Source organism: Pristiophorus japonicus, chromosome 3 (genome assembly GCF_044704955.1).
Source record: "Pristiophorus japonicus isolate sPriJap1 chromosome 3, sPriJap1.hap1, whole genome shotgun sequence".
NCBI classification, from domain to species: domain Eukaryota; kingdom Metazoa; phylum Chordata; class Chondrichthyes; family Pristiophoridae; genus Pristiophorus; species Pristiophorus japonicus.
This window is the reverse complement of record NC_091979.1, coordinates 189787708-190076065: the sequence shown is the minus strand read 5'-3', so window position 1 is coordinate 190076065 and position 288358 is coordinate 189787708. Positions and strand designations below refer to the sequence as shown.

The 288358-nt window shown below is 46.1% G+C and overlaps 1 protein-coding gene across 1 annotated transcript; it reads left to right on the top strand.

Moving 5' to 3' along the window:
• The first annotated feature begins 96947 nt into the window (after window positions 1-96947).
• Window positions 96948-286306, top strand: slx9 (SLX9 ribosome biogenesis factor). The gene is made up of 6 exons (XM_070874896.1): window positions 96948-97672; window positions 97891-98002; window positions 270046-270108; window positions 270596-270755; window positions 274558-274623; window positions 285825-286306. Exons 1-6 carry the CDS (start codon window positions 97511-97513, stop codon window positions 285946-285948), a joined length of 687 nt encoding a protein of 228 aa, XP_070730997.1. The 5' UTR covers window positions 96948-97510; the 3' UTR covers window positions 285949-286306.
• The last annotated feature ends 2052 nt before the right edge of the window (window positions 286307-288358 follow it).

Below are 288358 nucleotides of genomic sequence, written 5' to 3'. Positions count from 1 at the left end.
CATGCCAAAAAAGGATGAGTTCACAGGTGTTTCAATGAAGGATCTAATATTCCAGGTCCTGAACTACATCCTGAAGGGTGGAAGATGCCTGTGCATGGATTTTTTTAACATGGGATGGCCGTTGCAGAGCTAGGTCTTGGTCCGGTGGCAAGAGTTATCCAAGACGACTGGAGACCAGCTCTGCTGCATGAAACTAGTGCGCACAGATATCGCAGTGTGGGCTGGCCCATTTTGCCCCTGGGCTCTCGCCTCTTCTGGCCCCGAAATCACACCTCTCCTGGGCCCCAATCACGTCACTATACAATGTCTCGCTGCTCCTTCGCCCCGATCTCGCCGCTCCTGCTGTATTTGCCCACGCTCCAATCATCGACCTGGACTTTGATGATATCCCTCTTCGCTGCCGTCACTCTCCTGCACCAGCTCGCGCTGTACCTTGCAGAGGTGTGCCGCTACGCTGCCCATATGATAGCAGATAAGCAATAACAAACACTTAAATTATTAATTCATAATTCGCAACATATATACATTGCTCCAAGGAATAAAAACCCGATGGGAATAGTAGTTCAACCACGGCTAACAATAGAAGTTAAAGTAGAAGAGGCTTATTATATTGCCAAAAAGAATAGTAAGCCTGAGGATATCGAGGATTTTAGAATTAAGCCATACCCCATCAATATAACTTTCTATTCCTTTCCCCCTCGTGCTTATCTAGCTTCCCCTTAAACGCACCAAAGCTATTCACCTCAACTACTCCATGTGGTAGCAAGTTCCACATTCTCTCCACTCTCTGGGTAAAAAAGTTTCTCCTGAATTCTCTATTGGATTTATTGGTAACTTTCTTATACTTATGGCCCCTAATTTTGGTCACGTCCGCAAGTAGAAATGTGTTCTCTAAGTCTACATTCTCAAACCCCTTCATAATCTTAAAGACAACTGGCAGGTCACCCCTCAGTCTTCTCTTTTCTTGAGAAAAGAGCCTCAGCCTGTTTAATCATTCCTGATGAGCATTATGTTTTATATAGAGAAGTCTAGAGAGTTCCTGCAGATGGTTTTGTTTCCTCTATTGGTATTATGGCACATCCTGGCCAGTGCACTTTTTGTTGTTTTATAATAACTGTTGAAATGGTCATGCAATTGACAGATGCAATTTTACACAAGTGTGAAGAGATTCATTTTGGTAGGAAGAAAAAGCAGAGGCAATATAAACAAAATAGAACAATTTTAAAGGCAGCACAGGAACAGAGAGACCTGCGAGTGTACATACACACATCCTGAAGATGGCAGGACAAGTTGAGAAGGCTGTTGCAAAAGTTTAAGGTATCCTTGGCTCTATGAACAGAGGTATAGAGTACAAAAGGAAGGAAGTTACGGTAACCTTTATAAATCACTGGTTTGGCCCCAGTTGGAATATTGTCTCCAATTCTGGGCACCACACTTTATAAGGATATCGAAGTCTCAGAGAAGAGGCAGAGGAACTTTACTAGAATTGTACCAGGGTTGTGGGACTTCAGTTAATTGGAGAGATGAGAGAAGAGAGGGTTGTTCTCCTGAGTGCAGAGACAGTTAAGAGGAGATTTATTAGAGGTGTTCAAAATCATGAAGAATTTTAATAAAGTAAATAAGGAGAAACTGTTTCCATTGGCAGGAAGGTCAGTAAGCAAAGGACACAGATTTAAGATCATTGGCAAAAGGCGAGATGGGACTATTTTTTACACAGCGAGTTGTTACGCTCTGAAATGCACTACCTGAAAGGGTGGTGGAAGCAGATTCAATTATAACTTTCAAAAGGGAATTGGATAAATACTTGAAGGGGAAAAATTTGCAGGGCTCTGGGAAAAGGGCAGGGAAATTGGACTAATTGGATAGCTCTTTCAAAGAGCCGGACCAGGCACGATGGGCCAAATGGCCTCCTTTTATGATGTATCATTGTATGATTCTATCATCATCATCATCATAGGCAGTCCCTCGGAATCAAGGAAGACTTGCTTCCACTCTTTGCATGAGTTCTTAGGTGGCTGTACAGTCCAATACGAGAACCACAGTCTCTGTCACAGGTGGAAAAGTCAGTTGTTGAGGCAAAGGATGGGTGGGACAGGTTTGCCGCACGCTCCTTCCACTGCCTGCAATTGATTCCTGCATGCTCTCGGCGACGAGATTTGAGGAGCTCAGTGCCCTCCCAGATGCACTTCCTCCACTTAGGGTGGTCTTTGGCCAGGGACTCCCAGGTGTCAGTGGGGATGTCGCACTTTATCAGGGAGGCTTTGAGGGTGTCCTTGTAACGTTTCCGCTGCCCACCTTTGGCTCGTTTGCCGTGGACGAGTTCCGAGTAGAGCTCTTGCTTTGGGAGGCTCATGTCTGGCCAGAATTATGTGGCCTGCCCAGTGGAGCTGATCAAGTGTGATCAAGTGTGGACAGTGCTTCAATGCTGGTGATGTTGGCCTGGACGAGGACGCTAACGTTGGTGCATCTGTCCTCACAGGGGATTTGTAGGATCTTGCGGAGACATCATTGGTGATATTTCTCCAGCGACTTGAGGTGTCTACTGTACATGGTCCATGTCTCTGAACCATATAGGAGGGCGGGTATTACTACAGCCCTGTAGACCATGAGCTTGCTGACAGTTTTGAGGACCTAGTCTTCAAACACTCTTTTCCTTAGGCAGCCGAAGGCTGCACTGGCGCACTGGAGCTGGTGTTCGATCTCGTCGTCAATGCCTGCTTTTGTTGATAGGAGGCTCCCGAGATAAGGGAAGTGGTCCACGCTGTCCATGGAGCTTGATGACTGGGGGGGCAGTGCTGTGCGGCGAGGACAGGTTGGTGGAGGACCTTTGTCTTACTGATGTTTAGCGTAAGGCCCGAGGCATACGAGCTGAGGCGTACGAAAGCATGATTCTATAAGCAAAGGATGACCAAGAAATTGATAAAGAAAGAGAATAAGAGAATATGAGAATAAACTAGCAAGAGACATAAATACAGATTGTAAAAACTTCTACACATATGTAAAAATGAAGAGATTAGCTAAATTAAATGCAGGCCTCAAAGACAGAGATATGAGAAATTATAATTGGGAATAAGGAAATAGCAGTGACAATTTAAACAAATACTTTGTATCTGTCTTCACAGTGGAAAACAAAACTAACATTCCAGAAATAATGGGGAACCAAGGGTTTAGCGAGAATAAGGAACTTAAAGAAAGTAGTACAGGTTGAACCTCCCTTATCCGGAACCCTCGGGACCTGGCCTGTTCTGGATAAGGGATTTTACCAGATAACCGGTGGTCACGTTAAATTGGATGGTACAGTTACTGAGCAAAGGGATATTGGCTGGATTGGGGCTGGAGGTGGAGCAGAGAGATCATGGGGAGTGTTGTGTTCCTAAACCAGATAAGACTGCACACAGGGAGGGTAAAGTAACAGAGACCTCAGTCTTTATTAAGACACCCCAGAGTGAGTAACAGGCCTTAGAGGCCGGCTTATATACAGTGCTCCCAAGGGATGCTGTGATCACTTGGGACTTCAGGGGATGCGCTCCCTGTTGGCGGAACATGGGAGTTCATGCGTTACAGATACACAACATCACTCCCCGCCTCCAAAGTCAAAGTGAAAACTATTTACAAGGTGAGGCGGTCGGCAGCCTTTCTTTCCCTGGTGGACCGCCTCGGTACAAATGCCTGTTCTGGTGTGTTGGCTGTGCCCTGACTGGGCTGGCGTGTTGTTGGCCTTGCAGGGCTGCTGGGTGAGCCTGGCCTTGCTGGGCTGTTGGGCGTCATGGGTTCGATTTCCTGGCCTGGGGTGGTGTCGTTGATCCTTTGGGTGTGTGTTGTGGGCTAGAAAAAGGTGGTGTCTGCTGTGGGTTGTTCAGGTCAGTCTGTGAGCCGCAGCCTCGTTTGGTCCAGGTGCTTTCTGCAAATTTGTCCATTGTCTAGTTTGACTACAAACACCCTACTCCCTTCTTTAGCTATCACCGTGCCCGCGATTCACTTGGGACCATGTCCATAGTTTAGCACATACACAGGGTCATTCAGATCAATTTCCCGTAAATTAGTGGCGCGACCATCGTTTACATTTTGTTGCTGCCGCCTGCTCGCTACCTGATCATGCAGGTTGGGGTGAACCAGCAAGAGTCTGGTTTTAAGTGTCCTTTTCATGAGTAGCTCAGCCGAGGGCACCCCTGTGAGCGAGTGGGGTCTTGTGCAGTAGCTGAGCAGCAGTCGGGACAGGTGGGTTTGGAGTGAGCCTTCTGTGACTCATTTAAGGCTCTGTTTGATTGTTTGTCCTGCCCGCTCTGCCTGCCCATTGGAGGCTGGTTTAAACGGGGCCGAGGTGACATGTTTGATCCCATTGTGGGTCATGAATTCTTTAAATTCGGCACTGGTGAAACATGGCCCGTTGTCACTGACCAGTATGTCAGGCAGGCCGTGGGTGGCAAACATGGCCCTCAGGCTTTCAATGGTGGCGGTGGCGGTGCTTCCCGACATTTTTTCACATTCAATCCATTTTGAAAAAGCATCCACCACCACCAGGAACATTTTACCGAGAAGCGGGCCTGCATAGTCGACATGGATCCTCGACCATGGTCTGGAGGGCCAGGACCACAAACTTAGTGGTGCCCCTCTGGGCACGTTGCTCAACTGAGCACACACGCTACATTGCCGTACACAGGACTCCAAGTCAGAGTCGATACCGGGCCACCACATGTGGGATCTGGCTATCGCTTTCATCATTACTATACCCGGGTGTGGGCTGTGGAGAGCCGAGATGAACATCTCCCTGCCCTTTTTGGGTAGCACTATGCGGTTACCCCACAACAGGCAGTCTGTCTGAATGGACAGCTTGTCCTTTCGCCGCTGGATCGGCTTGATTAGCTCTTGCATTTCAACGGGGATGCTGGCCCAGCTCCCTGCAGTACATAGTTTTTTACTAGGGACAGCAGAGGATCTTGGCTGGTCCAAGTCCTAATCTGGTGGGCCGTGACAGGTGATTTATCATTTTCAAACACTTCCATGACCATCAACAAGTCTGCGGGCTGCGCCATCAACAACAAGTTTGCAGGGTGCGCCATTTCCACCCCCGTGGTGGGCAATGGTAGCCGACTGAGAGCATCCGCACAGTTCTCAGTGCCTGGCCTGTGGCGGATGGTATAGTTATATGCCGATAGCGAGAGTGCCCATCTTTGTATGCGGGCTGAGGCATGAGTATTTATCCCCTTGTTTTCAGCGAACAGGGATGTGAGGGGCTTGTGATCGGTTTCCAACTCAAATTTGAGGCCAAACAGGTACTGATGCATTTTCTTTACCCCGAACACACATGCTAATGCCTCTTTCTCAATCATGCTGTAGCCTTAGACAAGCTCCTGGAAACATAGGCGACAGGTTGCAACTTCCCCGCAACGTTAGCTTGTTGTAATACACACCCGACTCCGTACGATGATGCATCACATGCTAGCACGAGTCTTTTACACGGGTTATACAATACAAGCAGCTTGTTGGAACATAAAATGTTTCTGGCTTTTTCAAAAGCAATTACTTGTTTTTTTTCCCTGTACCCAGTTCTCACCTTTACTCAATAACACATGTAGGGGCTCTAAGAGGGTGCTTAACCCCGGTAGGAAGTTACCAAAATAGTTCCTGGAGTCCCAGGTACGACCACAGCTCCGTGACGTTCTGTGGCCTGGGTGCATTCCTGATAGCCTCTGTCTTGGTGTCTGTGAGACGAATGCCATCCGCCGCGATCTTTCTCCCCAAAAACTCCACTTCTGTTGCCATGAAGACGCATTTCGACCTCTTCAGCCGCAGCCCTATGCAATCCCGTCACTGGAGGATGTCCTCCAGGTTTTGTAAGTGCTCGACGGTGTCCCGACCCGTGACCAATATGTCGTCCTGAAAAACCACCGTGCGTGGTATCGACTTGAGTAGGCTCTCCATGTTTCTCTGGAAAATCGCAGCAGCCAAATTCCAAACGGGCATCTGTTGTAGATCAACATGTAGATGTGCGTGTTGATGCAGGTGAGGTCCTTCGAAGACTCCTCCAGCTTCTGCGTCACGTAGGCTGAAGTCAGGTCGAGCTTGCTGAATGTCTTGCCTCCTGCCAGTGTCGCAAATAGGTTGTCTGCATTAGGTAGCGGGTATTGGTCCTGTCGCGAGAAACGATTAATAGTTACTTTATAATCGCCGCAAATCCTGACCGTGCCATCACTTTTGAGTACTGGAACAATCGGGCTGGCCCACTCGCTGAATTCCACTGGAGCGATGATGCCCTCGCATTGCAGCCTGTCCAGCTCGATTTCCACTCTCTCCCTCATCATGTGAGATACCGCTCACGCCTTGTGATGAATGGGTCGTGCCTCTGGGACCAAGTGGATCTGCACCTTCGCCCCTTCCAATGCCTGGCTCAAAAAGAGAAGGAAATTTGTGAAGAACCTGGGTACATGAGGCCTCATCGACATGTGATAGCGCTTGGATGTCATCCCAGTCCCAGCGGATTTTGCCCAGCCAGCTCCTTCCAAGCAGTGTGGGGCCATCGCACGGGACAATCCAGAGTGTCAGTTCATGCACCGTGCCCTCGTAGGTGACCTTGACCATGGCGCTGCCCAGAACAGTGATAAGCTTTTTGGTGTATGTGCTCAGTTTCATGTGGATGGTGCTCAGGGCTGGTCTGAGTGCCTTGTTGCACCACAGTCTCTCAAACATCTTTTTATTCATGATGGATTGGCTAGCGCCAGTGTCCAATTCCATGGCTACGGGTAAGCCATTCAATTTTACATTTAGCATTATAGGTGGACATTTCGTCGAAAATGTTTGCACCCAATGTACTTCAGCATCTACTTCCTCTCTCTGAGACTCAAAATTGCTTTGATCCACCAAGGACCGATCTTCCTCTGCCACGTGGTGGTTAGCAGGATTTGCAGAGCTTGCAGCTCGACTCAAGCTCGTTGGAGGTGCTCCATTGTTCCACAGCTCTTGCAAACATACCCTTTGAAGTGGCATGAATAGGCTGAATGGAAGCCTCCACAACGCCAACAAGGTGTGAATTGTTTTGCATTCATCCTTTGTTGCGGACTCTGAGTCATCTGTGTTAACTGAGGCCTGCTGGCAGTTGCAGACTCGTGGTTTCTGCCCTGTACATTTCTGCTCGCAAACACAGTTCCAGTTAATTTATGAACATTGCTAGCGCTTGTGTGCTGAGAGATTTGTTTGGTGTTATCACTGATGGATAAACGCCTGCGTTATCGCAATGGCCTTACTGAGGGTCAGTGTCTCTACAGTCAAAAGTTTTCGTATGATGGTCTTGTGTCCAATGCCCAGTACAAAAAACTCTCTGAGCAGTTGCTCCAGGTAGCCATCTGTTATGTAATGATGTGTGTATCGTCCCAGTATCTTAAATGTATTGTAAGTACTATGCCACATCACAGAGGGCGCTGCGGTGGGAAACCCTGGTAGTACCGCAACAAGGGCTATATAAGGCTGACCACCACATCTGGGAGGCACTCTGGAGCTGAACAATAAAGGACGAAGGTCACAGCAGTTAGACTTATACCAGACCGTGTGGAGTCAGTGATTTGTGTGCTACATACACCACATTGGCGACAAGGAAGCGGACGAACTCCACGCAACCATGGCTACTCTGGGCTTGCTAAAGGATTTTACCATGGGCAATGATTGGGAGGCCTTTACGGAAAGGCTCGAATACTACTTCACAGCAAATGACCTGACGGAGGACACATACGCAATGAGAGAGAAGCGTAAGGCGATATTGCTCTCCAGTTGTGGAGATGAGGTTTACTGTCTCGTCAGGGATTTGCTGGCACCCGGGAGCGCCAGGGACAAGTCATACGAGGAGCTGACTGAACTCATTCGTGACCAGTTGAAACCGAAGGAGAGCATCCTCATGGCCAGATACAAATTTTACCATCACTGCAGCCCCGAGGGCCAGGATGTCACCAAATATGCTGCGGACCTCAGGAGACTCGCGGCGCCGTGTGATTTTGGGGCACACCTTGACGAGGCTTTGCGGAACGTTTTCGTTATGGGGATTGGCCACGAGGGCCTCCTTCACAAGCTGCTAGCCACGGAACCCACAGTCACTCTGACAAAGGCCATCACCATCAGCCGGGCACATATGACCTCGACTTGCAGCACCAAGTAAATGATCCACACAGTCTCAAACCCGGCAGGCACTGTCCACAGGATAGCACCCACCACGGACAAAACTGCAGAACGTGGCTCTGCCCGGGGCAGAGAGCATGGACCTCGGGATCCTGGAGCTCAGAGTCCGCCGAGGGGGGCCAATCCAGCAGCACTATGCTGGCGTTGTGGAGGAAGCCATGGGGCTCACCGGTGCAGGTTTGCGGAGTACACGTGCAATACCTGTCACGTTAAAGGCCACCTTCAGCGTATGTGTAAAAGAAATCAGACTCACCATGTGGCTGAGGAGATGGGGGATGATCCACTGTTCAGCGAGGAGCAGGTAGAAGAAGATGAGTTGTTGGGATTGTACACGTGCACCGACGATTCACCCCCAGTGATAAGGGAAGTAAAAATCAACGGAATCCCTGTGAGTTTGGAAGTGGACATGGGCTCGGGTCCATCGTTGATGAGTCGGAGAACTTTTGATAAACTGTGGATTAACCCAGCTGCATGACCCAAGCTGGTCCCGGTCACGGTGAAGCTGCGTACCTACACCAGGGAACTGATACCTGTTCTTGGCAGAGCGATGGTGCAGGTATCCCACGGGGACGAGACGCACGCTTTACCTCTGTGGGTCGTTGCAGGCGATGGGCCGACACTCCTCGGCCGGAGGTGGATGGGGAAGGTCCGCGGGAAGACTTCATTCCTCCACAGGCTGCTGCTCCCCGGAGTGCTGCCGTGCCCCGGGTCCCCAGAGAGCAGCGCCGACCGAGCTGGAGCTGCAGCCTCAATCCACCCACAGGCAAGTGCCAGGCCCGGATCTCACACAGAGACCCTGCAGCCTCAGCCCCCACAGTCAAGTCCCAGGCCCGGATCTCACACAGAGACCCTGCAGCCTCAGCCCCCACAGGCAAGTCCCAGGCCCGGATCTCACACAGAGACCCTGCAGCCTCAATCCACCCACAGGCAAGTGCCAGGCCCGGATCTCACACAGAGACCCTGCAGCCTCAGCCCCCACAGGCAAGTCCCAGGCCCGGATCTCACACAGAGACCCTGCAGCCCCAGCCCCCACAGGCAAGCAGCCCTGCACAGAGGGGCCTAGTGGGGGGTGGGGGTTGAGCCGGCGGGGCGCTGCGGGCGGGGTGCTGAGAGATCCAGGGGCCGGCGGTTCGGAAGGGCCCCGCAGAGGAAGAGGCCGTTGGGCGGGCCCCGCCGAGGAGCTGGTAGCATCGGGCAGCGGCAGCAAACTGGAGTTCGGCGGCCATGGCAGCCGCAGGGGAGGCCGCTATGGAGGCCGCGGGGGACGCGGCAAGTGCGGCCGTTGGAGAGGCCACGACGGCCGCAGGAGAGGCGGCAAGTCAGGTGGCAGCGGAGGGGAGCAGAGGCTGCGGCGGCGGAGGGCACCCGGAGCGGCGGAGAAGAAGATGGCGGCGGCATCATGTCAGAGCTGCAGAGCATCAAAGATGGCGGCGCCCAAGGAGCAGCCTCGTGGAATCCTCCTGCATCAAAGATGGTGCCTTAAAGAGGAAATGCACACGGGAGTCTTAAAAAGGGCCTTACAAAGAGGTGGTCCCCACAAAGGACTTCTGTTTGGCAGAGCGAGTCTAAAGTGAGCTATGTTAATGTGAGATAGTGAATTTATAATAAGAATTACTTTTTTTATGCTGAATGGCCACTGTATTTGTGTAAAATAATGGATGAAGTACAATTAATGATAACGGCTAACAAGGAAATCAAGGTTCCGCTACCAGTCAATAACCAGTTAATGTACCAGATAATATGTACCATACTAACCCACTGTCTGTGCCCACCTGCCTTCCATTGGACAAGTGTGATGTTATGTAATGATGTGTGTATCGTTGTCCTGCGTCCAGGTGGGGGGGGGGGTGGGGGAGGTGATGTTATGTAATGATGTGTGTATCGTCCCAGTACCTTAAATGTATTGTAAGTACTATGCCACACCACAGAGCGCGCTGCGGTGGGAAACCCTGGTAGTACCGTAACAAGGGCTATATAAGGCTGACCACCACACCTGGGAGGTACTCTGGAGCTGAACAATAAAGGACGAAGGTCACAGCAGTTGGACTTACACCAGACCGTGTGGAGTCAGTGATTTGTGTGCTACATACACCACACCATCAAACTCGCATTGTCCTGCAAGTCGCCTTAGCTCGGCGACGTAGCTCGCCACTTCCTGACCTTCAGATCGCTGGTACGAATAGAACCAATACCTTGTCATCAGCACGCTCTCCCTTGGGTTAAGATGCTCCTGAACCAATGTACACAGCTACTCATAGGACTTATCTGTGGGTTTCACCGGGGCCAGAAGATTCTTCATGAGGCTGTAGGTCGGTGCCCCGCAGACTGTGAGGAGGACCGCTCATCTTTTTGCAGCGCTTCCTTCTCCATCCAGCTCGTTGGCTACAAAGTTCAATATAGGCTTCCCAGTCCTCACCCTCCGAGAACTTCTCCAGGATGCCCACAGTTTGCTGCATCTTTGCGTTGGATTTGTCTACATGTCGCCAGTTGTGTTCCTAACACAGATGAGACTGCACAGAGGGAGGTTAAAGTAACAGTGACCTCAGTCTTTATTTAGACACTCCAGAGTGAGTAACAGGCCTTAGGGGCTGGCTTATATAGAGTGCTCCCAAGGGATGCTGGGATCCCTTGGGACTTCAGGGATGCGCTCCCTGGTGGCGGAACATGGGAGTGCATGTTTTATAGATACACAACATGGTGGGCGGTGGATAGAAATATAGAAACATAGCAAATTGGTGCAGGAGTAGGCCATTCAGCCCTTCGAGCCTGCACCACCATTCAAGAAGATCATGGCTGATCATTCACCTCAGTACCCCTTTCCTGCTTTCTCTCCATACCCTTTCATCCCTTTAGCCGTAAGGGCCATATCTAACTCCTTCTTCAATATATATCCAATAAACTGGCATCAATAACTCTCTCTGAGTGAAGAAGTTTCTCCTCATCTCAGTTCTAAATGGCTTACCCCTTAGCCTTAGACTGTGTCCCCTGGTTCTAGACTTCTCCAACATCGGGAACATTCTTCCTGCATCTAACCTGTCCAGTCCCGTCAGAATTTTATATGTTTCTATGCGATCCCCTCTTATCCTTTTAAACTCCAGTGAATACAGGTCCAGTCGATCCAGTCTCCTCATATGTCAGTCCTGCCATCCCGGGAATCAGTCTGGTGAACCTTCGCTGCACTCCCTCAATAGCAAGAACGTCCTTCCTCAGATTAGGAGAACAAAACTGAACACAATATTCCAGGTGCGGCCTCACCAAGGCCCTGTACAACTGCAGTAAGACCTGCCTGCTCCTATACTCAAATCCCCTAGCTATGAAGGCCAACATGCCTTCTTCATTGCCTGCTGTACCTGCATGCCAACTTTCAATGACTGATGTACCATGACATCCAGGTCTCGTTGCAGCTCCCCTTTTCCTAATCTGCCGCCATTCAGATAATATTCTGCCTTCGTGTTTTTGCCACCAAAGTGGATAACTTCACATTTATCCACATTATACTGCATCTGCCATGCATTTGCCCACTCACCTAACCTGTCCAAGCCACCCTGCAGCCTCTTAGCGTCCTCCTCACAGCTCACACCGCCACCCAGCTTAGTGTCATCTGCAAACTTGGAGATATTACAATCAATTCCTTCATCTAAATCATTAATGTATATTGTAAATATCTGGGGTCCCAGCACTGAGCCCTGTGGCACCCCAATAGTGGTGTTACATTAGCTACCCTCCAGTCCAGAGGAACTGATCCAGAGTCGATAGACTGTTGGAAAAGTGATCACCAATGCATCCACTATTTCTAGGGCCACTTCTTTAAGTATTCTGGGATGCAGACTGTCAGGCCCTGGGGATTTATCGGCCTTCAATCCCATTAATTTCCCTTACACAATTTTCCGCCTAATAAGGATTTCCTTCAGTTCTTCTTTCTCAATATAACCTCGGTCCCCTAGTATTTCCGGAAGGTTATTTGTGTCTTCTTTCGTGAAGACAGAACCAAAGTATTTGTTCAACTGGTCTGCCATTTCTTTGTTCCCCATTACAAATTCACCTAAATCTGTCTGCAAGGGACCTATGTTTGCCTTCACTAATCTTTTTCTCTTCACATATCTACAGAAGCTTTTGCATTCAGTTTTTATGTTCCCAGCAAGCTTCCTCTCACACTCTATTTTCCTCCTCCTAATTAAAACCTTTGTCCTCCTATGCTGAATTCTAAATTTCTCCCAGTCCCCAGGTTTGCTGCTTTTTCTGGCCAATTTATATGCCTCTTCCTTGGACTTAACACTATCCTTAATTTCCCTTGTTAGCCAGGGTTGAGCCACCTTCTCTGTTTTATTTTTACTCCAGATAGTGATGTACAACTGTTGAAGTTCATCCATGTGATCTTTAAATGTTTGCCATTGCCTATCCACCGTCAACCCTTTAAGTATCATTCGCCAGTCTAATCTAGTCAATTCACGTCTCATACCATCGAAGTTACCTTTCCTTAATTTCAGGACCCTAGTCTCTGAATTAACTGTGTCATTCTCCATCTTAATGAAGAATTCTACCATATTATGCTCACTCTTCCCCAAGGGATCTCGCACAACAAGATTGCTAATTAGTCCTTTCTCATTAAACATCACCCAGTCTAGGATGGCCAGCCCTCTAGTTGGTTCCACGACATATTGGTCTAGAAAACGATCCCTAATGCACTCCAGGACATCTTCCTCCACCGTATTGCTACCAGTTTGGTTAGCCCAATCAATATGTAGATTAAAGTCACCCATGATAACTGCTGGACCTTTATTGCACGCATCCCTAATTTCTTGTTTGATGCTGTCCCCAACCTCACTACTACTATTTGGTGGTTTGTACACAACTCCCATTAGCATTTTCTGCCCTGTGGTATTCCGCAGCTCCACCCATACAGATTCCACATCATCCAAGCTAATGTCCTTCCTTACTATTGGTTAATTTCCTCTTTAACCAGCAATGCTACCCCACCTCCTTTTCCTTTCTGTCTATCCTTCCTGAATATTGAATACCCCTGGGTGTTGAGTTCCCAGCCTTGGTCACCCTGGAGCCAGGTCTCCGTGATGCCAATTATATCATATTCGTTAATTGCTGCCTGCGCAGTTAATTCGTCCACCTTATTACGAATACACCTCACATTGAGGCACAGAGCCTTTAGGCTTGTCTTTTTAACACACTTTGCCCCTTTAGAATTTTGCTGTAATGTGGCCCTTTTTGATTTTTGCCTTGGATTTCTCTACACGCCACTTTTACTTTTCTTCTTTCTATCTTTTGCTTCTGCCCCCATTCTACTTCCCTCTGTCTCCCTGCATAGGTTCCCATCCCACTGCCATATTAGTTTAACCCCTCCACAATAGCACTAACAAACGCTCCCCATCGAACATTGGTTCCGGTCCTGCCCAGGTGCAGACCGTCTGGTTTGTACTGGTCCCATCTCCCCCAGAACCGGTTCCAATGTCCCAGGAATTTGAATCCTTCCCTCCTGCACCAGCCCTTAAGCCACGTATTCATCTGAGCTATCCTGCAATTCCTACTCTGGCTAACACGTGGCACTGCTAACAATCTGAGATTACTACCTTTGAGATCCTACATTTTAATTTAACTCCTAGCTCCCTAAATTCAGCTTGCAGGACCTCATCCCATTTTTTACCTATATCGTTGGTACCCATATGCACCGCGACAACTGGCTGTTCACCCTCCCCCTCCAAAATGTCATGCAGCCGCTCCGAGACATCCTTGACCCTTGCACCAGGGAGGCAATATACAATCCTGGAGTCTTGATTGCGGTCTCTGAAACGTCTTATCTATTCCCCTTACAGTAGAATCCCTTACCACTATAGTTCTCCCACTCTTTTTCCTGCCCTCCTGTGCAGCAGAGCCACCCACGGTGCCATGAACCTGGCTGCTGCTGCCCTCCCCTAATGAGTCATCCCCCCAACAGTACCCAAAATGATGTATCTGTTTTGGAGGGGGATGACCGCAGGGGACCCCTGCACTACCTTCCTTCCACTGCTCTTCCTGCTGGTCATTCCCTATCTGTCTGTGTAACCTTTACCTGCGGTATGACCAACTCACTGAACGTGCTATTCACGGCATCCTCAGCCTCGCGGATGCTCCAGAGTGAATTCATCTGCAGCTCCAGTACCATAATGCGGTCTGTCAGTAGCTGCAGCAGGATACACTTCCCGCACATGTAGCTCTCCTGCCATGACTTAACCGCTAGATTAACTTAATTTAGCAACAACAATGATAAAGGTTACCCACTGATAAAAAAAAATAAAAACTATTCACCAATCACCAGCCAATCACTTACCCCTTTGGCTGTGACGTCACCCTTCCATTTCTTTCTACTTCTTTTTGGCCTTCTCTCCCTGCTGCAGCTGCACTAGCTGGCCTCCTCGACATCCCGCTGGCTGCTCCCCACCTGTTGGGCCTTTTATAGGCCTCCCGACTCCCTGCGCCGCCTCCTCGACATCCCGCTGGCTGCTCCCCACCTGTTGGGCCTTTTATAGGCCTCCCGACTCCCTGCGCCGCCTCCTCGACATCCCGCTGGCTGCTCCCCACCTGTTGGGCCTTTTATAGGCCTCCCGACTCCCTGCGCCGCCTCCTCGACATCCCGCTGGCTGCTCCCCACCTGTTGGGCCTTTTATAGGCCTCCCGACTCCCTGCGCCGCCTCCTCGACATCCCGCTGGCTGCTCCCCACCTGTTGGGCCTTTTATAGGCCTCCCGACTCCCTGCGCCGCCTCCTCGACATCCCGCTGGCTGCTCCCCACCTGTTGGGCCTTTTATAGGCCTCCCGACTCCCTGCGCCGCCTCCTCGATGTCCCGCTGGCTACTCCCCACCTGTTGGGCCTTTTATAGGCCTCCCGACTCCCTGCGCCGCCTCCTCGATGTCCCGCTGGCTGCTTCCCACCTGTTGGGCCTTTTATAGGCCTCCCGACTCCCTGCGCCGCCTCCTCGATGTTCCGCTGGCTGCTCCCCGCCTGTTGGGCCTTTTATAAGCCTCCCGACTCCCTGCGCCGCCTCCTCGATGTCCCGCTGGCTGCTCCCCGCCTGTTGGGCCTTTTATAGGCCTCCTGATTTACCACGCTGCCTCCTCGATGTCTCACTGGGGTCATACCTGCGAATGCGAGAGTCGGCAGCGAGGAAGGATTTAATTTGTTCAATTTGTTCATGTCGGAGTTATGCGCATGTACCACCCGGTGGTCGGCAATGGTTCTGGACGAGGGGTGGTTCTGGATAAGGGAGTTTTGGATAAGGTAGGTTCAACCTGTATTCGTAAATAAATTGTACTGAAGAAATTAATGAGGCTAAAAGTTGACAACTCCCCTGCACGTGATGGCCTATATCTTCGGGTTTTAAATGAGGTGGCTACAGGGAAAGTAGATGCATTGATTCTGATCTTCCAGAATTTCTTAGATTCTAGAATGGTCTTCTTTGATTGGAGGGTAGCAAATGTAACTCCATTATTCAAGAAAGGAATGAGAGAGAAAACAGGGAAATATAGACCAGTTAGCCTGACATGAGCAGTAGGGAAAATGCTAGAATCTGTTATGAGGGATAATAGGGCACTTCGAAAATCATAATATGATTGTGCAGATTCAACACAGATTCATGTTTGACAAATCTGATAGAGCTTTTTGAGGTTGAAACTAACAGGGTAGATAAGAGGGAACCAGTGGATGTAATGTATTTGGATTTTCAAAAGGCATTCGATAAGGTGCCACACAAGACGTTATTACACAAAATTCGGGCTCATGCGATTGGGGTGATATATTAGCATTGATTGAGGATTGATTAACGGACAGAAAGCAGGGAGTAGGAATAAATGGGTGATTTTTGGGTTGACAGGCTGTAACCAGTGGAGTACCGCAAGGATCGGTGCTGAGAATCTATATCAATGACTTAGATGAAGGGACCGAGTATAATGAATCCAAGTTTACTGACGAGACAAAGTTAGGTGGGAAAGTAAGCTCTGACGAGGACACAAAGAGGCTGCAAATGGATATAGATCTGTTAAGTTGTTATTGTTTCATATGAGGAGAAAAGCTTATAATTAGATGACCAATAGAGAAATGAGGTGCCTCCCGCAACAGATCCCAGTGGGCAGGTTGATGCGATGTGTTCCATGGTCTGAGACTCATGGGGCTAGATTTTACATTTTTGTGCAGAACGCCCAAAAATGACTGGAGACCAGCTCTGCTGCACAGACCGAGTGCGCACACATATCGCAGTGTGGGCTGGCCCCTGCTGCCCCTGGGCCCTCGCCTCTTCTGGGCCCCGAACTCACGCCACTTCTGGGCCCCGATCATGTTGCTCTACAATCTCTCGCTGCTCCTTCACCCTGACCTCGCAGCTCCTCTGCTGCTTGCCGCCTCTCCTGCTGTACCTGCCCACGCTCCAATCAGTGACCTGGATTATGGTGACATCCAATCCAGTCGTCCTGCTCCAAGTTGTCGCCCTCCTGAAGTGGCTCGCACTGTACCTTGCAGTGGCATGCCTCCATGCTGCTCCTGGGCTGCCGGATCTCAGCTCCTATTATGGCCCCGATCTGCGTCTGTTGGCTTCTCGAAGGTCGGGGCCTCCACGCTGCTCCCGGGCCACCGCACCTCCGCTTCTTTTATGGCCCTGACCTGCAGCTGGTGGTTCCCTCCCAGTCACCACCAAGGTTAAAAAGGCCAAGTTTCTCCAGACTTTGATCAATCCTCTAACATTAGGGACCAGCCTTGCAGTTCCCTGTACCATCTCCATGGCTTGAATATCTTAATGAACATGGGGCTAGACTTTCCACTTTTGTGCAGATCGGCCAAAAATGGGTGGTATTTCCAGCGTGGGCGGTAAAAATGGGTTTTGAGATCGCCAGATATTGCCCATTTTGAAAACCCTAACTTTCCATTTTTGAAAATGAGCATTACCGCGAGCGATCTGAAATGGGTGTAGTGATAAATTTTTTTCACCTTCTACCATAAAGTGTCGCCGACCATAGCAACAGCATGGCAACGCTCGTTTCCTGCATTTCAGCAGGTCAGGGGGCATCATTACATGTGCATAAGAGGAGACAGAGAGAGAGAGAGGGACTGAACACGTGTGTGGTTGTGGTGTGTGCTTCTTTGGCTGTTGTGGGAGGTACAAGGGAGATTCACCAGCAGCAAAAAGTCTACTAAGCACAAAGAAGATAATTAGCAATGAGTTTTTGTGGAAAAAATAATATTGAAGATGGAAGGGATGGAGGAGGCAACCCAGCACGCTGTAGAGACTGAGGATGCTGGCAAAAGCAGTGAGCTGGGAGAGGAACAATTGGGAGTACGCAAAAGAGCAAGGAGGTTCTCGGACGAGGCAAAAGCCTCCCTCATGCAGAAGGTCAAGTCACGCTGGGGTCAATTGACCCAGGGAGGGCGTGGGAAGCCCACCCCAAAGGCCTACCAGATTATATGGTCAGAGATAGCAGAGGTGGTCTCGTCGGAGACCAACGAGGTGCGAGAGAGCAACCAATGCCGCAAGCAATGGAACGACCTTGTCAGATCCACAAGAGTAAGTATTTCATTTATTTACATGTACTTATATATTAATATAATTTGATTTGTAAGAGTCATGAATGACTATCATCAGATGTGAGGCGTTTCACTTTTACCGGGAATGTTGTATTCAAAGCCTGCAGTCACGGTTCACGTCTTTAGGTAATCATCATAATAATCATGATTACATCTGTCGGTTATGTGTTGTCTCAGTCTCTGTGACAGTACCTAGAAATGATATCATGCAATGATCTCATGCCATGTCGTCCTGTTACCTTTTACAGAAGAAGCTATCGACGATTAGGTCCGAGCAGCAGCTGGGAGGGCCACCAGTCACTAGCAACATCACTGACATGGAGGAGCAGTGCTCACACTTGTGGGGAGGCATACCCAGATAGCCACACAAGCAGCTGCAGACCCTGAAGTGATGCCACGTGAATAAAGTACACACCATTGCGTGATCTAAAGTCAATTGATGCCACACCCACTCATAACCGAACAATAATATATGATAGATGGTTTCTAAAATTGTCCTATAAATAATGCTGGTCTAATGAAAATCATTGCAATGCAAATGTTTCGATGCTCATGAAATGTGATGTCTGTGATGATTTTGATAGCGGTGGTGCTTTTGTCATGCATATGCTGTGTGTAGCGGTGGACTCACCTTGTGAACCGAGCACCCCCTTCTCCTCTGATAATCTCATTTGTGTTTTGCAGCTCAGCCAACAGCGTGTCACAAGAAAAGACCACAGAGGCCAGAAGGTGGGTACGCAGGGCCGGATTCAGTGGACAATCCTACATCTGTCACTGAGGAGCTCCGATTCTCGCCCGTCAATCCACTGGGTCTGTTCTCTACGGATGAGAGTGCCGACTTTGAGGAACCTCAAAAGGCATTCCATCCTAAGGCCATCTAGGGATCCTCCGGCCATTCCTGCCTCCACTCTGGAGATACCGGGCCCAAGCACCTCACCACAGGCACCCCGTTTGTCCCCACAGAGGTTTTGTGGATGCGGCAGGTCTGGTCCACGAGCACCAGATGAGAGCGGAGAGATGGTTAAGTTGTCCAGGAGAACTGTAGACATTGGTGACCAGATCCTCAATGCATTGGGGGGCATATCCCGACAGCTGGCCACTGTTGTGTATCTGTAAAGCATGCACTCCCATGTTCTGCCACCAGGGATTGCATCCCCTGAAATCCCAAGGGATCCCAGCATCCCTTGGGAGCACTGTATATGAGCCGGCCCCTAAGGCCTGTTCCTCACTCTGGAGTGTCTTAATAAAGACTGAGGTCACTGTTACTTTAACCTCCCTGTGTGCAGTCTCATCTGTGTTAGGAACACAATAACTGGCGACGAGTATGCGAATCTAATGCAAAGTTGCAGCAAACTGTGGGCATCCTGGAGAAGTTCTTGGAGGGTGAGGACTAGGAAGCCTATGTCGAATGGCTAGACGAGTACTTTGTAGCCAATGAGTTGGACGGAGAAGGAAGCGCTGCAAAAAGGAAAGCGGTCCTCCTCACGGTCTGCAGGGCACCGACCTACAGCCTCATGAAGAATCTTCTGGCTCCGGTGAAACCTACTGATATGAGGAGCTGTGTACACTGGTTCAGGAGCATCTTAACCCGAGGGAGAGCATGCTGATGGCGAGGTATCGGTTCTACACGTGCCAGCGATCTGAAGGTCAGGAAGTGGCGAGCTACGTCGCCGAGCTAAGGCAACTTGCAGGGCAATGTGAGTTTGATGGCTACCTGGTGCAAATGCTCAGAGACTTTTTTGTACTGGGCATTGGCCACGAGACCATCCTACAAAAACTTTGACTGTAGAGACACCGACCCTCAGTAAGGCCATTGCGATAGCACAGGTGTTTACGTCCACCAGCGATAACATCAAACAAATCTCTCAGCACACAAGTGCTAGCAATGTTCATAAATTAACTGGAACTGTGTTTGCGAGCAGAAATGTACAGGGCAGAAATCATGAGTCTGCAACTGCCAGCAGGCCTCAGGTGACCAAGATGACTCGGAGTCCACAACAAAGGATGAATGCAAGGGTATGTTTGCAAGAGCTGTGGAACAATGGGGCACCTCCAACGAGCTTGCAGATGAGATGCAATCTCTGCAAAACCTGCTAACCACCACGTGGCAGAGGAAGATCGGTTCATGGTGGATCAAAGCAATTTCGAACCTCAGAGAGAGGAGGCAGATGCTGAAGTACACGGGGAGTGCACATTTTCAATGAAATGTCCGCCTATAATTCTAAATGTAAAATTGAATAGCTTACCCAAAACCATGGAACTGGACACTGGCGCTAGCCAATCCATCATGAGTAAAAAGATATTTGAGAGAATGTGGTGCAACAAGGCACTCAGACCAGCCCTGAGCCCAATCCACACAAAACTGAGAACATACACCAAAGAGCTTATCACTGTCCTGGGCAGCACCATGGTCAAGGTCACCTACGAGGGCACGGTGCACGAACTGCCACTCTGGATTGTCCCGGGTGATGGCCCCACACTGCTTGGAAGGAGCTGGCTGGGCAAAATCCGCTGGAACTGGGATGACATCTGAACGCTATCACATGTCGATGAGGCCTCATGTACCCAGGTTCTGAACAAATTTCCTTCCCTCTTTGAGCCAGGCATTGGAAACTTTTCCGGGTTGGAGGTGCGGATCCACTTGGTCCCAGGGGCACGACCCATTCACCACAAGGCGCGAGCGGTACTTCACATGATGAGGGAGAGAGTGTAAATCGAGCTGGACAGGCTGTAATGCGAGGGCATCATCTCTCCAGTGGAATTCAGCGAGTGGGCCAGCCCGATTGTTCCAGTACTCAAAAGTGATGGCACAGTCAGGATTTGCGGTGATTATAAGGTAACTATTAATCGTTTCTCGCTACAGGACCAATACCCGCTACTTAAGGCAGACGACCTATTTGCGACGCTGGCAGGAGGCAAGACGTTCACCAAGCTCGACCTGACTTCGACCTACATGACGCAGGAGCTGGAGGAGTCTTCGAAGGACCTCACCTGCATCAACATGCACAAGGGACTGTTCATCTACAACAGATGCCCGTTTGGAATTTGGTCGGCTGCAGCGATCTTCCAGAGAAACATGGAGACCCTACTCAAGTCGGTACCACGCACAGTGATTTTTCAGGACGACATATTGGTCACGGGTCGGGACACCGTCGAGTATCTCCAAAACCTGGAGGAGGTCCTTCAGCGACTGGATTGCGTAGGGCTGCGGCTGCAGAGGTCGAAATGCATCTTCATGGCATCAGAAGTGGAGTTTTTGGGGAGAAAGATCGGGCGGATGTCATTCGGCCCACAGACGCCAAGACAGAGGCTATCAGGAATGCGCCCAGGCCACAGAACGTCACGGAGCTGCGGTCGTTCCTGGGACTCCTCAACTATTTTGGTAACTTCCTACCGGGGTTAAGCACCCTCTTAGAGCCCCTACATGTGTTATTGCGTAAAGGTGAGAACTGGGTATGGGGAAAAAAACCAAGTAATTGCTTTTGAGGAAGCTAGAAACACTTTACGCTCCAACAAGCTGCTTGTAATGTATAACCCGTGTAAAAGACTCGTGCTAGCATGTGATGTGTCATCGTACGGAGTCGGGTGTGTATTACAACAAGCTAACGTTGCGGGAAAGTTGCAACCTGTCGCCTGCCTCCAGGAGCTTGTCTAAGGCCGAGAGGGCCTACAGCATGATTGAGAAAGAGGCATTAGCGTGTGTGTTCGGGGTAAAGAAAATGCATCAGTACCTGTTTGGCTTCAAATTTGAGAGGGAAACCGATCACAAGCCCCTCATATCCTTGTTCGCTGAAAACAAGGGGATAAATACTAATGCCTCAGCCCGCATACAAAGGTGGGCACTCGCGCTTTCAGCGTCTAACTATACCATCTGCCACAGGCCAGGCACCGAGAACTGTGCGGATGCTCTCAGTTGGCTACCATTGGAAATGGCACAGCCTGCAAACTTGTTGTTGATGGCGCAGCCCGCAGACTTGTTGATGGTCATGGAAGCGTTTGAAACTGATAAATCACCTGTCACGACCCGCCAGATTAGGACTTGGACCAGCCAAGACCCTCTGCTGTCCCTAGTAAAAAACTGTATACTGCATGGGAGCTGGGGCAGCATCCCCGTTGAAATGCAAGAGCTAATCAAGCTGTTCCAGCGGCGAAAGGACAAGCTGTCCACTCAGGCAGACTACCTGTTGTGGGGTAACCGCATAGTGCTACCCAAAAAGGGCAGGGAGACGTTCATCTCGGATCACAACAGCACACACCCGGGTATAGTAATGATGAAAGCGATAGCCAGATCCCACGTGTGGTGGCCCGGTATCGACTCTGACTTAGAGTCCTGTGTACAGCAATGCAGCGTGTGTACTCAGTTGAGCAATGTGCCCAGAGGGGCACCACTAAGTTTGTGGTCCTGGCCCTCCAGACCATGGTCGAGGATCCATGTCGACTATGCAGGCCCGTTTCTCGGTAAAATGTTCCTGGTGGTGGTGGATGCTTTTTCAAAATGGATTGAATGTGAAATAATGTCGGGAAGCACCGCTACTACCACCATTGAAAGCCTGAGGGCCATGTTTGCCACCCACGGCCTGCCTGACATACTGGTCAGTGACAACGGGCCATGATTCACCAGTGCCGAATTTAAAGAATTCATGACCCGCAATGGGATCAAACATGTCACCTCGGCCCCGTTTAAACCAGCCTCCAATGGGCAGGCAGAGCGGGCAGTACAAACAATCAAACAGAGCCTTAAACGAGTCACAGAAGGCTGACTCAAACCCGCCGGTCCAGATTACTGCTCAGCGACCGCACGAGACCCCACTCGCTCATAGGGGTGCCCCCGGCTGAGCTACTCATGAAAAGGACACTTAAAACCAGACTCTCGCTGGTTCACCCCAACCTGCATGATCAGGTAGAGATCAGGCGGCAGCAACAAAATGTAAATGATGGTCGCACCACTGTGTCACGGGAAATTGATCTGAATGACCCTGTGTATGTGCTAAACTATGGACATGGTCCCAAGTGGATCGTGGGCACGGTGATAGCTAAAGAAGGGAGTAGGGTGTTTGTAGTCAAACTAGACAATGGACAAATTTGCAGAAAGCACCTGGACCAAACGAGGCTGTGGTTCCAAGACTGCCCTGAACAACCCACAGCAGACACCACCTTTTTCTAGCCCGCAACACACACCCAAAGGATCAACAACACCACCCCGAACAAGAAAATCAAACCCATCACGCCCAACAGCCCAGCAAGGCCAGGTTCACCCAGCAGCCCTGCAACACACCAGTGCACAGCCAACACACAACAGACATTTGCACCGAGGCGGTCCACCAGGGAAAGAAAGGCTCCCGACTGCCTCACCTTGTAAATAGTTTTCACTTTGACTTTTCGGGGGAGTGATGTTGTGTATCTGTAAAGCATGCACTCCCATGTTCCGCCACCAGGGAGTGCATCCCCTGAAGTCCCAAGGGATCCCAGCATCCCTTGGGAGCACTGTATATAAGCCGTCCCCTAAGGCCTGTTCCTCACTCTGGAATATCTTCATAAAGACTGAGGTCACTGTTACTTTAACCTCCCTGTGTGCAGTCTCATCTGTGTTCGGAACACAATAGCCACCATCTCTGGCACCATGACTGAGTACATTCCACGGATGGCGGAGGCCCTGGAGGTGATAGCCAGGAACACTGCTGGCACAGGCCTCCCAGTGGTCCCGGAGTGTGGCACTCCGCCCCTAGGTTCCGCAGCACCAGTGCCAACAACACATGAGAGGCAGGACCAAGATCCTGTTTCTGGATCCAAGAATGTTCCTACTTCGGCACCCCCCGCTCCCATACCCGTGCAACTGCCACCTCTGCCTTCATCCCCCCCAATGAGGCATCGCCTGAGGAGCTCTTCGGCCAGGCGGCATGGAGCAAGGAAGCGAAGGTGTAGAGGTGGGGAGAAGAAGGGGAGAGGAGAAGGAAAGTGAGGTGCATGGCCACAGGTGATGGCTGTGTTATATCGCCATCTTGGTGTACACAATTTGTTGTAATATATTGGGGGAAAGGGGCCACCCTCCAGCTTTGCATTTGTGTTCTGTGCTGCTGGACATGTTGACCATTTGATTGATGTCAATGGTCGAAAAAGTGGGGTGGTGCTGGAGTGTTTTTGCACGTCATACTTATGATTTCAGACCAATGGTCGTCTAAAATGTTTTTTATTCAACATAACCTTGTTGCGCATTGTCTCAGATAGCTGGGCCGTTACACATCGATGATTCCTTAACATGAAAGGGTTAAATAAAACTTAACTTGAATCAACTTAAACTTTAACTGGCACCAGGGCGATGCCCACCAATGATGTCTGAGCTGCACACACAGCAGTGTGTCAGCTTTGTCAATTATGCATCATTCGTTCAGCCAAATTACTCATTTATGAGCTCCTGACACAAGAGTCTTGCAGCTAAGTCGCCACCAGGGCCCTTTCCTGCGGTCTGGAGGGGGGCGTGGGCATGTTTGCATAGCCAGCCTGATTGTCTGGCCCGAGGTCAGCGTCCAGCTCCTTGTCCTCCTCTTCCTCTCTCTCCTGAGGTGGACCATCAGTCCCTTCAGCAATTCTTGTCCCCTCCTGATAGCCAGGTTGTGCAGCATGGAGCACACCACCACGAATTGAGCTACTTGCTCAGGGTTGTATTGTAGCTCCCCTCCTGAGTGCTCCAGGCATCTAAAGCACTGCGTAAGCACACTAATTGTTTTCTGGACCACATTGCGTGTGGCTCTGTGGCTCTTGTTGTATCGCTTCTCGGCCTCGGTGTGGGTGTCACGCAGGGGGTTCATCAGCCAGGTGGCTAGACCATATCGGTTGTCATCAAGCATCCAGCATTGTTCTTATGGCTGACTGTTAAACATGTCAGAGAGCGCTCTCACGCAGGATATGAGCCTCATCGAAGCTGCCCGGACATTTGGCATTCACTGCCATTATTATCTGGTTGTGGTCGACAATCCTTTTCTGTTGCGACAAAGCTCTGGGCCCTGAGGAGGTGACGTATGGCGATGTGAGTACACTGTATTGCTCTCTGCACCTTGGGGAACTTAGCAATGCGGTACAATGCTCCAACTTTGTCAGTCTGAGCCTCCGTGGTCATGGGGAAGCTGATAAAGTCCATCCTGTGCACGTACAGGGCCTCCGTGACCTGTCTAATACAGCGATGTGTAGCATGGTGAGACAGAGGAGAAATGTCGAGCGCGGAGGCCCGAAAGGAACCGGACGCGTAGTACGACAATGCCAGGGTGACCTTGACCTCGACAAATAGTGATGTCCTGAAGGTGATGGCAGGCTGCAGATCTGCCCTGATGAGCTGGCATATTTCAGTGATCACCACTTTGTGGATGCGCAGTCTCTGAAGGCAGGTGTTCTCGGACGCATCGAGGTAAGATCTCTTCTCCCTGTAAGTGCATGGTGTTTATGGCCTGGACAACCTATTCATTCTGGCACATCTTAGATTTGACACATAATGGTGTGCATTAGATGTTGTGCCATTTGCACTCATCAGCATCTGCGTATTAATCGATGCAGGCTGAGAAATGGCTGGCCCCATTCCAATGAAAGTACAATACCGATTGATAAGCAATAATTTCAACACTAAAAGACACCTACAGTAAAACCCAACCGTCCAGAGTCTGGAAAGATGTCTGTTGAGATGGTCACTTCACTTGAGAAGAACCCAGAGTCAATCCAAACTCCCTCGAAGTTGAAGCAGCCTTTTCAATGAAGCGACCTGCGATTTGAAAAATGGCGCCCACACCGCTGTGGTTAGTTCAGAATAGTTCCACTTTTTTTGAGCGATGTTTTGGGAGAGTGATATTGTGGGCGAGATGTGTGCGAGGTGGTGAAAGTGACGCTGGGCGATATACTGGGCGTTAGTTTCGGCAAATTTGATCCTTACAACAAAATAAAGTGGGCGATCGATATTATTGAATCTCGGTGTTAATTGCGTGCCTAAGTAACACTGGGCAATATTACGGGCGTTGGTTTCGCCCATTGTGATGATTCCACCCAAAAAAAGTGGGTGGTCAGTATTATTTTTGCCCGCCGTTACGTACATAGAAACATAGAAAAATAGGTGCAGGAGTAGGCCATTCGGCCCTTCTAGCCTGCACCGCCATTCAATGAGTTCATGGCTGAACATGCAACTTCAGTACCCCATTCCTGCTTTCTCGCCATACCCCTTGATCCCCCTAGTAGTAAGGACTTTATCTATAGAAAATGCCGAAAGTAACGCTCGGCGATAAGTATCCGAAAAATGGGCGTCAGTTTCCATTTTGTGGCTAAATGGGCAATATCTGGGCGTTAGACCTCATTTCAGCGGTAAAATGGATGTCAAAGTGGGCGTTATGCATGCAAAAATAATGGAAAATCTAGCCCGTGGCCATAGTCGCACTTCAGGTCGTGCCTCATCTTCCACTTGTGGAGCTGGTGGCCGCATCGTCCAAGCCCTGTGCCGATTCGGTTGAGCGCTGTCCACTGTCTTCAAGGGAGGTCAAAGCCAGGGACTTCTGCTGTTGGGTCAGTGATGAGATGTTGGTTCTTTGAGCGAGAAATTCATTAGCGCCCAGTTTGGGGCACTAATTTTTTTAAGTTTGAAAAGTTAGTGACAGGCTCTAATGATTTCAAACTTTAAAAAAATTTGCCATTTGCACTCCAAGAAGGAAGTGGAGCGCTAAATCAAGCTTCCTTCTTGGAGCATAATCGGCAGCAGGCAGGACGGAGACTTCAGTAATGCTGCACACTGGGCCGTGTTTAGCTGCACGCCCATGATCAGAATCATGAGGCAAAGCAGTATTCTGCAGCAGAGTAGACTAGGGCCACTGTTGTGGTGCGAAGTGTTCTGGCTCTGCTTCCCTCATGACGTTCCAGCGAGTATCTGGACCAGGTTCACACTGGTTTTTAATTTTTGGCCGGTATTGGCGAGATGAGGCCAATAGGTGAGAGTCCAGTCCAGGGTGACGCCCAGGTATTTTGCGTGTGGTTCATGGGTAAGTTGCTTTCCGCAGAATGAAACATTAGTTCTTTCCTGGTGGCATTGTTGTTCAGATGGAATAGATGTTGAAAAAGACCGGCGGGCACCGACCCCTGTGGCAGCCCATTGTTGAGCGTCCATGTTCAGCTGGTCTTGTCGCCAAGATAATCGCGAATCTTACGGTTGCTCGTTAGAGTGTTGATAAGCCTGAGAGTATTCTGGCATTGGTTGATTATTGAAATGTTCAGTAGCAGAATTTTGTGCCAGACAGTGTCATATGCCGATGACAAATCTATGAAGGCAGTTCCAGTCATCAGCTGCTTTTAGAGCTCTGCCTTAATGTTGGTAGTGAGTAAAAGGACCTGGTCAGAGCAGCTTCTTTCCTCTCTGAAGCCCGCCCGCTCGTTTGGGAGGGCAGCTTCTAAAGCCATTTTTACCCGGTTAAGGATGAGCTGTTCGACCACCTTGTAGACCATATACAGAAAGGCAATGCGGCGGTAACGTTTGGGATCATTGGCTGGTTTTCCTGGCTTTAGCATGGCAATGGCTTTGGAATGGCGCCAAACTTCGGGGACTAACCCAGAATCAAAGATGCTGGAGGCAAGCTGGCAAGCCACATCTGTCCCTTTGGGCAATGGTTCTTAAGAAATTCTGGGTTGATGCCATCGATCCCAGCGGCCTTCCCAGACTTGATGGCTGTCAGCACTGTGTCCACCTCTTCGGTGGTGAAGGCCTCCGAAAAGGTGGTGTGTGGAGCGTCCTTTTGCAGAGAGGGCTTAAGCAACTTTTCACTTTGCGTTTGTTTTCAGTGAGAGTCGTTGCTTTTGAGTTGGTTAGGAGGCAGGCTACAATGCGTATAAGGTGGCCAAGGTTAGTGGGAAAATAGAAGATTGGGAAAATTTTAAACGACAGCAAAGAATGACAAAGAAAGCAATAAAGAAAGGAAAGATAGATTACGAAGGTAAATTTGCGCAAAACATAAAAACGGATAGTAAAAGCTTTTACAGATATATAAAACGGAAAAGAGTGACTAAAGTAAATGTTGGTCCCTTAGAAGATGAGAAGGGGGATTTAATAATGGGAAATGTGGAACTGGCAGAGACCTTAAACAATTATTTTGCTTCGGTCTTCACAGTGAAAGACACAAAAACCATGCCAAAAATTGCTGGTCACAGGAATGTGGGAAGGGGGGACCTTGAGACAATCACTATCACTAGGGCGGTAATGCTGGACAGGCTAATGGGACTCAAGGTAGACAAGTCCCCTGGTCCTGATGAAATGCATCCCAGGGTATTAAAAGAGATGGCGGAAGTTATAGCAGATGCATTCGTTATAATCTACCAAAATTCTCTGGACTCTGGGGAGGTACCAGCGGATTGGAAAGCAGCTAATGTAATGCCTCTGTTTAAAAAAGGGGGCAGACAAAAGGCAGGTAACTATAGGCCAGTTAGTTTAACATCTGTAGTGGGGAAAATGCTTGAAACTATCATTAAGGAAGAAATAGATGGACATCTAGATAGGAATAGTGCAATCAAGCAGACGCAGCATGGATTCATGAAGGGGAAATCATGTTTAACTAATCTACTGGAATTCTTTGAGGATATCACGAGCATAGTGGATACCGATGGATGTGGTATATTTAGATTTTCAAAAGGCATTCGATAAAGTGCCACACAAAAGGTTACTGCAGAAGATAAAGGTACGTGGAGTCAGAGGAAATCTATCAGCATGGATAGAGAATTGGCTGGCGAACAGAAAGCAGAGAGTCGGGATAAATGGGTCCTTTTCGGGTTGGAAATCGGTAGTTAGTGGTGTGCCACAGGGATCGGTGCTGGGACCACAACTGTTTACAATATACATAGATGACCTGGAAGAGGGGACAGAGTGTAGTGTAACAAAATTTGCAGATGACACAAAGATTAGTGGGAAAGCGGGTTGTGTAGAGGACACAGAGAGGCTGCAAAGAGATTTAGATAGGTTAAGCGAATGGGCTAAGGTTTGGCAGATGGAATACAATGTCGGAAAGTGTGAGGTCATCCACCTTGGGAAAAAAAACAGTAAAAGGGAATATTATTTGAATGGGGAGAAATTACAACGTGCTGAGTTGCAGAGATACCTAGGGGTCCTTGTGCATGAATCCCAAAAAGTTAGTTTGCAGGTGCAGCAGGTAATCAGGAAGACGAATGGAATGTTGGCCTTCATTGCGAGAGAGATGGAGTACAAAAGCAGGGAGGTCCTGCTGCAACTGTACAGGGTATTGGTGAGGCCGCACCTGGAGTACTGCATGCAGTTTTGGTCACCTTACTTAAGGAAGGATATACTAGCTTTGGAGGGGGTACAGAGACGATTCACTGGGCTGATTCCGGAGATGAGGGGGTTACCGTTTGATGATAGATTGAGTAGACTGGGTCTTTACTCGTTGGAGTTCAGAAGGATGAGGGGTGATCTTATAGAAACATTTAAAATAATGAAAGAGATAGACAAGATAGAGGCAGAGAGGTTGTTTCCACTGGTCGGGGAGACTAGAACTAGGGGGCACAACCTCAAAATACGGGGAGCCAATTTAAAACCGAGTTGAGAAGGAATTTCTTCTCCCAGAGGGTTGTGAATCTGTGGAATTCTCTGCCCAGGGAAGCAGTTGAGGCTAGTTCATTGAATGTATTCAAGTCACAGATAGATAGATTTTTAACCAATAAGGGAATTAAGGGTTATGGGGAGCGGGCGGGTAAGTGGAGCTGAGTCCACGGCCAGATCAGCCATGATCTTGTTGAATGGCGGGGAGCAGGCTCGAGGGGCTAGATGGCCTACTCCTGTTCCTAATTCTTATATAATGGCATCTGCACTGACCTTTGGCGCCTTACATGAGGGCAGTGAGGAGGCGCCAAGCTGGTGGAGCAGATTCCAGGGTTTCCTGCTGGGGTGTGAAAAATCCAGGTTTTCGGTGGTTTCTCACCATCACGCTAGTCTGCCTTCGCCAAGAGAATCCATGAGTGCTGTTGCTGTATCCGGGTCTTGAGTGGCGTTGAACTGTGCCAGCAATCTCTCGCTCTCCTGGGACCAGCATGGCACATATTCTTCCTGTAGCCGCGCAGGATGCTTCTGGTGGCCCCACTTTCAACAGTTGAGCTACACAGTCATCGTTGCTAGGGGACGCTGGTATTCTCTGGATTGTGTCCTCGACCATGCTTGTGAAGATGGGCCATGAAGCTCTAAGCGAGGTTAAGTGAGTGGACAAGACTACAGCAGATAGAATATAATGTGGAGAAATGTGAAGTTATTCGCCTAAAGGGATCAGGGGGTATGGAGAGAAAACAGGAGTGGGGTACTGAAATTGCATGATCAGCCATGATCATATTGAATGGTGATACAGGCTCGAAGGGCCGAATGGCCTGCTCCTGCACCTATTTTCTATGTTTCTATGTTTCTGTTCACTTTGGTATGAAAAATAGAAAAGCAGAATATTTTTTTAAATTGTGACTCAGAAATGTTGGTAAGTAGAGGGACCCAGATGTCCTTGTACAGGAATCATAGGAAGTTAACATGCAGGTACAACAAGCAGTTAAAGTAAATGGTAGGATTGGAGTATAAGAGCAAAGAAGTCTTACTACAATTATACAGGGCCTTGGTGAGTCCACACCTGGAGTACTGTGTACAATTTTCATCTCCTTACCTAAGGAAGGATATACTTGCCTTAGAAGGAGTGCAATGAAGGTTTACCAGACTGATTCCTGGAATAGGTGGATTGTCCAATCAGGAGAGATTGAGTAGACTCGGTCGATATTTCCTAGAGTTTAGAAGAATTAAAGTGATCTCATTGAAATATATAGGCCTAGAAGTGTTAGCGCTAGCCATTAAGGCACGTTTTGGAGATTAAATGACGGCTGCCTCACTTCCGCCCGCTGCCGTTGCCTGCGTTCGCCGAAAGTACTGTAATTAGTAGGAGTGTGATGTCAATCCAAATTGAAGCTCGCTCATGCATTATGGAGATCGATGCTCCTCTTGCCGCCCTCTTCAAAGCACGTCCGTGCATGCAGCCGCTAACAGAGCTGCACCACCTTATACAGCAATTCTCTGAGGATGCTTCCACTGACAAATGTAAGCCAGCAGAAAGTAAAGATAGAATGATCTCCACGTAGCTAATGGAGTGTTTAAATTAATCGCAAGTCTAGGATCTGCTAGCTAACCCTTGGGATTTGCAGGAATTTTTTTTTCGGTGCTTTGCTTATTTGAAACAGTCCTGGCTGAGATTGTAGTACAAAATGTGTAACAAATGGGAAGATGCAGAATACTGCAAGAGATTACTTCTGAGCGAATAGAAGTAGGTTTGAGGTTTGGATTAGGAATCACCTATGGATATTCAGTGTTTCAATCTCTGAAATCTGAAGAGTGTATTCAAATTCTTTAAGTTATCAGCTATGAGTACTCTCTTCACCATGGAACAGTAAAAAACCCTGAGGTGTCAAACACTCCTAAGCCACTGACTAAAGTGACCTTAGCATAGCAATGAAATTCTGACTACAGTGTAATGGTTTCAAAAACTACAAAACTCTGGATTTGATCATTCCTATGCTGTATCTTTTTCTTCCTGCTTCATGAAAATTTAAACAAGCATTTAAAATAAATAGTTTTGCTTGGTCTCTTTTCCTGTTGAACGAGATGTGTGCATAAAGTGATAGGGAAGAGTCCTTGAAGTATTAACTGGGTCAGCTTGGCTCAATATAAAAAAAAATGAAGAGCGCCGCCGCTGATGCCAGCAAGTTACCGGCCATAAAATTCTTAAAAGGCTTGCGAGGGTAAATGCTGGGAAGATACTTCCCTGGCTGGGGAGTCTAGAATTAGGGAATTGGCCATTTAGGACTGAGATGAGGAGAAATTTCTTCACTCAAAAAGTTGTGAATCTTTGGAATTCTCTACCCGAGAGAGCTCAGTCGTTGAGTGTATTTAAGACACAGATAGATAGATTTTTGGATACTAAGAGAAATGGGGATAGTGCGGGAAGGTGGGAAATCAGCCATGATCATATTAAATGGTGAAGTAGGCTTGAAGGGCTGAATGACCTCTGATATTTCTTATGTTCTTATACAGGCAAGCATTTCAGTAGCCTTTTTGATTATTCTCTATATTTGTCCGTGACTTTTTAATGATCAATGTACATAGACACCAAGGCTGAGAAATCTGACATTGTAGCGCCTGCTGTTTCAGGCTGCTTTTTGAAAAAAATGGCGGCTGCCTTGCTTCCACCCACCTCCGGCGTGGGACACTGCGGTCACCATTTTGGAGAGGCCATTGCGCGCCCGCCTCTCCCATGTAAAGATGCAGATTGTAACGTCAATTGGCGTGCAACGCCTGATTTTACACACAACTGCAATATTGGACATTGCCGCTCGCCGTAATGCCCTCTCCTAACCACGCATGGCAGAAAGTACATGCAGCAGTTGTAGAGAGATGCTGCCAGTGCTTCTTAAAGGGACACACACATCTTTTAGGTAAGTTTTGATTTCAGCTTTTGGAGTGTTTTATTTATATTTTATTGGGGTTGTGGCTTTGTGCATGTAATAACACAAGAGCTCTGTTATTATAAAATGCCTTGCGTGTATACCCGATCTCTTTTATTCCCACTTCGGATAAGAACAAGATCTGACTTTTTGTAAAGCCTGCATGACATCCGACAGTGGTGCCCTCTGGTGTCAGATGATCCCAAGCATAAATATATTACAGAGCAATATATTTTAAAAATTGTTAAAGTGTGCAGTGAGTGCTGCTAGACACTAACAGGGCTTTGGATGTTAAAGGAAGGCCTCTGAGAAGCCCACTTGCTCACAGTCCTGGGGGCTCTAGTTGCAGTCTCCCTTGGGCTGCAACGTCACATGGAGATGAAGCAGAGGCAGCAATGGGGACAAGCTGCTCACAGAGGGAAGAGAAAGAAGCAGAAGAGGAGACGCGGAAGGAAGGATGCAATCTAGTCAGCTTCTTTCTGGTCGAGATATCTGGGATCAAATTATCTACCTGCATGCCAGTGACCACAACCACAATTCTCCTTCATGTCTCACACCATACCTTCCCTCTGTTACTGTCTTCATGGCCACAATGCTGAAATAAAAGCCTCCACAAAGCAAACTTTTCAATCCAACTTTATCCATATATGCATCCATTATAACATCAAAAAATCAACTCATCACGATTGCACATTCTCTTAGTGACTGTCCTGCGTGTGCCTTTGCCTATCCTACTGATGTCACACAGTGCGATCCCAGTGGCTGCAGCATGACTGGTGAAAGGCTGCTGACTTTCAGTCGGGACACTGCAGATGGCCTTGCAGGATGACTTCGAGGAGCTGCTGGCTGGGAGTGTGAAATCAAATGATGGTGTTTCTTCTTTTTCACTCTCCTCTCCCTCTTCTTGGTGACCCACTGGCTGGGCAGGCGAGATTTCTTGGGTGTCTGAAATCAGTAAGGCACTAGGATAGGGTTATGGTGAGGGGAGGGAGGGTAAACAAGAGGTGAATGCTTACACCATGCACAGCTTGCACATCAGAAGATATTGTGGGATGAGGAGGAAGTGGGATGTGAGAAGAAGGATAAGGTATGAGGATCCCGGCATCTTGTATTCTTTCAACCGCACCGCTGGCCAAGGACTCAGCCATAAGAACGTAAGAATATAAGAAATAGGAGCAAGAAGTAGGCCATACGGCCCCTCGAGCCTGTTCCACCATTTTTCCGATCTTGGCTGATCCGATCATAGATTCAGGTCCACTTCCCTGCCCGCTCCCTATAACCCTTTAATCCCTTATCGGTCAAGAAACTGTCTATATCTGTCTTAAATCTATTCAATGTCCCAGCTTCCACAGCTCTCTGAGGCAGCGAATTCCAGATTTACAACTCTCTAAGAAAAGAAAATTCTCCTCATCTCAGTTTTAAATGGGCGGCCCCTTATTCTAAGATTATGACCCCTAGTTCTAGTCTCCCCCATCAGTGGAAACATTCTCTCTGCATCCACCTTGTCAAGCCCCCTCATAATCTTATACGTTTCGCGAAGATCACCTTTCAATCTTCTGAATTCCAATCAGTAGAGGCCCGACCTACTCAACCTTTCCTCATAGGTCAACCCCCTCATCTCCGGAATCAACCTAGTGGACCTTCTGTGAACTGCCTCCAAAAGCAAGTATATCCTTTCATAAATATCCTTTCATAAACCAAAACTGCACGCACTATTCCAGGTGTGGCCTCACCAATGCCCTGTATCCCTGCTTTTATACTCCATCCCCTTTGCAATAAAGGCCAAGATTCCATTGGCCTTCCTGATCACTTGCTGTACCTGCATACTAACCTTTTGTATTTCATGCACAAATACCTCCAGGTCCCTCTGTATTGCAGCACTTTGCAATCTTTCTCCATTTAAATAATAACTTGCTCTTTGATTTTTTTCTGCATGACCTCACACTTTCCAACATTATACTCCAACTGCCAAATTTTTGCCCACTTACTTAGCCTGTCTATGTCCTTTTGCAGATTTTTTGTGTCCTCCTCACACATTGCTTTTCCTCCCATCTTTGTATCGTCAGCAAACTTGGCTACGTTACACTCGGTCCCTTCTTCCAAGTCGTTAACATAGATTGTAAATAGTTGGGGTCCTAGCACTGATCCCTGCGGCACCCCACTAGTTACTGATTGCTAACCCGAGAATAAACCATTTATCCCGACCTTCTGTTTTCTGTTAGTTAGCCAATCCTCTATCCATGCTAATATATTACTCCAACCCCGTGAACTTTTATCTTGTGCAGTAACCTTTTATGTGGCACCTTGTCAATGCCTTCTGGAAGTCCAAATACACCACATCCACTGGTTCCCCTTTATCCACCCTGTTCATTACATCCTCAAAGATTCCAGCAAATTTGTCAAACATGAATTCCCCTTCATAATTCCATGCTGACTCTGCCTGACCGAATTATGCTTTTCCAAATGTCCTGCTACTACTTCTTTAATAATGGACCACAACATTTTCCCAACCACAGATGTTAGACTAACTGGTCTATAGTTTCCTGCTTTTTGTCTGCCTCCTTTTTTTAAATAGAGGCATTGCATTTGCAGTTTACCAATCTGCTGGGACCTTCCCAGAATGCAGGGAATTTTGGTAAATTACAACCAGTGCATCCACTATCCCTGTCGCTACTTCTCTTCAGAGCCGAGGATGCAAGCCATCAGATCCAGTGGGTTTATCTGCCTTTAGTCTCATTATCTTACTGAGTACCACCTCCTTAGTGATTGTGATTGTGTTAAGTTCCTTTCCCCCGCACCCCCTACCCCCCGCCCACCACCGCAGAGCCTATAGCCCCTTGACTAGCCACTGTTGGGTTATTGTTGGTGTCCTCTACTGTAAAGACTGATACAAAATATTTCTTCAGAGCTTCTGCCATCTCCATGTTCCCCATTACTAATTCCCTGGTCTTGTCCTCTAAGGGACCAACAGTTACTTTCGCCACTCTTTTCCTTTTTATATACCTATAGAAACTCTTGCTACCTCTTTTTATATTTTGTGCTAGTTTACTTTCATAGTCCATCTTCCCTTTCTTAATCATTTTTTTAGTCATTCTTTGCTGGCTTTTAAAAGCTTCCCAATCTTCTATCCTCCCAGTAGTTTTGGCCACTTTGAATGCCCTTGTTGTTAATTGGATACCATCCTTTATTTCTTTAGTTAGCCACGGATGGCTATCTTTTCTCTTACACCCTTTCCTCCTCACTGGAATATATTTTTCTTGAGAGTTGTGAAATATCTCCTTAAATGTACACCACTGTTCATCAACCATCCAACACTTTAATCTATTTTCCCAGTCCACTTTAGCCAACTCTGCCCTCATACTGTTATGTATGTATGCTTGGTTTTACTAGCCACTAGTTGTCGCCACTGTCAGAAGTCAATGGGCTGTGCGCACGTGTGTACAGTCCATAGAAACATAGAAAATAGGTGCAGGAGTAGGCCATTCGGCCCTTCGATTCAATAAGATCATGGCTGATCATCACCTCAGTACCCCTTTCCTGCTTTCTCTCCATACCCCTTGATCCCTTTAGCCGTAAGGGCCATATCTAACTCCCTCTTTAACATATCCAACGAACTGGCATCAACAACTCTCTGCGGTAGAGAATTCCACAGGTTAACAACTCTTTGAGTGAAGAAGTTTCTCCTCATCTCAGTCCTAAATAGCTTATCCCTTATCCTTAGACTGTGTCCCCTGGTTCTGGACTTCCCCAATATCGGGAACATTCTTCCTGCATCTAACCTGTCCAGGCCCGTCAGAATTTTATATGTTTCTATGAGATCCCCTCTCATTCTTCTAAACTCCAGTGAATACAGGCCCAGTCAATCCAGTCTCTCCTCATATGTCAGTCCTGCCATCCCGGGAATCAGTCTGGTGAACCTCCGCTGCACTCCCTCAATAGCAAGATTAGGAGACCAAAACTGAACACAATATTCCAGGTGAGGTCTCACCAAGGCCCTGTACAACTGCACTAAGACCTCCCTGCTCCTATACTCAAATCCCCTAGCTATGAAGGCCAACATGCCATTTGCCTTTTACACCGCCTGCTGTACCTACATGCCAACTTTCAATGACTGATGTACCATGACACCCAGGTCTCATTGCATCTCCCCTTTTCCTAATCTGCCACCATTTAGATAATATCCTGCCTTCCTGTTTTTGCCACCAAAGTGGATAACCTCACATTTATCCACATTATACTGCATCTGCCATGCATTTGCCCATTCACCTAACCTGTCCAAGTCACCCTGCAGTCTCTTAGCATCCTCCTCACAGCTTACACCGCCACCTAGTTTAGTGTCATCTGCAAACTTGGAGATAGTACACTCAATTCCTTCATACAAATCATTGATGTATTTGTAAATAGCTGGGGTCCCAGCACTGAGTCGTGTGGCACCTCACTAGTCACTGCCTGCCATTCTGAAAAGGACCTATTTATCCCAACTCTCTGCTTCCTGTCTGCCAACCAGTTCTCTATCCACGTCAATACATTATCCCCAATACCATGTGCTTTAATTTTGCACACTAATCTCTTGTGTGGGACCTTGTCAAAAGCCTTTTGAAAGTCGAAATACAACACATCCACTGATTCTCCCCTGTCCACTCTACCATTTACATACTCAAAAAATTCTTGTGGATTTGTCAAGCATGATCTCCCTTTCATAAATCCATGCTGACTTGGGCCGATCCTGTCACTGCTTTCCAAATGCGCTGCTATTTCTTCTTTAATAATTGATTCCAACATTTTCCCCACCACCGATGTCAGGCTAACTGGTCTATAATTCCCCATTTTCTCTTTCCCTCCTTTCTTAAAAAGTGGTGTTACATTAGCTACCCTCCAGTCCATAGGAACTGATCCAGTGTCGATAGACTGCTGGAAAATCATCACCAATGCATCCACTATTTCTCGGGCCACTTCCTTAAGTACTCTGGGATGCAGACTATCAGGCCCTAGGGATTTATCGGCCTTCAATCCCATCAATTTCCTTAACACAGTTTCCTGACTAATAAGGATTTCCTTCAGTTTCTCCTTATCACTAGACCCTCTGTCCCCTAGTATTTCCGGAAGGTTATTTGTGTCTTGCTTTGTGAAGACAGAACCAAAGTATTAGTTCAATTGGTCTGCCATTTCTTTGTTCCCCATTATAAATTCACCTGATTCTGACTGCAAGGACCTACATTTGTCTTCACTAATCTTTTTCTTCACATATCTATAGAAGCTTTTGCAGTCAGTTTTTATGTTCCCAGCATGCTTCCTTTCATACTCTATTTCCCACTCCTAATTAAACCCTTTGTCCTCCTCTGCTGAATTCTAAATTTCTCCCAGTCCTAAGATTTGCTGCTTTTTCTGGCCAATTTATATGCCTCTTCCTTGGATTTAACACTATCCTTAATTTCCCTTGTTAGCCACGGTTGAGCCACCTTCCCCATTTTATTTTTACTCCAGATAGTGATGTACAATTGTTGAAGTTCATCCATGTGATCTGTAAATGTTTGCCATTGCCTATCCACCGTCAACTCTTTAAGTATCATTCGCCAGTCTATTCTAGCCAATTCACGTCTCATACCATCGAAGTTACCTTTCCTTAATTTCAGGACCCTAGTCTCTGAATTAACTGTGTCATTCTCCATCTTAATAAAGAATTCAACTATATTATGGTCACTCTTTCCCAAGGGGCCTCGCACAAAAAGATTGCTAATTGGTCCTTTCTCATTACGCATCACCCAGTCTAGGATGGCCAGCCCTCTAGTTGGTTCCTCGACATATTGGTCCAGAAAGCCATCTCTAATACACTCCAGGAAATCCTCCTCCACCATATTGCTACCAGTTTGATTAGCCTAATCTATATGTAGATTAAAGTCGCCCATGATAACTGCTGTATCCTTATTACACGCATCCCTAATTTCTTGTTTGATGCTGTCCCCAACCTCACTACTACTGTTTTGTGGTCTGTACACAACTCCCACTAGCGTTTTCTGCCCTTTGGTATTCCGCACCTCTACCCATACAGATTCCACATCATCCAAGCTAATGTCCTTCCTTACTATTGCATTAATTTCCTCTTTAACCAGCAACGCTACCCCACCTCCTTTTCCTTTCTGTCTATCCTTCCTGAATGTTGAACACCCCTAGATGTTGAGTTCCCAGCCTTGGTCACCCTGGAGCCATGTCTCCATAATCCCAATTATATCATATTTGTTAATAGCTACCTGTGCAGTTAATTCATCCACCTTATTACGAATTCTCCTCTCATTGAGGCACAGCGCCTTCAGGCTTGTCTTTTTAACACACTTTGCCCCTTTAGAATTTTGTTGTAATGTGGCCCTTTTTGATTTTTGTCTTGTGTTTCTCTGTCCTCCACTTTTACTTTTCTTCTTTCTATCTTTCGCTTCTGCCCCCATTCTACTTCCCTCTGTCTCCCTGCATAGGTTCCCATCCCCCTGCCATATTAGTTTAACCCCTCCCCAATAGCACTAACAAACACTCCCCCAAGTACATTGGTTCCGGTCCTGCCCAGGTGCAGACCGTCCGGTTTGTATTGGTCCCACCTCTCCCAGAACCGGTTCCAATGTCCCAGGAATTTGAATCCCTCCCTCTTGCAGCATTCTTCAAGCCATGTATTCATCTTAGCTATCTTGCAATTTCTACTCTGGCACTGGTAGCAATCCTGAGATTACTACCTTTGCGGTTCTGCTTTTTAATTTAATTCCTAGCTTCTAAATTCAGCTTGTAGGACCTCATCCCGTTTTTTACCTATATCGTTGGTTCCTTTTTGCACCACGACAACTGGCTGTTCACCCTCCCCTTCCAAAATGTCCTGCAGCTGCTCTGAGACATCCTTGACCCTTGCACCAGGGAGGCAACATACCATCCTGGAGTCACGATATAAAGGCCAGCCTGGCGAGGTATAAAAGGCCAGCCATCTTGTAATGTAATCACTTTGGGCCCTAATAAAGTAGAGCCAGGTTTGTACCTGTCCAGAATTTACAGTACTCAGTCTACTGAGTTATTGCATACACAACATTTGGCAACGAGCTAACAAGAACCTTCGCATGCAAAAATGAGCACAATTGGAATTCTGGAGCGATTCGTGGAGGGAGAAGATTGGGCAGACTTTGTAGCCCGCTTGAACCAGTACTTCATGCCCAACAAAATGGAGAAAGAGGCAGACGCAGTTCGACACCGGGCGGTCCTCCTCACGGTTTGCATTCCGAAAATCTATGGACTCAAAGAATTTCCTCTCGCCCTTAAGTCCAACGGACAAGGACTATGAAACAGTGTGTGCTGTGGTACGTGACCATCTCAAACCAGATGAAGGCTTCATCATCTCAAGATATCGATTCTATACGCACGTTCGTTCTGAGGGCCAGGATGTATCGGAATTCGTTGCCGACCTAAGACGTCTAGCTGGACCGTGTAAGTTCGAAACTGCGTTGGCAGACATGCTGTGGAACTTCTTTGTAATCGGCATCAACCACGGGGTGATCTTGCGTAAGCTACTGGCAGCGGAGACGCTGGATTTGAGCAAGGCCATCACGATTGCTCAATCATGCATGATGACGGACAAAAGCCTAAAGCAGATATCATTGAAAAATCGGAACTCAGCAAGTACTGTAAACAAAATAGTATCGTCGTTTGGCAGAGCTGCATATGGCAAGGCCTACCCGACTGCGTACGCGAAACCTGTGGCTGCTCAAAGTCCGCCAATGGGAATGAATCCGATATCACCGTGTTGGCGTTGTGGGGGAAATCATCAGTGTCAGTTTAAACAGTAAATTTGTAAAGGCTGTTCGAGAGTGGGGCAGCTCCAGCACATGTGTCCGCAACTGAGCAAACGTGCTATGACACACCACATGGAGGATGATGACCAGTCTAGCGCGGATCCGGATATGCAATCTGAGATACCAGAGGAGGAAGTGTATGGATTGCATTTGTTCCTAACAAAGAGCCAACCGATAATGATTAATGTAAAACTTAATGGTGCGCCGTTATCGATGGAATTGGACACGGGTGCGAGTCAATCAATAATGAGCCAGAAGGCATTCGACAGGCTGTGGGATACAAAGGCTGTGAGGCCTAAGCTGAGTCCAATCAATGCCAAGTTGCATACGTACACTAAGGAACTCATAACGGTATGTTGTATGATGGTGCGGTTCACGATTTACCGTTATGGATTGTTCCAGGCAATGGTCCAACGCTGTTCGGCAGGAATTGATTGGAAAAAATCAAATGGGACTGGAATGAGATCAAAGCATTGTTGTCAGAGGAGAATACTGCATGTGTCCAAGTGCTGAGCAAGTTCCCCTCACTGTTTGAACCAGGCATCGGCAATTTCACAGGAGCCAAGGTGAAGATCCACGTGGACTCAGATGCAAGACATGTCCATCATAAAGCTCGGGCAATTCCATACATGATGAGGGAGAAGGTCGAAATCAAACTGGACAGACTCCAGCATGAAGGGTTCATATCACCGGTCGAATTTAATGAATGGGCCAGCCCCATTGTTCCTGTGTTGAAAAGTGATGGCACTGTCAGGATTTGTGGAGACTACAAGGTTACGATCAACCGAGTTTCGAAACGGGATTAATACCCGATACCGAAGGCTGATGACCTGTTTGCAACACTAGCCGGGGGGAAGTCGTTCACAAAACTGGATCTGACGTCGGCCTACATGACACAGGAGCTGGTCAACAGGTCAAAGAAAATTACGTGCATCAACACTCATAAACTGACTGTTTATCTACAACAGGTGCCCTTTTGGAACTTGCTCAGCTGCAGCCATATTTCAGAGGAACATGGAGAGTCTACTGAATTCTGTCCCCAGAACCGACGTGTTCCACGATGACATACTGGTCACAGGTCGTGACTCCGCCGAACATCTAAACAACCTAGAAGAGGCTCCACATCATCTGGACAAAGTGGGACTCAGACTGAAATGCTCGAAGTGCTTCTTCATGGCATCGGAAGTCAAATTCCTGGGGAGGAAAATTGCTGCTGACAGTATCAGGCCTATGGACTCGAAAACCAAGGCTATCAAAAATGCACCCAAGCCTCAGAATGTGACGGAGTTGCGTTCGTTCCTTGGTCTACTCAACAAGAGAGAGCTTTTGAGAAAGCTACTAATCTGCTTTGCTCTAACAAGCTGCTGGTACATTATGATCCGTGTAAGCGTCTAGTATTGGCCTGTGATGCTTCGTCATATGGAGCTGGTTGCGTGCTCCAACAAACTAATGAGTCGGGCAAATTACAACCTGTTGCATATGCTTCAAAAAGTTTGTAAAAGGCAGAAAGAGCCTACAGCATGGTAGAGAAAGAAGCACTAGCCTGTGTGTGTGGGGTTAAAAAGATGCATCAGTACCTGTTTGGTCTTCGGTTTGAACTGGAAACAGATCACAAGCCACTCATTTCATTGTTTTCGGAAAACAAAGGTATCAATACCAATGCATTGTCCCGCATCCACAGGTGGGCGCTGACATTATCTGATTGTGTCATTCGCCATAGACCTGGTACTGAGAATTGTGCCAATGCAATGTGCCACCTGCCATTGCCCACACCGGAGGTGGAAACGCCACAGCCAGCAGACCTACTGTTCGGCATGGATGCTTTTGAAAGTGAAGGAACTCCTGTCATGGCCCAACAAGTTAAGATCTGGATCAGCCAGGACCCGATATTATTGGCTGTGAAATGTTGTATCCTTTGTGATGATTGGTCTGCCATACCCAAGCAAATGTATGATGAGACCAAACCTTACAACTATCGCAAAGCCAAACTATCCATTCAATCAGATTGCATACTGTGGGGTAATTGTGTTGTTATGCCCACGAAAGGCAGAGAGAAATTTATACGTGATCTATATAGTACGCATCCCGATATTTTCATAATGAAAGCCATTGCCAGGTCTTATGTATGGTGGCCTGGAATTGACTCTGATCTGGAATGCTGTGTGCATCAGTGCAACACTTGCACGCAGCTTAGTAAAGCACTAGTGGAATCGCCACTGAGTCTGTGATCGTAGCCATCTAAACCATGGTCCAGGATCCACATCGACTTTGCTGATCCCTTCCTCGGAAAGATGTTGTTAGTTGTGGTGGATGCTTATTCCAAGTGGATAGAGTGTACAATCATGTCATCCAGCACATCCACAGCTACCATTGTGAGCCTTCGTGTCATCTTTGCTTACGCATGGTCTGCCTGACATCGTTGTAAGTGACAACGGATCTTGCTTCACCAGTATGGAGTTTCAAGAGTTCATGAAACTCAATGTATCAAACATTCAAACCCGCATCCAATGGACAAGCAGAGCGTGTGGTCCAAACCATCAAGCAGAGTATGAAACATGTAACTCAAGGTTCACTGCAAACTCGCTTGTCACGCATATTGCTTCGTCACAGGACAAGACCCCATATGCTTACCGGGGTCTCCCCTGCTGAACTATTGATGAAGAGAGGTCTCAAGACCAGGCTCTCTCTTGTCCACCCTGAATAATCATGTCGAATACAGACGCCAAAGTCAGCAAGGGTATCATGATCGCGCAACTATGTCACGTGACATTTCTATCAATGATGCTGTGTATGTACTGAATTATGGTCAAAGTCCCAAATAGATAGCCGGTGCTGTTACGGCCAAAGAGGGTAACAGCGTGTCTATCGTTAAGCTCAAGAATGGGCAAACATGCAGGAAACATGTCGATCAGATAAAGCTGCGGCACACGGATGAACCGAAACAGTCTGAGGAAGACACAATCAGTGACCAACCAACCTACCCTCAGTCATCAGAGGACTCCGCTGTCATCAGTGAATCTGGACTTTCAATCACTGACATCGTCAATGAATCTGGACTTTCAATCCCTGACGTGGTCATTGCCACTCCCATCAGATCGGCTACCCAGCCCCCAGTCATAACAGACTCAGAACGCTTGCCCAAGGCTGGAGTTGAACTAAGATGTTCAACTCTGGAGCAGAAAGTCCCGGACCATCTCAATTTATAAAAAGACTATTACTAATATCTTAAAGGAGGACATTGTCATGTATGTACGTTTGGCTTTACAAGCCACTAGGTGGCGCCACTGTCGGAGGTCATTGGGCTATGCGCATGTGTGCGCGGCCCAGCTATAAAAGGTCAGCCATCTTGTAATGTAATCACTTTGGGCCCTAATAAAGTAGAGCCAGGTTTGTACCTGTCCAGCGTTTACAGTATTCAGTCTATTGAGCTATTGCATACACAACACGTACCTTCATAGTCTCCTTTATTTAAGGTTCTGGGATGTGGGACCAAATAACCGAGATGGTCACTGCCCCATCTCCAGGACTTGGCTCCTGTGCTCAAAGAAGTTTCATGACCTCAGACAAGTGGTTAAGGTCAGTAAATGCATCTTCAAACGCTGGTTAGAGATCCAACTTTCTCACCCTCCATCTGAATTTGAAATTCAATCATGCTATAATCACTCATTCCAAGGGGATCTTTTACTAGGACATTGTTTATTAATTCTGTCTCATTACACAGGACCAGATCCAAGATAGCCTGCCCCCTGGTTGGTTCCGTTACATACTGCTCAAGGAACTCTTATGCACTCTATGAACTCTTCCACAAGACTACCCTGACCAATTTGATTTGTCCAATCAATATGATTATTGCTGTTCCCTTTTTACAAGCCATGTCCCTTCCAAGAATGGCCGGCAGCAGCTAGCAATATGTGCCTTGTGTTTGGTTGAGATTGTTATTAGGTGAGTGATGGCAGGGTGAAGGTTTGTGCATTGAGTAGTGTGTGAGGCTAGTGGTGCAGTTGGTAGGAGACGGCTTTTGAAGATGCATTTACTGACCTTGACCACTCGTCTGAGGTCATGAAACTTCTTTGGGCACTGGAGCCAGGTCCTGGGGAGGGGGAACGGGGGTGGGGGGCAGTGACCACCTCGTTGATTTGGTCCCACATCCCAGACCCTGGTTGCCCTTTCCCTGGCCTGTTGAGCCATTTGAGTTAGTGCTGATGCACTTTGACTATTTTTTACATGCAGAAGGCAGTTCAGCTTTAAGAGCTGAAGACTACCTAGTTTGGAATGATATTTAATATTTTTTCGCAGATGGCAGTTGAGCTTTAAGGGCTCAAGATTTGCTTTAAGAGAATTCAGCGTCACTACAGGGACGCGATATTGGGCCTCCTGCCGAGTGCACAGCCTGAAGCAACAGATTAGTCGCTGGGCTTTGCGCTAAAATCATTCAAATCAGCAAGCAGGAGCAAATGAATATGCTGCCTGCTCTTTTTAAATTATTTAGAAGTCTATACATATTATAGGAAATATATTCAAAAGGAGTTAGATGTAGTCCTTACTACTAGGGGGATCAAGCAAGAAAGCAGGAATGGGGTACTGAAGTTACATGTTCAGCCATGAACTCATTGAATGGCGGTGCAGACTCGAAGGGTCGAATGACCTACTCCTGCGTCTATTTTCTATGTTTCTATGTTTCTATTCCACATTTTATTTTACACAGTCATAATAATGTACATTTCACAGTACAATTTATATATCACATTAATCACAGCACTTCATAGACTTGGGAAAGAGGAATTCTTGGTGATTATACTTTTTTTTTAAATCCATTAAAAAATGTTTTTACTTAATTCTTTTGCAGAATGCAGGAGCCTGCAGTTGAGTTGCTGGTTTTGAGTTTGATGAGGTGGTGTTTGGCCCTGGCATTTCTCCAGATCTAGAAATAGCATTGCTCTAGCGTACCGAGGTTTATAAATTTCAGTGCTTCTGCAATCTAGTTTTTAAAATAAAAATGCTGTCACTTTCAGAGTCTAACCTGAAATGATCTGTAAATCCCTTAAAGGAATAAATTACCCATAAGAACATAAGAAATAGGAGCAGGAGTAGGCCATATGGCCCCTCGAGCCTGCTTCGCCATTTAATATGATCATGGCTGATCCAATCATGAACTCAGGTCCACTTCCCTGCCCGCTCCCCATAACCCCTTTACTCCCTAAACGGTCAAAAAACTGTCTATCTCGTTCTTAAATTTATTCAATGTCCCAGCTTCCACAGCACTCTGACGCAGTGAATTCCACAGATTTACAACCCTCTGAGAGAAGAAATTCCTTCTCATCTCAGTTTTAAATAGGCGGCACCATTCTAAGATTATGCCCCCTAGTTCTGGTCTCCCCTATCAATGGAAACATCCTCTCTGCATCCACCTTGTCAAGCCCCCTCATAACCTTATACGTTTCTGTTGTGTCTACAATAACTGTTAGACTGAGTACTGTTTAACTCCAAAAGGTATGACCTTGGCTCTGCTTTATTGAGGCCCAAAGTGACATATACAAAATGGCTGGCCTTTCATTCTTGGGCTGCAAACACGTGCGTGCAGCCCAATAGCCTCCAACGTGATGCCATCTCATGGTTAGTGATCCCAAAAGTACATACATGATGATACCCCCGTCTGAGATATTAACAGTCTTTTACAAATTGAGACGGTCCGGTGTTTTACACTCCCGGGTTGACCGTCTCAGTTCAACTTCAGCCTTAGGTGAGTGTTCAGAGTCTGTTGTGACTGGTGGCTGGGTGGCTGACCTGGTGGGAGTGGCAATGGCCATGTCAGGGATTGAAAGTCCATTTTCATTGAACATGTCAGTGATTGGAAGTCCCGATCACTGATGACCACTGAGTCCTCTGATGGCTGGGGGTAGCGTGGTTGGTCGTCGATTGTCTCTTCCTCCAGTTCGTCTGTGTGCCGCAGCTTTGTCTGATCCATATGTTTCCTGCATGTTTGCCTATTTTTGAGCTTGACAATAAATATTATGTTGCCCTCCTTGGCCATGACAGTACCAGCGATCCACTTGGGACCTTGACCATAATTCAGAACTTATACAGGATCATTTACAGAAATATCGCGTGACACAGCTGCGCGATCGTGATACCCTTGCTCACTTTGTCTTCTATATTCAACATGATTATTCAAGTCAGGGTGTACAAGAGATAGCTTGGTCTTAAGACCTCTCTTCATCATTAGTTCAGCAGGCGAGACCCCAGTTAGCATGTGTGGTCTTGTCCTGTAACTCAGCAGTATGCAGGACAGGCGGGTCTGCAGTGACCCTTGGGTTACTTGCTTCATACTCTGCTTTATGATTTGGACAGCACGTTCTGCTTGTCCATTGGATACAGGTTTGAACGGTGCTGACCTTACATGTTTGATACCATTGAGTTTCATGAACTCTTGAAATTCCTGACTGGTGAAGCACGATCCGTTGTCACTAACAACGATGTCTGGCAGACCACGTGTCACGAACAGGAGTGGGAGTTCGGGCAGTCGAGCGGCCTATAAAGGCCCGAGAGTCAGAGGAGGTGGCCACAGGAGCGGGAGTTCGGGCAGTCGAGCGGCCTATAAAGGCCCGAGAGTTGGAGGAGGCAGCCACAGGAGCAAGAGTTCGGGCAGTCGAGCGGCCTATAAAGGCCCAAGAGTCGGAGGAGGTTAGCTGGTGCAGGGGCAGGGGCAGAAGGTAAACAAAGAAGTAAGAAGAAATTGAAGTCGGACGACACAGCCAAGCGGCTAAGTGATTGGCTGGTTGGTGAATATTTGATCTTCTATTTTTCTTAACAGTAAGAAACCTTTGGCATTGTTACAAATTAAGTTAATCAAAGGGTTAACAGAGAAACATAGAAAATAGGTGCAGGAGCAGGCCATTCGGCCCTTCGAGCCTGCAACGCCATTCAATATGATAATGACTGATCATTCAACCTCAGTACCCCACCCCAGCCTTCGCTCCATACCCGCTGATTCCTTTATCCGTAAGGGCCACATCTGACTCCCTTTTGAATATATCCAACGAACTGGACTCAACAACTTTCTGTGGCAGAGAATTCCACAGGTTCACAACTCTCTGGATGAAAAAGTTCCCCATCATCTCGGTCCTATATGGCTTACCCCTTATCCTTGGACTGTGTCCCCTGGTTCTGGACTTCCCCAACATCGGGAACATTTTTCCTGCATCTAACCTGTCCAGTTTCGTCAGAATTTTATACGTTTGTATGAGATCCCCTCTCATTCTCCTAAATTCCAGTGAATATAAGCCGAGTCGATCCAGTCTTTTGTCACATGTCAGTCCTGCCATCCCAGGAATCAGTCTGGTGAACCTTCGCTGCACTCCCTCAATAGCAAGCATATCCTTCCTCAGATTAGGAGACCAAAACTGCACACAATACTCAAGCTGTGGTCTCACCAAGGCCCTGTACAACTGCAGCAAGACTTCCCTGCTCCGAAACTCAAATCCCCTCGCTATGAAGGCCAGCATGCCATTTGCTCTCTTTACTGCCTGCTGTAGCTGCATGCCTACCTTCAATGACGGATGTACCATGACACCCAGATCTCGTTGCACCTCCCCTTTTACTAATCTGTCACCATTCAAATAATAAACTGCCTTCCTGTTTTTGCCATCAAAGTGGATAACCTCACATTTATCCACATTATACTGCATCTGCCATGCATTTGCCCATTCACCTAACCTGTCCAAGTCCCCCTGCAGCCTCTTCGCATTCTCCTCGCAGCTCGCACTGCCACCCAGCTTAGTGTCATCTGCAAACTTGGAGATATTACATTCAATTCCTTCGTCTAAATCATGAATGTATATTGTAAATAGCTGGGATTCCAGCACTGAACCTTGCGGCACCCCACTAGTCACTGCCTGCCATTCTGAAAAGGACCCGTTTATTCCCACTCTTTGCCTCCTATCTGCCAACCATTTCTCTATCCATATCAATACATTATCCGCAATACCATGTGCCTTAATTTTGCACACTAATCTCTTGTGTGGGACCTTGTCAAAAGCCTTTTGAAAGTCCAAATACACCACATCTACTGGTTCTCCCTTATCCACTCTACTAGTTACATCCTCAAAAAACTCGAGAAGATTTGTCAAGCATGATTTCCCTTTCATAAATCCATGCTGACTTGGACCGATCCTGTCACTGCTTTCCAATTGCGCTGCTATTACATCTTTAATAATTGACTCCAGCATTTTCCCCACCACCGATGTCAGGCTAACCGGTCTATAATTACCTGTTTTCTCTTCCTCCTTTTTTAAAAAGTGGGGTTACATTAGCTACCCTCCAATCCATCGGAATTGATCCATGGAATGTTAGAAAATGACCGCCAATGCATCCACTATTTCAAGGGCCACTTCCTTAAGTACTCTGGGATGCAGACTATCAGTCCCTGGGGATTTATCGGCTTTCAATCCTTTCAATTTCCCCAACACCATTTCCTAACTAATAAGAATTTCCCTCAGTTCCCCCTTCTCGCTAGACCCTTGGTCCCCGAGTATTTTCGGGAGGTTATTCGTGTCTTCCTTAGTGAAAACAGAACCAAAGTATTTGTTCAATTGGTCTGTCATTTCCTTGTTATCCATTATGAATTCGCCTGATTCTGACTGCAAGGGACCTATATTAGTCTTCACTAATCTTTTTTCCTTCACATATCTATAGAAGCTTTTGTAGTCAGTTTTTATGTTCCCTGCAAGTTTACTCTCATACTCTATTTTCCCCCTCCTAATTAAACCCTTAGTCCTCCTCTGCTGAATTCTAAATTTCTCTTAGTCCTCAGGTTTGCTGCTTTTTCTGGCCAATTTATATGCCTTTTCCTTGGGTTTAATACTTTCCCTAATTTCCCTTGTTAGCCACGATTGAGCCACCTTCCCTTTTTTATTTGTATGCCACACAGAGATGTACAATTGTTGCAGTTCATCCATGTGATCTTTAAATGTCTGTCACTGCCTATCCACTGTCAACCCTTTAAGTATCATTTGCCAATCTAACCTAGCCAATTCACGTCTCATACCGTCGAAGTTTCCTTTCTTTAAGTTCAGAACCCTAGTCTCTGAATTAACTGTGTTACTCTCCATCTTAATGAAGAATTCTACCATATTATGGTCACTCTTCCCCAAGGGGCCTCGCACGACCAGACTGCTAATTAATCCTCTCTCATTACACAAAACCCAGTCTAGGATGGCCTGCTCTCTAGTTGGTTCCTCCACATATTGGTCTAGAAAACCATCCCTTATACACTCCAGGAACTCCTCCTCCACAGTATTGCTACCAGTTTGGTTAACCCAATCAATATGTAGATTAAAGTCACCCATGATAACTGCTTATTGCACGTGTCCCTAATATCCTGTTTGATGCCATCCCCAACCTCCCTACTATTGTTTGGTGGTCTGTACACAATGCCCACTAACGTTTTCTGCCCTTTGGTGTTTCGCAGCTCTATTCATATAGATTCAACATCATCCACGCTAATGTCCTTCCTTACTATTGCGTTAATCTCCTCTTTAACCACTAATGTTACCCCACCTCCTTTTCCTTCCTGAATATTGAATACCCCTGGATATTGAGTTCCCAGCCTTGATTACTCTGGAGCCATGTCTCCATAATCCCAATTATATTATATCCGTTAACAGCTATCTGCGCAGTTAATTCGTCCACCTTATTAAGAATGCTTCTCGCATTGAGACTCAGAGCATTCAGGCTTCTTTTTTTAGCACTCTTTGTCCTTTTAGAATTATGTCATAATGTGGCTTTTTTTGATTTTTGCCCTTGATTTCTCTGCTCTCCACTCTGGTTTTTCTCCTTCCTACCTTTTGCTTCCTTTTTACTTCCCTCTGCCTCCCTGCATTGATTCCCATCCCCCTGCCATATATTAGTTTAAACCCTCCCCAACAGCATTAGCAAACACTCTGCCTAGGACATCAGTTCCAGTCCTGTCCAGGTGCAGACCGTCCGGTTTGTACTGGTCCCATCTCCGCCAGAACTGTTTCCAATGTCCCAGGAATTTGAATTCCTCCCCCTTGCACCATTCCTCAAGCCACTTATTTATCTGAGCTATGCTGCGATTCCTGCTCTGACTAGCACGTGGCACTGGTAGCAATCCTGAGATTACTACCTTTGAGGTCCTACTTTTTAAATTTAACTCCTAGCTCCCTAAATTCAGCTTGTAGGACCTCATCCTGTTTTTTTACCTATTTCGTTGGTACCTATATGCACTACGATGGCTGGCTGTTCATCCTCCCCCTCCAGAATGCGCTGCAGCCACTCCGAGACATCCTTGACCCTTGCACCAGGGAGGCAACATACCATCCTGGAGTCTCATTTGCGGCCGCAGAAACGCCTATCTATTCCTCTTACAATAGAATCCCCTATCACTATAGCTCTCCCACTCTTTTTCCTGCCCTTCTGTGCAGCAAAGCCACCCCTGGTGCCATGGACTTGGCTGCTGCTGCCTTCCCCTGATGAGCCACCTCCCTCAAGAGTACCGAAAACAGTGCATCTGTTTTGGAGGGAGGTGACTACAGGGGACCCGTGCACTACCTGCCTTCCCTTGCTCTTCCTGATGGTCACCCATTCCCTATCTGGCTATGCAACCTTTACCTGTGGTGTGACCAACTCACTAAACGTGCCATTCACGACATCCTCAGCATCGCGGATGCTCCAGAGTGAATCCATTTGCAGCTCCAGTGCCGCAATGCGGTCTGTCAGGATCTGCAGCTGGATACACTTACCGCACACGTCGTAGTCAGGGACACTGGGAGTGTCCCTGATTTCCCACATAGCACAGGAGGAGCATAACATGGGTCTGGGCTCTCCTGCCTTAACTTAACCCTTAGATTAACTTAATTTGTAACAATGCCAATGGTTTGTTACTGCTAAGAAAAATAAAAGATCAAATACTCACCAACCAGCCAATCACTTACCCGCTTGGCTGTGATGTTTCACTTGGATTTCTTCTTACTTCTTTGTTTACCTTCTGCCCTGCCCCTGCACCAGCTACTCTCGGGCATTTGTAGGCCACTCGACTGCCCGAACTCCACTCCTGTGGCCGCCTCTTCCGACTCTCGGGCCTTTATAGGCCGCTCGACTGCCCGAACTCCCGCTCCTGTGGCCGCCTCCTCCGACTCTCGGGCCTTTATAGGCCGCTCGACTGCCCAAACTCCTGCTCCTGTGGCTACCTCCTCCGACTCTCGGGCCTTTATAGGCTGCTCGACTGCCCAAACTCATGCTAGTTTACTTTCATAGTCTATCTTCTTTTTCTTAATCATTTTTTTAGTCATTCTTTGCTGAAATTTCACAAAGATGGAGTTACACTTCTATTAGATGTAACATGACTTTTTAAAGTAACAGTAAATATGTTACACTACGTGACTACGATCATGCCTTTTTTTGAAGGATCGTAGTTCGTCTCATTCTCGCTTCCAGGACAGATAATGAGCGAAGCGATAATTGACATCGCCAACTAAAGGGGTATCACGGTGTCCCAGACAGGAAAAGCAGCTGAGTAAGTTGTTAGGAATGAGCAGAGATTTTATTCAAGAGTCAATTTTATGTTAAGACTCCATTTTGTAACAAAAAGACTGTCTGCAGAAATCTGCTGAAACAAGCAGTATCTGGAATAAGTTTGCTGTTTTGTTCTATGTGCAGGTATGACCTGGTAGATAAATTGGCCTATTTGACAACGTAATATGTGCACTTGTGAGGATGCTCATAACGCCCATTCCGCTCGGCTTCAGGGAGGCCAGCCTCCATCACTTCTTCTCCTTCCGGCGCCAGCTTTTCGTTAAGCTGGCGCAGGAGGAGGACACATAGAGAGCCTTTAATGTTGTCCACGAGGGGACAGCCAACTGCGTCTTCTGGACATTGGGCAGTGTGGATGGTGTGCGGTGCCAAGCCTGTAAAGAGGTGGGGCAAGGCCGTCAAAATGACTAAAGCGGCCAAGGCTGGTGCCGCTGCCACTCTCCCCCCCTGCCCCCCCATTACCGCCCACGTGTCGGAAGCAGTAGATGCATGGGCGACGTTGGGGGCCAATACTATCATGTCCGCTGGCGGAGTAGCGGAGGGGAGAGGGGGTGGAGGGAGAGCGTCTGAGCGGGAGGAAGGCACGGAGCAAAACAAAACATCTTCACGTGTGTCCCCTCGAACATTCAAATGACCCCATCACTGCGCGCGGCCCTAACATCTTACCCGCGAGTGCAAGGCATCCCGTGCCTGAACCCATGACCGCGCCCGCTCCTGCGGCAAACATACAACCCTCGGTCGGGCTCAGGCATGGTAGAGACAAGCAGAAGGAGGGAGTGGAGGAGGAGGTCTCGGCAGACATGGAGGTCCCGGCTGCCTCTGCGTCTGTTGGACAAAAAAGGAGGCGCCACTCCAAGGAAGCGGAGGAGGACCGAGAGGAGGGAGGTCCCTCCGTTCTAGAGGAGCTGGTGCATGGTGCGGGTCCCGCGTCCCCCCCCCCCACCGGTCCTAACGCGTGCCGTAGGCGGGAGACAGCCACGGTTGTCCAGCCTGTGCCTCCCGGGGCTGGGGAAGAGACCCTGCCTGTTGCAGGGGCCACGGAGCCAATCGCCTTATCAAAAGAATCGATCGGCACCAGGTCAGGCGTCCTGGGGATTGAGGTGGGCAAGGCCGAAGATGTTGATCCCGAACCCACCAAGTCAAACCTTAACATCTCCCAGCAATTGCTTGACCTGGTTGAAGAAATTTATAAAGACACCCTGCCCGCTGGGTCAGGGGGTAGTGGGAGATGGAAGGCGCCCTATCTCCGTTTCCAACGTTGGTGCCGGGTTTGTTGGAGGACTTGGAGATAGGTTTCTCCCCAGTTTCTCCATACACCCCAGCGCCCAAGGTGGAGGGAGACCCTGATTCGCTGCTGCCTCCTGGCCTGGCACCCCCGGAGGAGCCCAGGGAGGATTCCTCATCCATCGATCCTGCGAGTGGAATCGTGACAGAGTAGGACCCGCTGGTGCAGCCAAACCGTTCACTGCACCCTGTGTGGTCGACGGGCTGGCCGCTAGTGATGACCTCCCGGTGGAGGATGGTGACTCAGTGGTGGGCACGGGAGAAGATTTAGAGTCCACCGCCAGTGAGATGGTGGGTGCCCTCGTGCCCACCACTGAGTCTCCCCTCCTCCCCATATAGAACTCTGGGAATTTTTGACAGGATGCCAGGGTCGTCGCGATCAGATCCAGCTGGCCTTGGACAAATGGTCGGAGCCAACGCTGCACATCAGGTCCGTTCGCGGCACCACCAAAACCATGGGCGCAGACAAGAGCGCGAGCCAAAAAGATGGTCGCAAGCAGCGCCAGCTCAAGGCATTCCTCACTGGGCTACTGAGGGAGTGAAGGACAACACATGAATCTGCTCCCTCCACATAATAGATAGGTAGAGGTTGCACTATGCTCTTGTCATGAAGATAACCATCGCCAGCCTCAACATCGACGGCAGCAGAGAGGCGTGCCGTAGATTTAATAACTTCTCAATTCTAAAGGAGGGAAAATATGCAGTGTGCTTCCTGCAAGAAACCCACACCATTCCGGGTGTCATATTTGTATACTCTGTGTATATACTATGCTGGTACCACTAGAGGGTGCAACTGTGGAAGGCCCAGGCAGGAGCTGTATAAAAGGCTGGTCACTGCGTGGTGAAGGCACTCTGCAGACAATAAAGAGACTAAGGTCACAGCAGTTCAAGCACAGCACTAGGCCTTGTGGAGTTATTCTACAAATAAGTAGAGACATATTAACTGGCGACGAGTAGAGATCACGGACTTGCACGCAGAGATGGCTGCCGTTGGTAGTTTAGAAAAGTTTACAGAGGATGAAGCCTTTACTCGGGTTTCGCTGGCCAGGTATCACTTCTGCACACACCGCCGCACCAAGGGCCAGGATATGTCGTAGAACCATGCGAATTTGGTGAATTCCTCAACAATTATTGTTGCGGGGTGTTTTCGCAACGGGACGGGATGTGAAGCGGACCATCACCTTAAGCCAGGCGTTCACGACCTCAACGTTGAGATTCTCCCAGAAACAAAATTCACTGGCAAGTACTGTGCAGAAAATAATTGTTGATCAAAGAATTAGTCTGACTCAGAGTCTGCCAAGAGATGTAAATGTGAATCATTTAACATGCTGGCATTGCGGGGGTAAACATCGGGTCCATCTGTGTCGATTCCGACACTATGAGTGCAAAGGCTGCAGCCAAAAGGGCCACCCACAGCGAATGTGCAGAAGAACTGCAACTCAAAACGTGGCAGAGGAGTCGGCAGGAGGTTTCCGATCCAGCAAGGATCATAAAGTACAAGCTAGAGAGGCGACTCAGCCCGAGGAAGCAGTGCACAGGGTGCACACCTTCACTACCAAAAGTGCCCCCATGATGATGAAAGTCAAGATAAATGGCATTCCTGTTTCCATGGAGTTGGACACGGGGGCGAGTCAGTCACTTATGAGCCAGAAGGCATTTGAGAGGTTGTGGGGCAATAAAGAACAAAGACTCAAGCTGAGACCGATTCGGACAAAGCTGCGCACTTACACCAAGGAACTGATCCCAGTTATCGGCAGTGCAAATGTAAAAATATCCTATGATGGAGAGGTACATGAATTGCCACTGTGGGTTGTACCAGGCGATGGGCCAACGCTGCTTGGCAGAAGCTGGATGGGGAAGATTCAATGGAACTGGGAATACATCAAAGCACTATCTTCAGTGGACGATGCTTCCTGTGCTCAAATGCTGAGCAAGTTCCCATCCCTATTTGAACCAGGCAGCAGCAACTTCACGAGTGCCAAAGTGCAGATCCACTTGGTCCCCGAGGCACGGCCTGTTCATCACAAGGCTCGATCGGTCCCTTACATGATGAGGGAGAAAGTGAAGATCGAATTGGACATACTTCAACGCGAGGGAATCATATCACCAGTCGAATTCAACGAGTGGGCCAGCCCGATTGTTCCGGTACTAAAGAGCGATGGCATGGTCAGAATCTGCGGCAACTACAAGGTAACGATAAACCGAGTTTCATTACAGGCCCAGTACCCACTACCCAAAGCCGATGATCTCTTTGCAATATTAGCAGGGGGAAAGGCATTCACAAAGCTGGATCTAACCTCCGCTTACATGACCCAGGAGCTGGCTGAGTCGTCGAAAAAATGAACATGCATTAACACACACAAGGGACTGTTTTTGTATCACAGGTGCCTGTTCGGGATCCAATGTGGAAATTTACTTTTAAAGTCACATTTTCTGTTAAATGTACCCTTTTGTAATAAAACAAAATGGAGTCTCAGTTCTCGCAGAAGCCCCTGCAGCAGACAGCCTGTTTCTGCATAAACATGTTAATCTTGATTGATAGCTGTCATGTATCTTACATTATTATATATAACTGTATCCTAACATGCTATACATGACTGTAATAAGATATGACCTGTAACCACCAGCATACCTTACCACCGGGGGTGCACTTGCAAGAGACAGGTATATAAGCACAGGTCTCAGGCAAGTGCAGCATTCCAGAGCTGTGAAATAAAAGGTGCAGGTCCAGAGTGACCTTGACTTCACTACATGCCTCGTGTGAATCTGTATTGAGGGAACAGGACTTTACAGTGGCGACGGGTTACGGGATTACAGAATGGCGAACAACGGATCAGATGAAAAGTACAATGCGGGAGACAATTGGGAGGACTTTATAGAAAGGCTCCAGCAAAGCTTTGTAACCAAAGACTGGTTAGGCGACGATACGGCAGACAAGAGAAGAGCCCATCTCTTGACCAACTGTGGCTCGAAAACATACGCTCTGATGAAGGATCTGTTGGCACCTGAGAAACCAGCAAGCAAGTCGTTTGAAGAATTGAGCACAATGGTAAGAGACCACTTGGAGCCAGCGAGCAGCCGACACATGGCCAGACACAGATTCTACAACTACAGACGCTGTGTGGGCCAGAGCACACCCGACTTCGTGACAGAACTTCGGAGGTTGGCTAGTTTATGTGAGTTCTCCGATGAACTGAGGAGAGAAATGCTGAGAGACTTTTTCATTGAAGGAATAGGCCACGCAGGCATATTTCAAAAACTCAGAGACCAAGAACCTGACCTTAGAGGCAGCAGCACTGGTTGCACAGACATTCTTGGTAGGGGAAGAAGAAACGAGGTTGATTTACAATGCAGGTATGACAACGAACGAAATAATGGAACAAGGAGTTCACAGCATTAGAAAAGCTGCTACCCCCACACACAGACAAAACCAGCAGAACAGGCTTTCGACAGCAAGCAGTGGCAACAGAAGCCATCAAGGGCCACAGGAACGGCCGTTCACACCTCATCAACCCACAATGCGAGCAATCAACTACAAACTGAGAGAAGCACAAGAGAGATCAGCCAGACGCAGCTCATTCTTTGCAAGCAGTCTGTGCTGGAGGTGTGGGGGTGGGTACTCATCAAGGGAATGTCGATTTCAGCAGGCTGTTTGCAGGAACTGTGAATATACAGGGCATTTGGCCCGCATGTGCAAAAAAACGGCAGCTCGGCTGGTATACGAATTGGATGGGTCGGAAAGCGGACCAGAAGATGTTGGGGACAGTACCGGGAACACCGATGTACAGCGGGTCAACACGATCAATGGCCGCTGCTCCTACAACAGGATGCCTCCTATAATGATAAGAGTCCTACTCAACGGGATATCTGTCAACATGCAGCTGGATACGGGAGCGAATCAATCTCTCATGGGCGCTCAACAATTTGAACAACTGTGGCCGCATAAAAGAGACAGACCAAAACTCACAAGGGTCGAGGACCGAAACCAAAGAAATCGTACCAGTCCTCGGCAGCGCCATGATCTTTGTCACACACAAAAGGACAGTGAACCGACTTCCCCTGTGGATTGTCCCCGGAGACACCCCCAGCACTGCTGGGGAGAAGCTGGCTGGCAAAACTAACTGGAAATGTGATGATGTCCATGCCATGTCATTAGAGGAACGGACCTCCTGCTCAACAGTTATAAAGCGATTTGAACATCTCTTTCAGCCAGGTGTGGGCACTTTCAAAGGGGCCAAAGTCAAAATCTATATCACACAGGATGCTAGACCAGTCCATCACAAGGCCAGAGCTGTACCCTATGTGATGAGGGAAAAGATTGAACACGAACTAAGCAGGCTTCTGCGGGAAGGCATTATATCACTTGTGGAATTTAGCGACTGGGCAAGTCCCATCGTCCCAGTCATGAAGCCTGATGGATCCGTACGAATCTGTGGGGACTACAAATCTACCATAAACAGAGTCTCCCTACAGGACCAGTACCCGCTGCCCAGAGCGGAGGACTTATTTGCCACATTGGCTGGAGGTAAACTTTTCTCAAAATTAGACCACACATCTGCGTATATGACGCAAGAATTGACCGAGGAATCCAAGCTTCTCACCATCATCAACACACATCGAGGCCTTTTCATGTACAATCGATGCCCATTCGGCATCTGCCATATTCCAGCATGGAGAGTCTGCTCAAGTCCATCCCGGGGACGATTGTATTTCAAGACGGCATACTTATGGGCAGGGACACTGACTCCCATCTCCGTAATTTGGAGGAAGTACTAAAGCGGTTGGATCGGGTAGGCCGACGAGTCAAGAAATCCAAGTGCCTCTTTCTCGCACCCGAGGTTGAATTTTTGGGCAGAAGGATTGCCGCTGATGGAATCGGCCCAACAGAGTCCAAAACAGAAGCAATTCGCCTGGCACCCAGGCCCCGGAATGTCTCCGAACTGCGCGCCTTTCTCGGGCTACTCAATTACTTTGGGAACTTTATGCAGAACTTAAGCGCGGTGCTGGAGCCTCTCCACGTGCTACTCAGGAAGGGGTGCGATTGGTTTGGAGGGGACGCCCAGGAACGCGCCTTCAATAAGGCACGCAACCTTCTGTGTTCCAACAGTGTTTTGACTTTCTTTGACCCAGGTAAAAAGCTTGTTCTCACATGCGATGCGTCAGCGTATGGGGTCGGGTGCGTTTTGCAACATATCAATAGTGCGGGCAAATTACAACCCATAGCTTATGCCTCAGCGCGGGTATGGAATGGTAGAGAAGGAGGTGCTCGCGTGCGTGTACGGTGTCAAAAAGATGCACCAATTCCTTTTCGGGGCCAAGTTTGCGTTAGAAACCGACCACAAGCCCCTCACGTCCCTCCTATCCGAGAGCAAGGCAATAAACGCCAACGCCTCGGCGCGAATTCAATGGTGGGCACTTATGCTGGCGTCCTACGACTATACCATAAGGCACAGACCAGGCACAGACAACTGTGCCAACACGCTCAGCAGGCTACCCCTGGCGACTACGGAAGGGTCTGACGAACAGGACTGTGAGATAGTCATGGCAATCAATGCCTTTGAGTCCACAGGTTCGCCCATGACGGCTCGCCAAATCAGAGCCTGGACGGCCAGCGACCCCACGTTATCCTTAGTAAAAAGATGTGTCCTAACCGGTGACTGGGCAGAGGCTCGCGATGCCTGCCCTGAGGAATTAAAACCCTTTCACAGGCGCATGCATGAGCTATCACTACAAGCAGACTGCCTGATGTGGGGCAGCCGAGTAGTCATGCCTCTGCGAGGCAGAGATACATTTGTCCAGGAGCTCCACTGCGAGCACCCGGGGATTGTTCTCATGAAGGCCATAGCCAGATCTCACGTCTGGTGGCCTGGTATTGACGCGGACTTGGAGCTCTGCGTCCGAAGGTGCACCATTTGTGCCCAACTCAGCAATGCCCCCAGGGAGGCTCCACTGAGCCCCTGGCCCTGGCCTACCAAACCGTGGTCGCGGGTGCACGTAGACTATGCGGGCCCATTCATGGCCAAAATGTTCCTCGTAGTTGTAGATGCATTTTCAAAGTGGATCGAATGCACCATTTTAAACTCGAGCACAACCTCCACCACTGTGAAGAGCCTCGCAACCATGTTTGCAATGCACGGAATCCCTGACATATTAGTCAGTGACAATGGTCACCAGCGCAGAATTCCAAGACTTTATAATTGACCACGGCACCGTTCAAGCCGGCCTCCAACAGCCAGGCGGAGAGAGCTGTGAAAATCATTGAACAAGTCATGCTTAAAATCCAAGGTCCTACGCTGCAGGTTCACCTGTCGCGACTGCTGTTGGCATACAGATCTCGTCCGCACTCACTGACTGGGATCCCCCCGCGCAACTGTTGATGAAAAGGACTTTAAAAACAAGGCTCTCATTAATCCTCCCAGACATGCTCGAAATCATTGAGGCAAAGTGCCATAAGCTGACTGAGTACCATGACAGAAATTCGAGGGGGAGATGGAATGAGATAGGGAACAAAGTGTTTGTACTAAACTATGGCAGGGGTCCCAAATGGCTTGCAGGGACAGTAACGGGCAAGGAAGGAAACAGGCTACTGGTAGTACAAATGGACAATGGCAAAACCTGCCGGAGGCATTTAGACCACGTCAAAAGCAGATTTACCAACAGCACTGCGGAACCAGAGGCAGACTACAATGTGGAACTCGCACCACACCTGGTGGACAGACAGAGGGAACAACCTGAGGAAAGGGCAATCCCAACAGACAGCCCAGGCAAGTCAACAACAATCACACCAATCGAAACAGACAGCCCAGGCGAGATACCAGCAACCACACACAAAGAAAAACAGATACCAAGGCAAACAACTGAACCACAACTCAGACGCTCCATGCGAGAGCGTAGACCACCTGAGAGACTGAACTTATGAAGACAATAAGACCTTGGGGGAGGGTGATGTCATGTTTCTTACATTATTATATATAACTGTATCCCAACATGCTATACATGACTGTAATAAGATATGACCTGTAACCACCAGCATACCTTACCACCGGGGGTGCACTTGCAAGAGACAGGTATATAAGCACTGGTCTCAGACAAGTGCAGCATTCCGGAGCTGTGAAATAAAAGGTGCAGGTCAAGAGTGATCTTGACTTCACTACATGCCTCGTGTGAATCTGTACTGAGGGGACAGGACTTTATAATAGCCAATTAATTTAGAAGCTTGGGAGCCATCTGTGTGAGCAAGGGGACCTTGAACATACCCTCCCTAACAGAAAGAGCACCCCTTTTGTTTTTAGTCTTATACTCCCAAGTAGTAACTGTCACAATGATGAATCTTAGAAGTTCCAGAAAAAGGCTGTATAGATAAGTAGGAAATTGAAACAAGGAACCATGTTAATTAAGTGATTGAAGAACTCCTTACCTGTATTTGCTGACCACAAGGGCAGAACTGATACACGTGATGGAACCATAACTTCTTTGTCTGTTTTCTGTATAAAGCTAGTGTGTTTTTGTATTACTGTTAGAAACCTTCGCGGGAGCTTTTGTCTCAGCAAGGTTTTTCCTTATAGCAAGTAAAATCTATCAAAGGAATATCTACCCTCTATTCTGTGAGTAAACGGATGTGGACATAGTGCCTCTTCAGTGAAGGACTTAACTGGCCAGAATAAGGTGAGCCTTTGCTCGCAAAGGGTCTCTTTACTGTTGAACCGCATATGTAATCTGTTGTCCACAGTGGAGGTACTGCAATCTACGAGACTCGACATTTAAGAGCTAAAGTTATTTTTTAATCATTTCCTTCTCGGCTTGAAGGCAGAAGGGATTTGATCCTGAAAATATCCGATCTGGAAACAGCCCGGGGAGATCGCAATTAGTTTAAGGTAAAAGAGTGCTATCGATCGATGATCTTTGTGCGATAGGATCAGAGTCCTTGTGTGATAGGACTAAAAAGGAATTATCCTTGTGCGATAGGATCCGGGTCCTTGTGCGATAGGACCATTTTAGATAAGTTAAGGACTCAGTCTGTAGTGGCGTAAACCGCAGATTGAGAATTGACTATATGTTTAGATAGAGTTTAAGGCTATGATTTGTATACCCGCGTGGATGTTGTTTGTCTTAATTGTCCTTGTTATACTGTTGTGTTCAGTACTTTTGTGCGATATTGTAATTAACGAAACGGGAAGAGTCACTCGGGAAAATTGTGATTCAGAAAAACAAAAATTGATTGAGAAAAGAAACAGTGACTGTTTCAACTACGGTTGGTTCGTGTCAAAATATCTCACACACCCAGGCTGAGCCTGAATTAAGAGCCTTTTCAGGCCATGTGACGGCCAGGAGAAGTGGGCGTCGAGAACTCATTGATCGAAAGGATTGTGAGATCAGAAACTGTGGAAAATCTTAATCATCCAGAATGGGTGCCGGAGCAAATAAACCACCACCAAAAGGTACACCAGCCTATTTCATGCTCCAGAATTGTGACCAGTCTTCAATTGACCACCGAAAAAATTGGGTAAGGTGGACTAAGGGTGAAAACAGGCCATTTCCACCCAATGGTTCATTTAATTTAGAGAGAACAACATGTAGAGGAGTGTCTTATAAACAAAGACCCAGGGGAAAAAGAAAGTAATAAAAACGGGTCTGTGTTCCGATTCTTCGAGCCCACGTAAAAATTAACAGAGAAAGTAAATCAATCATGTATATGGTTCTAAAAGTAGAGCTGGCCAGACATAAGCTTTGTTGAATGAAGAGAGACTTTTGTGAATGTCTGTTTTTGAATGAGAGTACTTGTGTGATTGTGACTGCGGAATGAATGAAAGCCTGTTTTAGCTCCACCCACTTTTTCCAAACAGAGTGAAAGTTTTTTTAACCCTTCGTAGTGTTGTCCTGTATGTGGGAAGTTTAAGAAAGTGTGAACCTTATTGTATTACATTTTAAGTTAGAAACGCAGGTGTAGATTTATTCGGATGATAAGTTACGGAGCTAGGTAATGAACAAAGGATATAGCTTTGTTGAGCAAAAAATTAAAAAAATGCATGTCCCGGCGGTTTAAAAAAAGAGAATTTATTTGACCCGCTCACATACTTGTCGAAAGAAAAACACGCAATCTTTGATTACATTGGGTTGCAAGGCATAAATTTAGTTGAGGAATGAGATAAAGAACAGAGAAGGGAAGTTGTGATGCATTTTTTTTTTAAAGCCTGCGTGGTCTCTCGAGGCTGCAGGCTGGGGGAATACACTCCCATTGCCCTTTGTGTAAAACCTTGACGTGAAAGCTTCTAGCTCAGTAAAGAGATTTTTAAATAAAAAATTGGCAGTAAAATATTTAAATTGGAATTTGAGATATTTCAAGTGATTCTCCTTGATAAACATTTTGGGTGTATTGGAAAAAAAATCTTGGGTTTGGAAGCCTTTTAATAAAATTGCACAATTGCTGTGCCAGAAGCTATAGCTTAAAAGATGTAATTTATGAGACACAGTATCATAAATTGAAGTTACAGAGCAAAAGATTGGAGTTTTTAATGTTCAGCTTCTAAACCAGAAGTTGGGCACTCAATTATAAAACAAGTACTCTGCATTCTGTGATCTGTGAATCACTATAAGCATAAATGAGAAGTCCGATTTAAAAAAAATTATTACTGATACGTCCTTACTATACAGTATAAATGCACACGAGGCCCATGCTTGAGAGGTCAGTCTGTGACCTGTCCTTTATTCCTTAGCACTCAAGTGATGAAGGTGGGTGGAGCTTCCCCTTTTATACCTGAAGGTCCAGGTTAGGAGTGTCTCCCACCTCGTGGTCATTGTTCTCACAGTGTACAACTTAGGTCAGATTATACATGGGTTACAATGCTGGTTGAATACATGACATCACCTCCCCTCCCAAAGTCTTATTGGGATCACAGGTTGAGTCTCTCTGGTGGAATTCTCTGCCCAAGGAAGCAGTTGAGGCTAGCTCATTGAATGTATTCAAGTCACAGATAGATAGATTTTTAACCAATAAGGGAATTAAGGGTTACGGGGAGAGGGCGGGTAAGTGGAGCCGAGTTCACGGCCAGATCGGCCATGATCTTATTGAATGGCGGAGCAGGCTCGAGGGGCTAGATGGCCTACTCCTGTTCCTAATTCTTATGTTCTTATGTTCTTATGGTTTACGCTCTCTTGTAGAGTGCCTGAGTTGGGGCTCCGGTTGTTGGGCGCTGGCCTGAGTGTCTGCTGTTTGCAGTGCCTCAGGCCTATCCAGACTGCCTACAGTGATTGGGCTCTCCTCCCTTTGGTTCCGGTGTTCGGTCACCTGTGGTGGAGTGAACCCTACATCGTGTTCTTCCTCTGCTTCTTCTATGGGGTTGCTGAACCTCCTTTTTGTTTGATCCAGATTTGCGGCAGATTTGTCCATTGGTAAGTTTAACTACCAGAATCCTATTTCCCTCTTTGGCAATCACAGTGCCTGCGTGCCATTTGGGCCCTGCAGCGTAGTTGAGGACAAAAACAGGATCATTTACATCAATACATCGCGCCCTCGCATTCCTGTTATGGTAGTGATATTGTGACTGGCGCCTGCTCTTGACAATTTCTTTCATGGTGAGGTGTATAAGGAATAGCCTGGTTTTGAGCGTCCTTTTCATTAGCAGCTCTGCGGGTGGAACCCGTGAGCGAGTGTGGTCGGGATCTATAGGCCAACAGGAGACGTGATAAGCGGGTTTGTAGGGAACCCCCTTGGATTCTGAGCATCCCCTGTTTGATTATCTGCACTGCTCGTTCTGCCTGGCCGTTTGAGGCCGGCTTGAACGGTGCCGTTCTGACATGGTTAATTCCATTGCCTGCCATGAAGTCCTGGAATTCAGTGCTTGTGAAGCACGGGCCATTGTCGCTGACCAAGACGTCCTGTAGACCGTGGGCGGCGAACATTGCCCGTAGACTTTCTACCATGGCAGAGGCTGTGCTTGAATTTAAAATGACACACTCGATCCATTTGGAGTAGGCGTCTACGACAACCCAAAAATTTTTTCTCATGAAAGGACCTGCGTAGTCCACGTGGATGCGTGACCAAGGCTTGGCGGGCCATGGCCAGCGGCTAAGGGGGGCTTCCCTGGACGCATTGCCCAGCTGGGCACATGTGTTACACTTGCGAACACAAAGTTCCAGATCTGCGTCTATCCCTGGCCACCAAACGTGTGACCTGGCAATTGCCTTCATCATGACAATGCCCGGGTGCTCATTGTGGAGTTCTCTGATGAGCACCTCTCTGCCCATCTGGAGCATGACTACGCGGTTTCCCCACAGTAGGCAATCGGCCTGAATCGAGAGTTCATCCCTGCGCCTGTGAAATGGTTTAAATTCCTCAGGGCATGCCTTGTACGTGGCTGCCCAGTCCCCATTCAGGACACATTTCTTGACTAGAGACAATAGAGGGTCTCTATTTGTACAGACTTTAATCTGACGGGCTGTCACGGGTGAGCCTTCGCTTCCGAAAGCTTCAACAGCCATGACCATCTCAGCAGCATGCTCGGTAGCCCCCTCAGTGGTGGCTAGTGGGTGCCTGCTGAGTGCATCGGCGCAGTTTTCGGTCCCCCGTCTGTGCCGAATTGTATAGTCATAGGCGGCTAACGTGAGTGCCCACCTCTGTATGCGGGCCGATGAGTTTGCATTTATGGTCTTGTTGTCAGCCAAAAGGGACGTTAGGAGTTTGTGATCGTCTCCAGCTCAAATTTCCTGCCAAACAGGTACTGGTGCATTTTCTTTACAGCATATACACATGCGAGCACCTCCTTTTCTACCATCCCGTAACCCCTTTCTGCCTGGGACAGACTCCTGGAAGCATAAGCTACCGGCTGTAACTGATCCTTGACATTGACATGCTGCAACACACACCCGACACCATAGGACGACGCATCGCACGTTAACACAAGTTTCTTACATGGGTCGTATAGTGTTAACAGAGTGTTGGAACATAACAAATTGCGTGCTCTATTAAAAGCCCTTTCCTGGCTGTTCCCCCAGACCCATTCGCGACCTTTGCGTAGGAGCACGTGTAGCGGCTCTAGCAGCGTGCTCAATTTGGGAAGAAAGTTACCAAAATAGTTCAGGAGCCCCAGGAACAAATGCAGCTCCGTCGTGTTACGGGATCTGGGTGCTCTCTGGATCGCTTCCGTCTTGGATGCAGTAGGGCTGATCCCGTCTGCTGCTAACCTCATCCACAGGAATTCTACCTCTGGAGCTAGGAAGACGCACTTCGCCTTTTTCAGTCGCAGCCCTACCCGGTCCAGTCTGCGTAGCACCTCCTCCAGATTGTGGAGGTGTTCTTCAGTATCGTAACCCGTGATGAGGATGCCGTCCTGAAAAACCACCGTCCCTGGAATCGACTTGAGGAGGCTTTCCATATTTCGTTGGAAGATCGCGGCAGCCGAGCGAATCCCAAACGGACATCTGTTGTACTCAAACAACCCCTTGTGTGTCGTGATGGTGGTCAGCTTCTTCGACTCACTCGCCAGCTCCTGGGTCATGTAAGCTGAGGCCAGGTCCAATTTTGAAAAAAGTTTGCCACCAGATAGCGTCGCAAAGAGGTCCTCCGCTCTCGGTGGCGGGTACTGGTCTTGGAGTGACACCCGATTGATGGTGGCCTTTTAATCACCACATATCCTGACCGACCCATCCGCCTTGAGCACCGGCACAATCGGGCTCGCCCAGTCACTGAATTCGACTGGCAAGATGATGCCTTCTCAGCAGGCGGTCCAATTCGCCTTCTATCTTTTCCCGCATCACGTACAGCACCGCTCTGGCCTTGTGGTGTACTGGCCTGGCATCCGGGTTTATGTGAATCACTACCTTGGCCCCCATGAAAGTGACGATGCCGGGTTGAAATAATGCGTCAAATTTGTCCAGGATCTGTGAGCATGATACTCGCTCCACAGAGGAAATTGCATTGACATCGACCCATTTCCAGTTCATGACAGCAAGCCAACTCCTCCACAGTAGTGCGGGACAGTCCCCTGGGACAATCCAGAGTGGCCACCTATTCTCCGGATCTTTGTGGGTCACGACTACCGTGGCGCTGCCTAGCACCGGAATGATCTTTGTGTAAGTTCGTAGCTGTGCGTCAATCGGCGATAATTTTGGCCTCCTGGCCTTAGACACCCACAACTTTTCGAACTGTTTGATACCCATCAGGGACTGGCTGGCCCCCTTGTCTAGCTCCATTGATACTGGGATGCCATTGAGGAGCACTTTCATCATTATCGGTGGCGTCCTGGTGTATGAACTGTGTACGTGCTCCACATGAACTCGCTGAACTTCAGCTTCCAGCAATTTCCCCCAGCATTCACTTCTGCAATTTCTGCAGGTATTTTGCTCATCTCTGCAAACTCCGGCTGAGTGTGTGCCTCCACGCCTCCAACATGAGCTGTTGTTTGAAACAAAAGGTCCCGTGCCAGTAGAACGTCCCTGACTGCACTTGTGACAGTCCTGGAATGCGCCATTAACAGGTGTTGATGGCCACATTATCCCTTGCAATGGCGCGAATCGCCGTTCAGCTTGCCATTTTCTCTGTCGACCTCCCCCTCTGGGTTTGACTACATGTTGGGGCATGCCAGATTGCCCTTGTCTGCCTGGAGAACTGTGTGCTGCTTTAACAATGTTGAATCTCTGTCCCAACCATTCCTTAACACAGTACCTCTCGTCTGTTCTGCTAGTGGCCATGCTCGCGTGGTTTAAATCCCAGTTTCTCATCGCCATTGATACATCCTTACTATACAGTATAAATGCACATGAGGCCCATGTTTGAGAGGTCAGTCTGTGACCTGTCCTTTATTCCTTAGCACTCAAGTGATGAAGGTGGGTGGAGCTTCCCCTTTTATACCTGAAGGTCCAGGTTAGGAGTGTCTCCCACCTAGTGGTCATTGTTCTCACGGTGTACAACTTTGGTCAGATTATACATGGGTTACAATGCTGGTTGAATACATGACAATTACTATATTTGACATTTTGTAATCCAACAATAAATACAAATACTAAAAAAGTGGGGTGGCAGATTATATTTTGGCAACTTGGTATGCACCAGGTATTTCGGCAATTGCAAAGCAAATCTGTGGAAATTGTGTTACCTGTCAGTCAATGAATCCGGGTTGTACGGAAAAAGTAGAATCTGCCTCCCACCCAAATCCAACAGGGCCTTTTGTACATTTACAAATGGATTTTATTGAATTCCCTATGTGTATGGGATTTAAGTATGTATTAGTTATTGTAGATGTGTTCTCTAGATGGATTGAAGCCTTTCCATGTAAAAAGGCCGATGCCGCTACTGTTGCTAAATTTTTGTTAAAGGAAATTGTACCGCGCTTCGGAATTCCCGCAAAGCTTTCTAGTGACAATGGGTCACATTTTCGGGAACTGTCATAAAAGAAATGTGTAAAGCCTTACAGATCGACCAACGTTTTCATTGCAGTTATCATCCACAATCAGCCGGACTTGTTGAAAGATATAATGGAATGCTTAAAAATAAGCTGGCGAAACTGTGTAATGACACTGACGAAAATGGGTAGAACTGCTGCCCTGAGCCTTGATGATAATGCGATCTGCAACTAACAGAACAACAGGCTTGTCACCACATGAAATAGTTATGGGACGTCCCCAACGACTACCTTTTACTGCACCGTTTACTGCAAAACAAATGGACATTCTTAAAATGGAAGAAGATATGTTGAATTATTGTATTGCACTAACCAAATGTATTTCCAGCTTTCATTCACAGGTAAAAGAAGCCCAAGTCGAAACAGAAGTGAAGTGTCATAATCTGGAGCTGGGACATTTCGTTTACATCAAAATTTTTCAAACAAAAAGCAACCTACAACCAAAATTTGAAGGACCATACCAGGTTTTGCTGACAACTAATACTGCAATCAAAATAAAAGACCAACATGGACCCATGTGTCCCATTGCAAAAGGGCACCCGACGAGGAATGAATAAAGACTGTATGGATTATGGGGACTGATAGTGCTGTGCTCAACAGGGTTGTGCCTTGTGTCATCAATAGTACCAGGGGTATGGAAACATGAACAAAGGGAACTACAGGGAAATGTATTTATGGCACTGAGTCATAAGTATGCTCAAGAAAGGAACTTATCTGACTGTTGGATATGTTCCCATGGACCTGTCCACTCCGAAGGGGGTATTCCCCCAAGATCCATCCCCTTTAATGAATCAGAAATGGCAGAATGGTTAATAGTGCAAAATAGGACAAACTTAACTAAGGTGTCAGAAACAAAGGATCTAACAGAATGGAGGTCAGCAGGATATAATCTTACAACCTTCCAGGGATGGCATCAGCCAAATCATAGTAATAGCCGTCAGCCACCCTTCCTAAGTATTATTCCCAGAAAAGGAAATCCTGAAGGTATAATATGCTTAGTAAGTGATGAAACTAAAGGACCAGAAGTGGGATGCAGCAAGTGTCCCCAAAAGACTAAATGGCAAGCCATGACAAATCACACTGACAGGAGAAAGGTAGCAACCTTTAACTGGACTATGGTCCTTAATAAAACCTCAGGTAAAAGGTGGGACGGGGAGACCACTCGAGTATGGATGGCACGGAAGGACCAAAGACTGATGTCCTATAATTACACTTACTTTATTTGCGGCCATAAAGCCTACCCATGGTTACCAGCCAACTGGACGGGGTCCTGTTATTTAGGATATGTGATACCCTTTATTAGAACAACAAAGACTCTAAGGGATGCCTATGGAAGTCATAGACCTAAACGGGATTTGACATGGTTAAATTAAATAATCGAGGTAATGATACCATCCTATGGAATAGCATCGAACGAATGGCAATTACGGTAACTGGCTAATTTAGTAGAATCAGTAGCCAACACAACATCCCAGGCCTTCGAAAGAGTAAATGACAAAATGGTAGCCATTCGAACGGTGGCTCTCCAAAATCGTATGGCCCTAGATTATCTCCTAGCCAAGGAGGGAGGGACATGCGCGTTAATTGGTGAAGAATGCTGTACGTACATCCCGGATAATTCAGAAGAGATCAGCAATCTAGCTGAATATATTAGGAAGAGGGTGATAGAGTACAAACAAACTATTGGCCAGGGAAGTACCACCTTGTGGAATTGGGTATCTGGATGGCTGGGATCTCTGGAAAAATCCTTGGTACATGGTTTGATCATGTTCTTGCTGATAAGTGCTGCTGCACCAGGTTGGGAGAAACAATATTACCAACCGAAACCACTGCTAAGATTATGATAGCAACAACTACTGAAGGTTCTTGTGTGGAAATGGAAATAGAAAGACTGTGCAAGATTAGAATGGATTAAGTTGTCCTGATAAAAGGACAAAAGGAGGGAATGTGGAAATTTACTTTTAAAGTCACATTTTCTGTTAAATGTACCCTTTTGTAATAAAACAAAATGGAGTCTCAGTTTTCCCAGAAGCATGCTAACCTTGATTGATAGCCAATTAATTTAGAAGCTTGGGAGCCATCTGTGTGAGCAAGGGAACCTTGAACATACCCTCAACAGAAAAAGCGCCCCTTTTGTTTTTAGTCTTATACTCCCAAGTAGTAACTGTCGCAATGATGAATCTTAGAAGTTCCAGATAAAGGCTGTATAGATAAGTAGGAAATTGAAACAAGGAACCATGTTAATTAAGTGATTGTGTTAATACGGATTCTTTTTCCCTCAATCTGTTTCAGCAAATACACTGACACGCGAACACCGTAGCAGCTTATAACAAAGCAGAATTTATTAATTGTTTCACCGGCCGGGACTTATCAGAACAAAGGAACGCTCTCCCTCAGAGTGCGCTCACTTCTCTCAGACAAGCCCCGTTACAATGTAGGGGCGCAACGGTTATACACTTTCGGTACGTAATACAATTGAGGGACATTCAGTTCACCCTATCCTTTTGTGATCCCTCCTTCCCTTTGTCCACTCATGAGCGGACACCTGGCCTTCCTTGCCCAATTAGATACGGGCAAGTGGTTATGTGTAATAGCAACTGTTTTGCACAAAGAGCTTTTCACCCATTGCTTGTTATTGCTACAATTTTACTGGCGTGACTAGTAACCAAGACCTTGAGCAAGTATGCTATTTGTGCCAATGTTGTAATATTTGCAGTCTGACATTCTTTGTTATCCTTCCATGATTCCTTTGTTCACTTCACTGTCTCCATTGCTTTACATTTTCGCACATTCTCATTCCCCCCTTTTATCATTCCATGATAATCTTTAGGATTATTCTAGGGTGATCACGTTTAGTCGCTTACACTCCTTCTCCGTACTCTCCTCTTCCTTAGGACCTTTTGTCTGCTGAAGCATCATCCGTGATCCCATAGCTCCTAAAGGGTCCATAGCCTTGGTAATTATAAGTTTACAGCAAAAATTGAAGCAACCAATAATTAAGCAACAAGTGATTATTAAGAAAGACTGGATCAACTGGGCTTGTATTCACTGGAGTTCAGAACAATGAGAGGGGACCTCATAGAAACATTTAAAATTCTGACGGGGTTAGACAGGTTAGATGCAGGAAGAATGTTCCCAATGTTGGGGAAGTCCAGAACCAGAGGTCACAGTCTAAGGATAAGGGGTAAGCCATTTAGGACCGAGATGCGGAGGAACTTCTTCACCCAGAGAGTGGTGAACCTGTGGAATTCTCTACCACAGAAAGTTGTTGAGGCCAATTCACTAAATATATTCAAAAAGGAGTTAGATGAGGTCCTTACTACTAGGGGGATCAAGGGGTATGGCGAGAAAGCAGGAATGGGGTACTGAAGTTGAATGTTCAGCCATGAACTCATTGAATGGCGATGCAGGCTAGAAGGGCCGAATGGCCTACTCCTGCACCTATTTTCTATGTTTCTATGTTTCTATGACGATGACAATAATTGCTCCATGCATTTGATACGATCCCCAGGATCCACCTAACAGCCAATCAAACCAGCCTACTCCTCCTGCAGGGGTGGATAACTTCTTTACCTGCCTTCTTATGTGATCAGCGAGATTGGTTATGTTTTCTGAACTATCAGGGCACACATTCCCCCTCTCTCAGCTAATAGATAATCGAGGGCCATTCGGTTTTGTAATGCCACAGTCCGTATCGCTACCATTTCGGCCGTGATGTCCTCCAGAGCTTCAGCAGTATAGTTAGCTATCTGTTCCAATACCTTCTCTAGGTTCTGTACTTCATTCATGGTGCATCCTATCCCGAATGGGAACATCATGACCCCAAAGAACCTTTCGGCGGGGGTGAGGGCTCGCCTGAGTCGGCTGGAGGAATGTTCTTCCGCCAGGGTACGTGTTTGCCGCACAAATGGCACCACATATCCCAAATAGCAGGACCATGTCCATCGCCTAGGTAACCAGGGATATGCCCTGTGCCCGCACACAAAATACGTGCCGTTATACGCTGCCTTTTTATATATTGTGTTGGGGTCCCAAGACTGGGCCCACAGACCCCCACCTGTTTTATTCGGAAGGAGAGAGAGGATAATGACTCGTGCACCTGTTGTGATGTTGAGGTTGTGTGGGCAATCGCTGTACCCTATGATATGTCCCTTTCTGCTGGTGTCATTTCGGGTTAAACATATTGTCCCGGTTGGCCTCCCGATCCCCGAGGTATTGGTCAGGACTAAGAATGGGAGTTCCTTTTTATGATCATAGGGTGGTTGGTACCATCCCTGGAACGTTTGACAAATGGGGTACCCAGCACTCTCCCACTCGGTGACGTCCCCGTGGTTGTCCACACGGTAACGGCATGATGCTCCTCCTGCCCTCCGTGATCCCTCTCTTAACCCGCCTTTCATCTCTCGTATTTGCATTGGCCCCCTCCTCTCATGCTAGTCTGGCATTCTTGTCCCTTTTCTCTCGTCCCCTTTTCCAAATCAATTCCTTTGCCCTTTTTGCTACCTCCACGCTTCTAGTGCCTCCTAGGGGCCATTGGTCATCTCCTAATAATTTGTTCACGGCTCCAGATAACAGTCTAAATTGTTCAGCTCTTTCAGGGAACTCTTCACATAACTTCTGTAGCGGACTACCCGCATTTGTAGTTTTATCTAGCTGATTACCCATACTCACGTCGCCCTGCGTATGATCAATGTTCTAATTAGTCCCGATTGTCCCCGTGTCGCCCCGCGTTGGTTTAGGTTACCTTATCCAGAGCCTAGGCGGACCAAGTGATATACAAGATCGACGCCATACCTGGCATAAGTACAATTTTAAATTTACACAATCCCGTGTCGCCCTGCGATTTATTTCCCTTTCCCTCCCGCGTCGCCGCACGGTTTTCCTATTCTCGTCGCCGCGCGATTATCTATTTCCTAAGTTTAAAAGGTATTCGCCAGATTGACCTGGATCTCGTTCAGACACTACCTGAGAACCAGCGAGTGGCCAAACTTTCCTCAGACTTTTGGAACTGAAGGAAACTGAAGTGGTATTTTAAAGGGTACTCACTCCAGTGGCCACTTTCCTCCCGTCTCGTCCAAGGCTAGTCTGGCTCTTAATTCGCAAGTTTTCGGCAGTCGTCTGTTGAGATCCCACTTCTGACACCAAATGTTAATACGGATTCTTTTTCTCTCAATCTGTTTCAGCGAATACACTGACACGCGAACACCGTAGCAGCTTATAACAAAGCAGAATTTATTAATTGTTTCACCGGCCTGGACTTATCAGAACAAAGGAACGCTCTCCCTCAGAGTACGCTCACTTCCCTCAGACAAGCCCCGTTACAATGTAGGGGCGCAACGGTTATACACTTTCGGTACGTAATACAATTGAGGGACATTCAGTTCACCTTATCCTTTTGTGATCCCTCCTTCCCTTTGTCCACTCATGAGCCGACAACTGGCCTTCCTTGCCCAATTAGATTCGGGCAAGTGGTTATGTGTAATAGCAACTGTTTTGCACAAAGAGCTTTTCACCCATTGCTTGTTATTGCTACAATTTTACTGGCATGACTAGTAACCAAGACCTTGAGCAATGTGCCAATGTTGTAACATTTGCATTCTGACATTCTTTTAGTTATCCTTCCATGATTTCTTTGTTCACTTCACTGTCTCCATTGCTATACATTTTTGCACACTCAATTGAAGAACTCCTTATCTGTATTTGCTGACCGCAAGGGCAGAACTGATATACGTGATGGAACCATAACTTCTTTGTCTGTTTTCTGTATAAAGCTAGTGTGTTTTTGTATTACTGTTAGAAACCTTCGCGGAGCCTTTGTCTCAGCAAGGTTTTTCCTTGTAGCAAGTAAAATTTATGAAAAGGAACATCTACCTGGCCTGTTTATGTCAGAGTTTCATTTTTTATAGTTAAATTGAGATTTGAGATTTCGACACCGTTTGGCTGCTGCCATCTTCCAAAGGAACATGGAGAGTGCAGTGTATGAATAAAGAGTCTGACCAGATACTGTGAGCTCAAAGTAAATGTGATCGTAGTCTTTTATTGCAGGTCTCCAGTATGCCTCTCCAGCCTGTGAGGCCTCCTTAAGTACAGGTGGTCCCAAGGGATTGTAGGATCCCTTGGGACTCCAGGCGATGGGCCCTCTGGTGGTTAAACAAGGTATTTACAGGTTTACATATATAAGAGAGAGTCTGTTGAAATCGGTTCCATGCACGGTTGTATTTTAGGATGACATCCTAATCACTGGTCGTGACACCACCGAACACCTGCAAAACCTGCAAGAGGTTTTAAGTTGATTAAACAGAGTCGGACCCCGCTGAAATGATGCAAGTGTGTCTTTCTAGCGCCAGAAGTCAAATTCCTGGGGAGGAAGATTGCGGCAAATGGCATCAGGCCCACGGATTCGAAGACAGAGGCCATCAAGAATGCACCCAGACCACGAAATGTAACGGAGCTGTGCTTGTTCCTGGGACTCCTCAACTATTTCGGTAACTTTCTTCCAGGATTGAGCACCTTGCGCAAACCTTTGGATAAGTTGCTGTGCAAGGGAGACGACTGGGTTTGGGGTCAAAATCAAGAGGCCGCCTTCAAAAAAGGCCAAAAACTTGCTATGTTCGAACAAGTTGCTTGTATTGTATGACCTACGTAAACGTCTAGTTTTAGCATGTGACGCGTCGTCGTACAGTGTCGGGTGTGTTTTGCAGCAAGCAAATGTAGCGGGCAAACTCCAACCGGTTGCATATGCGTCTAGAAGTCTATCCAAGGCTGAAAGAGCCTACAGTATGGTCGAGAAGGAGGCTTTGGCCAATGTCTATGGGGTAAAAAAAAATGCACCAGTATTTGTTCAGACTCAGGTTCGAGTTAGAAACCGATCACAAGCCTCTGATCTCAATGTTTTCGGAAAGCAAAGGCATGAACACCAATGCTTCACCGCGAATCCAAAGATGGGCACTAACACTGTCGGCCTACGATTATACAATCCTCCCTAGGCCAGGCACGGAGAACTGCCGGCTACCGTTGCCCACCACTGGGGTGGAAATAACGCAGCCCGCATAACCTGTGCCTGGTCATGGACATCTTCAAAAGCGAAGGGTCACCCTTAATGGCCCGCTAGATCAGCACCAACCAGGACTCTTATCTCTTGTAAAAAGAAGGGGTTGATCAAGAGGCGGGTGCCCGGGTTGGACTCCTGGAGAAGGAGGTGCTCGACCTAGAGTCCCATCTCGGTCAAGTCGTCGAAGACCCGGCCCTGCGGAAGCTGGAAGAAGAGAAGGGCACGCTGAAGGACCTGCTGCTTGTCTGGTTCCGAGGCGCAGTCGTGAGGTTGCATATCCAGTTCTTCCGGGACCTGGACCGCAGCTCCCCCTTCTTCTACTTGCTGGAAAAAAGATGGGGGTCCGTAAGCAGCTCTTGATGTTGCTGGTCGACAATGGATCTCTGGTCTCAGATTCAGAGGACATCAGTGTTGGGGCACAGGCCTATTACGGGGCTCTGTTCTCTCCAGCGAGGATGCGTACAGAATTTTGCGCAAGGACCTGTCAAAGGTCTGCCCAGAGGGCGCTGAAAAGCTCGATGCTCCGTTAAGTCTGGCGAAGCTGATTTCGACCTTGACCAGCTCTCGAGGGGCAAGTCCCTGGGACTGGACGGGCTGACCGTGGATTTCCACAGGGCATTCTGAACATCTTGGGGGCGGATCCTGGGGGAAAGTCTGGCGACCGGGGAGCTGCCTCTCTCTTGGCACAGAGCAGTCAGAGTCCTGCTGCCTAAGAAGGGCAATTTCCACCTACTTAAGAACTGACGCCTGGTTTCCCTCCTCAGCACGGATTACAACATTTTTGCCAGGGCCATGTCTGCTCGCCTTGGCACAGTGCTGGGCCATATGATCCACCCCGACCAGTCCTACACGATCCTGGGCCGGACAATCCATGACAACATCCATCAGGTCCGGGATCTGGTCCACCATTCCCAGAGGGCTGATCGGTCGGTCGCCTTTCTAAACCTGGATCAGGAAAAGACATTCAACAGGGTGGATCACGAGTATCTGTTCAGAACTCTGCGCACTTTTGAGTTCAGGATGCATTTCATCGCCCGGATCCGACTTTTGTATGCCGCCCTGGAGTGTCTGATTAAGGTTAACGGTCTTTAACGGTGCGCCTTCACTTCAGGAGAGGGGTGCGCCAGGGATGCCCCATGTCCGGCCAGTTATATGCCATATGCGTGGAGCTTTACCTGCACCTCTTGCGGAAGAGGTTGATGGGACTGGCTCTGCAAGGGCCGGGCGTGGAGGTCGTCCTCTTGGCTTATGCCAATGACCGTACTCCTCATGGTCACGGATCCTGTTGACTTGCAGAGGATGCGCAAGTGCCAGGAGATTTACTCATCCGCGTCTTCTGCCAGGATCAACTGGGAGAAATGTTCCAGGTTTCTGGTGGGACTCCCTGCCGGAGGAACTCAGGCCTTTTTCCTGGAGCATGACCCATCTCCTCTATCTGGGAGTCTACCTTAGCCTTGTTGAGGAAGCCTGGCCAGTGAAATGGCAGAAGCTGGAGGCCAAAGTCACTGCTCACCTAGGGCACCGGACAGGACTGCTCAGAGTGCTGTGCTACATGGGTCAAGCGATAGTCATAGATCAATTGGTGGCCGCTATGATGTGGTCTTGATCCCTTCCCCTGCGTTTGTCACTGTTATGTAATGATGTGTGTATCGTCCCAGTACCGTAAATGTAATGTAAGCACTATGCCACACCACAGAGGGTGCTGTGGTGGGAAACCTGGTAGTACCTGCAACAAGGGCTATATAAGGCTGACCACCACACCTGGGAGGCACTCTGGAGCTGAACAATAAAGGACGAAGGTCACAGCAGTTAGACTTACACCAGACCGTGTGGAGTCAGTGATTTGTGTGCTACATACACCACATTGGCGACAAGGAAGCGGACGAACTCCACGCAACCATGGCTACTCTGGGCTCGCTAAAGGATTTTACCGTGGGCAATGATTGGGAGGCCTTTACGGAAAGGCTCGAGTACTACTTCACAGCAAACGACCTGACGGAGGACACATACGCAATGAGAGAGAAGCGTAAGACGATATTGCTCTCCAGTTGTGGCGATGAGGTTTACTGTCTCGTCAGGGATTTGCTGGCACCTGGGAGCGCCAGGGACAAGTCATACGAGGAGCTGACTGAACTCATTCGTGACCAGTTGAAACCGAAGGAAAGCATTCTCACGGCCAGATACAAATTTTACCATCACTGCAGACCTGAGGGCCAGGATGTCACCGAATATGCTGCAGACCTCAGGAGACTCGCGGCGCCGTGTGATTTTGGCGCACACCTTGACGAGGCTTTGCGGGAAGTTTTCGTCATGGGGATTGGCCACGAGGGCCTCCTTCACAAGCTGCTGGCCACGGAACCCACAGTCACTCTGACAAAGGCCATCACCATCAGTCGGGCATATATGACCTCGACTTGCAGCACCAAGCAAATAATCCGCACAGTCTCGAACCCGGCAGGCACTGTCCACAGGATAGCGCCCACCACGGACAAAACTGCAGAACGTGGCTCTGCCCGGGGCAGAGAGCACAGACCTCGGGATCCTGGAACTCAGAGTCTGCTGAGGGGGGCCAATCAAGCAGCACCATGCTGACATTGTGGAGGAAGCCATGGGGCTCACCGGTGCAGGTTTGCGGAATACACGCAATACCTGCCACCTGAAAGGCCACCTTCAGCGTATGTGTAAAAGAAATCAGACTCGCCATGTGGCTGAGGAGATGGGGGATGATCTACTGTTCAGCAAGGAGCAGGTAGAAGATGATGAGGTGTTGGGATTGTACACGTGTACCGACGATTCGCCCCCAGTGATAAGGGAAGTAAAAATCAACGGAGTCCCTGTGAGTATGGAAGTGGACACGGGCTCGGGTCCGTTGTTGATGAGTTGGAGAACTTTTGATAAACTGTGGATTAACCCAGCTGCATGACCCAAGCTGGTCCCGGTCACGGCGAAGCTGCGTACCTACACCAGGGAACTGATACCTGTTCTTGGCAGAGCGATGGTGCAGGTGTCCCACGGGGACGAGACGCACGGTTTACTTCTGTGGGTCGTTGCAGGCGATGGGCCGACACTCCTCGGCCAGAGGTGGATGGGGACAGTCCGTGGGAGCTGGGAAGACTTCATCACTCCACAGGCTGCTGCTCCCCGGGGTGCTGCCGTGCCCCAGGTCCCCAGAGAGCAGCGCCGACCGAGCTGAAGCTGCAGCCTCAATTCACCCACAGGCAAGTCCCAGGCCTGGACCTCACACCGAAATCCTGCAGCCCCAGCCCCCACAAGCAAGCCCCAGACCTCACACAGAGATGCTGCAGCCTCAGCCCCCACAGGCAAGCAGCCCTGCACAGAGGGGCCTAGTGGGAGGGGAAGTGAGCCGGCGGGGTGCGAGGGATCCAGGATGGCCGGCGGTTCGGAAGAGCCCCGCCGAGGAGCTGTTAGCGTCGGGCGGCGGCAGCAGCTGGAGGTCGGCGGCTACGGAGGCCGTGGCAAGTGCAGCCGCTGGAGAGGCCACGACGGCCGCAGGAGAGGCGGCAAGTCAGGTGGCAGCGGAGGGGAGCGGAGGCTGTGATGGCGGAGGGCATCCAGAGCGGCGGAGAAGAAGATGGCGGCGGCGTGTCGGAGCAGCAGAGCATCAAAGATGGCGGTGCCCAAGGAGCAGTCTCGTGGAATCCTCCTGCATCAAAGATGATACCTTAAAAAGGAAATGCACCCGGGAGTCTTAAAAGGGCCTTCAAATGGTGCGGCAGAGCACACAATACAAATTGTAAAACGTGCCCTCATCAAACAAACGTTGGATCCAAATCATAAGAAATGGCAGTTGCTGTTGGACCACAAATTGGCAAATTTTCTAATGACTTATTGTAATACTCCTCATACTACTACTGGTAGAACACTAGAGTTGTTTCTCAAATGATAGCCATGAACCAGGATCTCATTGTTAAAGCCAAAACTGACAGTCAGTAGAAGAGAAACAATTAAGACAGAAAGAGAATCAGGTAGAGTAAGAGAGAGAAATGTGAAATTGAATCAGAAGGTTAGAGTGAAAAACCATCACCATAAATGGTTAAAGTGGTTACCAGAAAGAATAATGAAGATCTGTGGCCCTCACACATATTTGGTCAAGATGTTTGATCATAGACAGGTTAGGTTTGTTCACATTGATCATATTTTACCTACAGATGTGGAAGGAATTGAAAGTTGGAATGATTCAATTATTTCTGATGAGTCAGATAGTCTTGTTACCAGTAGCAAATCCTACATCAGATGTACTAGAAATAAGTCCAAGAGAATGTCAGAATTTAAGTCTGAGTCCGAGTCAGGCAGACAAACAGTCTGAAGTTGTAGAGAGTTCAAATGTAAATCAAGGGCTACCCTTGGAGAAAAATTCTCCTCAGGCTGAGCCTAGAATGAGTCTAAGTTTGACACCAAGTTTAAAAGTACTGTTCATGAAAGCATCCTTTTTGAAACAGAAAAAAAGTGGTTAAGTTTGATCTGTAAATGGCAAAATAGGTCCATATCTTTTGTTATGTATAACCATGAAAGTTATGCATGATAATTGTTGTGTTATAATTACTTCATCATTGAGGAGGCAGAAGTGTAATATAGCTCCACCTAGTGGACTACTGTTCCACCTAGTGGACTACTGTGGTAATGCAACTGCTGCTGTAAATACAATAAAAGCATCAGGTGACATGGTCACCTGAAAAGTTCCAGTGTAATGGAACCAGCTTGTAGTCGGGGCCCGAAATTGGTGAAAGCTAAGTTCTGCCCAATTACTGTCCAAAGGCCCGCTAAGATCCTGACGGTACTTTGGGTGGAAGTTTCATGAAAAAATCTGGGAAAGACTGCCCAGCGGCAAAAATGGGCCCTGCACGCCGATTCTGGGTAGCAGCGGGCAGTAACTCCCATTCTCGGCGGCAAATGTGATCCTCGGCAAAGTACCACGGAGGATTGAGTCGGGCCCAGGGAGGGGGGAACTGATCAAATAAAAAATGTTCAAAACATTAAAAAAACCTCACTAGAAATCCTTCAGGGGACCCCATCCACCTAAATCCCTGCAAAAAAAATAAAGAAGAAGTGGACTAACCTTTTTTTGCAATTCTTCATACTTACCATTGAGGTTAGACCTGCCTCCATGTGGCGGTCCTTTCCCTTGCTAGAGCGGAGGACCGCCCGGACCAAACTGGCAACTCAGTGGGTGGGAGGACTCTTCTGGGCATTGCACGTCGGAGCATGCCAGCGGACGGTACCCAGCGGTCTTCTCTCCCCACCGACAGAAAGACTCCACCAAATTCGCTCGGAGAGGAGACTGCCCAGAAACCAGGGAGACCGCCGTCCACCAATTTCAGCCCATGTGTTTATGATGTTGTAAAGATGATATTACAGGCGCCTCACAACTTGAGCCGCTTCCAGGAAATCCCTTACGTGCCTTTCAGCCCTGCGTGGAGGAGATTCCTGTACGGGCTGTTCTTGCACACCTTCCATTTTGCCATCCTCACCTGCTGTGCGGACACACCTTAGTGCACCATCTTGCCGTCCGAAGGAGTCGGGGGTTCCCAATGGAGGGCTCTCTATGCGGGAGTCCTCCCTTTATCTATTGGGGACTTGGCCTGGAGGGTGTCCCGTGCAATGTTTTTAAAGTCGGTTCACGGACTCCCAGGCCGCTTGCATTTTCTGCAGGAGTTCGTGTTCCATGTGTATGTACAGTATGTGTATGTGAGGTGGCAGCCCCTCTTCCATTATTTGAAGGGACTGCTCCTCGATTTTTGGCTGCACTTTAGTCCCAAGCTCCTGATCTTTGGGCACCACCGGTGCAGAGGGGAGCAGTCAGGTTGGAGGGCCACCTTACGAGACTACTCCTGGACATGGCCAAGGTGGCCATTAACAGGTCCAGACAGCGGGCAGGTGAGGGGGTCATTCAGCCCAACTGCCTGCTTCTCTTCCGTGGCTACATTCGTGCCAGGGTGTCCCTGGAGATGGAGCACGCTCGCGGCCTTCCGCGAGAGATGAGCACCAGAGGGACTGGAGTGCATCATTACAGCAGGGGACAGAATTTTAATTTGATTTGGCAGGGTTTCCTTTAATGTTTATTGGATCATTTGTGGGTTTTGGTGCCCTTGCAAAAGGGGGCATTTGGTTTAATGGTATAATTAAAATAGTTGTAGATCTGTTGCATTGTGAGTGGCATATCCAGTCACGTGATGTTCACAAGACTCAATAAAACCCCAGTCAGTTGGGTTTAGGTCATCCACAATGAGGTATGCAGTTATGAGTCTAGTGAATGAACTGGTAATGTGTAGTTTGATTTTTAAATCTTTGTTAATAAACCAACTAGCTCTTAAGAATTCATAGCAGCATATTGCTATTAAGCAAAGAACACATGAAGCAAATACATCACACAACTATCGGTTTATCTTTTCTATACATGCAAGGAGACAGACAGCTTATGTTGTGTCTTGAAGTCCACTATGGAACTCTCACCCCTCTCGTCCCACACAAAGGGAAAGTCTGTGGAATGATGAGCCAATGGTCAGTAATATAAACTAAGGGTAGACGTCATGGAAGAGATGTGATGTAATGTTCTACAGCTAAGTGATTAGATTAAGACCAATGTAATGCGAAGTTATGAAGACCAGAGCTGATCACCCGACGACTGAGCTCAGCCATTGTAAAACCAGGTCTCCAGCAGCCTTCACCTCACTGCGTGTGTTGTCTCTCAGTATCAATTCCTCCAGCAGATTTGTAAGCATAAACTCCAGCGTATTGGTCTCTCATTCCTGGCACATAGACAAAGAAGGTAGACTTTGTTTCCTTCACAGAGTGATAGTCCGGCAGTCATTCACAGTACCAGTTTTCTACAACTTGAGGCTTTCCTTCAAAATAGGGCTTTGTATGTTGGGCCTGCATTATTAAGACATCTCCTGAGCATAACTGGGCTGGGCCTGGCGATTGGGCAAAACCTCACCCAACATGTGCCCAATAGTATTTCTGTATTTTACCATGGTGATAAATAGAAAATAGTCTGTAATATAGCATGCAGTTCGAGTAATTGCCACACTTACTTCCCCTCACACTTTGTTGATGATGCTCTTGTTATAAAACAGCAAGACCTAGAAATTCAGTTGCATAGTGCCTGTTTGGGTGTCAAATTAGATCCGAAATGGTGTCCAAGCAGCGTGTGCACGCGTCTGGTGCGGGTCGTGCAAGACACCATCTTGATAAGGGCGGTAGGGTGGCCGTTAGAGGAGCGGCGCTAGAGGTATCGGCCCCAAGTTTCCACATGATTTGCTCCTGATTTTTAGGAGCAACTGTTGGAGAACGGAGTATCTTAGAAATCGGAATTCTCCACATTTAAGTTTTCTGCAGTTCTAGTCAGGTAGAACAGTTTCACTTTTGAACAGAATTTTTTTTTCAAAAGGGGGTGTGTCTGGCCACTCCCCACTGACGCCTGATTTCAAAGTTTCCACAGTGAAAACTTACACCAAACTAACTTAGAATGGAGCAAGTGAAGATTTTTGTAGGCTTGAAAAAACCTTGTCTACACATTAAAAAAAATCAGGCGCAGGTTACAAATTAGGCGTAGGAAACGAGGTGGGGTGGGGGGGGGTGAAGGAAAGTCATTAAATTCTACAATAAATCCTTAGTTATACTTATACAAATATTATACAAATAAATCCAACCTGAATAAAAATTTATAAGCAAAGAAAAGATTAAATAAACCATGTTCCTACCTGTGTGAAAGTGCTTCAGGCAGGCCTTTCAGGCAGCGGTTTGCCGTCGGGACCGACCGACGGCAGGGGGAGAAAGCTGGAAGAAGCCCCAGTGCTTGAGGCAGCCGTTTGCCATCGGGCCCGACCGACGGCAGGGGGAGAAAGCTGGAAGAAGCCCCAGTGCTTGAGGCAGCCGTTTGCCATCGGGCCCGACCGACGGCAGGGGGAGAAAGCTGCAAGAAGCCTCAGTGCTGATCATGGAAGGGCAATGTGGTTTTATTATAAAATGTTAAAAATTGAACAGCTACAAAGAATTTGAATAGTCTCAAACAAGTGCATGTGTCCCGTTTATCACAGTCTATCTTTAATTACAGAATGCACTCCCTCACCCTCACACACAGAAATATCAAGAAAATTAAAATGCAAGCCTTTGCAAGAGTTCAATAAACAAATTTTCACTTTTTCTGCAGCACTTTTTAAAATGGCCGAGTGCCAATGTTTACTTCAGACTGCGCGTGCACGAACGCTCCAACGCGCACGCGCAGGGTTGCCGGCACCAAAAAAACTCATTTAAATTGTACCCGCCCCCTCCTACTTACAAAATCGGCGCGAGTGGTAGGCTCCGCCCCCTGTGCGCCGCGCCAAGCAGATATCGAGCTGCAAGGCGCTCGAGAATACCGCGTTTTTTTTCAGGCGCCGTTTTCGGCGCAAAAAACGGGCGCCCAGCTCGGAGGGGCGCCTGTTTTGCCGCGTGTGGAAACTTGGGGCCATAGTAAGTAGGCAGATAGTGATGTCAATCAATGTGCACTGCTGATTTAACGCCAGCGCTGCCACTTTTGTCATCATCCTTGGAACCAACACCCTGCCTTAACCTCGCACAGTTGAACATGCATTCAGCAGCAGGAAGGACTCTCCATCAGCGCTATTTAAATGGATCATCAACAACTTTCAGGTAACTTGCTTTTTGATTTCTACTGGATCTGTGTTAGTTTGCGGAACTGTTTGAAGCTTTCTAGAGTTATTTAAAGTAGGTGAGGTGACAGCGAGCGGGGCTGGAAGTGAAGAAGGTCTTGCTTGGGACTTCAAGGGTTCTGGGCAGACCACTTGCGCCCAGTCATGAATGATCTAGTTGTCATCCCCAGTGTTCCCTCTTAACTGTGCAGCCACGCAGCTGCCTGCCGGTCCTGGCTTTTCAAATGTAGAATTTTATGCGCAAAACATTGAATGGGCCAGGCAGCCAGTTAAAGGGACCGCGCACCCAAAACAAATTAGGGGAAACATTGCTCCTCTGGCCTGATGGAGCAGAGGCAGCAAAGAGAACAAGCTGCTCAGAGAGGGGGTACCAGGAGGGGGAGAAGAACTTTTAGCAGGAAACCTTATCCACCTCTGCTTTTCTGAGAACAATTCTCTTCCTCAACCTGAGCCAGGAGCAGTGTGCGAGGAGTATGCAATTTACAAAATAGTGCTCACAGGACTCTGCCATCTCTTGCAACCAGACGTGCAGCCTCACACCAGGGCAAGAACAGCACTGCCAGTGGCCGTTAAGGTGACCGTGATCCTGAATTTCTTCGCAACAGGATCCTTCCAGGCTGTTCGCCGTCAAATGCTGCATAAAAGAGATGACAGACGCTCTTTATGCCAGGAGGAGAGGGGACTTCATTGACTTCTCTGTGACCAGAGAGAAGCAGGCGGAGTGTGCACGTAGCTTTGCCAGGGTAGTGGGTTTCCCCATGATGCAGGGCGTCATCGAGTGCACGCTCGCGGCTTTGCGGGCACCATATATAAATGCTGAGATGTACTACAACCACAAAGGTTACCACGAGCTGAATGTGCAGTTGGTGTGTGACCATGCTCAATGTAGCATGCTGGTGAATGCCCAGTATCCTGGCAGCAGTCATGATGCTTTTATTCTGCACCAGTCCGCTATTCAGTCTTTGAGCCACCAAGACAAACCTCCCCACTCCTTTCAGCATCCAAAGGTACGGCACCCTCTGTGACACCCTGGTCCACACCTCAATCACCCCCAGCAACCCCTTCCTACGACTCCTTCCCGTGCCCTTTTACCTCCTTCCTTCCCACTGTTCAGTTCCCCAAACAGTCCTTCCAGGGGAAAGTGTGATTTACTTATACTACTTTCTGTTATGTATCGAATAACTCCACGAGGCTAAGTACGGTGAGCTAGTTCAGGCATGACCTTACTCCAGTTTATTTATTCCAAAGTGAGGATTCAACAAGGCTGCCAACATTATATACGCATGTCTGCCAGTGACCATTAGGACTCCGACAGTCGCACCACCCCCCCGCCGGTGACAGGTAAAACCCAGTTAACATACATAACATAATTCCCCCCAAAGTCCTTGGTACAGGTTGTATTTACAAGTTGAGACGGTCCAGGGCCTTCCACTCCCTGGTTGATCTTCTCAGTTCGAACCCAAGCTTGGGTGACGTAGTAGGACCATTGACGCATTGCGGAGTAGTCGGTCTGACAGGACTGTCGGGGATGGTAGGTTCATCTTCGTGAATGACACAAGGTTCAACTGATGGTTGGTCGATGATGCCATCTTCAAATTTGTTCTGGGTTGTCTGTGAATCGCAGTTTGGTTTGGTCTGGTCGATGTGCCTCTTGCACGGTTAGCCATTTAACAGTTTGACTACAAACATCCTATTCCCCTCCTTGGCCAAAACTGTGCCAGCAACCCACTTTGGACCATGACCATAATTCAGGACAAACACAGGGTCATGAACAGCAATGTCACGTAATACAGCCGCGCGATCGTGGTAACATTGTTGCCATTGCCTTCTGGTTTCGACGTGATCATTGAGATCCGGGTGTACAAGAGAGAGCCTGGTTTTGAGGCCTCTCTTCATTAACAGCTCGGCAGGAGGGATCCCGGTGAGTGAGTGGGGTCTCGTCCAGTAACTGAGCAGAATGCGGGACAAGCGGGTCTGTAGGGAGCAGTGAGTCACACGTTTTAGGCTCTGCTTGACCGTTAGACACGGGTTTGAAAGGGGCAGACCTGACATGTTTGATTCCATTACGGGTCATAAACGCGTGGAACTCCGACCTGGTGAAACACGATCTGTTGTCGCTGACAAGGATGTCGGGCAAGCCATGGGTGGCGAACATGGCCCGGAGGCTTTCAATATGGCTGTGGACATGATTACGTATTCAATTCATTTGGAGTAAGTATCCACTACCACTAAAAACATTTTGCCGAGAAAGGGGCTGGCAAAGTCTATGTGGATCCTTGGCCACGGTTTGGATGGCCATGACCACAGACTCAGCGGAGCCTCCACAAGTGTGTTTATCAGTTGCATGTAAGTGTTGCACTGATGCACACATGACTCCGAGTCTGAGTCAATGCCAGGTCACCAAACGTGAAACCTGGCAATGGCCTTCATCATGACAATGCCTGGATGGGTACTGTGTAAATCTCGCACAAATGTTTCCCTGCCTTTTTTTGGCATAACAACATGATTACCCCATAACAGACACAGACTGAATAGATAATTCATTTTTGCGACAGCTATAAGGCTTAATTTCATCCTGCATTTCCCTGGGAATGGCAGACCAATTTCCATTTAGGGCACACCTTTTTACGCTTGGCAGTACAGCATCCTGGCTGGTCCAGATCCTAATTTGGCGAGCCGTGACGGTGACCCCTTGCTCTCGAAAGCATCTATGATCAGCAGCATGTCTGCGGGCTGCAGCATTTACACCCTGGTTGTGGGCAATGGTAGTCGGCTAAGCGCATGAGCACAATTTTCAGTGCCTGGTCTGTGGCGGATGACATAAATCATAAGCGGATAATGTCAGTGCCCATCTTTGGATTGGGGACGAGGCATTGGTGTTTATATCTTTGCTCTTAGAAAACAATGAAATGGGCAGCTTCTGGTCTGTTTCAAGCTTAAACTGAAGCCCAAACCGGTATTGGTGCATTTTCCTAACCCCATATATGCATGCTAAAGCTTCATTCTCTACCATACTATAGGTTCCTTCAGCCTTAGATAGACTTCTAGACGCGTATGCAACTGGTTGGAGTTTGCCGGATACATTGGCTTGCTGGAGCATATGATGAGGCGTCGCAGGTCAGCACTAACTGCTTAAATGGGTCATAGTGTACCAGTAATTTATTGGAACATAGCAGGTTCCTGGCCGCCTCAAAGATTCTGTCCTGAGATTTGCCCCAAAACCCAGTCGTTACCCTTTCTCTCAGCAACCTGTGCAAGGGCTCTAGCAATGTGCTCAAACTAGGTAGAAAGTTACCAAAATAGTTGAGAAGACCCAGGAACAAATGCAGCTCCATCACACTCTGGGGTCTGGGTGCATTCTTGATGGCCTCTGCCTTTGAATCCGTAGGCCTGATGTTGTCTGCTGCAATCTTTCTCCCAGGAATTCGACTTCTGGTGCCATGAAAGCGCACTTGGAGCGTTTTACCCTGAGTTCTGTCCAGACGACATAGAACCTCTTCCAGGTTGTGCAGATGTTTGGTGGCGTCGTGACCGGTGATCTTGGAACACGACGGTTTTCGGGATGGACTTCAGCAAACTCTCCATGTTTCTCTGAAATATGGCTGCTGCCAAGCGAATTCCGAAAAGGCACCTGTGGTACATAACCAGTCCTTTGTGCGTGTTGATGTACGTCAGTTTTTTCGATGATTCGACCAGCTCCTGTGTCATGTAAGCGGAGGTCAGGTCTAAGTTGGTGAATGATTTCCCCCCCGCAAGCGTTGCAAACAGGTCGTCAGCCTTGGGTAACAGGTATTGATCCTGTATCGAGACTCGGTTGATCGTTACCTTGTAGTCGCCGCAGATCCTGTCCGTGCCATCGCTGTTCAACACCGGGACAATTGGCCCATTCACTGAACTCGACTGGTGATATGATTCCTTCCCGTTGAAGTCTGTCCAGTTCGATCTCGACCTTCTCCCTCTTCATGTACGGGACCGCCCGAGCCTGATGGACGAGTCTTGCATCGGGCCTAAGTGGATCTGCACACGAAGCGTCATCACTGATAAGGCTTTAATATCGTTCCAGTTCCATTTAATTTTCTCAAGCCAACTATTGCCGAACAGCGTTGGGCCATTGCCTGGAACGATTCACAACGATAAATCATGCACAGCTCCAATGTACGATACCTTTACTGCCGCGCTGCCAATGACTGGTTTGAGCTCTTTGGTGTAGGTACCCAGCTTCGCATTGATTGGGCTCAGTATGGGTCTTTTTGCCTTATTGTCCCACAGCTTTTCGAAAGCCCTCTGACTCATTATTGACTGACTCGCATCCATGTCTAATTCCATGGATACTGGAACCCCATTTAATTTAGCTTCCAGCATTATCAAAGGACTTCTGGTAAAATAATGTACACCGTACACTTCTTCGTCCTGTACCTCGAGTTGAGTTGCCTGTGCCGCTTGATCCACGCTGGATCGATCATCCTCAGCCACGCGGTATGTCGCAGTATGCTTGCTCAGTTGTGGACACATTTGCTGAAGGTGCCCCATTGTTGCACAGCCTTTGCACACGTATTGCTTGAATCGGCATTGATGATGATAGCCCCCGCAATGCCAACAAGGCGAGATTTGATTCACCCCCGATGGCAGACTTTGAGCAGTTACAGATTGTACGAACGCGGACGAGTAGGCCCTGCCAGCCGACGATATTATTTTATGCATAGTACTTGCCGGTGAGTTTCAATGCTGGGAAGATATCTGTTTTGAGTTTTTGTCCATGGATATGCATGCCTGGGCGATCGTGATGGCCCTGCTCAGTTCTAGAGGTTCAGCAGCTAGCAGCTTTCAAAGAATGACCTCGTGGCCAATGCCAAGCACGAAAAAGTCCCGCAGCATTTCCTCCAACGCAGCTCCGAAGTTGCACGGCCCAGCAAGATGCCTCAGGTCGGCGACAAATTCCGCCATGTCCTGGCCCTTGAAGCGATTGTGCGTATAGAAATGATACCTCGCCATGATGATGCATTCCTTCAGTTTAAAGTGGTTCCGAAACAGCGTACACAATTCATCGTAAGTCTTATCCGTTGGTCGAGTTGGAGAGAGTGGATTCTTGATAAGGCCATAAATTTTTGACCCACAAACGGTGAGGAGAACCGCCCTGCACTTAATTGCGTGATCGGTTCCTTCCAATCCATTGGCTACGAAGTACTGATCAATGAGATCGTCCCAGTCTTCCCCTTCCACGATTCTCTCCAAAATTCCAACAGACATGGCTGTGTGAAAGTTCGTATTTTTAACTCGCCGCCAATTGTTAAGTATAGAATAACTCCATGAGGCTAAGTACGGTGAGCTAGTTCAGACATGACCTTACTCCAGTTTATTTATTCTCAAAGTGAGGATTCAACATGGCTGCCAACAGTATATACACGGCTTGCACGTGTCTGCCAGTGACCATTAAAACTCCGAAAGTCATGCCCTCCAGTGGCAGATAAAACCCAGTTAACATACATAACACTTTCAATTTAGTATACTGTATTCGCTGCTCACAATGCTCTACAGTGGGGAGACCAAACGCAGATTGGGTGACCACTTTGCAGAACACCTCCAGTCAGTCCTTAAGCTTGACCCTGAGCTTCCGGTCACCTGTCACTTTAATTCTCTGCTCCACTCCCACTCTCATCTCTCTGTCCTCAGCCTGTTATACTGTTCCTATGAAGCTCAACTTGTTTAGGCACTTTACCCAACATCTTGACTCAACATCGAGTTCAACAATTTCAGACCATAACTTCTGCCCCTACTTTTTTTTCTTTTCCTGTTTTTTTCTCTTTCCCATGGCAACTGTTGATGATTCTGCCATTATCAACATATCTATAACTCATCTTTTGTTTCTTAATTTGTCCCATTACCATCTCCTTTTGCCTTGCCTTTCGTCCCTGCAGAGCTCACAGCAGCCCTCCCCTTTAAAAGAGGAGGGGCGTTTGTGACGCGAAAGCATGACGCCGCACACCTGTGTTGCACTGATATCAGCAAGGCGCTGATGTGCTGAGCGTCACATCCCGTTACCGCCCCCAACAATGTTTTTTTTTTTAAAAACAATCCAATTACGGGAGATTTAGCCACCCATCTTGCTGGGCGCTACATTTCCAGATTATTCGAACTGTGCACCCCAATACCGGGCGCAGGGCAATGTCAGCCCAATAGAGTACAAAAGTGTGGAAATATTGTTGAGCCTGTATAAAACATTGGTTCAGCCCCAACTGGAGTACCAATTCTGGGTGCCACACTTTCGGAAGGATTGAAGGCCTTCGAGAAGGTGCAGAAAAGATTTACAAGAATTATTCCCGGAATGAGGGAGTTCAGTTACATTGATAGACGTGAGAAGCTATGGTTGTTCTCCTTGAAGCAGCGAAGATTGAGGGGAGATTTGATAGAGTTGTTCAAAATCATGAGGGGTCGAGACAGAGTAGATGAGAGAAATTCTTCCTATTAGCGGAAGGATCAAGACCCAGAGGACACAGATTTAATGGCATTAACATCGCCGAATCCCTCACCATCAACATCCTGGGAGGTCACCATTGACCAGAAACTTAACTGGACCAGCCACATAAATACTGTAACTACAAGAGCAAGTCAGAAGCTGGGCAGCAAGTGTCTCACCTTCTGACTCCCCAAAGCCTTTCCACCATCTACAAAGCACAAGGCAGGTGTGTGATGGAATATGCTCCGCTTGTCTGGATGAATGCAGCTCCAACAACGCTCAATTGTTGCTGGATACCATCCAGGACAAAGTAGCCCACTTGATTGGCATCTCATCCACCAATTTAACCATTCACTCCCTCCACCACACCGGCATACCATATCTATATTGTGTACAATCTACAAGATGCACTGCAGCAACTCGCCAAGTCTTCTTCGGCAGCACCTCCCCTACCCGCGACTTCTCCCACCTAGAAGGACAAGGGCAGCAGGCGCATGGGAACACCGCCACCTCCAAGTTCCCTTTCAAGTCACACAATATCCTGACTTGGAAGTATATCGCCATTCCTTCATTGTCGCTAGGTCAAAATCCTGGAACTCCTTTGCTAACAGCACTGTGGGAGTACCTTCACCACACCGACTGCAGCGGTTCAAGAAGTCAACTCACCAGCACCTTCTCAAGGACAATTAGGGATGGGCAATAAATACTGGCCTTGCCGGCGACGTCTACATCCCACGAGCAAATTTTTTTTTTTTTTTTAAATTGCCACACAAAACATCATTGAGCAGATCATTGTGGTGCTGAAACAATGGTTGGATGCCTGGTCCCCTTTGGAGTCAATGTTGGAATCAATTATTAAGGATGAAATAGCAGCGCTTTTGGAAAGCAGTGACATGATCGGTCCAAGATTTATGAAAGGGAAATCATGCTTGACAAATCTTCTGGAATTTTGTGAGGATGTAACTAGTAGAGTGGACAAGGGAGAACCAGTGGATGTGGTGTATTTGGACTTTCAAAAGGCTATTGATAAGGTCCCACACAAGAGATTGGTGTGCAAAGTTAAAGCACATGGTATTTGGGGTAATGTACTGATGTGGATAGAGAACTGGTTGGCAGACAGGAAGCAGAGAGTCGGGATAAACGGGTCCCTTTCAGAATGGCAGACAGTGACTTGTGGAGTGCCGCAGGGCTCAGTGCTGGGACCCCAGCTCTTTACAATATACATTAATGATTTTGATGAAGGAATGGAGTGTAATATCTCCAAGTTTGCAGATAACACTAAACTGGGTGGCAGTGTGAGCTGTGAGGACGCCAAGAGGCTGCAAGGTGACTTGGACAGGTTAGGCGAGTGGGCAAATGCATGGCAGATGCAGTATATTGTGGATAAATGTGAGGTTATCCACTTTGGGGGCAAAAACATGAAGGCAGAATATTATCTGAATGGCGGCAGATTAGGAAAAGGGGAGGTGCAACGAGACCTGGGTGTCATGGTTCATCAGTCATTGAAAGTTGGCATGCAGGTACAGCAGGCGGTGAAGGCAGCAAATGGTATGTTGGCCTTCATAGCTGGGGATTTGAATATCGGAGCAAGGAGGTCTTACTGCAGTTGTACAGGGCCTTGTTGAGGCCTCACCTGGAATAGAGTGTTCAGTTTTGGTCTCCTAATCTGAGGAAGGACATTCTTACTATTGAGGGAGTGCAGTGAAGGTTCATCAGACTGATTCCCAGGATGGCTGGACCGACATATGAGGAGAGACTGGATCAACTGGGCCTTTATACACTGGAGTTTAGAAGGATGAGCGGGGATCTCATAGAAACAAAGAAGATTCTGACGGGACTGGACAGGTTAGATGTGGGAAGAATGTTCCCAATGTTGGGGAAGTCCAGAACCAGGAGACACAGTCTTAGGATAAGGGGTAGGCCATTTAGGACTGAGATGAAGAGAAACTTCTTCACTCAGAGTTGTTAACCTGTGGAATTCCCTGCCGCATAGAGTTGTTGATGCCAGTTCATTGGATATATTCAAGAGGGAGTTAGATATGGCCCTTACGGCTAAGGGGATCAAGCAGGAAAGGGGTACTAAGGGAATGATCAGCCATGATCTTATTGAATGGTGGTGCCGGCTCAAAGGGCCGAATGGCCTACTCCTGCACCTATTTTTCTATGTTTCTATGAGTCCTACGGTACTCACCGGAGCTTGGGTTTCAATTCGTTGCAGTCTGCTGTGTGCTCCCCAACCTGGTCGTCATGAGTGCACATCCCTTGCCACCAGTGATATGGCCACCAGCTCAACAGTAGGAAGAGGAAGAATTATAGAAGGATTACAGCACAGAAGGAGACCATTCAGCCCATCGAGCCCATTCCGGCTCTCTGCAAGAGTACTTCAGCAAGTCCCACTCCTCCATCCTTTCCCCAAAGCACTGAAATGTTTTCCTTCAGGTACTTATGCAATTCCCTTTTGAAAGCCACAATTGAGTTTGCCTTTCAGGCAGCGAATTCCAGGTCCTAACCACTTGCTGAGTAAAAAAGGTTTTCCCTCATGTCGCCTTTGGTTCTTTTGCCAATCACTTTGAATCTGTGTCCTCTGGTTCTCGACCCTTCTGCCAATGGGAACAGTTACTCTCTCTATCTAGAACCCTCATGATTTTGAATACCTCTATCAAATCTCCTCTCAACCTTCTCTGCTCTAAAAGGAGAACAATATCAGCTTCTCACTTTTCTGCATTAAATTTTTGAGAGGGGCAATTTCGGCCCCATTACCTCCATTTATGAAACCCAGGATACCGCAAGCCTTTTTAACTGCTTTCTCAACCTGCCCTTCTACCTTCAATGATTTATGCATATACTCCTAGGTCCCTCTCTTCGTGCATCCCCTTTAGGATTGTATCATTTAGTTTACATGTCTTCTCCTCATTCTTTCTACAAAAATGCATCACTTCACATTTTTCTGTGTTAAATTCCATCTGCCACGTGTCCGCCCATTTCACCAGCTTATGTATATCATAGAAGTTTACACACGGAAGGAGGCCACTTTGGCCCATCATGTCCACGCCGGTCGACCAAGAACTATCCAGCTTAATCCTACTTTCCAGCACTTGGTCCATAGCCCTATAGTTTATGGCACTTTAAGTGTACATTCAAGTATCTTTTAAATGTGGTGAAGGTTCCTGCCTCGACCACTCTTTTAGGCAGTGAGTTCCAGACCCCCACCACCCTCTGGGTGAAGAAATTTCCCCTCATATCTCCTCTAAACCTCCCCCAAATGACTTTAAATCTATGCCCCCTGGTTGTTGACCCCTTTGCCAAGGGAAACAGGTCCTTCCTATCCACTCTATCCAGGCCCTTCGTAATTTTATAGCCCTCAATCAGGTCTCCCCTAAGCCGCCTTGGTTCCAAAGAAAACAGACCCAGCATCTCCAATCTTTCCTCATAGCTAAAGTTCTCCAGTCCAGGCATTGTTCTTGTGAATCTCCTCTGCACCCTTTCCAGTGCAATCACATCTTTCCTGTAATGTGGTGACCAGATCTACATACAGTACTCCAGCTGCAACCTAGCCAGTGTTTTATACAGATCAAGCATAACATCCTCGCTCTTGTATTCCATGCTTCGACTAATAAAGGCAAGTATTCCATATGCCTTCTTAACCACCTTATCTACCTGGCCTGCTACCTTCAGGGTTCTGTGGACCTGCACTCCAAGGTCCCTTTGTTCCTCTACACTTTTCAGTGTTATACAATTTAATGTATATTCCCTTGCCTTAGACCTCCCCAAATGCATTACCTCACACTTATCTGGATTGAATGCCATTTGCCACTGTTCTGCCCCCCTGACCAGTTGATTCATATCTTCCTGCAGTCCACAGCTTTCTTCTTCTTTATCAATCACACAGTCGCTTTTAGTGTCATCTGCAAACTTTTTAATCATATCCCCAATATTTAAATCCAAGTCATTAATATATACCACAAAATGCAAGGGACCCAGCACTGAGCCCTGTGGATACAGCCTTCCAGTCACAAAAACAACCATCAACCATTACCCTTTGCTTCCTGCCTCTGAGCCAATTTTGGATCCAACGTGCCACTTTGCCCTGGATCCCATGGGCTATTACTTTCGTGACCAGTCTGCCATGTGGGACCTTATCAAAAGCTTTGCTAAAATCCATATACATTACATCACAAGCACTGCCCTCATCGACCCTCATGGATACCTCCTCGAAAAATTCAATCAAGTTAGTCAGATATGACCTTCCCTTGACAAATCCATGCTGACTGTCCTTGATTAATCCGTGTCTTTCTAAATGAAGATTTATCCTGTCCCTCAGGATTTTTTCCAATAATTTTTCCACTACTGAGGTTAGGCTGACTGGCCTGTAATTACTCGGTCTATCCCTTTCTCCCTTTTTAAACAAAGGTACCACATTAACAGTCCTCCAGTCCTCTGGCACCACACCTGTAGCCAGAGAGGACTGGAAAACGATGGTCAGAGCCTCTGCTATTTTCTCTTTTGCTTCTCTTAATAGCCTGGGATACATCCTCTTCTGCTTCCTCATCTTCTGTCTCCTCCTTGTCCTCCTCCTCCTCCTCCTCGGGATAGTGGCAGCCTGGATACAAAATACCTAAGTGACAGGAAACAGAGAGAAGTGGTGAACAGTTGCTTTTTGGACTGGAGGAAGGTATACAGTGGTGTTCCCCAGGGATCTGTTCCTGAAGTCTATCACTCTCCTCCTTACTGTTCACTATACCTCCAAGTTTTGTGTCATCTGCAAATGTTGATATTGTGTCCAAGTCATTAATATATATTAAGAAAATCAGTGGTCCAAGAACCGACCCCTGGGGAACACCACTATGCACCTTCCTCCAGTCCAAAAAACAACTGTGCACCACTACTCTTTGTTTCCTGTCACTTAACAATTTTGTATCCAGACTGCCACTGTCCCAAAGAGGAGGAGGACGAGGAGATGGAAGATGAGGAAGCAGCAGAAGAGGATGAAGTGAAAGAGGAGGAAGCAGAAGAGGATGAAGTGAAAGAGGAGGTAACGGAAGGAAGGAGGCAACCCAGACGACCCTTTTCTGGCCGGGATAACTGCGATTGAATCATCCACCTGCAGTACGAGTGAACACAAGCTCAGTTTCCCATTCAACATCAGTCCCATACCTTCCCTTCCCTGTTAATATCCTCTTGGCCACAATGCTGAAATAAAAGCCACCACCATGCAAACATTCCAATCCAACTTTATATACCTATGCATCTAATATTACATCAAAAAATCAACTAATCCCCCTTGTGCATTCCCTTAGTGACTGTCGTCCATGTACCTTTGCCTCTCCAAGCACTCCTACATAGTTCTACCCCAGTAACTGCAGCATGGCTTGTGGAAGGCTGCTGATTTTTACTGGGAGAGACTGCAGATGGCCTTGCAGGACGACCTCGATGAGCTCTAGGCCTAGTAGGCTCGGCTTCGGATTGCAGCACCTCGACATGGGTGGCAGCAGTCTGGGCTGGCTGGCTGACAGGCAATAGCAAGGGCACTGGAGGAGTAGCAGTGTTGGGAGGACAAATGGTGTCATCCTGAGAGAGGACAGTAGGGCCAATCTCCACAGATTCATTGCCATCCTCTGGGGCAGCACCTCAGCAATCCTCGTAATCTGATGGAGTACAGATTGCTGGACTGCTGTGACAGTCTTCGAGTCCCTTTCAACACTGGTAAACACAGCTATGAAGGCTTCAGTCTGAGCTTCCATTGCAGTAATGACATTGGGTGCCTTCTGCTTGTACTGCAATGGAAGCAAAGACATTCGCCATCAGTGATGGTTGGGTCCACAAATGCATTAATGGATCTGCCCAGTCCTTCCACATGGAAAGGATAGGGCTCCAAGCTCTGCTGAAAGCCCTATGCAAGGTTGGTGCTAGACTTTTCCATGCTCTTTGATTTTGCATGGCAATAAGCTGTGTTTGTATGATTTAAATCTGAGCTTCCATGGCAGGACTCAGACAATGGGTGGCTTCTGTTTGTGCTGCAATGAATGCTGAAACTTCGGCCATCAGATGCTGCCCAATCATTGGGTCCACAAGTGCATTAACAGATCTGCCTAATTCTTTCACACTGGAATTGCTCCAAGCTCTGAGCAAAGCCCCGTACAAGGCTAGAGCTGGACACCTCCATGCACCTTGACATTGCATTCAGGCTTTCTTGCAGTCCTGTCAATGTACCAAGCATTGCATTGTGCATACCAACAGCGTTCTTCTGTAGGCCGCCCCATCGAAGTCTTCATTTGAGTCCTGTGCAGCAGAAATCGTGTGTGACCTCGACCTAGGGAAGCTGGCATCTGAGCTACTCTTTTCCCCCCACCCTGGCTGCAGGCCACTCGTAACCGTGGACACACCATATGCAGATACCACATCTAACCTATCCTCTAAACTATGCAGAGTATCAGTATCTGAGCTGGTGGCGGAGAGTGTGAAATCAAGTGACAGTGTTTCTTCTTCTTTTTCACTCTCCTCTCCATGGCTTTCACTAACCCACTGGCTCGGCAGGCTGGATTTCTTGGGTGTTTGAAAGGAGAAAGGCACAAGGGTGGAGTTGTGGTGCGGTGAGGCAGAGGGAAGCAAGAGCTGCATGCTTACACCATAGGCAGATTGTAAATCAGAAGAGATTGTGGGATGACGGGAAAATGGGATGTAAGGAGGATAACTTATGAGGATACTGGCATCTTCTATTCTTTCAGTCCCACCACTGGCCAGGGGCTCAGCAATGTCCATACCAAGAGTGGCCAGCACCTTTTCCTCCAAGGGGGTGACATCATGCAGGCAAACCTGTCTCCTGCCAGATAGCTCCTGCTGTCTCCAGTTATGCACCACCTTTTCCTGCAAGAGACAGCAAAGTGTGTCAATGTGTGGTGTGATGTGTTTGGGTGATGTAGTTGAATAGCTGGCAGTGTGTGCAAGCTGTCAGATGTGGGTGTAAGGCTTGCAGCAGTGGTAAGTGTGTGGGGGTGAGGTGAAGCTATGAATGTGAGGTGTGATGTGTTTGGTAGAGATTGTTGAGCAGTGTGTGAGGTCAGTGGTGCAGATATTGGGATATGGCATGTGAAGATTAATTCACTGACCTTAAACACTCGTCTGTGATCATTAAACGTCTTCCTACAATGAGTCCAGGTACTCGGAGCGAAACTGCTGGCATTTAACAGCGGTTATCTGCTCCCATTGCAGTCTGGTCTGTTGCCTGGAGGACCTCCTGGCCCCCAGTGGAAAGATAACTTCTTTCCTGGAGCTGCCCCCCTGGACCAAGGCTTCGAATGCTGCATCCGAGAACACTGGAGCCCTTTCTCTGACCTATTCAGTCTTCTTTCTGAGCTTTGCCTCCACAACCAGTTCCAGCTGCTGCTGCTGCAGGCAGAATGCATCTCCCCTTTAAGAGACTACCTGTAAGAAGTGGAGGCTAGCTTTAATTGGAGCGAGCCTCACATGACCTTGGGCCCAGCGGGTTCAGCACTGGGCTTATTAACGCCACAATCAAATAAATTAGCAATCAGCACAAAATTATTTATACTTATTTCTCTTTCTGTTCACGATTTAACATTGAATTCACCCGGTGTATTTCACCTTCTTCTCAGTCCTTCCACGGCTTATCTCCTAATCCGTAAATGTCATTGGTTGGGGAGATAGCCTGTTGGTTGCCCTGGTTCCCCGCTATCAGCTCGCATTTTCAGCAATTTTCTGGGCAAAAGTTGTTTTGAGCTGCGATGTGCAGGGGCAAATCTAACTAAACTCCAGCAAATTCTGGCCCAGTCAGTTGACACTTTTGTGTTTTCCCAAATGATAATTTCTTCCAATGTATCTTTCCTTTGCATTTGGGAGGTATGTTGCTACTCGATGATGAAATCTCACGGCGATGCGATTTCTTTAATTATGTATTTGGTCGTGTGCATCTTTAAAGTTTAAATGGTGTGGTGGGATGGTCAAATGATCCGGAACTGTTGTGCGGGCTGGCAGAGAGCGGCCGGTTAAGCGGAAGGACGAGTTCCGCACGTGTGTTGCGCATAGCAACAGGCCGGGAGCAGGAGGCGGCGGTGTGAACCATGGTGGGCAAAGTGACGCGCCCCCGCCACAAGCTGCACTCGGCTGCAGTGAAGCTGAGTGTTGAGGTCCAGGCGGAGAGCGGGCCGCCCAAAGACCCACCGCTGTCCTGGCCGCCTATCCGACAGCCGCCGCCTGTGGGGAAGCAAAGGCTCCTGAAGGAGGTGAGTGAAGCTAGCAGGGGAAGCCTCCAGTCAGATTGTTCCACACGTCTACAGGAGATGCAGGGGCGCAGGCTACATTCCGATATTGGGAGAGTTTATTGCGAGGGTTTGCTTTTAACCACCTTTGTACTGATGGTAAGATTGATGCCCCACCACACAACATAACCTGGAAAGGTGAGACATCTGCTGTGAAAGTCTTGTCTTGTTGCACTCTTCAGGATGCAGATCAGTTATCCACATCACTATTCGCTGGAACCAACATCGACCCAAAGACACTTATTCAGAAGCTGGCCATTGATGATTGCAAGACTGTAGTGTCCAGCAAGAAAGGTAAGATTTAAATTCTCTGGTCGTGAATTTGGTATACTTGAGTTACATCAAGGTTCTCAAACTACTGTAAGAACACCCTGCTAACTTGCATTATGGTGAAAAGCCATCTTGCCTTGACCTGGTTACTGGAATTTTTTTCAATACTTTTTTTGAAAAATTATGCTGGAAAAATTTTTCATTGCTTTGCCAAACTCTCTCCTGTGCAGGGTCAGCCTGGACCAATACTCCTGATCAGTCCAATCCATGCCCTGCCTGTTATGGAGCAACTGAGCAGTTTGGCAACATCATCCCTTTCTATTTAATTGTTAAGCTTATGGCCATTTTCAGGGTTAATTGGCAGTCAGATTCATGCTGTAGCTTTGTCAGTGCACGGAACCCTTGCGCACACACCCACGCTTGCCATTATATTTACTGTAAACTCCCATTGACTGCAGAAAATGAAGCTTAAATCAGAATTATATGCAGTTGTCCATTCCCTGAAATTACCCTGTGCTTCACCAGGGAGGTGTACATCATAGGCCTGGAATTTCTTTGAAACACTAAAGTTGTGCCTAGACTAAGAGTTAAATTGAGTTACTTTTTTTTCATAGATTCATAGAAACTTACAGCGCAGAAGGCGGCTGTTCGGCCCGTCGTGCTGTGCTTGCTCTTTGAATGAGTGTTGTGCTTAGTCTCACCCATGCTTTTTGTCTGTAATCCTGTAAGTTCCTTATCCTCAAGTATCCACTCTGCTTTAAAATTATTTATAGAATCAGCTTCCACCACCTCTTCAGGTAGAGCGTTCCAGATCCCGACGACTGAGTGGAAAACAATTCTCCATCTCCCTTCGAGATATTTTCCCACTGATTTTAAATCTAGTTATTAACCCACTCGCCACAGGGAATATTTTTTCCCTATTCTAACAACCGGGGGCATAAATTTAAACTAATTGGTAGATGGTTTAGAGGGGATTTGAGGGGAAATTTCTTCATCCAGAGGGTTGTGGGGGTCTGGCACTCACTGCCTGAAAGGGTGCTGGAGGCAGAAACCCTCCACATTTTAAAAAGTACTTGAATGTGAACATGAAGTGCTGTAACCTGTAGGGCTATGGACCTAGAGCTGGAAAGTGGGATTAGACCGGATAACCTCTTGGCCGGCACGGACACGAGCCAAAATGTCCGCCTCCCGTGCTGAAAATTTCTATGGTTCTAAACTGTATCAAAACCTCCATCATTAAAAGCCTCTGTTAGGTCACCTCTTGACTTCTTTTCCAAGTAGAACAGTCCTAACTTTTCCAATCTCTCCTCTGAAGTCCCTCATCCCAGGTAAACCTCCTTTACCCCTTCTAAGGCCCTCCTGAAATGTCCACAATGTTCCAGCTGAGGCCTAACCAGTGATTTATAAAGTTCGTGCATGATCTCTCTGGCTTTATAGTCTATCCTTCTATTTATAAAATCAAGTAACCCATATACTTTTTTGACCACCTTATCAATGTGCCCTACCACCTTTTAAGGATTTGTGTATATGGACAGCAAGGTCGGTCTATTCATCTACACTTTTCAAAATCATGTCATTTATATTATGCTGTCTTTCCCTATTAGTCCTCCCAAAGTGCATCAATTCACTTTTTTTATTTTCCATTTTGAACTTCTTCTGCCATGCTCCTGCCCATTTCACCATCCTGTTTTATATAACCATGGAGCTTATAACTATCCTCATCATGATCTCCTTTGCCAAGTTTCGTATCATCTGGTAACTTCATAATTGTGCTCCCTACACATTAGTCTAGGCTGTTTTATAAAAATTGCAAATAATCATGGATCCAAAATTGACCCTTGGGGAACAGCACTGAAAAACATCCATCTACTAACACCTTTTGCTTCTTGCCACTAAGCCAATTTTGTATCCATACTGCCAATTTCCCCTTAATTCCATGGATTTCCATCTTCTTAAGCCTTGTGGAAATTTGTGTATAACTGATTTACATCTGTTTCATGCACACATTTCTTTGATTGTTTGTGCCACTCATGGGGTTTCATTTCTGCCAAGTGCGATCCATGAAATTCCAGGCCAGTCGAGTGTGGCTACTGCACTGAGGGTCACGGTTGAAGCTAAACTACTAGATTAAATGAAGACATGGGGCTTCCCAGTGGCTCAGTGAATAGCCAAGGCATACAGATCAAGGTTCAGCCCTGAGTTTGTGCTGAATTAGTTGAAACATAGAAACTAGGTGCAGGAGCAGGCCATTCGGCCCTTTGAGCCTGCACCACCATTCAATATGATCATGGCTGAAGATTCAACCTCAGTACCCCTTTCCTGCTTTCTCTCCATACCCCTTGATCTCTTTTGGCCGTAAGGGCAATATCTAACTCCCTTTTGAATATATCAAACGAACTGGCCTGAACAACTTTCTGCGGTAGAGAATTCCACAGGTTGAGTGAAGAAGCTTCTCCTCATCTCGATCCTAAATGGCTTACCCCCTTATTCTTAGATTGTGATCCCCTGATTCTGGAACTCCCCAGCAACGGGAACATTGTTCCTGCCTCTAACCTGTCCAATCCCGTCAGAATTTTATGTGTCATGTTTGTAACTACAATGTAATACCACTATTGTTGTATACACTCAACTTAGATGCACATCTTGACCACAGGGGGTGAACTTGTGGGAGACGCTCCTTACCTGGTCACATAGGTATATGAAAGGAGGTCCAACGCAGCGTCATCACTTCTGGAGTCCTGTAATAAAGAGTTGAGGTCACAGAGTGGCCTTGTCCCTGGACTGTGCCTCGTGTGGTTTCATGCTGTAGAGTAAGGACTTTACATTGGCGACGAGCAACGGGAATTCACGACCCACGAGAATGGCCACCGGTAGCACAGAGGAACGGTACTGTGTTGGGGAAGACTGGGACGATTTTGTTGAGAGGCTTCAGCAAAGCTTCGTTACGAAAGACTGGCTGGGGGATGCAGCAGCCGACAAGCGACGGGTTCATCTCCTGACCAGCTGCGGCCCAAAGACTTGTGCGCTCATGAAGGACTTACTGGCACCCAAAACCATCGGACAAAACCTTTTGAAGAGCTTAGCAAATTGATCGGGGAGCACCTTAAACCGGCGAGCAGCATACACATGGCCCGACACAGATTCTACATCCACCGACGTTGTGAAGGACAGAGCATACCGGACTTTATAGCGGACCTCCGGCGTTTGGCAAGCCTCTACGTTCACAGACGCCTGCAGGGGGGAGATGCTAAGGGACGACTTTATCGAGGGTATCGGTCATGCGGGAATTTTTCGCAAGTTAATTGAGACTAAGGACTTTACCTTGGCAGCGGCAGCGTTGTTTGCTCAAACTTTCATGGCGGGGGAGGAAGAGACGAAAATGATTTACGTGCGCAATTCTGCCTCTAACGTGGCGATGGATCAGGGAGTCAACATCATCAACGCTACTCAGAGCCCCGCAGGCAGGCAGGGGCAGTCCGACATTTACCAGGCAGCAATAGACCCCAGAACAGGACCTCAACAGAGACAATGGCAGCCTGAACAGACGTTCACGCCATCACAGTGGACAATGCGGTCCAGGATGGGGCTATTGACACCCACTAATAGGGTACTTAAGAGCAGTCAAAGGGACAGTCAGCGTCGAATTCCTGGTCATAGTCCCTTTGTCCCCAACAATGGAAACTTTAACTCATGCTGGAGGTGTGGAGGAAAACACTCAGCTAGATCTTGCAGATTTCAACAGTTTGTCTGCAGGAACTGCAATCTCAGTGGCCATTTAGCTCAAATGTGCAGAAAACCTGCAACCAGACTAATATGAGGCAGATGGACCAGAAGAGGGTTCTGTGAGGCAGGATGACTTTTGGGGCAAATCGATGGACGCTGAGGTTCAGCGGGTCCATGCGCCGAATATTCACAGCTCATACACCAAAATGCCACCAATGATGCTGAGGGTTTTGTTGAACGGTATCCCAGTACGCATGGAGCTGGACACTGGGGCCAGCCAGTCACTCATGGGCTTTCAGCAATTTGAGAAGCTATGGCCACTCAATGCCAGTAGACCCAAATTAGAACGTAGTGAGACACAATTACGGACTTGCACCAAAGAAATCATTTCGGTGTTAGACAGTGCAATGATGGCTGTCACGCACAATGGGTTAGTGAACCGGCTGCCACTCTGGATTGTCCCGGGCAATGGTCCCGCACTGTTGGGAAGGAGCTGGTTAGCCGAGATGAACTGGAAATGGGGGGGAGGGGGGTGGGGGATGTTCATGCAATGTCCTCGGTGGAGCGAAGTTCGTGCTCCAGTCCGGCAACAATTCGAGTCACTATTCCAATCGGGCATCGGGACTTTCAAAGGCACTAAAGTAGTGATGCACATCACCCCGGACGCCTGGCCAGTGCACCATAAAGCTAGAGCGGTGGCGTATGTGATGCGGGAAAAAAATCGAGAGCGAATTGGACCGGCTGTTGCGAGAGGGCATCATCTCACCTGTTGAATTGAGCGACTGGGCGAGCCTCATCGTTCCCGTTCTAAAAGCGGATGGCTCTGTCAGGATCTGTGGCGACTACAAGGCCACCATCAATCGGGTGTCCCAACAAGACCAATACCCGCTCCCAAGAGCGGAGGACCTCTTCGCCACGCTGGCAGATGGCAAGCTGCTCACCAAGTTGGACCTCCCTTCAGCCTTTATGACCCAGGAACTGGCCGACGGATCCAAACTACTGACGACCACCACCACGTACAAGGGACTGTTTGCGTATAACAGGTGCCCGTTTGGCATTCGATCAGCGGCCACGATTTTTCAATGTAACATGGAAAGCCTGCTTAAATCCATTCCTGGAACGATCGTATTCCAGGATGACATCCTCATCACTGGTCGAGACACCGAGGAACACCTCCACAACCTGGAGGAGGTGCTACGCCAACTGGACCGGGTAGGGCTGCGACTCAAGAAGGCTAAATGTATGTTCTTTGTTCCTGAGGTTGATTTCTGGGCAGGAGGGTTGCTGCAGATGGGATTCGGCCCACTGAATCCAAAACCGAGGCGATTCGATGAGCACCCAGGCCCTGCAACACATCGGAATTGCCTTCATTCCTGGGACTGTTGAACTATTTCGAGAACTTTCTGCCGAACTTGAGCATGTTGTTGGAGTCGCTACACGTGCTCTTGCGTAATGGTTGCGATTGGTTTTGGGGGTACTGTCAGGAACAGGCTTTTGATCAGGCGCAAAACCTACTTTGTTCAAACAAGTTGTTGACCCTGTACGACCCCTGTAAACGTTTAATTCTGACGTGATGCATCGTCCTATGGGGTTTGGTGCGTGTTGCAGCAGGGTAATGCTGAGGGTCAGCTACAACCTGTGGCTTATGCCTCCAGGTCGCGCGCTCAAGCAGAACGGGGATATGGGATGGTCGAGAAGAAAGTGCTTGCATGTGTCTATGGTGTTTTTAAAAAAAAAAAAAATGCATCAGTACCTCTTCGGTAGAAAGTTTGAATTAGAGACGGACCACAAGCCACTCTCATCCCTGTTGTCAAGAAATGTGTCTTGACTGGGGATTGGGCGCCCGCACACTGAGCATGCCCTGAGGAGGTCAGACCGTTCCACAGGTGGATGGATGAGCTCTTCATCCAAGCTGCCTGCCTGTGGGGTAGCCGGGTAGTTATGCCCCAGAAGGGCAGGGAGGCATTCATCAACAAACTCCCCAGCGAGCACCCAGGCATTGTGATGAAGGCCATTGCCCGGTCACGCGTTTGGTGGCCTGGAATTGATTCAGTCCTGGAACACTGTTCGCAGGTGCACAACCTGTGCCCAGCTGGGTAATGCCCCCAGGGAGGCCCCACTCAGCCCGTGGCCCTGGCCTACTAAGCCATGGTCGCGCATTCATGTTGACTACGCGGGCCCGTTCATGGAAGATGTTCCTCATTGCAGTAGATGCGTACTCTAAATGGATCGAGTGCATCACCTTGAATTCATGTACGTCATCCACCACCGTGGCAAGCCTACGTGCGATCTTTGCAACCCATGACTTGCTGGACATCCTGGTTAGTGATAATGGCCCATGTTTCACGAGCTATGAATTCCGGGAGTTTGTCGGGCAATGGCATCAACCACGTCAGGACTGCACCATTCAAGCCAACCTCCAATGACCAGGCTGAACGTGCAGTCCAAATCATTTAAGCAAAGTATGCTCAGGATTCAAGGACCCTCTCTACAATGCTGCCTATCGCACCTCCTGCTGGCCTATAGATCCCGCCCGCACTCGCTCGGGGAGTCCAGCCCGCAGAGCTACTAATGAAACGGACACTCAAAACTTGGTTGGCCCTCATCCACCCAGTCCTGACTGACATAGTTGAGGGGAAGCGCAAGTCACAAAACTAGTACCATGACCATAATTCAAGGGGGAGATGTATAGAAATAAATGATCCTGTATTCGTCCTCCATCACGCCATGGGGCCCAAATGGCTTGAGGGTACTGTAATTGACAGAGGGGAATAGGGTCATCATGGTAAAACTCAACAATGGCCAGATATGCCGTAAGCATCTGGACCAAGCTTTAAAAAAAAAGGTTCAGCATCGACACGGAGGAACCTGAAGAAGACCATGAGATGGAGCTCACACACTACCGCCAGCGAACGTGCAACAAGAGCAATCAGAAGAATGCACAGTCCCTGAGGTCAGCCCGGGCAGGCCGGAATCACCACAGGTGACAGACACTCACGTCAGTGTCCAACAACCAGAGCCCCAACTGCGGTGCTCCACGAGGGAGCGTAGATCACCTGAAAGACTAAACCTATGATCCCAGTAAGACTTTTGGGGGGGGGGGGAGAAGGTGATGTCCTGTTTGTAACTACAATGTAACACCACTATTACTGTATACACTCCACTTAGATGCACACCTTGACCACAGGGGGTGAACTTGTGGGAGACACTCCTTACCTGATCACACAGGTATATAAAGGGAGGTCCCACGCAGGGTCATCACTTCTGAAGTCCTGTAATAGTTAGTCACAGAGTGGCCTTGTCCCTGGAATGTGCCTCATGTGGTTTCATGCTGTAGAGTAAGGACTTTACAATATGTTTCTATGAGATCCCTCAAGTCTGAGGGCAGAGATCAGGATGCTACAATTGGCTTCAGTGTCCTTTTAGTTTAGGAGAGGGTAAACGTGGCTAAAGATGTCAGTCACTGCTTGCATTGACCAGCTGCACACTCTGTCTGGGCCTGGCCAGCAGCAACTTCTTTGAAGGCTATAAAGGAATTAGAGAGGAGAGTACAATTGTGGCTGAAGCTATGTGCACATAACAATAATGGTTCAGAGCAGCAAAAATGGGTTAAAATATCGGTATTGATTGCCAGGTTGTGGATTACCTTCCTAGACAAGAAATTATCAAGTGCCTCTTCCCCTCCCCTGGCTCCACCAAAAAACCATTACAGACCCGGTGGGAACCAAAGTTAAATATTAAAAGGTGAAATTACCCATTACTTTTTATTCTTTTCCTATCTTTGGTTTTCAAACTGGATGTTAGTCTCCTTTTTATATACTTCAAGATAGGATAGGCTTGCATTATATAGTACCTATGTCTCCCGAGTGCTTTATAGGTCATTATTTTTGAAGTGCAGTCATAGTTGTGGCAAAAATGGCAATTGCAGAAAATCAGGTCCCATTGATTTTTTTTTTTTGGTGGGGCAAATGGTCAGGACACTCAAGGGCAACCATCTCTCTCTTGAATAGTGTCATGGGATCTTTTATTCTCACTGCACAAGCAAACAGGGCTTCAGTTTACCCATGTTCGATTTTTAATGTGTTTTACAAAAGATGGCAGCTACAGCAATGCAGCGCTCCCTCATTACGGCACTTGGCATGTAACCCTGGATGATGTATTGAAGTCCTCGTGTTATCAAGTGAGCCAAGTTGACAGTTGTACAGTTGCAGCGTCCAAAATCCGGAGTTCTGGAATCCGGACTCTGGACCGATTGGTGACACGGTTGTCCGGAATCTGTAAAATGTGCCGGAATCCGTACCCTGCCGACCTCGAGGTCCCGCCACTGCCCGACCTCGAGGCCTCGCCTCACCGCCCCTCACCACATCGCTGCCCGATTTCGGGCTGCCGCTGCCTTTACCTCGAGGGCCTTGTCGCCGGCCTGCCCTCCCAGCTCCTCCTTCGGTGGGGCCCTGCCCGACCAATTCCTCCTTTGGGGCCCCCCCCACCCCCCCCCCCCCCACTTCTGACGTTCCGAAATCTGGAAATACCCAAACCTGAGCTCGGATGTTTCCAGATTCGTGACGTCAGAAAGACGTTCCAAAGTCCGGAAAAATGCAGAATCCGGAATGACCTCGGTCCCGAGGGTTACAGATTCGGGAAGCTGCACCTGGATCGATTAGGCCTGTATTCACTGGAGTTTAGAAGGATGAGGGGATCTCATAGAAACATATAAGATTCTGACGGGACTGGACAGGTTAGATGCAGGAAGAATGTTCCCGATGTTGGAAGTCCAGAACCAGGGGACACAGTCTAAGGATAAGGGGTAGGCCATTTAAGACTGAGCTGAGAAACTACTTCACTCAGATGTTAACCTGTGGAATTCCCTACCGCAGAGAGTTGTTGATACCAGTTCGTTGGATCTATTCAAGAGGGAGTTAGATATGACCCTTACGACTAAAGGGATCAAGGGGTATGGAGAGAAAGCAGGACAGGGGTACTGAGGTGAATGATCAGCTATGATATTGAATGGTGGTGCAAGCTTGAAGGGCCGAAGGCCTATACCTGCACCTAGTTTCTATGGGCCCAAGTTTCGAGCCGCGCCTAGAACGGCGCAGTCCCGACCTGGACGCCCGTTTTTCGCGCCACAAAGTGCGCCTAAAAAAAAAACTCCAGATTCTCCACCTCCCTGCAGGTCCTCTGGCCCTCGGCGCAGCCAGCAGGAGCTGTAGGGGGCAGAGCCAGGTCCCTGCGCTGAAAACAGTGCCGGGACCTCTGCACATGCGCGTTACAGTGGGCGCGCATGTGCAGTAGCTCCAGGCGCCCGAAACTGTGTGGGAGGGGCTGAAGCACACAGCCCCTAGCCCTGGCCGAACGGCCTCACTGGGGCTGCGTGGATAAGGCTCTTCCCACGGCCAGCTCCTGCTTCCTCCCGACTCGACTCCCGCTTCCCGCCTCCGGACCGGACCCGACACCCACTCCCCCCCCCCCCGGACCGGACCCGACACCCGCTTCCCCTCCCCCCACCCTCCCCCCTGTCCCTGGACTGGATCCGACCTGACCTCCCTCTCCCTCTCCCTCTTTCCCCCCCCCCCCCCCAACCCGAACCGACCTCCCTCCCACCACCCCCCCGACCCGACCCGACCCAACGCCACCTACCTGTAAATCTGGTGCTGGGGACGGGATCTCCTTTTCCTCTCCCCTCGCTGTCAGAAATACAGACACTGACAGTCAGAGAATGAGAGACAGAGAGATAGAGACACACTGAGGGGGGGCATCCCAGCATGCTGTTGGAGGGCTCCCGGTGCTGCAGTCGGTAAGTAGAAAATGTTTTTTTTTTTAATTTTTTTGATTGATTTATTGATGTATTTATCATTTATTATTGATGATGGCTCTTTATTTGTAAAACTGAAGTGTTTTAATGTTTGTAAACTTCCCTTTAAACATCCCCCCCCACCATTCCCTACGCCTGATTTGTAATCTACGCCTGATTTTCTAAAGTGTAGACAAGGTTTTTTCGAGCGTACAAAAATCTTCACTTACTCCATTCTAAGTTAGTTTGGAGTAAGTTTTCACTGACACAACTTTGAAAACAGGCGTAGGTGGCCGGACACGCCCCCTTTTTGAAGAAAAATTTTTGTCCAAAGTGAAACTGTTCTAACTGACTAGAACTGGAGCAAACTAAATGACGAGAATTCCGATTTCTAAGATACTCCGTTCTACACCAGTTGCTCCTAAAAAATCAGGAGCAAATCATGTGGAAACTTGGGGCCTATGTGTCTATGTACTTGCAAATATTATTGAAGCAATCAACTTGTGATTTATGCCCTCAGTTGATGCACCTACCCTTTGTGAAATGATGCCCAGTTTTAATTTTAATTTCATTTGGAGGGGGGGGAAAGTTATACCATGAATATCCCTTGTAAAATCAGAGTTAAGAAGGAGAAGTACAATACCAAGGAGGTGAGGTTGCCAAACTGCTGCACTGGGAAAATGTGCTCAAGGTGAATTAACAGTTTATATATATATGTCCTAAGTTGGCAAATTGATTAAAATGTAATTCAATTCCTGGGTGACCGTGATGACCAGGAAGAACCCTAGTAAGCAAAGTCACCTATGAGTTGAATTACATTTTAGTCGGTGTCAGCTGAGAATATGTCTGTTATATTAAAACTCTCGGTACAAAGGAAACATTTTACGACAGCATCTTAAATAAGAATAGATTTCTTCAATTGTAGTAGTATTTTAAATGTAGATTTTCTTAAGTGCAAATTGCCTGAAGCAGCAATTCTGCAGTTTTAGCATGAGAGTTTGCTTAAAAGTCACCAGGTAGCATGTGATAATGCAGTTTGGGTTTTGTCAACTTTGAACAGTGCAGGGTTGACTCAGTGACTTTTTACTTTGTGCCCTGCATGAAATGATCATTCTGGTAGTCTTCGGAGCAGTTCCGATTTGGTGATAGGTTTTAATTCAAGCTGGAGGGGTGTAGCATTGTTTTTTTTTCAGTGTAAAAATTTCCTTCTATCCTTTCCTATGATTTGTTTGAAATATCCTACTTAGTAGAAATCGTTGAGGAGATATAACATTTCAGCCAGGTCGAAGCCCAATTCATACTTCTCTCTTTTCGGTGAATGCTTCTGTTGAAAGAATTGGGGCTACATAATTCTGTTTTTGGACACTAATACAAACCAGTCAGTTGTTAAAACAAACCTAACTGCTGAGTTATTTAATGACAACCCTTCCTGAATCCTTCCACTGAAATATTGGAGTACTGTGCACTCATACTCAAGTCTACCTGTAAATAAGTTCCTTCCTTTTTAAAATCTTTAGAATGTGAATGTGATCTCCTGTAGCTTTTTTATTTAAAATAACAGACCATTATTTCCATGCCGAGTTTACAGATTACAAAGGTATACAACTCACTTGCAGTAACTGCCCTGATCTGCGCGCTCTCCCCAGCTGGTGAATTTCCTTTGCAGACTTATGGGGAGCGAAGGGAATTATTTCTAATTCACCACCTCCTCCCAGTTCCAATGCCACCCACGCATCACCTGTAACTTCTTTCTTGACATCACCCTGCGCTTGTTGACCAACATTGGCTCCCTGTCTGGCAACACCTTGTATTTTAAAATTCTCATCCTTATTTTCAAATCCCTCCATGGCCTTGCCCCTCACTATCTCTGAAACCCCCTCCAACCCACAATCCTATGCGATCACTGCGCTCCTCTAATTCTGGCCTCCTTCATTGGCTGTAAAGTGCTTTTGAGATGTCCGGTGGTTGTGAAAAGCGCTATATAAATGCAAGTCTTTTTTTTGGCCTCTTGCGCATCCTCGATTTTCATCACTCCACCATTGGCGGCCATGAATTCAACTGCCGAGGCACCAAGCTCTGGAATTCCCTCCCTAAACCTCTCCGCCTCTCTACCTCTCCTTTTATGTGGCCCCTTAAACTCTACCTCTGTGACCAAACTCTAGGTCATCTGTCCTAATATCTCCTTATGTGGCTTGGTGTCAAATGTTGTTTGATAATGCACCTGTGAAACACCTTGGGACATTTAATACGTTAAAAGTGCTATAAAAATCCAAGTTTTTGCTTTCCCCCCCCCCCCCCCCCATCATTGCTTCTCTCTTTCCACCCCCTGCCTCACCCCACAATCACTGCCTTTCCCTTCATTCACCTTTGCTGACCTACCCACCTCCCCACTTAAGAAATCCCCATCGCTTTGCATTTCTTACTGGCACCAGACTATTCCCCATTTCCTTATTCCAGGTCTCCCAATGCCTGCAACTGGTCTGCCACACACACTGATTCTTGCAGTGCTCCTATACTAATCAATCTGCTGCAACCAGACATTGCTGATCACTTTCCAATATTCCCACATCCTGCTACTTCCCTCCTAATTCTTGCAAAGTCTTGCACTGCTACTATTACTCCCACACCCGAGGGTTCATGTTACCAACACTAGAATCTTACAGCCAAGAATGAGGCTATTCAGCCCATCGTGCCTGTAAAAGAGCCGTCCAATTAGTCCCACTCCCCTGCTCTTCCCCATAGCCCTGCAGTTTTTTTTTCTCCAAGTAATTATCCAGTTCCCTTTTGACATATTACTGAATCTGCTTCCACCACCCTTTCAGGCAATGCATTCTAGATCATGGATTTATGAAGGGGAAGTCATGTTTGACAAATTTGCTGGAATTCTTTGAGGATGTAACGAATAGGATGGCTAAAGGGGAACCAGTGGATGTGGTGTATTTGAACTTCCAGAAGGCATTTGACAAGGTGCCACATAAGGTTACTGTACAAAATAAAAGTTCACTGGGTTGGGGATAATATATTAGTATGGATAGAGGATTGGCTAACTAACAGAAAACAGAGAGTTGGGATAACTGGTTCATTCTCTGGTTGGCAACCAGTAACTAGTAGGGTGCCGCAGGGATCAGTGCTGGGACCCCAACTATTAACAATCTATATTAACGACTTGGAACAAGGGACTGAGTGTAATGTAGTTTGCTGACGATACAAAAATGGGAGGAAAAGCAATGTGTGAGGAGGACATACAAAAATCTGCAAAAGGACATAGACAGGCTAAGTGAGTGGGCAAAAGTTTGGCAAATGGAGTATAATGTGGGAAAGTGCGAGCACTTTGGCAGAAAAAAAATCAGAGCAAGTTATTATTTAAATGGAGAAAGATTGCAAAGTGCTGCAGTACAGCAGGACCTGGGGGCACTTGTGCATGAAACACGGTTAGTATGCAGGTACAGCAAGTGATCAGGAAGGCTAATGGAATCTTGGCCTTTATTGCAAAGTGGATGGAGTATAAAAGCAGGGAAGTCTTACTACAGCTATACAGGGTATTGGTGAGGCCACACTTGGAATACTACGTGCAGTTTTGGTTTCCATATTTACAAAAGGATATACTTTGGAGGCAGTTCAGAGAAGGTTCACTAGGTTGATTCCAGAGATGAGGGGGTTGACTTATGAGGAAAGGTTGAGTAGGTTGGGCCTCTACTCATTGGAATTCAGAAGAATGAGAGGTGATCTTATCGAAACATATAAGATTATGAGGGGGCTTGACAACATGGATGCAGAAATGATGTATCCATTGATAGGGGAGACTAGAACTAAGGGGCATAATTTTAGAATAGGGGGCCGCCCATTTAAAACAGAAGAAATTTCTCCTCATGAGGGTTGTAAATCTGTGGAATTCGCTGCCTCGGAGAGCTGTGGAAGCTGAGACATTGAATAAATTTAAGACAGAAAGAGACAGCTTCTTAAACGATAAGGGGTTATGGGAAGTGGACCCGAGTCCATGATCGTATTGAATGGACTCAGATCCACTTCCCTGCAGGCTCGAAGGGCCCTATGGCCTACTCCTGCTCCTATTTCTTATGTTCTTATCATAAATTGCTGCGTATTTTTTTTCTCATGTCTCATCTGGTTCTTTTGCGAATTACCTTAAATCTGCGTCCTCTGGTTACTGACCCTACTGCCATTAGAAACAGTTTCTCCTTATTTACTCGATCAAAACTCTTAATGATTTTCAACACCTCTACCAAATCTTCTCTTAACCTTTTCTGCTCCTAAGGTGAACAACCCCAGTTTCTCTCGTCGCTCCACATCTTTCATTACTGGTACAATTCTAGTAAATCTCCTCTACACCTACTCTAAGGCCTTGACACCCTTTCTAAAGTGTGGTGCCCAGAATTGGCCACAATACTTCAGCTGGGGCCTAACCAGTGTTTTATAAAGGTTTAGCATAACATTTTTTGCTTTTGTTTTTGTACACTGTGCCTCTTTATAAAGCCAAGGAATCTGTATGCCTTTTTAACAGACTTCTCAACTTGTCCTGCCACCGTCAAAGACTTGTGTATATACACCTTGATGTGTCTCTGTTCCTGATCCCCCTTAAAAATTTTACCATTTAGTTTATATTGCCACCTCATTTTCCTACCGAAATGAATCACTTCACACTTCTCTGCATTAAATTTCATCTGCCATGTGTCTGCCCACGTCACCCATCTGTCTGTCTTCCTGGAATCTTTTACTGGCCTCCTCATTGTTGACTTCTTTTCCATCCTCAAATTTTGAAATTATGCTCTGTGTACCCAAGTCCAGGTCATTAACATTTATCAAAAAGCACTGTGGTCCCAGCACCAATTCCTGGGGACACCACTGATTACCGTTCGCTACTACTCACTGCTTTCTGTCCCTTAGCCAATTATAGCTCCATGCAGCCACTGCCCCTTAATTCCATGGGCTTCAATTTTGCTAACAAGTCAATTCTGTGGTACTTTATCAAACTTCTTTTGAAAGTCCACATGCATAGCATTAACCACACCCTCTCGACCCCCTCTGTTGCTTTGTTAAATAGCTCAATCAAGTTAGTCAAATGTAATTTGCCTTCAATAAATCCATGCTGGCTTTCAGTTATTAACCCATATTTTTCCAAGTCTCAATTAATTTTGCCCTGGTTTATTGGCTCTAAAAGTTTCCCCACCACTGACCTTGGGCTGACTGGCCTGTCGTTGCCATGCTTATTTTGAACTGAGGTGCAACATTTGCAATCTTCCTGTGGCGTCACACCTATATCTAAAGAGGAAAAGCAAAATACTGCGGATGCTGGAATCTGAAATAAAAACAGAAAATGCTGGAAATCTCAGTGGGTCAGACAGCATCTGTCTCTCCACAGATGCTGCCTGACTTACTGAGAGTTCCAGCATTCTCTGTTTTTATATCTAAGGAGGATTGGAAGATTATGGTCAGAGTCTCTGCAGTTTCTTGCCTTGCTTCCCTTGGCAACTTGGATGCATCCCATCTGGACTGGGTGACTTTTCAACTGAGGACCGCCAACCTTTTTTGTACCTCTATCTATTTTTATCCTAGCCAATATCGCTGCTACCTCCTCTTTTACTGTGATAGTGGCAGAATCTTCTTTAGTGAATGCAAATGCAAAGTAATCAGCTATGCCCTCTGCCTCCACAAGATCAATCTCCATTGTTCCTAATCGGTCCCACCCTTCCTTTGACAATTCTTTTACTATTGTATTTATAGAAGACTTTTGAGTTCCCTTTTATGTTACCTGCTGATCCATTCTCACACACCCTGTCTTATTTATTTTTTCAGTTCTTCTCTTCTTCTATTCAGCTAGGTTTTCTACTGAATTATGAACCTGACATTTATCATAAGCCGCCTTTTTCTGTTTCATTTTAATCTATCTTTTGTCATCCAGTGAGCTCTAGCTATTGATGCCTTTCCTTTCCCCCTTGTGGGAATGTGTCTAGGCTGTACCCGAACTATCTCCACTTTGAGCGCCTCCATTTGCTAACTACCAACCAACATGGCTCACCCTCGCGTCTCCGTACTGCTACATGAAGTTTGTAACCTGGAACATCTTCTCATTCTCCTTCCTCGCTATCCTTGCATTGGAGGGGAAAATAAAATTAACCACATTAAGCCACCAATTTACAAATTCTATTTGAATATGTTATATCATCATAAGCAGTCTCGAGGAAGACTTGCTTCCACTCTTAAAATGAGTTCTTATGTGGTTGAACAGTCCAATACGAGAGCCACAGTCCCTGTCACAGGTGGGCCAGATAGTCGTTGAGGGAAGGGGTGGGTGGGACAGGTTTGCCGCACGCTCCTTCCGCTGCCTGTGCTTGATTTCTGCATGCTTTCGGCGATGAGACTCGAGGTGATCAGCGCCCTTCCGGATGCGCTTCCTCCACTTAGGGTGGTCTTTGGCCAGGGACTCCCAGGTCTCAGTGGGGATGTTGCACTTTATCAGGGAGGCTTTGAGGGTGTCCTTGCAATGTTTCCACTGCCCACCTTTTAGCTCGTTTGCCGTGAAGGAGTTCCGAGTGGCACGCTTGCTTTGGGAGTCTCGTGTCTGGCATGTGAACTGTGTGGCCTGCCCAGCAGAGCTGATCCAGTCATCAAGATTTACGGCACGGCCCTGGACAACATGGAGCTTCTTATCAACGAGAGCAGGCATTAACGATGAGATTCAACACCGCCTCCAGTGCGCCAGTGCAGCCTTCAAACACTTTTCCTCAGGCAGCCGAAGAGCAGGCCCTCATAACTGCCACCAAGCTCGTGATCTATAGGTCTGTAGTAATACCTGCCCTCCTCATGTGTGGTTCAGAGACATGGACCATGTACCGTAGACACAAATCGCTGGAGAAATACCACCAACGATGTCTCCGCAAGATCCTACAAATCCCCTGGGAGGACAAACGCACCAACATTAGTGTCCTCGACCAGGCCAACATCCCCAGTATTGAAACACTGACCACACTTGACCAGCTCTGCTGGGCAGGCCACATAGTTGAATATGTACACAATCATGGAATTTAAGCCTGAAAAAAACACTCAGTTGTCATCCTTTGTGACAGATGCAAAATATAACCTGCTATATGTTACTTAGCTGTAAAGTGAAACTGGCAGGCACCTACCAGTTTCTACAGTTCCCTGACCCACAATTAAACGGAGTGGTCTTTGAGCCCATGTTTACTTAAGAATGATTGAACTTTTTTTTGAACTTGAAAGGAGCACATGGGTAGAATATGATGCATTATAATAGGTCATTCAGCCATTGTGCCTATGCCAGTGAAATTATTTACACCCAAGAATGTCACTCTATAATTTTGCTTGTAAGCAGGTTGCTGCTGCAGTTGGCAAGCAACAGGATTATTTAGGCAGTCGACAAATAAAAACAGCTTGGGTGTCTGGAAATCTATTTTTCAACCCATGGCAGTGGACTGCTTTATTTGATTCTGTTTCAATAGGCATAACCTTGTATTCACTTCAAATTCTCTCGAGTGGTAATACATGAATTGGGCCCAACCAGCAGATGGTGCTGAAGTAATACTTAATTCAGAGCACTGTGCAAGATTTAATCGAGATGGTTTTAAACAGACAGGCTGATGTATGTGGGCAATATTTTGGACTATAGTAGTATATACTTCACTCCTATTAATTTACAGTCAGTCTGATATGTACAAAGTTGGCTGTAGTTCCAAGTCCTGTAATCTTATGTGGAGTTGTGAAAATGACATTAGTGGTGGTCATTGTTTTGGTTAAGTAAGGTCTGTGTTAAATACAATATTGTGTAGCACTGCAGTCCTGCTACTTTCAAAGGAGATAGTTTTTTCACTTCAAGCATTGTAAGATAATGGTGGTAAAGAGTAATTGAGTGAAACATACTCTGGCACTACCAGAATTCACTCTAAAGATGTCCAGGCTATTGGACTAATCTTTGTCCTGTTTTCTTGCATAGGTCCAGCCTAGATTAGGTTTCTAATACAGATAAATGGGCCCAAGTTTCGGGTGGAGTTGCTCCTAGTTTTTTGGAGCATGTTAGAAATTGCAATTCTCGGATATTAGTTTGCTCCAGTTCTAGTGAGTTAGTTTAGGTTGGCTTTAGGTAAGGTACTTTTTTTTCAAAAGGGGGTGTGTCCAGCCACTCAGGCCAATTTTGCAAGTTTCGGCAGTGAAAACTTACTACAAGCTAACTTAGGATGGAGTAAGTATCCACTTTTGTAAGTTCTGAAAAACCTTACCTAGAGTTAAGTTTAGTGCAGGCACAGCCAGAGACGGCGGGTAGGAAGCATTAAACACAAAGGACACATCAACATCACAACAGCGAGGGGTAAGGGAAGTTAGAGGATTTTCCATAAACACCATCACAACAACATTAAAGAAGCAAAGTACATTTAAAGCACTAAACAAAGCCATACATTTAAAGCACTAAGCACTAAACAAAGCAGTACATTTAAAGCACCAAGCACTAAACTAAGCACAAAAAGTAATAGGTAATCAATCAATAAAAAATGGAAGTCCTTCCTTTATGTGAAGGGAAGGTGTCTCTCTCTCTATCTCTCTCTCTATCTCTCTCTCTATCTCTCTCTCTATCTCTCTCTCTATCTCTCTCTCTATCCTGTCTGTCTGTCTGTCTGTCTGTCTGTCTGTCTGTCCGTCCGTCGCTGGAAGGAGGCACCCCCGCTCTTTCCTCCGGCCCTTCGATCATTGAGTGCCCCCCAACCTACGCTCCTCCATCCCTTGCCACACGCCCCCCCCCCCCCCCCAGCCAAGTATCCACGCTCTCTCTCTCTCTCTTTTCTCCCCCCCCCGCCCTAAAGTATTTCGCTCCTCTAATTGATTGGCCCAACATGTAATATTCTATGACTGTGTATGCCAATCAACAAAGAATTATGGTATAACCTGAGCGAATTAGTTAACTCCTTGCCAGAGTTCTCAAAGAATCTAGATTCGCATGTATGAACTAATGCTACTAAATTCCACATCTAATTTAACATAACTAACTTCTTCATAAGGTTATACAATGACCTACAATAGGTTTTTATATTGAACGGCAAGGTAACCATTGACTCTGTTAATAATTGGTAAGCGTTTAAATTGTTGGAGGGATTTAGATACATTAACTGTATTGTGATATCTCGGCTGTGGGTGGGTTTCCTTGGTTATAATATCAAAGTGCTTTATAGTCCCAAGTTTTTTTTTTAGTACTCCCGACCTGCGGTGGTGGTTCCTCGCAGGTCGGGGTGGCCCATGACTGGGCTCTGCAGCTTCCAGCACGAGCTGTTCCAAGTGTGCGATAGCTTCGAGATGACATCATCAGGACCCAGGTCGTCGTCTGAAGCGTGGGCAGGAGCATCGGCTGGGCCCTGGTAAAGCAGAAGGTTGTGGCGGACTTGCGACGAGTGATCAAGGCGGTGGAGTGACGAAGGATTGTGGCTGAGATTTGGTGGGCGATCGTGGCAGAGATTCGGTGAATGTGAGGTGTGGCGGAGGAGCGGCGAATGTTTGTGGCGAAGGAGCGGTGAGAGATCGTGGTGGAGGTGCAGCGAATGAGGGTACAGGGCACAGAAGGGCCTGGGGCAGCACAGGCCAGCCCTCACTGCGCTGTGTGCGCGCACTAGGTCCTGCAGCAGAGCAGGTCTCTAGTCATCCTGGTAAGGCCTAGCTTTGTCGAGCCCTTGTGGTGGCTGCTGTGCAACGGTCACCACACGTTTTAAAAATAAAATCCGCGACACCGGCATCTGCCACCCCCTCAATTGGAGTTCAGGACTGGAATATCGGGTCCTTCATTGAAACATCTGTGAACTCATATGGCAGCAAGTCATCCTCGTTTGAGGGACTGCCTATGATGATGATGAGTCTCAAGTTATCGTGAGGCTAAGCATGATTAGATCGACAGTTTGTATTGAATGTTGCTGACAAGTTAATAGCGTCTTTATGTTCTTCGGGTAGACTTGCTCTTGGAAGCTTATGATGCATATCGTCTTCGGTTGTATTCTTCTGCTTCTGGCTCCGCTAAATTTGTGAATGTGTTTTTTGGTGCTGCTGTGCTATACATATATGCTGTTCTTGGTGATGAGTCGTTCACCACCGTGGCAATACACTTTACCAGTTTACTTTGGTTGATAAAACACAGGGCTGGAAATTCCTTTTTGGGTCATTGCGGTTTTTTGATGCCAAAAAAAACGCTATGACTCCGCTAGGATTTCGAGGTGGAAGATTTGGGGGAAAATCCGTCCGTGGGGAAAAATCGGCATTGCACGATGATTTGCGACGTAAACCGCAAATTTTCTGCAACTTTTCTCTAAGGCCGATACCGCTGCGAGTTGGGCCTGGGGGAGCGGGGGGTGGGGGGGGGGTGCATTTTCCAAAAAATAAAAAAATCGCAAAACATTCAAGATCCTTTTCTAGTGGATCGCTGCAGAAGAATTTAAGAATAAACTTTTAATTTGCCTTTTTTGCAGGTTTTCATACCTACCGCTGTTTCCAAGGGCTGCACAGACAGGTTTTTCCTTGGTGTTTTTTTAACCCTATCTACAGGTCACCGTTGTGGCCAAACTTGGACGAAAGCGCTTTTTCCAGTCTTGCACGCTGGTGGTTTGCTGCTCAGCGATATTTCAAAACCGCCGGTTTAGAAGACTTCAGGGAATTTCCCGCCGCACCATTTTCCACCCAAAACGGCAAAATACTACCAAAAAATGCGGCGGAAGGTTGCTGAATTTCTATCCTTGAATATCTCTCAAAGTTACAATTCTTAAAACTCTGAGCCAACTGGATCATGAATCTCTTCCACTATGTAAATCCATTTTGACATGTCAGGAATTATGATAAATCTATGTATGAGAGCCAAGACTTTCTGCCAGTGAACATTCCATAGCTACGACTGGGAGCAATATTCTGATGTTGATGTCTCCTCAATAGATCCTTGTGATTATTGAATAGTCAGATAACCGAACACACTGCCCCAGCTTTCCAGACTGACCTATTGGAAAGTTTGATAATCTTTGTAGTCTCGGGCTCCTTCAATTGTGTGTTTATTTGTGTGTATATCTTTTTGACTTGAGTCTCTGAGAATCTAAGCTACTCAGAATTCCAGCCTGAAGCCATTGAGCTTTCATGGAATTCAGTCATGTGTTTCAGCAGTCTAAGATCCTACAGGATGAAGGGTTTTATTACAGTTTACTTATTCATGTTTACGTTGGGTGAGAAAAATCTGTGAACTTTGTATGCTCAGATATTGATAAATTCATAGATGTTGAGAAATAGTGCTGTAGGCCAAGACTTGGAACAAAACAAGGATGGATGGAGTTTTAAATCCTGTATTTTCCATGTTCTGCAGTGCTGTTTGTAAACACAGTTACACCCCTGACACTGACTTTTGAGATTAAAGGAAAAACAGACCCTTTATTTTAATCCTGTTTATTACTTTTCTTTATGGTGTTATACTGGTTGATTTCTCTGGCATTTCACATGGAGTTTATATTTTGTTTTTAGGTTTAGTGGGAATAATCGGAGAAGAGGAAGGGAGGGGGGTGGGTGGCTGTAAGGGGTAGGAGGAGAGGAGGGAGAATAGAATGTTCCTCATTGATGCTCAATAGTCTGTGGTAGGGTGCTTGATTTTGAGGGTGAAAGACCAGAATCTTGTTTATCGAGGGAGTGTGTGGCTGGTCAAAGGAGGCTGGAATGTCAAGGTGGTAGGTGTTCCACAGAATTGTTCTATACTTTGATTGAAGGAGAAATTGTTGTTTGACTTTTAGGGGATGGGTGAAAATAGCACTACCAGCTGCTTAGTGGGTGTTTAGGATTTCATAGAATCATAGAAATTTACATCACAGGAGGAAGCCATTTGGTCCATTGTGTCGGTGCTGGCCGTAAAAGAACTTTCCAGCTCTTGGTTTGTAGCCCTGTAGGTTATGGCACTTCAAGTGCACATCCAAGTACTTCTTAAATGTGATGAGGGTTTCTGCCTCTACCACTCTTTTAGGCAGTGAGTTCCAGACCCCAAAACCCCAGGTCAACTCCCCTCTAATCTTTCTATTAATTACTTTAAATCTGTCCCCCTGGTTATTGACCCCTTTGCTAAAGGAAATAAGCACTTCCTATCCACTCTATCCCGGCCCCTCAATTTTATACACCTCAATCAAACCTCCCCTCAGCCTTCTCTGTTCCAAAGCAAACAACCCCAGCCTATCTAATCTTTTTGTCGCTAAAATTTTCCAGTCCTGGCAACATCCTTGTAAATCTTCTCTATACCCCCTCTAGTGTAATCACCTCTTTCCTGTAATGTGGTAACCAGAACTGTATGCAGTACTCTAGCTGTGGCCTAACTAGTGTTTTATACAGTTCCAGCATAACATCCCTGCTCTTGTATTATATTCCTCGGTTAATAAAGGAAAGTATCCCGCATTCCTTCTTAACCACCTTATCATGTATTGCTACTGACCTTAAGGGATCTGTGGACATGCACTCCAAGGTCCTTCTGTTCCTCTACACATTTCAGTATCCTACCATTTTATTGTGCATTCCCTTGACTGGTTAATCCTCTCCAAATGCATTTTCTCACACTTCTCCGGATTGAATTCCATTTGCCACATTTCTGCCCACTTGACCAGTCTGTTTAAGATCATCTTGCAATCTACAACTTTCTTTCCCCCCCGCCCGCCCGCCCCCCAATCAACCACACGGCCAATTTTTGTATAATCTGTAAACTTCTTAATTATGCACCCTGCATTGAAGTTGAAATTATTGATAAATACCGCAAAACGCAAGGGAGCTAATGCTGAGTTGTGCAGAACCCCACTTGAAACAGCCTTCCCGTCATTAAAAACATGCGTCAATCTTTATCCTTCGCCTCCTGCCTCTCGGCCAATTTTGGATTCAACTTGCCATTTTCCCTTGGACTCCATGGGCTTTTATTTTTCTGACCAGTCTGCCATATGGGATCTTACTAATAACTTTTATTCATAGTGTCTTTAATGTAGTAAAACGTCCAAAGGCGCTTCACAACAGTCTTACAATCTTGTCAAAAGCCTTGCTAAAATCCTTGTAGACTACATTAAACATGGTGGAATGGGATTGCAACTTGTGCGGATGTCTTGCTCAATGCATAATAGAGAAGAAAATTACCTCCCTCTTGGGGAAGGGTTTACCTAATAGGATTCAGGGTTTGTGCATCCTGTTTGGCAGTACAGGTACTTCATTATTGGCATGCTCATTTTATTGACTGCTCAGGGATTCTCGCGGGCAAAGGTGAACTTATTTACTCTGGCAACTATTGGCATTTTTTTGCATTTACTAACTTTAGCTTGGATTTCGTAAGCACCTGTTCAGCAGAAGGTAGGGTTTTTTAAACCGGAAATTTGCAATGCCAGTTATGTTTCCATTCAGTTCCTATATTGGCCATTTAAATGTGCACAGATTGCTGAAAGGCTTTTGCGTTGGCCCTTTCTGATTTGTAGAAACAAATTGACTTTAGACACATGGAGGAATTTCTTTTTTAGTTTCTTGCTGATTTAACTATTTAAGCTGGTTAGAGAGTTTCTGCCATAATTTGTTGAAATTGTAGTGTCATTAAAGAGGAAAACTGGTCTTGCTGGCTTTCTGAAGAGCACAACAATCTGTCATATAATAGATGAAGTTTCACTACCTTGGGTCATGTAACAATACACTTAGTGTCACCTATATGCGCAACATCATTGTGTGTAATTGGAGCACAATGTTTTTTGGTTTAGTGTATATGAAACATTCAACATAATTTAAATGTAGTGGAATACTCTTTTTAAACCAACTTACCCTCTTCCACCAGTTAATCAAGAACTCCTCGGCTCTGGTTCTTATGCAGAGCGCTGAACTTTTATCAGCCCTGCCTTCACCAAGCTCAGCTCACTCCCTTCCCTGAGTGCATTGTCCTCATCCTCATTTTCAAATCCCTTCAAGATTGTTGTTTGCTTTTAAATATGAGCCATCTTTTCCAGTTTAACATCCATCATGCTATCTCTGGCTCCGGAGGCTTTTGCTTCAATCACTACCCATGATCGTTGACCCAGTCATGAACTACTTTGCTTTGCTGCTGTTCTCACTTCCTACAAAAGCCTCTTGAAAACCAAATATTTGGGACAGTACTGTTTCTCCCCCACCCCACTTGATTTTTCTTGTTTTCTGCTTGTTGTTCCCTTTTCTGAAGTGCTCTAAGACTTTCACATTGTTGTTAGGACTTTAATTCTCTCCCATTATAGAAACTTAGAAAATAGGTGCAGGAGTAGGCCATTCGGCCCTTCGAGCCTGCACCACCATTCAATAAGATCATGGCTGAGATGGGAAGGTAACTCAGTCATTCACACAGTCTTATAGGAACGATATACTCAAGTTTATTTTGAGATCCACTAATCACTGCTGACAAATTATCAGAATGCTGTGAATCTGAAAATATTTTTGGTATTTCACACATGTTTCTTGCATAAAGAGGTATAAAAATAACTTCACAAAAAGGTGATATTTTCCAGAAAGTGTTAACATGGTTCAGACTTGTAACATCTGCTTTCTTTAAATGGAATTAGATCAACAACGAATGGAGAGTAATCAGCTGAGCATCACTAATCATTCTTGAATGGTGATTATGCATTTTTGTGTTCTGTCTGCAGATACTGGAAGGGATTTGATTTGTACTATAATTCTAGGCTTGGATCAGAGGTGTGTTTGTAATCCATTCGACTGCGGATAATCACAATCTGGATTTATATTTTCATATATTTAGAGCTGGCAAGGTGGGAACAATTCTTTTGATGGTAGATGTCATAAATGGAACCTATAGTTGATTTTGTTTGATACAAACATAATGTGATCCCCTTGTGGAGGCTGTCTGCTCACGTGGCTCATTCTCAACCAGCTATAAATAGAAAACCTTAACTCTTTGCTGCCAATGTCTTCTTGCATTCATCTGGTCTGACCCTCAAAACCAGTTCTGACATGCAAATTTAATCAGCTCCACAGAGTGTTGTTGTAAAACCCTTATTGTCAGATTTCAAAAATAGCCCTTTGAAGACTGGGATTCCTATTTGTCTTGATGTGCACAAATCATTGTTCATACGTACAAGTCGTTAAGTAGGAGCTGTTGAACCCTTCTAAAATGCTTTTTAACATTGCTGTGTGCAAATTGGCTGCCGCAATTCCTACATTACAACAGTGACTACATTTAAGTACTTCATTGGCTGTACACCGCTTTAGGATGTCCTGAGGTTGTTCAAGTTGCTATATAAATACAAGTCTTTTTTATGATTGCGTAGGTTAGATATTATACAGTATGATTTCCAAAACGTTATACCAATCTCTTGTAAGATATTAGTTTAAGAACTTTTGCTTTCATTAACAACTACCCTGATGCATTCATGCTTGTGCCTTGAATTCCCCCCAGTTTTCTCAATTTTCTTTTTCCAGTAGGTGCTGGTTCTTGCTGAGATGAATTGCAGCTCTGTGGTACTTTACCTAAAGTGTTAGCCTTTAATGCGTGAGCTGAGATAGTTAATGCCAGTAGGGTAATTAAGTTTGGAAGCAACGAAGAGGGCATCGCATCCAATCTAATTCTGCTCCGACCGAACATCCATACGTGCAAACTATCCAGCAGTGGGCGGGTGGAGCGTTACTATCTAGCAATCGGACCACTTGTTGTATTGCCTTGGCTGAGATTGGGAACTTAACACAGACCAGCACTAGAAACAGCAATGTTTAGAATGCCACCTTAGCACTTGTCTTTACTATTGTTATGTGCAGAATATGGGAAAAGAATTGTTCTGAATCTAGGCTTTGCTTAAAGGGGAAGCATAGTCATTGAGTTACCACATTTCTGAACATTACAAAAAGGATTTTTCTTTGACCATTTGTTAGTATCCCTAAGTCACTCCTTGTTACTAGATCCAAGGTCGTCCCATCCTCTCATCGAACCACGGTACGTGGGCGATGCACGCGTCTGCGCACATTGAGGCCGAACTCCAAGCCATTGTCAATACCTTCACTGAGGCGTATGAAAGCATGGGTCTTGCACTAAACAACCGTAAGACAAAGGTCCTCTATCAACCTGACCCCGCCACACAGTACTGCCCCCCCCACCAGATCATCAAAATCCATGGCTCGTCCTTGGACAATGTGGACCATTTTCCACACCTCGGGAGCTGACTATCAGCAAGGACAGACATCAGTGACGAGGTCCAACACTGCCTCCAGTGTGCCAGCGCAGCCTTCGGTCGCCTGAGAGAGTGTTTGAAGACCAGGATCTCAAATCTGGCACCAAGTTTATGGTCTACAGGGCAATAGTGATACCTGTCGTCCTATATGGCTGAGATGTGGACTATATAAAGTAAACATCTCAAAGCGCTGGAGAAGTACCACCAGCGCTGCCTCTGCACGATTCTGCAAATCCCCTGGGAGGATAGCCGCACCAAGGTCTGTGTTGTCGCTCAGGCCAACATCCCCAGCATTTAAGCACTACCACGCTTGAGCAGCTGCGTTGGACGGGCCACATTGCTCACATGTAAGACACGAGACTCCCTAAGCGCTCTACTCTGAGCTCCGACATGGCAAGTGAGCTTCGGGTGGGCAGAGGAAACGTTTCAAGGATACCCTCAAAGCCTCCTTGATACTCCAAGCTAGCTCTCTAATGATGCCATCAATGTTTAAAAAATATTTTACTTGCTAATTATTCTCTCTCCCAAATTAAAGTTAATTTTAATCCTTTACACTTGATGTTGAGCACATCCATCAAAGGCCTTATAAAATCTTTTGGAGAATGTAGTTTATTCCTCCCTGCAGCCCAGGAATATGGTTGTGTTAGCATATCTTGTGGTGTTGGGTGCATTCCAAGTTTGTATTAAACACTTTCAGTAGAATTCTGTTGCAATAATTGTGGGGTTCAGTCCTGTTTGCATTGGCTGCTTGCTTCCTACTTCAGCTAAGATTGAGCAGTATTTTCTGCTGACTGCTTCAGGGTATTGAACACGTCTTTGCATTCTGATAAGGAAAGTCCATCTCCTTTTCAAACAAGAGTTGCGAATGCTGTAACTTGATTTTTTTATACTCATTGTCCCGCCCTCTGTGTATGTAAATATTATAAGACAATTTATGCACTATTATGCTTTTGACCATGTGGAATTGGTTATATTTCAAATTCAGACGCTCCTGTGCCAAGTGCTAGAAGGCAGGATTTAGGGGATCACTTCCTCTGTATACGTGTCTTTTAACATTAGTGTCTTTGGAGGGGGTGTTTGAATGAGCTTCAAGATTCAAGGTGGTCAGGGTAAGCTTCTCGTCAGTCGAGCAGCGGCCGGAGGTGGAGCGAGGAGCAGCCTATAAAGGCCCAGCGGGAGTTCGGGGATCAGCGGCCGGATGTGGAGCGAGGAGCGGCCTATAAAGGCCCAGCGGGAGTTCGGGGATCAGCAGCCGGAGATGGAGCGAGGAGCGGCCTATAAAGGCCCAGCGGGAGTTCGGGGATCAGCAGCCGGAGATTGAGCGAGGAGCGGCCTATAAAGGCCCAGCGGGAGTTCGGGGATCAGTGGCCGGAGATGGAACGAGGAGCGGCCTATAAAGGCCCAGCGGGAGTCCGGGCATCAGCAGCAGTCGAGCAGCTGGGTCAGAACTAAGGACGAAATAAAAAGTAATCGAGGGGTGACGTCACAGCAAAGAAGGTAAGTGATTGGCTGGTTGAGTGGTGAGTAGTTTTCTCTTCCTTTGTTTCTTACAGCTAAGAAAAAGATATTGTCATTGTTGCCAAATTAAGTAATTTAAGGGTTAAGTCATGGCAGGAGAGCCCAGACCCGTGACATGCTCCTCCTGTGCTATGTGGAAAGCTGGGGATGCTTCCAGTGTCCCTGAAGACATGTGCAGGAAGTGCCTCCAACTGCAGCTCCTGACAGACCGCATTGCAGCACTGGAGCTGTGCATGGATTCACTCTGGAGCATCCGCGACGCTGAGGATGTCGTGAATAGCATGTTTAGTGAGTTGGTCACACCGCAGGTAAAGGTTACTTAGGCAGCTAGGGAATGGGTGACCATCAGGAAGAGCAATGGAAGGAAGGTAATGTCAGGGGTCGCCTGCGGGCATCTCCCTCCAAAACAGATATTGTTGGGGGAGATGACTCATCAGGGGAAGGCAGCAGCAGCCAAGTCCATGGCAGCAGGGGTGGCTCTGCTGCGCAGGAGGGCAGGAAAAAGAGTGGGCGAGCTATAACAATGGGGGATTCTATTGTAAGGGGAATAGATAGGCGTATGTTGCCTCCTTGGTGCAAGGGTCAAGGATGCCTCGGAGCAGCTGTAGCGCATTGTGGAGGGGGAGGATGAACAGCCAGCTGTCAATGATATAGGTTAAACAGGATGAGGTCCTACAAGCTGAGTTTAGGGAGCTAGGAGTTAAGTTGAAAAGTAGGACCTCAAAGGTAGTAATCTCAGGATTGCTACCAGCGCCACGTGCTAGTCAGAGCAGGAATGGCAGGATAGTTAAGATGAATACATGGCTTGAGGAGTGGTGCACGAGGAAGGGATTCAAATTCCTGGGACATTGGAACCAGTTCTGGGGGAGGTGGGACCAGTACAAACTGGATGGTCTGCACCTGGGCAGGACCAGAACCAATGTCCTGGGGGAGTGTTTGCTAGTGCTGTTGGGGAGGGGTTAAACTAATACGGCAGGGAGACAGAGGGAAGTGAAATGGGGGCAGAAGCAAAAGATAGAAAGAAGAAAAGTAAAAGTAGAGGGCAGAGAAACCTAAGGCAAAAATCAAAGGGCCACATTACAGCAAAATTCGAAAGGGACACCAAGTGTGTTTAAAAAGACGAGCCTGAAAGCTCTGTGCCTCCAATGCGAGGAGCATTTGTAATAAGGTGGATGAAATAACTGCGCAGGCAGCTATTAACGAACATGATATAATTGGGATTACAGAGACATGGCTCCAGGGTGACCAAAGCTGGGAACTCAACATCCAGGAAGGATAGACAGAAAGGAAAAGCAGGTGGGGTAGCGTTACTGGTTAAAGAGGAAATTAACGCAATAGTAAGGAAGGACATTAGCTTGGATGATGTGGAATCTGTATGGGTAGAGCTGCGGAATACAAAAGGGCAGAAAACGCTAGTGGGAGTTGTGTACAGACCACCAAACAGCAGTAGTGAGTTTGGGGACAGCATCAAACAAGAAATTAGGGATGCGTGCAATAAAGTTACAGCAGTTATCATGGGTGACTTTAATCTACATATTGATTGGGCAAACCAAACTGGTAGCAATGCGGTGGAGGAGGATTTCCTGGAGAGTATTAGGGATGGTTTTCGAGACCAATATGTTGAGGAACCAACTAGAGAGCAGGCCATCCTAGACTGGGTGATGTATAATGAGAAAGGACTAATTAGCAATCCGTGCGAGGTCCCCTGGGGAAGAGTGACCATCGTATGGTAGAATTCTTTATTAAGATGGAGAGTGACACAGTTAATTCAGAGACTAGGGTGCTGAACTTAAAGAAAGGAAACTTCGATGGTATGAGATGTGAATTGGCTAGGATCGACTGGCGAATGATACTTAAAGGGCTGACGGTGGCTAAGCAATGGCAGACATTTAAGATCACATGGATGAACTTCAACAATTGTACATCCCTGTCTGGAGTAAAAATAAAAGGGGGGAAGTGGCTCAACCATGGCTAACAAGGGAAATTAGGAATAGTGCTAAATCCAAGGATTTGCCAAGGATATAGATTTGCCAAGGATATAAATTTGCCAGAAAAAGCAGCAAACCTGAGGACTGGGAGAAATTTAGAATTCAGTCGAGGAGAACAATGGGTTTAATTAGGAGGGGGAAAATAGAGTATGAGAGGAAGCTTGCTGGGAACATGAAAGCAGACTGCAAAAGCTTCCATAAATATGTGAAGAGAAAAAAATTGGTGAAGACAAAAATAGGACACTTGCAGTCAGAATCAGGTGAATTTATAATGGGGAACAAAGAAATGGCAGACGAATTGAACAAATACTTTGGTTCTGTCTTCACAAAGGAAGACACATATAACCTTCTGGAAGTACTAGGGGACCGAGGGTCTAGTGAGAAGGAGGAACTGAAGGAAATCCTTATTAGTCAGGAAATTGTGTTGGGGAAATTAATGGGATTGAAGGCCGATAAATCCCCAGGACCCAGAGTACTTAAGGAAGTGGCCCTAGAAATAGTGGATGCATTGGTGATCATTGACTCTGGATTAGGTCCTCTGGACTGGAGGGTAGCTAATGTAATACCATTTTTTTTAAAAAGGAGGGAGAGAGAAAATGGGTAATTAGAGACCGGTTAATGTGACATCAGTAGTGGGGAAAAATATTGGAATCAATTATTAAAGATTAAATAGCAGTGCATTTGGAAAGCAGTGTCAGGATCAGTCCAAGTCAGCATGGATTTATGAAAGGGAAATCATGCTTGACAAATCTAGAATTTTTTGAGGATATAACTAGTAGAGTGGACAAGGGAGAACCAGTGGAGGTGGTGTATTTGGACTTTCAAAAGGCTTTTGACCAGGTCCCACACGAGATTGGTGTGAAAAATTAAAGCACATGGTATTGGGGGTAGGTAATGTATTGACATGGATAGAGAACTGGTTGGCAGACAGGAAGCAGAGAGTACGGATAAACTGGTCCTTCTCCGAATGGCAGGCAGTGACTAGTGGGGTGCCGCAGGGCTCAGTGCTGGGACCCCAGCTATTTACAATATACATCAATGATTTAGATTGAAGGAATTGAGTGTAATATCTCCAAGTTTGCAGATGACACTAAGCTGGGTGGTGGTGTGAGCTGTGAGGAGGATGCTGAGGCTGCAGGGTGACTTGGACAAGTTAGGTGAGTAGGCAAGTGCATGGTAGATGCAGTATAATGTGGATAAATGTAAGGTTATCCACTTTGGTGGCAAAAACAGGAAGGCAGAATATTATCTGAACGGCAGATTAGGAAAAGGGGGGAGGTGCAATGAGACCTGGGTGTCATTGTACATCAGTCATTGAAAGTTGGCATGCAGGTACAGCAGGCAGTGAAGAAGCCAAATGGCATGTTGGCCTTCATAGCTAGGGGATTTGAGTATAGGAGTCTTAATGCAGTTGTACAGGGCCTTGGTGAGGCCTCACCTGGAATATTGTGTTCAGTTTTGGTCTCCTAATCTGAGGAAGGACGTTCTTGCGATTGAGGGAGTGCAGGGAAGGTTCACCAGACTGATTCCCGGGATGGCGAGACTGACGTATGAGAAGAGACTGGATCGACTGGGTCTGTATTCCCTCGAATTTAGAAGGATGAGAGGGGATCTCATCGCAACATATAAAATTTTGACGGGACTGGACAGGTTAGATGCAGGAAGAATGTTCCCGATGTTGGGGAAGTCCAGTACCAGGCGTCACAGTCTAAGGATAAGGGGTAAGCAATTTAGGACCGAGATGAGGAGAAACTTCTTCACTGAGTTGTTAACCTCCTGGAATTCTCTACTGAAGAGAGTTGCTGATGCCAGTTCGTTAGATATATTCAAGAGGGAGTTAGATATGGCCCTGACGGCTAAAGGGATCAAGGGATATGAAGAGAAAGTAGGAAAGGGGTACTGAGGTGAATGATCAGCCATGATCTTATTGAATGGTGGTGCAGGCTCAAAGGGCAGAATGGCCTCATCCCGCACCTATTTTCTATGTTTCTGTCACTGAAAATGTATTGCTGTAATTTGGAAATTATACTGTAGAGGCATTAGGATTTTCTCTCTGCAGAAATATTGAACCCAACTTTCTGTAATGCCTGTCCCTGAAAGTTACCATTGGGAGAACTTTAGAAGTTTTCTCTCACACACTCCATTTTTCACATTTACCCTGGTAGAATGGAGACAAAAAAGCTTTGAGTGCTTGAAATTGAAACTTACCTACATTTTATCATTACCTTTTTTTTTTTAAACTGCCCTGGTTCCAGAATTTAACACATTTTATATCAGTTTAGTGATGGGCCATCAAAGCAGAAAGGTATGGGATGCAATCCGATACACCTGATGTGGGGAATGAGTAGGGTGTAAATCTGTTCTTTTCAGCTCTGCGATCTGATCATCAAAACCTTCATTGATTGAAATCCTAAATTGACCACTATTGCGTATGGAGGAAAGAGTCAGACTGAACATTGTGAGCTCAAAGTAAAGTGTGACCGTAGTCTTTTATTGCAGGTCTCCAGAGTGCCTCTCCAACCTGTAAAGCCTCTTTAAATACCTGTTCCCAAGGGATTATGGGATCTCTTGGGACTCCAGGATGAGCCCTCTGGTGGCTGTACAGAGTAAATACAAGTCCACATATATAACAACCACAATAGTATTTTTAACTTGCAAAATGGCAATTCATTGTTGTTAATCCAATTGTTGCAGTCCTTACTGTGTTTATGGGGTATTGATTATTCTAATTATTATCTGAATGGTGACAGATTAGGAAAAGGGGAGGTGCAACGAGACCTGGGTGTCATGGTACATCAGTCATTCAAGGTTGGCATGCAGGTACAGCAGGCGGTTAAGAAAGCAAATGGCATGTTGGCCTTCATAGCGAGGGGATTTGAGTACAGGGGCAGGGAGGTGTTGCTACAGTTGTACAGGGCCTTGGTGAGGCCACACCTGGCGTATTGTGTACAGTTTTGGTCTCCTAACTTGAGGAAGGACATTCTTGCTATTGAGGGAGTGCAGCGAAGGTTCACCAGACTGATTCCCGGGATGGCGGGACTGACATATCCAGAAAGACTGGATTAACTGGGCTTGTATTCACGAGTTCAAAAGAATGAGAGGGGATCTCATAGAAACGTTTAAAATTCTGATGGGTTTAGACAGGTTAGATGCAGGAAGAATGTTCCCAATGTTGGGGAAGTCCAGAACCAGGGGTCACAGTCTAAGGATAAGGGGTAAGCCATTTAGGACTGAGATGAGGAGAAACTTCTTCACCCAGAGAGTGGTGAACCTGTGGAATTCTCTATCACAGAAAGTTGTTGAGGCCAATTCACTAAATATATCCAAAAAGGAGTTAGATGTAGTCCTTACTACTAGGGGGATCAAGGGGTATGGCGAGAAAGCAGGAATGGGGTACTGAAGTTGCATGTTCAGCCATGAACTCATTGAATGGTGGTGCAGGCTCGAAGGGCCTACTCCTGCACCTATTTTCTATGTCTATGTCTATGTTTCTAATTGGAGTTACTTCTTCGAGTTTCACAATAATCCTAATTAACCACTCCTGGGGCTCAATTTTCCCCAATGCAATTTTTTGGCATATTTCAAGAGTTACGCCCATTTTTTTGGTCCTGACTACTCCAAAAAAATATACTTGAAAGTTTCCCCATTCTAATCTTTGAAATTGGCGCCACGCAGCCTGTCCTTTAGGCTCCAGCCCCCAAAGCTAATGTCTGCGCCGAAAAAAGGATGCCCCCCCTTCTGCGCATGAGCTATGGGCGTGCATGCCCAGTACATTTCCCGGTCTGCATTCATCCATTTTTAAAGAGCCAGTTGTTTGTGAGAACTTTAATTCTGAGTGGGAAAAAATCGGAGCTGTAATATGCAATGCTGCTCAAGGACCAAGAATTTCTCAAGAAGTGGAGGCACTAGTTACTGTAATTGAGGCCAGATGGCACGAGCTGGACACCAGCAGAGGTCAAATAAAAGTTTCACCAAAAGAAATGAAGAAATGCTGGAACCAACTTGTACAAGATTATTGTACAATGGTGACCACCCCGCGGTCCGGAGGCCAGTGCAAAAGAAGTGGCAGAACCTTGGTCAAGTAGTTAGTGTAAGTAATATTTTAATTTATTCTCTGGAATTACAATTGTAAATGTGACCATCTGTATGTTCCACCCAGCAGAAAGACACCCTCTCTCTCTCTCTCTTTAAAAAGTTATATTTTCATCTTTGCAGAGGAAGGTGGCACACAACAAAAGAGGGAGAACAAGAGGAGACCTGGCAAATCTGCACCCACTTACACCCTTGGCAGACAAGGTCGCTGCTTTGATGGGTCCTGCCTGAATAAAAACAACCACCACTGCACAAGCTGGGCCCACACTCGAGGGAGAGGGCAATTCCTGCAAATTCCAGAGTCTGGCTTTGCTAAATGTTAAGTACTGCACAGGCTCATGAGGATGTCTCCGTCTGCTGCGCTTCGGTTGATGCAATTTGCTATTATTCATTGTGGTCCTTCAAATGAGCCTGCTCCTTGAGCTGAGAGAGCCTACTATTGCCACCCTGCCCCCTCCTCTGCTGCTAAACATTTGTCTGTTCTGTTATATTTTTCAGAACTTGAGGTCAACCCTGATGAGGCTGAAGCCGATGGCGAAGATTATTCAGACGTCCGAAGAGAACATCTTCCAATCCTACCTTCCAGACCAAGAGCATGGAGGAGGAGGATGAAGCTCCCACTCCGGAGAAGGTGCTGGTGCCACCCATTGAGGTGCCAGCCCCTTTCCTGAGTGGTTTCTCAGTCCAAGACTGCGAGTTCCAGTGGGGTGCAACAAGCCACACCCAGGGCCCCACCATCTGAGGCTGTGGGTCCCAGTGGGATGCAACGAGCCACACCCAGGGTGAGGAGGGGAAGGAGAGCTCAACACTGCTCTCCTGAGGTGCAAGATGTAACAGATGTGGTTCAGATGATAGCAATGAGTGGGGAGAGCATTGACCTTCTGCGATCACTCTTGGACACGATCAGTGGGGAGGGTGATGAGGTATAGGGACCGTTGGGAGAAGTAATAACACTCTCGTGAGAAATGGGAACACTGTCTGGGCACATTAGGGATGAAATGTTTAAGAATCAAAGGGCTAGACTTTCCACTTCATATCTCCCAAAACGGCCATCTGTCGCCAATTTTGAGCAAAAAAATAGAAACTCAGGCTGGAACATCGCCGGAAAATTAAGCCCCCAAGTTTCGGCTCACATCACCGAGCTGATCGCCCACACATCGCCGATTGGAACTTTCGGCACATCGCCGGGCTGATCGCTCACTGAGAACATCGCTAGATAATAGTTGCTTTTCCCGCGCCTTCCTCACCGAACTGGGCACTACGGACGCCATTTTAAATTTCGGAGGAAGGGAGGAGGTAGCTAAAGAAACTCTAGCTTTATATATTGAGTTATTTAAGGGTCTTTTACAGATAGATACAATCACAGTTATACTTGTATTTAATTATACTAATAGATTAGGCATTTTTTTACTAAGTGCATTGAGCAAGTGAAAATAATTAGTGATGGGGCCTATGCTTTCTCTGCCATTACTCGTAACTGCTCACATGCTGGTTTCTGAAAGGATCAATCGAAGAAGTGGCAGAGTAATGCGGAGGCGAGTGTACAGCCAACGAAGGTACAAGGAAAAGCAAGCTTACCTCAACTTGTCTGAAAACGTGTCTTAGGCTGTGCTTCTGGAAGGAGGTCATTGAGATTTGCCAGCTCATCCAGGGGACTCTGCAACCTTGCAGCACCATCAGAGGTAAAGGTTACTGCAGCCCTAGCCTGCTACGCATCGGGATTCTTTTGGGCTTCAGCTGGCGACATCTGTGGTATCTCTCAGCACGCCACACGCTGCTGCATTCGGCAGGTGACTGAAGCCCTTAATGCTAGCAGGATGGACTTTATAAACTTCCCTATGACCAGGGAGGGGCACAGACCGCGAGAGCTTTGGGTTTCTCGAATAGCAAACTCCCCCAAGGTGCAGGAAGCAATAGACTGCATGCACATTGCCCTGAAAGCCCCTTTACAGAATGCAGAGATGTTTCGTAACAGAAAGAGATTCCATTCCCTGAATGTGCAGCTTGTCGTTGACCACAACCAAATAATTATGACAGTAAATGCTACATTTCCTGGCATCATCCATGATGTGCACATCCTACGTGAGCGTGCTATCCCTGACCTGTTTGTCAATCAGCCAGGAGGTCATGGTTGGATGCTGGGGGATAAAGGATATGGCCTTGCCAGCTGGCTGATGACGCCACTGCATAATCCCATCATTGAAGCCGAGAAACGTTACAACGAAAGCCACGTAGCGACACGTAACATCGTCAAAGGTGCCTGGACCACTCTGGTGGTAGCCAACAGTACCACCCTGAGTTTATTGTGGTGTGTTGCATGCTGCATAACCTAGCTATAAGGAGAGGACAACAAATGCCAGATGGGGCTGTAGGTCCACCTTCAGAAGGAGGGGAGACGGAAGAGCCAGCCGGCGAGGAGGAAGAGGCTGGAGAGGACCTCTGGGAGGATAATCAGCCTGGCGATGTAGCCATGGTGTCTTCCCTCCCCCCTCCCCCCCCCCCCCCCCCCCAGCCCACAGAAAACCAGTACCCAGTGGGAGTTACGCGGCTGCAAAGCTGTTGTCAGCAGCTCATAAATGAACGCTTTGCATGAACTTGCATTCGGGACAGTCACATTTACAGTTACGGTTAAACAAAAATTGTATTTGCGTTTACGTTTTAGCCTTGCCTGCACTGGCCTGTCCATTGTTGTACAACTTTTGTAATAATGCTTAACTTATAACAACAAGTTTAGTTAAGAGAATGCACAGCAATTGTTAAATTTAGGTTTTTAAAAAAAAAATTATTGCAAACCATTTAAAATACACTTTTGACAACACCCCCATTACCCCCCCCCCCCCCCAACCCACTTACAACTATGAATGCACATTAGCAGTAACAATTTAACACCAACGCTGGCGTGCAGCAGGCGACAAAGACTTCCTGCCATGGTGGGGGTGTTGGAGTGGAAGACGAAGCTGGTGGTTCGTCTTCCAAGTCAAGAGGAAGTGTATCCTCCGTACTCGCTTGAGTGCTCGAGGTTATACTCTGACCCAACATAACACCTTGGGGTGCAGCACCGTGTTCAGCCATTGATGCGTGCCGAAGGGCATTTGTTGCGAAGGTCTGTTCACGCACCCCTTCCAGGGTCTGCTGTGCTACCTCCAGTAGCTAGACTTGCACAGCAGACACCTGTGAAAAGTCATGCGTGAACTGAGAACCCAGAGAGAAGCTTGCGATCCATAGCAACCGTCTCCGAGCACAGGGAGATCAAGCCCTCCAACTGATCGTCCGAGGGAGGCGATTGCTGACCTCGCTGACCTGGCCCCCGTGGGGTCAGCGTGCGCAATATAATGTGCCTTGGTGTTGCCAGCTGCACACTGCTTGGTCCCAGTGCCTCTTCAGTCTCAAATAAGATGACCGCAGATTCATCCCCCTCCACATTTGTCACCTGCTGCTGGTGCTCCTCCTCCTCTTTCTCGGACTCCGTGGTGGTGGTGTCGTGATCTTGTTCACCAGCTGCTAGTGCAGGTACTGGTTGCACCTCGACCAGCGTCTCAGGATTAAAAGCACATTTGAGCTTATTGGAACATAACGGTGCACATTAACTAAAGACGTTACATATCAATACATTTCACTACCCCAGAAACTTGTAGCGGCTGCATCCCCTGCTTCTTATGCACAAAGGCTGCACACATGACATGAAATCCTTCGTATATTGCATCATAATGAAAGGACATTGCATTACTATTTGACACATTACTCATGAGACGCATAGCTGGGCTCCGCCAGACCCCGGGTGGTGGCTGAACGACTTTCATGGCACCCCGTGCGGCTGCACGTCCCTCGAGGTCCGTCAAAGATTGAAGCTGAGCAGAACCCCCCCCCCCCCCCCGTGGGCCTCTGCTCAGCACGGTTGTTGGGTATCATCATCTGGAAACGAGAAAAGAGCATAGCAGAAGCTAATTGACTAGGTAGTATCAACAGTTTAAAATGTTACATGCTACAGCTTGACACATATACATCTCTCTGGCAGCAGCCAGAGAGATTTCCATCCCATCAAATACTCCCAGGGCAGGTACAACACAGGTTCAAAACAGGTTAACGCTCCCTCTACACTGTCCCCTCTACACTGTCCCTTCAAACACTCCCAGGACAGCTACAGCATGGGGTTATTGTTGTGTATGGAGAAAGTCAGACTGAACAATGAGCTCAAAGTAAAGTGTGACCGTAGTCTTTTATTGCAGGTCTCCAGAGTACCTCTCCAACCAGTGAAGCCTCCTTAAATACCTGTACTCCCAAGGGATTATGGGATCCCTTGGGACTCCAGGGGATGAGTCCTCTGGTGGCTGTACAGAGTAAATACAAGTTCACATATATAACAACACTTCCCCGCCCCCCCCCCCCCCCCCCCCCAACCCAAAGTCAATAGTGTAACTATTTACAATGTGAGTCGATCTGGGGCCCTTCTTGTCCTGGTTGATCGTCTCGGTGTGAAATCTGGTGTTGTTGAATCATTTGTTGGGCCCTCGCTGGGCTGCTGTGCAGCTGGCCTTGCTGGGCTGCCTGGTGTGTTGGGCCCTGCAGGGCTGCTGTGGGTAATGGGTTCTGCTTTGTGGTCAACCGTGGTGCCGGTTGCCACTGGTGTGTATGTTGGGGGATCAAAAAAGGTGGTTGTCCAAGGTTGGTTTCTAAGGATAGTCCGTGAATCTGAGTTTGATTTGGTCCAAGTGTTTCCGGTGAATGAGTCCATTTGAAAGTTTGACCCGGAACACCCTGCTCCCCTCTTTGGCCACGACAGTGCCAGGAAGCCACTTGGAACCTTGTCCATAATTTAATACAAATACAGGATCATTGATTTCAATCTCGCGTGACACATTTGCTATATCATGGTATGCACTTTGTTAAAGCCACCTGCTCAGGTAGATCAGGGTGAACTAACGAGAGCCTTGTCTTAAGTGCTCTTTTCATGAGCAGTTCAGGTGGGATCCCAGTGAGTGAGTGGGGTCTTGTGCAGTAGCTAAGCAGGACACAGGATAGGCGAGTCTGCAGTGAGCCTTCAGTTACCCTCTTCAAGCCTTGCTTGATGGTTTGCACTGCTCTCTCTGCCTGACCATTGGACGCTGGTTTAAACGGGGCAAATGTGACCCGTTTGATCCTGTTACGGGTCATGAATTCTTTGAACTCAGCACTGGCAAAACATGGCCTGCTATCGCTCACCAGGACATCGGGTAAGCCGTGAGTGGCAAACATGGCCCGCAGGCTTTCAGTAGTGGCAGTGGATGTGCTAGCCGACATTATCTCTCATTCAATCCACTTGGAGTAAGCATCTACAACTGCAAGGAACATTTTCCCCAAGAACGGGCCTGCATAGTCGACGTGTACCCTAGACCACGGTTTGGAGGGCCAAGACCATAAACTTAGCGGCGCCTCCCTGGATACATTGCTCAACTGCGAGCATGTATTACATCTGTGAACGCAGGACTCTTAAGTCTGCATCGATGCCGGGCCACCACATGTGGGATCTGGCTATTGCTTTCATCATTACGATGCCTGGGTGGGTACTGTGGAGGTCATTGATGAAGATATGTCTGCCCTTCTTGGGGACCACTACTCGATTGCCCCACAGAAGGCAGTCTGTTTGTATAGACATTTCATCTTTGTGCCGCTGGAACGGCTTTATCTCTCCCTGCATTTCCACTGGGACACTGGACCAGCTCCCGTGAAGCACACAGCTTTTGACTGGCAATAAAGGGTCCTGGCTTGTCCAGGTTTTGATCTGCTGGGCAGTGACGGATAATCACTCACTTTCGAATGCTTCCATAACCATGGCTAGATCTGCGGGCTGCGCCATTTCCACCCCCGTAATGGGCAATGGCAGCCTACTGAGTGCATCGGTGCAGTTTTCTGTGCCTGGCCTGTGGCGGATGGCGTAGTTGTATGCGGACAACGTGAGCGCCAATCTCTGGATGCGGGCTGATGCGTTGGTATTTATCCCATTACTCTCGGAAAGCAGGGATATAAGTGGCTTATGGCCAGTTTCCAATTCGAATTTTAGCCCAAACAGGTATTGATGCATTTTCTTTACCCCATAGACACACGCTAACGCATCTTTTTCAATCATGCTGTAGATGTGCTCAGCTTTAGATAGACTCCTGGCTCATGAGCAACCGGTTGCAGTTTCCCGAAATCATTAGCTTGTTGCAATACACACCCAACGCCATATGACGACGCGTCAAATGCTAGTACCAAATGCTTACATGGATCATACAACACAAGCAATTTGTTTGAGCATAACAATTTTATCGCTTTTACAAAGGCATTTTCTTGGCTTTTGCCCTAAACCCATTTGCCCCCCTTTTCGTAATAAAACATGTGGTTCTAGCAGGGTGCTGAAACCCGGTAAGACGATACCAAAGTAGTTCAAGAGTCCCAAAAAACACCACAGCTCCGTCACGTTCTGTGGCCTAGGTGCATTCTCGATTGCCTCCGTCTTCACGTTGGTGGGCCTGATGCCGTCCGCTGCAATCCTCCTTCCCAAGGACTCCACTTCAGGCGCCAGGAAGACGCACCGAGTGTTTTAACCTGAGCACCACGCGGTTGAGTCGACTAAGAAGCTCCAGGTTCTGCAGGTGCTCGACTATGTTCCAACCTGTGACCAAAATGTCGTCCTGGAAGACCACGGTATGCGGGACAGACTTCAGTAAACTTTCCATGTTTCTCTGGAATATCGCCGCTGCTGATCGGATTCCAAACCGGCATCTGTTGTAAACAAAAAGACCTTTGTGCGTGTTGATGCAGGTAAGGGTCACAGATGAGGGCCTTCGATGATTCCTCCAGTTCCTGCGTCATGTGGGCTGAAGTCCGATCCTGCTTTGTGAATGTCTTTCCTCCCGCCAGCGTTGCAAAGAGGTCGTCGGCCTTTGGTAGTGGGTATTGGTCTTGCAGGGTGAAATGATAGAATCTCTGCCGATTACAAAGTAACTAACGGTGCCATCTCCCTTGAGGACTGGGACAATAGGACTGGCCCACTCGCTGAACTCGATCGGTGAAATGATGCCCTCTCTTTGCAGCCGGTCTAGCTCGATCTCTACCCTTTCTCTCATCATATACGGTACTGCTCTCGCCTTGTAATGGATGGGTCGCGCCCCCGTAATTAGATGGATCTGCACTTTTGCTCCTTGGAATTTCCTGATGCCTTGTTCGAACAGCGAAGGAAATTTGTTTCAGACCTGGGCACACTGAAGTGTCATCAGCGGGCGATAGTGCTCGGACATTGTCCCAGTTCCAGCGTATCTTTCCCAGCCAGCTCTTGCTGAGCTGCGTGGGACCATCGTCCGGCACCACCCAGAGTGGTAGATTGTGCACCGCTCAATCGTAGGAGACTTTTACGTGAGCACTGCCGATTACAGGAATCAGTTCTTTTGTGTAAGTTCTTAGTTTTGTGTGAACTGGAGTTAAGACTAGTCTTGAGGCCTTGTTGCACCACAACCTTTCAAAAGTATTTTTGCCATGATGGACTGACTCGTGCCCGTGTCCAGCTCCATTGGCACCTGGAGTCCATTTAGTTCAACATTCAGCATTATCGGGGGACAATTCATGGTGAATGTGTACACCCCATGTATTTCTGCCTCCTCCATCCGAGGCTCTAGTTTGTCATGATCCTCTGTGGATCTGACCTCCTCTGCAACATGGTGGTTTGCAGGTTTAACAGGCTTTGCAGCTCGCCTGCACACTCGTTGGAGGTGTCCCATTGTTCCACAGCCCTTGCAAATGTACTCTTTGAATCGGCATGAATGGAAACGATCACCCCTGCAGCGCCAACAAGGTGTTAAAGGCCTTTCATTCACCACCCTTGATGGTGGACTCTGAGTCATCTGCAGACTTGCAGCTGCAGGTATGTGACTTGCCCTGTATGTAACATTTCGAAAACAACATCACTTTGTTCACAGTACTTGTAGCAGCACTTGTGTGCTGAGAGATTTGCTTCGTATTGTCACTGATGGCAATGAACGCCTGGGCTATCGCTATGGCCTTACTCAAGGTTAGGATCTCTACAGTTAAAAGTTTGCCAAGTATGGTTTCGTGGCCAATGCTAAGTACGAAAAAATCTCTGAGCATATGCTCCAAATGTCCTTCTTGAAATTCTCAATGTCCTGCAAGGCGTCTCAGCTTGGCAACATAACTTGCCACTTCCTAGCCTTCAGATCTTTTGTAGGTGTAGAACCGGTACCTCGCCATCAGAACGCTTTCCTTTGGGTTCAAATGCTCTCGGATCTGTGTGCACAAATCGTCGTTTGATTTCGCCATGGGTTTCGCTGGAGTGAGCAGATTCTCCATGAGGCCATACGTTGGTGCCCCACAGACTGAGGAGGATCGCCCTCTGTTTGGCAGTGCTCTCTTCCCCATCTAGCTCGGCCACGAAGTATTGATAGAGTCGCTCCACAAAAGTTTCCCAATCATCTCTCTCTCAATTTCTCCAGGATGCCCACTGTTTTCTGCATTTTGGGTTCGCTATTTGTATCTCGCCGCCAGTTGTAGTGTATGGAGTCAGACTGAGCTCAAAGTAAAGTGTGACCGTAGTCTTTTATTGCAGGTCTCCAGAGTGCCTCTCCAACCTGTGAGGCCTCCTTAAATACCTGTGTTCCCAAGGGATTATGGGATCCATTGGGACTCCAGGGGATGAGCCCTCTGGTGGCTGTACAGAGTAAATACAAGTCCACATATATAACAGTTATTTAGAGTAAAGCTCCCTCTACATAGTCCCAGGTTCAGAACCCTGTCCGGATCTTAACATGGAGTTTATGTAATACATGTATGAATAATAAACTTAAATTCAATCCAGGAGATTCATTTATTATAATTAAATTTGCATCAGTACAATATAAAATGCAACTTCCTCTTGCTGCAGCTCCCAAGCTCTTCCAGTGTTTCCGACCCCCTTGCCTCATGGGATGCCGAGGACACCACGTTCGTGACCTCCGCCCAGATTTTCCGATAGACACTGGGTGGGAGTTTCCCATGTGCGCCCTGAGTCAACTCTTTTTTTGCTTGCTCGCTCTCTTTTTTTTTTTTTTTTCGCTCTCGCGCTTTTTTTTCCTCTCGCTCTTTTTTTTTCTCTGCTCTCTGCACTTGCTCACTCCCCTCCCTTTGCTCTATCTACTCTCCTGTGCATGCGTGGATGACCCCTGACTTCCCGAAACACGGGAAAACCAGTTACCAAGAAAGAAAAAAATCGCATGTGCAGAAGACCATTGCTAGGGAAACTCGCTGGCCGTTCACTGGGCACATGTCACATCACTGGCCTATCGCCGAGTGGAAAATCGCGATCCAAAAATTGGGCAATGTTCCAGCGATCGGTAAGGCTTCGACATCATACATCGCTGGAACATCGCCCATTTTTTAGGTGATAGCCAGTAAAGTGGAATGTCTAGCCCAAAGTGTTCAGTAATATATATTTATATATTAATATATATAATTGTATTGAAAGGCTGCAGTGTTAAAAGAAACAATGGGTGACTTCCCCAAGTTCATGTCAGCATGGCTTTGAAACTCACCAAACTAGAAAAGATAATTAGAAAGCCATTAACCTAATTGTTGCTCGAACGGCAATTTCGCTAGCAGTGTGATTAGTAGTTGCCTGCGACGGTTCTTGAGTTAATTAAGAAATGACACACTAGACATGGCGGTACCGTTGATGTTTGTTTAATACAGAAGTAGTACGAGACTCACTACTTATACTTTATAGTTACCCAATCGGTCCGTACTAACACTGTTCCGTCAAGAGTCTCTTCTCTGGCACCTACTTCTTTCGAGTGTTGCTCCTAGGTTCTCACTGTGAATGGGCCAAATCTATCTATCTTTATACCTTTTCTGCCTGTTCTGTTCTAACCTAAACTGTCGAGTTGGCTCCGGTCGGTTTGAGGTGATCATGTCATTAAGTCTAATGTAATCAGTTAAATTCAATGACCATTTTTTTTGCTGATGTCTGGCCGATTCACTAGTAGCCTGCACCGGGCCTACTGTAACACAATTGGGGTGACTAGCTTCTTTTTTGCAGAAAATTGACAGTGCATAATGGCCTATACTTCCACACTAATCAAGGAATGACACCGGCCCGCCAGACAGACACATGTAAGAGAAGCCAGTCAGGAATGGCCCTGGACCCAAGATCCAATCCTGAGGCTTTCTGAGAAATTACAGCCTTAAGAGGTATAAAAATTCAAGACAAAGATTGCTCTGTTTTTTCTCCTTAGCAAGTGGCAAAGCAGGAACCTTCCTCTACAAAGAAGCAGACCAGGTGCTTTGCCAGAGGGAAGTAAAGTATACCTTTTCTTCTTGTAACACCTGTTGTAACTAAGTAGATATGCAACACCACTTTTTAAAAAAGGAGGGAGAGAGAAAACGGGTAATTATAGACCGGTTAGCCTGACATCAGTAGTGGGAAAAATGTTGGAATCAATTATTAAAGATAAAATAGTGCATTTGGACTACAGTGACAGGATCGGTCCAAGTCAGCATGGATTTATGAAAGGGAAATCTTCTGGAATTTTTTGACTATGTAACTAGTAGAGTGGACAAGGGAGAACCAGTGGATGTGGTGTATTTGGACTTTCAAAAGGCTTTTGACAAGATCCCACACAAGAGATTGGTGTGCAAAATTAAAGCACATTGTATTGTACTGACGTGGTTCGAGAACTGGTTGGCAGACAGGAAGCAGAGTGTCGGGATAAACGGGTCCTTTTCAGAGTGGCAGGCAGTGTTGAAGACACCAATTCAAGGTAAGACTCTTAACACAAGCAGACCGTCAGATTGTTAGTTTATTTTTACTTGTATACAAGGGGAGAGTGCCCTAGTCAAAGGCTTAGGGTACCAACTCTGACAATCTACAGAAATTTTGGAATATTTATACACACAATTCCTATCATGTGATGGTTCCTCTTTTCTTTTGTAATAGTGCAGAGTCTAGCAGTTAATTTAATTACCTCCATCAGTGTTATCCAATGGCTACTTGTCTTTGCTACCCTTGCCTTATTTTGGGCTAACCTCTCCTTGCCCCCTGCACGCACTCTTTTTTTTTTTTTTGGCTTACACATCCTTATTGTGATTATAATTAGACACACAAGACAGATGACCTTAGCTGCCGTGAGGTAATGCAACCCGTGGTTTCAACTGCTGACAGCTTGTTTGGTATAGTTGCTGAAGTAAGCTCTAATTCTTAGGTTGACCAAATATAATGTCCCAGCAAGCCTTGCAATCTATGGTTGCTCTTTTTCTATCTTTCCACAGCAGTGACTAGTGGGATGCTGCAGGGCTCAGTGCTGGGACCCCAGCTATTTACAATATACATTAATTTAGATGAAGGAATTGAATGTAATATCTCCAAGTTTGCAGATGACTCTAAGCTGTGTGGCGATGTGAGCTGTGAGGAGGATGCTAAGAGGCTGTAGGGTGACTTGGACAGGTTAGGCGAGTGGGCAAATGCATGGCAGATGCAGTATAATATGGATAAATGTGAGGTTATCCACTTTGAGGGAAAATACACAAAGGCAAAATATTATCTGAATGGCGGCAGATTAGGAAAAAGGGAGGTGTAACGAGACCTGGGTGTCATGGTGCGTCAGTCATTGAAAGTTGGCATGCAGGTACAGCAGGTGGTGAAGGCAAATGGTATGTTGGCCTTCATAGCTAGGGGATTTGAGTATAGGAGCAGGGAGGTCTTACTGCAGTTGTATAGGGCCTTGGTGTGGCCTCACCTGGAATATTCAGTTTTGGTCTCCTAATCAAATTCTTGCTATTGAGGGAGTGCAGCGAAGGTTCACCAGACTGATTCCCGGGATGGCTGGTCTGACCTATGAGGAGAGACTGGATCGACTGGGCCTGTATTCACTGGATTTTAGAAGGATCAGAGGGGTTCTCATAGAAACATATAAAATTCTGACGGGACTGGACAAGTTAGATGCAGGAAGAATATTCCCGATGTTGGGGAAGTCCAGAACCAGGGGACATAGTCTCAGGATAAGGGGTAGGCCATTTAGGACTCTGATGAGGAGATACTTCTTCACTCAGAGTTGTTAACCTGTGGAATTCCCTACCTCAAAGTCGTTGATGCCAGTTTGTTGGATATATTCAAGAGGGAGTTAGATATGGCCCTTACGGCTAAAGGGATCAAGGGGTATGGAAAGAAAGCAGGAAAGAGGGACTGAGGTGAATGATCAGCCATGATCTTATTGAATGGTAGTGCAGGCTCGACAGGCTGAATAGCCTACTCCTGCACCTATTTTCTATGTTTCTATGATAGCTGAGGACTGCTGTTTCTCTGATAGATCTGCATGTGTGCGTGTTTAATAAACTATTCCAAATTGTTTTAAAAATATCAATCTGTCAGTTTAATGCCAGAGATTTAGAAATCTTAATGTTACAGGTAGCTGATACACTGTCGGTGAACATGAGGGAGGGAATGTTGCAGGTAGCTGAGATGCTGTTGGAGCATGTGAGGAAGGGAATGTCAGAGGGAGCTGCTGCAATAAGGGAACACACTTCGATCCTGCAGCCATTAACTGAATCAACTGCCACTCTCACTCCAATCCCCAGACCAACCTCTGAAGAAACCCAAGCTGGGCCTTCCACATTACCGCCTGCCCACGCCCCCACCCCCCCCCCCCCCCAAATTGAGAAGTGCGCATTACCTGAGATGCTGAAAAGAATAAGCTTGGTACCAACCTAAGAAATGCTGCGCCACTGCTTGTGAGCAAGGGTGGAGCCATCAAACGCAGCGGGCGGTCTTCGAATAAGGTGGAGGAGAGTTGGGTGCAGCCTTTCTTTGCTGCTGTTGTTATTGTTACTGTTGTAACTGTTCGCAAATTTAAAGTTTTTTTTTGTAAATTTGCAAGTTTAAAAATTTGTAAGTGATCAAGTTTGTAAGTGATCTTAATGGAAAACTTTCAAGTTTGATACAAGAATCATTTTATTTAAGTTAAGTACAAACAAGTGTCAAACTTTTGAATAAAATATTTTAAATTATAACTGATTCACTTCCATTATTTGTTCCATTTAACACAACACAACATTAAGGAACAGGTCCGAACAGTAAACATGTTCCATTTTGAATAGGTGCCACTGAGCCTTCAGGCAGAGAAGCGTTCATGGATGAGCTGCTGGCGCAAGGCTCAAGCAATCATTAAAGGGGCATGTCGGCCCGCCCTCCTCCAGGTTCAAGTAGTTGCATGGTTTCCTTGGCCTCATCTGCAACTTCCTCCGTCATCAGCTACTCTCTCCTCAGGTGGGTCTTCTATTGCCAGCTGCTGCTGCCTCATGATGGCGAAGTTGTGCAGCTTGCAGCACACAACAGTGAACTGACCGACAATCTTTGGAGTATTGCAAGTAGTCTCCGGAATGGTCCAGCCATCGGAAATGCTGCTTCAAGATGCCAATGGTCCTCTGTTGCACGTCGCAATGTGCGTCATGTTGTATTCCCGGTCAGCTTCTGTCCGGGTCACGCATTGGGGCGTCATGAGCCAGGTGGCGAGGCTGTACCCTTTGTCTCCTAGCAGCCAGCTCTGCCCTTCTGGCTGCTGCTGAAACATGGCATATATAGCACTGTCGCACATCATGGGTGCTCCCAGGGTATCTCGCATCAACTGCCATGATGCGATGCATGTCGTCACAGACAAGCTGCACATTTTCTGTTCCTGTACATCTCTGAATCCTCCAAAGGTGCTTGCAAGGCGATGTGAGTACCTTTGGGAAGCCATCAATCCTGGAAAACCCCACAGCCCTGTCACGCACTGCCTGGGCGGTCATGGGGACCTTTTTATGTAATCATTCCACCGGCATACAGAGCAGCAGTCACCTGCCGAATGCAGATATGTGTTGCATGTTGAGAAATGGTGCACACATCCCCAGTTGTGGACTGGAATGATCCAGAGGCATAGAATGAAAGTGCAGCTGTAACCTTTATTTCAACTGACAAAGCAGTCCTCATGACGCTTCTAGGGTGCAAATCTGTTTTTATTAACTCTTCGATCTCGGTTACAACTGCTTTGCAGAAACGCAGCCTTTTCTCAGTCTGCATCACTCTGGTTCAGGTATGAACACCTGTCTCTATATACCTGATGTGGGTAAGGCCTCCTGATTCACCCTACATGCTCTGAGGTACCTCGGGTGATTATGCCTAATCAATCTTTTCTTCCGCAGCACAATCATGCAGAAGGCTTGTACAATTTATGGCATTGTTAATATTGCCCCAATAATTTAATTGTAGCTTTGCAAGAAGCTCAAAACAGCAGGACAAAGCACACACTCATTCTTACCCCCCTCTCTCCCCAAGATGGATGCCCGAGTATGGACCACACCCTGGTCTGCGCATGCGCAATAGGCTTGCTTAGAATGGGAAGCTAGGCATTCAATGAAGTCTAATGCAATTGTTTAATTTTTGATGATTTTCAAAGTACCACGTCACCACCGAATGTCTCCTCGTCGGAGCGTCGGCAGGCAGAATCGCTCCCTCGTCCGGACACTGGCTCGGTTTCGCCACTCTCTTCTCCACCCCCCCCCGGGACTGCTGTTGTATAGCCTAAGAGTTCTCATTCCTTTTTATGTAAGTGGCTGGTAGCATTTCGGTTTCCGCCCCCCACCCCCAGGGCTTCTTTTGAAGCTGAGCCTCTTGTGTCCGGGTGAGGGAATGATTCTGCTGTCCAATGCTCTGACCCTCGAGCCCGGTGAGGAGATGTTCGGTGGTGGCATGGTACTTTGGGGGGAAAAATCGAAGAATTGCATTAGGCTTCCATTTTCTCCCTTTTGACTTTGAAAAAATTAAGCTTCATGCTGCATATTCTTTGCCTTCATGAGTCCCGCCAAAACTTTGCCTAAAACAAAAGCGTCTTTCTGCGGCGGCTTTTTTTTTTTTTTAATATATAAATGTGTGCTGCTTTTTCTTACGTGCCCAGAAGGTTTTTTGGGAGTGGTCACATACGCCGTCCTAGGAAAAATGTAAGTTGGCCAAACTTGCTTAAATGTGAAAAACTGACACAGATGCCAGGTTACGCCCCCATGACACGCACACAAATCGTACCTAACTGAGTTACGCTGGCGCAGAAACTTTGGGAAAAATTGGAGATTTAAATTTACTCCAAAAAAAACGGCGCCGTTAACTCTGGAAAATTGAGCCCCTAGTTCTTTAGTAACTGTCATTGCCTGGTGCCCCTGCTTATACACAACTGTAAAATCTGTGCTCTACGAGATCCAAGGCCTGGTGTTGTCAGCCACTGAGGCAGTAAAGGAGCATTACTGCAGTGTCTTGAGCATGAATTAATTGAGTTAATTTTTAACTTTGTCATTATTATTTGCAATTATCAGAGCTGACAAACCAGAGTGGGAAGGAAAAAAAGGCCAGCCATAAATTATTATTGATGCGAAATGTGGTCTGGTTCAGTTTTACAACTCAACAAAAATTATAGATTAACCTGTTCAGCAAAGCCTTTGGGAATTGGGGGGGGGCGGGGAATCAACTGTATCTGGATGGATTGTAGTGCAGATAGTGGGGTATGGAAGGGTGATATTCCTGATGGTTGTGCATTGCTGTACAGCTACAACTTAAGCTCTCCTGATGCTATTCATAGTCACAGCCAAATAGAGTTCCTTTTGGCAGACCTATGTCTCGTCGTCCAAAATTTACGCACTTGTATAATGCCATGAATGGAAGTAGTAAGTGATGAGATTAACAGTTACTCTTTTACTGAGTTATGCCATGTCAGAGATTGCATGGCCTATCCATTGTGCAGTGCAAGGAAGAAAATACAATGCTATTTGGCTACAACAAGTAGTCAAATTTATTGACAAGATTTGTAATTTGCAAGAGACAAAAGAAATGCAACAAATGATCAGCTTCCCTTTCACGTTACCTTAAACTGTCTCAAAAATAATTACGTGTGAAGTCTTAGAAGCCTTTCTGAATCTTTGAACGTAAAGTTAGCGCTTGTTACCTCCAGTAGTTAAAGTAAGGTAAGTGCAGAACAGGGAAAGCTGTCAAACGTATACCATTCCACGCTGCTTTTTGACACCCCAGATCAGAGCAGTCCTTTCATGCAAAAGCATTTAAGCAGTTTAACTTTTCAAGCAGATGGCTTGTGAGCTGCTGATTTCTTGGGTGGGTTTCATTATCTTCTAATACGGACATGCGTATCAAATAACTTGATCCTGTGGAAAAACCTTTGGTGACCATTATGCAAGCTTCATATTATATGTTTCAAGGACAATTTTTAATGCTGTTAGCATATAATGACTTCCCTCTGGAAGAGAGGCTAAAAAACTATAGGGAAATGTATGTACTTCTAGATCTGTTTGTATATTGTTTTAACTCTGACAACTAGAGAAAGAACCTCCTTTTTAAAAAAAAAAAAATAAAATAAAAATAAAGAGCCAATTCTTGAATTCACACTATCTTGGGCTATCTAAAGTTCTGCATCAAAAAAGATTCACAGAAGTCCAGTCGAATCAAATCTTCCTGTCTGTGCTGGCTCTTTGAAAGAGCTATCCAGTTTGTCCCTCACCTCTGCTCTTTCCACATAGTCTTGATTTTTTTTTTTTTCCTTTTCAAATAATTATCCAATTCACTTTTGAAAGTTACTATTGAATCTGCTTCCACCACCCTTTCAGGCAGTGCATTTCACCAACTTGCTGCAGGAAAAAAATTTAATTTTCTCCCTGGATTTTGTGCCAGTTATCTTTTAATCTGTGTCCTCTGGTTACTGACCCTCCTGCCAGTGGAAACCGTTTCTCCCTATCTACTCTTTTTCAAAACCCTTCATAATTTTGAACACATTATAAAGTAAAACATTATGAAATGTTATAAAATGACGCAGTTCGGGCTCTTCTAACACTGGTGGAATTACTGTCGAATTTTAAAAGCACCGCAGGATAGACATGGTTCTTTTTATTCTCCTGAATCTATTTTATCCATAAAGAGCAGTGTCCGTCTGAGACTGTCACAGGTATTTGCATGATGAAAGGTTTCATCATCCATTTCCCAATTTCATTCCCATTTTGTCCTGCTTAGATTCATTTGCAGAATGACAATATACTATCCTATCTGTCTCTACTAAGCATACGGTGTAAAGAAATGGGAAAAATGCTCTGCCTGGTTAAAGATGTTTCTGATTGAGAAATTCTGTATAATGACTAAGTAAAGTGTGATCTGATTAAAATGGGGCCTCCTTTGTACATTAAATTTGTGTGGACTTAAATAATTTGGTAGTTGAGTGGAATGAGTTTTATTTTACAGGTAGATTCTGACAGCCTTAAACGTGATGACATTTGCGCCTCGCAGGAGAAACTAATGGTGATTCAGTCCATCTTCGGGTGCTGCAAATCCAGCTCCCGCTGGTCAATCACCCCATGCTGTGGTGGTCCTATCCCAAAACAAAATGGAATTTGTGTTCACCACGTATCAAAAGAAGACATTTTAATATGATCAGATGCATATTTATCTAGCGTAATTAAATATATCTCCCCTTCTGCCACCCCCCACAGTTTACATAGAATTTACAGCACAGAAACTACAGCGCAGAGACAGGCCACGAGCCTCCTCCCACTCTACTTCATCTACCCCTATCAGCATTTTCTTCCTTCACTGCTAACAACAGTAACTCATTGAGGTACATGGGTCCTGGAAGTTCCCCAGTCCTTTGGCCAAGTACCAATTCTTCAGATTTGCACCAAGACTGAGGGTTGGTGAGGATTTGACTACGAAGCATTAGAGCTGAGGCCAATCTTGTCCCCTCTTGTCCTTTTGTATGTGCTTTACAGCATTGGGTGATGGAGTGGGAACCCTGGCTAATGTTTTTACTCCACCCAAGCATGGGTGTTGAGGCTGATTTGCAGTTTCCTCCGTTAATTGAGCACAGACCAGGGACCATACCTATGACTGAGTGTTATTGGATTAATACCTGACTGGGTATTTACTTTTTATTAGGGAAGCTCGTAAGCAAATGCTCAAGCCGAATTAATTCCAGAAAAGAATGAAGTTCTTCTTAATGCTGTCAACACACACTGATCTTTTTGGAGCAAATCTCATCATCAGTATCCCCCTTTCAAAAAATAATAGTCATGATTTTTTTTTCCCCCCTCTTTTTGTTCAACATTATATCACATGATTAGGAGAAAAAAATTGAAGTGGAACTATAATATCACGGGATGTACTGACAATTTTATTTTAGGTAAGTAGCTAAATATGTATTTTTTGGAGTGGTTTAAGTAATACCTTTTTTTATAAGATTCATGCATTGTATTAGCTTATTTTAGTGGGTTGTCCCAGGACATATCAGAATTAATCTGCTTAAATACTGAGTAATGGTTCTCCTCCCCCCACCCAAACTCAAGAGGCTGGGGCCACTAAGTCTGACAGTGTGAGGAATTGAATTAACATTAAGATATCAGCAGTTTTCATCAGCACTCATTGTTCATGAAAAGGATGTTGAAGTCAGTTAGTTTTTTTCTTTTGTAATATTATTCCTTGCAGACTTTCCCATAGTTTGCCTATGCCACATTTTTCTCATAACTGAACAAGGCTGGAGATCTGCTGCACTTGGCTATGATTTAACAAGTGTTTAGCCTTTGCTCAGCAACTTCCCACCATGACGTGATCCAAATCGGGACCTGCTAGAGGGGAAATAGCAGGTGTAAATGCCTGTAGTACCAGTTTATGGTGCAGAGTTGTAACACATTGTGCTATTGAACTGCTTAAGGATTTATAGATTTTACAAGAGAAAACTAATTAATTTGCAAGGATTCGTAGAATAAATTCAATGTATTTACAAGTTTATTAAGCAAATTCTACAACAAAGCATTTATATCACTGAGTTAGTTCAGCAGTGGATTGAGTCTTCAGACCCTCTCAAACAATTGTGCATCACCTCTCCAAACCTCTTCCTGGCTTGTTGACTATTTCCTTACAGCCATCTGTGAAGTGCCTTGGGACATTCCTTGCATTAAAATGCTGTACAAATTGAAGTGCCTTGCTGGTTTGGAGCTACCTGATTAGCTGTAGCATAGTTTGTCACCTAAAATGGCCAACAGTAATTGTGCATCAATGAAAATAAACCTCCGAAATTAGTTACTTCTATTAGAATTCCAAGTGCTACAGTCAGTGGTTTTCACATTCGTGCACAGCCAAAACACAGTAATGAATAAAATGAGAAGGAAAAGCATTTGTTTGAATGAAACATTGGCACATTGTGCTTTTTAAAATATTTTTTGTTTGATTTACATGGCCATAACACTTTTTTAAATTACAAATGGCAAGTGTGGCATGTCATGTTATTTGAACCATCTTGGAGTTGCTCTGGTCACTGTGTAGCAACATGGTAAAGGTATTGGTGAAAGTTTCTGTAGTTCAAATAAAACCACAAATGCCTGATAAAAGAATGTATTTGAGTTGGCTAGAAATTGAACAGAAGTGTTTATGACTGCATTTATGATCAAGAAATTCTAAGCTTTGTTTTTTTATGGATTGCACGCCACAACAAAAATTTAGCATGACTGATGTGCAACAGAATGACCAGATGTTTAGTTTTGAAGTATAGGGTTCGTGTGCTTTACAAAAGAGAAAGCTCACTTGGATGTTGCACAGTGTCAAAGATCTTTTAATACTGGTGTATGACAGAATGTAAAAACACTTGGGTGTGGGAAAATTACCCATCAGATTACCACAAATTTCACCAACAAATTTCTGCAGATTACATTGGAACATCAGCGCAAAATTACTGAAATTCTCGAAGCTTCAATTGAGTCTGCTGGCAGGAAGACTCTACTTTTAAAATTATATCATTGGCTACCAAGGCTACTAAGATATGACATTCAGCCTCCTCTTCTGATGACTGGTAGGCATTTAGGTATTTCTGCTGTAGCTTGATAAATTGATCCATAAGCACAGAACCGTTTGCTCTTTCGATTCATCCTGAAACCACACACCAAAGATAATATATCATTAATTGGTTAAAGCTGAGCGCTAACTTGTAACATGTATGTGGATGAAGAAGCCCTCCACTGATCCCACCATTGTCCTTGTCTCTCTTTCAAACAAATGTCTTTGTCCCCAAAGACTTGGCAGACTGGCAGAAATCTATTGGCTGTGTACAAAATAAATACAGCTGTAGATCATGTTATTCCATATGGAATATAGAGTATAATAACACAGGGTATTAGATAGCTATCAGATGAGCCGTTGCTGAAACTCACACTGAATTGTTTGTCTCTCCTGATGTGATTTGTGTAGCTGAGCAAAAGAAGCTGTTGGAGATACGAAAAGGAAGATAGCACGACATTCTATTCTCAGATCGATGAAAGTGCAATGTTTTATTACACTATTCCTCAATAGGGATATAAGTGTTTAATAATACATTGTGTAATTTTTTTCAGAAATGAGTCTGTTTGCAGTCTTTCTACAGAGCTGATTGGCAGCAAAATGCTGCTTTTGATGAATGGTGAACAGCCAGCTGTCGTGGTCCATATAGGTACCAACGATATAGGTAAAAAAAACGGGCTGAGGTCCTACAAGCTGAATTTAGGGAGCTAGGAGCTAAATTTAAAAAGTAGGACCTCAAAGTAATCTCAGGATTTCTACCAGTGCCATGTGCTAGTCAGAGTAGGAATTGCAGGATAGCTCAGATGAATACATGGCTTGAGGAATGGTGCAAGGGGGAGAGATTCAAATTCCTGGGACATTGGAGCTGGTTCTGGGGGAGGTGGGACCAGTACAAACTGGACGGTCTGGGTAGGACCGGTACCAATGTCCTGGGGGAGTGTTCGAAAGAGCTGTTGGGAGGGTTTAAAGTAAAATGGCAGGGGGATGGTAATCGATGTGGTGAGGCAGAGGGAAGTTAAAAAGGGGGCAGAAGCAAAAGGTAGGAAGGAGAAAAGCAAGAGTGGAGAGCAGAGAAAACGAGGGCAAAAATCTAAAAGGGCCACATTACAACAGAATTCTAAAAGGACAGAGTGTTTAAAAAAACAAGCCTGAAGGCTCTGAGTCTCAATGCGAGGAACATTCGTAATAAGGTGGATGAATTAACTGCACAGATAGATGTTAATGGATATGATGTAATTGGGATTAGAGACATGGCTTCAGGGCAACCAAGGCTGGGAACTCAATATCCAGGGGCATTCAATATTCAGGAAGGATAGACAGGAAGGAAAAGGAGGTGGGGTAGCATTACTGATTAAAGAGGAGATTAACGCAATAGTAAGGAAGGACATTAGCATGGATGATATGGAATCCATATGGGTAGAGCTGCGAAACACCAAAGGGCAGAAAACGTTAGTGGGAGTTGTGTACAGACCACCAAACAGTAGTAGGGAGGTTGGGGACGGCATCAAACAGGAAATTAGGTACGCCTGCAATAAGGGTACAGGAGTTATCATGGGTGACTTTAATCTACATATTAATTGGGCTAACCAAATTGGTAGCAATACTGTGGAGGAGGATTTCCTGGAGAATATAAGGGATGGTTTTCTAAACCAATATGTTGAGGAACCAACTAGAGAGCAGGCCATCCTAGACTGGGTCTTCTGTAACGAGAGAGGATTAATTAGCAACCTGGTCGTGCGAGGCCCCTTGAACAATGAGCATAATATAGTAGAATTCTTCATTAAGATGGAGAGCGACCCAGTTAATTCAGAGACTCAGGTCCTGAACTTAAAGAAAGAAAACTTTGATGGTATGAGACGTAAATTGGCTAGGATAGACTTGCGAATGATACTTAAAAGATTAGAAACATCGAAAATAGGTGCAGGAGTAGGCCATTCGGCTCTTTGAGCCTGCACCGCCATTCAATAAGATCATGGCTGATCATTCCCTCAGTATCCCTTTCCTGCTTTCTCTCCATACCCCTTGATCCCCTTAGCCGTAAGGGCCATATCGAACTCCCTCTTGAATATATCAAATGAACTGGTATCAACAACTCTCTGCGGCAGGGAATTCCATAGGTTAACAACTCTGAGTGAAGAAGTTTCTCCTCATCTCAGTCCTAAATGGCCTACCCCTTATCCTAAGACTATGTTCCCTGGTTCTGGACTTCCCCATCATCGGGAACATTCTTCCTGCATCTAACCTGTACAGTCCCGTCAGAATCTTATACGTTTCTATGAGATCCCCTCTCATCCTTCTAAAGTCCAGTGAATAAAGGCCCAGTTGATCCAGCACTCCTCATGACAGTCCAGCCATCCCTGGAATCAGTCTGGTAAACCTTTGCTGCACTCCCTCAATAGCAAGAACGTCCTTCCTCAGATTAGGAGACCAAAACTATACACACTATTCCAGGTGAGGCCTCACTAAGGCCCTGTACAACTGCAGTAAGCCCTCCCTGCTCCTATACTCAAATCCCCTAGCTATGAAGGCCAACATAACATTTGCCTTATTCACTGCCTGCTTTGCCTGCATGCCCACTTTCAGTGACTGATGAACCATGACACTCCGGTCTCGTTGCACCACCTCTTTTCCTAATCTGCCGCCATGCAGATAATATTCTGCTTTCGTGTTTTGGCCCCCAAAATGGATAACCGCACATTTATCCACATTATACTGCATCTGCCATGCATTTGCCCACTCTCCTAACCTGTCCAAGTCACCCTGCAGCCTCTTGGCGTCCTCCTCATAGCTCACACCGCCACCCAGTTTAGTGTCATCCGCAAACTTGGAGATATTACATGCAATTCCTTCATCCAAATCATTAATGTATATTGTAAAGAGCTGGGGTCCCAGCACTCAGCCCTGCGGCACTCCACTAGTCACTGCCTGTCATTCTGAAAAGGACCCGTTTATCCCGACTCTCTGCTTCCTGTCTGTCAACCAGTTCTCTATCCACGTCTGTACATTACCCCCAGTACCATTCGCTTTGATTTTGCACACCAATCTCTTGTGCTGAACCTTGTCAAAAGCCTTTTGAAAGTCCAAATACACCACATCCACTGGTTCTCCCTTGTCCACTCTACTAGTTGCATCCTCAAAAAAATTCCAGAAGATTTGTCAAGCATGATTTTCCCCTTCATAAATCCGTGCTGACTTGGACCGATCCTGTCACTGAACAGCCCAATACGAGAACCACAGTCCCTGTTACAGGTGGGGCAGATAGTCGTTGAGGGAAGGGGTGGGTGGGACTGGTTTTCCACACGCTCTTTCCGCTGCCTGTACTTGATTTCTGCATGCACTTGGCGATGAGACTCGAGGTGCTCGGCGCCCTCCCGGATGCACTTCCTCCACTTAGGGCGGTCTTGGGCCAGGGACTCCCAGGTCTCAGTGGGGATGTTGCACTTTATCAGGGAGGCTTTGAGGATGTCCATGTAACGTTTCCTCTGCCCACCTTTGGCTTGTTTGCCATGAAGGAATTCTGAGTAGAGGGCTTGCTTTGGAAGTCTCGTGTCTGGCATGTGAACTGTGTGGCCTGCCCAGCGGAGCTGATCAAGTATGATCAGTGCTTCAATGCTGGGGATGTTGGCCTGGTCAAGGACGCTAACGTTGGTGCGTCTGTCCTCCCAGGGGATTTGCAAGGTCTTGCGGCGACATCGTTGGTATTTCCCCAGTGACTTAAGGTGTCTACTGTACATGGTCCTTGTCTCTGAGCCGTACAGGAGGGCGGGTATTACTACAGCCCTATAGACCGTGAGCCTGATGGCAGATTTGAGGGCCTGGTCGTCATTCATTTTCGATTTGATGCTCGGGCTGTGCTGTTAAACGATCACCAGTGCCAGCAATTAGCTTCTATGTCCCAGAGCTTCAGGGAGTGATGAAAGTCTGACTGGGTTCTCTCTGTTGATCATTATCCAGTGACTGCTGTGGAAACCTGCATGTGTGTTGATATTGGGTGAAAACAGGATTGGGGCTTGGCTGCAATGCTCTGCTGAATGGAATGAAGGGACATGGCAGCAACTGGGGGTCACTGGCCTGCCACCTTGTCATTTTAACTTTTTCCCCCTCTTCCTGTGAAGCCTCTGGTTTCTGGTCATTAGATCATCTCTGATGTGGCTGAAGTTGATAACTGAATACAGATTCCTTGAACAGTTGCAGTTTACAGCAAAGAACGAAGTTCATTCAGCGTACCATGCCTACGCAGCTCTGCGAGATATAGATATAAGATAGTCACTAACAAATCCAATTGGGAATTCAGGAGAAACTTCTTTACCCAAAGTGGTAAGAATATGAGGAAAGGTCATTGACCTGAAACATTAATTTATTCTCTTTCCACAGATGCTGCCTGACCTGCTGAGTATTTCTAGCATTTTCTGTTTTTTATTTGCTTTTGGATAATTGGAACTTGCTACTGCAAGAAATAGTTGAGGCGAATAGAATAGATGCATTTAAGGGGAAGCTAGATAAATGCATGAGCGAGAAAGGTTATGCTGAAGGTGGGAGGAGGCTCGTGGAGTATAAATCTGACATGGACTAGTTGGGCTGAATGGCATGTTTATCGGCTGTACATTCTGTGTAATACTTGCAAACAAATATTTTCAAGAGTTATTTCAACACTGCATCTGCAACTTTTCTCAGCACGTTTTTCAAATTCACATAATTGTTACCTGTTCATTTTGTTTCAACAACAAACATAGAAACATAGAAAATAGGTGCAGGAGAAGGCTATTCGGCCCTTTTGAGCCTGCACCACCATTCAATATGATCATGGCTGATCATGCAACTTCAGTACCCCATTCCTGCTTTCTCTCCATACCCGTTGATCCCTTTAGACATCAGGGCCACATCTAACTCCTTTTTGAGTATATCTAACGAACTGGCCTCAGCAACTTTCTGTGGTAGCGAATTCCACAGGTTCACAACTCTGAGTGAAGAAGTTTCTCCTCATTTTTGGTCCTAAATGGCTTACCCCTTATCCTTAGACTGTGACCCCTGGTTCTGGACTTCCCCAACATCGGAAACATTCTTCCTGCATCTAACCTGTCCAATCACATCAGAATTTTATGTTTCTATAAGATCCCCTCTAAATTCCAGTGAATATAAGCCTAATCGGTCCAGTCTTTCCTCATATGTCAGTCCTGCCATCCCGGGAATCAGGCTGGTGAACCTTCGCTGCACTCCCTCAATAGCAAGCATGTCCTTCCTCAGATTAGGAGACCAAAACTGTACACAATATTCAAGGTGAAGTCTCACCAAGGCCCTGTACAACTGCAGTAAGACCTCCCTGCTCCTATACTCAACTTAGATTTATATCATCATCATAGGCAATCCCTCAAAATTGAGGAAGACTTGCTTCCACTCTAAAAGTGAGTTCTCAGGTGCCTGTGCAGTCCAATACAGGAATTACAGCCCGTCACAGGTGGGACAGCCAGTCATTGAAGGAAAGGGTGGTTGGAAAGTCTGGTTTGCCGCACGCTCCTTCCGCTGCCTGTGCTTGTTTTCTGCATGCTCTCGGCAATGAGACCCGAGGTGCTCAGCATCCTCCCGGATGCTCTTCCTCTACTTGAGGACATTTATAAAGCGCCTTTAACCTAGTAAAACAACCCAAAATGTTTCCGTCAATCAATCTCCAAAAAAGATTCCACAATGTTAAATGTCTCTTGACTCTACTACCCACATTCCTATTCTTTGTGGGTTAAATTTCATGGTGTGAGAACTCAGGATTAATTCCTTTTCGATTGCTTTTTAAACTATATTCTTGAGCTTGAACATCAGCTTTACCCCTTTTTAGCACAATGCATTCTAGCTTGTATAACGAGCTGAAGCAGGCCCAGCACCCAGTGGTCAATTAGATACTCAGATTAAAGCTTTATGTCTAAAACAAGTGAGAGTTATTCACCCATGGCAGTTGTATCTTTTAAATAGAAATCTGAACAAAACAGTAACAGAGATTACCTTCCAGCAATAAAAACAGAAAATGCTGGAAATACTCAGCAGTTCAGACAGCATCTGTGGATGAGTGTTCCTCGAACTTCCGTTGTGCTTCACTGGAACCATGTAGGACAGAGAGGTGAGTGGGCGTGGGACGGAGAATTAAAATGACAAACAACCTGAAGCTCAGGGTTACGCTTGTGGACTGAATGGAGGTGTTCCGCAAAGCGATCACCCAATCTGCATTTCGTCCTCCCAGTGTAGAGGAGACTGCATCGTGAGTAGCGAATACAGTATACTGAATATGAAAGAAGTACAAGTAAATCCCTGTTTCACCTGGAAGGAGTGTTTGGTGCTCTGGATGGTGGGATGGGAGGAGGTAAAAGGGCAGGTGTTACATCTCCTGCGCTTGCATGGGAAGGCGCCATGGGATGGGGAGTGGGTGTTGGGGGTGATTGAAGAGTGGACCAGCGTGTCGTGGAGGGAATGGTTCCTTCGGAATGCTGAGAGGAGAGAGGAAGATGCATTTTGAGGTGGCAGAAATGGCGGAGGATGATCCGTTGCATGTGGAGGCTGGTAGGGTTCCCCTTGTCCTCGCCTTCCACCCCAGCATGGATCTGGGAGGGAGGGAAGGGGTGAGAGCAGACGTGCGGGAAATGGGATGGACACTCGGTCGAGGGCCCTGTCTGGAAGGTTGCATCGTCAGAACAGATGCAATAGACACGCAGCGCATTTTCCTTTCTTTTATCCTTCCACACTGGAGTCATTCCTGATTGACTGACTTTTATTGCCTTTAAAGATTTCTAAAAGCTATACCGCCTTGCCTTGGTCATTCTGACGGTTTATTCAAATTCTTAATGCTGTACCCCTATAGCAGCTACACAGCTCTCAAAAAATGAACTAGGCTCACATATCGCTGCTCTCTCACTTTGTTACACTTGGCTGTTCAGTATGAAGGTACATCCAGATCATAGGGGTAGCAGTTCCCTAGGGAGCTCCCCTGCTAAACAGCTCCTCGGCCCTCAACCTCCCCCCTCCCACTTCCTAAACTTCCCCAAGCCCCAGCCCTAGCCCTAACAGACCCCAATAGGGCGTCTTAAAGACTTAAATCCCCACCCTAACCCCAACCCCGCATTCCCAAAAGTTCGGGCCTACCTCAGGCCTTCCGCCACACCAGACAACGGCATTTCCTGGCTGAACTGCCTGCTGACTCGACGCAACCTGGGTCTCCTGGCTGAACCTCCTGCTGACTCGATGTGACCTGGATTTCCTGCTGACTCGACTTGACGTGACCTGGAACTTCTGGCTAGACCTCCTGCGGCGACTGGGCGGCTGGACCTGGCTATCGGGCCTCCACCTCCTCCCTCTGGACCTCGCCTTCCCCGCTGATAGCCTGGTCTCCTCTCCTCCTCCAGCACGTGGTGAGTACAATGGCTGTGACCCCGCCCCCTCATTCTGAACCCCAGTACACTGCTGCCCCACCCCCACTCCCCAATGCCTGTCCCCAACCAAGCCTTGGACCACCTACCACCAAGGGCGCTACCCAGCGCCGAGCCTGAGGCCAACACCTTGCCGTAGGCAATTAGGCCCATATAGCAGTGCCTGGTCTCCAGTCGTCCTGGACCCCCTTGCCACTGGACCAAGACCTTGCTCAGCTAAGCCTGAGTGGTAGCCAGCGTGCAACAATCACTCCACGTTAAAAGAAATCACGCACAGGCATCTTCCACTCCTCAAACATGAAGTTCTGGACCTGAAACGTCAGTACCCTCATGGACAACCCCAACAGCGACAGACCGGAATGCTGCACCGCTATAATTGCCCGGGAACTTGGGCGCTTTGATATTGACATCGCAGCCCTAAGCGAGACCCGGCGGGCAGGGGAAGGCCAGCTCAAGGAACAAGATGGAGGTTACACCACTTTCTGGAAAGGGAAACCAGAGGCAGAACACAGTCTCCATGGCGTCGGCTTCGCCATCAAAAACGAGCTGGTCGACCGCCTCAAAGACTCCCCCTGTGGAACTAACGAACGCCTCATGTTGCTTCGACTTACCCTATCCCGGAACCAGTGTGCCATAGTCATCAGTGCTTACGCCCCAACACTCTATGCAATAGATGATGCCAAAGCGGGTTTTTACTCCAAACTCTCAAAATCCCTGACCTGGGCCCCTGCGGGCGACAAACTGATCCTCCTCGGCGACTTTAACGCCAGGGTCGGCAGGGACACAGACCAAGAGGCGTGATTGGCAGAGAGGGGATAGGGAAAGCCAAAGAAAGGAAAGATAGATTACAAAAGTAAACTTGCGCAAAACATAAAAACAGATAGTAAAAGCTTTTACCGATATATAAAACGGAAAAGAGTGAATAAAGTAAATGTTGGTCCCTTAGAAGATGAGAAGGGGGATTTAATAATGGGAAATGTGGAAATGGCTGAGACCTTAAACAATTATTTTGCTTCGGTCTTCACAGTGGAAGACACAAAAACCATACCAAAAATTGCTGGTCACAGGAATGTGGGAAGGGAGGACCTAGAGACAATCACTATCACTAGAGGGGTAGTGCTGGAAAGGCTAATGGGAGTCAAGGTAGACAAGTCCCCTGGTCCTGATGAAATGCATCCCAGGGTATTAAGAGATGGCGGAAGTTATAGCAGATGCATTTGTTATAATCTATCAAAATTCTCTGGACTCTGGGGAGGTACCAGCGGATTGGGAAGCAGCTAATGTAACGCCTCTGTTTTAAAAAAAAAAAAGGGGGCAGACAAAACGCAGGTAACTATAGGCCGGTTAGTTTAACATCTGTAGTGGGGAAAATGCTTGAAGCTGTCATTAAGGAAGAAATAGCGGGACATCTAGATAGGAATAGTGCAATCAAGCAGACACAACATGGATTCATGAAGGGGAAATCATGTTTAACTAATTTACTGGAATTCTTTGAGGATATAACGAGCATGGTGGATAGAGGTGTACCGATGGATGTGGTGTATTTAGATTTCCAAAAGGCATTCGATAAGGTGCCACACAAAAGGTTACTGCAGAAGATAAAGGTACGTGGAGTCAGAGGAAATGTCATGGATAGAGAATTGGCTGGCAAACAGAGCAGAGAGTCGGGATAAATGGGTCCTTTTTCGGTTTGGAAATCGGTGGTTAGTGGTGTGCCACAGGGATCGGTGCTGGGACCACAACTGTTTACAATATACATAGATGACCTGGAAGAGGGGACAGAGTGTAGTGTAACAAAATTTGCAGATGACCCAAAGATTAGTGGGAAAGCGGATTGTGTAGAGGACACAGAGAGGCTGCAAAGAGATTTAGATAGGTTAAGCAAATGGGCTAAGGTTTGGCAGATGGAATACAATGTCGGAAAATGTGAGGTCATCCACCTTGTGGGGGGGGGGGGGGAAATCAGTAAAAGGGAATATTATTTGAATGGGGAGAAATTACAACATGCTGCGGTGCAGAGGGACCTGGGGGTCCTTGTGCATGAATCCCAAAAAGTTAGTTTGCAGGTGCAGCAGGTAATCAGGAAGGCGTATGGAATGTTGGCCTTCATTGTGAGAGGGATGGAATACAAAAGCAGGGAGGTCCTGCTGCAACTGTACAGGGTATTGGTGAGGCCGCACCTGGAGTACTGCGTGCAGTTTTGGTCACCTTACTTAAGGAAGGACATACCAGCTTTGGAGGAGGTACAGAGACGATTCACTAGGCTGATTCCGGAGATGAGGGGGGTTACTTTATGATGATAGATTGAGTAGACTGGGTCTTTACTCGGTGGAGTTCAGAAGGATGAGGAGTGATCTTATAGTAACATGTAAAATAATGAAAGGGATAGACAAGATAGAGGCAGAGAGGTTGTTTCCACTGGTCGGGGAGACTAGAACTAGGGGGCACAGCCTCAAAATACGGGGGAGCCAATTTAAAACCGAGTTGAGAAGGAATTTCTTCTCCCAGAGGGTTGTGAATCTGTGGAATTCTCTGCGCAAGGAAGCAGTTGAGGCTAGCTCATTGAATGTATTTAAATCACAGATAGATAGATTTTTAACCAATAAGGGAATTAAGGGTTATGGGGAGCGGGCGGGTAAGTGGAACTGAGTCCACGGCCAGATCAGCCATGATCTTGAATGGCGGAGCAGGCTCGAGGGACTAGATGGCCTACTCCTGTTCCTAATTCTTATGTACCCTACTCCTGACAAAATGTCTAGAGCATGAACTTGTCATCACCAACACCTTGTTCCGCCAGAGAGACAAATATAAGGCATCGTGGCAACACCCTCGCTCCAAGCACTGGCACCTGCTCGACTATGTCATTGCCAGAGCCAGGGATCGCAAGGATGTGTGCGTCACCCGTGCCATGACAGGAACTGATGACTGCTGGACGGACCACCGTCTAATCAGATCCATCATTGACATCAACATAGCCCCAAATCGAAGGGGGCAACAGAAGCAGTGTCGCAAAAAAGTCAATGCTGGGACACTTAAGGACCCAGCTAAGAGAGCCCTTTATCGTCAGCGCCTCACAGCTAACCTGGCATGCCTTGATGACCCAGAGACGCAGAATGCCCACAGCGCTTGGTCTGCCCTCCAGGCCTCCATAACCAGTGTCTGCAAGGAGGCGCTCGGTCACTCAACCAGGAAACACCAGGACTGGTTTGATGAGAATGAGCAGGAGAATCAAGAATTAATAGACTGCAACCGCAGCGCATTTCTGAGCCTTAAACAGCAACCCAACTCTGGAGCAGCACAGCAGCATTACAGATGACTAAAGGCTAAGGTCCAACAAAAAACCCTGGACCTAAAGAACAGGTGGTTGATGGACAAAGCACAGGAGATACAGCAGCTGGCCGACAGCTCATGATCTACAGGGCTGTAGTAATACCCGCCCACCTGTATGGTTCAGAGACGTGGACCATATACAGTAGACTGAAGAAATATCACCAGCGATGTCTCCAAGATCCTGCAAATCCCCTGGGAGAAAAAACGCACAAACATTAGCGTCCTTGTCCAGGCCAATATCCCCAGCATTGAAGCACTGACCACACTTGATCAGCTCCGCTGGGCAGACCACATAGTTTGCATGCCACACACGAGACTCCCAAAGCAAGCGTTCTACTCGGAACTCGTCCACGGCAAACGAGCCAAAGGCGGGCAGAGGAAACGTTACAAGCCTCCCTGATAAAGTGCGACATCCCCACTGACACCTGGGAGTTCTTGGCCATCAACCGCCCTAAGTGGAGGAAGTGCATTCGGGAGGGCGCTGAGCTCCTCGAGTATTGTCGCCGAGAGCATGCAGAAATCAAGCGCAGGCAGCGGAAGAAGCATGCGGCAAACCAGGCTCCCTGCCCACCCTTTCCCTCAACGATTATCTGTCCCACCTGTGACAGAAACTGTGGTTCTCGTATTGGACTGTACAGCCACCTAAGAACTCATGCTAAGAGTGGAAGCAAGTCTTCCTCGATCCCGAGGGACTGCCTATGATGATGTTAGGTTTACTAAGTTTAATATGCAATCCTAAGCCTTTCCACAACATATTTAAACTGGAATTTTCATTATGCAAATCATTTATCTTTTCCAATGCACTAAATGTAATTCAAAACAAATTCTTGATCAGTGACTTTTCAGCAGCTGTTTATGGCTTCCTTTGTTTCCACACGAGACTCTTTAGAGCAAGGACAGCAGACTGTTGCATGGAGATATTCATTTGCAACCATTGAATTTAGGGATGTTCAACAACAACTTACATTTATATAGTGCCTTTAACATAGTGAAACGTCCCAAGCTGCTTCACAGGAGTGATATCCAGTAAAATTTGACACCATAACAAGATAGGTGACTAAAAGCTTAGTCAAATAGTTAGGTTTTGAAGAGCAGCTTAATGGAGGGTAGATAGGAGGAGAGGTTTATAAAGGGAATTCCAGAGCTTAAGGCTCAGACAGCTGAAGGTGCAGCTGCCAATGGTGGAGTGATGAAAATCGGGGATGCGCAAAACGCCATAATTGGAGGAGCTCAAGATCTCTGGCTGGAGGAGATTAGAGATGGGAAGCGGCAAGGCCATGAGCGATTTGAAACTAAGAATGAGTTCTAAAATTGAGACGTTGCCGGACTGAGAGCCAATGTAGATCAACGCGTACAGGTATGATGAATTTAGTAGTTTTTAGTTTAAATCTTCCTTCTTGGGCAGTCCTTCAAAGATGAGGATGACTTGCTTCCACACTAATGAGTTCTCAGGTGACTGAAGAGTGCAATGCGGGACCCACAGTCTTTGTCACGGAGGGGGCAGATGGTGATTGAAGGGACGGGTGAGTGGGGTGCTTGGGTTGTCATGCGCTCCTTCTGCTATTTGCACTTGGCTTCCGCTTGCTCCCGGCGAAGAGACTTGAGGTTTTCGATGCCTTCCCTGATGCTTCTCCTCCACTTTGAGCGGACTTGGGCCAGGGATTCCCAGGTGTCGGGGCGGGGGGGGTTGTTGCATTTTTTCAAGGATGCTTTGAAGCATTTCCTCTGCCCACCTGGGACTCGCTTGCTGTGTCGGAGCTCTGAATAGAGCGCTTATTTTGGGCATGTGGACGATGTGGCTCATCCATCGGAGCTGATCGAGTGTGGTTAATGCTTCGATGCTGGGGATGTTGGCCTGAGCGAGAACACTGACGTTGGTGCACCTATCCTGCCAGTGGATTTGCAGGATCTTGTGGAGGCAGCATTGGTAGTACTCCTCCAGTGCTTTGAGGTGCCTGCTGTACATAGTCCATGCAAGCATATAGGAGGCCGGGTATCACTACTGCCCGGTTTGAGGTCCTGGTCTTCAAACACTCTCTTCCTCAGGGGACCAGAAGCTGCACAGGCACACTGAAGGCGGTGTTGGACTTCGTCATCAACATCTGCCCTTGTTGACAGTAGGCTCCCGAGGTATGGAAAATGGTCTCCATTGTCCAAGGTCTTGTCATGGATTTTGTACTGTATTGCGGGTGCAGGTTGGTAGAGGACCTTTGACTTACCGATGTTTAGTGTAAGGCCCATACATTCGTACGCTTCGGTGAAGGTGTTGACGGTAGTTTGAAGTTCGACCTCCGAGTGTGCACAAACTCAAGTGCCGTCTGCATACTGTACTTCAATGGCCGGATGGGACGACCTTGGATCTTGTCTGGAGGATACGGATCTTGAACAATTTCCCATTTGTTCTGTAATTTAAAGATAGGATCTACAGCAACACTAAATTACTCAAAATTCAGCAAATTTACAAAGTCAGCAGCATAACTCATGAGTTCATAAGAACATAAGAAATAGGAGCAGGGATAGGCCATTCGGCCCCTCGAGCCTGCTCCGCCAATCAATGAGATCATGGCTGATCTTCTACCTCAACTCCACTTTCCTGTATTATTCCCATATCCCTTGATTCCCTTAATATCCAAAAATCCTATCGATCTCTGTCTTGACTATACTCAACAACTGAGCCTCCACAGCCCTTGGGTAGAGAATTCACCACCCTCTGAGTGAAGGCGCTTCGCCTCATCTCAGTCCTAAATGGTCGACCCTTTATTCTGAGGCTGTGACCCCTGGTTTTAGACTCCCCAGCCAGAGGAAACATCCTCCCTGCATCTACCCTGTCAAACCCTGTAAGAATTTTGTATGTTTCAATGAGATCACCTCTCATTCATTTAAACTCGAGAATATAGGCCTAGTCTACTCAATCTCTCCTCATAGGACAATCCTCCCATCTCACGAATCAGTCTGGTGAGCCTTCGTTGCACTCCCTCAATGGCAAGTATATCCTTCCTTGGGTAAGGAGGCCAAAACGGTATACAATACTCCAGGTGTGGTCTCACTAGGGCCCTATATAATTGCAGTAACACGACTTTACTCTTGTACTCAAATCCTCTTGTAATAAAGGCCAACAGACCATTTGCTTTCTTAATTGCTTGCTGTACCTACATGTTAACTTTCAGTGATTCGTGTACAAGGACACCCAGGTCTCACTGAACACCAACACTTCCCAATCTTTCACCATTTAAAAAAAATACTCTGCTTTTCTATTTTTCCTACCAAAGTGGATAACTTCACATTTCTCCACATTATATTCTATTTGCCATTGTTCTTGCCCACTCACTTAGCCTCTCTCTCGCGCTCTCTCTCGCGCTCTCTCTCATCCTCTTGAAGTCGCTTTGCATCCTCCTCACAACTTACATTCCCACCTAGCTTTGGTCCCTTCATCCAAATCATTGATGTAGATTGTGACTAGCTGGGGCCCAACCACTGATCCTTGCGGCATCCTACAGCCTGCCAACCTGAAAATGACCCGTCTATTCCTACTGTTACACTCAATAAATGGTGAGACTGAGTAGTGTGTGCAATGAGCAAGTGTGACCTTAGTTCCTTTATTAATGTTCCAGAGTGCAGGTACCTCTTGGATGGCCTGCTTATTTACTGTGCTCCCAAGGGATGCTGGGATACCTTGGGACTCCAACAGGTGAGTCCTTTGGTGGTCAGGTGTGATGCAGGTTACAAAGGGTTAAATACATAACATCACCCCCCCGTGAAGTCAATAGTACACTTATTTACAAGGTGAGACGATCTGGGGCTTTGCGCTCCCTTGTCGATCGTCTCGGTACAAATGCTGGTGTGGGTGGGTTGGTCAGTTCTTCACTGGGCTGTTGGGCAGCCGGCCTTGCCGGGCTGGTGGGGATGATGAGTTTGGTTTCGTGGTCAACTGTGATGTCAGTTGCCGTGTGTGTGTGTGTGTTGGAAGGTGTTGGTGGTGTCCTCTTCGGGTTGTTCGTAGCTGTTGGTGAACCACAATTTGATTTGGTCCAAATGTTTTCTGTGCGTTTGTCCATTGGTCAGTTTGACCTGAAACACCCTCCTCCTCTTTGGCTGTGACCGTGCCAGCGAGCCATATGTCCATCATTAAGCACAAACACAGGATCATTGATCTCAATATCGCGTGACAAATTTGCACGGTCATGGTACACTTTGTTGATGCCCTCCACGTGATTATGGAGATCAGGGTGGACAAGAGAGAGCCTTGTTTGAAGCGCCCTTTTCATGAGCAGCTCAGCTGAGTGAGTGGGGTCTGGTGCGGTAGCTGAGCAGCACTCGGGTCTGCAGGGAGCCTTCCAACACTCGTTTCAAGCTTTGCTTGATGGTCTGATCTCGTTCCGCCTGGCCGTTGGATGTGGGCTTAAACGGGGCAGATGTGACATGTTTGATCCCGTTGCGGGTCATGAATTCCTTGAATTCAGCACTGGTGAAGCAGGGCCCATTGTCCTTGACTCGGACATCAGGCAAGCTGTGTGTGGCAAACATGGCTCGGAGGCTTTCAATGGTGGATGTGCTTACAGACATTATTGCACATTCAATCCATTTTGAGTAAGCGTCCACGACAACCAAAAACAATTTTGCCAAGGAATGGGCCCGCATAGTCTACATGGATCTTTGACCATGGTTTGGATGGCCATGACCACAAACTCTGGGTGCATTGCTCAACTGAGAGCAAGTGTTGCACTGGCACACGCATGACTAAATCTGAGTCAATGCCAGGCCACCATGGGTGAGACCTGGCTATGGCTTTCATTATTACGATGCCTGGGTGGGTGTTGTGCAGTTCGCAAATAAATGTGCCTCTGCCTTTCTTGTGCAAGACCATGCAATTGCTCCACAAAAGACAGTCCGCCTGCAGGGACAACTCGTCTTTGCATTTGTGGAACGGCTTAATCGCTTCCTGCATCTCCACTGGGACACTGGACCAGCTCCCATGGAGGACAATTTTTTACCAAGGACAATAAAGGATCCTGGCTGGTCCAGGTCCTGATCTGGTGGGCCATAACGGGGGACTTCTCATAGAAACATAGTAAATAGGTGCAGGAGTAGGCCATTTGGCCCTTCGAGCCTGCACCACCATTCGATAAGATCATGGCTGATCATTCCCTCAGTACCCCTTTCCTGCTTTTTCTCCATACCCCTTGATCCCTTTAGCTGTAAGGGCCATATCTAACTCCCTCTTGAATATATCCAATGAACTGGCATCAACAACTCTCTGCGGCAGGGAATTCCACAGGTTATCAACTCTGAGTGAAGAAGTTTCTCCTCATCTCAGCCCTAAATGGCCTACCCCTTATCCTAAGACTATGTCCCCTGGTTCTGGACTTCACCAACATCGGGAACAATCATCTAACCTGTCCGGTCCCGTCAGAATCTTTTATGTTTCTATGAGATCCCCTCTCATGCTTCTAAACTCCAATGTATAAAGGCCCAGTTGATCCAGTCACTCCTCATGACAGTCCAGCCATCCCGGGAATCAGTCTGGTGAACCTTCGCTGCACTCCCTCAATAGCAAGAAGTTCCTTCCTCAGATTAAGAAACCAAAATTGAAACCAATATTCCAGGTGAGGCCTCACCAAGGCCCTGTACAACTGCAGTAAGACCTCCCTGCTCCTATACTTAAAATCCCCTAGCTATGAAGGCCAACATAGCATTTGCCTTCTTTACCACCTGCTGCACCTGTATGCCAACTTTTAATGACTGATGAACCATCACACCCAGGTCTCGTTACACCTCCCCTTTTCCTAATCTGCCACCATTCAGATAATAATCTGTCTTCGCGATTTTGCCCCCAAAGTGGATAACCGCACATTTATCCACATTATACTGCATCTGCCATGCATTTGCCCACTCACTTAACCTGTCCAAGTCACCCTGCAGCCTCTTTGCGTCCCCCTCACAGCTCTCACCGCCACCCAGTTTAGTGTCATCTGCAAACTTGGAGATATTACACTCAATTCCTTCATACAAATCATTGATGTGTATTGTAAATAGCTGAGGTCCCAGCACTGAGCCCTGCGGCACTCCACTAGTCACTGTCTGCCATTCTGAAAAGGACCCGTTTATCCCGACTCTCTGCTTCCTGTCTGCCAACCAGTTCTCTATCCATGTCAGTATATTACCCCCAATACCATGTGCTTTGATTTTGCACACCAATCTCTTGTGTGGGACCTTGTCAAAAGCCTTTTGAAAGTCCAAATACACCACATCCACTGGTTCTCCCTTGTCCACTCTACTAGTTACATCCTCAAAAAAAAATCCAGAAGATTTGTCAAGCATGATTTCTCCTTCATAAATCTATGCTGACTTGGACGGTTCCTGTCACTGCTTTCCAAATGTGCTGCTATTTCATCCTTAATAATTGATTCCAACATTTTCCCCACCACAGATATCAGGCTAACCGGTCTATAATTACCCACTTTCTCTCTTCCCTCCCTTTTTAAAAAGTGGTGTTACATTAGCTACCCTCCAGTCCATAGGAACTGATCCCGAGTTCTCAAATGCCTCAAATGAGCAAGTCCGCTGGCTGTGCCATTTCCACTTTGGTGGTGGGCAATGGCTATCCGACTGAGAGCATCTGCGCAGTTGTCTGTGGCAGATTACATAGTTGTACGCCGACAGCGTGAGCGCTCACCTTTGGATGCAGGCAGGGGCATTGGTATCAATCCCTTTGCTCTCCGAGAATAGCGATATGAGCGGCTTGTGGTCAGTTTCAAGCTCCAACTTGAGGCCAAGTAAGTATTGGTGCATTTTTTTTACCTCGTAAACGCACGCCGAAGCCTCTTTTTAAACCATGCTGTAGGCCCTTTCGGCCTTGGACAAACTACTGGATGCATACGCAACCAGTTGCAAAATCCCTGATTCATTAGCCTGTTGTAACACACACCCGACCCCGTATGACGACGCATTGCAAGCTAACACTAATCGTTTACATGGGTTATACAGGACAAGCAGTTTGTTAGCACACAATAAATTTCTGGCTTTCAAAGGCAGCCTCTTGGGAATTCCCCCATACCCAGTCGTCTCCCTTGCACAGTAGCGTATGTAGGGTTTCTAGCAGGGTGCTTAACCCAGGTAGGAAATTACTGAAATAGTTAAGGAGTCCCAGGAACGACCACAGCTCCATCGCGTTCTGTGGTCGTGGCACATTCTTGATGCCATCCGTCTTGGCATCGGTGGGTCTGATGCCGTCTGCTGCGATTCTCCTTCCTAAGAATTCGACGTCCTGTGCCAGGGAAAACACACCGAGCGTTTCAACCTGAGCTCCACGCGATCCAACCGACTAAAATTCTCCAGATTCTTCAAGTGCTCCATGGTGTCCCGACCTGTAACCAATATGTCGTCCTGGAAGACCACTGTGCAAGGAACCGACTTTAGCAGGATCTCCATGTTCCGCTGGAAGATCGCTGCGGCCGACTGAATCCCGAACGAGCACCGGTTGTCGATAAACAGACCTTTGTGAGTGTTGATGCAGGTGAGGCCTTTCGAAGATTCCTCCAGCTCTTGCGTCATGTAGGTCGAGATCAGATCCAGCTTGGTGAACGTCTTCCCTCCAGCCAGGGTCGCAAATAGATCGTCTGCCTTAGGTAGCGGGTACTGGTCCTGCAGCAAAAAATGGTTAATCGTTACTTTGTAGTCCCTGCAAATTATAACCGTACCGTCCTCCTTGAGTACCTGGGCCAGTCCAATTTGTCCCACCGGCGCAATGATGCCTTTACGTTGCAGCCTGTCCAGCTCGATTTCCACTTTTTCACGCATCATGTACGGTACTGCCCGAGCCTTATGGTGGATGGGTCGCTTACCGGGAACCAAATGTATCTGCACTTTCACCCCTGAGAAGCTTCCAATGCCTAGCTCAAATAACGATGGGAACTTGCTTAGAACCTGGGTACATGAGGTGTTGTCGACGAACGAAAGCACTCTGATGTCATCCCAGTTCCAGCGGATTTTCCCCAGCCAGCTTCTGCCAAACAATGTAGGGCCATCCCCTGGCACAATCCACAGCAGGAGTTCATGTACTGCTCCATCATAGGAGACTTTGACTTCAGCACTGCCAATTACAGGGATTAGTCCCTTGGTGTAAGTCCTTAGTTTGGTGTGAAAGGCCCAAGCTCAGCCCCAGTGTGCCTTCTTTCCCCACAACCTGTCGAAGGCCTTTTTACTCATTATGGACTACCTTGCCCCCATGTCCAGCTCCATAGGTACTGGAATGCCGTTCAGTTCAACTTTCAACATTATTGGTGGGCATTTTGTCGTGAACGTGTGTACCTGTACACTCCTGCCTCCTCAGTACGAGTTCCCAATTCAGTCTGATCCACTGTGGATTGATCTTCCTCTGTAACGTGGTGGTTTGCAGGGTTTGCAGCTCACCTGCACATTCGTTGGAGATGTCCCATTGTTCTGCAACCATTGCACGCATAGTGCTTAAAACAGCATTGAGGGGCCGATTATCACCTCCGCAGCGCCAACAGGGTGTTAACTGATTCGCATTAACAGATGATGGTGGACTCTGGGTCAATTGAGGTCGGGCCACAGCAGCCAGTGTGTACGTTCTGCCATGTACATTTCTGCTCAAAACCGGTGTGACTTTATGTACAGTACTGGCCGCGAAATCTGCTTGGTGGACATAAATGCCTGGGCTATCGTTATGGCTTTACTCAGGTTCGGAGTTTATACAATCAACAGTGTGCAAAGGATTGTCTCATGTCCGATGCCCAGTACAAAAAAGTCTCTGAGCATTTGTTCGAGGAATCCCTCAAACTTACAATGTCCTGCGAGGCGCCTTAGTTCGGCGACATAGCTCGCCACTTCGTGGCCCTCCGATCGTTGACACGTGTAGAACCGATATCTCGCCATCAAAACGCTTTCCTTAGGATTTAGGTGCTCCCGGACCAGCGTACACAATTCTTCGTAGGATTTCTCTGTTGGTTTTGCCGGGGCCAGGAGATTCTTCATGAAGCCATAGGTTGTTGCCCTGCAGACAGTTAGGAGGATCGCCCTTCGTTTGGTGGCATTCTCGTCCCCTTCCAGCTCATTGGCCACAAAGTATTCGTCGAGTCTCTCCACGAAGGTCTCCCAATCGTCCCTCGTTGTTCGTTACCTCGTTGCCAATTGTTACACTCATAATAAATGGTGAGACTGAGTACTGTGTGCAATGAGCAAGTGTGACCGTAGCTCCTTTTATTAAGGTTCCAGAGTGCAGGTACCTCGTGGGTGGCCTGCTTATATACTGTGCTCCAAAGGGATGCTGGGATCCCTAGGAACTCCCGGGCCCCTCTGGTGGTCAGGTGTGATGCAGGTTACAAAGGGTTAAATACATGACACCTACGCTCTGTTTTCTGTCCAATAACCAATCCTCCATCCATGCTAGTATATTACCTCGAATCCCATGAGCCCTAATTTTGTTTAATAACCTTTTGTGTAGCACCTTATCGAAAATCCAAGTACGCCGCATCCACTGGTCTTCACCCCACCCCCGCCATCCTACTAGTTACAACCTCAAAAAAACTTTTGACATATTTTTCAAACATGATTTCCCTTTCCTAAATCTGTGTTGACTCTGCCCAATCCTATTATTTTCTACATCTTTAAGAATAGAGTCCAGCATTTTCCCTACGACTGATGTCAGGCTAACCTTCCAATATGTGGGAACTGTACAAAAATCTCTAGAATTTTGGAAGATGACAACCAGTACGAACAATGACGGACAGGTAAATACCAACTGGACCATTAAGCCTGTCCCACACAATTGCGATACCTTGTGTATCACAACATATGCACTTCACCCCACCCGAAACCATATGACCTCCTGGGAGAGGCAAAAAAACACACACAAAAATCCAGGCCAACTTGGGATGGAAAAAATCTGGGAAATTCCTCTTCGACCCATCTAGGTGATCGAAACTAGTCCAGGAGATCATTCTGGCCATTAAATTCCCTGCAAGTACGTACCTTCTGTAAGAGGTAATCCCCACCACAGCTAGAAAAAAATCCAGCTTTAGCTTGAAGGAATTCAGTAAGTCTGCATCCACCACATGAAATGGCAGCTTGTTCCAGAGGTCTACTATTCTTTGGGAGAAGAACCACCTCCTGACATCTAGCCTTATACAACTGGTCCTGCCTAACCTATTTAATTGAAATAACCTGTCAGCTGGAACACTGTCTATTCCCTTTATCTTTTAAACCTCAATCAGATCCCCCTTAAGTCTACACTGCTCTCGGGTATGGAGTCCCAACTCTTTTCAGCCTTGATAACGAAGATGCTTTAGACTTGGAATTAGTCTAGTGGCCCTCTTCTGCACCCTTTCCAGAGCCTCAATACTATGTGAAGAGACCAAAACTGGACACAGTATTCCAAGTGCGGCCTGACTAAGGTCTTGCATAAGTCAAAACAGTATGCTTCGTCTTGTACTCAATTGTCCTAGGGATACACCCCAACATCTTGTTTTCTCTAGCTATCACTATGGTATTGCTCGTGTACCTTTTTAAGGATGTAGGCACTAGAATGCCCAAATCTCTTTTCTCTTTCTATCTCCACCATCTTTAATGCCTTTTCAATGCATCCACTATCTCTATAGCAACCCTAGGATGTAGGTCATCAGGTCCAGGGGATTTATCAGTTTTCAGTCCGATTAATTTCTCCAGTACTATTTCTTTACCAATACTAATTTCTTTCAGTTCCTCATTCTCGCCAGACTCCTGTTGCTCCACTATTTCTGGGAGGTTTTTCGTGTCTTTTGTGAAGACAGACACAAAGTGATTAATTTCTCTGCCAGTTCCTTATTCCCCATTATAATTGCACTTCTTGGAAACAAAATCATACGCCACAGAGCTGGCAGTGAAAGCTCCAATGGCACTCTTTCTGGCCACCTGAAAAGAACACCAGCTGGTCATCAACACCATGTTTCAACAGTTTGAGTTATGCATGCCCAATTCACTCAAGTGTTGTTTCAATCGCTCAAAAATAATCCAATTATTTCATTGGCTCGTGACTTCCCATCATAGGATTCTTAAAGTTGTGATTTTGGAACCAATAAATAGTTGTTTGTGCATGATTTATCTAACTTCTTCGTGGTTAAGGAACAATTAATTTACTCAGTTGCTTGTAGATATCCTAATCCAGGGTTGGGAGCATAACCTCAAAGTTAAACTAAACTGGTTAAATTTAAGGCAGATCGGTGCGCACCACACTTGGGCATCACTCACTCGTAGACTTCAACTGGGCATTAAAACCCCAGACCGTTGCTTAATGAAAAGTTAAAGGAGGGGGTTTAAAAACTTGTCTGGTTCTTCAGCATATATTTGCCTGGATACCAAAACCCAGTGTGCTAGCAATGCAGGTGATCATAACATTTTGACACACAATAACAGTCAATCAGGTGACACTGGCCAGTGCAAGGATGTATCCAGTTGGTCTTGTATTTGTTGGCTTGTTGAAACATGGTGTTGGTGATGACTAGCTAGTGTTCTTTCCAGGTGGCAAGAGAGTGCCATTGGATCTTTCGCTGCCAACTCTGGCGTATGATTACTTTTTCCAAGAAGTGTAATTGTGGACGATCCTCATATTGAAATCTGTGAGGATTATTAGTTTTGACATTTCTTGGTGTTAATCTTATGATGTTGGTGAGACGTTAATGGAATGGCAGATCAGTCCTTTTCAGCTCTTCTCAGCTGAGGAAAGGGAAAGAAAAAGATCCTTAAAAAAAATTGCTCGCTCCATTTTACAGTCTGCTGACGAGTTGTGGCCAGCTGGCCATCCAATCATGTCAAAAAAAAAACCACAACACTGTTTGCTAAAATGCACTATAAAACCTGCATCCTGGAATGTTTGTACTCTAGTTGATGATGTCAATGGGATCAACAGATGCATGTCTATACTTGGTATAGCCAGATATACCAACAATAACTTGTAGTTATATAGTGCCTTTAACGTAGTAAAATGTCCCAAGACGCTTCACAAGAGTCAGACAAAAATTGACACCGACCCAGACAGGTGATCAAACACTTAGTCATAACAGTACGTTTTAAGGAACATCTTAAAGGAGGAGGGAGAGGCGGAGCAGCATGGAAAGGGGGATGCCTGAGCTCCTGGCCTAGATGGCTGAAGGGTCGGCCACCAATGGTGGGATGCAGTTCAGAGGGCAGATGGGTCTTAATCGAAAGACGGCACCTCAGACAGTGCAACACTCCTTAGTATTGCACTGAACTGTCAACCCCGATTATGTGCTCCAGTCTGGATGGGGCTTGACACAACCTTCTGACCCTGAGACGAGAGTGCTATTACTGAATAAAGGAGTGCAATGAAATACAGTACTCAAAACCTTCAGCCTTAATTCCTTTGTGGTCAGTGTCCAAGAGGATATTATGAGGATTGCCATTGGTTCAGTGATGAAAGCATACAGGAGTGGTAATTGAGGGCATACTGGCCACCACTGAGGTTGTAGGGATGAAATGTGCTACACTTTTTTTTACACTTTTTTTGTTATTGTCTTTACATCAAGGTACATTGAAACGCTCCACCATATTAAACATATTGGGGTTAGTGCCAAAAAGGCAATATTCGTTCAGTGGGGCTATAATCATTTCCTGCTGGCTGTAAGTAATCCCTTTAGTGTCTGCGTGGATCAAAATTCCAGCTGAAATCATTCACTGATGTCTTATACTATATTTTATGGGGATTTTGTGTTTTTTGTATCTGCAATGGTTGTCCAAACACTGAGAATATATGCACTTGTTCTTGATACGTAATGTTCACATGAAGAAAAACAATTGTGATATCAGTATAAGTTAGTCTCCATTGGATTTTTCTCCAATTCTTTGTGCAATGTATAATCCATGGGGTTTAACAGAATAATTTTTTGTCTACAAGCCATTTGCTGTTTGTTCATTAATGTGTATTTGTCTCTCATAAGCTTTGCAGTAAAGCGTGAATCTTTTAACGATCAATAATTTTTCGCATAGGCTTGCAACAGGTTCTATGTTAGCGATTTGAAATGAGGAAGGTGTTTCTGGAAATGGCTTTTAATTGAATACTTCTGTGTAATCTTTTTGTTTCTTTCACTTGAGTGTTGATGCTTATCTGGTTTTAATTGGATTCAGATGTAATGAAGTCAAGCTGCATCACAGAATAAATGGAAAAAGAACTTGTTTGGATAAAAAGAAACAATCATAATACTGTTAGCAAGGGTTTTTTTGCACTTTAAAGGAGCATGTCATGGATAAATACTGCAACTGCGTCCCTGAAGTTCCTCCATGACCTTAAATAACTTAATTTCGCCAAAGAAAGTCATTTACACAACTTATCCATGGCAACTTGCTGGCTCCCAAATCTGCAGTCTGTGCCGCAGACAGTATTCTTGTGGGAACCAGTTGTGATTGAGTTTCTTTTGTTTTTTCAGACATTTCAAATAACGTGTTTCTCATCACCAGTCACATGTCGGCACTGGGGGCATGCGCCAGAGTGTGTAGAGTAGGCAGATCGTGACGTCAATCACACGGATTTGATCCCATATACATCGTCAATGTGGGAACTAATGCCCTTTGATAACCTCACACAGCTGAATGTGCATTCAGCAGATGCAAAGACCCCCTACCAGCGATTATTTAAAGGGATCATCAACCACTCTTTGTTCAGTTACTGATTTAATTTCTCCTGGTTCTGCAAGTTTGTGGAAGTGTTTGCAGCTTTCCAGAGTTGTTTAAAATTGGTGAGGTGACAGGGAGTGCTCCTGCAGTTGGAGAAGGCCTTACTTCGAACTTCAAGGGTTCTGGTCAGATCACTTACTCCCTGTCATGGACGATCTAGTTGTCATCCCCCTTGGCCTGCAGCATGACAGGGAGCTGGAACAGAGGCAGCAAAGAAGAGGACAAGCTGCTGGCAGAGGGAGGTGGAAGAGGAGGAGAAGGGCTCTCAGCAGGAGGCCTTCCTCACCTAGGGTCTTCCAAGAGCAATTCTCTTGCTTTAACCTGAGCCAGGAGCAGTGTCTGAGGCATCTGCACTTTACAAAGGAGGTGCTCACAGAACTCTGTCACCCCTTGCAACCAGACCTGCAGCCTCACACCGGGGCAATGACAGCACTGTGAGTGGCTGTGAAGGTGACCGTGGCACTGAATTTCTTTACACCGGATCCTTCCAGACTGAAGCAGTGATGAAGCAATGACTGTGAGGTATGAGTCATGATTAATAGAGATTGATGGTAGGTGAGTGGGGTGTAGTGCATTGAGCAGTGTGTGAGACTAGTGGTGCAGATGGTGGGATATGGTATTTGAAGGTGAATTCACTGACCTTGACCACTTGTCAGGTCATTAAACTTCTTCCCACACAGTGGCTATCTGCTCCCACTGCCTGCAGGCCCTCCTGACCCCCTGTGAAAGAGGGCCTCTCTTCTATTGACCTTATGCACCAAGGCTTCCAGTGGAGAACTTTGGTGCACGTTCTCTCCCCGTTGTGTCATCATTAATTGACTTTTTGCACTTCCTCAGCCAGTTAAATGATCCGCAGGCAGAATGCTCTCCTTTTAAGAGGTGCGGAATGCCTTTATTCGTGCAGGCTAGCTTGAATTGGTGCCAACCTTGCCTGAACTTGGGGCCCCTTGCTAAGCGGTCAGCCACTTGGCAGTGCATTGAGTATTGGGCTGAAGGCCATAATCATGCAAATGAGCAGGCAGTGACCATGGGTTGCTAGCACATCGTGATCCCAGCACCCGTTTTCTAGGCCAGTGTTTACAGAATTGACTGGTTAATTGATATTGCTGGTCAGGGATCATAAAACAAACTGCTGCTCATGAGGTAGGTAGTAGTTACCTAACTTGTATCTATCCGAGGAGAACCTTGTGCAAAGTAACGGGCAAAGGAACATTGCATCCCATAAGTAGCAGGTCTTTGTCGCATTTCAGGATCAACTTGGAAAGTGAGACAGCTTCATGTTCATAAAATGGATCCACCTTAAAATTTGTTTGACACTTGGTTTTTCAGATATAAAAAAACACCACAAACCTGAAGAAATTGGTTCCATTTATTTTGGGAGAATGTAGTGCTGAAGTTTTGCCTTCAACTGCACAACTCCCACATGGAAAGAGAATGCCATTTCCTTGATCATAAAGCTTCCAAATATTTCATGTTTAAGACGCATATATTTGTCTGTTATGGAAGTTATTGGGAACAAGACATTACGTAAAGTAATCACGAAATATAAATTAGATAACCAAACATCACCTGGGGCAGTTGAGACTTTTTCTCCTCATGGTGTGTGGCTCATATATACTTCAGGTTTGTGGTGTGGCAAAGAACCTCCTGCACCACTTCAAGGAGTCAAGTTTCGGGCCGCGCCTAGAACAGGGCAGCCCCGCGAGCCATGCCTGATTTCCGCGCACAAAACCGCACCTAAAACTTACTTCGGTATTCTCACCGCTGCTGGAAGGATCCAGGCCCTCGGTGCAGTGCAGCACAAGCTGTGGGGGGCGGAGACAGGTCCCGGCGCTGAAAACAGTGCCGGGACCTCTGCACATGCGCACTAGAGTGTGCGCACATGTGCAGTAGCTCCAGGCGCCCGAGGCTGTGTGGGAGGGGCCAGAAGCGCGCCGCCCCTTGCCCTGGCCGAATGGGCTCACTGGGGCGGCAAAGATCAGACTGGACCTCCCTCCTCTTCAGCTCCTGCTCCGGCTCCCACTCCCCGCCCCCGTTCAGCTCCCGTCCCTCCGGCTCTCTTTCCACCGCCCCCCCCCCAGCTCCCGCTCCCGCTCCCGGTCCAGCATTCTCCCGCCCCCCGCCCCCCCTCCTCTCCGCTCCAGCTCTTTTTTCCCCCACCCTTAGGTCTAGTCCGCTCCCCCCCCCCCACCGTCTTCGACAGGGCCCGCCCGCCCGGCATCTTGCAGAGGACGGGCCAGGCTTCCTCTTGTCGGCTGGGCCCGTTCAGCCTCCCCGCCCCCTCCTCTCCCTCCCACCCTCTCCCCTCCAACTCCTCTCCTTCCTCCCTCTCCTCTTCCCCCCCCTTCCTCTCCTCTCCCTCACCCCACCCCTCGCTGTCAGAAACACTGAGACACTGATTGACAGATAGTGAGAGACATTGATAGAGACAGAGAGAGAGACACACACACTGGGGGGGCCCTGTCCCAGCACACTGTTGGACGGCTCCCGGTCGGTGCTGAAGTCGGTGAGTAGAAACTTAGGGCCCAAGTTTCCACATGATAAAAAACGGGCGCCCCTCCGAGCTGGGCGCCGGTTTTTCGCGCCCAAAACGGCGCCTAAAAAAAAACTCTCGATTCTGGAGCGTTCTGCAGCTCCTTATCTGCCTGGCGAGGCGCCCAGGGGGGCGGAGCCTACACTCGCGCCGATTTTGTAAGTGGGAGGGGGCGGGTACTATTTAAATTAGTTTTTTTCCTGCCGGCAACGCTCTGCGTGCGCGTTGGAGTGTTCGCGCACGCGCAGTGTGAAAAAAACATTGGCACTCGGCCATTTTTGTAGTTCTTTGTAGCTGTTTAATTTTTGAACATTTTTTAATAAAACCACATTGCCATCAGCACATCAGCACTTGCAGCCTTCTCTCTGTCTCCTTCCCCCCTCCCCCGCGGGAACGAAGCGACTGTTTAATTCCCCCCCCCCTCCCCTCCGTGGGAACGAAACGGCTGTTCCCTTTCCCCCCCCCCCCTCCCCCCCCCCCCCCCGCGGGAACGAACGCCTGCAGCATTCTCCGTGCCTGAAGCACTTCCACACAGGTAGGAAGATGGTTTATTTAATCTTTGCTTATAAATATTTATTCAGGTTGGATTTATTTGTATAAGTATAAATAAGGATTTATTGTAGAATTTAATGAGTTCCCTCCCCCCCCCCACCTCGTTCTAGACGCCTAATTTGTAACCTGCGCCTGATTTTTTAATGTGTAGAACAGGTTTTTTCAGTTCTACAAAAATCTTCACTTGCTCCATTCTAAGTTAGTTTGGAGTACGTTTTCACTGTGGAAACTTTGAAATCAGGCGTCAGTGGCCGGACACACCCCCTTTTGAAGAAAAATTTCTGTTCCAAAGTAGAACTGTTCTAACTGACTAGAACTGCAGAAAAAAAATGTGGAGAATTGCGATTTCTAAGATAGTCCGTTCTCCACCAGTTGCTCCTAAAAATCAGGCGCAAATCATGTGGAAACTTGGGCCCTTAATTTTTTCTTTATTGATTTTTAAAAATGTTTTCAAAAACATTTTTTGATTGATTTATTGATTTATTTATCATTTATTATTGATGATGGCTCTTTATTTGTAAAAGTGATGTGTTTCATGTTTGTAAACTTCCCTCCTCTTTTCCCCCCTCCCCCCCCCTGTTCTTTACGCCTGATTTCTAAATGTAGGCAAGGTTTTTCTGAGCATACAAAAATCTACACTTACTCCATTCTAAGTTAGTTTGGAGTAAGTTTTCACTGCCTAAACTTGCAAACCAGGCGTAAGTGGCTGGACACGCCCCCTTTTGGAAAAGAAAATTTGTTCTAAAATGAAACTGTTCTAACTCACGAGAACTGGAGCAAACTAAATGCCGAGAATTGCAATTTCTAAGATACTCCATTCTAAACTAGTTGTTCCAAAAAAATAGGAGCGACTCAGACCGAAACTTGACCCCCAAGTAACCTGCTTTTAATGAGCCTTTTTTTTCTTGGCCTCAATGGATGAGCACTGTAATGCTGGCATCAGAATTTGGTTTCTTAACACCTTTGTACTGCTTTTTGCTGTGTTACTTGTACATAGGGGTTGAATGATTGTACAAAAAATATTAATTCTGCTGTACATATGGGCTTCTTTATACAGTTAGAACATATGAAATCCAGAGTTCTAAAAATTGGAATTGTCCGAAAACCGGACATTGTGCAGATTGCAAGAGTCGTTGTCTGGAAATATTTCCCAGAAACCGAACTTTTAAACTGTACATACCCTTTTCCAGAAAAATACACGGTCTGGCCTAGCCTCGAAGTTGCCGGATTCGAGCCATCGGATGTAATGCTGTGAAATCCGGAAATTCACGAAAGTTGGCCCAATGGTTTCTGGATTCGGGACGTTGGATTGTCTCCGAAATCCGGAAATATCCTAAACTTGGCCCAAGGGTTTCCGGATTCGGGACGTCGGATTTTTTCTCCGAAATCCAGAAAAAATGAAAACCAGAATGGCCTCGGTCCCAAAGTTTCTGATTTCGGGACGTTATATCTGTACCCACATGCAAAATATCCTGTCTTGCCTCTTGGCTCTCTGTTTGACTTGAAGCTCCTCTGAACTTGCCACGATTCTGTGTGTTTGACCTTTGTTGTCATTCAATCAGTGGGACTGTTGTTCCTCCAGTCAGAGTTAAATTATGATTTAGAACATGGTTCGTTCAGTAGGGATGGGGAAGATCGTCTGATGAAAATGGGGTCCTGAATGTCACAACCTCTAAATGAATTATTTGTCCCCAGAGGTTTCCTCCTATTGAATGGAGTTAATATTAGTATGTGAGCTTGAACTGTATTCAGAAAATGAAGAATACCATAAAGGTAGGTAATCTAATCGTTTTAAAGTTTTACACAATAACAGTTGTTCATACTGACATTTTGTGATTTACATTTGCACTTGCAAAAAGCATTAAGACTATTGAAGGACTGAAGCTGTTCATGGTTAACTTAGTAACAGTCCCTGGAGTTTGTTGTTTGCCTCCGAGCTAGAGGTCAGGCATTAAAACCGGATTTATAGTACACAGCTGTAATGTTGGTGAACCTAAAAGTGCTTGGTTACCTGGTTCAGTGGTGCAGCAGCTACAATTCTCATCCTTGTACTCCAATCCCTCAATAACCTCACCCCTCTCTCTCTCTCCCCTGTAATCTCCTCCAGTCCTGCAATCATCAGAGAACTCTGTATTGCCCCAAATTTATTCACCCCACAATTGGCGGCCGTACCTTCAGCTGTTTAGGACCAAGATCTGGAATTCGGTCCCAAAACCTCTCCACACCTCTCGCCTCCTTTTAAGAGGCTCATTAAAACCTACCTCTTTGACCAAACTTTTGGTCACCTGTCCTAATCTCTCTTTATGTGGCTCAATGTCAATGTTTGTCCAATAGCGCTCCTGTGAAATGCCTTGAGATGTTAAAGGCACTATATAAATGCAAGTAGTTCTTGAGCCGTTTCATATTGTCTCCCTTCGTTGACCAGTGTGAGCCCTGTGGTGGTTTGTGTGCATTCATTGCTTCGCATTGTATCTCTGTAATGGGAGTTGACTCCCACTGCCTTGTATCTGCTAATATAATAGTGGGACCTAGAAGTGTTTTTTGATTTGGCCCAGATTGCCATATTTTTAACATGTGTACTCCTTTAATTTCTTTGAAGGCAGACCGTGTGAACACTAGGTGAGGCACAATTCATTTTGGTTCATAAGTTGGTTCGTTCCACACTAGGTAAAATCGATTTATGATGACAAGTCATTTGGCACAATTAGTTAAACTTCTGTTTGTGTACTATATTTAAAAAAAACAAGAACACATGTATGTAAAAATGTGAATTCTTCCTGAACAGGTACGTAGACTGCTGCCAGATTCGCTTCAGGTTATGTTGATTTCTTAAAGACTTTCTAGAATCATGCAGCACAGAGGGAGCCATTCAGCCCATTGTGCCTGTGCCGGCTCTTTAAAAGAGCTATCCAATTAGTCCCTCTCCTCTGCTCTTTCCCCACCTTCCTGCCGGTCCAGTTATCATTGCCTGGGAACTCCGATACTTCGACATCGACATCGCCATCCTGAGTGAGACACGGTGGGCAGGTGAAGGTCAGCTCGAGGAACAAGGTGGTGGATACACCTTCTTCTGGAAAGGCAAACCAGAAGAAGAATGGCGTCTCGATGAGGTTGGCTTCGCCTTCCAAAATGAGCTAGTTTGGCATCTTATGATTCCCCCTACGGGATAAATGAATGCCTCGTGATCCTTCGGCTCACTCTAACCCGGAATCAGTACGGTCATCAGTGCATACGTCCCAACCCTGGAAGCTATGGATGAGGCCAAAGAGGAATTCTACTCCAGCCTTGAACAATCCCTGTCCCGACTCCAAACGGGCAACAAACTGATTCTCCTCGGCGACTTTAATGCCAGAGTTGGAAAGGACACAGACCTCTGGAGAGGGGTGATTGGCATGGAAGGGGTAGGGAAAACCAATTCCAATAGTATCCTCCTCCTGACAAAATGCTCAGAACATGGTCTTGTCTTATAACCAACACCTTATTCCGTCAGAAAGACAAGTACAAGGCCTCCTAGCAGCACCCTCGCTCCAGGCACTGGCATCTGCTAGACTACGTCATGTCCACATCACTCTTGCCGTGACGGGAGCTGACGATTGCTGGATTGACCACCACCTAATCCACTCTGTTATCTCCAGCAACATAGCCTCAAAACAGTGGGGACAACAGAAACAATGCCGCAAAAAAATCAACGCTGAAGCATTCCAAGACCCTGCAAAGAAAGCTCTATTCAGCCAACACCACGCAGCCAACCTGACGACTTCCAATGAACCGGAGCCGCAGAGTGCCCATAGTGCCTGATCTGCTTTCAAGTCCACCATAATTAGCATCTGGTAAAAGACTCTACCAGAAAACATTAAGACTGGTTCGTTGAGAACAACCAGGAGATCCAGGAGCTAATAAACTGCAAACGCAAGGCATTTTGAATTGGAAACAACAACACAACTCGAGTGAAAGAAAGCAGACCTACAGACAACTGATGGCTGAGGTCCAACAAAAAACTCGTGACCTAAAGAACAGATGGTGGGTGAAAAAGTGCAGGAGATCCAGCAACTAGCTAACAATCACGATGTGCGTGGATTTTTTTAGCGCAGTCAAGACCACCTACGGCCCAAGCACTCAAGGTCCTATTCCACTAACAACCAGAACGGAGAGGTGCTCATCAAGGGCAGAGAGGCAGTTAGTGCCTGCTGGAAGGAGCACTTCAAGGATCTTCTCAACCAAGACTCTGTCTTTGACATGAATGTCCTTGACTCCATCCCACAGCATGCTGCCCATCACCACCTCGGCACAATCTCAGCCCCGCATGAGGTTGAAAAGGCCAGCCGATAACGGAAACAACAAGGCCTTAGGAGCAGATGGAATCCCCGCCGAAGTACTATAGCATGGCGGAGAAGTACTCTTGGCGCAAATCCATCATCTCATCTCTCTTATTTGGAAGGAGGAGAGCATGCCAGGGGTTATCAGACGCCATAATTGTGACCATCTTCAAGAAAGGTAACCAGTCCAACTGCTGTCTGCTGCAGGGAGAATTATTGCAAAAATCCTTCTCCATCATCTCCTCCCAGTGGCTGAAGAGCTCCTCCCAAAGTCACAATGTGGATTGCGCCCACTAAGGGGCACAACGGACCTGATCGTCATGGCGCGACAAATCCAAGAAAATTGTAGGCAGCAGCATCAACCTCTACATGGCTTTCTTTGATCTCACAAAGACCTTATGGAGTGTCCTTCTCAAATTCAGCTGTCCTCCAAAAAATTTGTTACCATCCTCCGCCTGCTTCATGATGACATGCAAGCCGTGATTTTTGTCAACAGAACCACCACAGACCCGATATAGTGCAGACCGGGGTCAAGCAAGGCTGTGTCATTGCACCAACGCTCTTAATTTTCCTCGCTGCAATGCTTCATTTCACCTTTAACCATCTCCCCTCTGGAGTGAAGTTAATCTACAAGACAAGCAGGAAATTGTTAAACCTCCGACACCTCCAGTCCAGATCCAAGGTTGTTCCAACCTCTGCAATATGCAGATGACGCTTGCGTTTGTGCACATTCTAATTCCGAACTCCAAACCATCACTGTTTGTACTCGGTGGCAAGTCCCAGGAAGGCAGAGAAAACCCTCAAAGTCTCCTTTTTTAAAAAAAAAAATATGCAACATCCTCACCGACTCTTGGGAATACCTGGTACAAGGCCGCTCAAAGTGGAGAAGAAGGCGATGAACACTTCGAGTCTCTTTGCCGGGTGCATGCGGAAGCCAAGTACAAACAGCGGAAGGAGCGTACGACAAATCGGGTACCCCACCCACCCGTCCCTCCAACCACCATCTGCCGTACCTGTGACCGAGACTGTAGATCCCGCATTGATCTCATCAGTCACCTTAGAACTCGTGTTAGTGTGGAAGCAAGTCATCCTCGACTCCGGGGGACTGCCTAAGAAAACATTTGCTGAAAATATTTCCTTTACAAGTATATATCCAACTCCCTTTTGAAAGTTACTATTGAATCTGCTTTTAACACCCTTTCAGGCTGAACATTCCAGAGCATAACAACTCGCTGCGTAAAATATTTCTCCTCTTTCTACCTGATTCTTCTGCCAATTATCTCAAATCTGTGCACTCTTATTGACCAAAACGCTACATAACTTTTAACACTTATCTTAAATCTTCTCTTAACCTCTGCTCTAAGAAGAATCCAAGCTTTTCTAGTCTCTCCACATTTATTTGTTTGAATATGTTGCCAATCCCTTAATCTTACTGTGGTCATTCAGTGACTATTCTTTACTGGGCGACAAGATAGACACAACATTGCTTGAGCTGTCAAATAATTCAGATGCCAGCTGAACAACTTTGGGTAAGGGTATTGAAGGATATAGAACCAAGGCAGGTAGATGAAGTTAAGATACAGAATGGCCACGACCCAATTGAATGGTGGAAGAAATTTGAGGGGCTGAATGGTCATCTCCTGTTTCAATGTTCCTACTTATGGTAGTCCAGCTTTCAACTGACGAGAAAAGATAAATCTAAGAAAATAATAAATGTTCTCTACATGAATTTTGTTTTGTGCATTAAAAACAATACTTTGAAGCTTATTTATTAGCTTTCAACTTGCAGTGTCTGCACAGCTAGGAAAGTTGGATCAAGAGAGTTTTTTAGGAATTTATTTTACTATATAAAGGCAGCCCACATTTAAAAAAAAAACCTAATACTACGCTCATAAAGTTTCTAGGTTCTTGAAATCTTTCAGAAAGCTATTGCTGATGGGTTTGTGAACATTAGATTGCAATACCCCACCTTCTGACCTCCAGCACCCAAATAATTAAAGCTGCGTCAGGCAGGAAGAATGTACAACATGCCCAGAATCTGTGAATAGTAAATACTGTACATGTCTGAAAACATTACCATCTGGTAGAGATAAGATCAGCTGCTGCTTTTTATTTTTTAAGTTAACTCTGCTGAATCAAAAGATTGCTGTTGCGCCAGTGGTTGTGAAATTTAAAAAATGTCTTATCTGTATCAAAGCATTTTAGTATTTACGGCCTTAAATTGTGTATTAATTTTTTCTTCTACATTGTTGAGGTGGGAGGGGTTGCAAATGAGAAATTCTGTTTTTTTTTTTAATAATTCACGGGATGTAGGCGTTGCTGGCAAGGCTAGCATTTATTACCCATCCATAATTGCCTTTGGGAAGGTGGTGGTGAGCCACTTTCTTGAACCACTGCAGTCCGTGTGATGAAGGTACTCCCACAGTGCAGTTATGGTGGGAGTTTAATGATTTTGACCCACCGACGATGAAGGAACAGTGATATATTTGCAAGTCAGGATGGTGTGTGACTTGAAGGGGAACTTAACTTGGAGGTGGTGGTGTTCCCATGCGCCTGCTGCCCATGCCCTTCAAGGTGATGGAGGTCATGGGTTTGGGAGATGTTGTCGAAGAAGCCTTAGTGAGTTGCTGCAATGTATCTTGTAGATGGTACACACTGTAGCCACGGTGCGCTGGTGGTGGAGGGGGTGAATTTTTATGGTGATCCAGCGGGCTGCTTTGACTTGGATGGTGTCGAGCTTCTTGTGTTGTTCGAGCTGCACTCATCGAAGCAAGTGGAGAGTATTCCATTACACTCCTGACTTGTGCCTTGTAGATGGTGGAAAGGCTTTGGAGAGTCCGGAGGTGAGACACTTGCCGCAGAACATTCAGCCTCTGACCTGCTCTTGTTGCCACAGTATTTATGTGGCAACTCTGCTAGCTCTTTCAGTAGTGGTGTTACCGAGCCATTGAGCTCCCCATCCAGAGTACCTTCTGTGCCCTTACTGCCCTCTGTGCTTCTTCCAAGTGGTCTCCAACATGGAGTACTGATTCATCAGCTGAGGGAGGACAATAGGTGGTAATCAAGCAGGGGTTTCCTGAACTGGACTGGGTGTGCCTTTGCCATGTCCGAATCCGATGGAAATTTGATCAACAGCAATAATTTTTTATTGATTATAGCGCCTTTAACGTAGTAAAATATCCCTAAGTGCTTCAGAGGAGCATTATCAAACAAAATTTGATACTGAGCCACATATGGAGATATTAGGACAGATGACTAAAAGTTTGGTCAAAGAGTTAGGTTTTACGGAGCCTTTTAAAGGAGGAATGAGGTGGAGAGGTTTCAGGAGGGAATTCCACAACTTGAGGCCTTCGTAGTTGAAGGCACGGTCACTGATGGAGCGATTAAAGTCGGGCAATGTTACGGAGGTGGAAATGGAAAGTCTTAGTGAGGCGCGGTTATATGGTCGGTTGCAAACAGTCTGGTTCAGCCTCACAGATGCCAGAGAGAGGGATGGAGTTGGTGGTAGTTTATGGTGGGGACTGAAGACAATGGCTTCAGTCTTCCCAATATTGAAGGAAATTTCCTGCTCATCCAGTACTGGAGTCTGACAATTTAGAGACCGTGGAGAGGTCGGGAGAAGTGGTGGTGATTATGTAGAGCTGAGTGTTGTCAGCGTACATGTGGAAACTGGCGTTGTGTTTTTGGATGATGACACCGAGGGGCAACATGTAAATGAAAAATAGGAAAGGGCAAGAATAGATACTTGGGGTCATCAGAGGTAACAATGTGGGAGTGGGAAGAGAAGCCATCGCAGGTGATTCTCTGGCTATGACTGGATAGATAAGAATGGAACCAGTGAGTGTAGTTCTCACACGGGGCGAGGTGTTGGAGGAGGATGGTGTGGTCAGTCGTGTCAAAGGCTGCATCCAGGTTGAGAAGGACGAGGAGGGATAGTTTACCTTTGTCACAGTCAGACAGATGTAATTTGTGACTTTGATAAGAGCCGTTTCGGTACTGTGGCGAGAGCGGAAATCTGTTTGGAGGGATTCAAACATGGAGTTACAGTAAAGATGGGCACGGATTTGGGAAGCAACGGCACAATGAAGGACTTTGGAGAAGAAAGGGAGGTTGAGATGGGTGGCAGTTTGCAAAGATGGAGGGATCAAGGGTTGGTTATTTGAGGTTAGTGGTGATGGCAGCAGATTTGAAGGAGAGGGTGACACTACCTGAGGAGCGAGAGAGACGTTAACAATTTCAGTTAATATCGGAGCCAGGAAGAGAAGTTGGGTAGTCAGTTGTTCAGTGGAAATAGGATTGAGGGAGCTGAAAGTGGATCTCATGGACAAGATGCGCTCTGGGAGATATGAGCGAAACGAGAGGAAGATATGAGTTCAGGGCCAGGCCAGGTGGGAACCTGAGAAGAAATTTGGCCCAATGGGCTAGGGGAAGTGGCAGAGGCAGCTGATCGGATGGTCTCAGTCTTAGTGACAAAGAAGTCCATGAGCTCCTTGCACTTGTTGGAGGTGAGGCTGGAGGACACTTGGGAGAGGGGTTTAAGAAGGTGGTTTACAGTAGAGAAAAGATCTGGCGGAGGGGTGGGTGTGATATCTTTGCATTCTAGGATGCAGTTTAGCAGACTGGAGCAGGACCTGATAGTGCTTTATGTGGTCCAGATATTAAGGGGAACAGATAGCGTCGATAGAGAGAAACTATTTCCGCTGTTTGGGAAGTCTAGGACTAGGGGGCATCGTCTAAATATTAGAGCCAGACCTTTTAAGAGCGAAATTAGGAAACACTTCTACATGCACAGGGTGACCGAAGTTTAAAACTCTCTTCTGCAAACGGCAACTGATGCTAGATCAGTTCATTTTAAATCTGAGATTGATAGATTTTTTATTAACCAAAGGTATTGAGGGATATAGGGCAATGGTGGGTATAAGAGTTCGGTTGCAAATCTCATGATCTGCCATGATCCAATTGAATGGCAGAACAGGCTTAAGGGGCGAAATGGCCTACTCCTGTTCCTGTGTTCCAGATCTGGCGGTGAATAGCTAAACCAGTTGTCTGCCAGAAGTTCAAGCCTGTGCGTCTTGCACGTAAGGGAGTGGAGATGAGGGCCGTATCAGGGGATCAGGGGGGACGGCCAGGGTGAGAGAATAATTATTTTCATGGGGACTAGGGCATCAAACGGGGAGGTGAGGGTGTGGTGCTGCAGCAATGTCGTGGGAAATGGAGGGCCGAAGGCTGGACAGTTGGGATTTGTAAGTGAACATAAACTGCATAGATCTTTGTCGCCAATTTGGCTCAGTTGGTAGCCTTTGAATGAGGTAGTTGTCATGCTGGACCTTGCTCTAGAACTTGAACAAATAATCTAGGCAAACACTTGTGCAATACTGAAGGAATTCTGTCTTGTTGGAGTTGCTTTCTTTCTGATGAGAGGTTAAACTTGTTCAAACAGATTAAAAGGATTACATGGCACTATTGAAAGTACAGAGTACTCCCAGTGTTCGAGCCAACATTCTCCCTTAATGAGCACCACCAAAACACATTAACTGGTCATTCATCTCATATTTGCTATTTACGGAGTCCTGCTGTGCACAAATTGGCTGCGACACTTACAAATGTAACAATGGTGACTGCATTTTTAAAATGGTTCGTTGGCTGTGAAGCACTTAGGGACCTGCTGTGGATGTGATAAGCTGCTATACAAGTGCAATGTTTTCTTGCTGTGCATGGCTGTTAGGTTTTATAACTTCCATCTCCTTTTCTTGAGTACTGCAATAAGAGGTATTCTCTTTGTTGTGTCGAGTCCATCAGGTCTCAGTTCCCTTTTGATTTTGTGCTTTTCTGGTCTCCATTTCAAATGTAGGCTCCAAGATTCTTGATTATTGTAGCAGTATTTTCCATAGTAGCGACAATACCGAATGAACTGCTGACAATATTGGACACTTAACTGCAGAAATATTGACCCTGATTCCCTTTGTGAAACATTAGCCTCATTACTTTGTCCTGTGCTTTCATAGGGTTCAAACTTTGTCTGAAGGTCATGTTCGAACCAACCACAAGGGTTGAGTTTAAAGTAAAGCATATTAATTACCCGAAAGACACGTTCAGCTCTTGGCATTAATAATTCAATAAACAGACCCATAAACCGCAATCTGGCTTTTTGACGATGATGCACCATGCATTTCCATTTCAGTATAAGCGAAGATATACAGTATAACCAGGGCAGATGATTTGTTATGGGGCAACATCCGGGGGGGAAATTCCCCTCTCTTCAGCACAGCTTTCTTTGTCAATTTCTGTAGTCACCAACACCCGAATTTCAATCAGCATGTTTTAAAATGCTAGTGTTCTGCCTCTTAACTCGCTTAAGAGTGCCAGCTGCTTTTAGTCAGCTGACGCTCCCATTTCCTCGCCTATTTAAACAGTGCTGTTAAGCTGAGCACTTGCTAACTGTTGGAGCAACTATTGTAGGAAGCAGCTGGAAATCTCTTCACGTTTAGGTGAATTGAGTGCGGCAGAACACTGGTCCTTTATAGCGTGCTCTTTTTATATTAAAGTGCCAGTTAGGAGGAAAAAACTGAGGAGACTGAAAGAAAATCTTTTTTTCAACTGCCCAGGATTTTAGCCACTTTCTCACAACTGCAACAAAGCTTCCAGCAATATTTGCTGGCAGAGCACTTCCCTAAGTATAGCTGATTTTGCTGCAACTCCTTACCTTTCTGGGTGCTGTGTATTTGTAGTAAGATGATGAATCATCTTGGGTAATTCTTGAACACCTACCAGTGACTGGCTCAAGAAATACATTGGCAGATGCCTGATAGGTTGCCTCTGCCTTTTTAGCTGTCAAGTCTGGTCTTTGACATGCAAGATAGTTTGGTTCAGCTGCAGGGCTCTACGTGAGTCTAAGTGGAGCTCAATTAAATTTCTGCCTTCTCAGATGGATGTAAAAGATCCCATGGTACTATTTTTCGAGAAGAGTAGTGGGGTTCTCCCAGGTGGCCTGGCCAATCCCTCAAACAACATCACATAAACAGATGATCTTGTCATTATCACATTGCTGCTTGTGGGACCTTGCTGTGCATAATTTTGCTGCCGCATTTTTCTACGTTACAACAGTGAATACACTTCAGAAGTGCTTCAGTGTCTGTGAAGTGCTTTGGGCTGTCCCGAGGCTGTGATGGGTGCCATATAAATGCAACTCTTTTTCTTTCTCTCCAAAATGGCACATTGGGCACTCCATATCAATTTACCTGTCCTTGGTGTCTTGATTGCTGGCGGGGGAATGGGAAGAGGTAGTATTTGGAGATGGAGAAAGTTTAGAATCATTCAGTTTATTAACACATAAAAACCTTTATATCTTTAATACTTACTCATAATTCCACTATTTCACTATATTCAGAGTTTCCCAGTATCAAGAGTTAACGGATTGAAAAAGAGACAGCAGCAAGTTCAGGTTCAGTTACAATAAACAGCTCAATTAAATTTCTGCATTCTTGACATAGAATCAAAGACTGTCTAATCGAAATAACATGATCTGTCTGCTTCAGGTTGTGAGTCTGTGTACTATAACTGACTACATCACACCAACAGTAACTGACTTTCAGTGGCTCAACTCTGATGAACAATTTTAAAGCAATAAAAGTTGCATGATTTTAAGTTAATTACCTATTATCGACTTTGAATATGTTTTGTTACATAGGAACAGGAGTAGGCCATTCAGCCCCTTAAGCCTGTTCTGCTATTAAATTGGATCATGGCTGATCAGTATCTTAACTCTATCTATCCACCTTAGTTTCATATACGTTAATACCCTAATCTAATAAAAATCGATCAATCTCAATTTTGAAATTTCCAATTGACCCCACCCCAGCCTCAACAGATTTCCACTACCCTTTGTGTGAAGAAATACTTGCTGGCATCATTCCTGAACAGCTGAGCTCTAATTTTAAGCTCATGTCTCCTTATTCAGGACTCTCCCATCAAGGAAATAGATTCTCTCTCTAGCCTATCAAATCCTTTATTCATCTTCAATTAGAGAATTTCATAATCTTCTTTACTCGAGAAAATAAAAGCTTTATCTACCCAACCTGTCCTCATTTTCACCCTTTTAACCCTGGTATCATTCTGGTACCCTCCAAGGCCAATCTATCCTTCCTCAGTTGCAGTGCCCGGAACTGAATGCAGTACTCCACATGCGGTCCAACGAGACCTTTATACGACTGTAGCATAACTTCCAACCTTTGTATTCAATCCTTATTTGAGCAAAAGGCTAAGCATTCCATTAACCTTTTTTAATTATTTTCTGTACCAGTCCACTAGTTTTTAGTGATTTCTGTACATGGACCACTAGATCTCTCTGCTCCCCACAGTTCCTAGCGTTTTACCATTTAGCAAATCTTTCTTGGGTCCAAACTTTCACCCCCACACACGTGTGTGTGTAAGAGACATGGTTTCAAAACTTGCAAATGACTCAAAAATATGGAATATGGTTAATTGTGAAATAGGTTATAAAGAGGCAGTTTAGTTGATTGTACAGATTGATGTCGGCTGAAATTTAATTTAAAAAGTTTGAGATGATGCATTTTGGAGGGAGATTCCGAGAGGAATTTTACACTTGTAGTGTATGTACACTCCACAATTTTAATGTTCGTGCAAAACCAAAACTGCTTAACATGGCATGTAAATCGGGTGTGGAGTCTTGAACTGACTTCCAGATGGAGTGACTCCCAGAATTCGGGCTTCATTTGTACTATAACTGCAGCAGCACAAAGAGAAACAGCTTGCAACTGACACTAAAGCACTTTCAAAGGAGAAGAGCAATGGAAAAGGAGACTTACATTTATCTAGTGTCTTTTACAACCTCTGGACGTTCCAAAGCGCTTTACAGCCAATGAAGTCACTGTTGAAGTATACTCACTGTTGTAATGTAGGAAACACGTCAGACAATTTGCGCACAGCAAGCTCCCACAAACAGTAACCTGTTAATGACCAGATCATCTGTTTTTAGTGATGTTGATTGAGAGATAAATATTGGCCAGGACACCGGGGATAACTCCCCTGCTCTTCGAAATAGTGCTTTTACATCGGCAGACGTCTCATCCGACAAACAACACCTCTGACACTGCAGCACTCTGCACTGGAGTGTTAGCCTAGATTTTTGTGCTCATGTCACTGGAGTGGGACTTGAACCCACAGCCTTCTGACTCGGGCGAGATTGCTACCAACTGAGCCACAGCTGACAAGATAAGAGTTCAGATAGCCACATCTTTAAAAGTGGTATGACAGGTTGAGAAAGCAGTTTTACAAAATTAAGTGATTCTAGGTTTTATAAATATGGACATTGAGAACAAATGCAAATGGGTTATGTTAAACCTATACTTACTCTGACTTAAGCTGCAGTTAGAATATTCTTTCTGTTTTAGGCGCACTACCTTAGTAAGGATGTCAAAGTCATATCAAGTGTACAGAAAAGATGTACTGAGTTGATATCAGGGATGAGGGAGTGGCTCTTTGACTAAAACTGAGGGTTGTGAAGAGATCTGTTAGAGGATTTTTGATCGGATAAATTCAGGAAGAACTAGATCCAATGGTCAGAGAGTTTATAAGAACATAAGAACATAACTAGAAGGTGTAAATTGTAAATAACCAAAAAAAGAAAAGGTAGAATTTTTACACAGAGTATTGGTAGGACATAAAATGCCCGAGTAGAAATAGCGATGGAAGTAGCTTTTAAAAGGGAAGTGAAAAAATAATTGAAAATCAAGCATTGGAAAGGGTTGGGGAATGGGGCTAAATAGATGGCTCTTTCAGAATCAGCCCAACCGTGATGGGCCAAACAGTGGCCATTCTGTGCCATAAAATTCAATCATTCTGTTCTTCAAAAAAATTATGTTGACTAAATCAGTCATCATTTCATAGCGAGATGGACAAGATTACAACCCCACCGCAGTAAGGTCATACCAAAGCATAAATCGATGTCTCGTGTCAAATGGCTTCATCGCTTGCCTCAACATTCACACTGCAGGAGGCAAAAAAACTGCATTTGCATCATCATTAAATTATTTTATACATTGTGCATTAAATTATATTGTATTGTATTGAAAATAATTATCTTTACAATTGTAATGTGCCACACATTGAGATTTACATTGGAAAATTGAGCATTTCAAAATAGATGCTAATTACTTTGTGCTGTGTGCTATCAAATTAATGTTACATGATCAACCCTGCTTCCGCCTCCAACATAGTATAACCTTGGATTAGAAACAGATTTAGAATAATTTTTCCTGCCTTTTTCCTTCCTGAATGCAATACAGATATTTTAATAATTTCATCTAGTGTTCAATCACCTGGTTTAATGCACATATCATTTTTGATTTTTATTATTTGCATGAGTAAATTGTCCATCTACAGGAGAGAAAAATTGTCCCTCGTGGCAATATTTATCTTTTAATTTTGCAGCGTCTTTCAAAGTAGTCATTTTTGCACTAATACTATGATGTATTTGTCATAACATGGATACTTAATAATTAACACCTCAGAATTTGAACAAAATTTTAGTTTTGTAAAAAGGCATGTTAAAAGCTAATTGAATTACTAAATTTAATAATTTGTGCTCTTTTTGTGTGGTGGTAGCATGTCGTGATGGATTGTGTGTCATTCCTCATATTCTGCTTCTCTGGATGTAACCAGATGATTGGGAAAAGGCCATTTGTGGGTATATATTAAGTGTATTAAAGTCTGGATCTGCTCTTTTGCTGCCTGAGTTCAACTTAAGCATTTGAGTTGTGGCCCAGTTGGTAGCACTCTTGTCTGAGTCAGCAGTTTGTGGGTTCAAGTCCCACTTCAGAAACTTGAGCACAAAATCTAGACTGACACTCGCACTCCAGAACTGAGGGAGCTGATCAGTATGGTCAGTGCTTCGATGCTGGGGATGTTGGCCTGAGCGAGAACATTGACGTTGGTGCGTCTATCCTGTCAATGGATTTGCAGGATCTTGCGGAGTAAGCACTAGTGGTACTTCTCCATCGTTTTGAAGTGTCTGCTGTATGTAGTCCATGTCTCTGAGCCATATAGGAAGGCGGGTATCACTACTGCCCTGCAGACCATAAGCTTGGTGCTGAATTTGAGGTCCTGGTCTTCAAACACTCTCTTCCTCAGTCGCTCGCTCAGCTCCATTGGGTGGGCCTCATCGTCCGCATGCCCAACATGAGACTCCCAAAGCAAGCGCTCTACTCGGAGCTTCGACATGGCAAGCGAGCCCCAGGTGGGCAGAGGAAACGCTTCAAGGACTCCCTCAAACCCTCGATAAAGTGCAACATCCCCACCGACACCTGGGAATGCCTGGCCCACGACTGCACAAAGTGGAGGAAGAGCATCCTGGAGGGTGCTGAGCACCTCGAGAGAACAATCGGAAACCAAGCGTAGACAGCGGAAGGAGTGTGTGTCAACCCAGGTTCCCCACCCACCCTTTCCTTCAACCACTGTCTGCCCCACCAGTGACGGGGACTGTAGGTCCCACATTGGACGACTCGGTCACCTGAGAACTCATATTAATGTGGAAGCAAGTCATCCTCGACTCCGAGGGACTGCCTATGATGATGAGTACTGGGGGAGATGCTGCTTTTAGGATGAGACGCTAATCCAAGGCCACATCTGTCCTCTCTGGTGGATGTAAAAGAAGAGCAGGGGAGTTTGCTCCGGTGTCATAAAATGAAAGACTTGCATTTATATAGCATTTTACACAACCCCAGGACATCCAAAAGCGTTTTACAGCGAATGAAGTACTTTTGAAGTACAGTCACTGTTGTAATGTAGGTGAAGCAGCAGTCCTGACCAATATTTATCCATCAACCAACTTCACTAAAACAGACTATCTGGTCATTAAGATATTGTTTGTGGGAGTTTGCTGTGCACGAATTGACTGCGTGTTTTCTACAGCAGTTCTAGTATTTCATTAGCTGTAAAGTGATTTGGGATGTCCTGAGGTCGTGAAATGCACAAAATAAATGCATTTCACTGCTTTCTCTTTTGAGTCTAACTTAAACATAGCTAAAGTTGGTAGATGGTTTATTTTCATCAGTCGTGTTGCTTCTAATCATTGTAGAAACTATTAATGTCTGGAAGCACTGTGCAGTTACCTGGGAACTGGGGCAACTTAGTTGATGGACAGAATTAAGCATGGTTCTTCTATTTAAGTTTTATTGGTGAATAACTGGCACTGACTGAGGAATTAAAGACAGGCAGGTCACTTTCTTGGAGCCAAAGCCTGACCTAAGTTAGCTGGAATCCCACCAATAAGTCAGTCATTGGTCTGCGCTGCTGACAGATGATATGATGACTTTCTTGTGAAATGAGATTGTGCAGTCTGCACCAAAGGATTCAATTGTTGGAGTGTTTCCGATTTCCCCCCGGATCAAGAATTAAAGCATATTTTACTTTTTGAAAAATATCCAGAAACATAGAAACATAGAAAATAGGTGCAGGAGCAGGCCATTCAGCCCTTCTAGCCTGCACCGCCATTCAATGAGTTCATGGCTGAACATGCAACTTCAGTACCCCCTTCCTGCTTTCTCGCCATAACCCTTGATCCCCCGAGTAGTAAGGACTTCATCTAACTCCCTTTTGAATATATTTAGTGAATTGGCCTCAACTACTTTCTGTGGTAGAGAATTCCACAGGTTCACCACTCTCTGGGTGAAGAAGTTTCTCCTCATCTCGGTCCTAAATGGCTTACCCCTTATCCTCAGACTGTGACCCCTGGTTCTGGACTTCCCCAACATTGGGAACATTCTTTCTGCATCTAACCTGTCTAAACCCGTCAGAATTTTAAACGTTTCTATGAGGTCCCCTCTCATTCTTCTGAACTCCAGTGAATACAAGCCCAGTTGATCCAATCTTTCTTGATAGGTCAGTCCCGCCATCCCGGGAATCAGTCTGGTGAACCTTCGCTGCACTCCCTCAATAGCAAGAATGTCTTTCCTCAAGTTAGGAGACCAAAACTGTACACAATACTCCAGGTGTGGCCTCACCAAGGCCCTGTACAACTGTAGCAACACCTCCCTGCCCCTGTACTCAAATCCCCTCGCTATGAAGGCCAACATGCCATTTGCTTTCTTAACCGCCTGCTGTACCTGCATGCCAACCTTCAATGACTGATGTACCACGACACCCAGGTCTCGTTGCACCTTCCCTTTTCCTAATCTGTCACCATTCAGATAATAGTCTGTCTCTCTGTTTTTACCACCAAAGTGGATAACCTCACATTTATCCACATTATACTTCATCTGCCATGCATTTGCCCACTCACCTAACCTATCCAAGTCACTCTGCAGCCTAATAGCATCCTCCTCGCAGCTCACACTGCCACCCAACTTAGTATCATCCGCAAATTTGGAGATACTGCATTTAATCCCCTCGTCCAAATCATTAATGTACAATGTAAACAGCTGGGGCCCCAGCACAGAACCTTGCGGCACTCCACTAGTCACTGCCTGCCATTCTGAAAAGTACCCGTTTACTCCTACTCTTTGCTTCCTGTCTGACAACCAGTTCTCAATCCACGTCAGCACACTACCCCCAATCCCATGTGCTTTAACTTTGCACATTAATCTCTTGTGTGGGACCTTGTCGAAAGCCTTCTGAAAGTCCAAATATACCACATCAACTGGTTCTCCTTTGTCCACTTTACTGGAAACATCCTCAAAAAATTCCAGAAGATTTGTCAAGCATGATTTCCCTTTCACAAATCCATGCTGACTTGGACCTATCATGTCACCATTTTCCAGATGCACTGCTATGACATCCTTAATAATTGATTCCATCATTTTACCCACTACTGAGGTCAGGCTGACCGGTCTATAATTCCCTGTTTTCTCTCTCCCTCCTTTTTTAAAAAGTGGGGTTACATTGGCTACCCTCCACTCCATAGGAACTGATCCAGAGTCAATGGAATGTTGGAAAATGACTGTCAATGCATCCGCTATTTCCAAGGCCACCTCCTTAAGTACTCTAGGATGCAGTCCATCAGGCCCTGGGGATTTATCGGCCTTCAATCCCATCAATTTCCCCAACACAATTTCCCGACTAATAAAGATTTCCCTCAGTTCCCCCTCCTTACTAGACCCTCTGACCCCTTTTATATCCGGAAGGTTGTTTGTATCCTCCTTAGTGAATACCGAACCAAAGTACTTGTTCAATTGGTCTGCCATTTCTTTGTTCCCCGTTATGACTTCCCCTGATTCTGACTGCAGGGGACCTACGTTTGTCTTCACCAACCTTTTTCTCTTTACATACCAAAAGAAACTTTTGCAATCCGCCTTAATGTTCCCTGCAAGCTTCTTCTCGTACTCCATTTTCCCTGCCCTAATCAAACCCTTTGTCCTCCTCTGCTGAGTTCTAAATTTCTCCCAGTCCCCAGGTTCGCTGCTATTTCTGGCCAATTTGTATGCCACTTCCTTGGCTTTAATACTATCCCTGATTTCCCTAGATAGCCACGGTTGAGCCACCTTCCCTTTTTTATTTTTACGCCAGACAGGAATGTACAATTGTTGTAATTCATCCATGCGGTCTCTAAATGTCTGCCATTGCCCATCCACAGTCAACCCCCTAAGTATCATTCGCCAATCTATCCTAGCCAATTCACGCCTCATACCTTCAAAGTTACCCTTCTTTAAGTTCTGGACCATGGTCTCTGAAATTACTGTTTCATTCTCCATCCTAATGCAGAATTCCACCATATTATGGTCACTCTTCCCCAAGGGGCCTCGCACAATGAGATTGCTAATTAATCCTCTCTCATTACACAACACCCAGTCTAAGATGGCCTCCCCCCTAGTTGGTTCCTCAACATATTGGTCTAGAAAACCATCCCTTATGCACTCCAGGAAATCCTCCTCCACCGTATTGCTTCTAGTTTGGCTAGCCCAATCTATGTGCATATTAAAGTCACCCATTATAACTGCTACACCTTTATTGCATGCACCCCTAATTTCCTGTTTGATGCCCTCCCCAACATCCCTATTACTGTTTGGAGGTCTGTACACAACTCCTACTAACGTTTTTTGCCCTTTGGTGTTCTGCAGCTCTACCCATATAGATTCCACATCATCCAAGCTAATGTCTTTCCTAACTATTGCATTAATCTCCTCTTTAACCAGCAATGCTACCCCACCTCCTTTTCCTTTTATTCTATCCTTCCTGAATGTTGAATACCCCTGAATGTTGAGTTCCCAGCCCTGATCATCCTGGAGCCACGTCTCCGTAATCCCAATCACATCATATTTGTTAACATCTATTTAAGCACTGATTGTGAGTGTTGTTGAGTTTCATGAGATGATGTATTAAAAATACTTTAGTATCAGAATGTGAGGCTAACTATGAGGAGGTGCTGAATTTGAATTCTGGCGAGGTTTGCCAGGTCTGTCTCTATTGCGCTATGGGCACTTCTTTCAGAGAACCCTGGACATTACAGTATTAAAGTGTGAACCTCAGACCTGCTTCACCTCACTGTTCTAATGGGATGTTAATACTTCCTGAAACTTTTTCTTAATGTGCTACTGAGTTGCTTATGGGTGATTGTTCAGCAGAATTTCTGCTTTATGCCAGCAGACACTAATCCCCAAATGGCTTGCACGTTGTAAGAATGGCATTTTAAATTTAAACCTGGTGTATCTTGTGCTTTTCTCCACAACTAAGCTCTGGATCATTTTGCCTCATGCTTTAGTCTGCTTTTTGAATACAAGGTTTTATGTTGAAATTGGGATCAACAGCCACGACAATGGGACCAGTACACAAACCAGAAACTTTTTAAAAAGCTGGCATGGTTCTACAGGAGGAAATGGAATAAATCTAAAGTGAGCACTTTGCATCATTGTGGCAAAGTTGGTTTGAATGTATGAAGCTCAAACAGAGGGTCCTCACTTGGACTTGGTGTGTGTCAACTGCCCCAGATTTTTCCCTTTTACCAGTTCACTTTCCCTTTTAAAAAAAAATGCTGTCTTTTTGCTGTTTTCTTCTGATTGTGTCTCTCTCTCTCTCTCTCTCTTGTTTTGACTTGTTATTTATTCTCTCATTTTTTAATGATCTTTAGTTCTCCTATAATTTGATTCTTATCTACTTCCTGTGCTTTCTATGTGCTCATATACTTTTGGTGTTGTAGTTTCAATTTGTTTTGCTAACTTGTGGGGCAGGCTGAATGGGCCAGCTGCTCTTTTCCAGTCTGCCATTTTTGTATATTTGTAACACTCAACCCTCGCCTTTTGTGAAGATGCTGGCTCTTGTTTCTGCAGGTGCTGGAGCATTCTGTGACTGTGGTGCCATATCTCTCCTTGTACTCCACAACCTTCCTGTGGTCTTCAACATGGTTACAAAGTATTTACAGCTCAGAATGGCTGGTGTTTATGCTCGCCCTTCATCATCTCATCCCGTTAACATATCTTTCTTTTCCTTTCTTCCTCGTGTGCCTAACTACCTTCCCCTTAAATGCATCGAAGCTATTCGCCTCAACAACCCCTGTGATAGCGAGTTCCACATTCTAACCATTCCCTCTGGGTAAAGAAGTTTCTCCTGAACGCCCTGTTGGATTTATTAATGACTATCTTAAATTTATGGCCCCTAGTTCTGGTCCGGCCTGCAAGTGGAAACATCTTCTATATGTCCATCCGATCATAATCTTGAGGACATCTATCAGGTCACCCCTCTTTAAGAGCCCCAGCCTGTTCAATCTTTCCTGATAGGTATGACCTCTTAGTTCTGATATTGTTCTAGTACTTTTTTTTGTTGCACCTTCTCCAGTGCTGCTTTGTCCTTTTTATAATCTGGAGACCACAACTGCTCACAGTGCAGGTTGAACCTCCTTTATCCAGACCCCTCGGGACCTGGCCTGTTCTGGATAAGGGATTTTTCTGGATGAGGGGTGGTCATATTAAATTGGATGGTACAGGTACTGATCAAGGGGATATCGGGGCTGGCTGGTTTGGGGGCTGGGAGTGCATCAGGGAGATCATGGGGGGTGGGGAGTGCAGCGATTGTGGGAGTCGGCAGCAAGGTAAGACTTCAATTTGTTCATGTTGGAGTGGCCGGGAATGGTTCTGGATGAGGGATGGTTACGGATAAGGGAATTCTAGATAAGGAAGGTTCAACCTGTAGTCCAATTGTCTTACAAGTTTAACGTAACTTCTCTGCTTTTCCAATTTTATATCTCTAGAAATGAACCCCAGTGCTTTTTAAAAATGGCTTTATTAACCTGCATTGCTATTTTTAGTGATTTGTGTAACTGTATCCCGAGATTCCTCTGTTCCTCTACCCCATTTAGACATTTGTTTTCCAAGGAGTGGCATCTTTATTCTTCCTAACAATATATACTCAAAAGTAGTAATCTCGGGATTGCTACCAGTGCCACGTGCTAGTCAGAGTAGGAATCGCAGGATGGCGCAGATGAATACGTGGCTTGAGCAGTGGTGCAGCAGGGAAGGATTCAAATTCCTGGGGCATTGGAACCGGTTGTGGGGGAGGTGGGACCAGTACAAACCGGACGGTCTGCACCTGGGCAGGACCGGAACCAATGTCCTAGGTGGAGTGTTTGCTAGTGCTGTTGGGGAGGAGTTAAACTAATATGGCAGGGGGATGGGAACAAATGCAGGGAGACACAGGGAAACAAAAAGGAGACAAAAGCAAAAGACAGAAAGGAGATGAGGAAAAGTGGAGGGCAGAGAAACCCAAGGCAAAGAACAAAAAGGGCCACTGTACAGCAAAATTCTAAAAGGACAAAGGGTGTTATAAAAAAAACAAGCCCTAAAGGCTTTGTGTCTTAATGCAAGGAGTATCCGTAATAAGGTCGATGAATTAACTGTGCAAATAGATGTTAACAAATATGATGTGATTCGGATTACAGAGACGTGGCTCCAGGATGATCAGGGCTGGGAACTCAACATCCAGGGGTATTCAACATTCAGGAAGGATAGAATAAAAGGAAAAGGAGGTGGGGTAGCATTGCTGGTTAAAGAGGAGATTAATGCAATAGTTAGGAAGGACATTAGCTTGGATGATGTGGAATCTATATGGGTAGAGCTGCAGAACACCAAAGGGCAAAAAACGTTAGTGGGAGTTGTGTACAGACCTCCAAACAGTAGTAGTGATGTTGGGGAGGGCATCAAACAGGAAATTAGGGGTGCATGCAATAAAGGTGCAGCAGTTATCATGGGTGACTTTAATATGCACATAGATTGGGCTAACCAAACTTAAGAGTGACTTTGATAGGTTAGGTGAGTGGGCAAATGCATGGCAGATGAAGTATAATGTGGATAAATGTGAGGTTATCCACTTTGGTAGTAAAAACAGAGAGACAGACTATTATCTGAATCGTGACAGATTAGGAAAAGGGGAGGTGCAACGAGACCTGGGTGTCGTGGTACATCAGTCATTGAAGGTTGGCATGCAGGTACAGCAGGCGGTTAAGAAAGCAAATGGCATGTTGGCCTTCATAGCGAGGGGATTTGAGTACAGGGGCAGGGAGGTGTTGCTACAGTTGTACAGGGCCTTGGTGAGGCCACACCTGGAGTATTGTGTACAGTTTTGGTCTCCTAACCTGAGGAAGGACATTCTTGCTATTGAGGGAGTGCAGCGAAGGTTCACCAGACTGATTCTCGGGATGGCGGGACTGACCTATCAAGAAAGACTGGATCAACTGAGCTTGTATTCACTCGAGTTCGGAAGAATGAGAGGGGACCTCATAGAAACGTTTAAAATTCTGACGGGTTTAGACAGGTTAGATGCAGGAAGAATGTTCCCAATGTTGGGGAAGTCCAGAACCAGGGGTCACAGTCTAAGGATAAGGGGTAAGCCATTTAGGACCGAGATGAGGAGAAACTTCTTCACCCAGAGAGTGGTGAACCTGTGGAATTCTCTACCACAGAAAGTTGTTGAGGCCAATTCACTAAATATATTCAAAAAGGAGTTAGATAAAGTCCTTACTACTCGGGGGATCAAGGGGTATGGCGAGAAAGCAGGAATGGGGTACTGAAGTTGCATGTTCAGCCATGAACTCATTGAATGGCGGTGCAGGCTAGAAGGGCCGAATGGCCTACTCCTGCACCTATTTTCTATGTTTCTATACTACCTGTCAGTTATGGCTCAGTCGGTAGCACACTCGCCTCTAAGTCAGAAGATTGTGGGTTCAAGTCCCACTCCAGGAACTTGAGCACATAAATCTAGGCTGACACTCCAGTGCAGTGTTGAGGAGCACTGCACTATCGGAGGTGTAATCTTTTGGATGAGACGTTAAACTGAGGTACCATCTGCTCTCTCAGGTCCATGTTAAAGATCCCATGGCATTATTTCGAAGAAGAGCAGGAGAGTTATCCCCGGTGACCTGGCCAATATTTATCCCTCAATCAACAGAACAAAAACAGATTATCTGATCATTTTCACATTGCTGTTTGCAGGAGCATGCAGTGTGCAAATTGGCTGCCACGTTTCCCACATTACAACAGTGACTATGCTTCAAAAAGTACTTTATTGGCTGTAAAGCGCTTTGAGATGTCCAGTGGTCTTAAAAGTCGCTATATAAATGCAATTCTTTCTTTTCTTTTTACCTCACACTTATCTGTATTGAAGTTAATTTGCTAATTACATGCCCATTCTGTAAGTACATTAATGTCTTTCGGTATTTTATCGCATCCTCCTCTGTTAACTACAACCCCAAATTTGGTGTCATCTGCTAATTTTGAAATTGTATTTTACGATTCCCGATTGTTTATGTAAATGTTGGACAACAGTGATCCCAGCACTGATCCTTGTGGAACACTACTTCCCACCATTTGCCAGTCTGAATAGTTACCTTTAACCCCCTACTCTCTCTGCTTTCTGTTTTGTAGCCAGCTTGCTTCCAACCATTCTGCTACTGACCCCTAATTCCACAAGTTCTGACCTTAGTCATGTCCACTATGCAGTGTCTTATCGAAGGCTTTTTGGAAATCCAAATACATTACGTCTACTACAGTACCCTCAAAGAATTCAATAAGGTTGGTCAAGCATTACCTTCCCTATTGATTGCACCTTCCTCTTCCAACTCCTCTCCTTTGTTGACCTGCTCCGTGGGACTGTCTTAGCTTGATTCCTTGTTTATCTGAACATAGTTGGAGCATTTCTAGCAATGGCTTCTCTTACCATCTTCACACCATCACCATGGGAATTCCCCAAGAATCTATCTGTGGCGCCTACTTCTTCATCTGCCTGCTGCTGCTGCTGCTTGCCATCATCATCCGCAGACTTGGGAGTCAGTTTCCATATGTGCGTTGGTGACTCCAGTGCTGCCTTTCCACCAGTCCCCCCCAACCATCTCGAGAACCTACAACTGGGACCATTCCGCTGACTGACCTCTCCTCCCCCATCCTTCACCCCACCATTGGCAGCTGTGCTTTCAGCTGCTGGCTCCATGCTCTGTAATTCTCTCTTCACCTCACTCTCTTGCCTCGTCCCTCCTTAAAACCCACCTCTTGAGACATGCTTGGTCATACCCCAACACCCTCCAATGTTTCCTCCTTTGCATAGACACCTGGTGTTCCTTATGTCTCAATGAACTGCCTTGAGACAGTTATTTGTTAAAAACATATAATCGTTTGTTGTGGTCATTTCACTAATCCTGAACAGTTTGTGCTGCTTCCATTGCTATGAAGGAGGGAGATAATGGGAACATGAGAGCCTTTCGAACATATAGTGGGGAGTGTATCCTGAGCTGGTGAACAGAACTAGGTGGTCACGAGTTTGTATTAAAATGCATATTTTACAGCTCTCCAAGTGTGTGGTGATGTACGATGATGTCAAAAGTGTGTGGAACAAAATAGGCTTAATGTATCCAGTGTCAGCTCTTTTAAATCTCTATCCATGAAGTAACTTCAATTTAGCAGGGGAATAGTTACTACTTTAGCCAGATTAAGTGTTCTGAATGTTCTATCCTAGTAAAGAATGATGGTAAAAGTCTGTGCACCAATGAAACTTGCTGTTAGTATAAATGCAGTTAAATGTGTGCTCTATGCATATGCAAATGGCTATTGGGTTATATTCAACTGCAGCTTAATTTCACAAAATCATCGTAACCTCGTTTGGTTTGGTTTTCCTGTTTGTTTGCAGAGACACTCTACAGTGGGGCAGCTGGGGAGACATGTTAAACTGTGAACACTTGCAATGGCCTGCGAACGCAAAGCAAACAGTCACGGCTCATCGGGCCCAAGTTTCCACAAGAAAAAAAACGGGCGCCCCTCCGAGCTGGGCACCCGTTTTTCGCGCCTAAAACGATGCCTAAAAAAATCCTCGGTATTCTCCACCTACTTACAGGTCCTCTGGCCCTCTGCGCAGCCAGCACGAGCTGTGGGGGGGGTGGAGCCAGGTCCCGGCGCTGAAAACAGTGCCGGGACCTCTGCACATGCGCGCTACAGAGGGCACGCAAGTGCAGTAGCTCCAGGCGCCGAACTGTGTGGGAGGGGCCCGAAGCACGCAGCCCCGAGCCCTGGCTGAATGGCCTCACTGGGGCTCCTCCCACGGCCAGCTCCTCCCCGCCCCCAACAAGACCCGACACCCGCTCCCCCCCCCCCGCTCTCTCTCCCCCCTCCCCCCCGCTCTCTCTCCCCCCTCCCCCCCCGCTCTCTCCCCCCTCCCCCCCGCTCTCTCCCCCCTCCCCCCCGCTCTCTCCCCCCTCCCCCCCGCTCTCTCCCCCCCGCTCTCTCCCCCCTCCCCCCCCGCTCTCTCTCTTCCCCCCCCCCGCTCTCGCTCTCTCACCCTCCCTCCCCTCTCTCTCTCTCTCCCTCCCTCCCCTCTCTCCCTCCCTCCCCTCTCTCTCCCTCCCTCCCTCCTCTCTCTCTCTCTCTCTCTCCTCTCTCTCTCTCTCTCCCCTCTCTCTCTCTCTCTCTATCTCTCTCTCTCTCTCTCTCTCTCTCTCTCTCTCTCTCTCTCTCTCTCTCTCTCTCTCTCTCTCTCTCTCTCCCTCCCCTCTCCCTCCCCCCCCCCTCTCTCTCCCCCCCCTCTCTCTCTCTCTCTCTCTCTCTCTCTCTCCTCTCCCTCTCCCTCTCCCTCTCCCTCTCCCTCTCCCTCTCCCTCTCCCTCTCTCTCTCTCTCCCCCTCCCGCTCAGCGACACAAACGGCTGCAGAATTCTCCCTGGCTGAAGCACTTTCACACAGGTAGGAAGATGGTTTATTTAATCTTTTCTTGGCTTATAAATGTTTATTCAGGTTGGATTTATTTGTATAATATTTGTAGAAGTATAAATAAGGATTTATTGTCGAATTTAATGAGTTCCCTTCCCCCCCCCACCTCGTTCTGGACGCCTAATTTGTAACCTGCGCCTGATTTTTTAATGTGTAGAACAGGTTTTTTCAGTTCTACAAAAATCTTCACTGGCTCCATTCTACTTTAGTTTGGAGTACATTTTCACTGTGGAAACTTTCAAATCAGGCGTCAGTGGCCGGACACGCCCCCTTTTGAAGAAAAAATTCTGTTCTAAACTAGAACTGTTCTACCTGACTAGAATTGCAGAAAAAAAATGTGGAGAATTGCGATTTCTAAAATAGTCCGTTCTCCACCAGTTGCTCCTAAAAATCAGGCGCAAATCATTTGGAAACTTGGGCCCATTATTTCCACAGTGTTTGGCAGATCACACAGGAAGGTTCTCAAAAGTTGGTCTAGAATTTGACAGAGAAGTAATTCATCATTTGATAAATTTAGTCTAATTAAAATGTGACGGCAAAAGTAGACACTGAATTTCTGACCCTGAATTTCCCTGTTGCAAAAGCTTTCTAATGTACAGCAGTTGATCATTCTTAAAATCATACAGGAGGAGGCCATTGGGCCCATTGTGTACATGCCAGCTTTTGATGAGCTTTCCAATTAGTCCCACTCCCTGCTCTTTCCCCATAGCCCTGCAATTTTTTCCCTTTCAAGTATTTATCCAATTCCTTTTTGAATATTACTATTGAATCAGCTTCCACCACCCTTTCAGGCAACGCGTTCCAGATAATAGCAACATGCTGCATTTTTTAAAAAGTCTCCACCTCTTCCCTCTGGTTCTATTGCCAATTACTTAAAATTTTTGTCCTCTGGTTATTGACCCTCTTGTCAGTGGAAACAGTTTCTCCCTATCTACTCTATCAAAACCCTTCTTGATTATGAACACTTCTATTAAATCTCCCCTTAACATTCTCTGTTCTAAGGAGAATGATCTCATTTTCTCTAGTCTCTCCACATATAAGAACATAAGAAATAGGAGCAGGAGTAGGCCATTTGGCCCCGCAAGCCTGCTCTACCATTCAATAAGATCATGGCTGATCTGATCATGGACTCAGCTCCACTTCCCTGACCGCTCCCCATAACTCTACTCCCTTATCACTCAAAAATCTGTCTGTCTCTGCCGTAAATATATTCAATGACCCAGCCTCCTCAGAGAATTCCATAGATTTACAACCCTCAGAGGAAATTCCTCCTCATCACAGTTTTAAATGGCGGCCCCTTATTCTGAGTCTATATCCCCTAGTTTTAGTTTCCCCTATGAGCGGAAATATCTTCTCTGCCTCCCCCTCATTATTTTGTATGTTTCGATAAGATCACCTCTCATTCTTCTGAACTTAATTGAGTATAGGCCCAACCTACTCAACTTATCTTCATAACTCAACCCCCTCATCTCTGGAATCAACCTAGTGAAATTTTACCGAACAGCCTCCAATGCAAGTACATCCTTCCTTAAATATGGAGACCAAAACTGTATGCAGTACTCCAGGTGTGGCCTCACCAATACCCTGTACAGTTGTAGCAGGACTTCTCTGCTTTTATACTCTATCCCCCCTTGCAATAAAGGGGATCAAGGGGTGTGGAGAGAAAGCAGGAAAGGGGTACTGAGGGAATGATCAGCTATGATCTTATTGAATGGCGGTGCAGGTTCAAAGGGCTGAATGGCCTATTCCTGCACCTATTTTCTATGTTTCGATGTTTTCCATTTGCCTTCCTGTTTACTTGCTGTACCTGCATACTAACATTTTGTGTTTCATGCACAAGGACCCCCAGCACCCTCTCTACTGCAGCACTTTGCAATTTTTCTCCATTTAAGTTATATTTTGCTTTTCTATTTTTTCTGCCGAAGTGGATAACCTCACAGTTTCCCACATTGTACTCCATTTGCCAAATTTTTGCTCACTCACATAGCCTGTCTATATCTCTTTGCAGATTATTTGGGTCCTCTTCACAATTTGCTTTCCCACCAATCTTTGTATCATCAGCAAACTTGGCTACATTACACTCGATCCCTTCATCCAAGTCATTAATGTAGATCATAAATAGTTGAGGATCCAGCACCGATCCCTGCGACACCCCACTAGTCACTGTTTGCCAACCGGAAAATGACCCATTTATCCCGACTCTCTGTTTTCTGTTAGTTAGCCAATCCTCTATCCATGCTAATATATTACCCCCAACCCTGTGACCTTTATCAAATGTCTTCTGGAAATCCAAATACACCACATCCGCTGGTTCCCCCTTATCCACCCTGCACGTTACATCCTCAAAGAACTCTAGCAAATTTGTAAAACATGATTTCCATTTCATAAAATCATGCTGACTCTGCTTGATTGAATCATGCTGTAGTCATATCTGAAGTCTCTTATCCTTTTAATTTTACATAGACTAAATTCTAAAATATTTAATTATCTGTAAAGGGCATTGGAACGGCCGGTAAGGCACGATATAAATGCATGTCTTTCTGTCTCCCTCTCTCTGCCCCTCGCCCTCTCTCTGCCCCTCACCCCCTCCCCTCGCCGGCTCCTCGCCGGCCCCCTCGCCCTGTCTGTGTCAGTCTCTCTGTCTGTCTGTCTCTCTCTCTGTGGTCTCTCTCTCTCTCGCTCTCTCTCTCTGTCTCTCTCTTTCTCTCTCTGTCTCTCTCTGTCTCTGGTGCTGTATCTAGCTATCTATCATCAGTGATTGCACTGAGCAAGTTATTTGCTTACTATTGCCATAGCCGCCGATTCTCAAGTTCACTGTGTGTTGATAACTGAAGAATACATATTATGTGAATAGTTTTGCAAAATTGTTCTATAGGAGAAGAAAATGCTTTAAGTCCTGTTTGACAGCTCCAGTCATTAGGCAGCAGCCATTGGTGCAGAAATTGTTGAAGCTTTGTCAGATGCCTGAAATATAATTGACATGACTGAGAGAGAACGATCATTACTGCAAGCTTTTCAGTTTTGTCTATACACATGGCATAAAAATATTCTTATGAAGAAAAGTTGCAAAAACAAGCAAGTACTGCCAACTGCTGTTATAATGAGCAATGCAACTCTATTGAAGAGATGAAGTACTGAATAGATTCCCTCGTACTGTTTCTCTGCAGTGTTTTGAGCTGTGTACTGTTATTTTGTAAAGGGAATTCAGTGAAGAAGGTTGCGCCAGGGAAGCATCATTATTTTTCTTTGTTCCAGTGCATTTTGGCTTTGATGCTGTGACTTCATATAGTTTAATTTTGCTTTACAGCCTCCCCTCATTTTACTGTAAAACACCTAATAAAGACAATTAAAATCACTTTTTTATCAAAATTAAAAAATATCTAAATTTTGTATCAAAATTAATCTGTTTTTTCCTCCATTCCCAACCCTCCTTGCTTGGGTTGTCTTTTGGGAGGCTTTTGTTCGATAACCCCAATGCCACAGTTCCTATAGTACTCCTATTTTTATAACTGAAGCCAATGGTAAATGCACAATTCTTCATATCCGGTACAATTCGGACCGAAAACTGTCCAATGGTTGGAATTTTGATAGAGTAAATAAGGAGAAACTATTTCCACTGGCAGGCAAGTCAGTAACCAGAGGACACAGATTTAAGGTAATTGGCAAAAGAATGATGAGGAGTGAAGATTTTTTATGCAGCAAGTTTATGATGATCTAAAATGCATTGCCTGAAAGGGGTGGAAGCTGATTTAATAGTAACTTTAAAGTTGGATATATACTTGAAAACAAAAACATTTGCGTGGTTATTGGGAATGAGCAGGGGAGTGGTTGTAGGGCTCTTGCAAGAAGCCGGCACAGGCACAATGGGCCAAAAGACCTCCTTCTGTGCTGTATCGTTCTAAGTTGTTCGGATAGCAGTCGAGAATTACGTTCTTATGAAGCTGCTGATGGACATGCTACCGTTGCTGCTACCTATTACCTGAATGGTGCTACAAAGCAATTTAAGGAGCAGCACTGCTCCTGAAACCAGCACCGAAACGTAAAAGTGCCAGTATAGCAAGATTAGCTAAATCTAGGTACATCCCCTAAAAGGAGGGGGAAAATATTTGTGCTTCGGGCAGAAACATTATTCAGACCTTGCGGGGTTAAAGTATGCGGCTTTCAAGAACCAATGGCCTGGCTGGTTTCATGTGTTTGGTGCAACTGGATATTGTACTGCTAATGTTCTAATGGAGAAAGGAGCTGATTGATTGGAAATTGACTTTCCTGTTAATGACCGTAACTAACATAGCAGTTTTTCATTAGGTGAAATGCGACACTTGGTGTTTTTCTAATTTCCTTCTCACAGTACTACTTTGATTGACCTATCTTTGTAACTTATAGTCCAGTTGAAGTTTCATGCATGCATTGATGGCTCCATTTTTATCCGTGTTCCAAGATCAAGGTTACACGATTCTGGCCTTTAGTATCATTTTTTTCTGCCTTGTCTTATGAAATTTTTGGGTGAAATACTGGCATTTGATAATTATTGGTTTTGAAAGGTTCACATAATATCAGGCAGCTGATAGTGCTAAAATAAACTATGTATTTCCATTTATTGAACAATACATTGATTGAACAATTCACCAGAATATTTGGAATCTTCCAGTTATAGTTTATTTAGCAGCGGGTACAGTGTTAATGGACTAAATCCAGTGAACGTGAATTCAAACTTCCACCATGGCAGTTGAGAATTTGAATTACATTTTTTTTAAATCTGGAAATAAAAAGAGGAAGTGGGTCAATGCAGCTGTCGGATTGTTTAAAACCCATGCCAATAATATCCTTTAGGAAAAAGAAAGACTTGTATTTCTATAGGGCCTTTCACGACCTTGGGACGTCCCAAAGCACTTCACAGCCAATAAAGCATCTCTGAAATGTACTCACTGCTGTAATGTAGGAAACACAGCAGCCAAATTGTGCACAGCAAGGTCCCAAAAACAGCAATGTGATAATGACCAGACCATCTGTTTTCGTGATGCTAATTGAGGGAAAAATATTGGCCAGGACACAGGAGAGAATTCCTCATTTCTTGTATACTGCAATAGGATCCTTTAAACCCACCTGAGAGGGCAGACAGAGCCTTGGTTTAATGTCTCATCCGAAAGATAGCACTTCCAACACTGCAGCACTCCCTCAGTACTGCACTGGAGTGTTGGCCTTCAATTTGTGCTCAAGTCTCGAGTAGAATTTGAACCCACAGCCTTCTGACTCAGACAAGAGTGCTGCCACAGAGCCATATCTGATACCCAAGGGAATCTACTGTCCTTATTTGGTCTGGCCTATGTGCGACTCCAGTCCCACACCAACCTGGTTGAGTCTTAACTGCCCACTGAAATGGCCGAGCAAGCCATTCAGTTATATCAGGTGACGCAGTGCTGCACTGAGCAGCAAAGGAGATCGTATTTTCGATCGTAACATCCAATCAAACACTGACCGCCAAAAGAAAATCATCAATTCTTCAAATATAAAGCAAGACGCCTCCCAAACCCATGACCTCTACCACCAAGAAGGATAAGGGCAACAAGTGCATGGGAACAACCATCACTTACATGTTCCCCTCCAAATCACACACCATCCTGACTTGGAAATATATCGCCATTCCTTCATCACTGAGCAGAAATCCTGGAATTCCCTACCTAGCAGCACTGTGGGAGTACCTTCACCACACAGACTGCAGCGATTCAAGAAAGTGGCTCACCACCACCTTCTTGGCAACAAGGGATGGGCAATCTTGGGATGTGTGCATCACTAGCCAGCCTTGCCAGTGATGCACACATCCGAAGAATGAATAGCAAATAAAAGGAAACAAAATTATATGCAAATTCTATCCTTCTAAAATCAACTGAAATGTAAGTCACGTACAGTGTACGCACTGTATTTCTTTCAAGATGCATAAATAGACTTGAAAATGTGAATTTAACGTTATATTTCTTAGTTGTTCAGAAACTTGTCCATTATACTTGTTGAGCTGGCTAAGTTTGGCACTTGAAAAAATGTATACAGCAAATTATTATTCCACCTCAAATATATAGATAACTAGACAAGATGCAAAAAAAATTTACAAGAATATTTTTTTTGTTTGTTCGTTTATGGGATGTTTATTTCCCATCCCTAATAGCCCTTGAGAAGGTGGTGCTGAGACGCCAGGGTGGTTAAGACTCAACCACATTGCTGTGGGTCTGGAGTCACATATGTCAGGCTGGGAAAGGATGGCAGATTTACTTCCCTAAAGGACAATAGTAAACCCGATAGGTTTTTTATGACAATCCAGTAATTACATGGTCACCATTACTGATATTAGCTTTTTATTCCAGATTTATTTATTTAACTGAATTTGAATCCCCTAGCTCCGTGGTGGGATTTGAACTCTTGTCGCCGAATCATTAGTCCAGGCCTCTGGATTACTACAAAAGCAAAATACTGCGGATGCTGGAATCTGAAATAAAAACGGAGAATGCTGAAAATCTCACCGGGTCGGACAGCATCTGTGGAGAGAAAAACAGAGTTAACGTTTTGGGTCGACAACCCTTCATCAGAACGGCCAAATGTTCGAAAAGAGCACATTCTTAAGCACTGAAAGGGGGAGGGGAAGAAAGAAGGGAACATCTGTGATAGGATGGAAGACAGGAGAGTTTAGAGAGACAAAAGGGATGATGGGCCGAATTGAAATGGTAACAACAGAAGTTAGAAAAAGGTTAATCTGGATAGGGTGTGAATGGCGTAGTAATGACCAGCTGCCATTATAGACGAGGAGAAGAAGGAAGAAGAAAAACATAACATGGCCAGAGGTTAAGCTCTGAAATTGTTGACCTCGGTGTTGAGTCCAGAAGGCTGTAAAGTGCCTAAATGAAAGATGAGGTGCTGTTTCATAGAAACAAAGAAAATAGGTGCAGGAGTCAGCCATTCGGCCCTTCGAGCCTGCACCACCATTCAATATGATCATGGCTGATCATGCAACTTCAGTACCCCATTCCTGCTTTCTCTCCATACCCCTTGATCTTTTTAGCCGTAAGGATCACATCTAACTCCCTTTTGAATATATCGAACGAACTGGACTCAACAACTCTCTGTGGTAGAGAATGCCACAAGTTCACAATTCTCTGGGTGAAGAAGTTTCTCCTCATCTCGGTTCTAAATGGCCTACCCCTTATCCTTAGACTGTGACCCCTGGTTCTGGACTTCCCCAACATCGGGGACATTCTTCCTGCATCGAACCTGTCCAATCCCGTCAGAATTTTATATGTTTCTATGAGATCCCCTCTCATTCTCCTAAATTCCAGTGAATATAAGCCTAGTCGATCCAGTCTTTCTTCATATGTCAGTCCTTCCATCCCGGGAATCAGTCTGGTGAACCTTCGTTGCACTCCCTCAATAGCAAGCGCGTCCTTCCTCAGATTAGGAGACCAAAACTGTACACAATATTCAAGGTGTGGCCTCATCAAGGCTCTCTACAAGTGCAGTAAGACCACCCTGCTCCAATACTCAAAGGCTAACATGCCATTGGCCGCCTTCACCGCCTGCTGTACCTGCATGCCAACTTTCAATGACTGATGTACCATGACACCCAGGTATTGTTGCACCTCCCCTTTTCCTAATCTGTCACCATTCAGATAATATTCTGCCTTCCTGTTTTTGCCACCAAAGTGAATACTATCACATTTATCCACATTATACTGCATCTGCCATGAATTTGTCCACTCCCCAAATCTGTCCAAGTCACCCTGCAGCCTCTTAGCATCCTCCTCACAGCTCACACTGCCACCCAACTTAGTGTCATCTGCAAACTTGGAGATATTATATTCAATTCCTTCGTCTAAATCATTAATGTATATTGTAAATAGCTGGGGTCCCAGCACTGAACCTTGCGGTACCCCACTAGTCACTGCCAGCCATTCTGAAAAAGACCTGTTTATTCCTACTCTTTGCTTCCTGTCTGCCAACCAGTTCTCTGTCCATGTCAATACATTACCCCCAATACCATGTGCTTTAATTTTGCACACTAATCTCTTGTGTGGGACCTTGTCAAAAGCCTTTTGAAAGTCCAAATATACCACATCCACTGGTTCTCCCTTGTCTACTAGTTACATCCTCAAAAAATTCTAGAAGATTTGTCAAGCATGATTTCCCTTTCATAAATCAATGCTGACTTGGACCGATCCTGTCACTGCTTTCCAAATGCGCTGCTATTACATCTTTAATAATTGATTCCAACATTTTCCCCATATCGATGTCAGGCTAACCGGTCTATATTCCCTGTTTTCTCTCTCCCTCCTTTTTTTAAAAAATGGTGTTACATTAGCTACCCTCCAGTCCATAGGAACTGATCCAGAGTCTATAGAATGTTGGAAAATGACAATCAATGCATCCACTATTTCTAGGGCCACTTCCTTAAGTACTCTGGGATGCAGACTATCAGGCCCTGGGGATTTATTGGCCTTCAATCCCATCAATTTCCCTCACACAATTTCCTGACTAATAAGGATTTCCTTCAGTTCCTCCTTCTCGCTCGACCCTTGGTCCCCTAGTATTTCCGGAAGGTTATTTGTGACTTCCTTAGTGAAGACAGAACCAAAGTATTTGTTCAATTGGTCTGCCACTTCCTTGTTCCGCATTATAAATTCACCTGATTCTGACTGCAAGGGACCTACATTAGTCTTCACTAATCTTTTTCTCTTCACACATCTATAGAAGTTTTTGCAGTCAATTTTTATGTTCCCTGCGAGCTTACTCTCGTACTCTATTTTCCCTCTCCCAACTAAACCCTTTGTCCTCCTCTGATGGATTTTAAATTTCTCCCAATCCTCAATTTTCTCCCAATTCTCCAATTTTTCTGGTCAATTTATATGCTTTTACTTGGATTTAATACTATCCCTAATTTCCCTTGTTAGCCACAGTTGAGCCACCTTCCCCTTTTTATTTTTATGCCAGACAGGAATGTACAATTGTTGTAGTTCATCCATGTGATCTTTAAATGTCTGCCATTGCTCAGCCACCGTCAGCCCTTTAAGTATCATTCGCCAGTCTATCCTAGCCAATTCACATCTCATACCATCGAAGTTATCTTTCTTTAAGTTCAGGACCCTAGTCTCTGAATTAACTGTGTCACTCTCCATCTTAATGAAGAATTCTACCATATTATGGTCACTCTTCCCCAAGGGGCCACGCACGACAAAATTGCTAATTAATCCTCTCTCATTGCACAAGACCCAGTCTAGGATGGCCTGCTCTCCAGTTGGTTCCTCGACATATTGGTCCAGACACTCCAGGAAATCCTCCTCCACCGTACTGCTACCAGTTTGGTTTGCCCAATCTATATGTAGATTAAAGTCACCCATGATAACTGCTGTACCCTTATTGCACGCGTCCCTATTTTCCTGTTTGATGCCAACCCCAACCTCCCTACTACTGTTTGGTGGTCTGTACACAACTCCCACTCGCGTTTTCTGCCCTTTGGTGTTTCGCAGCTCTACCCATATAGATTCCACATCATCCAAGCTAATGTCCTTCCTTACTATTGCGTTAATCTCCTCTTTAACCAGTAACGCTACCCCATCTCCTTTTCCTTCCTGTCTACCCTTCCTGAATATTGAATACCCCTGGATGTTGAATTCCAGCCTTGGTCACCCTGGAGCTATGTCTCCGTAATCCCAATTACATCATATCCGTTAACAGCTATCTGCGCAGTTAATTCATCCCCCTTATTACGAATGCTCCTCACATTGAGACTCAGAGCCTTCAGGCTTTTTTTTAAACACTTTGTCCTTTTAGAATTATGTTGTAATGTGGTACATGTTGTAATGAGCTTGCGTTGAGCTTCATTGGAACAGTGGAGGAGTCCGAGGACGGAGATATCAGAGCTGGAGTGGAGTGGAGTGGAGTGGAGTGGAGTGGAGTGGAGTGGAGTGGAGTGGAGTGGAGTGGAGTGGAGTGGAGTGGAGTGGAGTGGAGTGGAGTGGAGAATTAAAATGACAGGCGACCGGAAGCTTAGGGTTGCACTTACGGACTGAATCGGGGTGTTCAGCAAAATGGTCACCCAATCTACGCTTCGTCTCCCCAATATGAGCAGCGAATACAGTATACTAAATTGAAAGAAGTACAAGTAAATCGCTGTTTCACCTGGAAGGAGTATTTGAAGCTCTGGATTACTCGTCCAGTAACTCTGGATTACTCGTCCAGTAACATTACCACTATGCTACTGTTCCTGCAAATAATACTAGAACTGAGGGGTTGTACCCATCAGAAAAGATTGAACAAATTGGTGGGGCTTGAAAAGATCGATTGAGGTGTGACCTGATCGAGGTCTTCAAGATTATGAAGGGGTTTGATACGGTAGAGAAGATGGATCCATTTGCAGGTGAGGCTTGAACTAATTGTCATAAATGTAATATCGGCGCTAATACAGGTTGAGCGTCCAAAATCCGGAGTTCCAGAATCCGGACCGATTGGTGGCAGAGTCATCCGGAATCCGTAAAATGTTCCGGAATCCAGACCCACCGAACCTGCCGACCTCGAGGTCCCGCCGCTGCCTGACCTCGGGCCTCGCCTCACCGCCCCTCACCTCGCCGCTGCCTGACCTCGGGTCTTGCCTCGCCGCCACTGCCCTTACCTCGAGGCCTCCTCACCGGCCAACCCGAACACCTTCTCCGCGATGCGGCCGCCCGACCAGCTCTTCGGTGGGCCCCACCCGACCAGCTCCTCCTCTGCGGAGCCCGCCCAACCAGCTCCTCGGCGGCGGGACCCCGCCCGAACATCTCGGTGGCAGGGCCCCGCCCACCGCCCTCATTGCCCGGCGAGCACTACCCCCAACGACCTCATCGTCCGGCGAGCACCTCTTTCCCCCACCGGCCCCCCCTTCTGACGTTCTGAAATCTGGAAATGCCCGAACCTGGACTCGGGTGTTTCCGGATTCGTGATGCCAGAAAGACATTCCAAAATCCGGCAAAATGCAAAATCCAGAATGGCCTCAGTCCCAAGGGTTCTGGATTCGGGACGCTGCACTGTAAATCAAATAAGGAATTCTGGAGAAACTTTTTTACCCAGAGGGTCGTTAGAATGTGGAACTCACTTACACAAGGTGCAGTTGAGGCGAATAGCATTGATGCATTTCAGGGGAAGCGAGGTAAGCACATGAGGAAGAAAGGAATAGAAGAATATGTTGATAGGGTTACATGAAGAGGGGTAGGAGGAGGCTTGTGTGGAGCATAAACCCCGGCATAGACCTGTTTGGCTGGGGTCTAAATACTTTGTAACACTTTGTGTTATTTGTTTTGTAATTCCTTTGTTTAATAGATTAGCCAATTGACTATATTGGTAAATTTATTACAATTGATTAAAGTTCAATTACTCCATGCAAATTACCAATTTAAATCCAAGTTTAATTTCAAAAATTACACCATAGTTTCCGACGGTCAGGTGCGATGTCAGACATGCTGGCCCTCCTGGCTTTCTTGTACATCCAATTGAGGGATTTAGTGCTGGGTATTGTCACTGTCCGCATTAAGTACTGTCAGGTCAGGTAAAGCACAGCCAGAGTAAAACTCCCTGACAAAAGTGACTTCCTAGTGCAGTAGCATGACATTTTATCTTAATCTCCCACACCAGAAATCCTATGAGGCTGCCCATAGTACTGAATTAACAAGTGAAACCTGATCAATTTGAATAGCTGAGTAATATTTTGAAGTCTTATTTGACTCTTGATAGCTCAGCTGGTTAAAATATGGTGTAGTTGAGCCCTATGGATTTGGAAATGCCCGAAATGTAATCTCTGGTCTGTGTTGAATTAGCTAATCTTGGCTGGAGCAGTGGTAGGGATTCTAGAATTTTGCACCCAGGGTTCGATGGGACAATCGGCTCGGTTTATCATTACTATCCACTGGCCCCAATGTGTAGAAGTCGAGTGGAGATGATGGGCTTGCCTATACTGCCCCCTGTAGTTGAATAGCAAGCCAGAACTCAGAGGCTCTCACATGAAGAATGAGTTGTGACAGCTGTCGGAGGGCACACAACACCAGTGAAACTGTCTTCCAGCAAAGAGTTGATGTTTTGAGGAATGGATGGGTAAAATTCAGTGGGGAATAAAGAGCAGGAAATATTAAGTACTATTCATGTATGAGGGTTTCTTTCCACATGTTTCCTTCATTACAATCCATTTTATGCCAGTGATTCAATGTATTAATCCCTGACTTACTTATTCTGGCTACTCATTTATTTTACCTGCCCAGAGATGACTTGCAGAGATTTGAGTAGAACGAGACTGTTGGCATGACCTTGTAGCAGATCGCAGGGCTATGGAAAAAAAAATTACATTGCATTGAGAGTTTCTGACTACGTCTGCACCTCTTCGTGCTGGGAATCTTCTGCCTTTTTGTACAGTGTTATCAGAATGCTCATTTCTGCCACAAAGATGAAGTAAATTTTACCAGCTGACAAAAATCTGTTCCTATGATCCTACTGAAAACTGTTGCAGTTCACTTAGTTGCCCTCGGGTCTGTTTGTTTTAGACTAGATGTGAACTGCAGCTGACAGAATTTCAAAATTTGCAGGCCCAGGAGAGATGCCAAATGCCTTAAATGTTTCTGAGCTCTTACCTAATCTGTCTTCCCATTACTGAGTTTAATATTCACCATGGAAACCAGCTGTAAAGACTAAAGCATAGTCATCAATCTAATGGTGGAGGCAGCAATACAATCCTATTGGGGCTAAGGTTTGTCTTTGCTTTCTAAATCTGAAAAGCACCTGTGACTTGTGTAGCAATGAAACTGGACACAATTTAGCATTTGATTGTAGTTTTATATTTCCAGTGGTATTACTCATAGGCAGTTCGGTGATTTTTTTAAAAATTCGTTCTTTGGATGTGGGTGTCACTGGCAAGGCCAGCATTCATTGCCCTTGAGAAGATGGTGATGAGCCGCTGCAGTCTGTGTGGTGAAGTTACTCCCACAGTGCTGTTCGTGAGGGAGTTCCAGGATTTTGACCCAGTGACAATGAAGAAAGGGTGATATACTTCCAAGTCAGAATGGTGTGTGACTTGGAGGAAAACGTGGAAGTGGTGATGTTCCCATGCGCCTGCTGCCCTTGTCCTTCTAGGTGGTAGAGGTCATGGTTTGCGAGGTGCTACCAAAGAAGCTTGGCGAGTTGCTGCAGTGCATCTTGTAGATGATGCACACTGCAACCATGGTGCGCTGATGGTGGAGAAATTGAATGTTTTAGGTGGTGGATAGGGTACTAATCAAGCGGGCTGCTTTGTCCTGAATGGCGTCGAGCTTCTTGTGTTGTTGGAGCTGCACTCATCCAGTCAAGTGGAGAGTATTCCATCACATTCTTGACTTGTGCCTTGTAGATGGTGGAAAGGCTTTGGGGAGTCGGGAGGTGAGACATTCGCCACAGAATACCCAGCCTCTGACCTGCCTTTGTTGTCATAGTATTTATGTGACTGGTCCAGTTTTTGGTCAATGGTAACCCCCAGGATGTTGATGGGGTATTCGGCGATGGTAATGCCATTGCATGTCAAGGGACGGTGGTTAGACTCTTGCTTCATGGAGATAGTCATTGTCTGACATTTGTGTATCACGAATGTTACATGCCACTTTCCAGCCCAAGCCTGAATGTTGTCCAGGTCTTGCTGCATGCGGGCATTGACTGCTTCTTTATCTGAGGCGCTGTGAATGACACTGAACACTGTGCAGTCATCAGCAAACATCCACATTTCTGACCTTATGATGGAGGGAAAGTCATTGATGAAGCAGCTGAAGATGATTGGGCCTAGGACACTACCCTGAGGAAGCTTGAATCGTGACTTCTGATGTTTACCACACCCATGCCCTGATATCTCAGGCAGACCTAATGCCCTGCTACTACCAGCAAATGACTTTCTACCCTAACGAGAGATGGGGCACAACTTACACCCATTGCTATATTGCTCAGGTCTCGCATGCATTAGAAACATAGAAAATAGGTGCAGCAGCAGGCCATTCGGCCCAGCGAGCCTGCACCACCATTCAATATGATCATGGCTGATCATGCAACTTCAGTACCGATTTCCTGCTTTCTCTCCATATCCCTTGATCTCTTTAGCCGTAAGGGTCACATCTAACTCCCTTTTAAATATATCTAACGAACTGGCCTCAACAACTTTCTGTGGTAGAGAATTCCACAGGTTCACAATTCTCTGAGAGAAGAAGTTTCTCCTCATCTCGGTCCTAAATAGCCTACCCCTTATCTTTAGACTGTGACCCCTGGTTCTGGACTTCCCCAACATCGGGAACATTCTTCCTGCATCTAACCTGTCCAATCCTGTCAGAATTTTATATGTTTCTATGAGATCCCCTCTCATTCTTCTAAACTCCAGTGAATATAAGCCTAGTCGATCCAGTCTTTCTTCATATGTCAGTCCTTCCATCCCGGGAATCAGTCTGGTGAACCTTCGCTGCATTCCCTCAATAGCAAGAATGTCCTTCCTCAGATTAGGAGACCAAAACTGTACACAATATTCAAGGTGTGGCCTCACCAAGGCCCTGTATAACTGCAGTAAGACCTCCCTGCTCCTATACTCAAATCCTCTCGCTATGAAGGCCAACATGCCATTTGCCGCCTTCACCGCCTGCTGTACCTGCATGCCAACTTTCAATTACTGTTTCTGTGTCATGGTATATCATAGAAACATAGAAAATAGGTGCAGGAGTAGGCTATTCGGCCCTTCGAGTCTACACCACCATTCAATAAGATCATGGCTGATCATTCTCTCAGTACGCCTTTCCAGCTATCTCTCCATACCCCTTGATCCCCTCAGCCGTAAGGGCCATATCTAACTCCCTCTTGAATATATCCAATGAACTGGCATCAACAAATCACGGCGGCAGGGAATTCCACAGGTTAACAACTCTCTGAGTGAAGAGGTTTCTCCTCATCTCAGTCCTAAATGGCCTACCCCTTATCCTAAGACTGTGTCCCCTGGTTCTGGACTTCCCCAACATCGGGAACAATCTACCCGCATCTGACCTGTCCCCTCCCATCAGAATCTTTGTATGTTTCTATGAAATCCCCTCATCCTTCTAAACTCCAATGTATAAAGGCCCAGTTGATCCAGTCTCTCCTCATGTCAGTCCAGCCATCCCGGGAATCAGTCTGGTGAACCTTCGCTGCACTCCCTCAATAGCAAGAACGCCCTTCCTCAGATTAGGAGACCAAAACTGAACACTATTCCAGCTGAGGCCTCACCAAGACCCTGTACAACTGCAGTAAGAACTCCCTGCTCCTATACTCAAAACCCCTAGCTATGAAGGCCAACATACCATTTGCCTTCTTCACCGCCTGCTGTACCTGCATGCCAACTTTCAATGACTGATGTACCATGACACCCAGGTCTCGTTTCATCTCCCCTTTTCCTAATCTGCTGTCATTCAGATAATCTGCCTTCGTGTTTTTGCCCCCAAAATGGATAACCTCACATTTGTCCACATTATACTGCATCTGCCATGCATTTGCCCACTCACCTAACCTGTCCAAGTCACTCTGCAACCTCTTAGCGTCCCCCTCACAGCTCACACCGCCACCCAGTTTAGTGTCATCTGCAAACTTGGAGATATTACACTCAATTCTTTCATCCAAATCATTGATGTATATTGTAAAGAGCTGGGGTCCCAGCACTGAACCCTGCAGCACTCCACTAGCCACTGCCTGCCATTCTGAAAAGGACCTGTTTATCCCGACTCTGCTTCCTGTCTGCCAACCAGTTCTCTATCCACGTCAGTACATTACCCTCAATACCATGTGCTCTGATTTTGCACACCAGTCTCTTGCGTGGGACCTTGTCAAAAGCCTTTTGAAAGTCCAAATACACCACATCCACTGCTTCTCCCTTGTCCACTCTACTAGTTACATCCTCAAAAAATTCCAGAAGATTTGTCAAGCATGATTTCCCCTTCATAAATCCATGCTGACTTGGACCGATCCTGTCACTGCGCTGCTATTTTACCCTTAATAATTGATGCCAACATTTTCCCCACCACTGATGTCAGGCTAACCAGTCTATAATTACTCGTTTTCTCTCCCTCCCTTTTTAAAAAGTGGTGTTACATTAGCTACCCTCCAGTCCATAGGAACTGATCTAGAGTCGATGGACTGTTGGAAAATGATCACCAATGCATCCACTATTTCTAGGGCAACTTCCTTAAGTACTCTGGGATGCAGAGTGCCCGGGGATTTATCGGCCTTCAATCCCATCAATTTCCCTAACGCAATTTCCCGCCTAATAAGGATATCCTTCAGTTCCTCCTTCTCACTAGACCCTTGGTCCCCTAGTACTTCTGGAAGGTTATTTGTGTCTTCCTTCATGAAGACAGAACCAAAGTATTTGTTCAATTGGTCTGCCATTTCTTTGTTCCCATTACAAATTCACCCAACTGCAAGGGACCTACGTTTGTCTTCACTAATCTTTTTCTCTCCACATATCTATAGAAGCTTTTGCGGTCAATTTTTATGTTCTCGTACTCTATTTTCCCCCTCTTAAGTAAACCCTTTGTCCTCCTCTGAATTCTAAATTTTTTCCAGTCCTCAGGTTTGCTGCTTTTTCTGGCCAATTTTTATGCCTCTTCCTTGGATTTAACACTATCCTTAATTTCCCTTGTTAGCCACGATTGAGCCACCTTCCCCGTTTTATTTTTACTCTAGACAGGGATGTACAATTGCTGAAGTTCATCCATGTGATCTTTAAATGTTTGTCACTGCCTATCCACCATCAACTCTTTAAGAATCATTTGCCAGTCTATTTTAGCCAATTCACGCCTCAAACCATCGAAGTTACCTTTCCTTAAGTTCAGGACCCTAGTTTCTGAATTAACTGTGTCACTGTCCATCCTAATAAAGAATTCTACTATGTTATGGTCACTCTTCCCAAGGGGTCTCGCACAACAAGATTGCTAATTAGTCCTTTCTCATTACACATCACCCAGTCTAGGATGACCAGCTCCCTGATTGGTTCCTCGTCATATTGGTCTCGAAAACCATCCCTAATACACTCCAGGAAATGCTCCTCCGCCGCATGACACCCAGGTCTCGTTGCACCTCCCCTTTTCCTAATCTGTCACCATTCAGATAATAATCTGCCTTCCTATTTTTTCCACCAAAGTTGATAACCTCACATTTATCTACATTATACTGCATCTGCCATGCATTTGTCCACTCACCTAACCTGTCCAAATCACTCTGCAACCTCTTGGCATCTTCCTCACAGCTCATACTGCCACCCAGCTTAGTGTCATCTGAAAACTTGGAGATATTACATTCAATTCCTTCATCCAAATCATTAATGTATATTGTAAAGAGCTGGTATTGTGTATGAATAAAGAGTCTGACCAGATGCTGTGAGCTCAAAGTAATGTGTGGCCTTGGTCTTTTATTACAGGTCTCCAGAGTGCCTCTCCAGCCTGTGAGGCCTCCTTCAGTACAGGTGCTCCCAAGGGATTGTGGGATCCCTTGGGGCTCCAGGGGATGAGCCTGCTGGTGGTTACACAAGGTATTTACCAGTTTACAAATATAACAGCTGGGGTCCCAGTACTGAACCTTGCGGTACCCCACTAGTCACTGCCTGTCATTCTGAAAAGGACCCGTTTATTCCTACTCTTTGCTTCCTGTCTACCAACTAGTTCTCTATCCATGTCAATACATTACCCTCAATAGCATGTGCTTTAATTTTGCACACTAATCTATTGTGTGGGACCTTGTCAAAAGCCTTTTGAAAGTCCAAATACACCACATCCACTGGTTCTCCCTTGTCCACTCTACTAGTTACATCCTCAAAAAATTCTAGAAGATTTGTCAAGCAAAATTTCCCTTTCATAAATCCATGCTGATTTGGACTTCCATGCACATGCCCATCCTCAACAATGGTAGAGTCTAGCACATGAGTGCAAAAGTCTAGGCTGCAGCATTCAAAACCATCTTCAGCCAGAAGTGCCAAGTGGATGATCCATCTCTGCATCCTCCTGAGCGCACCACCATCATAGATGCCAGTCTTCAGCTAATTCGATTCACACCACGTGACATTAAGAAACAGCTGAGTGTACTGGATAAAGAAAAGTTCTAGTGGCCACACTAGCATCCCGGCTGGAGTGCTGAAGAGCTGTGCTTCAGAGCTAGCCAAGACCCTAGCCAAGCTATTCCAACACAGATCATCATCATCATAAGCAGTCCCTCGAAATCGAGGAAGACTTGCTTCCACTCTAAAAGTGAGTTCTTAGGTGACTGAACAGTCCAATACGGAAATTACAGTCTTTGTCACAGGTGGGACAGACAGTTATTGAAGGAAAGGGTGGGTGGGAATACTGGTTTGCCGCACGCATCTTTCACTGCCTGCGCTTGTTTTCTGCATGCTCTCAGCGACAAGACTCGAGGTACTCCGTGTCCTCCCGGATGCTCTTCCTCCACTTCGGGCGGTCTTTGGACAGGGACTCCCAGGTGTCGGTGGGGATGTTGCATTTTATCAAGGAGGCTTTGAGGATGTCCTTGAAACATTTCCTCTGCCCATCTGGGGCTCGCTTGCCGTGTAGGAGTTCCGAATAGAGTGCTTGCTTTGTGAGTCTTGTGTCAGACATATGAACAATGTGGCCCGCCCAACGGAGCTGGTCAAGTGTGGTCAGTGCTTCGCTGCTGGGGATGTTGGCCTGATCAAGGACGCTAACGATAGTGCGTCTGTCCTCCCAGAGGATTTGCAGGATCTTGCGGAGACAACGTTGGTGGTATTTCTCCAGCGATTTGCGGTGTCTACTGTATATGGTCCATGTCTCTGAGCCATACAGGAGGGCCGGTATTACTACAGCCCTGTAGACCATGAGCTTGGTGGCAGATTTGAGGGCCTGATCTTCGAACGCTCTCTTCCTCAGGCGGCCGAAGGCTGTGCTGGCGCACTGGAGGTGGTGTTGAGCCTCGTCTTTGATGTCTGTCCTTGCTGATAATAGGCTCCTGAGGTATGGAAAGTGGTCCACCATGTCCAGGGCCGTGCCATGGATCTTGATGACTGTGGGGCAGTGTTGTGTGGGGGGGGTCAGGTTGGTGGAGGACCTTTATCTTACGGCTGTTTAGTGTAAGGCCCATGCTTTTGTACGCCTCAGTGAAGATGTTGACTTTGACTTGGAATTCTGTCTCTGCGCAGTTCGACGACAGAGGTTGGAACAGTCTTGGATCTGGCCTGGAGTCGACAAAGGTTGAACGTTTTTCCACTGGTTCTGTAGTTTCATTCCACTCCAGCAGGGAGCTTGTTGAGTGTGAGGTGGCGCATTGCAGCGAGGAAGATCAAGAAGAGGGTTGACGTGATGACAAGCCCTGCTTGACCCCGGTCCGGATGTGGAATGGGTCTGAAATGGATCCGTTAATCAGGATTACAACTGCAACACTTGACATCTACATGACAATGTAGAAAATTACCACCTGCTCCCAATCATCAGCAAGGTGATGGAAGGAGTCGTAAACGGTGCTAACAAACGGTACAGTTGCATGTTGCATAGAAATTTCAAGCAAGACTGTCTGAGGAGCTGGGGGGCACAAAACTGAGGCACAACACCACTATTGGTGGGAGATTATAATTACAGTGTAAAAGTTTCTATTGTCAATGTGGACATAGCCATTTACAATAGAAGTTGATAACTGGAAGTATGGTTTCGTAGACAGATGGTGCACACAGACATAAGACTTTTAATATAGATATACTCTGAATGTTACAATAGCAATTTGAAAAAAATCCAAATGAAAATACTTCCTATTGAAAATCTTTTGCTTAACTGGAATGTCTTCATTCAAATTTCCAGGTCAAATTGGTCCTGTCTAGTGAAATTTGCTGCTTAATTTGAATTCAACCTGGTTCAAGAAGGCCAAAGTAGCTAACCATTCTGGGAAAGCCAGCCTTTTCTTGACGGCAAAAGCAAATTAATTTGCCAAATTATTTCGAGCTGACCCTGTTTCTCTTTCATGGAATGTCTTCAAAAACCACCATGCATTTAAGTCTAGGGTCCACTCTTGCAGAGTCGAGTGCCATTTCCACAAAGCATCGAGAACTGGATTTGGAATCAAGATTGGTCCCTGGTTACACGGTTGGGTGACAGTTATGCTTCAGTTACAAAGCTTTGGTCAGACCTCTTCTGACGTACTGCATTCAGTTTTGGACACTGTACCTCGGGAAAGATATATTGCCTTTTTGAAGGGGGTTACAGCGTATTTTCACCAGAATTATACCAAGATTAAAAGGATTGCAAGGAAACGTGAATGTACATCATTTGATCACTGCATGAAACTGCCTCTTTGTCTCAAATTATGGGCAGTTTTATATTCCTAATACGAACATTGTATTTTCTGCTTCTGGGCAGACTCCAACTCGGCATGAATTTGAATTAGTTGTCATGGGATCAGGCACAATCTAACATCATAATGGATGTCTCTAAACTTAATAAATTTGTTGTCACTTTTTGGAAGTGGAGTGTTGGGGCTGGTGAAATTTGTTTTGGAGATTCATTCATCTGGATCCAGTCAGGTGGTAAAAGCAATCTTCAAAATGAAATCTGCTGCCATCTCAGGCATTTTATGAATTGCAACAACTGTTGGTGGGTTTGGGGGGAGGGGCGGGGGCGGTGGGAGCTACAATGGCTGCACAAATCCACACGTGCGACTGGGTATTGAGCAGTGTTTTATTACTGAGATGGTACTGCTTGCTTTCGTATAATGATGAAACGTTATAGCACCCATGATTATGTTTAGCTTTGTTGCTGTAATGTATTTTGAACATTTGTATCAAGAAGAGAGAATTGAAATGCTGGGTAATTGTGTCATGTACAGATTTTTCTTAAATGAAAATGTTCTCATCCTGTCCTAGAGTTTAGTATGAAAGCTATCTTACATCTGCATACCTGGAATTTATTTTTAATATGTAAAAACTTATTTTGAAAAATCCTGTTGAACTGTTTTAGTGCTGATTTCCTTCATCCCTTGAAATTGTGTGATATTTGTGTCTCTCCTTTATTTCCTTACATAAAATATTCAGTTTTTATGTGGAAAAATTGTCAGAGAAACAAGAATAGGCCATTCATCCCCTTGAGCCTTTCTGTCATTCAATCTCATGATTTATTTATGTGCATATGTTAAGTGAGAGTTCCTGGAGATTTTTTTGCTAATTTTTCTATCTTTTGTCAACTCATTTGGGTTCCTTCAACCTTTTTCTTTTCCTATTTCCTCACAGAGCTAGTGCATAAACATGACCTGAATTGCAGCCTTCTAGCCTCCCCAAAGGACTCTGCAGCACTTATTGACACTATATCTTCTTGAAAATAGTACAATAAATTAATCTATTAGGATTACATAGAATGAAAACATAGCACAAAAACAGACAATTCAGCCCAACAACTCTATGCCTGAGTTTATGCTGCACTCAAGCCTCCTCCCTCTCTTCATCTATTCTTTTATTGCTTTCTCCCTCGTGTTTATTAAGCTTTCCCTTAAATGCATCTATGCTATTTGCGACAACTGCTTTGTGGTGACTAGTTCCACATTCTAACCACTCTCTGGGTAAAGAGCTTTCTCCTGAATTCCTTAATGGATTTATTAGTGACTAACTTACATTTATGGCCCTTAGTCTTGGATTCTCCCACAAGTGGAAACATTTTTTTCTCGTCTACCCTATCAAACCCCTTCATAATTTTAAAGACCACTATTGGGTCATCCCTCAGCCTTCTCTTTATTAGAGAAAAGAGCCCCAGCCTGTTCAATCTTTCCTGATGGTTATAACCGTGCCGTTCCAGTGTTATCCTTGTAAATCTTTTAGAGATGATTTCTTTTTGAAAAAATATTATTTGCACTTTTTTCAAACCCAATCTTTTATCTCCGGAGAACAATGTTCAGGGAGGACATACTACCTGATCTTAGTTCCCTGCACATGCTCTTCCCATAACCCGTTAGAAGAAGTCCATAAGAGTACCCTTGATAATTTGTCAACCAATTCAAATAGTTAGTAATTTTCTTCCTTACTGTGGGAAGTGACTGCATTTTCCAATTGACGTTCCAGCCAAATCAAGATTATTAATTCCCTGTTTACTTTTCTAATGAGACTTAATTTAGAATACTTGCAAATGAAACTGGAGCCAAATTGAACTTATCAGTGATATTTTTCCCTGCTGATTTAGCTTCAGTTTGTGTCTATAGGTTTGGTATTGTCTTATCTGAGTATGCATAAATGGAAAATCCCAGGTTTAGTCACACAGCACTGATGGAGCTCACCACCCTGTTTCCAGTTACAAAGCAAAATTTGCAGAGACCATCTCTCCAGTGGCACATCATGTCTAGCAAAGGAACCTAGTTAATGGAAATAAAATGGACTTAAATTGATTAGCAAATTAAGCAGGAGTGAAATGAGAAGGAAGAACAAAGTCAAAATCCTATAAGGATGTAAAAATAAACTAAAAGGCACAAAGTTACAACTTGGTGGCAGGAACATAGTTGCCAAGGCAAAATATAACTAATGCAGTAAACTAAATAGAATTCATGACTTCGATATAAGCACAATCAAAGTCCAAGACTCAAAATAAACATCATTTTTTTCCCTCGAATTAGCCTGGGTTTTTAAATTTTTTTTGCCCCTCCCAGGAGATCACACGGTTTCGAGTGGGGTGGAGTGTCTATGTTGCGATACATAAGGTATCGCAATTGTATGGGACGGGCTTGATGGACCAGATGATCTTTACTTGTCTGACATTGATCCTGTGTTCATATCACCAGGGGAGAAGGTATTTATACCCGAGACCCAAGAGGAACAAAGGGGTTTTCGCACTTAATGGGGCAGAAATCCCGGCCTCCCCAGATCCGTACGGAGTGTGTACGGACCCAGGAAGGCATAGCAAAAGCCGGTTTTCAGCACACAATGCACATGCGCCGAAAAACGGCTATTCCAATCTGTCAAGTTCTGGCTTGACAGATCCCCCATATCCCCACAGCCAGGACATTCGCATGGGCAAGATTGCGGTATTTACTCACCTATTGCCCAGCGAATATCCTGAAAACTCTTGCGCCTAGTAAAAGCAGGCGCATAGCACATTTTTGTGTTTTAAAAACCCTGCCCGCTAAGGTAAGTTTATTTTTAACCCTAATTACAAAACTTAAGAAAAAAAATATTTTTCCGATTTTTTTTTTTTTTTTTTTGAGATTTATTAACTTTAATTTCAATTAATTTTTATTTTTTATTTTTTATCATGGTGTTTAGTGTGTTTGATTTTTTTCTAATTAATAGCAATGAGAACTCATAGATATGGAGTTCTCATTGCTATTAATGAGAATACTGTGGAATAGAAATTTACAGCGCAAAAGGAGACCATTTCGGCCCATCGTGTCCATGCCGGCCGACAAAGAGCCACAAGGCCCTCGGTCAGCAGCCCTGAAGGTTACATATAAACCTATGAACAATAGTGGAAAGGCAAAGAGCACCCAGCCCAACCAGTCCACCCCACACAACTGTGACACTTCCCGCACCGCAACATTCTGCACTCCACCCCAACCGGAGCCATATGATCTCCTGGGAAAAAAATTGGGGGAAAAAATCTGGAAAATTCCTCTCCGACCCATCCAGGTGATTGAAACTAGTCCAGGAGATCACCCTGGCTGTATTCGATTCCCTGAAGTACTTACCATTGTATCTGCGCCAGCCAACAAAAGGTTATCCAGTCTAATCCCAATTATCAGCTCTAGGTCTGTATCCCTGCAGGTTAAGGCACTTGCTAAGTGCCCATCCAAGCACCTTTTTTAAATGTGGTGAGGGTTTCTGCATCCACCACCCTTCCAGGCAGTGAGTTCCAGACCCCCACAACCCTCTGCGTGAAGAAGCCTCCTCTCAAATCCCCTCTGAACCTTCCACCAACCACCTTAAAACTGTGCACGCTCGAAATTGACCCCACCACTAAGGGATATAGGCCCTTGCTATCCACTATATCCAGGCCCCTCAAAATTTTGTACACCTCAATGACATCCCCTCTCGGCCTCCTCTGTTCCAATGAGAACAAACCCAGCCTATCCAATCTGTCCTCATAGCTAAGATTCTCCATTCCAGGCAGCATCCTCGTAAATCTCTTCTGCACCCTCTCTAGTGCAATCACGTCCTTCCTATAATACGGCGACCAGAACTGCAGTACTTCATCTGTGGCCTAACCAGAGTATTATACAATTTAAGCATAACCTCCCTGCTCTTGTATTCTATGCCTCGGCCAATAAAGGCAAGCATTCCGTATGCCGCCTTAACCATTTTATGGGCCTGGCCTACTTTCAGGGATCTGTGGACAAGCACTCCAAGGTCCCTTTGTTCATCTACACTATTAAGTGGCCTACTGTTTAATGTGTATACCCTTTCCTTATTAGCCCTCCCCAAGTGTATTACCTCACACTTCTCCGAATTAAATTCCATTTGCCCATCTGACCAGTAGATAGATATCCTACAGCAGTCCATGACTTTCCTCTTCATTATTAACCACACAGCCAATTTTAGTGTCATCTGCAAACTTCTTAATCATACTCCCTATATTCAAATCTAAATAATTGATGTATACTTTTCCTGATTGGTTGTGCAGTCACACATGACTGCACCTTCTGCATCCAAACCTCAGATGGAAGCGGACTTCGCAGCGCAGGAAGAGAAGGCCTCCCCACCAGAATCCAAGGCGCCTCCGGGATCACCAGGTAATTTTGTTAAAATTCTTCGGTCGGAGGCGTTCGTTTGAAAGAAGCCTCTGCCTGGAATTTCAGGGCCAATGTCTTCCTTGTGTCTTGGTGACCACAAATCACAACCCATCTCTTTAAAAAAAAAAAGCCTTTGATGACACCTCCCCTGTCCCATCCCCAAATCCCTCTCTTTGCATTTTATTTATGAAGCATCTTGAAATGTTTCTTTATATTAAAGTTGCTACTTATGTTTAGTTGTCGTGGCAATGGCTGATATACCACTGTCTGATCTTTTGATTTTCCAAGCAGGCAGGGGTAAAATTATACATGAGATCTATCCACCTTTTGAAAATAGTTTTATCCATTGGAATGAAAGCCACATGCGTAACAGTATACTTCATCCTGGCTCTAGGTACCATTGTAATATTTTGCAGCTAACGACACCAATAACTAACATTCATATAGCACCTTTACTGTAGTACCTTTAATGTCCCAAGGTGCTTCAGAAACGTTATCAAACAAAATTTGGCACTGAGATATTGGGACAGGTAACCAAAAGCTTGGTCCAAGAGGTAGGTTTTAAGGAATATCTGGGAGGAGAGGGGAAGAAAGGTTTAGAAAATTCCAGAACTTAGGATCTGGACAGCTGAGGCAAGCTATTGGGCTGAAAGCACATCAACACTTGCAGTAGCTGTGCTAATGTCTAATTGCATTGTTTTCATATGTAGGGAACGTGAGTGATTATGTAATATTGTGACATAAATTGACTTGCGCATCAGTATATATGGTATAGCTATTGTGTACTGGACTTGGCAGTCTTCAAATTGCTTACCTGTTTAAACCTAATAAGTGAAGAGCAAAGCGGAATCATGCTGTTTCCTGCTCATGTCTGGAGGAGCACCGCACAGTACATAGTTCTGACTACAGACCTTGGATCTATGCCTCCTGAAGGTGAACATCAATCTGATGATGGAAACATCTATCAAAATAAGTGAACAATAATCTGATAAAGGAAACTTTGGTCAGAGTAAGTAACAGTAATAATATTGCAAGGGTAACTTGCTTAGAACCTTTGTATAATTTCAGGGCAACAATTGCCTCCTTTCTCATGAACCTCTTGTGACAACAGAGAATACCTTGGAGGGCATTGTGCAAGAAAGAAACTTTATTTTTTAAAGCAATACTTGGTAAACACTAGTTAATAAATGAAAAAAAATGCAACAAATTGTGAGGAAATCAAATCATAAATAGCGATTGCAAATGTTCCTGGCATTGATTAGCACGACTGCTGCCAACAGGAGAGAAAGAACTGAGGTGCGATTCCACAATGAGGCATTATACCAAGTGCTGGCTGGAGCAATGCGTGACATAACACGACTTATATTGAAGGGATGTAAAATGCTTAAAGCTCATAGTCACTACATTTTTCCACAGTTAGACTGGCCTATTCAAATGTGTGTGCAGAATGAACAAATAAGGAGGAGTGAAGTTCAGTATTGAAAACTGCCAGGAAATCCTGAAACAAAAGCACACTCGATGGGAAATTTCAAATTTAATGAAAGACCTTTTGCGCCTAATGTACCATTTGTCCTCGAGGAGCAGCATTAAAACATCTAACAGCGACCCAATGGTTTATTCCACAGTTTTCCTTTTATTGTCTTTTGAAACGAAAAGCGTACCAGAATTTGTCTGAATGCACTTTTAAAATAACATTTTAAAAAGGGAGGAATAAATTCCTATTAATCAGATTATGAAAGGGTTCTGAAAGGGAAGGGCAAATGGCCAAGATGGAGTGTTTTTTATAATGCTAATCTACTCCACGTTAATGAGTCCATTTCCTTTTCTTCCCTTAGTAAGGCAACTCAGTGTTCAGAGAAATCATGATTGTAGTCATTACTTGCCAGTAATGCAACCACTAGAGACAAGGCTGCTGTGATGGCAATGGTTGTCGGGGTAGTAGCTCCCTCGGGAGCTTCCCTGCTAAACAGCTCCTCAGCAATTTTCCACCCTCAACCTCTCCCCTCCCACTGTCTAAACTTCCCCAAGCCCCAGCTCTAGCCCTAATAGACCCTAATAGGGGGTCTTAAACACTTAAATCCCCACTCTGACCCCAACCCCGCAAGTCCCAAAGTTCGGGCCTACCTCAGGCCTCCTGCCACACCGCACATCGGCTGGACCTCCTGCGGCGACTCGACGCGACCTGGGTCTCCCGGCTGGACCTCCTGCAGCGACTCGGCGCGACCTGGGCCTCCGAGCTGGACCTCCTGCGGCAACTGGACAACTTGGCGCGACCTGGACCTCCCGGCTGGACCTCCTGCGGCGACTGGGCAGCTGCACTTGGCTATCGGGCCTCCACCTCCTCCCACCCAACCCTCCCATCTGGACCTCTCCTTCCCCAATGATGGCCTGGCCTCCTCCAGCACGTGGTGAGTACAATGGCTGTGACCACCCCCCACCCCTCCCCATTCTGAACCCCAATGAAGCACTGGTCCCCCCAATGCCTGCCCTCAACCAAGCCTTAGATCACTGACCATCAAGGGCACTACCCAGCGCCGAGCCTGCGGCCAACATCTCGCCATAGGCAACTCGGCCCATACAGCAGTGCCTGGTCTCCAGTCGTCTTGGACCCCCTTGCCACTGGACCAAGACCTTGCTCAGCTAAGCCCGTGTGGTAGCCGGTGTACAACGACCACCCCACGTTAAAAGAAATCACGCACTGGTATCTTCCACTCCTCGAACATGAAGTTCGGGACCTGGAACATCAGGACCCTCATGGACAACCCCAACAGCGACAAACTGGAACGCCGCACTGCAATAGTTGCCCGGGAACTTGGACGCTTTGATATCGACATCGCCACCCTAAGCGAGACCCGGTGGGCAGGGGAAGGCCAGCTCGAGGAACAAGGTGGAAGTTACACCACCTTCTGGAAAGGGAAACTAGAGGCAGAACGTTTCCTCCACAGAGTCGGCTTTGCCATCAAAAACGAGCTGGTCAACCACCTCAAAGACTCCCCCTGCGGGGCTAACGAACACCTCATGACGCTTCGACTCACCCTATCCTGGAACCAGTGCGTCACAGTCATCAGTGCTTATGCCCCAACACTCGATGCAACAGATGTGGACAAAGAGGGTTTTTACTTCAACCACTCAAAATCCCTGACCTGCGTCCCCGCAGGCGACAAACTGATCCTCTTAGGTGACTTCTACGCCAGGGTCGGCAGAGACACAGAACTCTGGGGAGGCGTGATTGGCAGTGAGGGGGTAGGGAAATCCAACTCCAGCGGTACCCTGCTCCTGACAAAATATCTAGAGCATGAACTTGTCATCACCAACACCTTGTTCCGACAGCGGGACAAATACAAGGCATCGTGGCAGCACCCTTGCTCGAAACACTGGCACCTGCTCGAGTTTGTCGTCGTCCGAGCCAAGGATATACGCATCACCCATGCCATGACTGGAGCTGAGGACTGCTGGACGGACCACTGCTTAATCCGATCCATCATTGACATCAACATAGCCCCAAAGCGAAGGGGGCAGCAGAAGCAGTGTCGCAAAAAAGTAAATGTCGGGGCACTTAAAGACCCAGCTAAGAGAGCCCTATACAGTCAGCGCCTCACAGCTAACCTGGAGTGCCTTGATGATCCCGAGACACAGAATGCCCACAGCGCTTGGTCTGTCCTTCAGGCCTCCATAACCAGTGCCTGCAAAGAGACGCTCAGTCACTCAACCAGGAAACACCAGGACTGGTTTGATGAGAATGATCAGGAGATTCAAGAGCTAATAGATTGCAAGTGCAGGGCATTTCTGAGTCTTAAACAACAACCCAACTCTGGAGTAGCAAAGCAGCATTACAGACGACTAAAGGCTAAGGTCCAACAAAAAACCCGGGACCTAAAGGATAGGTGGTGGATGGAGAAAGCACAGGAGATACAGCAGCTGGCCGACAGCCATGATGTGCGAGGATTCTTCATCGCAGTCAAGGCCACCTACGGTCCAAACTCCCAAGGCCCCACCCCACTGCTGGCCAAGAACAGGGAAACACTCATCAAGGACATCGAGGCAGTCAGGGCCCGCTGGAAGAAGCACTTCGAAGATCTCCTCAATCGAGACTCTGCCTTTGACTTGAGTGTTCTAGACTCCATTCCGCAGCATGCACCCGCCACCACCTCAGTGAAACCCCAGCATTGCACGAGGTAGAAAAAGCCATGAGGGAGCTCAAAAACAACAAGGCTACGGGAGCGGATGGAAACCCTGCTGAGGCACTGAATGTATGGCGGAGAGGCACTGCTGCCGTGAATACACGACCTTATCTCTCTCATCTGGAGGGAGGAGAGCATGCCGGGAGATCTTAGAGATGCAGTGATCGTGACCATCTTTAAAAAGGGGACAAGTCCGACTGCGGTAACTACAGAGGAATCTCCCTGCTATCAACCTCTTCTACCCGTGGCCGAGGAGCTCCTCCCGGAGTTGGAGTGCGGATTTCGTCCCCTATGGGGCACAACGGACATGATTTTTGCAGCGCGACAGCTGCAGGAAAAATGCAGGGAACAGCGCCAGCCCTTATACATGGCCGCCTTCGACCTTGCAAAGGCCTTTGACACTGTCAACCATGAGGTTCTATGGAGCGTCCTCCTCCGTTTCGGATGTCACCATCCTCCGCCTGCTCCATGACGACATGCAGGCCGTGATCCTTACCAACGGATCCATCACAGACCCAATCCACATCCAGACCGGGGTCAAGCAGGGCTGCGTCATTGCCCCAACCGTCTTCTCAATCTTCCTCACTGCCATGCTCCACCTCACATTTGACAAGCTCCCCGCTGGTGTGGAACTAAACTACAGAACCAGTGGGAAGCTGTTTAACCTTCGCCGTTTCCAGGCCAGGTCCAAGACCACTCCAACGTCTGTCATCAAGCTACAGAACTCAAACGACACCTGTGTCTGTGCACACATAGAGGCTGAACTCCAGGACATAGTCAGCATATTTATCGAGGTGTTTGAAAGCATGGGCCTTACGCTAAACATCAGTAAGACAAAGGTCCTCCACCAGCCTGTCCTCGCCGCACAGCAGTGCCCCCCAGACATCAAGATCCATGGCACGGCCCTGGACAACGTGGATCATTTCCCTTATCTCGGGAGCCTCCTATCAACAAGAGTAGGCATTGATGACGCGATCCAACACCGCCTCTAGTGCACCAGTGCAGCCTTCGGCTGCCTGAGGAAAAGAGTGTTTGTTGAAGACCAGGCCCTCAAAACTGTCACCAAGCTCATGGTCTACAGGGCAGTAGTAATACCTGTCCTCCTGAATGGCTCAGAGACGTGGACCATGTACAGTAGACACCTCAAGCCGCTGGCGAAATACCACCAACGATGTCTTCACAAGATCCTACAAATCCCCTGGGAGGACAGACGCACCAACATTAGCGTCCTCGTCCAGGCCAACATCCCCAGCATTGAAGCACTGACCACACTTGATCAGCTCTGCTGGGCAGGCCACATAGTTCTCATGCCAGACACGAGACTCCCAAAGCAAGCGCTCTACTCAGAACTCGTCCACTGCAAATGAGCCAAAGGTGGGCAGATGAAGCGTTAGAAGGACACCCTCAAAGCCTCCCTGATAAAGTGCGATATCCCCACTGACACCTGGGAGTCCCTGGCCAAAGACCACCCTAAGTGGAGGAAGTGCATTCGGGAGGGCGCTGAGCTCCTCGAGTATCGTCGCCAAGCGCAGGCAGCGGAAGGAGCCTGCGGCAAACCAGACTCCCCGCCGACCCTCCCCTTCAACCACTGTCTGTCCCACCTGTGACAGGGACTGTGGTTCTTGTATTGGATCTACAGCCACCTAAGAACTCATGCTAAGAGTGGAAGCAAGTTTTTCTCGATTCAGAGGGACTGCCTATGATGATGATATGATGAGAGGCAAGGAAGTGAAGACATTTTCACAGATGATTACTTAACTGACCAGCAGTGCTCTGCAATTATTGTCTACAACTTTTAAATCTGGGAATCGCTTTTTTTCTCATTACTGTAAACAAACCAACAGAGTACAGGGATATTACTGTGCTGACGGGTCTGTTACTGTTTGAGTTCTCCGAACTCTGCTTGTGTTAACAAAAAGGCAGTTTCCATAATAAAGCCAAGGTCCGATCCCTCTATTTCCACTGGAAGCTGATCGGCTTAACTTTCCCACTCCCCAGCTCCATCCTCGTCCTCCTCCACAGCATCTGCCTTGTAGGTGAGGTTGAATCCTATGCCACAGGGTTTATAAATAGCCAGCGAGTGGATACTCACCTGGTTGTGGACTCTCCCTTGGCCTCCACTGTGGCTACGATGGCGTGCCAGCCCAGCAGCTCCGTGCCTTCTGCTTGTGGGGGGGGGATGGGAGAATGGAGGTTTGGGGACCCGCCCCCCCCACCCCCTTCATCCTATAACAGACATTGTGAACATTCTTGCCCTCTAAAGACAAGAATGGAAAATAATTAAGTGTATGGAGTAGTTAAGGGACCTACTGGTCAGCTTCTATGAGGGTTTGAGGTTCAGGTCTTGCTGATGGGCGGTTTTACCGGAGTGTGACCTAGGTGTGGGAGAAAGTCATGGCACGTGCCTTTCCTGCTCTAGTCAGGTCACTGAACTTTTTCCTGCACTGCTTCATTGTCGTAGCAACAGTTGAGACACTTGGTGCCTCTGCTACCTCTATCTACGCCCGTCTCCTCATCACATGTCAGGGCTGTGATGTTGATGAGCTGATGAGGGTGGCGCCTCCCCTCAAGCTCATTCAACAGGGCCTGAAGGTCCTCTGCAAAATTTAAGGCCCTCTTCTGGGGGTCAGCCTTGTCTTGGGATTTAGCAGAGGTGGCAGTCTGTGAGAAGGGAAAATTTAGACAGTTAAGATTCTACAGAGAAATTTAAATTAATTAATTTCTAAATCTGCAGGACGGAACGCTATGTGCTGCTTACCTTGTCGTCTCCATAAGAACATAAGAAATAGGAGCAGGATTAGGCCCTTCGGCCCCTCGAGCCTGCTCCGCCTTTTAATAAGATCATGGCTGAACTGATCATGGACTCGGCTCCACTTTTCTGCCCGCTCCCCATAACTCTTTATTCCCTTATTGCGCAAAAATCTTGTCGATCTCCACCTTAAATATATTCAGTGACCCAGCCGGCACAGCTCTCTGGGGCAGCGAATTCCATAGATTTACAACCCTGTGAGAGAAGAAATTCCTCCTCATCTCAGTTTTAAATGGCGGCCCCTTATTCTGAGACTATGTCCCCTAGTTTTAGTTTCCCCTGTGAATGGAAATATCCTCTCTGCATCCACCTCATCGAGCCCTCTCATTATCTTATATATTTCAATAAGATCACCTCTCATTCTTCTGAACTCCAATGTGTATAAGCTCAATCTATCTTCATAAGACAACCCCCTCATCTCCAGAATCAACCTAGTGATCCTTCTCTGAATTCCCTCCAAAGCAAGTATATCCTTTCGTAAATATGGAAACCAAAACTGCACGCAGTATTCCAGGTGTGGCTTCACTAATACCCTGTATAGTTGTAGCAGGACTTCTCTGCTTTTATACTCTATCCCCCTTGCAATAAAGCCCATCATTCCATTTGCCTTCCTGATTACTTGCTGTACCTGCATACTAACTTGTTGTGTTTCATGCCCAAGACCTCCAGGTCCCTCTGTACTGCAGCACTTTGCAATTTTTCTCCATTTAAATTATAATTTGCTTTTCTATTTTTTTCTGCCAAAGTGGATCATAGGTGGTCCCTCGAACGAGGATGACTTGCTTCCACAAGAGTTCACAGATGTTTCAGTGAAGGTCCCGATGTTCTAGTCCTGAAATCCAATTGAGGGGTTGGAAGATGCTTGTGCGTGGATTTTTTTAATGTGTGGTGACTGTTGCACATCAGCCACCACACGGGCTCAACAGAGCTAGGCCTTTATCCAGTGGCAAGGGTTGAACCAGGACGACTAGAGACCTGCTCTGCTGCACGGACCTACTGTGCACACATATCGCAGTGTGGGCAAGCCCGAGCTGCCCCTGGGCCCTCGGTTCTTCTGGGCCCCGTATCCTCATTCGCCGCACCTTCGCCTACAATGTTCCAGGGCCCGGCGCTCCAGCTCTATTTATAGCCCCGACCTGCGGTGGTGTTCTCACACAGGTCGGGGCGGCCCACGATGCCAAAGTGGATAACCTCACATTTTCCCACATTATACTCCATCTGCCGAATGTTTTCCCACTCACTTAGCCTGTCTATATCCCTTCGCAGATTTTTTTTTGTGTCCGCCTCACAATTTGCTTTCCCACCCATCTTTGTATCATCAGCAAACTTGGCTACATTACACTCGGTACCTTCATTCAAGTCATTAATATAGATTGTAAATAGTTGAGGCCCCAGCACCGATCCCTGCAGCACCCTACTAGTTACTATTTGCCAACCGGAAAATAACCCATTTATCCCGAGACTCTGTTTTTTGTTAGTTAGCCAATCCTCTATTCATGCTTGATATGTTACCCCCAACCCCGTGAACTTTTATCTTGTGCAGTAATCTCTTATGCGGCACGTTATCGAATGCCTTCTGGAAATCCAAATACACCACATCCACTGGTTTCCCCCTTAAAGACCCTGCTCATTGCATCCTCAAAGAACTCCAGCAAATTTGTCAAACATGATTTCCCCTTCATAAAACCATGCTGACTGTGCGTGATTGAATTATGCTTTTCCAAATGTCCTGCTACTGCTTCCTTATTAATGGACTCCAGCATTTTTCCAACGATAGATGTTAGGCTAACTGGTCTATATAGTTTCCTGCTTTCTGTCTACCTCCTTTTTTAAATGGGGGCAATACATTTACAGTTTTCCATTCCGATGGGACCTCCCCAGAATCCAGGGAATTTTGGTAGATTACAACCAATGCATCCACTATCTCTGCAGCCACTTCTTTTAAGACCATAGAATGTAAGCCATCAGGTCCACCTTTAGTCCCATTATTTTACCGAGTACTACTACTTTAGAGATTGTATTAAGTTCCTCCTTCCCTATAGCCCCTTGATTATCCACTATTGGGATGTTTTTAGTGTCTTCTACCATAAAATATTTGTTTAACATCTCTGCCATTTCTCTGTTCCCCATTATTAATTCCCTAGTCTCATCATATAAGGGACTAACATTTACTTTAGCCACTCTTCTTTTTTATGTACCTATAGAAACTCTTACAATCTGTTTTTTTATTTCGTGCTAGTTTACTTTCATAATCTATCTTCCCTCTCTAATTTTTGTAGTCGTTCTTTGCTGGCTTTTAAAAGTTCCCCACTATTCTTGGCCACATTATATGCCCTTGTTTTCAATTTGATACCATCCTTTATTTCCTTAGTTAGCCACAGCTGGTTATCCCTTCTCTTGCAGTCTTTCCTTCTCATTAAGATATATTTTTGTTGCGAGTTATGAAATATCTCCTAAAATGTCTGCCACTGCTCATCGACCGTCCCATATTTTAGTCTATTTTCCTCGTCCACTGTCGCCAACTCTGCCTTCATACTTTTGTAGTCTCCTTTATTTAAGCTTGGGACACTGGTTTGAGATCCAACTTTCTCACTCTTCAACTGAATTTGAAATGTAACCATGTTATGGTCACTCATTCCTGGAGGATCCTTTACTAGGAGATTGTTTATTAATCCTATCTCATTACATAATACCGGATCTAAAAAAGCCTGCTCCCTGGTTGGTTCCGCAATGTACTGTTCAAGAAAACTATCCCGGATGCACTCTATGAACTCTTCCTCAAGGCTACCCTGGCCCATTTGCTTTGTCCAATCAATATGAAGGTTAAAATCGCCCATGATTATTGCCGTACCTTTCTTACAAGCCTCCATTATTTCTTGATTTATACTCCGTCCAACAGTGTAGCTTCTGTTAGGGGGCCTATTGACTATGCCCACCAGCGACTTTTTCCCCTTATTATTCCTTATCTCCACCCAAACTGATTGATTCAACATCTTGGTCTTCTGAGCCAATATCATTTCTCACGAATGCACTGATCTCATCCTTTATTAACAGTGCTACCCACCTCCTTTTTCTTTCTGTCTGTCCTTTAGAATTGTCAAATACCCCATAATATTTAGTTTCCAGCCTTGGTCACCTTGCAACCACGTCTCTGTAATGGCTGTCAGATCATACCCATTTATTTCTATTTGAGTGGTCAACTCATCTATCTTGTTACTAATGCTATGTGAATTCAGATAAAGAGCTTTTAAATTTGTTTTGATATTTTTTCCTGTTTTGATCCCACTTTCTGATTCACTTCTGTCCCTTCCTGGCACGCTCTGGTTTTCACTTCCCCCAGTGCTACCCTGCTCTATTGCTGCCTTCTTATTCTTCGACTTTTTTAATTTTTGCTCGCCTGAACCCTTCCCCCCCCCCCCCACTAATTAGTTTAAAACCCTCTCCACAGCCCTAGTTATTTGATTCGCCAGGATTAAGTGGAGCCCGTCCCAAAGGAACAGCTCCCTCTTTCCCCAGTACTGGTGCCAGTGTCCCACGAACCGAAACCTGTTGTTGACACACCAGTCCTTGAACCACATGTTTAACTCTCTGATCTTATTTACCCTATGCAAATTTTCTCGTGGCTCAGGTAGTAATCCAGAGATTATTACTTTTGTGGTTCTGCTTTTTAATTTGGTCCCTAGCTGCTCCTAATCCCTCAGCAGAATCTCTTTGTTTGTCCTACCTATGTCGTTGGTACCCCAGTGGACCACGACAACTGGATCTTCCCCCTCCCACTCCAAGTTCCTCTCCAGCCCAGAGGCGATATCCTTAACCGGTAGGCAACACCGCCTTCGGGACTCACGCTCTCGGCTGCAGAGAACCATATCTATCCCCCTACCACTACAACGTTTCTTTTTACTCCTCCCACTTGAATGGCCACCTGTACCACAGTGCTGTGGTCAGTTTGCTCTCGTCCAATAAGGCGCTTACTCCGTGTGGACAAGAGCAAGGGCTGAGGCTCCTCCATCCTAAGTGTCCATATCTTCCTCACTCGTAGTCACACCCTCCTGTACCTGACCACTGATCAAATTTGAATTAATTAATCTAATTGGTGTGACTAGCTCCCGGATCACGGCGTCCATGTAACTCTTCCCCCCTCCCTGATGTGTCGTAGTGTGTGCAGCTCGGATTCCAGCTCGTCAACGCGGAGCTGAAGTTGCTCGAGCTGCAGACACCTTGCTGCAGATGTGGTCGCCTTGGACCTCAATGGTGTCCACCAATTTCCGCATGTTGCAGCAGTGACACATTGCCTGCCTTGCCATCTGTAATGTATTTATTTAATTAGATTTAGTTTTTAGTTTTTAATCCCGGCCCCTAATTTAAGGCCCTTAATTTAAAGCAAGAAAAGAGTGAGAAAAACTCTCCAACCAATCATTTTCCTGCTTTCCTGTGAGGTCGAATGTAGTCGCCCTTTGTCGGGGCCACCTCTTACCTGCTCGCGCTGTTCCCTGTGGTGGCTGGCTGTTCGCACTTTTATGCTCCACTGCTCCTCACGTTCCCTCCTAGGTCGGGGATCGGCGCTGTTCTGAAGGGTATTTTTTTTTCCCCTCCACTTTTGTAGGCCCCTTCCCTAGAACCTTAAAACCTCATTGGCTTTGTTCCATTTATGTTTCAGCTACGTTGGAAGACTGATGAATCTCGGGTTATTTGGGCTTATGACAACTAGTTTGTGAGGATACTTGAGGGCAATTTCATATCGACAAAAAGGGCGCAGCTTCGGGTGCAACTGCCCGATTGTGCCCACAGAGAAAACGCCAGGTTCAGATTGGAGGAGGAGTTTGCTGCCTTTGCAAACTTGAACTATTTTGGTGTTGCAGAAAAACACGATGGACCAATTCTAATCGATTCTGAATATCTGAGATTTTAAAAATATGCAATACCACAACACCATTTCAAATTTGGGCACAGTTCCCCAGTATTTGTGATTGTGTGTGTTCTTAGATTTACACAAACTCCACTTACCCATACCCTTTCTCGTGAGTGAAGGGACCTCTGATCCCAAATGTTCCATGATCAGCTTCTTGTTCCAATAAAGGGAATAATCACATACAGCATATTTCTATTGGTGTATAAAAATATCTTGCTGACAAAGGTATTTGGTATTTTATGTAACTTGTATCATAATTCATTGAAAATTGTAAGTATATATGTTGGCCGTGAAGATGCAAGTAATAGTGGTTAAGTGTGCACTTATAGGCCCAATTTTGCCCAATCCCTTTTTTTGGCGCACTTGCCTTAAGTGTGCCGACTTTGCGCGCTGGAAAGGGCGCCGGAAAAAAGGAGCCCCATCCTGGCTGCTCTTCGGAGTCCTGACGTGGCGTGCAGTCTGAAGTGGGGGGGCGGAGCAACAGGCCAGCGCCGAAAACAGTGCCGGCACCTGCGCGCATGCGCAGTGAGGTCTGCGCGCATGCTCCTGCCCTCCCAGCGTGTCCTGCGGGCTGTGAGCAGGATCCGATGCTCGCAGCCCCTATCCCTGGCCGAAGGGACGCCCCGATCTTGCCGCACTCTATCCTCGGCAGAGTGGCCTCCCGCACCAGCTGGCCTACTCGCAGAGTTCCCGGGCGAGGTAGGACTTCGATTTTATTTTTTATTTGTATTGGTTGTGCTTGAGAGTTTTGATTGGGGGTTGTGGGGGGGGGGGGTGCAGGGGGGAAGAGGAGGAGAGTTTTGGTGGGGCGGGAGGAGGAGTGTTTTGGGGGGGAGGAGGAGGAGTGTTTTGGAGCGGGGCGGGGGGGGAGAAAGAGTGTTTTGTATACCAGCATCTCTCTCTCTCTCTCTCTCTCTCTCTCTCTCTCTCTCTCTCTCTCTCTCTCTCTCTCTCTCTCTCTCTCTGGCTACCTCCCCGCCCCACCCCTGTGACATCGCAGCCAGTAGCTCGCATTTCTCCGGTAGGATTTACTTCATTTTGATTAGTATTTGAATTGTTTGAGCTTTTCCCTGAAATGTTTGGTGCTTGGTTGTTGAGGTCCCCCCTGTCCTAATGTCTGCCGAATGTGCGCTGCTTTTCCTTCACTGCCCACAAGGTTTTTCAAAGCTAGCCACATATGCTGACCTAAGTGGATTTGGAGTACGTTTTTGCTGGCCAAAGTGGCATAAATGGCCAAAACTGGCTTAAGTGTCTTGGAACGCCCCCTTTTGAAAAAAAACGTAACTAACTGACTTACTCTGGAGCAAATTTTGGGGGGGAAATGGCATTTTTTTTTACTTACGCCAGAAAAAACAACTTACTCCAAAATAATTGGTGCAAGTCATGGCCAACGTTTGGCCCTTAATTCTGTGGGTGCTGATGATGCTTGAAGGTGAGACTGTAATGCAGAGGAGTATAAAAAGCTGTTACGTGTACTTCTGTATTTGCCATTTAATGACCTGTGATGCATTCTGTCAAAGAATTAAAAGGACAGTGTTCTAATAGTAGCTGAAGAGAGTGGCAGAGAGCTCTAGACCTTTCTGTCAAATACATTCTAAACAGACGGGGGGAAACAAGAGAACACGCACTGAGACGAAAAATAGACTGAACAGGAATCTTTTATCTCACGTGTTTCCACATACACTGCACTTCTGTCTTTCATTTGGATCTGGGTATGCCGAGCTCCTTGCACTCTGGAAATCGTACATGCGTTTGTAAAGAAGTCTGTGTAATATGGAGCCATACAGACCAGAAAGTCGCTGGTTTGGTTCCTAATCTATGTTGAATAAACTATCCTCTGCCAGTACAGTATCCTGCCACTATGTTTGGTCTCACCACCATCCCATGGGACAAAAGGGGGGAAATTCAGCTCGTTTCCTACTCCTGATTGGTATCTTGGCCGGGAAATGTCTGGCCACAGTGTGACAACCTGGTCAGGCTTGGCTGTAATGCTGTCTGTGGTCACATAGCCTGCAGATATTTTGTATTGAGGCTGGAGGATTAAAAAAACATGTACTTGAATGAAGTACTTGAGGACTGCTGCCACCCATTGAACTGTATCCCAATAAGAGTCGGGGTGGGGGAATGAAAAAAAACAGAAGAAATTAATTGAAACAGAATTGGGAACTCGATACAATGCTCTTTAGTTGGTTGAGATTAGCAAATCATTTGCTATTGTAATTGGTAGACTTTTCTCCTCTTGTGAATTAGGGAAATTGTTTAAAATAGAACCTTGAACAACCATCCAATGAAGGAGATTATCATCTGTGTTCTGCTGGATTTCATCCTGATCCAAGGTCTGAAACAGCAGAGTTCTAAAATGTCCCCGATTAAAGTCTTGGGTTTGATTAAAACTAAATTTATCTGTGGTAGTTCAAAATTGTTTGAATTGATAACATTCTTTGTTTCATAAATTAAGGGGTGGCTTCTAACAATTCTATAAATGCTGCCATTAACGATTCTGAAGGAAGGGCTGATGGTTCTTACAGCCGAGGTTATGATGTTCCTTCTGTGCAAATCCTTCCCAATGAACAGCCAGCCGCCAGATAATTGTGTAGTGTTGAATGGATAATTCAATCCTGAAAGCCACAGCACAGCATGTCAGACTGGCCACAGTATGTAACCTATCTGGGTGTGCTTTCTTTGGAATAGACATAAAAGGCACAGTTGGGGCATTGTTTCCTCCAACGTACAGTTAACTAGAAGAACCTTTATTAGAATCCTCTGAGTAGATGCTGCTGGCTGCATTAGCTTGCTCTGTTGGCTACCTCTTTTGTGGGGAGAAATGTTGTAGTATACATACTGACAAAGACATAAGTTCCTGGACGTGGTTTTGTTCCCTGACTCTGGACAAAGCAATGGCAGAGGGTAAAGGTCTATTGCTGGAATTTTCCTTTGAGAGAACCATTTTATTTTACCCATAGGCAGGTCTGAGCTTCGATCCAACCTGTACAGGCCATCCTTCATGGTTTTTGCATTTCTGGCTATAGATTTTCACCCAACAATCATAGACCTGTTGCTAGAATGGTTAAATTGTGAATGTGATCTTAGACCGACTTGGCATGCATAAATCCTGCACATACACTATTGTTTTGAGTGTTCCTGCGAGTATGCAAATCTATCTGTGGTGCATTCGGAGCCCAGAGAGCTAGACCATATTGAAAGACTGTTTCCACTTTGAAGTAATTTGGTAATATACCTGGATATTGTAAGAGTTGGGTTCTCACTAGACTTGAATATGCTGCCAGTATCCTGTGAATAGTAAAATTGATAACATAGTCAACTTACCCTCTCTTTGGGTGTTGTGTACCAACTGACCCCTTCTTGAGTTCCTCACAGTAACAAGAACTTGCCTACTCTGTATTTCGTGACCCTATCTACTTCTGTTTAACTGTCCCAATTGAGAGTCATGCTTCAGATACAAGAATGTGTCCAGCTATTTGCCAGGCCACTTCGAGTTACCACCACTTATCCATTGTAATCAGAAAATATGTGTACACGAGGTTTTATATGCAATTACAAATATATGTTGCTGTTGGTCTTTAACACTTTTTCATTTACAACCCATGAGAAGCCTTCAGACATCCCCACCCGAAGGTTCTATTTTTAAATTGTTTTGCATTTTCACTGCCGCGTTTCTAACAGTTTGCAGATGATACAAACATAGAAACATAGGCTATGTGGTTGATAATGAAGAAAGCTGCAGACTGCAGGAGGATTATCGATGAGCTGGTCAGGTGGGCAGAACAGAGGCAAATGAAATTCAATACAAATGAAGTGTGAGGTAATGCATTTGGGGAGGGCTAACAAGGCAAGGGAATACAAAATAAATGGTAGGGCACTGAGAATTGTAGAGGAACAAAGGGACCTTGAAGTGCAGGTCCACATATCCCTTAAGGTAGCAGGCCAGGTAGATAAGGTGGTTAAGAAGGCTTGCCTTTATTAGTCAAGGCATAGAATGCAAGAGCAGGGAGGTTATGCTTCAAATCTATGAAACACCAGTCAGGCCACAGCTAGAGTACTGTGTGCAGTTCTGGTCACCACATTACAGGAAAGATGTGATTGCACTAGAGAGGGTCTGGAGGAGATTTACGAGGATGTTGCCTATGAGGAAAGATTGAATAGGTTGGGTTTTGTTTTCCTTGGAAAGAGGAGGCTGAGGGGTGGACCCTATTGAGATGTATAAAATTGAGGGGCCTAGATATAGTGGATAGGAAGGACCTTTTTCCCTTGGCAGAGGGGTCAACAACCAGGCGATATCGAATTAAAGTAATTGGTAAGAGGTTTTGAGGAGATACGAGGGAAATGTCTTCACCCAGAGGGTGGGCGGGGTCTGTAACTCATTGCCTGAAAGGGTGGTAAAGGCAGAAACCCTCACACATTTAAGGGGTACTTGGATGTGCACTTGAAGTGCTGTAACCTGCACGCCTGTTGTTTGCCGACACGGATATGATGGGCCGAAATGGCCTCCTTCCGTGCCGTAAATTTCTATGATTCGATGAACAGTGAAGCTCAGGGACCCACAATGAGCTGAGCTGCCTGAATTTGTTCTCAGTCTGGCAAGCAATCCAATTTTACTTAATACCAAAGCGTATTATCCTACTCCGATCCAGCTCTGAGTGAAAGTAGGTCTCTGAATGTCTCTGGTGTAAAGCAGCTGCATTGATTGCCCTACTTTTCTAGCGAGTGCATTAGCACCCTAGCACAGTCATTCGGAAGGATAAGTGCATGTTTAGCTGCTTGTTGTAATCATGGTGAAGTAAAGCTCCTCCAAAAGTTCACCAAGTTCAATGTTAAGGGAACATTCTGCCGAGAGTATTTCAAGAAAATTTATCAGGTTAGTAGATGGAGGAAGGTATATAAATTAATTTGCAATACCAACCTAGTCTGCTGTTTTAAGAACATAAAATAATAGGAGCAGGGCGAGGCCATTTGGCCCTTCGAGCCTGCTCTGCCAATTTTATAAGATCATGGCTGATCTGCCTCAACTCCACTATCCCACACTATCCCCATATCCCTCGATTCCCTTAATATTTAAACATCTATTGATCTATCTTGAATATACTCAACAACTGAGCATCCACAGCTCTCTCAGGTAGAGAATTCCAACGATTCACAAACCTTTGAGTGAAGAAATTTCTCCTCATCTCAGTCCTAAATGGCCCACCCCTTAATCTGAGACTGTGACCCCTAGTTCCAGACTCCCCAGCCAAGGGGAACAACCTTCCAGCATTTACCCTGTCAAGCCGCTTAAGAATTTTAACGTTTCAATGAGATCACCTCATTCTTCTAAATATAGGAATATAGGTCTAGATCTCTCATAGGACAATCCCCCAATCCCAGGAATCAGTCTGGTGAACCTTTCTTGCACTCCCTCTAAGGCAAATATATCCTTCCTTTGGTAAGGAGACCAAGTCTGTACACAATACTCCAGATGTCACCTCGCCAAAGCACTATATAATTGCATTAAGACTTTTTTACTCTTGTACTCCAACCCTTTTGTCATCATAGGCAGTCCCTCAGAATCAAGGAAGAGTTGCTTCCACTCTTAGCATGAGTTCTTAGATGGTTGTACAGTCCAATACGAGAACCACACTCTCTGTCACAGGTGGGACAGATAGTCGTTGAGGAAAAGGGTGGGCAGGGAGCCTGGTTTGCCGCATGCTTCTTCAGCTGCCTGCGCTTGATTTCTGCATGCTCTCGGCGACAATACTCGAGGAGCTCAGCGCCCTCCCGAATGCACTTCCTCCACTTAGGGTGATCTATGGTCAGGGACTCCCAGGTGTCAGTGGGGATGTTGCATTTTATCAGGGAGGCTTTGAGGGTGTCCTTGTAACGTTTCCTCTGCCCACCTTTGGCTCGTTTGCCGTGGACGAGTTCTGAGTAGAGCGCTTGCTTTTGGAGTCTCGTGTCTGGCATGCGAACTATGTGGTCTGCCCAGCGGAGCTGATCAAGTGTGGTCAGTGCTTCAATGCTGGGGATGTTGGCCTGGACGAGGACACTAATGTTGGTGCATCTGTCCTCCCAGGGAATATGCAGGATCTTGCGGAGACATCGCTGGTGGTATTTTTCCAACGACTTGAGGTGTCTGCTGTACATGGTCTACGTCTCTGAGCCATACAGGAGGGCGGGTATTACTACGACTCTCTAGACCATGAGCTTGGTGACCGTTTTGAGGGACTAGACTTCAAACACTCTTTTCCTCAGGCGGCCGAAGGTGGTGTTGGATCTTGTCGTCAATGCCTGCTCTTGTTGATAGGAGGCTCCCAAGATAGGGGAAGTGGTCCACGTTGTCCAGGGCCACGCCATGGATCTTGATGTTTGGGGGGTAGTGCTGTGTGGCGAGGACAGGCTGGTGGAGGACCTTTGTCTTACTAATGTTTAGCGTAAGGCCCATGCTTTCATACGCCTCGGTAAATACGTCGACTATGTCCTGGAGTTCAGCCTCTCTGTGTGCACAGACGCAGGCATCGTCCGCGTACTGCAGCTCGACGACAGAGGTTGGAGTGGTCTTGGACCTGGCCTGGAGATGTTGAAGGTCGAACAGCTTCCCACTGGTTCTGTAGTTTAGTTCCACTCCAGCAGGGAGCTTATCAACTGTGAGGTGGAGCATGTCAGCGAGGAAGATTGCGAAGATGGTTGGGACAATGACGCAGCCCTGCTTGACCCCGGTCCGGACGTGAATTGGGTCTGTGATGGATCCGTTGGTAAGGATCATGGCTTGCATGTTGTCGTGGAGGATGGTGATTTATTTTTGGGGGCATCCGAAACAGAGGAGGACGCTCCATAGACCCTCGCGGTTGACAGTGTCAAAGGCCTTTGTAAGGTCGAAGAAGGCCATGTATAAGGGCTGGCGCTGTTCCCTGCATTTTTCCTGTAGCTGTCGCACTGCAAAAATCATGTCTGTTGTGCCCCGGACGGGACGAAATCCGCACTGCGACTCCGGGAGGAGCTCCTTGGCCACAGGGAGAAGTCTGTTGAGGAGGACTAATTTTGTGTAATACCCTCTTGCGTGACACCTTATTGAATGCTTTATGAAAATCCAAATACACTACATCCACTGGTTCCCCTTATCTATCTTGCTTGTTACAATTGGATTTGTCAAACACATATCCCTTTCATAAATCTGTGTTGACTCCGCCCAATCATATTATAATTTTCTCTGCCTATATTCCCTCGAATTTATTTAAAATATAATGTTACATTGTAAAGTCTTCGCAGCATTAGGTAAAAAACTTTGGATATTTACTTGAAAAGGAAACAAATTGCAGGGCTCTGAGGGATTAATTAGATAGCTCTTTCAAAGCTGGCACAGGCATGATGGGCCAAATGGCCTCCTCTGTAATGTATGATTCTATGATTCATTCTAGAGTGGCTAATACTGAAATGTGGTCATTGAATTTTGACAGCATTTTGTTCATGAACAGGCAAGATCAGAACTTGTCTGAACATTTCCCATCAGTGAAGCAATGCAATTTTAATGTCATAACCTCCAGTTTCAATCGAATACCACTTAAGGCCCTGGAGCACTGGCAGGGCAGCACTTGAAGTGGAGATTGGTAGCTTCTGAGCACTGCTTCCCCATTTCTCTTTGCAACGTGCTGCTGGTTCCTTTCGAGCCGTTAGAGGGTCAGTAGGAAGCATTCCTGTTTTTCTGCACTCTTAGCACCTATAAAAAGTCACATGTCACCAGAGGTGCAAAGTTCACTTTTCAGTTGGGGGCTGCTGTGTCCCTGTGATGTCAAATCAATACAAGAGCCTCTTTAAGGCCCTGAACTGTATCAGCAGTCCTGGCAGGTGGGTGGCCCATCGAGTTCCATTTGATCGTGGTGATTTTTATTTTGATCAACTGGATTATTCTAATGATTTTCTGCTAAGCCGGTTTATTGTGTCACATTATATACTATTTCTTGTTTCTAAGTTGTCAGATGTTGAAAGAGACCATTACTTATTGCTATAGAGCGATGAATAGGTTTCTTTTTAAATTTGCCACTATCAAATTAATTACACTAAATTGTAAAATATTAAATTTTATTGTGAGCTTACCTAAATTTTATAGGCTAATAATTAAAGAAGTATACACAAGCTGTTTTTGTGCTATAATGTTTAATTGGTCATTGGCTCGTATTTTCCAGAAGGACCCCGCAAGTTCTGGGTTTTCACGCCCGAAGCGCATTCGCAAAAACTCTTAACTTGCAATCTTAACAGATTGTAGTCATCCCCAGGAAAAGGGCATCTGCGGGCAGAGAATTGGGTTATTTGCCCAACTACTGCCCAGCGAATGCCCATGAAATTCTTACGTCTGGTTTAAGTGAATATAAAATAATTTTTTTCAAATATTTAAACATTAAAACACCTCTAAAATAAGTTGAGGTTATTTTTAGCCTCTTTAAAATGTTTAATTAATAATGTTTTTGTTTTAAATAAATATGTTTTTTTTTTATTTGGTATGTAAATGCATTTTGTGATCCCCATTCATGCTTATGGGGATTCTATACGGACAGAATCCCCATATGCATGAATAGGGGTCCCTCTTCTTTCTTTGGTTGGCCGATCCACGTGATCCCAGGGGTGCTTGCGAAGAACCTGCGCCCCTGGGATACATGGGCCTTTACACATAGAGGCCCAGGAGCGTGAGTCTCCGTAGATCCTGAGGCTGGAGGTAGGCGCAATTTTATTTGCGGATTGGAGGCATTTCCCTGCGGGAAGCCTCCGACCACAAATTCAGGCCCATTTTTTTTTTCTTAAATGTGTAATATTCCAAAAGTTCAAGTGAAAGCAAAAAGACTGGCATTTATATAGGACCTTTCATAACCTCAAGACGTCCCAAAGTGCTTTACAGTCAATTAAGTACTTTTAAAGTGTCGTCGCTGTTGTAATGTAGGAAACACAACAGCCAATTTGAGCATAGCAAGGTCCCACAAACAGCAATGTGATAAATGACCAGATCATTTGTTTTAGTAATGTTGGTTGAGAGATAAAACATTGTCCAGGTCACCGGGGAGAACTCCTGTGCTCTTCAAACAGTGCCATGGATCTTTCGCATCCACCTGAGGGGCCAGACAGGTCCTCGGTTAACGTCTCGTCTCCTCATCCGAAAGACAGCACCTCCAACATTGCAGCATTTCTTCAACACTACACTAGAGTGTCAGCCTGGATTATGTGCTCAAGTCTTTGGAGTCGGACTTGAAACCACAGCCTTCTGACTCAGAGATGAGAGTGCTACCATTGAGCCAAGGCTGACATCTATGAGTGAAAGGGACATGTGATCTATTTTCATGCTTGCAGGGCCTGCCTCGGCAGTGCGTATCTCAGTGCTACTCCTTGTCCACTTGATGATATGTAACGGTGTGTTTGTGGGTCCGTCCCTTCTAATAATGTTTTTCCTCATTTGCCCAACGATAGTTGAATAATTTGAGGATCTGGTTTGTGAGTTCTGTTGATTTGGGATCCAAAGGAAAGTCCCATTGACTCCAGTGCCAATTTAGAATCCAGAGTCTGGGATTTGTAGCAAACAGCAGGTTGACATTGATTTGTTAAGCCAACTGCAACCTCAATTTGTCATTTTCTAAATGTGTCATTAGTAATAACAGGTACTTTATATGATCTCATCGCTTTAGTTGCAGAGAGTGGCCTTTTATGGTGTGTTTGGCTAACAACAAAACATATTTCAGTGCAGCCTGGAGCAAGACCAGGTTGTTAAGCTCACATAGCAATGAAAGACCTGTACTGCTTTCCAAATCCACACCCACTATAAATGGAATGACTGCCTGTGCATTTCTCATGTTGAAAGTAAAAGAAAAAAAAAATGTGGAGAATCTCAGAACATTGCCCATATTCTTTCACTGAAATGTTTGTACTATGATACAGAAATGCCAGCGCAGTTTTGAATGGGTAGATTGTGCAGTTCTAACTTCATGGAGGTAACTGCTATGGGATGTGCTAACCAATTTCCCATTGTCTCAAATCTGCAAGAGTGCCCAATTTGAAGAGTCTTTTGTCTGGTATCCACCAAATTATCCAAATCACCATTCCAGACAGCTTGTGTGTATCTGGGAGTTAACTTTTCGTACGCTCAACGGCTGAGTGAGTAGAGGCGAGAGGCGAACCTGGAGAGGCGAAGGCCCTGGGGCAGCAGGGGGCAGCAGGGGCCAGCCCACACTGCAATATGTGTGCGCACGAGGTCTGTGCAGCAGAGCTGGTCTCCAGTCGTCTTGGTTAATCCTTGCCACTGGACCAAGACTTAGCTCTGTCAAGTCCGTGTGGTGCCTGGTGTGCAACGGCCACCACACGGTAAAAAAATCCACACACAGGCATCTTCCACCCTTCAACATGTTGTTCTGGACCTGGAATATTAGATCCTTCATTGAAACACCTGCGAACTCATCCCTTTTTGGCATGGAAGCAAGTTACCCGTGATACGAGGGATCGCCTATGATGATGTGCATCCTGGCCCATAATATACCAGGGTTCATGCCGGAAGCACATACTAAGTACTATTCCCAATGTCAGTCCCAAATATATTGAACACTGGAAGGTTTACACTCAATTTGAAAATAAAACCAAATGTAGACTGGGGGAAGGGATAACAATCCAAGTCTTTGGTCTGACGCCAGCCAGGGGAAGAATGCGAGAGAAATGAATTAACGGCCAGGAAAATTGGAAGTGGACCACAACGTAAGTTAAAGCAGAATTCTATTTGACTCTAGTAACCCAGAGGAACAAATAAACTCCGGATTCTGGAAAATGGATAACAATCCTTCATCTAGATTGTGGTCCAATTCAAAGAATATTGATCATAAAGAAAATTTGTTACTTGATCTACTTCACACTGCAATATTTCAACCTATAACATTCAAAATAGGGCAGAGATGTACTTGGAGGGTTAAAATTGGTGCTGGAATGGTTTCCATAGTAGCAGCGATAGTAATGTGACGTTCAGTCAGGCAGCTCAGAGCTCTCTCTCTCTCTCACTCTCCTCTCTCTCTCTCTTTCTTTCTCGTCCATTGGATTGGTTCTGATTACAAAGAGATGACCAGTAAAATTAAATATTAAATGCTAATTTTAAAACCTGAGTACCCAGATATATTCTGATGTGCCTTGTATCAAGAACTGGAAGGGTGTTCAAATTTAGTTTGAAGGTGTTTAATGGGTATGTGCCACAATATCTTTATTGCTCCACCTATTCCAACAATGTGTCAACAGCAATAATGTTGTCCTACCTACCAATGTCAGGAATTGCAGGCATAAATCAGTGTCCTTCCTCATGGCCAAAAAGGTTTCCTTTTATCAGTGACTTTCATGGTTGTGGATTTTCATTTTTTCATTTTTAAATGTAGGGTAGGATAGTTTAAGTACTTTTTCTCCCCACCACCCAACCTTTAAATTAGCAAAAACATAGCTCTGACCTAAAATGGGTATCCACATCATTGGCAGTAGTTTATCGCACGACTAAGCAGCTGGTAATTACTTTTCCTGGCTCTGTTGACTCAAGCCCAGTCCCTTTTACTGTTTTCTAGGTTCTAGAGCTATAACTGCACACCAGGCTGCCTGGTACAGGCCAAGAGGACAGCCCCAAATTAGTGTGTCTCACGCAAGAATTTTGCAAGTGATACATTTTGAAAGGAAAAATGAGGAGAGGCTATTTAAATGATGGTACAATTTTAAAGGGGGTGAGAAACCGAGACCTGGGGGTTCACATACATAAATCTTTGAAAGCAGTAGAACAAGCTGATAAGGCTGTGCTTTTTTAAAAAGCTGATGAGATCCTTTCCTTATAAACCGAGGCATAGACTACAAAAGCAAGAAGGTTGTGCTAAACCTTTATAATTTTCTGGTTAGGCATCAACCAGAGTATCGTGTCCAATTCTGGGCACCACACATTTTCGGAAGGCCTTGGAGAGGGTGCAGAGGAGATTTACCAGAATCGTACCAGGGATGAGAGACTTCAGTTATGTGGAGAGACTGGAGGAGCTGGAATTGTTGTCGAGACGGTTAAGGGGAATAGAAATGTTTGAAATTATGAGGGCTTCCACTGGCAGGAGGGTTGGTAATCACACAATTAAGGTCATTGGCAAAAGAAACCAAGGGGAAATAAGACATAGCGCAGTGAGTTGTTATGATCTGGAATGCACTGCCTGAAAGGATGGTGGTTGCAGATTCAACAGTAACTTTCAAAAGGGAATTGGATTTTTATTTAAAAAGGAGAAATTTACAATGCTATGGAAAAAGGGCAAGGGAATGGGACTAATCGAATAATTTTTGCTAAGAGCCAGTACAGATATGGTGGGCCAAATGGCCTCCCCCTGTGCTATATGATTCTATGGAGTGGGGGTGAAATCTTAACCCACCCCAGGTAGGATGGGTTTTAAATTCTTAAAAATGGGAAACCTGACCCCAATGCGAATGCACCTACATCCAGTTCAACCAGGTCGGGCAAGTAACCTGCTCTCGAGATGTGGATGGGATAGCAGCTCCCGAGGCAGCTCTCACCGAATAAGCCTTCATCTGACCAACTGATGCCATCTTCCACCTCTCTCTCCCTCAAACCTCTTCCCCCCCCCCCCGCCACTGTCTAAGCCGCCTCCGACCCAAAGTACTCTACCTACCCTTAAACCCTAAATTCCCGTACTACAAGGGCACATTGCCCAACCCCCGCTCCCCCAACCTCGGCCGACCTTCCAGGCTGACCTCGCTGCCAAGTCCCTCCAGTTGGACCCTCACTTCCCGCTCCCCACGGATGACTCAGTTGTTCCAACCGATCCCCGGCGATCTCAACAGTGGTGAGCCTTCGACCTGCTTCAAACACAGGTTTGGGCCTACCTCACGCACGAGCCTTCCCTCCGTCCAATGGCAACGTCTGGGTCTCCGTCCATCGGCGACGTCCGGGCCGCCCCCAGCTACTGGCCCCACTCGAGCGGAGTCTCTGTCGAGCACGTGGTGTGCACAATGGCTATGGTCACTCTGACCTTTCCTCCTTCCACAAAATGAACCTCTGACCTTCCCAATACCTGCCCTCAGCCAGGCCTCAGATCTCTTACCATCTCACTGAAAGGCACTGCTCAGTGCCGAGCTTAGGGCCCACATCTCGCTGCAGGCAATTGGGCTTATACAGCAGTGCCTGGTCTCCAGTCATCTTGGACCCCCTTGCCACTGGACCAAGACCATGATGTAGCCGGTGTGCAATGGCCACCCCATGTTCAAAGAACTCGCGCACAGGCATCTTCCACCCTTCAAAATGAAGTTCAGGACCTGGAACATTAGGACCTTCATGGACAACTCCAACAGCGACAGACCGGAACTCCGCACCGCCATTGTTGGCCGGGAACTTAGACATTTCGATGTCGACATCGCCGCCCCAAGCGAGACCCGGTGGGCAGGGGAAGGCCATCTCAAGGAACAAGATGGAGGTTACACCTTCTCGAAAGGAAAACCAGAGGAAGACCTCCATGGAGTTGGTTACGCTATCAAGAACGAGCTGGTCGCCCACCTCCGAGACTCCCCTGCGGGATTAGCAAACATCTCATGACTCTCCGACTCACCCTATCCCGGAACCAGTGCGTCACAGTTATCAGTGCGTACGCCTCAACACTCGACGCAACAGATGAGACCAAAGAGGGATTTTACTCCAGTCTCGAACAATCGCTGTCCCATGTCCCTACAGATGACAAACTGATCCTCCTCGGCGACTTCAACGCCAGGGTCGGCAAGGACACTGTTAGATCTCTTAATTTTCAATGAGATGCAAACTCCGGTGATAGTTTAACATAACTTTATTCTGGCAGCTGCAACAAACTGCTGGCTTTATGCCAGGTCCTTTGTCCTTCTGAAACACATGACAAAAAATGGCTGTACTTATCCTGGATCAATTTACAATCGTGACCTCGCCCCATTTGACCTTATTGGCTCAATTGATATGTTTTTAGCCCATAATTGGCTTGCTGCCAAAAGTCCTGAAATGTCAAGCAGGAGTTATAGCTCAAAGTAATGTGCTAACTCTCACGTAGGCCAGGGGTCTGTGTTTTCTCAACTTTGCAGCCTGTTGAATTCTCTATCAATCCCCCCTTTGATTCTTTCACAAACTGTATCATAAAACATCAGGTATCACTGGTTAATCATTCTACAAAATAATTTCATACATGTTGATATAGAGTTTCCTTCTTAAATTTGTTGATGTGTTTCGCCACATGTCCGGATTAGTAGCTTCCACACAAATTTACATCAATCCGAATTCCATTGTGGCCACAATGGAAGTCGGGTTTTAGGAGGTTAATTAACCTTATTCCAATTTAATCCAAATCGATATCTTAATTCAACCAGTAAACAACCTTCCCTTAAACATAACATACCCCTGTGCCATGGTGAGACGGTCTGCTGGGACCTGCAAGGTGTCTCACCTGCGGACAGCAGCTACAGCCGCCTGGTTGCAACAACACTTAATCAACATAAACAAACAATATAAAAGTAAAATAATTACAACGAATAAAATTAAACCTTCCACCAATGAAGTTCCTATTAACCTCGCCATTCAGTGGCTCCGCTCCACAAAGTGAATGATGGGGGTTGCTTAGGTTTTTCTACCTCCTTTTGAATATGCTCCGCTAAGTGGGTAATTTCTTTGGAGCTATCTGGGATATATGTGCAACACTCAGTTCCGAGTAGGGCGCAGGATGTAGTCAAGGGCCAGTCTATTCTGTAGGGCTACTGTGTGAATTGCTACCATTTCTGCATTGATTTTAACTAGGGCCTCTGAGGTATCATTGGCTACCCGCTCCACAACGGATGCCATGTTAATGGATTCCCTTGCCAGTTTGGCGGTCCCATACCCAGGGATCAGAATGGCAAAGAACCCCTCTATTTCTGTGATAGCTCTCTTAGGACGGTGTAGATGTTCCGACAGTGACTTTATATGATACATATATGGCACAATGTAGGCTAAATAGCAGGATCCTGTCCAATTCTGGGGCAGCCAAGGGTAGGCCTTGTGGCCACACACCCAATAGGTGCCATTATAGGCAATGAATGTTAGCTGTTTCTTTGTCAGCAACACTCCAGAGCCTGTCCAGGCTTTTCCATCTGTTTTATTCAGGATCCCCGTTACGTTAAGAACTCCCACATCAGCCCAGTTTGGATTGATTATATTATAATTCCGGGAGCAGTTACTATACCTCATATTTTGGCTTCCTTTGATGTTTCTAATCAGACAGACCGATTCCCCCGGTCTTCCTACCCCCGTTGTATTAGTGATAATGAAAAATGGGGGCTGTTTGGAATTATTGTAGCACGGTTGGCACCTCCCTTCAAAGGTAGTCAGATTGTAACCTGCTGACTTCCATTCACATGCCCAGTCTTCCGTATCCTGAAATGCATTGCCTGTTTTGTTTTGATTAATTATCCACTCAGCCATTTCTGAGATATTCAAGGGAATTGGCCTCAAGGGAATCCCTCCCTTTGAGTGAATAGGAATATGCGCACACACCCAACAACTAGAAATGTTACTTTGTTTGGCATAAATGTATGACATATATAAAAAAGTATTTACATGTAATTCCCTGGGTACTCTACTATTTCCCTTTGGTGCAGAGGGTCGGCTAGTAAGAAGTAGGCAAATGCCTAGAATACCTGCAGTCAGTAGTACAGTAAATTTATACATTTTGGCAAAAAGTAATTGTCCTTATCAGATTTCAGCTTCAGTTACGGGTGCTCGTTTAACGTGTGAGGCGTGGATCCAGGCTTTCTTTCCTTGGACTTTAACAGCTGCCTGGGTGGTCAATAACACTTGGCACCCAAAGGTTCTTTATGTAACTTGTTCACATAAACCCAGAGTCCCGGGATGATGTCGTGTCCTCCTTCGGGTGGATTACCCCAAGCTGCCGATACCTGTCAGGAAACAGAACTAATAGCATTGGTTAAGTCCTGACGGTATGATAACAAAGTGTCACTCATTAAGTGAACATCAGCTTTCCGTAAATCGATAGTTCATGGCAGCGACATGGGTCTTCCTGTTATAATTTCAAATGGGCTTAGAGCTGTAGTTCTGTTCGGGGTTGCCCTAATGCTACATAGCACTATTGGTAATGCCTGGGGCATGGTGTTCCTTCTTGGTGATATTTGGCAAGCAGTTGTTTCAGAGTTCGATTCATTCACTCTACTTGTCCTGATGATTGTGGATGATAAGGACAGTGTAAATCCCACGTAATGTTCAGTAACTTCAGACTTCTTGCTGACAGCACCTGTGAAGTTTGTTCCCTGATCTGAGTCAATGCTACTCTGGACTCCCCATCGGGGAATGTAATCCTTACACAAGACCTTTGCAGTGTGATTGGCTGTGGCTCTTTTAATTGGGACAGCATCTACTCATCGAGAGAATCTGTCGACCATGACAAGAATGTTAGTGTATCCTTGGCATAGAGGGAGAGATATATAATCAACCTGCAGATGCTGGAATGGTCCGACAGGGGCACGGGGCCTCAGTTGGGGCATAACCGTGATGGGTCCAGAATTATTTTTCTGGCAGACCACACAGCGGTCTGCTACCAGCTGGGCATGTTTTTTAAATCCCTGACCCCACCAGCTTTTCTGGAACCTTGCTGTCATCTGTTGTGAGGCCAAGTGTCACCACGAGTGGATCTGTTGGGCTAAAAAAGGCATAAGCGTTTGTGGCACGACTGGCTTGTCGGTAACTCTTTGTCTCCAGACACCATCTTCGCATAGCTTAATTCCTGCCTCAATCCATGCCCATTTTTCCTCTCTGGAGCACTCGCCTTGCATTGTTTGAAGGTCTCGTGTCAAAGTCCTGAGTGCTTTCAATCTGCACATCTGTGTTGGTTCTTCTGGGGGAGCGCCCTGTGAGGCGACATCTTTAGCTGCCTGGTCGGCTAGGGCATTTTCCTGTGCCTTCTGTGGTATTTTCCTTGGTATGGGCCTTACACTTCAGGATGGACACTTCCTGAGGTAATTGTATGGCCTCTAATAAGTCTCAGACTTCTTTTTCATTTCGGATAGGTGTACCAGCAGCAGTGAGGAATCCTCTTTTCCGCCATAACAAACTAAAGTCGTGAGCGACTCCAAAAGCATAACTCTAATCTGTGTAGACATTAGCTGTCTGCCCTTCTGCTATTCGACATGCTTCTGACAGGGCCCGTAACTCGGCCTGTTGTGCTGACGTTACTGAGGGTAAACATCCTTTTGCCACTAGCTCATATAAGGTTGTAACTGCCCATCCTGCTTTTCTGGTACCATTGTCAACAAAGGAGGAACCATCTGTAAACAGGATGAGGTCTGGATTGTGCAGAGGCTCCTCTGCTGCTAAGGCTGCTTTTTCTGTTTCTTTTAAAATCTCCACGCAGTCATGCTCTTCACATTCTCCCCCCTCTTGCTCCCTCGATTCTGACATCGGGAGCATAGTTGCGGGATTAATCGGGCTAGCCCGGATGATATGGAGATTAGGAGCTTCCAAAACTGCTGTCCAGCGGGTCCATCTAGCTGCTGTCACCTGAGACATTCTATTCATAGACAGCAAAGCGAATACGGTGTGGGGACACTTGACAATCAGCTTTTGGTCGAGGACTAGACTCGCAGTGATCATTACCGCTCAACATGTAGCTTCCATGGCCCTTAGGCAACTTCCCCATCCGAGGGCTACCGCATCCAGTTTTGCCAAATAATAGCCTTTAGGTCTTTGCCGATCCCCATGTTCTTGTGTGAGTATAGCTGTCATGTATCCTTCTTTCTCATAGACAAACAGGGTAAATGGCTTACCACTGTCGGGGATTCCCAGAGCCGGTGCCGAACACAAAGCCTTTTTCAAACTCAGGAAGGCCTCTTGCTGTTCCTGAGTGAGGGTGATGGCTTCTTTAGAGGCACGTTTCCCCTTTAAGATATCATTCAATGGTTGAGCAAGTTGTGTGAAGGAGTCAATCCAATTTCTGTTAAAGTTACACAATCCCAAAAAAGACCTTGGTTCCTGAATAGTGGTGGGTTTTTTAGCAGTCCGAATGGCTGCAGTTCTATCCTGGGTAAGTTCTCTCTTTCCTTGTGAAATCTTTTGTCCCAGATATACAACCATTTCTTGGGATATTTGTGCTTTGTCGATGCTGGTTTTATGTCCTTTCAGCCAAAGGTGGTCCAGCAGAGCTCGTAAATCTCGTTCATGCTGGTCTTCCGTGTTTGAAGCTAGCAGGATATCATCTACATATTGGATGACTGTGGATGACAGGGGAGGTAATTCTCGCAAATGGCTTTGTAAAGCCATGTGGAATACCGTAGGGCTGTTGTGGAAACCCTGCGGTAACCGGGTCCAAGTATACTATTGTCCTTGGACAGTGAAAGCAAACCACTGTCGAACCTCTGGTGCCAGAGGCACTGACCAAAATCCGTTGGCCATATCTATAACCAAGAAATATTTATGGTCCGGTTTGAGGGCATTAAAAATGGTGGAGGGATCTGCGACCAAAGGAGCTTTTTGATCAATACACTGGTTAGCTTTCCTATAATCGACGGTCAAACGCCAAGTTTCATTAGATTTCTGTACCGCCCACACGGGGCTATTGGAGGAGCTATGCGTTTTAATAAGCACTCCTTGGGCCCAAGTTTCGAGCTGTGCCTAGAACGGCGCAGTTCAGACCTGGATGCCCGTTTTTCGCGCCACAAAGTGACCGAAAAAAAACCTCCGTATTCTCCACCTCCCTGCAAGTCCTCTGGCCCTCGGCGCAGCACAGCAGGAGCTGTAGGGGGCGGAGCCAGGTCCCTGCGCTGAAAACAGTGCCAGGACCTCTGCACATGCGCGCTACAGTGGGCACGCAAGTGCAGTAGCTCGAGGGGCCCAAAGCACGCAGCCCCAAGCCCTGGCCGAATGGCCTCACTGGGGCTGCGTGAATAAGGCTCCTCCCACGGCCAGCTCCTGCTTCCTCCCGACCCGACTCGACTCGACTCCCACTTCCCGCCCCCGGACCGTCCCGACACCCGCTCCCCCCCGGACCGGACCCGACCTGACCTCCCTCTCCCTCCCCCCGACCCGAACCGAACCGACCTCCCTCCCACCACCAACGCCACCTACCTGTAAATCTGGTGCTGGGGATGGGCCCTGCCCGAAGTCTCGGGCCCGGCCCGTTCAGCCTCCCTCCCCCTTCTCCTTCCCCCCCCCCTCCCCCCACCCCCTCCAATCTCCCTTCCCCCCCCCCACCACCCCCCCAATCTCCTTCCCCCCCACCCCCCCCAATCTCCTCCCCCCCCACCCCCCCCAATCTCCTTCCCCCCCCCCCACCCCACCCCAATCTCCTTTCCCCCCACCCCAATCTCCTTTCCCCCCACCCCAATCTCCTTTCCCCCCACCCCAATCTCCTTTCCCCCCACCCCAATCTCCTTTCCCCCCACCCCAATCTCCTTTCCCCCCACCCCAATCTCCTTTCCCCCCACCCCAATCTCCTTTCCCCCCACCCCAATCTCCTTTCCCCCCACCCCAATCTCCTTTCCCCCCACCCCAATCTCCTTTCCCCCCACCCCAATCTCCTTTCCCCCCACCCCAATCTCCTTTCCCCCCACCCCAATCTCCTTTCCCCCCACCCCAATCTCCTTTCCCCCCACCCCAATCTCCTTTCCCCCCACCCCAATCTCCTTTCCCCCCACCCCAATCTCCTTTCCCCCCACCCCAATCTCCTTTCCCCCCACCCCAATCTCCTTTCCCCCACCCCAATCTCCTTTCCCCCCACCCCAATCTCCTTTCCCCCCACCCCAATCTCCTTTCCCCCCACCCCAATCTCCTTTCCCCCCACCCCAATCTCCTTTCCCCCCACCCCAATCTCCTTTCCCCCCACCCCAATCTCCTTCCCCCCCACCCCAATCTCCTTCCCCCCCCCACCCCAATCTCCTTCCCCCCCACCCCAATCTCCTTTCCCCCCACCCCAATCTCCTTTCCCTCCACCCCAATCTCCTTTCCCCCCACCCCAATCTCCTTTCCCCCCACCCCAATTTCCTTTCCCCCCACCCCAATTTCCTTTCCCCCCCACCCCAATCTCCTTTCCCCCCCACCCCAATCTCCTTTCCCCCCCACCCCAATCTCCTTTCCCCCCACCCCAATCTCCTTTCCCCCCACCCCAATCTCCTTTCCCCCCACCCCAATCTCCTTTCCCCCCCACCCCAATCTCCTTTTCCCCCCCCACCCCAATCTCCTTTTCCCCCCCCACCCCAATCTCCTTTCCCCCCCCACCCCAATCTCCTTTCCCCCCCACCCCAATCTCCTTTCCCCCCCACCCCAATCTCCTTTCCCCCCCACCCCAATCTCCTTTCCCCCCCACCCCAATCTCCTTTCCCCCCCCACCCCAATCTCCTTTCCCCCCCCACCACAATCTCCTTTCCCCCGCCACCCCAATCTCCTTTTCCCCCCACCCCAATCTCCTTTTCCCCCCCACCCCAATCTCCTTTTCCCCCCCACCCCAATCTCCTTTTCCCCCCCACCCCAATCTCCTTTCCCCCCACCCCAATCTCCTTTCCCCCCCCACCCAAATCTCCTTTCCCCCCCCACCCAAATCTCCTTTCCCCCCCCACCCCAATCTCCTTTTCCTCCCCCACCCCAATCTCCTTTTCCCCCCCACCCCAATCTCCTTTCCCCCCACCCCAATCTCCTTTCCCCCCCCACCCAAATCTCCTTTCCCCCCCCACCCAAATCTCCTTTCCCCCCCCACCCCAATCTCCTTTTCCTCCCCCACCCCAATCTCCTTTCCCCCCCCCACCCCAATCTCCTTTCCCCCCCCCCACCCCAATCTCCTTTCCCCCCCACCCCAATCTCCTTTTCCCCCCCACCCCAATCTCCTTTTCCCCCATCCCAATCTCCTTTTCCCCCCATCCCTCCTCCCTCCCCCCCTTCTCCCCCATCCCTCCCCCCCTTCTCCCCCATCCCTCCCCCCCTTCTCCCCATCCCTCCCCCCCCTTCTCCCCCATCCCTCTCCCCCTTCTCCCCCATCCCTCCTCCCCCTCCCCTCGCTGTCAGAAACACAGACACTGACAAACAGAGAATGAGACACACACAGACAGACAGACAGAGAGATAGAGACACTGACAGAGACACACTGAGGGGGGGCATCCCAGCACGCTGTTGGAGGGCTCCCGGTGCTGCAGTCGGTAAGTAGAAAATGTTTTATTTATTGATTTTTTTAAAAAATTATTTCTTATTAATTTTTTTTGATTGATTTATTGGTTGATTTATTGATATATTTATCATTTATTATTGATGATGGCTCTTTATTTGTAAAACTGAAGTGTTTAATGTTTGTAAACTTCCCTTTAAACACCCCCCCCCCCCACCATTCCCTACGCCTGATTTGTAACCTACGCCTGATTTTCTAAAGTGTAGACGAGGTTTTTTCGAGCGTACAAAAATCTTCACTTACTCCATTCTAAGTTAGTTTGGAGTAAGTTTTCACTGACGAAACTTTGAAAACAGGCGTAAGTGGCCGGACACGCCCCCTTTTTGAAGAAACAATTCTGTTCCAAAGTGAAACTGTTCTAACTGACTAGAACTGGAGCAAACTAAATGACGAGAATTCCGATTTCTAAGATACTCCGTTCTATACCAGTTGCTCCTAAAAATCAGGAGCAAATCATGTGGAAACTTGAGGCCTTTGTTTCTCCAATTGCTGAATAACCGGTAAGATTCCCGCGATGGCAGTTGGACTGATGGGATACTGTTTAGTGCATGGAGGCTTGGTCCCGGTAAATGACGCAGGCTCCATCTGGAGTAGACCACAATCGTTCTTATCTTTAGCCCATATCGGGTGTTCCTTCAATTCTTCTTTCTTCAAAGTTCTAATTGACCATGTCACCCAACCATCCTCAAAATGCTACGATGAATCTACTTGGATTAGGACGTCCATTCCCAAAAGGGGTTGATCTACTGGGCCTATCCAGACCGCCGTGGTTAGTTCATGTGGACCCAGCCCTATAAGTACCGGTGTTGTCCTTTTTAATTTCCATTTTATGGCCCTCAACTCCATAGGCTGTACATGCCCTACCATCCAACGGCAAAGAGTCTCCATATTGTAGGGGTAAGCATGTTAATTCCGCCCCTGTGTCTAAAAGACAGTCCACATCCTTATCACCCACCCTCACAGTTATATATAGCCCATCTCCCCTCTGTTGTATTAGTGCGAGGAGGGGGCCCAGGGCGGGCTCTAATCGTTTTTTGCTGTCCCAAGTAACTCTTTCTGTTGTTGTATTGTCAGTTGCTTAAATGCTTCTATGAGGTCGTTATCTTGTGACAAGCCTGGTTTGTTGGCTGAATTGTATCCCTGGCTGCATCCTCTTCCCCGGCCACGATCTTGCTGTTTTGCCCTGCACGTCTTGGCCCAGTGACCTTCTTTCCCACAATAATGACATTTTCCGGGTAATTTTCCGAATGACTGTTTATCAGAATCCTGGGATTTCCATCCCATAGCCTGCACAGCTTGGACTTTAGCTCCCATATCCCTGTCTAATTGGTTACATCGCTCCACCAACGCTGCAAAATTCTGGCTTTAGACCTGCCACGAAAGCTGCTTTCAGGGGTCCAAACTCTTCTTCTTCCGTTTCCTCATCCGTTTTATTCATACCCGAATGTTCTAGCCACTTGCATCTAAACCGCTCGTCATACTCCAGGACCTCCTCTGTTCCTTTCTGTTGGCAGGCTGCAATTTTTCCCCAGTCTGTCTTAGCTGGACTGAAGACTTGCAGCCAGTGTTTAATCGCATCCCACCCTGCGTCTAATTCTTGCTCATCCCACCCCAAAGCTCCTTTTACCTTGTTGTACAATTTCCTTTCTTGTGTTTTTGACACCATTATGGTCAAAATTTGCACTCCGTCCAAGGGATGAAGTTGATATATATTTCTTAAGCAATCCAATTGGTCCCACGTTTTCACTCCCTCTTTCTTTGGATTGGGCAGCCCCTTGGACCATTTTTCATACAACCTTTTCTTTGTTTTTTTGGTTCTGCCCTCATCCACAGTCTCTCCTGATTTGACTACAACTCGTCTTTTTATAAACGGGGAAAAACGCACCCTTAATTCTTTCTCCTCCGACCCGGCATCGTCAGAAGACTCAGAATCCATATCTTTTCCTTGGTCGTGTCTTCGGGTTTGCGCTTTTAATTTCTCCAAACATGGGTACCCTGGGAATTGACCGATACATTTTCCTTTTCCTATTACTGTCTCTTGACCTAATGATTTTTTCCATTCTTTAATTTCACCTTTAAGATCTTTAACTTCCGCTTCCGACTTTTCAAGTTCAAGCTTTTTCTGTATCATTTGTTCACAAACCGCTTGCAATTGGTCCTTTGTACTGGTCAGGTCCCTATCATGTTGGGAACGCTTTATAATTTCATTCCGCTGTCGGATCTGACCCATAACAGCTAAGGACCATCTGGTTCGCTCTTTATTTTTCATTCGGGTCGTTTTTCCCCAGACCCTTTTGATCTCGTCCAAGGACCATTGTCCTTTGAAGGTTCCATACTTTTGTTCAATCTTGATACAGGTTTTAGATAAGTCGAATTGTTGCTCTCTGTATTCTTTCAACTGTTGGAGGATTTCGTCTATCGAAACCTCAGGTGGTGCCCGCCCGCCTTTAACAGTTGTAGGCAATTCTTTGCCATAGTACTGATTTCTTTACTGGGGTCTCGAGTCATAGGCTTTCCAGCCGATCAGTGGATCGGTGATGAACTAACTGACACACCACCGAAGTTTAGACGTCTATGGGACCTCGAGCCGATTACCAACCAGAGGGTTCGCAAACGGGAGGCTTTCGGAATCGCGTAGAAGGGGAGGTGAATTTAGACAATTGACCGAGGACTTTTATAAAGAGGAGTCCTTACCTCAGTATGTAGGTCCGGTGTCCAAAATTCAGTTTCTTCCCTCAGCGATCCTGTTCGTGACGCCAAAATTGTTAGATCTCTTAATTTTCAATGAGATGCAAACTCTGGTGATAGCTTAACATAACTTTATTCTGGCAGCTGCAATAAACTGCTGGCTTTTGTCCTTCTGAAACACATGGCAAAAAATGGCTGTACTTATCCTGGCTCAATTTACAATCGTGTCCTCGCCCCCTTTGACCTTATTGGCTCAATTGATATGTTGTTAGCCCATAATTGGCTCGCTGCCAAAAGTCCTGAAATGTCAAGCGTGAGTTATAGCTCAATGCAATGTGCTAACTCTCACGTAGGCAGGGGTCTGTGTTTTCTCAACTTTGCAGCCTGTTTGAATTCTCTATCAGACACAGACCTCTGGGGAGGCGTGATCGACAGAGAGGTGGTAGAGAAAACCAACTCCAGCAGTGCCATGCTCCTGACAAAATGCCTAGAACACGACCTTGTCATCACTAACACCTTGTTCCGCCAAAGGGACAAGTACAAAGCATCGTGGCAACATCCTCGCTCCAAACATTGGCGCCTGCTCAACTATGTCATCGCTCGAGCCAGGGATCGCAAGGATGTGAGCATCACCCGTGCCATGACCGGAGCTGACGATTGCTGGACGGACCACCGCCTAAAGCAGCAATGGCAGCAGAAGCAGTGCCGCTAAAAAATCAATGCCGGGGGCACTCAAAGACCCAGCTAAGTGAGCCCGATACAGCCAGCACCTCACTGCCAACCGGCCGATCCTTGATGACACCGAGACGCAGAGTGCCCACAGCGCTTGGTCTGTGCTCCAGGCCACCATAATCAATGTCTGCGAAGAGACGCTCGGTCACTCGACCAGGAAACACCAGGACTGGTTTGATGAGAATGACCAGGAGATCCAAGAGCTAATAAATCGCAAGCGCAGGGTATTTCTGAACTTAAAACAACAACCCAACTCTGGAGCAGCATTACAGATGGCATAAGGCCGAGGTCCAACAAAAAACCTGTGACCTAAAGAATAGATGATGGGTGGAGAAAGCACAGGAGATTCAGCAGCTGGCCGTCAGCCATGATGTGCGAGGTTTCTTCACCGCAGTCAAGTCCACCTACGGCCCAAGCACCCAAGGCCCCACCCCATTGCTGGCCAAGAACGGGGAGACACTCATCAAGGACACCGAGGCAGTCAGGACCCGCTGGATGGAGCACTTTGAAGATCTCCTTAACCAAGACTCTGCCTTTGACTCGAGTGTCCTCGACTCCATGCCGTAGCATGTTACCCGCCACCATCTCAGCAAAACCCCAGTCCTGCACGAGGTAGAAAAGTCCAACCACCAGCTCAAGAACAACAAGGCAACGGGAGCGGATGGAATCCCCACTGAGGCACTAAAGTATGGCGGAGAGGCACTATTGGCACGAATGCATGACCTCGTCTCTCTCATCTGGAGGGAGGAGAGCATGCCGGGAGATCTCAGAGATGCGTGATCTTTTAAAAAAGGGGACAAGTCCGACTGCAGCAACAACAGAGGAATCTTCCTGTTTTCAGCCACTGGGAAATCATCGCTAGAATCCTCCTCAACCGTCTTCTCCCTGTGGCTGAGGAGCTCCTCCCGGAGTCACAGTGTGGATTTCGTCCACAACGGGGTACAGCGGACATGATCTTTATGGTGCGACAACTGCAAGAGAAATGCAGGGAACAGCACCAACCCTTGTACATTGTCTTCTTTGACCTTACATAGGCCTTTGACACTGTCAACCACGAGAGACTATGGTGCGTCCTCCTTCGTTTCGACTGCCCCCTAAAGTTTGTCACCATTCTCCGCCTGCTGTACGACGACATGCAAGATTTGATTCTGACCAACGGATCCACCACAGACCCAATCCACGTCCGGACCGGGGTCAAGTAGGGCTGCGTCATCACGCCAACTCTCTTCTCTAACTTCCTCACTGCAATGCTCCACCTCACAATAAAAAGCTCCCCGCTGGAGTGGAACTAAACTACAGAACCAGTGGGAACTTGTTCAACCTTCGTCGTCTCCAGGCCAAATCCAAGATCATCCCAACCTCTGTCGTCGAGCTACAGTACGCGGACGACGCTTGCGCCTGCGCACATTCAGAGACTGAACTCCAAGTCATAGTCAGCATCTTCAGTGAGGCATACGAAAGCATGGGACTTACACTAAACATCCAGAAGATAACGGTCCTCCACCAACCTGACCCCGCCACACAGCACTGCCCCTGGTCATCAAACTCCACGGCGTGGCTCTGGACAACATGGACAACTTTCCATACCTCGGGAGCCTATTATCAGCAAGGGTCGACATTGACAACGAGGTTCAAGACTGCCTCCATTGTGCCAGCGCAGCCTTCAGCCGCCTGAGGAAGTGTGTGTTTGAAGACCAAGCTCTCAAATCTGGCACCAAGCTTAGGGTCTACATGGTGTCCTCCTGTATGGCTCAGAAGCGTGAACCATATATAGTAGACACCTCAAATCGCTGGAGAAATACCACCAACATTGTTTCCGCAATATCCTGCAAATCCCCCGGGAGGACAAATGCACCAACGTTAGTATCCCCAGCATCGAAGCACTGACCACACTTGACCAGCTCTGTTGGGCGGGCCACATTGTTCGCATGCCTGACATAAGACTCCTAAAGCAAGCGCTCTACTCGGAACTCTTACACGGCAAGCGAGCGAGTGGGCAGAGGAAACGTTTCAAAGACACGCTCAAAGCCTCCTTGATAAAATGCAACATCCCCACCGACACCTGGGAGTCCACGGCCAAAGACCGCCCTCAGTGGAGGAAGAGCATCCGGGAGGACACTGAGCACCTCGAGTCTTGTCGCCGAGAGCATGCAGAAAGTAAGCGCAGACAACGAAAGGAGTGTGCAGCAAACCAGTCTTCCCACCCACCTTTTCCTTCAACGACTGTCTGTCCCACCTGTGGCAGAGATGGTAATTCCCGTATTGGACTGCTCAGTCACCTAAGAATTCACTTTTAGAGTGGAAGACTTGTTCCTCAATTTCGAGGGACTGCCTATGATGATGATCGTAATTATATTTAAACGAGGCTTCGTGCCTCAGACTTGAGCTGCCATTTGCTCAGCAGCTGTGGACCGGGTTTCCCAGGGCTCAGGAAATCTGGCAGCTAAAGGGAGGCGAGAACCAGTGTGTAATTGCTTTTCCAGCGCTGCTTGTAGGCCAGGAGGAGCAGTAGGGCTTCCTCAGCTTGCCTCCCAAGCTAACCTATCGCAATTTGCCGCCTCCTCTACGAGCGGCGTTACCTTTTGCTTCCTTAGCCCCCAATCCCTTGCGATCCAATGTCTCTGCTCCCTGTATTAGTCCAATCCCACTAGCACCGCCCTTCCCCCCCCCCCACCCCCTACCTCAAGTGCTAAATACAATTAAATCTAAGGAGAGTGGAATCACAGCATGCATAATTCTCTATTAATTCTTTCCCCTTTTTAAGTTACTGGCCATTGTTGTTATAGGAACAGGAGGAGGCCATTTAACATCTGAGCCTGTTCCGCCTTTCAATTATATCATGGCTGATCTGTATTGGAAGTCCATTTACCCATCATGTTTCCATAACCTTTAATACCCTTACGTAACAAAAGTTGATCAATCTCAGTTAAGAAATTTTCATTGGACCTTCGGTCTCAATGGCATTTTAGGGAAAGTTCCATATTTCCATCACCCTTTGTGTGAAGAAGTGCTTCCTGACTACCTAGCTCTAATGTTAAGATTATGCCCCCTTGTTCTGGACTTCCACCCCCCCCCCCCCACTCTCCTCCCGAGGAAATAGTTTCTATCTACCCTAACAAATACTTCAATCATCTTGAACACCTCAATTAGATCACACCGTAATCCTCTTTACTCAAGGGAATGTAAGATTAGTCTATGCAACCTGTATTCATTTAGCCCCGGTATCATTCTGGTGAATCTGCGCAGCATCCTTCCAAGACCAATTATATTCTTTCTGAGGTGCGGTGTCCAGAATTAAACGCAGTACTCCCGATGCGATTTAACCAGTTTGCCAGGCATGCCGGAGCTGAAATTGTGATGCTGGGCCTTGTCACTTGTACTGTGGGATTAATTAGAAGGAATAGAGTGGTCAGTACTGTTTTTAAAAAAAAAACTACAAGAAGTACATAATTTTATAAACATGGCTTGTGACTGATACCAAAGCTGTCAAAAGATTGCTCGCACTGTGCACTTAGGCCACATGTCATAAATAGTGACTTGGTGAACCAGATTTTACAGTGTACATTTAAAGTGTACATTGCTATCTGGATCACTGTTTACCTCCATTCGTCTCACTAATTATTTTAATCCTTTACTTTCCTGGATATCTATTATGATGTAACACTGCATGGTGTTCTTCTGCAGGTGACAAGGTTCAGCTTTCCAAGAAAGAGAAAACAAAACAAAGGCATGAGCGATGGCTTCAGAGTGAGTACCACCCAGTACATCACATTTTGGTCGAATAATAACTTTTTTTTAAAGCTGTTTGATTTTACGATACACATAGATCAAATGAGTAAAAAAAAAGAGATGCATTGGAACTTCATTTTACAAATGAGATGGGGGCACCTTATTAAGTGAATAGAAACCATCTTCTGGGGCGCCTTGTTTTGCACACAGCATTCTCTGTTTGTATAGGCTGTTCCATTTACATTTTAGAATATTTTGAACAAGAGGTAATTTACTGAGTTGCTTTACATTTTGGGTAATTTTGGTGGGTGGAAAATTGCAGGCTGGGGCTGTTTCCCAATATGTGAAGCCAGTGGGTGATGCTGCATATCGGTAGAACAAATTAGAAAATTACTCCTGAGAAACCCATGCACTTTATATTTTTTTTAAATATTGCATTCAAGCAATATCAAAAGAAACTCGATCTCCAAAAGGTTGTTTCAGTCTCTGACATTCTATCTTGCAGAGATCGGGATGATCAAACTGGCACAACAGAAGAGGAAAGCCCAAGAGAAGCGCAAAGCCACCCCTGTGGTTGGAGACCTGCAGCCACTTGCTGATGCACTGCCAGAGCTGACCAATTTGATCAAAACTAGCGACGTATCTATGGCTAATAAATCTAAGAGGTATTGACTAACATGATGTGACTACACGGTCGTGCTCATTATTTCTAGTGTGGTTTGTCTTTTACTTATATTCTGCTTTGTTCCCTCTTTGGTATGGTTTGGATATTTATATGTCCTTTTATTATACACTGTGACATTGGCATCTTCCTCTATCTATCTGCTTGTGTATTTGTCACAGATTGACAAGATAATTATGAATGAGGAAGATAAATCATAGGAACAGGAGTGGACCATTCAGCCCCTCAAGCTTGTTCCGCCATTCAATTAGATCATGGCTGATCTGTATCTTAACTTCATTTACTCACCTTGGTTCCGTAACTTTTAATACCCTTGGCTAACAAAAATCAATCTCAGTTTTGAAATTGTCAATTGACCCGTGGCCACTTTTGGGGGAGAGTTTTCGCGATTTCCACTACCCTTTGTAGTGCTTTCTGACATCACCCCTGAAAAACCTATCTCTACTTTTGAGGTTATGCCCCCCTGCTCTGGATTCCCCCTCTGCCTTCCCCCCCCACCACCACCACCAACCCCCAATCAGAGGAAATAGTTTCTCTCTATCTTGTCAAATCTTTTTTATCAACTGGGCTTGTATCCACTGGAGTTTAGAAGAATGAGAGGGGATCTCATAGAAACATATAAAATTCTGATGGGATTGGAGAGGTTAGAGGCAGGAAGAATGTTCCTGTTGCTGGGGAGTTCCAGATCCAGGGGTCCCAGTCTAAGAATAAGGGGTAAACCATTTAGGACCGAGACGAGGAGAAACTTCTTCACTCAGAGACTGGTTAAACTGTGCAATTCTCTACCGCAGAAAGCTGTTGAGGCCAGTTTGTTAGATATATTCAAAGGGAGTTAGATATGGCCCTTACGGCCAAAGGGATCCAGGGGTATGGAGAGAAAGCAGGAAAGGGGTACTGAGGTTGAATGATCAGCCATGATCTCATTGAATGGCCTGCTCCTGCACCTAATTTCTATGTTTCTATGTTTTCATCATCTTAAACACCTCAATTAGATTAGCCCATCTTAATTCCACCACTGCAGCATCCAATTGATTCTTAGATGACCCCAGAGTTTTGGACTTCACTATTTTACCCAGAAGTCTCATACATGTGTTGATCACTATTCTTGCCATCATTCTTACGTCCCCTTGACCTATACCCACAATTTAATTTAATTTAATTGTCTACTATCTAAGACACTTCTTAAGATCATCTCTCGGATGACTCCTTTCAGGGCTGAAAAGTCAATTTTCCCTGTCTTTCTTCATAGCTCGGCCCTCTAAGACCAGGGATCAGCCTTATCAACTCTTCTCTGCACTGCCTCCAATACTTAAATGTGTCTCACATTTAGGAAGTTTAGAAAATCCCCAAATTCCGAGAAAAGCTGCACAAGGCAAAATGCTGGCATCAGACGTGAGCATCAATGTTCCCTCCAATTTGCAGTCTTAAGTGCGCAATCTCATTACATTTGCTGCATGCTCAGTATTTTCCAGCGGCAGCAGCTGGTGAGCAACCTCCGCGGGACCTCCTGATGGGTGTGCGGCCGTGCACCTTAGGGGGAACATTGGTGAGCACAATTCCATCAGGGGGAAATTATGCACCCAGTGATGGTGAGATCCAAGCAGGGAGAAGTATTCGCAGCAAAAATGATTTGCAGGACTGAATGTAGCCAGATCCTCATTCAAACACGAGGAAATCGCCTGTATCTTCAGCCTAAGGCAACATAACCTGAAAGGAAAAATATGCTAGGTTTAAGAGATTGCTGAACAGAGAGAACGGCTGAGGTTTTGAACATGGCATAATGGAAATTTTTACTACGATTCTGTTCTCTCAGTCTCAATATTACCCCAGAAAGAGTGTGTTTATGGCAAATTTCCAATTTTGAATTAAGTTGCAGTCTGCTAACATTGCCTTCTCCCTCACCTCTTCCTCTGATCCGCCCAAAGACCTCGAAGTGAAGAATGACGTTGGGAAATGCAGCACTCTGGTTTGGGAGATTTATTGTATAATCAGCATAGTATATGCTTTATTACAGCAAGAATAAGGCCAAAGTACTTCAAGGAATAAATAGAATTTCTCATCTGTTATTTTTAGGATTGTTATTAAATAAAATCCAATCCATCTTTGAGAGTGATCCATTGCTTCTCATTTAGTTTAATTGAAGACATTTGTTTCATGTGCATGCAGCCACGGGTTTTATGCCGAGCGTGTATGCAGATCTGGTAAACAGAGTACCTCATGAAAACTGAATAATCGAACTTGAGGGTGGGGCGGGGGGAAATTTAGTTCTTGCAGCTAGTAGCTATATACTTTCTGGAATAGGGTTCGCTTCAGTTTCGATTTGTTGTGGAGCAATTCATGGTGTCCTCGTTCTTCCTTCCATGGTCGAGGGAATTGTGAGGGCTTTGTGACTCCTGAGGGTCTGTCATGTTGCTCTTCCTCCATGTGAAAAGGGTCTGGGGATAGTAAACTTGTGTTATAATGTGTAAACTGTGAGGAGAACATTAAATGTTGGTTATAATCAGTCCTAGTGTTTTATTTTGTAAGACATAGTCGTGAAAAATCAAATTCCAGCTGTGCTGGAGCATTTTTACTGACTTCCCCATCCTAATTGAAATAAATGCAATTAATGAACTGAAGTGAAATGAAACCTGTTGTCATGGTAACATAATTTATAGATCCTAGAAAATTCTGATTGAGTTTTATTGGACAGCAGCAAAGTACTGTTTCATGAATGGATCACAAACAGTGCTTCCTCAGTGCCATAGTCCATAATGATGGTGAAACCGAACAAATAATTATCTGTTTATAACAATATTTTTAGTTTGACCTGCTACGAGATTACTAGAGAAACTAGGGTTGTTCTCTTTAGAGCAGAGAGGGAAGATTTAATGGAGGTGCTCAAAGTGATGAGGGGTTTTGGTAAATTGGATAGGGAGAAACTGTTTCCAAGTATCGGTAACCAGAGGACACAGATTTAAGATAATTGGCAAAAGAACCGGGAGGATATGAGGAAAATGTCTTTTATGAACGGAGTTGTGATCTAGATTGCCCTGCCTGAAAGGATGGTGGAAGCATATTCAACAGTGACTTTAAAAAGGGAATTGGATATATACTTGAAAAGGAAAAAAATGCAGGGCTGTGAGGGTAGAACAGGGAAATGGGACTAATTAGATAGTTCTTTCAAAGAGCTGTATACGATGGGTTGAATGGCTTCCTGAGCTCTATGGTTACAAATGGGTTTTTAATGTTTAACATAAAACTTAGTGGAATTCCAAAATTGGAAGAAAGTCCAGCTGACTTTATATCCATCATGTCACAATTTAAAATCTGAATAGGCAAACTTGTTTCCCAACTGTAAGAATGTAAGGAGTTTGAGTTGACCACTTGGAGCAGTGAAAGCAATTGTCAATTTCTGTCTCACTAGAATCTGTCTTCTTATGGCTAGTCTTGAACACAAGCTGTTCATCACTTGGTGGGTATCTCACAGACAGTAGTATTTGACTGCTGTGAGCATGATGCAATAACAATGTAAGAGAATCTGATTGAGATAGCAACTGTGAACGAGGTGTATCTGCAGCCATGATACAGTGACAGTGACTCCGATTAAGACACAGGCAGTTGTAACAAATTAATACAAGAATACTGCCTACTGATCTGTTAATGGCGGCAGACCTTTCCGTGATTCCAGCAGCAAGACTCCTCTGTATGCTAAATAGAAGAGCTGTGTAGAAATGCCTTGCTTACCACATACAATTTTTACTCAAATCCAGGATGTTTAACAATTGTTTTTTGTTTCCTAATAGTGCAAAAAAGAAACCTGAAACAACACAGTACAGTAAGATGCGGAATGCTCAGAAACGAAAACTAATGTAAGTGCTACTGTTCTATGGCATCAAAAGTTTTAAGTGCTCGAGCATTAGCTGTATGACTTCAGAATTGTTTTAGCAAATCCTTCAGTTATAGTGAATGCTAATCACAACTCTCAAATATCTACAAATCTGGTTGATGGTTTATATCGAAAGAACTTGCATTTATGTAACATAACATAACGAGGAGTAGGCCATTTGGCCCTTCCAGCCTGCTCTGCCATTCAATAAGATTATGACTGATCTACCTCAGCTCCACCTTCCTGCACTATTCACATTTCCCTTGGTTCCCTCTGTATCTAAAAGTCTATCGATCTCAATCTTGAATATGCTCAATGACTGAGCATCCATAGCCCTCTGGGGTACAAAATTCCAAACACACAACCCTTTGAGTGAAAAAATGTCTTCTCCTCTCAGTCCTAAATGGCTGACCCCTTATTCTGAGACACTGACCCCTCGTTCTAGACTCCCCAGCCAGGAGAACATCCTCCCAGCATCTCCCCTGTCAAGCCCTATAAGAATTTTAAATATTTCACCTCCCATTCTTCTAAACTCTAGGGAATATAGGTCTAGTCTACTCAATCTCTCCACATGGGACAATCCCCCCATCCCAGGAATCAGTCTAGTGAACTTTTGTTGCACTCCTTCTAAGGCAAGTAAGACCAAAACTTCGACAGTACTCGAGGTGTGGTCTCACCAAGCGCCTGTATAATTGCAGTAAGACTTCTTTACTCTTATACTCCAATTCCTTTTATAATAAAGGCGAACATACCATTTGCTTTCCTAATTGCTTGCTGTACCTGTATGTGAACTTTGTGATTTTGCATACAAGGACCCAGGTCCCTCTGAATACCAATATTTCCCAATCTCTCACCATTTTTAAAAAAAAAAATCTGCTCTTCTATTTTTCCTACCAAGGTGGATAATTTTACATTTCTCCACATTATGGGCCCAAGTTTCCACACGATAAACGGGCGCCCCTCCGAGCTGGGCGCCCCTTTTTCGCGCCTAAAACGGTGCCAGAAAAAAAACTCGCGATTCTCGAGTGCCCTGCAGCTCCTTGTCTGTTTGGCGTGGCGCCCAGGGGGGCGGAGCCTACACTCGCACCGATTTTGTAAGTGGGAGGGGGCGGGTACTATTTAAATTAGTTTTTTTCCTGCCGGCAACACTGCGCGTGCGCGTTGGAGCATTTGCGCACGCGCAGTGTGAAGGAAACATTGGCACTTGGCCATTTTTGTAGTTCTTTGTAGCCGTTTAGTTTTTGAACATTTTTTAATAAAAGCACATTGCCATCAGCACTGAGAAGGCTGCAGGAAGGCTGCAGAAAGTTGAGCCAGCCGTTTCCCGACGACCTCCCCCTTTTGCCGTCGGGAAATGACTCCTCAATTTCTGAGCCTTCCTGCAGCCTTCCGTCTCCTTCCCTCCCTCCCGCCGTCTGGAATGGCATCCTTCCCCCCCCCCCCCCTGCGTTCGGTCACTCGCCTGCCGTCTGGAACGGCTTCCTTCCCCCTTTTCCCCCCCCCCCCCCCCTGCGTTCGGTCGGTCGGTTCCCTCCCTCCCTCCATCCACCCGCCATCTGGAACGGCTTCCTTCCCCCCCCGCCTTCGGGAACGGCTGCCTCTTTTTGTGAGACTTCCTGCAGCATTCTCCCTGCCTGAAGCACTTTCACACAGGTAGGAAGATGGTTTATTTAATCTTTTCTTTGCTTATAAATTTTTATTCAGGTTGGATTTATTTGTATAATATTTGTATAAGTATAAATAAGGATTTATTGTAGAATTTAATGACTTCCCTCCCCCCTCCCCCCCACCCCCCCACCTCGTTCTGGACGCCTAATTTGTAACCTGCGCCTGATTTTTTTTAATGTGTAGAACAGGTTTTTTCAGTTCTACAAAAATCTTCACTTGCTCCATTCTAAGTTAGTTTGGAGTACGTTTTCACTGTGGAAACTTTGAAATCTGGCGTCAGTAGCTGGACACGCCCCCTTTTGAAGAAAAAATTCTGTTCCAAAGTGGAACTGTTCTACCTGACTAGAACTGCAGAAAAAAAAAAGTGGAGAATTGCGATTTCTAAGATAGTCCGTTCTCCACCAGTTGCTCCTAAAAATCAGGCGCAAATCATGTGGAAACTTGGGCCCTATATTTCATCTGCCTGTTTTTACCCACTCACTTAACCTGTCTATATCCCTTTGCAGCCGCTCTGTGTCCTCCTCACAACTTACTTTCCCACCTAGCTTTATATTGTCAGCTAACTTATACATTACACTCGGTTCTCTCATCTAAGTCATTGATGTGGATTGTAAATAGCTGAGGCCCAAGCAATGATCCTTGCGGTACCCCACTAGTTACAGCCTGTCAACCCAAAACTGACCCATTTATTCCTACTCTCTCTTTTCTGTCCATTAACCAATCCTCAATCCATGCTAATATGTTACTCCCAATACCAGTAGCCCTAATTTTGTGTGATGACTTGTGTAGCATTTTATCGAATGTTTTTTTTGAAAATCCAAATACACTCCATCCACTGGTTTCCCCCTTATCTACCCTGCTAGTTACAACCTCAAAAAAACTATTAGATTTGTCAAACACTATTTCCCTTTCATAAATCCATGTGACTTTGCCCAATCATATTATGATTTTCTAAGTGCCCTGTTATCACGTCCCTAATAATAGATTCTAGCATTTTCCCTACTACTGTTGTCAGGCTAACTGGCTTTTCGTTCCCTGTTTCCTCCCTCCTTTTTTGAATAGCAGATTTATATTGCTACCTTCCAATTTGCTGGAACCGTTCTGGAAGATCAAAACCAATGCATCCACTATCTCTGTTACCACCTCTTTTTAAATCCTAGAACGTCAGCCATCAGGATAACACCTTTCACAACCTCAGAACGTTCTAGTCAAGGAAGTATTTGTGAAGTACAACCACTAATAAATTAAAGAAATATGGCAGCCATTTTTGGCACAGCAAAGTCCCACAATCAGAAATGAGATGAACAACCAAATAATGTTTTATTGATGTTGGTTGAGGGAAAAGAAGTGACCAGGACACTGGGAGAACGCTCCTATTTTCTCCAAATAATGCCGTGGGATCTTTTACGTCCACCTGGACATGCAGAAGGGACCTCGGTTTAACATTTCATCCAAAAGACAGCACCTCCAGCAGTGTAGCACTCCCTCAGTACTTCACTGGAGTGTCAGCCTGAATTTTGTGCTCAAATGTGGAGCAGGAATTCAACCCACGACCTTTTGACTCCGAGGTGAGCGAGAGCACTGCCACTGAGCCAAGCCTGACATCTATATAGCTTCGAATCCATGAATTATAGTAAAACAAAAATAAGCCTGATTTGCGAATTCCCTCTGTTCATCATTTGGTCTTTTCTCCTATGCAAAACAAAATTGTTGGATTTGGTTTCTCAGCTTTGTCTTTATGCTATCTGAATTTTAATTGAGGATTAAACGAACAGCAGTACAGAATCTACAATTGATGACTGGCTCACAAATTGAAGGTTTCTTAATTCAATAAATATTTTCCTTCTCCAAGGATGCTGTGCAAGCAACTAGCTGAGTATTTTGCAATTGACCTGAATTCCCTCTCTTCCCTTTCTTTCTCTAAAATAAAATGTAAAAACACAGTGGAAGAAGAAAAGGTTGTTTGGCTCTGGATCCTTCCTATAAACTGTGTACAATTTATACTGTCCATAAACTATTTAATTTGCTGGCAGCTGTAGCTAAGTAAAAGCATTGGCTTACTTTATTGAAAAGGTGAAAGTGATTCAGTTCTGTGATTTTAATTAGTAGCATGGTGCCTTTAAAGTGAAAGGGCTGCTTTATTCTCTTGTATAGATTTGCATATGCAATGAGGGCATGCCAAGTGTTTCTGTCTTTCAAGATTGTCATCATTGTATTTGAGAGAAGAAACAGACTGATCTAGTCAGTGAGAAAACAAAACTTTAGCAGCTATGATACTCAGTCTGAAGTAATTCTTAAAGATTGAGGATCTATTACAGTTTTCCTCATAGTATTTGTGCCTATTATACTTAGTATTTCCTGATTTTTGCCGTTCATATTAATTGATTGTAAATAGATGTAGTTGCTGTCTTCTGTAAAACTCCATGTGGTAGTATCCACTATATTGAAGCACTCAGCACTACTATCATACCATTTCAGTGTACAGATTACTGCAAGTGGAGTCATTATTGGCCTATAAGGATTGTGTGTGTGTGAAAGAGGGAGATATAAATCAGAAATTGTGGCGGGATTAGCAAACCTCTGCCAGAGAAAACTCTGATCATGGTTCCTGTCTACAAAGCAAACTAAACAAAATATTACAGAATATTAAAGCAACATTATTCAATGCTGACCCGTAACATTTCACAACTAACATTCCAACAGTCAGGACCGAGTGAGACTGGAGGCACATCGCTCCATGAAGTACTTGATCTATATTTATTTCATTAACCGTCAGTCAACCCAATTTATAACCAGATTTTTTAATAAGAGCTGATTTAACTAAGTATTTTACTGAACTTTCACGGCATTCTGTTCCATGGATCTGCTATTTCTGTAGGGATTTTCTATTTTAATCTGTGTTTAATGCTCAATCAATGATTATCATCCTCTGGTAGTGCAGTCACAATTTAAATGAAATAACCCATTTCAATCCTCGTCAAAAGAGAGCAAAATCTGGCTCTTTTCCAGTTTTGTTGGTGTATAAAATAATTATTTATTTTGTAATGTATAACCATGGACTGTTGTTTGTATATCTTGTGTTGTCTTAAATCTTCATGAAATCTCCCAGGAGCTCATAAGCCTTTATAATGACTTGGATTTGATGATTTAGGTAATTTCCCCAGGCTAGTTGCTGAATGTCAAACTGTGCTATAAACCCCAGATTACCATGAGCAATGCCAGCAGAAAATCTGTAAAACAAAACTCCCAAAATTGACGTCCAGGGGACCAATGTTCCCTCTAAGCTGCGCTTTGTTGTGCACGGCCTGTTTATTTCAGTGCGCAGTCCCTTTAAATTTCTGCACATGCACGGTATTTCCAATGGAAAAGCTTGAGCGGCCTGTGCGGTACTTTGCAGATTACTGAGCGGCCGCTTAGAGAGAACATTGCAGAGGACCAACTAAATTGCATTCCAGGTGCACTGAAGGAAGATTTAGGATGCATATTCACACAATCACTTTTCTATACCAAAAACTAAACAATTGTGCCGATTATCTTCTCTGACCTCTTGCCAGGCACCAGACAAATGCAGCAGGTACAGTAAGGTTTTCAATAAGGCTCAAACAAAAGTCAGGTATCATAGGTTTATTAAGAATAAAGTACATGCAATACTACTTAACCATACACTCAAAGGGTCATACTTGCAGCCACACCTGATGGTCAGTTGGTGATTCAAAAGTATTCTAGTTCTGAGCTCAGTATTTATACATTTCTTTCACGATCCACAGGTTTTTGGCTTAAATAATTATATAAAAGTTAAAATGCAGCACCATATCAGGAGAATTTAATTGACATCACTTCGTCATAAGAACATAAGAAATAGGAGCAGGAGTAGGCCATTCAGCCCCTCGAGCATGCTCCGCCATTTAATACGATCATGGCTGATCCGATCATGGACTCGGGTCCACTTCTCTGCCCACTCTCCATAACCCCTTATTCCCTTATCGTTTAAGAAACTGTCTATTTCTGTCTTAAATTTATTCAATGTCCCAGCTTCCACAGCTCTCTGAGGCAGCGAATTCTACAGATCCACAACCCTCTGAGAAAATAAATTTCTCCTCATCTCAGTTTTAAATGGGTAGCCCCTTATTCTAAGAGTATGCCCTCTAGTTCTAGTCTCCCCTATCAGTGTAAACATCCTCTCTGCATCCACCTTGTCAAGCCCCCTCATAATCTTATACGTTTCGATAAGCCAACCTCTCATTCTTCTGAATTCCAATGAGTAGAGGCCCAACCTCCTCAAAAGTCAATCCTCTCATCTCTGGCATCAACCTAGTGAACCTTCTCTGAACTGTCTCAAAAGCAAGCATATTCTTTCGTAAATATGGAAACCAAAACTGCACACCTTTCCAGGTATGGCCTCACCAATACCCTGTACTTCCCTGTTTTTATACTCCATCCCCTTTGCAATAAAGGCCAAGATTCCATTGGCCTTCCTGATCTATTGCTGTACCTGCATACTAACCTTTTGTGTTTCATGCACAAGTAGCCCCAGGTCCCGCTGTACTGCAGCACTTTGCAATCTTTCTCCATTTAAATAATAACTTGCTCTTTGATTTTTTTCTGCCAAAGTGCATGACCTCACACTTTCCAACATTATAACTTTAGTTTTCTTACTTAACGAGCTATTTTCCTGTTGGGCTAATCAGTACAACTCCCAACTTTGTTATCAATAGTTTTGCTTTTTGACATAATTTCTCTTCTACCAAGTGAAATCTTTAATTATAAATCAGTCTTTGTTTCTGTGTCATTGGTACTAATTAAATATGATGTATGTTCAGATTTTTACCTTTGCAGAGCTAACTGTTTTCCCAAATTGTTATCAAATCATTAAAGTTCTCTGAAACTTTAAGAATCAGATGCAATAGCACTTCTGAAATTAAATCTCTTATTAATTCATCCAGAAACTGACCATTGCTCCAGGGTCAACCCTGGCCCAACGGCACTTTAAATCGATTTGTACTTTCCTGCTTAACAGTTAAAGGCTAAAGATTAACATTACCACAATATAAAGAGAAATCAATAGTAGTATTACATTACTAGACATCAGAACAGTCTGATTAGCTTCTTCCTTTCGAAAGGCATAATGCACCTGATGAGTATTACAACCAAAATTCCTGACCTGTGCCATTATCATGGGCCAAAAGCTCTCCTCGCACCAGTCTGCCCGGGAGATCGGCATTGGGGTGGGTGGGAGGGGGAGGGGGAGGGGTGATGCGCTGAAACAGGAGTGCAGCAGTCAGAAGGCCCCACAGTTTAAAGTGCAATGGAGGCAACAAACAAAATGCACGTACCGGTAATCACCGTAGATTTTTGAGGTGCTCCGGGACTACTGTAGAACCTCTGGTCTGCGGATGATCTTGGCATAAGCTCCACCACCAAATTTTTGACTTGTCTCTGTTTTAGCACCCCATGATGCACAGGGAAGTGAGGCAATAGGGCCAGAATTGTCCTCCCCACCTCGCTTTGATGCTAATGCTCAGTTACGATCTTCCAGGATATCTCGGGGCAGTGTAGTGGGGTTGAAGTCCTGAGCGCTCCCCAAGTGCAGTAAAGAGGGGATTGTACCCTATTTTCTGGTCATCTATAAGGAACTGAGAAGCCCAATGCTCCCATTTTTCAGAGAGCATTTAGGCTGAAAAAATTATTCTTGGTCCACCAGATGAACATGGAGACAAATCTATTAATCTGATTTGAAATGCATGTCTGTGATGGAAAGTACTATTATGCTCAGGAAGTAATTGATTTGAAGCCACTTTTCTCTCTTTTTAATTAAATGAAATACATTTGGCATGCCCAAGAAGTGATGAGGCTAATTCCTAACAGTATCCATCATTTTATCCTTATAATTTTTTTTGTATCGGAAAAGACAATATGCGAAATTACTTATTTCTTCGCAAACTTATTATTGACTGCTACAGTTTCATGACCTTTGATTCAGGTTAGTTGATTGTATAATCTAAAAACCTAGAGAAGAATTCAACTAGGTTTTGGATATAATATGCAGATGTGTTCTTTTTAAATTATATTTAGGATGTTATCAGATTTTAAACATTGTTTTTTGTGAACATCCATGGCAAATCCCTCAATTATTACAATTGCATTGACTGACTTCAATCTCGCTACATTGGTTGCCTGCAAAACAAATGTCTAAAATTATTAAAAGTGCTCTCTCTTACTTTTATGATAGTTGAGCTGCAGACCAAGCCTTGTCAAGTTATTATGACCACCTGTTTCCTGTCAAACCAATTTTCAGACCTGCTCATTGGCATATCATTAATCTTGGATGTTTTCTTCTTTAAAAGTCTGTGATGTGATGTGGCTCCTAAAAGTACTAGTATGTAATATCCACAGGCTATATCTTGTCCATTAATTTAGTTACATTCAGTAAAGTGTCAGCTGTGTCTCAGTGGATCGCACTCTTGCCTCTGAGAAAGAAGGTTGTGGGTTCAAGTCCCACTCCAGAGACTTGAGCACATAGTCCAGACTGACACTAGAGTGCATTACTGAGGGAGTGCTGCACCATCTGAGCTGCCTTCTTTCAGATGAGGTGTTAAACTGAGGCCTTGACTGCCCTCTCAGGTAGACATAATATTTCTCGACACTATTTCGAAGAAAAGTAGGGCAGTTCTTCCCAGTGTCCTGGCCAATATCTATCCCTCAACCAACATTACAAACAGATTATCTGGTTGTTATATTGTGGGATCTTGCTGTAACTCCGATGTGCAAATTGGCTGCCACATTTCCTACATTACAACAGTAACCACACTTCAGAAATACTTTATTGACTCTAATTTCTGGGGTCATGAAAGGCACTATATAAATGCAAGTCTTTCTTTCCTTTCTTTCACAAAGAAATGTAGTAGATTTATTTTTCATAACCAGTTACATCTGAAATCTTTTTACTCTTATCATCTTTCTGCTTTTGAGATGAATACTGATTGTGGCAATCGTTTTTTTTGAGTTTTTAACCCCTCCATTGGGATTACACAAGCAGGCCTATAATTTCTTGGTTGATGACTCCATTCATTTTGCTTATCAGGACTACTTGAGTTGCTGTGCAATCCTCTGGCACCTTAATGGCCATCTTATACTGTCATCCCATCAGTTGGTGCCTTAAGATGGCTGTTCCCAACAGAAACTGCACTATGTAGAAATAAAGTTCTCAAAGTTTATTAGTGAAGATCTTTACATAACTCGGTGCTTCTGGTGTTTTGCATTGGTGCCTCCCCAAGGGTGCTGTACTTCACAGAAGTCATGCACACAGTGCCCCAATAGTAAGAATGTATGCAAAGGTGATTGGCACACCTGATATCAGAAAGGGTCTTCCTCATTTGTTCCCAGGTTGTTGCTCTGTGCAACCTCCATCCAAAGAGCTTGGACCTCAATTTTGATGGGAGACTGGCTTTGGGCTTCTTCGCTGCATCTGCATTAACGGGACTACCAAGGTTTCCACAGTGAATGGGGGATTTTCCACACTTTCCTGCTTCCATCAACGACAACTTCTATTAACGTAGTGCTGTGTACACAGGAAAAAAAACATTTTTGCTCTTTGCAGCTGTGCTAAACTTTTCTAAAGCTAGTTGGTGTAACGCAGATCTTCCGCACAGACCCCCAATAATCACCCCTATAAGGGTGAGTCACAACTACTGAAGAGCTGTTGCCATTGCTAAATTTCTCATCCCCAGCCAGTTAGATAGGCTCCTTGCGCAATTAAAATAAGACGGAGGGGGTAGCCTTGCAAGGCTTGGTGAGGAGAGCCCTTTGCTACCATTGGGAGGCCCAGACTTGTTTGGGTGACATCGCAAGTTTGGGGCTTCAGTTTATTGACTAAAACAAGTTGTGGATATCCTCAAATTAAGAGATCGTAATCACATAGATGAAACAAGAAAATTGGTTTAATATTAGCTGCACATACTGTAGGAAATGGACATTACACAAAACCAATTCATCAGCTTTTTATCTGCTGATTGTACTGGCGTCAGCTGATGGTAAAAACGGTAGGGTATGTCTGCTGCTGGTGGACTGCAAATTAGTGACTGCCAATTTGAACCACATAATGCAACTACTTGTTCTCCTGAGACTAATGTACTGGTACATTACATACTAACAAGAAATTTATGATGCTTGGATTAGAGGTTTGTACATCAATACATAGCGAACTTGTGGTCTTAACAATTATCTTCTGGACAAAAGGAGGATGCCAGAATATCTGGTGAACAAAATTGCAGTGATGGTCATCATGATATGCAGTAGTTTAAGTGCTTTCCATTTTTGGGTTGTACTTTCTGTGCAGATGTGGTGCTTGTTAGGGTTGCTGATGGATTCTTGAGTGGGGTTATGTTGATGGCCTCGAGACTTTCCCTCTGCATATATGCATAAGAACCAGTGGATGTAGTGTATTTGGGGGGGGGGCCCTGCCGTCGGTCGGGCCCGTCGGGAAATGGCTGCCTCAACTTCTGAGGCTTCCTGCAGCCTTCTCACTGCTGCAAGAAGCCTCAGTGCTGATCATGGAAAGGCAATGTGGTTTTATTAAAAAATGTTAAAAATTGAACAGCTACAAAGAACTACAAAAATGGCCGGGTGCCAATGTTTCCTTAACACTGCGTGTGCGTGAACACTCCAACGCGCACGCGCAGGCTTTCCGGCACAAAAAAAACTAATTTAAATGGTACCCGCCCCCTCCTACTTACAAAATCGGCGCGAGTGGTAGGCTCCGCCCTCTGGGCGCCGCGCCAGGCAGACATCGAGCTGCAAAGCGCTCGAGAATAGCGCGTTTTATTTCAGGCGCCGTTTTCGGCGCGAAAAACGGGCGCCCAGCTCGTAGGGGCGCCTGTTTTGCCGCGTGTGGAAACTTGGGGCCTAAGAGTGGAGAAATCTTACTACAGTTGTCTAGGGCCTTGGTGAGACTACACCTGGAGTACTGTGTGCATTGTTGGTCTCCTAACCTAAGGAAGGATATACTTGTCTTAGAGGGAGTGCAACGGAGCTTTACCAGACTGATTCCTGGGATGTGGGGATTGTCCTATGCAGAGAGATTGTGTAGACTAGGCCTATATTCCCGAGAGATTAGAAGGATGAGAGGTGATCGAATTGAAACACACAAAATTCTTAAGGGGCTTGACAGGGTAGATGCTGGGGAGTTTAGAACTAGGGGTCACAGTCTCAGAATAAGGGTCGGCCATTTAGGACTGAGATGAGAAATTTCTTCGCTCAAAGTGTTGTGAATCTTTGGAATTCTGCACCCCAGAGGGCTGTAGATGCTCAGTTGTTGAGTATATTCAAGACAGAGTTCAATAGATTTTTGAATGCAAAGAAATTAAGGGATTTGGGGATAGTGCGGGAAGATGTTGAGGTAGAAGATCAGCTATGATATTAAATGGCGGAGCAGCCTCGAAGGGCCAAATGGCCTGCTCCTGCTCCTATTTCTTATGTTCTTGTATATGCTGACATTGTACTTGTATATTTGTGTTTCAGAGAAGAAGAAGTGGCCAGATTCAAAGCTACAACTAATGACCCTGCATTTAAGGCAAACCCTCTTGCAGCAATCAGTAAGCATCTTCTCAAGAGAATGAGACAAGAGGATGAGGATGTGAAGTAAGAGCTGAACAGCACCACAAGCAGATCTGGAAAATAGAGGGTTTTTTTACCAGCGAACATTTGAATACAACTAATACAGATCTCACCTGGCCATGTTTGCCACAACTTGTGCAAAAATGCTGATTGCCCACATTATTACTGTGTGGTGTCCCTTATGATAATAAAACTGAATTATTCTTGCATTGTCTGGCTAATGAGATAGGGCAGAATCACTTTTCCGATGAAGAGACATCAAGGATAGGCAAGTAGGAATTAAACTCAATGCTGGTATGTACTGTAAGAATGTTTGTTTTAGGATTTTACAAAATGTTTTTGGTAACAAAAAAAATATATATAATAAAGTTTTGAAAAATCCCACAGCCCCTTAGTTGTTGCCCCAACTACTTATTTCTACGTTCATAGCTTATTTCTGATTACTTTGTCTCGCACAAATTCCATTATCTGGTCACATGGACTTCATGGTGCACTTTTTCCCATGGCAGATTTTCTTCCAGTGAAATTAACATGCTATTGCCTAGATAAGTTTTTTTTTTCCATCTTTGCAAACTGACACCTTAAATATTGTCCACCTGTGAAGCAGACTTTGAAGCATGTTTATGGCATCACTGACTGACAGTAGGGCACTAACTCCTCTCAGCCTGGGAGTGGTTCATTACAAAGGGACCTCAAGAAGGAAGAATAAAATTGACTACGGTCAGAAAGGAAATGGGATTTAGTTTTGAAAGTATATGCATTTGTTGTCTATAGAGATGCCAACTTCACCACATGGGTTATTACAATAAGTGTGATTCTGTCAAAACCACAGGTGCACAGCATGCTTTGGAGACAAAATGAAAATAATTTGGATTTCTGGAGTTAGAGCTGCTTGAAAGCAGTAAGTACCAAATAGCAGTTTGGGTAGAGGGGAGTAAGAAGAGACAATATGGGTAATTGTAACCTATCCCGCCCAGTGCAAAACTGACGGGGTTGCTCGGCCACCCTTTCCCTGCCAGGCGAGTTAGAACATAACACAAGAACATAAGAAATAGGAGCAGGATTAGGCCATTTGGCCCATCAGTATGATCATGGCTGATCTGATCATGGACTCGGTTCCACTTCCCTGCCTGCTCCCCATAACCCTTTACTCCCTTATCTGGACAGACCACTGCCGAATCTATTCTGTCATCAACATTAATATAGCCGCAAAGCAATGCCGCAGAAAAATCACTGCCGGGGCACTCAAAGACCCAGCTAAGTGAGCCCTATACAGCCAGCACCTCACTGCCAACCGGCCGATCCTCGATGACACCGAGACGCAGAGTGCCCACAGCGCTTGGTCTGTGCTCCAGGCCACCATAACCAATGTCTGCGAAGAGACGCTCGGTCACTCAACCAGAAAACACCAGGACTGGTTTGATGAGAATGACCAGGAGATCCAGGAGCTAATAAACCGCAAGTGCAGGGCATTTCTGAACTTAAAGCAACAACCCAAAACAGCTCTACAGACGGCTAACGGCCAAGGTCCAACCTAAAGAATAGATGATGGATGGAGAACACACAGGGGATTCAGCAGCTGGCTGACAGCCATGACGTGCGAGGTTTCTTCACTGCAGTCAAGTCCACCTCTGGCCCAAGCACCCAAGACCCCACTCAACTGCTGGCCAAGAACGGGGAGACAGTCATCAAGGACACCGAGGCAGTCAGGGCCCGCTGGAAGGAGCACTTTCAAGATCTCCTTAATTGAGACCCTGCCTTTGACACGAGTGTCCTCGACTCCATCCCGCAGCATGCTACCCGACACCATCTCAGCAAAACCCTAACCTTGCACAAGGTAGAAAAGGCCATCCGCCAGCTCAAGAATAACAAGGCAACAGGAGCCGATGGAATCCCTGCTGAGGCACCAAAGTATGGCAGAGAGGCACTATTGGCTCAAATGCATGACCTCATCTCTCATCTGGAAGGAAGAGTGCATGATTTCGGAGAGGCTGTAATCGTGACCATCTTTAAAAAAGGGGACAAGTCCGATTGCGGCAACCACAGAGGAATCTCCCTGTTGTTGGCCACTGTGAAAGTCATCACTAGAATCCTCCTCCACCGTCTTCCCTGCGGCTGATGAGCTCCTCCCAGGGTCACAGTGCTGATTCCGTCCGCTATGCAGGGAACAGCACCAACACTTGTACGTGGCCTTCTTTGACCTCACAAAGACCTTTGACACGAGGGACTATGGAGCGTCGTCCTCCATTTCGGCTGCCCCCAAAAGTTTGTCACCATCCTCCGGCAGCTCAACGACGAGATGCAAGCCATGGTCCTGACCAATGGATCCACCACAGACTCCATCCACATCCAGACCTAGGTCAAGCAGGGCTGCGTCATTATGCCAACCCTCTTCTCGATCTTCCTCGCTGTAATGCTCCATCTCGCGCTCAAAAAGC

What these genes read in the sequence shown, in the direction of transcription:
- slx9 (XM_070874896.1), top strand. Translation starts at nt 97,511, where the DNA reads ATGGTGGGCAAAGTGACGCGCCCCCGCCACAAGCTGCACTCGGCTGCA. An exon ending in TGTAGTGTCCAGCAAGAAAG is followed by an intron (nt 98,003 to 270,045) that starts GTAAGATTTAAA and finishes GTTCTTCTGCAG; the next exon opens with GTGACAAGGTTCAGCTTTCC. An exon ending in GCATGAGCGATGGCTTCAGA is followed by an intron (nt 270,109 to 270,595) that starts GTGAGTACCACC and finishes TCTATCTTGCAG; the next exon opens with AGATCGGGATGATCAAACTG.